At 51.0% G+C, this 279,123-nt stretch overlaps 14 protein-coding genes, 2 long non-coding RNA genes and 1 pseudogene across 34 annotated transcripts; 11 read left to right on the top strand and 6 right to left on the bottom strand.

Moving 5' to 3' along the window:
- The first annotated feature begins 29,752 nt into the window (after positions 1-29,752).
- FXYD3 (FXYD domain containing ion transport regulator 3) lies at positions 29,753-32,943 on the top strand. Of its 3 annotated transcripts, XM_032614688.1 has the most exons (7): positions 29,799-29,964; positions 31,321-31,353; positions 31,461-31,484; positions 32,031-32,105; positions 32,186-32,222; positions 32,558-32,595; positions 32,747-32,943. In XM_032614688.1, the coding sequence occupies exons 1-7, from the start codon at positions 29,925-29,927 to the stop codon at positions 32,764-32,766; spliced, it is 267 nt and encodes an 88-aa protein (XP_032470579.1). In that variant the 5' UTR covers positions 29,799-29,924; the 3' UTR covers positions 32,767-32,943. The 3 variants fall into 3 exon arrangements, with proteins under 3 accessions (XP_032470577.1, XP_032470579.1, XP_032470578.1); XM_032614686.1 differs by lacking the exon at positions 32,031-32,105 and having other exon boundaries at positions 29,753-29,964; XM_032614687.1 differs by lacking the exons at positions 29,799-29,964; positions 32,031-32,105 and adding an exon at positions 29,971-30,266.
- Positions 32,944-33,831: 888 nt separating this feature from the next.
- Positions 33,832-41,966, bottom strand: LGI4 (leucine rich repeat LGI family member 4). Its single transcript, XM_032614573.1, has 9 exons — positions 41,389-41,966; positions 40,875-40,946; positions 40,554-40,625; positions 39,156-39,227; positions 38,972-39,043; positions 38,569-38,738; positions 36,240-36,404; positions 35,652-36,157; positions 33,832-34,805 (listed from the first exon to the last, which is right to left on the bottom strand). The coding sequence occupies exons 1-9, from the start codon at positions 41,556-41,558 to the stop codon at positions 34,491-34,493; spliced, it is 1,614 nt and encodes a 537-aa protein (XP_032470464.1). The 5' UTR covers positions 41,559-41,966; the 3' UTR covers positions 33,832-34,490.
- A 4,093-nt stretch (positions 41,967-46,059) lies between these two features.
- On the bottom strand, positions 46,060-47,041 carry LOC116744722 (annotated as a pseudogene).
- On the top strand, positions 46,211-59,503 carry FXYD1 (FXYD domain containing ion transport regulator 1). The gene is made up of 12 exons (XM_032614672.1): positions 46,211-46,317; positions 47,511-47,575; positions 48,043-48,075; positions 48,658-48,732; positions 49,228-49,264; positions 50,197-50,246; positions 50,960-51,064; positions 55,258-55,287; positions 56,915-56,989; positions 57,106-57,148; positions 57,307-57,347; positions 59,131-59,503. Exons 2-12 carry the CDS (start codon positions 47,515-47,517, stop codon positions 59,151-59,153), a joined length of 573 nt encoding a protein of 190 aa, XP_032470563.1. The 5' UTR covers positions 46,211-46,317; positions 47,511-47,514; the 3' UTR covers positions 59,154-59,503.
- Positions 59,504-59,917: 414 nt separating this feature from the next.
- On the top strand, positions 59,918-72,108 carry FXYD5 (FXYD domain containing ion transport regulator 5). Of its 12 annotated transcripts, XM_032614662.1 has the most exons (11): positions 59,990-60,067; positions 60,393-60,485; positions 60,589-60,704; positions 60,795-60,855; positions 62,679-62,759; positions 63,494-63,547; positions 65,012-65,110; positions 67,721-67,789; positions 69,095-69,124; positions 69,204-69,278; positions 71,791-72,108. In XM_032614662.1, exons 4-11 carry the CDS (start codon positions 60,795-60,797, stop codon positions 71,838-71,840), a joined length of 519 nt encoding a protein of 172 aa, XP_032470553.1. In that variant the 5' UTR covers positions 59,990-60,067; positions 60,393-60,485; positions 60,589-60,704; the 3' UTR covers positions 71,841-72,108. The 12 variants fall into 12 exon arrangements, with proteins under 12 accessions (XP_032470547.1, XP_032470548.1, XP_032470549.1 ...); XM_032614660.1 differs by lacking the exon at positions 60,393-60,485 and having other exon boundaries at positions 59,937-60,067; XM_032614664.1 differs by lacking the exon at positions 60,393-60,485 and having other exon boundaries at positions 59,981-60,067; positions 60,658-60,704.
- A 33,213-nt stretch (positions 72,109-105,321) lies between these two features.
- Positions 105,322-109,612, bottom strand: LOC116744608 (protein FAM187B-like). Its single transcript, XM_032614626.1, is given in 3 exon segments — positions 105,322-105,605; positions 105,608-105,699; positions 108,903-109,612. Coding segments are annotated over 3 exon segments (1,086 nt in total).
- A 7,196-nt stretch (positions 109,613-116,808) lies between these two features.
- Positions 116,809-117,429, bottom strand: LOC116744721 (protein FAM187B-like). The gene has a single exon (XM_032614802.1). It carries the CDS (start codon positions 117,427-117,429, stop codon positions 116,809-116,811), a length of 621 nt encoding a protein of 206 aa, XP_032470693.1.
- Positions 117,430-127,077: 9,648 nt separating this feature from the next.
- LSR (lipolysis stimulated lipoprotein receptor) lies at positions 127,078-141,528 on the top strand. Of its 2 annotated transcripts, XM_032614587.1 has the most exons (10): positions 127,078-127,454; positions 128,618-128,962; positions 133,947-134,066; positions 135,963-136,019; positions 136,574-136,720; positions 139,832-139,984; positions 140,121-140,180; positions 140,281-140,412; positions 140,669-141,297; positions 141,392-141,528. In XM_032614587.1, the coding sequence occupies exons 1-10, from the start codon at positions 127,343-127,345 to the stop codon at positions 141,425-141,427; spliced, it is 1,791 nt and encodes a 596-aa protein (XP_032470478.1). In that variant the 5' UTR covers positions 127,078-127,342; the 3' UTR covers positions 141,428-141,528. The 2 variants fall into 2 exon arrangements, with proteins under 2 accessions (XP_032470478.1, XP_032470479.1); XM_032614588.1 differs by lacking the exon at positions 135,963-136,019 and having other exon boundaries at positions 127,080-127,454; positions 141,392-141,523.
- A 1,021-nt stretch (positions 141,529-142,549) lies between these two features.
- Positions 142,550-152,058, top strand: USF2 (upstream transcription factor 2, c-fos interacting). Its single transcript, XM_032614627.1, has 10 exons — positions 142,550-142,749; positions 143,012-143,058; positions 143,169-143,287; positions 143,424-143,624; positions 144,042-144,192; positions 144,317-144,404; positions 144,723-144,781; positions 150,928-151,022; positions 151,184-151,312; positions 151,409-152,058. Exons 1-10 carry the CDS (start codon positions 142,685-142,687, stop codon positions 151,496-151,498), a joined length of 1,044 nt encoding a protein of 347 aa, XP_032470518.1. The 5' UTR covers positions 142,550-142,684; the 3' UTR covers positions 151,499-152,058.
- Positions 152,059-154,423: 2,365 nt separating this feature from the next.
- On the top strand, positions 154,424-155,730 carry HAMP (hepcidin antimicrobial peptide). Its single transcript, XM_032614690.1, has 3 exons — positions 154,424-154,507; positions 155,488-155,547; positions 155,629-155,730. Exons 1-3 carry the CDS (start codon positions 154,424-154,426, stop codon positions 155,728-155,730), a joined length of 246 nt encoding a protein of 81 aa, XP_032470581.1.
- Positions 155,731-159,860: 4,130 nt separating this feature from the next.
- On the top strand, positions 159,861-174,102 carry MAG (myelin associated glycoprotein). Of its 2 annotated transcripts, XM_032614528.1 has the most exons (13): positions 159,861-159,900; positions 160,899-161,040; positions 161,655-161,714; positions 162,212-162,280; positions 162,461-162,829; positions 164,229-164,525; positions 164,612-164,869; positions 165,929-166,189; positions 170,756-171,043; positions 171,396-171,492; positions 172,505-172,604; positions 172,873-172,911; positions 173,587-174,102. In XM_032614528.1, the coding sequence occupies exons 4-12, from the start codon at positions 162,235-162,237 to the stop codon at positions 172,897-172,899; spliced, it is 1,743 nt and encodes a 580-aa protein (XP_032470419.1). In that variant the 5' UTR covers positions 159,861-159,900; positions 160,899-161,040; positions 161,655-161,714; positions 162,212-162,234; the 3' UTR covers positions 172,900-172,911; positions 173,587-174,102. The 2 variants fall into 2 exon arrangements, with proteins under 2 accessions (XP_032470419.1, XP_032470418.1); XM_032614527.1 differs by lacking the exons at positions 160,899-161,040; positions 172,873-172,911 and having other exon boundaries at positions 159,891-159,900.
- Positions 174,103-187,503: 13,401 nt separating this feature from the next.
- CD22 (CD22 molecule) lies at positions 187,504-199,187 on the top strand. 2 transcript variants are annotated; one of them, XM_032614449.1, is made up of 14 exons: positions 187,504-187,570; positions 189,669-189,724; positions 189,983-190,357; positions 191,235-191,528; positions 192,650-192,916; positions 193,051-193,314; positions 194,362-194,619; positions 194,824-195,084; positions 195,167-195,430; positions 196,811-196,907; positions 197,062-197,137; positions 197,330-197,454; positions 197,852-197,936; positions 198,246-199,187. In XM_032614449.1, the coding sequence occupies exons 2-14, from the start codon at positions 189,691-189,693 to the stop codon at positions 198,375-198,377; spliced, it is 2,532 nt and encodes an 843-aa protein (XP_032470340.1). In that variant the 5' UTR covers positions 187,504-187,570; positions 189,669-189,690; the 3' UTR covers positions 198,378-199,187. The 2 variants fall into 2 exon arrangements, with proteins under 2 accessions (XP_032470340.1, XP_032470339.1); XM_032614448.1 differs by lacking the exon at positions 187,504-187,570 and adding an exon at positions 187,782-187,988.
- On the bottom strand, positions 197,951-250,460 carry LOC116744656. The gene is made up of 3 exons (XR_004347118.1): positions 250,202-250,460; positions 199,284-199,421; positions 197,951-198,162 (listed from the first exon to the last, which is right to left on the bottom strand). It is a non-coding gene; the product is annotated as an uncharacterized LOC116744656 (long non-coding RNA).
- Positions 204,290-205,285, top strand: FFAR1 (free fatty acid receptor 1). The gene has a single exon (XM_032614632.1). It carries the CDS (start codon positions 204,325-204,327, stop codon positions 205,225-205,227), a length of 903 nt encoding a protein of 300 aa, XP_032470523.1. The 5' UTR covers positions 204,290-204,324; the 3' UTR covers positions 205,228-205,285.
- Positions 208,069-211,041, top strand: FFAR3 (free fatty acid receptor 3). Its single transcript, XM_032614694.1, is given in 5 exon segments — positions 208,069-208,864; positions 209,131-209,321; positions 209,323-209,676; positions 209,788-209,923; positions 209,926-211,041. Coding segments are annotated over 4 exon segments (1,119 nt in total). The 5' UTR covers positions 208,069-208,864; positions 209,131-209,135; the 3' UTR covers positions 210,369-211,041.
- LOC116744655 lies at positions 209,574-209,931 on the bottom strand. Its single transcript, XR_004347117.1, has 3 exons — positions 209,767-209,931; positions 209,691-209,728; positions 209,574-209,652 (listed from the first exon to the last, which is right to left on the bottom strand). It is a non-coding gene; the product is annotated as an uncharacterized LOC116744655 (long non-coding RNA).
- FFAR2 (free fatty acid receptor 2) lies at positions 249,790-252,216 on the top strand. 3 transcript variants are annotated; one of them, XM_032614629.1, is made up of 2 exons: positions 249,790-249,926; positions 250,998-252,216. In XM_032614629.1, exon 2 carries the CDS (start codon positions 251,005-251,007, stop codon positions 251,992-251,994), a length of 990 nt encoding a protein of 329 aa, XP_032470520.1. In that variant the 5' UTR covers positions 249,790-249,926; positions 250,998-251,004; the 3' UTR covers positions 251,995-252,216. The 3 variants fall into 3 exon arrangements, with proteins under 3 accessions (XP_032470520.1, XP_032470521.1, XP_032470522.1); XM_032614630.1 differs by lacking the exon at positions 249,790-249,926 and adding an exon at positions 250,634-250,854; XM_032614631.1 differs by lacking the exon at positions 249,790-249,926 and adding an exon at positions 250,634-250,857.
- Positions 252,217-279,123: the final 26,907 nt, after the last annotated feature.

Genomic DNA, 279,123 nt, shown 5'->3' with positions numbered 1-279,123 from the left:
GGGTGCTTCCCAGGCCCCCTGGATCCGTGAACAATGGGTTGGTGGAGCTGAGTTACAGGTCCCTACCTGGCCCCCACCTCCGCTCCAGGCATAAGCCAGAGCGGCCAGCCAATCCGTGGGGCTACCTTGGGGCTTCTCTGACTGCTGCTGGTGTGTCAGTGGGATTGGAAAAGGGTCAGCTGTGCTGGGTGGACCCCGGCCCTTAGCAGACACCCCGTCCCCTTAGTCCTGCAGAGCCAAGTGACCTGGAGCGAGGAGCTCAGAGGTGAAGCTGGATGTGCTTCCCAACTTGGTGAGGGGACAGGACTGGGGGGCAGATAGGGAGGGGCCTAGGGGTCTGAGAGGACATGGCCCTGCTTAGAGACCGGTGGGGACCTGACCCTGACCTTGGAGACTGAAGGGACATGGCCCAATCCGGGGGTGGTGGTGCACGGTGCTGGAGGGACATGGCCCCGCCCTGGTGGGCCTGGGGGAGCCTCACTGGTCTTGGTGTCCTCAGCCTCTCTCCTGTACCCCTACGGGCTGGAGCACGGGGACGAAGCCCTTCCTGCTGAGGATGATGGCTTCTTGGAGGAGCTGCAGCGGCAGGAGCACTTTACACTCTTGGAGTTCACACCCAGGATGGCCTGTGTGAGTGCCCTGACCCCTGACCAGAGGTCCCTGGGCCCCATCTTCACCCTGACCCCACCCCTGCCTCATCCTGTCTGTATCTGCTCCTTGCTCCTTCTGGGTCCTGGGTCCTGTCCCCCGTCTGATCTCTGACCTGATGACACCCTTCTGCCTGTCTCTTCCTTCCCCACTTCCCCCAGGTCTGCACCAGTGGGCTGGTGTCCTTCAGGGAGCCTGTGGCCCTGTTCACGCCTGAGGCATTTCCCCTGGAGATGGGCCAGGCCTTTGCAGCCCCGTTCTGGGTGGGTGGGTCCACATCGAGCAGGGGCCATGTGTGGCACAGGCAGAGCCACCGGCCTGAACTACTGCAGCGGGCGGCCCAAGACCTGGCCTGTGCCTCCCCCGCAGCCCTCCCACCCCACACGCCCTTCTCGTGGCCACCTGGGACCAAGTTCTCTTTTGGGGGACCCTTGGCCCCCAGGTGAGGAAGGGGATGGGAGAGAAGGACCCAGGCTGGGGTTCTCTGGCCCAGGCCCAGGGAGGAAGGGTCTGCTTCTTGGGCAAGTGGGAGACACCATGAGGGAGAGAGTCAGAGACAGAGGGAAAGAGCAAGAGATAAAAACAGGAGGGAGATGGGAGAAATGGAGAGACAGAGGGGAAACTGCAAGGAGGGAGAGAAAATGGGTGACAGAGAGGGAAAGACACAGACTGGGAGAGAGATGGAGAAGGAAAGACAGAGAGATAGCAAGGGGAGTGAGACCATCAGTTGGAGAGAGACAGAGCAAAAGAGGAAGAAAAGGATAGATGGGGGGGCGGGGTGGGGAGTGGGAGGGTGGAGGCAGAAAAGGAGAAATAGGAAATAGAAACCGAGGGAAAGCGGGAGGGAGGCTGACACCCCTCCACCCCCTTTCTTTGTTACACAACCCAGACTCTGGCTCCCACGCCCTGGTTCCCGGACTCTAGCCACTGGCTGACCTCACTGGCCATCCAACCTACTAACCCACTGACCCTGCTGCTTCCTTCTCATCCTTTTCCTCCTCAGATTTCACGTTCCCTCCTGTGCCCTCCCTCCCACACACCAAGCAAACCCCGCGTCAGAAGGCTCCCCTCTCCTCTTGCAGTCACCCCTAGGCAGCTGAACACCTCTGGGCCACCTCCTTACCTGGAATCATGAACTTGAAGAGCCATCTCACCAGGCCCCCCGTACCTTCACTGGCCCCCTCTCCCCTCAGACCAAATCACCTCACTCTCAGCTGTGATGATCTCGCTTCCTATTTCACTGGGAAACCTGGGCAGAAACCCTCTGTGAGCCCCTCTGCCTGAGCCCCTCTGCCTTCCAGGCTGCGGTGATGGAAGACGGTCTGGGCTCCTGGCTAAGCCCCACTCCGTGACTGTTCCCGAATCTCACCCGGAGATGCCTCCTTCTCTCTCTCTTCTGCATTCGCGATTCTCAAAGGGGGCCTAGACCAACAGCATCATCAGCGTCATCTGGAAACTTGTTTGAAGTGGAAATTCTTGGATCACACCCTAGACCACCACTCTGGGTGGGCCCAGCAGTCTGTTTTAACCAGCCCCTTGGGGACTCTGACGCTTGGGCCCCACTGATTTAATCCCACCATATCAGTTTGCCTCTTTTTACTGGCTCCTTCTCACCACATTCCAACAGGCTTCGATTTGTCGCATCTTAAGAAACCTCCCTCTTTCCCTCCTCCCCGCCAGCTCTTGCCCCCTTTCTTAGACACCCTTTATAGCAAAGGCCCACCAGAGCTGTCTGTGCTCGCTGCCTCCAGGCCCTGTCTTTCCATTCTCTTGAACCTCCTCTGGTCAGGCTTTTGTCCCCCTTCAACTTCATGCCTCCCAAACCACTCTTTCTCTTTTTTTTGATTAATTAATTTAAATTTATTTTATTTTTGGCTGCATTGGGTCTTCGTTGCTGCTCACGGGCTTTTCTCTGGTTGAGGCGAGCGGGGGCCACTCTTGGTTGCGGTGCGCAGGCTTCTCATGGCCGTGGCTTCTCTTGTCGTGTAGCACGGGCTCTAGGCGCGCGGGCTTCAGTAGTTGTGGCGAGCGGGCTCTAGAGCGCAGGCTCCGTAGTTGCTGTGCACGGGCTTAGTTGCTCCACGGCATGTGGGATCTTCCTGGACCAGGGATCGCACCTGTGTCCCTGCACTGGCAGGTGGATTCTTAACCACTGCGCCACCAGGGAAGTCCTCAAATACTTTCCATTCCCTTTTTTTTCTATTTTATTTTTTAAAAGCAGGGATTGCGCAATATACCTGTACAGCCTTTAGGTTGAGAACGCAGATCCCAAAGTCAGCCGGCCCTGGTTAGAATTCGATCAGCACCGCTTCCTAGCTGGGTGCTCTTGGGAAAGTCACTTAACCTCTCTCTGTGCTTCAGTTTCCCCTTTAACAAAAACAAATGATGCCAATAGTACCTTGCTTGTGGGGTTGCTGTGAGAATCCAACAGATTAATAATTCCTGGCAATACAGCGAATGCTGTCAAGTATTAGCTGTCATTCTTCGATTGATTTATACTCTTCACCTTAGGGAAAGCTGCTGCACTGATGTCGCTCTGCCCTCAGAGCAGAACTGCAGGGCTCTGCACCCCGGGGCCCTGGTGGTGACAGCTGCTGTTCCAGAGCCCTGAGTCACCCCGTCCCGGGGGAAAGTAAGAGTCAGCCTTGCCCAGACCCTCCCCAGTTCAGCAGGCAGCTGAGGGGTGGCCTGAGCCACCTTCTTACCCCTTTCACAGATGAGACACTGAGGCACGGATGTGAGGGGTCTGGCCCAAGGCCACACAGCTAGAGAGTGGGTTGGAGGCACTCTGGACCAGACCTTGCCCTGGGCGATGCTGGGGACACAGCAGTGACTGACAATGTCCCTGGCTCTGTCCAGTGGAGCCCCCACTCCACTGGCGTAGACAGCTGTGCTCAGACAGCAACAACCCAGGGCGGTCGGGGCTGTGATGGGGGAAGCGCAGGCAGAGTCACTGGGGCTCAATGAGGGACATTCTGGTTCTGTGGGAGCCCTTGGGAGGGGTCCAGGCCAGCCTGGGGGGTAAGGGGAAGTTTCCAGAGGAGGGGACCTCTGAACTGAGGTCTGAATGACCTCGGTCATCCCTGGAGAGAGATGAGGCTGCACCTGGGCCAGGGCTGGGCCCACAGGGCATTGAATGACAGACACGGAGTGAGGGCTTTTCCTGACGGCCTGGGACCCGCTAATTCATGGGACCCAGGGACTCCCCTCCCCCACCCCAGTCCCATGCACCTCTCAGGAGTGAGTTCAGTGTCCCTCAGACAAAACCCCTTTTTGTCTAAAGGAAGTAGCCCATTGCATATTCCAAAGGCCAGCAGAAGGATCTGGTAGGGGGGCGGGGGGAAGCTGGGGGTTCTGCCCTCCCTGGCCTGCCCCTCTGTACCAGGGTTCTTGGCCTTCCCCAATCAATAGAAATTGACTAGAGGCCAGACAAGAAATTCAGGCAAGGCTTTATTGGGGCCCCTGCTGCAGCAGCGGGAACAAGAACAAACAACAGGTTCCCTTGCTTTCTCGCTCCCTGAGCAGGGGGGCAAGCTTGTTCCTTATATAGGGTGAGGGTAGGGGTGTGTCCAGGTGGTGGGCGGGAGGGCTGGCTTAGGTGTTTTGCCCACCCCTTAGGTGGTGTTGAGTGCAGGGGGCATGCACAGTTACCCTGCTTTTGCTCCTGACACCCTGTTTTTGCTCCAGGCTCTTCGAAAGTGGCAGTTGGGTTTTTTGGTCTCCTTGTATCTTTTGGGTCCAGAATTTGCCCCAACTCTGCACGCACGCAGTTATTTCAGTCCCATACGATTTCTTTGTATTTTATCGCTCAAGCAGAGGTGTGTCCAGGTGCAGGCATTGCAGCACTGCAGCAAAGGGTCCTAGGTTCCAGTCTGTCTCACGTCCTCCCAAAGCCAGAGACAAGCCCTGAAGTCATTACTCACTTCACAGCAACCAAACCTAATGTTAATTGAACGACTACTAAGTGCCAAGCAGTGTTTTTGGCTAGGGACTCAGTAGTGAGCAAAACAGACAAAACCCTGCCCCGAAGGGGCTGACATTCCAGTGGGGAAGACAGAAGGGGGCAGATAGATACACAGGTGAGAGAGGGAGCCAGCAAAATGAGGCAGGGTGGGGCTGGGGAATGCTGGGGAAGGGGCATGCAGTATGAAATATTGGGGTCAAGGATGGCCAGCGTGTGGGCAAGTGCCACGGGTGTGAAGGGAGGGAGCCACATTGATTGAAGGAGAACATTACAAGTATTGGGAACCCAGGGAAACGGCCCAGGGAGGGTGCAGGCACTTCCCCCGCCCCAGGGCTCTGGGCACCCAAAAAGATGAACTTTTAGCTGAAAAACTCCCCTGTCCCACTCCAGAGTATTTCTCTTTTCTTGACTTCCTTTATTAAATTCTGAGACTAGAAGACACTCCCCCCCCCCCCACACACACACCCCTCCTCAGCAATCTCTGTCTCTCCCCTGATTTTTGAAACCCCCAAAGACAGGGGTCTGTCTTTAGGGATGGGGTGTGTCTTGGTCACCCTTGTGTCACCAGCAACCTGGCATGATGCCTTTAAAATATAAATCTGATCTCAGCAGATTTCTGATAAAACCATCCATGGTTCTGGGGCTTCCCTGGTGGCACGGTGGTTAAGAATCTGCCTGCCAATGCAGGGGACATGGGTTCAATCCCTGGTCCGGGAAGATCCCACATGCTGCGGAGCAACTAAGCCAGTGAGCCACAACTACTGAGCCCGTGTGCCACAACTACTGAGGCTCGAGCACCTAGAGTCCGTGCTCAGCAACAAGAGGGGCCACCGCAATGAGAAGCCCGCGCACCCCAACGAACAGTAACCCCCGCTCGCCGCAGCTATAGAGAAAGCACGCGCGCAGCAACGAAGACCCAATGCAGCCCCAATAAATAAATAAATAAATAAATAAATAAATAAATAAATAAACCCCATCCATGGTTCTGCATTGCTCTTGGAATGAAATTGAACCTTCACACATCCTTCTAAGAGACCCTCACGTGCTGCCTCTCCTTGCTCACCCCCTCCCCCAACACTTCACCTCCTACACTCCCTCTCCCTCTCCCTCTAGCTCACTCGGCTCCAGCCCCACTGGCTTCTCTGCTGTTCCTGCAACATGTCCGTCTCCTCCCCACCTCAGGGCCTTTGCATCACCCAGGAGGCTGTGCTGGCTCCTGCAGGACCCCCAGGGGCCCTTTGCCTCTTGTCCCAGCGAAACCAACCCAGATGCATACATATTCAGTGGTATCTGTGATCTGTGTCTTGCTGGGGGCATTGACCGCATCCTCTGCTGGGCCCTGAAGGAGTACACCGCAGTCTGCTAGGGTGTGAATGTCACCATTGGACCCTGGAGGAATTCTTCCTTCTGCGGTGAGTCATGGTTGAGTAGGGCAGGAACTCATCACAAGCTCTAGATGGCCACACCCACTGTTAACAGACCGAAACACTTCTGTACTCCTGAGGGCCCCCGACTTCTTCCCACATTCCGAAGCCTGGTATAGCAAGGGCTTCCAGACTCTTCCCAGGTTCCAGCTGGATGCATGCTAATTGGTTTGGAGCAATTCTATTTGATTGCTGTATATTTTAATACCACCCCTGGGCTGACTCTGTGATTCCTTGTGCTATTCCCTGCCTCCCTGTCAAGTGGACTAGAGATCCTTTTCTACCCTCGGAGAGCCTGACCTGAGAGGTCCACCTTTCTAATTCCCAGAGATGCCAGTAATCCCCCAAACTGCTAATACTTCCTGAGCATCTATACTGTCCCAGGCACGGGGCTGAGGGCTTCATGTACTTCTTGCTGTCCCCTCCTCGGAAACACCCCATGAGTGACAGACAATGACTTTTTAAACCCACATTTTACAGTTGGAAAAACTGAGGCTCACAGAGTTGAAGTCACTTGTCCACAGCTAACAAAGGACATTGTTAGACTGGAACCCAAGACTTTCTTTCTCCAGGGATGGAAGAAGTTTTATTATAGCAACATCCTGCAATTCTTTCTTTCTTAATTCTTTAGCATAGAAAATTTCAAACACAAACGAAAGTAGAGAGAATAGTATCGTGGAGGTTCTTGTACCCATAAGGCAGCTTAACAATGGCTAAGTTGTGGCCAACTTTGTTTGACCCACCACACTCCTCACCTTATTATTCACCTTTTGTGAGGCAAGTCCCAGACATCATGGAAGCCTATAGATCAGCATAATTCTCTAACAGATAGGGCTTAAAAAAAAAGACATGATTTGCTCACACCCAACAAAATGAACAAGAATTCCCTGATATGAAAAACTGAGTCCATATTCATATCTTTCTGATTGTCCCCAAAATATCCTACCTTCCTCCCCTGCACCACAATTTTTCCTGACTCCCTAATGCTTGGATATCAGAGGTTCGAACATTAGGGATGCAATAGGGACAAGGCATGTTCTCTGGGGGGGCACTACTCCCTCGCCCAACCCAAAGGCACCAAGAATCCTCATGGGACCATCAGGGGATCAGGACGTCCCTAAAACCATGCCCTGCCCCCATGATGTTAGATCCAGATGTGACTCTCTGGTACCATGCACTAGGGAGGCCTCCAAAGCTTTGGAGTCGGGGAGAGAGGGGTGGGATTGTTCCTGGAGAGGGAAGGATAGGCTAGGGGCTGTTTCTAGAATAACAATAGGTCACGTTTTTCATGGGCTCATGATATGCCAGGTGCTGTCCCAAACCCATAGTTTATTTTAACTTGCCTAGTCCTCAAAACAAGTCTGAGGCCGGTACTAAAGAGTCCATTTAATTAATTAATTTATTATTATTATTTTTAAAGAGTATAGTTGATTTTTAAAAATATTTATTTACTTATTTGGTTGTTCCAGGTCTTAGCTGCAGCAGGCGGTCTCCATAGTTGCAGCCCCAGGGCTCCTTAGCTGCAGATCGCTGGCTCCTTAGTTGTGGCACGTGGGCTCCTTAGTTGCGGCATGCAAACTCTTAGTTGTGGCACGCACGTGGGATCTAGTTCCCTGGCCAGGGATGGAACCCGGGCCCCTGGCACTGGGAGCACAGTTTTATCCACGGTGCAACCAGGGAAGTCCTAGGGATCCATTTTAGAGATGGGGAGGCTGAGCCCTCCCGGAGAGGTAAGCAACAATGTCCTGGTCGGGGACAGAGCCGGGATTTGACGCACAGAGGCAGGGAGCCGGGGCGGCAGGGAGCCGGGGCACCAGGGTGCTGATTCTAGTCGCTGCGCTTGTTTTCTCCGCCCTGTCAGCTGCGACGGGCCCCAAGCACAGCCGCTACCAGCTCTGCCTGGACCCCTGCCGTGCAGGGCACCTCGGCGTCTCTGCCAGGCTGCAGCCGCCCAGCGGCGACCTTGCCTGTGCTGAGGGCTGTGCCTGCCATGACGATGCGCACCTGTGGGCGCCGGGCCAGACCCAAACTTCTGCCTGCCCCAAGCCTCCACCATGCCCCGTTTGGGTCAGCTGGGCTGGGCAAGGGATGCTTATCTCGCCTCCCTCCCTAGGTCTAGGTGAACTGACGCACCTGTTGCTGCAGCTGCGACAGACCAGGACATTTCCGCGGCAGCTCCGTGCCCTACTGGGGAGGTCTGCGGTCTGCGGGGTGGCCAGCTGGACTGCCCGAGCCCCCTAGGCACCTGTGTGGCCACCGGAGACCCTCATTACTTCACCTTCGATGGGGCTGTGGCCCACTTCCAAGGCACCTGCACCTACCACCTGGCCCATTCCTGCGAGCCGGATCCCATCCGTGGGGGCTTCTCCTTCAGCGTAGAGGCTTCCAACAGGAACTTTTGCAGGCTGCACGTGTCCTTCCTGTACCGCAAGGAGGAAGAGCTCAGCAGCTGGGGGCTGAAGACCCGTGTGATGCTGGAATGGGGCCAGCAAGTTCAGGTGACAGGGCAGAAGGGTAAGGCCCACTCAGTCCTGTCCAGGCCAATCCCTCATCCCACCTTCATGCCTTTAAGTCCACGCCGTCATCCATCCATCAATCCTTATAACCATTCTTCCGTACAACCATCCCCCATCCATCCATCCCCTACCCTTCCATCCTTCCACTCCTCAATTAATCTGCCCCTCTATCAACGCCTCCCTTCACTGAAATTCCCCTGCATCGACCATCTCTAACAGTATAGCACACCATCGATCCCTCCATCCCTCCATACTTCGGTTCATTGCTCCCTCTATCCGTCCATCCTTCCATCCATCCATTCAACAAAGCTGTACACTGACGTTGTGTCAGACCCTGTTCTAGGCTCTGGGAGCACAGAACAAAACGGGCAGGGCCCTCTTCTGCCTGACTTCACATTGTAACAGTGGGAGACAGACAGTAAAACATAAATATATAATATATCAGATGGTAATAAGTCCTAGAAAAATAAAACACCAAAGGAAGGTGGGGAGTGCGTGTGTGTATGGGGTGGGGGTTATAATTTTAAATGGGGTGAGGTTCCCTGTGGCTTCATGTGGGGAACAGACTATTGAGGGCATCTGGGGAGCAGGTGGACCATAGAGGAGGTTAATGGGATAGGCCAGGTGGGAAGGGGCAGGGGTTGGAATCAGGGAGAGGGTAGTAGGGGATGGGGAGAAGTGGGTTTCTGAAATATTTCGAAAGGATCGGATGTGGGGTGAGAGAGAGGGCGAGTTCCAGGACGTCTTGGTTTTTGGCCCCTGCATCCTGAAGGATGGAGCTGTCCCTGCCCGAGATGCAGAAGGTGTGGGGCAGGGCTTGGGGTATGATGGGAGCTCAGATCTGGACACGTGGAGTTGGAGATGCCCCTTAATGCTCCCTTCCTTCCCCCATACCTGTGGCATTGGGCAGGGGCAGGAGGTGGCGTGAGGAGTCAGATCCTGAGCGCCCCCCATGCCCAGGTGGGTGGCGAGGTGGTGGGTCTCCCGGTGCAGCTGGCTCCCGAGGCCCACCCGTGGTGGGCTCTGGTTCAACGGCTGCGACATGTTCTTCCTGCAGGTGGGGCCTGAGTACCAGGGCCGCCTCTGCAGCCTCTGTGGAAACTTCAGCGGTGACCCTGGTGATGACAAGGTGCTCCCCAGCAGGGTGCCCGGCTCCAGCGATGCTGATTTTGGCAACACCTGGCAGAGCTGGGACAGCTGGCCTGGATGAGTGACCAGACTGGACCAGGGAGGCCTGGGCTGGGGGAAGTGCGGGGCTGGGGGCAAACAGCAGGTGGTACCTCAAGGACAGACAGGCTGAAACAGAGGCCGCTAATAGCAAACATGGGGTCCCCCTTATTACCAGGAACTATTATACCCATTGACAGATGGGGAAACCGAGGCACAGAAGATAAGTATTTGCCCAAGTTCTCACAGTAACGAATAATGGAACAGGGACTAGAACCCAGGCAGCCTGGCTCCAGAGTCCTTGATCTTAAATACTCCGCTCGACCACCTTTGCCAAAAGCAGACAGCAAATCCTCCCCGTCACCAAACCTTTAGTCCTGAGGTGTCCCACACAGCAGCCACGAACCTCATGTGCCACTGAAAATCAAACGTGAATGGATTGAAATTAAATTAAACCTCTCGTTCCGGTCACACCAGTCGTATCGCAAGGGCTCAGTAGCACAGGCGGCTGGGGACTGCTGTATTGGATGGCACAGGTGTAGAGAGCCGTCCAAAGGCAGAGCTGTGATTTGAAGCCAGCAGAGCTGACTCCAGAACCCATGCTCTACTGGCTACTCTGGGCTGAGCGGCGGTAGGAACATCATTTTACTATGGGTTGGGGTTTTATAAACTTTATAAAAGTTTATACAGCCAGGGGCTGTCAGGGCCTGAAGGGAGAGGCTGGCAGGGGCTGGTCCGGCAGCGGGCAGGACGTGAGGCTTGGAGGAGTTCATGCTGAGTCCCCGGGACCCCCCAGCTGTCCGCAGGACATGGGGGGGTGCTCCGAGCCCTGCCGGGACAGGCCCCGCGGGGGAGCAGCTCTACAGAGTTCCGGCGAACCGCTCCGGGCCCTTCGTCGAGTGCCACTGGTACGAGGACCCGGTGTCCTCCATGCAGGCCTGCGTCTTTAACCTCCGCCAGTACCGCCCTGGTAACCGCATGCCTTGTGCCGCCGGAGGCCTACGCCGAGCTCTGCACCCTGCGTGGCGTCCGCCTGCCTGAATGGCGAGCCAGCCTGGGATGCAGCAGGTGCCTCTTCACTTCTGACCAGGACCTCACCCCTTGGGCAGTTAGGATGTCCCCTTGCTCGGTTGATTGGAAACCCCTCAGCCCCAGGGAGACCCCAAACCCTGCTCTCTGGGGTGGCGACCCAAACCTCAAACCAGAATCAGGGCTCCTCTCAGCCCCTGTCTAATCCCCCCGCCTACCTCTCCGTACTTGATCCTGAGTAGTCCTCATTGTTTATCATGTGCCGTGATTTTTAAGTGGCCCGTGGATGTGATATTAATAAACCACACGGAGGGAAAGCATTAACCAGGATCAACGGCGATTTCCCAAGTATCCCGAGGTCCATCCCTGCCCCCTCCCCCTCCGCCCCGCCCTGCAACCATCCTAGGTTTTTCTCCCTCTGATTGAGGGATCCAGGGTTTCAGCCTGGTGCCCCTCCCCCAGGTATGGTGTGTCCTGCCAACAGCTACTATGACTTCTGTGGGCCACCCTGCCCAGCCACCCGTGCCAGCCTTAACCCCTCCGCTCCCCGCGCTTGCCAGAGCACGGCGGGCTGCTTCTTCTTCCAGGGCTTTGCCCTGAAAGCGGGCATCTGCGTGCCACACACTCGCTGTGGCTGCTGCCTGCAGGGCTGCTACATCCTTCTGGGCGCTGGGGTGCTACCCACGGCCACCTGTGACCAGAGGTGCATGGGCCACAGGCCTGGTCACCCACTCGAGTGCCACCCTCATGCCTGCGGGCCCCACGAACTGTGCCACCGGTGCAGGGGTGTTCGGGGCTGCTGCCCCATGCGCTACAGGACATTCTGGCTCTACGGAGACCCTCACCTGTACACATTCAGGGGGACTCGCCACCAGTGTTGAGGGCTTGGCCGGGAGACACTGACCAGATCATGCTGCCATGCCACACGCCCCCTCGCCCTCTGAGTGGAGCCCTGGGGTGGCACGTGGGCCCAGCAGGTGGATGGGGACATGGCAGGATGGCGGCTGTCACTGCTGGTGGGATAATTTTGGGGGGTCCAGGTGGGCATCGGCCAACTCATAATGAACATAAATAACAACAGGCTGAAAAAATGGTAGCCCAAGGGCATTCCCTTTGGAGACAGAGATACTGGGGTTCTGACGCTCTTAGAACTGGGTAGAGGGTCCCTGCCCCAGCCCTGCAATTCAGAGGTCCCGCTCCGGACACCTCTGACTGCATCCCTCCCCACGGGTGGCAGAGTCCAAGGCCCTTTGAAAAGTGCCCCCAGGAGCCTGCGGTCCCTCCCAACCCCTTCTAGACCTTGCTCCAGAGAATGGACCAGGCAGCGGCAATGAGCACATGTCAAGGCCCCCCTGCAGCCGCCCCCCTGCAGGGGAGGGTGGAACCAAACTGGGCTGAGGAGAGCAGACTGGGTCGTGTGAATACGCAGGACCTCTGCCAGGGCTGGAAGGTAGGAGGTGGGCCTGGGGCAGCCCGTCGCTGGGTGCCATTTCCTGTCCAGGAACCCTGAGGAGTCACACCTGGCCTCTGGGCATCAAGAAGGTCCTGGTGTCAAAGCAGGAGGATAGAACGTATTTCCTTTAGCAGTTTGGCAGCTTGAAGACATATGAGATGTGGGCCTCCATTTATCCTCTTGTTCTGGGCCCACAATTCAGGGACAAATGGACACCGGGCCCAGCCGGTATTAGTCTATGCTCTAGCTGGCAATGGGGTGAAGTGGTGAAGCGCGTGGTGCTGGACCTGGAGGCCTGGGTTTGAATCCCACTGTGCATTTCCTAGTGACCTTGGCTTTACATTTCTGTGGTTTGGTTGCTTCATCTGTAAAATGGGGGATCATGGTACTGTGAACACTTCTGTGGCCAGACGTGTGGGTTTTCCACTCCAGGCAGTTCTCTACAATTTAGTTCCATTCTGACCCTCTCTACCTGGGTCAGCATCCAGACCCCACAGGCTAAAGGGTTCAATCTCCCAAGACCATCCCCACTTCAGATGCCAAGCCCAAGTAGTGGGTCCCCATGTTACCTACACTTCTGTCTGATTTGGCTACAAATCAGGGGTTCCCACGACCCTCTCCTCTGTTTTGATAATTTGCTATAATGACCCGCAGAACTCAGGGAAACACTTACATTTACTGGTTTATTATAAAGGTTCTTACAAAGGATACAGATGGAGAGGTGGAGAGGTACATAGGGCGGGGTCTGTGAAAGGGTCCCGAACAGGGGAGCTTCCGTCCCCGTGGAATTGGGATGTGTCATCCTGCCAGTATGTGGTTGTGTTCCCCAATCTGAAGCTTCCCAATCCCCATAGTTGAAGTATTTTTATGGAGGCTTCATCACATAGGCGTGATCAATCATTGACTCAATCCCTACCCCCCTCTCCTCTCCCCAGAGGAAGCGGGGGTGGGACAGAAAGTTCCAGGCTTCTAATCATAGCAACAAGCTTCTAATCTTGGCTTGATTTTTCGAGGGACCGGCCCCCATCCAGAAGCCCACCAAGCATTGCCTCATTACAACAAAAGACACTCCTATCACCCAGGAAATTCCAAGGGATTTAGGAGCTCTGTGCACCCAGGAACAAGGGTCAAGGACCAAATAGCAAAACAAAAGATGCTCCCTGCACCCCTATCGCTCAGGAAGTATAAGGGTTTTAGGAGCTGTGTGCCAGAAACTGGGGGCAGAGACAACATATATATTTCTTAATATGTCACAGGGGCCTACCTGTATGTGAAGATGAAAAGGTATAAATTGCCTAGGACAAGGCATTTAGTAAGGGCATAAAGTGTTTGATAAATAAATCAAACATATAACTGCAAAGGCAAACCAGCTTCCTAGCCATGCTCCGCTCCCCACCGCAGAGTAAAGATACAATCTTGAAAAATCTTAAGTCAGGTCACAAGGGTCCTATCTCAAAGCCTCCCCATGGCTCTGTCTTACTCGGAGTAAAACTGTGGCCCATTTGACCCCACAAAACTGGCCTCTGTGACCTCTCTGCCCTCATCTCCTCTAACTCGCCCCCTTAATCACTCTGCTCCAGCCATACCAACCTCTCTGCTTCTCCTCCAACAGCCAGCCAGGCTCCCGCCTCAGGGCCTTTGCGCTGGCTCTTCCCTTGGCCTGAAACACTCTTCCTGGAGAGGCTCACATATAGCTGATGCACTCTCATTCTCTCAAATGTCACCTCCTCTGAGAAGCCCTCCCTGACCACCCCCATGAAAGGAGCCATCCCTCCCAGTCTCTCTCTATTATAATCTCCCATTTTCTTTCCTTCAAAGTAATGCATCAGTATCTTAAATCATCTTTTCTTTTTTAAAAAATATATTTATTTATTTTATTTTTGGCTGCGTCGGGTTTCAGTTGCGGCACGCGGGATCTTTCATTGCGGCGCGTGGGCTCTTTGCGGTGGCGTGTGGGCTTCTCTCTAGTTGTGGTGCCTGGGCTCCAGAGTGCCTGAGCTCAGTAGTTGCGTCACGTGGGCTTTGTTGCCCCGAGGCATGTGGGATCTTAGTTTCCCCACCAGGGATCAAACCTTTGTTCCCTGCATTGGAAGGCAGATGCTTAACCACTGAGCCACCAGGGAAGTCCTTAAATCATCTTTCCTATTGATCACTTCTTTGTTTCCTGTCTGTCTTCCTCTTGACAGAATAGGAGTTCTCCAAGGGCAGGGACTTAGTTTATTTTGTTGAAAACTAGACAAAACTCCCTGGGAGGAAGATAATAAACCAGTACATAAGTAAACTTCTAGTATGTCAGAAGGTAATACAGTTTGTTCTGTAGAAAAATTAAGCAGGAAAGGAGACAAGAGCATTCATTGGGGTGTTACGCTTTAAGACGGAGGGCAGGGAAGCATTGGGGCAGAGACCTGAAGGAGATGAGGGAGGGAGTCAGGTAGACACAGGAGGGAAGGGTAACCAGGCAGAGGGAACAGCCAGTGTAAAGGTCCAGAGGTTGGAATGGTGCCTGGTGTGTAGCTAGAGCAGGGTGAGCAAGGGGGCGAGTGAGAGGAGATGAGGACAGAGGAGTGACAGAGGCTGGTTCTGCAGGGTGGCACAGGCCACAGGTGGGAGTTTAGATTTTATCTGAGTGTACTAGTCAGCCACGGGAGGGGTTGGGGCAAGGGAGGGACAGGATCTGATTTGTGATTTTAAAGGATTCAATGGATGCTGCGTGGAGAGCGGATCACGGGGCGGGGGGCAGGAGCAGGGGGTCCCCAGAGGGACTGGTATCTGGGCAGGTCTGCCTGACACAAACTGGGTGCCTGTGTTCCATGTGAAGGGGTCCCAGCCCTGGCTGGGGACACTCTCCGGGCCTTCTCCACGTCCTCGGCCATCACAGTCAGGCGGCCCCTGGCCTCTCTGTGGCCTTTCACGTGCTGTCTGGGTGACAGCGCCTGAGAACTACACTGGCAACCTCTGTGGCCTGGCTGGGGACTTTCACATGGATACTCAGCGTGGCTTCCGTGGCTCCAACAGCACGTAGCTCTCTGATGCCCACAGCTCTGCCACAGGCCTGCCACCCTCTGTTCCCGCAAGACACAGACCTGACAAGGCAGCCCTATTCCAGGCCTTCTGCAGATGGCTGGGGCCCGGACAGGCCCTATAGGGCCTGCAGTAAGGACATGGAGCCTCGGATCCACTTGGAGAACTGCCACAGGGGCATCGCGGGAGACTTTGTGTGCCATTCTGGGGAGCTATGCCCAGGAATGCCAGCGACGAGGCCTCCCCGTGCAGCCCTGGAGACACCTGATGGCCTGTGATGAGTGGGTGTTGCCAGGGGACGGTCCTTCTCAGCCTTTTCTCACCAGCTGGCCCAATACCACCTCCAGGAAGTCCTCCTAGGTCAGTGCCACTCAAGTCAAGTCACTGCACACCCTGCTGGATAACTGGCCCCGTGAGGACTCTCCCTCTTTAAAATGCTTCATTAAAAATGATAGCTGGGGGGGACTTCCCTGGCGGTCCAGTGGTTAAGACTCCACGTTCCCAATGCAGGGGGCATGGGTTTGATCCCTGGTCGGGGAACTAAGATCCCGCAAGCGGTGCAGCACAGCCAACAAGAACAACAAAAAAATGACAGCCGACACTGAGTGACATCGAATCAGCCAGGATAGTCTAGGTTCCGCTGCAGTAACCAACCAACCTGACATTTCCATTCCCAAACATGACCAAGGGTTAGTCTCTCTCTTACAAATTCCACAGTATTGTCCAGGACGTGATTCAAATTCATTTCCAGCCCGTGATGCCACGCCGGTAACATGTGCACCCCCTGCTCTTCGATCCTCACCTTGGAAGTCATAGCACTTTGGCCAGAACTCGTCGTGGTCCCACTCACCTGCAAGGGCGGTGCTGGGATGCGGAAGCACGTGGGCATTCAGTGGCCGTAAGTGACTCTACCATATGCATTAGCGCATTCGGTCCCCATAACACCCTGCCGAGGGAAGGGCTATTATTACCTCTGTTTTATGGATGAGGAAACTGAGGCACAGGGAGGTTCCATAACTTGGGCAAGGTCACTCAGAGAGTCAGCAAGATGTATGCTGCTTTGATTCCAGCTGCCCTTAGGAGGAAGTGCACGCCTTTGGCTGAGCACCTGAGCCCTCACGTGGACTGACCTGCCCACTCTTCTGACCCCTGTCTGCTGCCCTCCACCTCTCTTTACATTTCCTGATGTGTGTCTACACCCTCCAGGTGGTTTCTTGCTGCTTCTTCAGGGCTCAGAAACCCAAACGCCAGTGGAGCCTGGCAGGCAAATGTCTGACGCAGATGTAATAATGAGGGGAGACTGCTGTATAGCACAGGGAACTCTACTCAGGGCTCTGTGGTGACCTAAATGGGAAGAAAATCCAAAAAAGAGGGGATATAGGTATACATATCGCTGATTCGCTTCTCTATACAGCAGAAACTAACACAACACTGTAAAGCAACTATACCCCAATTTAAAGAAACATAATGACGGAGGCCAGGCAAATGTGGGAGTATGTCCTTCCTATGGGGTTGGCGCTGCTCTCCCCAGATGATTCTTGCTAAGTGGGAGTCCAGGCTCAGTGGAACCCAATAGCCTTCAAATCCCAGCTCTGACACTCAGTAGTCGTATGACCTTGGGCAAGTCACTTAACCCCTCTTGGCCTCAGTTTCCTTATCTATGAAAGGGGGTGATGAAAGTCCCTGTCTCCTGGGGTTGCTGTGAGGTGTAAACAAGATGCTATATGAAAAGCAAGCTCCTGGTATCTGCTCAGTTATGGGTAGTTCTTTTCATCAATGAGATGATAATGACCTTGCGTGGTTTGTGGCTAACTCAGTTTTCTTCAGTGAGTTCAGGAAGAAGATATTAATAAGTATAAAATATAATACAGGGGCTTCCCTGGTGGCGCAGTGGTTGAGAGTCCGCCTGCCGATGCAGGGGACACAGGTTCGTGCCCCGGTCCAGGAAGATCCCACGTGCCGCGGAGCGGCTGCGCCCTGAGCCATGGCCGCTGAGCCTGCGCGTCTGGAGCCTGTGCTCTGCAACGGGAGAGGCCACAACAGTGAGAGGCCCGCGTACCGCAAAAAAAAAAAAAAAAAAAAAAAAAAAAAAAAAAATATATATATATAATACACTGAGGAAGCATCGAGCAGAGCCCGGTGTACAGTTAAGTGTTCAGGAAATGTTATCTCAGACCATCCTCACCACTACCATCATCTCCAACATCACCATCGCCATGATCACCCCCATCATCATCACTCTCACGTTACCTCCTGATGATACCCACCTTCCCCCTGCTCTTATGACCTGCCCTTGGCCCCCTCAACCCTCCCTCTGCTCCCTCGGTCCTCTTCTGGTTGGATACTTTCCAGAAGAGCAATGCTTGGCTCGTTATTAACTCTCATCTGTCTTCCTCCAGAGCCGGTCTGCCCTCCCCACAGCCACTACAAGCTCTGCGGCTCCTCGTGTCCCAGCTCCTGCGCTGAGCCCACCCTGCCCGACATCTGCCCAGCAGGAGGGCTGCCGGTGTGACACAGGCTTTGTGCTCAGCGGCACTGACTGCGTGGCCCCACCCCCCGGTCCAGCGTGGCTTCTCCATGGGGGGCGGGTACCACCTGGGGAGCAGTGAGAGCGGTACGGACACTGCGCATCTTCCACCAACGCCGTGCACTGCTCCCCCTCCTCCTGCGGGTCTGGGCAGGAGTGTGGGACCCTGAGGGGCATTTTGGGGTGCCGCCCGCCCTCCCCAGGCACCTGCCAGGCCTCTGGGCACTCACACCTTCAACGGGAGGACCGCTGAGTTCCCAGGCATTTGTGCTTCCATCTTTGCAAAGTCTTGTGGCTTCTCCAGCTTGTTGCCCTTTTCCAAGGTGGAGGCTGGGAGGGGCGACAGGTCCATTTCAAAGCCGTCTATCCAAGCGAATGGGACCCAGGTTTGTTTACAGAGAGACAGAGAGCATTGATCTGGCCAAGGTAAGCACTCGTTGACCCCTGGAGATGCTTGAGCTGACTGAAGCTAAAAGAAATGATTTGGCTGAAACTAAGTAAAAATCATGTGACATATCCTAGTGAAAGTGTAGTAATTCTGGGTCCACAGAATTTTTCTGTATACCGGCTTGGTTGTTCTTGTTTACAAATAACAGGAAACCTTATTAAAACTAACTCAAGTCAAAATTTTAGAGTGTATAACTGAAAATTCCAGAGGGAGAGCTGGCATGACTTGATCAGGGAGCAGACCGTATTTCTCAGCATTTCTCTTGGTTTGTGGTCCTCCATGGTGTTAGCTTTGTCCTCAGGCAGGCTTTTCTGGCGGTGGCAAAATGACCTCACCTTCCAGGCCTCGAATGTGCTTTCTCCACTGTCCGAAGCAAAACCCAAATCTTTTCTTCCCTCAACTACTAAACCAAAATTCCTGTGTTTCACTTTGATTGGACCCCACTGAGCCAATCGCTGTGGCTCAGGGATTATCTTAAGCCTATCTGGTCCTAGCCTCAGGAGCTGTACATAGGAGAGATCCCTCCAACCCTCACAGCTGCTCATTGTAGGGAGAAGAATACAATGGGAGCCCACTCCAGTGGACTCATATTCCCAAACCAGTATTTCTTGTTGCAACAATCTTCAAGGAATGTAAATGCCCTGGAAAACATCCCTTCTGAGACCTGAGACTTTTGTCTGAAACCCACAGGGGTGGATGTGTTTTCCATGCCTGAGGGCCCCTCCTACAAGAGTTCCATTGTTGGCTGTTGGAAAACACACAGCTGTGCCCCTCCCACCCCACCCCCTTCCAGGAAGGGAACCAGCTTTCAGAATTAGTCATGCTGTCAGCATCCCACACAACAACCCCATTGAATCCAAAGGGCAGCCCTACAGGGTGAGTATTATTCTTATCCCCATTGTATAAATGGGGAAACTGAGGCCCAGGGAAGAAGACTTGGTAGCCCAAGGTCCCACAGTGAGAAAGAGGTGGAGCTAGGATTTGAACCTAGGTTTTCTGCCTCTGAGATCCTTCCCACTCCACTTGTGGGTTTGGGTGCCCCCAAAGTGTGACCCACTTAAGGAAAGGGGAGGGGGGGTAACTGATTCTTCTGTTATGGGGCCTGGGACATAGTAACTCGCAAGAATGGTTTTCATTCTTCACACAACACGTATTTCCTGAGCACCTACTATGTGCCAGACTTTGTGCTGGGGACACAGAGGACTGTGTTCCATTGAACAGCCAAGGAAGGTCCCTCCCTCCCAAAGCTGACATTACAGGACATGGGAAGGAGAATAAATATAACCAATAAGCATATAATCGCACAGCATGTCAGGAGGTGATATATGCTAGCGCTACAGAAAAAAGTAGAGAACAGGGTGGGGCGAGGTGGTTCCAGACTGAAGATGTGGTTTTTTGTTTTTCTTTAATTTAATTTATTTTATTCTCAGCCGCATTGGGTCTTTGCTGCTGCACGCAGGCTTCTCTCTAGTTGCGGCGAGCGGGGGCCACCACCACCCCCGTTGCGGTGTGTGGGCTTCTCACTGTGGTGGCCTCTCCTGTTGCAGAGCATGGGCTCTAGGCACACAGGCTCAGTAGTTGCATCTCACGGGCTTAGTTGCTCTGCAGCACGTGGGATCCTCCCAGACCAGGACTTGAACCCGTGTCCCCTGCATTGGCAGGCAGATGCCCAAGCACAGCGCCACCAGGGAAGCCCCTGAAGATGTGGTTTTAAATCAAGTAGCCAAGGAAAGCCTCATCAAGAAGGTGCTATTTGAGCAAAAGTCCTGAAAAAAGAAGATGAGGGAGGGACCCATGTGACATCTGTGAGAAGGGTGAACTCGGTAGAGGGAACGGCAAGTGCAAAGGTCCTGGGGCTGGAAAGGCACCTAGTGGGTTGGAGGAACAGCAGGGGGGCCAGTGTGTCTACAGCTGAGTAAGTGAGTGAGTGAGGGGTTGATGGGGAGGAGAAGTGATGGGGGACCAGGTAGGGGAGTGATTTACAGGTTGCCGGTCATGGTGAGGACCTTGGCTTTTACCAGGAGTGAGATGCAGCCAGAGGAGGGCCCTGATCTGACTCAGGGGTTCACAGGCTCCCTCTGGCTGTGTGTGGGAAGCTGACTGTAAGGGGTGGGATGGGAGCAGAGAGACCAGGGAGGAGGCTGTGTGATGCTCCAGGAGGGAGAGGATGGAGGCTGGGCCAGGGTGGGGGCAGTGGCAGGGGAGGAGTGGTTGGTTCTGGCAATATTCTCTGGTGTCTCATTCCCTCTTCTGACCAGCTGTCTGTTCTTGGGACCCACAGAATTATGCGGGGCCCTTGATCCTACACACTCACAGGGTGTGGAGCCAGACAACCTGCCTTGGAATCCCAACTTTAACCCTTAAATAACTGTGTGTCTTGTGGGGAGGTGACTGAGCTCCCCTGTGCCACCATTTCCTCCACTGGGAGAACAATGCCTGCCTAGCAAGTGGTAAGTCCCACAGCCCCACATGCTGCAGGATTGTTAGTTGACAATAGAGAGAGGCAGTTAGCAATAGGAGATAATGACTCAGGGATGTACAGGGGTGTGCAGTTGGCTCTCAGCAATGCTTTCTTGGATGCCAAGGTGCAGGGGGAAGGGAGATGGGAGACTGAGATGTCAGGGGCCCTGGCTGCCTGAGGGCTGCCTGGTCAGTGCCTCTGCACGGCAGTGGTTGCCAGCCGAGCTCTTAGAACTGCAGACTCATCTCCCTGCCTCTGCAGCCAAGCAGGAGCCTGCCAGCCCTAGCATCAGCCTCAGAGCCTCAGGGTGCCCCCACCAGGCCAGGGCTAGGCAGCCAGAAGTGGGTAAGGCACCCACGGCTAGCGGGAGGGGCAGAGTGGGTACCAAGGGGTCAGGGACTGATCCGAGAGAAGGAAAAGGAAGACTGTGTGTGTGTGTGTGTGTGTGTGTGTGTGTGTGTGTGTGTATGTGTGTGTGGAAGAACACAGGCTTTTATCTGAAAGGGAGAAAATGAATGTATATATTTATTTATAAATAATATTTAATTATTGTATAGTATATACATAAATACATGATATCCAAAGTTCAATTAAATTCTGTTTATTTAACATTTAGGTTACCCAGTTCTGAATTTATTTTTCCTCTGTTGTTTTTGATCTTGTGTTTTATTATTTTTGTGTAAATGTTAATTTAAAAAATGTGATTGATTCGCCCCAACATTTATTTTGATTTTTTTTTTTTTTAACTACAGAAAAGTTACATAAACAGTACGGTGAACCCAAATACCCTTCACGGAGATTCACCAATTCTTAATAGTTTGCCTCATTTGCTTTACCTCTCTATGTCTCTACCTATGTTCATAATTTTTTCTGAGTTTTGCATCTCAGAAGTGTTCTCCTGCCCCTTCTATGTGCAGGGATTTTACAAGGCTTGGTCTTTTCTGATGCTAGTTGCCAAAGACTTTCAGGAGGGAGTCTCAAAATATCACCAGGTTTTTCTGTAATCACGCCTTTTCCGCTGACCTCGGGCAGACTCGGGATGACAGTCCTGGGGATTTTTCCTGCCTGAACCGCGCCATGATACATCCCCCAGGGATGAGTCCCTCAGGATGTGTGTGTCCGGGCTCTGTGCTGTAATGGTGGCCACATAGGCAGAGGGTGGGTCTCGGATGGGAGGTGACAGGAGCAGGCCTGGGGCCAGAGCAACTCTGGGTCTCCCTCTGCCTCTCTGTCTCCCTCCCTCCCTTGAAGCTTCCTATCAGGGGAAGATGGGGCCTGGGTCACTCCGGGGAGACAGACCTGCCCCTCCAACAACTAATGCCAAGGGGGAATGTGGCCCAGTTAGGCCAGATCTTCCACGAGAAGCTGAACATACAGCTTGTTATGTTGAAATATCCCGAGTTTAAATGTTGGCAACTGTGAATTTTTGCAACACTCTCTGAACTCAAGCAAACATGTACAATCGTTGGGTTGGCCCGGGGGCCGCCAGTTTGAGATCCTTGTCTCCGGGACTGAGACAGGCTGGGAGGAGGCTACAGGGCTCCCCATCATACCCCCAAATCCTCTCTCTTGCTTCCCTATAATTCCAACTCACACCCAGGATTCCTAGCCATCAGCCCAAGCCCCCATCCCCAGTGATGAGGAAACTGGTCCAGGACTGTCAGCAAATGTGGTCCCCCTTGCCCACCTGCCCCCATTAGCAGCTCTGCCCTCACCACCCCCACCTCACTCCAGCAAGGCCTCTGTGATGGTGAGCGGGGGCATAAGAGCTGCTTTCTCTTATTATTTAAGAAATACTTGAGGAGCACCATTACGTTACTGCCAGGTGTTGTTCTATATATAATTCAGATGAAAATTTGGGGGAGGACCTGACATGATAATCAAAAAAGCAAAGAGGAGTTTCCTGGAATATGCTTTGAAGATAGATAAGTCAGAAGGGAACAGAAAGGGAGACGGTGGATATGATTTTAAATAGGGTGATCAGGGAAGGCCACGTCTTCAGCCAGGACTTGAAGAAGGTAAGGGAATGAGCCCTTCCGTACTGACATGTGGGAGAAGAATCCCAGACAGAGGGAACAGCTGTTGCAAAGGCCCTGAGGCAGAAACATGCCTGGAGGGGAGGAGGGGTAGCGGGGGGAGGGGGGGGATGGTGGTACCTGAACCTCCCCCCTGCCCCACCCCTAGCTTTCCTAGTGCCTAAGATGGAGACTCATATAGGTGGCCATAGGGCCAGATCCAACCTTGGACACATTTCATCTGGTCCACAAAGTGTTAGGGAAATTAAAAGTCAGTTACCAGCATTTAAAAATCAGGAGATTTCATCATAGAAATCAACCTTTCCAGCTTCTCTTGGTGGGTGATGACATTGAGCGGTACAGAGTGCGGATCTCAAGGGGCCTGTTAACCTTAAGTCGCCTTGTGTGGCACCTCATGTGGCACCTGGAAGCCAGGCAGACAGCAACATGCCCACAGCCACGCCCCCAAAGTGTCAAGACAGGACCTGCCAGCTCCCTCTTTTTTCCCACAGGTGCTGAATTCTGAGGCCACAGGGAGCGGCCCCACGGAGCCGCAGGCGGCCTCATTTGTCTGCCCATGGGTATCTCTGTCCCCGTCTTGCCCAGGAAGCAGGAGCTTGGACCATCACTGTGATCACACCTTCCCAGCCCCCCAGCCCAGCCTCTCAGCCTCTACCTGGGAAGGTGAGGCCCCAGCCCCACCAGGACCCCTCTCATGGGTCGGGGTGCTTCCAGCTCCCACACCCCAGGCTGCCCCATTTAGGGCCTATGAATTTGCCAGGATCCTGAAGAAATACAGCCTTAAGAGAAGAGCAATAAAATGACCGAGCCCTGACTAGCAAAAGCAAATGGCAAAAGCCCAATTAATAAAACTTTGAACTGGTGACTACAAAACACCCCACAGCCTTGATTTTATACTTGAATTCGGCATTCCTGAAAACTTGGTGATGTTCAGAGACTATCTGTAGGTTTGGTTTTTCTCATTTCGCAGGAATTCCTAGGATACTGAGAAATCACAGCTAATCTCTGCTTCAGCAAATGATTTCGGGCTTCCCTGGTGGCGCAGTGATTAAGAATCCGCCTGCCAGTGCAGGGAACACGGGTTCGAGCCCTGGTCCGGGAAGATCCCACATGCTGCGGAGCAGCTAAGGCCGTGCGCCACAACTACTGAGGCTGTGTTCTAGAGTCCGCAAGCCACAACTACTGAGCCCGTGAGCCACAACTACTGAAGCCCACGCGCCTAGAGCCCGTGCTCCGCAACAAGAGAAGCCACCATAATGAGAAGCCCGTGCACCGCAACGAAAAGTAGCTCCCGCTCGCCGCAACTAGAGAAAGCCTGCGTGCAGCAACAAAGACCCAACGCAGCCATAAATAAATTAATTAATTAATTAAAAAAAAACCCCAAACAAAAAACAGATAAAAAACTCCAAATGATTTCAAAAGCAAAATGAAGGGGAAACATTCCAAAAGGCTTTATTATCTATATAACATGATAATATATAACACATATATTTGTATATAAACATAAACACACAACACATAGACATATATAAATAAGTGGACACATGTTGAATATGACTGAAGTCAAGCGGGCCTAGAAGACTCATCCCAAAAGAGATTCAACCCCCAATAGGATGCAAGCGGTTGTATGCACTCCACTCCCTGCAGACCTTCCCCAGGGTCTCAGGGTTCACACCTGTCCCCATCCACACGGGAGTCTCAAGTCCTGCCCTAAGCCCCAGCCCCTGCCCAACACCCACTTGGATGGGGCACATTCTGTTCCACCCTGGGTTAGGTATAGGCTTATAAACATCCAAACGCAAGACCATATGATTAAAACTCCAGGGAATGAAGTTTGCAGAAGGCTCTAATTGGTGGTCCCCCCAGGCTGAAACCAGCCCTTAGATTTGTTTCGTTTGACCTGCATAATTTTTTTAAAATCTGAGCCTTTTTTTGTGTTTTGGTTGCACCATGCGGCTTATGGGACCTTAATTCCCAGCCAGGTATTGAACCTCGGCCACAGCAGTAAAAGTGCCGAGTCCTAAACACTGGACCACCAGGGTATTATTCCCTGAGCCAACTTTTAATACTGGGAACTCTACATAAAGGTTCAGGTTCCTGACATCTTTTGAAAGTATAGAAGCAATTGGCTAGAACTGTGTAGAGGTTATCCTTGAAATTCTTTTAATTAAACTTTTTTTCAAAGTAGTACACTTGCAGGATTTAAAATTCAGAAGCTAGAAGAAGGTGCATGAGCTTAAGTGAGTCTCCCTTCCCAGCCATCTCCCAGCCTCTCCGTCTTCCTCTTCAGAAGCAGCCATGGATGCCAATCTCCAAAGATATTTCATTCATTTATAAGTATGTGAATATACATTATTTTCCCCCTTACAAATGGTAGCATGTGTCTCTACATCTTGCTTTTTTTCCCATAGCAAGATGTCTGGGAGGTACTTCTGTATCTGTCCACATGAGCTTGAGCCAGTGATTTTTGTGGCTGCCCTTTATTCATTTAAATTTATTTTATTTTATTTTTATTTTTGGCTGCACTGGGTCTTCGTTGCTGTGCGCGGGCTTTCTCTAGTTGCAGAGAGCGGGGGCTACTCTTCGTTGCGGTGCGTGGGCTTCTTATTGTGGTGGCTTCTTTTGTTGCAGAGCACGGGCTCTAGGTGCACGGGCTTCAGTAGTTGTGGCATGCAGGCTCAGCAGTTGCAGCTCGCGGGCTCTAGAGCTGAGGCTCAGTAGTTGTGGCGTATGGGCTTAGTTGCTCGGCGGCATGTGAGATCTTGCTGGACCAGGGCTCGAACCCGAGTCCCCTGCATTGGCAGGCGGATTCTTAACCACTGCGCCACCAGGGAAGTCCTAGCGGCTGCCCTATAGACAGGACAATAGTTCTGTTTGCCCAGCTGCCACCGTACCTTATAGTCTCATGCCTGTCCTGCTTCACTCATTCATGATTCTTGCCTGGCCCCACTGGCATCTGAGTGTGCAGACTCCGGCACAGGTGAGGGATGGAGCATCCCTCCTAGCCACCGAGCACTCGCCCCTTCTCTGTCTCGGACGCATGCAGTTCCTGGACTTCCCAGCAGAGGGAGACACCACCCCACCCCCAAGACCACCAGAAGGGTCTTCAAAGGAACATTGCAATCTTGAAATGTCTGGGCAAGAGATGTTATCTGACCCGACACAAAGACCCCCTTAGCTGGACTGGGATCCGCCCCCACCATGCCTCCCCTTCTCTGTTTCTATCTCCCTCTGAACCTCCTGCTTCGACTGAACCCCACCCTGACTGAGCCCCACTCTTTGCAGGGACTGGCCCCTCCTTGGTGGGAGTTGTAGGGAGACCCTGTCCTAGTCTAGGGCCTGGGATTGAGAAATTGCCCAAGGGGCCCACATAAAGAAAGCGTGTAGCTGGGCGGGCGTTCCTTGCCCCACCCTTCCCCCTCCCTGCTGAGAAGTGGGGAGGGGTCCTTTCTCCCTGCCCCCAGCAGAGCCTTGACCTCAAAACCCCCTCTCCTTGTTCTGCACTCCACACTGCCCATGGTACCCTCTCCCTGGCCTGGCTCCTGCACCCTCCTCCCCACCCCCGCAATGGTGTTGGGGGTCGCCTGGAGTCCAGCTGGTGGCCAGTGCAGAGCCACCCTAGGAAGGCCCTGCCCCTCCCCGTGACCCCAATCCTCCGCCAGCCACTCAAAGGCGCCTTGTTCTCCATCCAGCCCCCAGACAAAAGTCCCTCTGTCTAAAAAGGCGGAATTGGGGGGAGGGGGCACCCCAACGGGGAACAAGTGGGGACCTGCACAGACCCCAGCTGGAAGGAATGCCATGAGGAGGAGGGACAAGAGAGGGAGGAGGGAGGGGAAGGGAGCCTTGCATGGTGCAATGGCCTTATTCGGGGTGAGAGGCAGCCCCCGTCCCAACACCCACTGCGGAGACATCTGGCTCCCAGCACCCCTGGGAAGAACCCAGGCTGGGAAGGTCTGCCTGGTGCTGGGAACCAGGTCCCAATCTCCCTAGGCCATGATGGGCACGATGGGGAAGAGGTCACGGTCTACGGCCCAACAGCTCACCGCCCCCTTACACACCCCCTCCCCCCACCCCGTGCATCCCGTCCCCACCTCATGACCTTGGTCCTATCAACATCTTCTGCTGACCCTCAGACTGTGTTAACGGCGGCAACAAGCAGCCCGGAGGAGGACTTTAGATCTCCCGCAATGGCCACCCATCCCCCCTCCAAGGACAGCACACGATCTAAGTAAAAGAGATTAGGTTATTACAAACAAAGCACGGCCTTCCCCCCACCGCCCCGCCAGGCAGAAGCTCTGCCGTTAAAGACCTGAGCCCCTCTTCCTTCCAGGTCCTTTTCTGAGGGGCAGGTGACTGGAGAAAGCCACCTCCCTGGATGTGAGGGGCAGAGTTCCAGCCCTCATCGTATTCTCCTTCTGCCTCGCCTAAGGCTGCTGTGTGTGACCCTAGAGACCCCAGGGAGCTCCCTGCCACTAGTGGTTGGGGGTTGGAACTGTCTCTTTAAGAGCAGGTGTGAGGTGAGAGAGCCCCTGAGCTTTAGGGAGTCAGACTAGTTCTCTACCTGCCCAGGTTTGCTTAGGGCGTGGAGGCTGCGGATAAAGGCAGGACCCAGGCTACGCAGCCCCGCTGTCTCCCGGAACCTGAACCTCCGCGCAGCTTGTGGAGCACGCAGGTGAGGGGCTGGGGCCCCCTCCCTCCACTGCTCTCTGCTAAAGACCCCTAGAACCTTCCCCCTTCAAGGTCCTTTGCTGGGGGAGCAGATTAGAGAAAGCCCCCCTCCCCATCATTCACCACACAGGAGGCCAGGTGAGCCAGCTGGGGCAAGCGTAAGGCCCACAGATGGGACTGGGGTGTCTGTTAGACTGGTGGGTCTGGGTAGAACGGGGGTTCTGAGTAGAACAGAAGTATCTGGATCGGGAGGATCAGACTGGCTGGATGGGTGGATGACTAGGTGGGCTCAGGGTGTCCGCATATTGGGAATGTGTGGGTCCTGGAGACCTCTAGGGGAAGGGGCTGGCGGCTTCCCGGGGAAGCTGTAACATGGGGAGGTGGCGCGGAGACTTCAGGGACACGAGGGAGTCATTTTGCTCAGGCCTGAAGGGCCTGGCCACCGTCATGGAGAAACAGAACGACAGTAGGGGGTGGACGGCGGAAAGTCCTCACACCAGCACTGGGATCTCTGGGGCCAGGAAAGAGCAGAGAGGGGTGGGCGCAGCCTCCGTCTGCAGGCTGCCTTTCTCTCCAAGGCGTCACACCGACTGCAGTCAGTTCTGGAGCTGCCCTGGGGCCTCTTCCAATAACAGCCTGAACAGGGCAGGAGAGGGCAGATGCCCGGATGCCAGCTCCCAGCAGCCCACACCATGGGACAGTAGGGTGGAAATGTCGTGCAGGGGTTGGGGTACGGCTGAGACGACCCATCAGTGCCCCTTGTGCTGGGGATGCTGGGAGATGCCTGGGGAGGGGCTGTATGGGGGTGAATGGAGCCCTCACCGGCCAGGGAGGCTTGGAGGCTCCCATGGAAAGAGGCTTAAGCGCTGAGACTGAGTCCCGGGTGACAGTATAGAGCATTAAGCTGAATTCGCAGGGGTGACAGGGTTGCGACAGCAACGTGAGCTAATCATAGTGCCAACTTCACCAAGCTGTGAAGATTACATGTATGAACAAGCGCAAAGAGCTGAGAACAGTGCCTGGTGTGGGGTAAACATTCAATCAGCACCTGCTCTTATTACTAGTATTAGTGTGATCGTGGGGTGACAAAGCCTCACGTGTTCGCTTTAGACTACAGGTGGTCCTTCTGCAGACCTGTGCTGGGAGCCACTAGGCTGTCCTGCTCACATACACATTCCAACTCTCCCCGCACCACCCCAAATTTGGGGGGGGGGGCGGTCTTAAACGCCTTAGTAATGTTCCCCAAAGCTACAGGCCCTTTTCCTGCCTGAACGCTCAAAGAAATGAATGCTCAAATTAAAACTGTGAGTCTGGTATATGGGATGAACCGGGAAGCTAAGAAGGTTCCCAGGAAAGAAATTCAGGGAGGGGGTTACATAGAGGCCAGAGAGAGAGAGACACGGGACGGGACGTGCTCTCCAGCTGCGGACAAGGAGACAGAGCAGGCAATGTCAATGGGCTTTTTACCAGGCTTAGGGAGGGTATGTGTTTTGCCGTCTGTGAAATGGGGTGTATAACCAATGGCCTCCGGGATTCTTGGGGGATTACATGAGTGAAAACCCAGCAAGGTCATTTGGCGGTGCCCAGCACAGGGTGGATCTAAGTGTTAGCTCTTGCTATCAAGATTGGGACAATGTATGCTGTGGCAGTGGGGCAGGGGCGGGAGAGGGGACAGGGGGACGCACAGAGGGACTGATGCTGGACCAAGAAGGGGGTGGCGGAGTGTTCTTTGTGCCGCGCAGGCCTACCTGGGGAAAGAGGAGTTGTTTGCTGCCAAAGGAGCTTGGTAGGGGTAGAGGCAGGACCAAGGACTGGGTGGGATGGGGAGGGGTGGGGCAGAAGCAGGACGGTGGGATGCGAGGAGGGTGGGGCAGAAGATGAGGCTGGGGCTGCCCTCTCCCTCCCCCTCCCCCCTCCCCCATCCTCTCTGAGTTCTCTCCTCCCCACATCCTGCCCAGAGCAACAAGAGGAGCCAGCTCAGTCCCCAGTCCTGGCCCAGCCCAAGTTCTGCGAAGTCTGGGCAGGGCGGGCAGGCTCCGAGCTGTCTGTGGGGGACACTCCCAGGAACAAGGCCTCCTGCCACCTGGCTCCCAACACCCCATTTCCCAAAACACCCCAAGGCCCTGAGAGAGTCCTGAGTTAGGAACAGCCTCCGCAGAGCCAGGTCTGGTTTAAATCCCGCTTCCTGGCAAGGTGACCTTGAGCACCCACTTTCACCTCTGGAGCGTCAGTTTCCACATCTGTAAGATGGGGATAACAGCTGGCGGCACCTTCCTCATTTGGTTGCCAGGGCGATTCACTTAAAGCCTCAAGTCCAGGTCCAGTGAGTTATTATTGCTGCTCCCCCTGTAGGCCTTCGTTCTCACCCAGCCCCCACTGCACTTTCCGGCTCCTTCTTATCTCTCAGCCCAGCGGAGTTTCAAGGCCAGGCTTTCTGCCCTGGGGTGAGCTGTGTACCCTGGATAAGGAGCACAGTGGCAGGGGATTGGGAACCAGAGGCATCCCGGTGGCCCTGCTAAAGCTGGACCTCCCCCCTAGATCCCTCCAGGCCAGCTCTCCGACATGCAAGAGGTGGCCCTGAGCCTGCTTGTCCTCCTGGCAGGTGAGTGCCCGTTCCTGGACTGCCTCTCCCCTGACCCCCTCAGCTGGGTGGTGACCACGCTTGTGTGTGGCTCTCTCGTGCTTTCTGCCTCCCCTGTGGGGTGGTGAGTCTCAGGACAGCATCTCCTGGAAGGTGGGAAGTGCCACACTGGTGATTTCAAGGAACACATAAAGGAGGACCTCTTATAAGCAGAGGTTCACACAGCTCGTCATGCATGGTCTTGATGTCTCCTTGGTGATATCGAGAAGGCTCAGCTCTGGGCTACTGTGTCTTTAACACTTCTTAACACTTGATTACGAGAGGTAAGAGTTTCAAGGTTATGTGGCAAGTTACCAAAGCCCCTTGTGCCTCAGTTTCCCCATCTGGACAATAGTAGCACCTACTTATAGAGTCACTGTGAGGATTAAACGAGTTACTATTTGCAAAACACTTAGAAGAGTGCCTGGGACAGAGTAAGCACCATGTGTTTGTGCTTTAAATATAATTTAAAAATATGAACCTCCCTTTAACAAAGAAAGAACAGAGCTTAGGCCCAGAGCTAAGGCAGCCCACTGCTTCTAGCCAGAATTCAAACCTAGTCCTTTGCTTTCATTGTACCTGTTTTTTTTTTTTTTTTTTTTTTTTTTTTTTTTTTTGCGGTACGCGGGCCTCTCACTGTTGTGGCCTCTCCCGTTGCGGAGCACAGGCTCCGGAGGCGCAGGCTAGGCGGCCATGGCTCACGGGCTCAGCCGCTCTGCGGCATGTGGGATCTTCCCGGACCGGGGCACGAACCCGTGTCCCCTGCATTGGCAGGCGGACTCTCAACCACTGCGCCACAGGGAAGCCCTCATTGTATCTGTTTTTATCAGTTACATTGGGCAAGACTGCAATTCCATTCAGGGTAGTGATGTAAAGTTGCATTTTTAAATAAAGCATATTAAGTTTATAATTAGTAAGTCACTTTAAGGGGAGTGGTGAGGGATGGGTGGGATGTGGACGTGGCAGAACCAGGAGGTGAGGGCTGAGAACGCCTGGCAGCTGAAGCCACCTGTCATCTTGACAAGACCATCGCTCGTTTCTGCAGGGGGTGTGGATTAGCCAGGTGTCTGGAAACATCAGGCCAAAGGCTGGCTAGGTGGCCCAAAGCCACCCAGGTGAAAACCTGTTGCAGGTGTGGGGCTGAGTCGGGGGAAACCCTCATTTCCGAGGTGGAATGTGCAGAGGAGCTAGTTTGGGGTTGGACCCCTGTGCCCGTGGGAGGTAGGGAACTGTCCATCAGGGGACCCTACGCTGAGGCCTGGAGCTCCAACGGCCCTGGCCCCAGCTTTGCCGAGGCCAGCACCCCCATCTCTCTCCTACCCCGCTTCTCCCCGCCAGGCCTGCCTGCCTTGGATGCCAACGACCCGGAAGGTGAGTCAGACTGACTCTTCCACCAGTCCCGCCCCCAAAGTCTCCCCCAGGACCCCTGCATCCCCACTCTTATCCTGGATTCATGTCCTATTTTTCTTTCCTTGCAGATAAAAACAGTCCTTTCTACTACGGTGAGCGCCTGTGCCCCTCCCTTTGCAGCCCCACTCACCCCTCAGACCGATTTCATGCCAACGGTCCCACACAGGGTTGAGTGAGGGTCTGATGGGGGTGACCCAGGGGCGAGGATTGGGGCATTGAACAGTAAACACAGGGGATTAAGGCAACAAGGCATGCCAGCCTGGTCCTTAGAACCACCCCCACGTTTTCTTCCACGTCGCCCTATGCTCCCTCCCTCCCCTCCTCAGGCCTCTGCTCAAATGTGCCCCTTCAGCCGGGTCTCCCCTGGCCACTCTCCCTAAAAGAGCTGTCTTCTGACTCTCCGTCCCCTGGCCCTGCTTATATGTCTTCAGACCGCTTCTCTCTACCTAACTCCACGTTAGATCTCTGTCGCTTGCTGTGTAGAGATTGGAAAGTGAGTGCGGGGGCTGGAGGGCTGTCTGTTCTCTCCACTGCTGTATCCCACATCAGGGGTGCCTAATGCATATCGTCAAGCGGTTGGGGGCTTGGATGAGGAGGGCACGGGCTGGCACCGAGGGCCCCCTCTGGGTTTCTCCTAGACTGGTTCAGGCTCCGTGTCGGCGGGCTCGTCTTCGCAGCGGTCCTGTGCGCCATTGGCATTATCGTCCTCATGAGTGAGTGGAGCAGCTGGCGGGGGAGCGGGCAGTGCAGGGCGGTGGGTGTCCTCCCCTGACATTCCCCTCTCTCCTAACAGGTGGGAAATGCAAATGCAAGTTCAGCCGGAAGCCCCGGTAAGATGGGTTCCAGGCAGTGTGCCTGCCTCATACTGGACAGACACCTTTCAGGGGGAAAGAGCTAAATTTTGCAAAAAAAAAAAAAAAAAGAAAAGGCCGGGTTTCTGGGTCTTGCCCTGGAGAATTCCTGTTACTGAGATCTTCCAGGTTTATTCTTCAGAGCCATGAATCCTCAGAGGGCCTCCAATCATGAAATGCTTTGGTCCCTGGGATGGTACAACTTTGTGGGAAAATAGCTAGGAAGATATGTCGGGGCAAGCTGAGAATCCTCTACCCTTGAGGGAGAGGATGAACGGGGGTGAACAGAGATCTCATCACTTTTCTTTCCCTAGTCACTATCCAGGGGATGCCCCACCTCTCATCACTTCAGGTAAGACAGGGACAGAATGGAGCTGACTGGGACATAGGGTATGAGGTGTGTGTGTTTGTGTGTGTGTGTGTGTGTGCGCGTGTGCGTGTGTGCACCCTGGGGAGAAATAACCTGATCCACTCTCACAGGCTGACCCTGTCACCTCTCCCAGGCTCTGCCCATAACTGTTGAGGATGGATCAGCGGAAAGAGCACCGAGGGCCACTCTTTCCCCGAGTCCTGGCTCTGCACAGGATCCGAAACTCCAGGATGGAATTCTCAGACCACCTGGCCAGGGCTCCATCTCACCTCTCAGTGGAGGGGGTCTTTGTTCAATTTTCACTCTTAAATGATCTTGCCTCATGCCCAAGCAGCCTCGAAACTCCCTATGTGCGCGTTGGGGTTTTGGGGGGCCGGGAGAAGGGGATGTGCATGGGGGCCAGCATGGAAGCTGGCAGCTGAATCTCTCCACTGGGACAAGCCCACAGGCCTGCTTCCTCATGACCTGGTGGACGGCATAGGGCCTGACCTCTGCCTCCGTGGCCATGGGAGCCACATCTGCCATTTAAAATGCTCTAGTAGCCACATGGGGGACGTTCTGAGAGTGAAAGGGAGCTCTAGCCAGACGGAATGCTGGGACCCTCAGGTGGACAGTGGGACCTTCCCAGGAAAACTAGGATGTGGGATCATCCTTTCACAACAGGAGTAGCCAGCTAGCTTATGACTACAATAGTGACCCTCTGACTCACCTCAGACCCCATTTTATTATGAAAGACCCTTCCTAACACTCAAATGTTCCTGTAAGACCTTTAAATTATTCCCCATGATACTCCTAATAATATATAATGGCCACACGGTGTGAGAACTCCAACAAGCCCTAAACTCCCTCGAGACGGTCTCCAATAGCCAATAAGACTTCCAAAATGTCCCCAAGAGCCATAAAAATGCCTAAAATCCTTCAAAACACCCCGCAGTATCTCCTACAATACATAAGACACAAGACCAACAATAAACCCATGACCTGTCCCCTAATAATGCCCTCATATCCCTTGGACATCCCACTAGGCCCCCCATAATCATGACACACACTCCTTAGAAACCTCGCGAAAGCTCAACAAGGGCAGCCAAAATGTACCCTGGGACACCCCCCCACCCCCGCCCCATAATACCGTTCCTGGGACACGAATCCTCCTCCCTCACCCCACCCCCATGCCACAGCAGACACCCTCTCCCAATGACCCCACAACAACCGGTGAGACGGGTGCACAGCGCGTTTATTGAGCTCGTACACTTTCAGTCCTCCCCCCTTTCACCGACACAGGACGGGTACCTCGGACTCCCGGCGACGATTCTCAATTTCCCGCCTATTCCCTGCGCACGCGCAACAGGGAAGACACGCTGGGCTTCCGCCTCGGCAGCAGGCATGCGCACAAGCAGCAGAGGAAGTTAGCAAGCCCGGCAGGGAAAACCGCCCAGCTACTGATGACGTCATGGAGGCGGGCACTAAAAGCGATTGGCTGGATTGAGTTTAGAAGGAAAAGGAAAGCTATCCTTTCCGTGGTACTTTTACAGGGAATAAGGAGGGTTGAGAGTGGGTTGAGCGGGGCGCTTCCAGACCTCATGGAGCTCTGCACATTACCCCCCGCCCCCCATGATTTCTGTACTGTCTCCGTGTGGCGGTGCCCCAGCCTGAGCCCCCAGGTCATCCTTGGAGGGGGAGGGGTCATCTACCCCCAGCCAAGATGTTGCTTAAGACTGGACGAGCAGCTCTTGCCTTGAACTTGGCCTGTGGTCAGTATCTCACAGGACCAGCAGTCACCTCTGAGTAGGACCAAGAGTCTAGGCAATGGGGCATCCAGAGGCCCAGGACTCCCCATGCCAGCCCTCTGCCAGCCATGTCCAGGGGCCCTTCCAGTCTCAGGCACTGAGGTCTAACTCGTGATGCTGGTAGATCTGTGTGGGGCCCTTGAAGCAAGCAGCGAAGAGGAAGCGCCTGCCGGCCATGGTGATATGGGCAAAGGCCCGGGGGGCCACCAAGGCTGGGGGCCCCAGCTCCTGCAGTGGCTCCAGGAGCCCCCTGTCAGGCTCAAGGCGGAAGACCTGGCTGAAGGCGAAGTCGCTGCCCAGGATAGCCAGCTGGTCCCTGGCGATGAGCAGTGGCTGGAAGACGTGGGCACCGCGAGAGGGAAGCTGCTGCAGCAGGCGAAACATGGAACCATCCCAGCGCATGACCTGCGGAGGGTGGCCGCTCATTAGGGCTGGGGTCCAAGAGGGCCAGGCCTGCCCGTCAGTGGTCCTCTAGGCTTTGGAGGACTTGGAACAGCTTGGGAACAGAGGCCTGTAGGTCCCCAAACTCCCACAGCTTTCTTATCTTCATAAATGTCACCACCCAGCTGCTCAGGCCACCGACTTGGAGTCATTCTGAGCCCTTCTCTCTCCCTCACACCCCACATAGAATCAGTCAGCCCTGGAATCTGTCAGTTTCACCTACCATGGTATTTATGTCTCTCATTTATTCTGGCTGTACTCCAGCCCAGCCACAGTCACCTCCCTCCTGGACCATCACACAGCCTCCTTCCTGGTCTTCCTGATCTCCCTGCTCCTGTCCCTGTGCCCACAGTCTGCTCCCCATGCAGACACCCTGTGAACACCTGCGTCAGATCAGTGCCTTTTAGGCCCAGAGCCCTCCCCCTGGCTGTACCTCACTCCAGAGAGAGAGTGCTGGAGGGGGTGGGCCGTCAGCCCCGGGGCTTCAGGGTGCGGTGGTTGTGATTAAATGTAGGCGCTGGGGTGTGTCGGAGTTTGGCGGTAGAATCTCGGGGCCAGTGTCAGTGTTGGGCGATGGGGAGTGGCTTAGGGCAGCCAGCCTCGAGGGGTCACAGTCTTGGAGTCAGTGTTGGGGTGGGGTCAGAGCTCAAAGATCAGCACATTAGGAAGCTCAGCCCGTGAGGCGGGTCAGAGTTCAGAGGCCAGTGCGCAAGGTGCGGTCAGCGCTGAAAGGCCAGCCCTGAGTGGGAGTCTGCTGATGCAGGTCAGGCCCGGCCTGTGCCTGCCCCACGGGACTGGGCTCAGCCTCACCATGGAGTCCCCGATGTAGCGTGTCAGGTACAGGAACACATCTCCGCTGGCCTGGAAGTGGCGTGTGGCATAGACGTCCTCGGCCTCGGGGATGTCCGTGCGCCTCTCGAAGCGGCCCCCAAACCAGTGGAAGAGCACGGGCCGCTGCGAGGCGGAGGCTAGCAGCAGGTGGGGCCGGCCGTCCAGCTCGAGGGCCTCGGCGTCCGTGTCCCGGTGCCAGGCGTGCAGGCTCTGGCGTGGGTAGAAGCCGGGCCCGTCGCGGCACAGCAGCGTGGTGCTGCCTGCCTTGGACGCGTCGGCCACCACGAAGCAGGGCTGCCCGTCCAGCCACAGGAGCTCGGCATCATTGGGCCGCAGCAGCCGCCGTGGAGCCAGGGCCTGCAGCGGGGCCAGGCGCAGGTCGGGGCCGGGCCGGGCCCACAGCTGCGAGCCTCCCCACAGGCGGGCGGCCAGCACGAAGAGGCGCGGGCCCAGCACCAGCGGCTTGCAGGACACCACCGAGGGCGCTGTGGGGAGGCGGGGAGCAGGGCGCCTGTCAGACGAGCTGGGCAGGCTACCTGGGAGGCGGGAGGATGGGAGTGGGCTTACCAGACAGCTCTTCCTCCTGCCGGAAGCGCTGCAGGCTGTAGTCCCAGGTCAGGATCAGGCAGCGGCCGGCAAAGGGCTGTGCCAGGACGACGTGGGGCTCCCCTTGGTAGGAGAAAGCCTCTACGCCCAGCGCTGACTCGCCGACCGTCTGGAACCAGGACAGCTCTGGGAGGGGGTGCAGCGGGGAGGGGAGAGAGTCAGGCAGGCCAGGGGCACCCCACGGGTCCTCATCACTGGGTCCCGCTTTGCACACCTCTGAGGTGAGGACCACGACGGTGTTGACCTCGTAGGGACTTACAGTGGGATCTTTTTACCTATGGACGTATTAACTCACAACAACATGGCGGTACTCTGTTTTCTAAGCTGCGTGGCATCAGCAAATAGTTGCTTAGAAGTAGCCATTTATTCATTCATTTAATTTCACAAGATCCCTATGGGTTATGTTCTGTTATTATATCCACTTTATAGATGAGGAAACTGAGGCTAAGAGGCACAGGCAGCCAGCTGTCCCGCCAAATCCATCCCTCCCATCTTCCATGAGATAGGATAGCAGCTGGGCAGAAAGCTGCCCAGCCAGAGGCCACATTAGCCCAGCACTCCCCCTACGCTGCCCCCCAGCCTCTGAGGTCCGCTGTGGCCATGACCAGACCAAGTTCCCAATGGAACAAAAGCAGAGTGATGGCTGTAGTGCTTGCCTTGCTTGTAGGAAGATGGCTCATCCTGGACTTGGCCCTTTCCCCTTCTCCTTGTGAACTGGCATATGGACGGGGCCACAGCTCGGTTTCAGCCGTGGAAAGCAGGATAACACCCAGGGCCTGCCCCACCCACCTGGACTGCTCACCTCAGACCCTTCTGTTTTCTTTAATTCTTGGTATTTACAGCCTCTTTGTTACAGCACCTTAGCATTTTTGGTAACGGTGCACCCAGATTGCCCAGTGTGGTGGCGGTGGAGCCGGGTGGTGGACTCCAGTTTACAATACTTCACTCTACATGCCAGGCCCTACTTCTAGGGACCAGGGTTGAAGCAATGAACCAAACCACTAAGCATACCCATCCAAAGGGGATCTTTTAAAAATGGCCTTCAAATCATGTCACTCCCTGCTCGCAGCCCTCCATGGCTTCCCACAGCCCTCTGGATGAAGTCCACCTTGTTCTCTATGGCTTTCGAAGTCCTGCAGGGTGAGGCCCCTGCACCTTCCACCTCATCTGTGTCCTTCCCTCCTCACTCCCGTAAACCAGACGTGCCTCCCTTTGATCCTCATTCAGGACAAGCTCTGTGCTGCCTTGGGGGTCCCTGCGCACGCGGGCTCCTTCCTCTGTACTCCACTTAGCTACATCCACATCTAGTGCTACCTCTTCAGAGAAGCCTTCTCCGATGCCCCAGGTAAGGCAGGACCACCGCCTAAACTCTCTCATCACCCCCTGTGTTTATCACGATGTGTACCATACACTTATTGGTGCAATGTTTTATTGAATGTCTGTCTCCCCACCCCCAGGACTGTGACCCCATGAGGCCGAGGCCAAGGCCCAGGGTTATCTTGGTCACCACAGTGTGCCCATCGCGTCTCACAGGGATGGGCACCGAGTGGACCTCAGTGACTGTGTGTTGAATAATGGAATGAAGAGTCACTAAGTTAAACTCCCTTGTTCTGTGAATCCCAAAGACCAGAAACATGTCTTACGCTTTGATGATGATGATGTTAGTAATGGTCTTCAGGTTTGAACTCAAATGTCCACTCCCTCCTGACCCTCCAGCTGTGCCTGGCCCCCGCTCTGGCTCTGGGCTCCCGTAGCTCCATGGTTTCCCTCCATCCCGGCCCTGACCCCTCTGTGCTTCCCCCCATCCCAGGCCTGATCATTCTGGGCCATCCCTCTCTGCTTGCCTCTGGCTGTGGGCTCTGTGAGGGCAAGACCCAGGACTGGCTTCATCACTGCTGTGCTCTCTGCTTTGCCCAGTACCCATAAAGGTACCAAAATATATTTGTGGAAAAGCAAAATGATCATAGGAAGTACTTTTTAAATGGTCGATTTTATATCGATAACAACAACGACGAGAATGAACATTTATGGGGGCCTCCCCTCCCAGGCCCTGCGCCAAGTACATCACTGAAGTCTCACAGCAGCCCTATGTCACTGTTTATTACCCCTATTTACAGACAGGAAAACTGAGGTTCGGGGAGGTGGTGCTGCTTGCTCAGGAGACTCACAGCCAGGAAATGGCAGAGCAGGGAAGGAGGTGAGCCCCTCAGCCCTGGCAGCCGTTCCCCAATCTCCCACCTTCTTCCGGGAACACCTGCTGTCCCTCCCACCCCACCGGGAAAGCCCCCACCTATGGCTCTGCACTTGAACGTCTTGGGGTCGAGGTGGTGGAGCTGCATGTGGGCCAGGGCGGCGGGGCCGGCACAGGCCCCGGTCCCCACGCTGGCGTTCACGGTGGGTATCCACTGCAGCAGCCAGAGGACACGGCAGTCACACTGGAACGGGTTCCCGCGGAGGTCCCTGGGGCAAGAGGCCGGGGAGGGGCTGCGACCCGGATTCCACTCCCTGCGGGCCACGCTCCCCACCCCTCCCCAGGCAAGGTTTCAGGATAGGGCCCCCGAGTGGTGTGGAAAATATGTAGGAACCATCGCAGTCATACTCATTTGTGCCAACCAAGAGTGGGCACAGATGTCCCCTTCCCCCACCCAAACATTCCCAAATCCTCCCACCCTCCCAGCCCCCTTGAGCCTCACACGTGAGTCAGGGTCTCCAGGCCTCGGAACAGGAATCTGGGGAGGGTCTCGAGATGGTTATTGGCCAGGCTTCTGGTGGAGGGAGAGAAGGAGAAACCATCAGCAGCTCCCAGGATACGCTGTGTGCCTGGGTGATGGGTGCGGGGTGCCTGTCAGGGAGGGCTGGGGCGATGGAGGCACGCACAGGCGTGTGAGTGAGTGGAGTCCTCTGAGAGCGTTCTTAGAGATGGAGCCAATCTCATTGTCTTCGATAAAGCTGTGGAGGGAAGATGGGGTCAGGGGGCGGCCCTTGGTTCCCTGCTGTGGCCCTACAGTGCTTGGGGAACTCACCCCGTGGAAGCCATAGGCCACGGGAATGTGCCGAATTCTCCCCCAACAGCTTGCATAATCCCAGGGAAAACCTCCCAGGAACCTCTCCTCAGCAAGGTCCCAGCCTACAGTTTCAGGACCCAAGAACCCGACCCTATGGTCATTGCCAGCCTCGCCGTGAACACTGCCACCACCATCACCACCACTGCTGCCCTGATCACCAACACCAACACTGGCACCAATGTCACCACCCATACCTCCACCATCATCCATTATGCCCAGGGCCTCTACCAGCGTCATCAACCCCAGTACCAATAACTGCCATCATCACCAACAATATACCATGTCACCACTGTCACCGATACCATCACCACCGGTTCCCATCAATACCAACAACACCAACACCATCATTACCAAACCCACACCGGCAACACTGATAAGCGTCACCAAGAGCACAGCCTTTGTGATCGATACCAAAACCAAAGCCACCGTTATCGCAAGCTTCAGCACTGGTACCAGCACTGCCAACACCAGAAACATCACCTTTACCCCCAGCGCTCACATCATCACCCGTCAGCGCCACTACTGCCGCAGTTCCCATACGTACGAACGTCTCCGCCATCCCCACCAAACCCCATACCAACAGCATTGCCATTACACCAACACCGACATCCTACCCCAAACCATCACCAATACCAATACGATAATTACCAATGCCCAGAATACTGCTAACTGTCACTAACACCAACCCTTCAAACTTCATCATCCATACCACCGATAGCGCCATCACCGTTGGGTCCACCGTTTTTATCAAAATCATCCCCACTCCACCATCCTCAATAATGCCACCACTTCCCTGTGAGCAGCTGCATAGCACCAGGGGTAATGCTGGCATAGTCACACTCTCATCACCACCATTACCGTCAGTCCCACCATCACCAGCTAACTCAGAATAGTGTCCTCTTAATTTGAAACACTTCTTTATCTCTGGCCTCTCTGTAACCTCCCTGGGCTCCCAAAAGTCAGGTAGGACCAGAAACAGTCATAGGTCATCCAGGCCTTTTGTGAATCTTGAAACAGAGAGGGCAGCTGAGCAGAAGCCCCAACCCCACTCAAGAGGCCAGGACCCTTGCCCCCTCCAGACGGTCCCTTGTGCAGACACTTCCTCCCCAGGGCAACAAGCCCCTATCTCCCCCACTCTAGCAGACACAGAGGGGCTCCGCCTTCCTCTCCCAGGCCCCCATTCCTGCCCCCATCTTCTGGCCTCACTCACAGGTACTGCAGGTGGGACAGGCCCGCAAACGCATCGTCCTCGATCACGGAGAAGGAGTTGGATGTGAAGAGGCTGGCAAGGAAGTTAGAAAGACATTTTTCCAGGGTGGCTGCTCCCTACCTGACACGTTAACCTTGCCCCCTCCCAACCCCAGCCCACGTGGGCACGGTCACACACACATACGCATGCCAAGTGAGTATGTGTGTGACACGGATGCTTTCATGGACACGCACATACGTGTACGTGTGCACACTCCCCCATGCGCATGTGCGTGGACACCCCCTCCCTCAGGTGGCCGTCGCTAAGCCGGGCCCCACTCACAGCAGGTGCAGTGACGGTACCCTCAGGAAGCTGCCGGCCTTCAGCTGGGTGACTCCAGTCCTAACGAGTGAGCTGGGGATGTGGGCAATGGTGGGCGAGGAGAAGACTGCTCCAGTGTGCCAGTCCCATCCCAGAGCTGTCTCCTGTGTCCGGCGGTGGGGCGGAGGGGACCCTGGCATGCCACCTGACCCTGGGTGTGTGTATTTCCCCTACATCCCAGGGGAGACAGGCATTTGCCCTCCTCGCTTGGCCAGGATCCTGGCAGCGCTCAGCCCACCCCACGGCTCTCCTTCTTCCCAGGCCCCGATGCTGACCCTGCCCTTTGGAATTTCCCTCCGGCTCCTTTCCAAATCCCAGCAGCCCCCTTTCAGGACTCCCGACATCCTTTGCTGCCCCCCTCCCAAGATCCTGATGGGTCCCTGTTTCCTTGGGGAGCCAGCACCCTGCCCCCCAGCCCCTGGGGTCCCAGGACTCCCATCCGCAGCCTCAGGCCTCCAGAGGGCCGGACACTCACAGCGACAGCAGGGTCGGGGAGAAGCTCTCGGGCAGGTCCGGGGAGCCCTCACACAGGGCACTGTCTTTAGTACAGGAGCAACTCAGAGGACACTTTCCCTTTGGGGGTCTCCAGGCCCCCCCCACGCCCACCCCAGCCAGCAGCAGCAGCAGGATCCCTGCCCCTCCCATGCCCCCTGACCTCCACCGAGGCACCGGCTTCTCTCTGCCCACCCAGCTTGGCCCAGGTCGCGGCCACTACATCTCCCATGCCAGGTGGCCCTCCATGCCGCCTGCTGGCACGCTCTGCCCTGGCTTCTCTCTCCTCTTTCTTGGTCTCCCCTCAGTCTGCTTTGCTTCCTGTATCTCTTTGGTGTCTAATTTTCTGTTTATTTCTCTTTCCCTGTCTTTCTGTCTCTCTCCCTTTTTATACTTCTGACTCCGTGAGTTAGTCTGCTTCCCACTCTCTATCTCTGTCTCTCTATTTCTATCTGAATTGTCTCTCTGTCTCTGTTTCTCTTTTTCTCTGTCTGCCTCCTTCTGTCTGTTGGCCTCTCTTTCTGTGTGTGTCTGAGTGTGTGTGTGTGTGTGTGTGTGTGTGTGTGTGTGTGTGTGTCTCCCTCTGTCTGGTGTCTTTATTTCTGTCTCCCTACCCCCCCTTTCCAGCTCCTTGGAAGTTTCTTCCCCTCCTCCCACGTCCCTTCTCCCAGGAGGTTTGGGAAAGGGACTTGCTGGGCACCGGGTGCTCCAGGCAAAGCAGGGCAAGAAGGAGGAGGGCGTCAGAGGCCATAGGAAGAGCAGCCCTTGGGAAGGGGCCAGAGGGCCCCATGGGAGGGGAGGGGCCGCAGAGCGTTGGAGCTGCCCTGGCCCCTCCCGGCCAGCCCCCTCCCCAGATTCCCCACTCCACCCCACTCACGGAGTGTGAGGAGGCTGTCACCTGGGTGGGGACCGGATGGCTCTGCAGGCGGGAGGGGGGTGGGAGGAGAGACCACCAAGGGCTGGAGCCTCGGTGGCCACTCCCAGCCAGCCCCCTCCCCTGGCTCCAGTAGGGCTGGGTGGGCACTGGCACCCAGGCTTGGAGGGACCAGCTCAAGTCCAGCTGCTCCCTCTGGTGGCGACACTCAGCAGGGCAGCCGCCCTGCCCCAAACCCACAACCTCTTTTGCCCGAAATTAACTCCTTGAGTACCCACCACTCACTTAGGGGTAGGGAGCCAACCCAAGGGAAAAAGGGTGATAATGATGCCATCCCCTTCCTTCAGCACTGACTCTGTACCACGCCGCGTCCTACAAGTTCATCTATTAGCTCGTGCTGACCTCACTACAGCCCTCCGAGGCTAATGTATCGTACGGCTATTTTACAAATGGAAATACTGAAGCGAGGGGTCAGGTCATTTGAGATCTAGGTTATCGAGCTGGGGCAGAGCCAGGACTCAAGCCCAGGCAGCTGGCTGCACAGTCTCCCAGTATGATTTTGCATTCCTCCTTTGGAGATCAGAACCCATGGATACTGGCTGTTTTCGTTTGGACTAAGCTTTTAGCAGTTTGGATAGATTCTGTTCATTAAATAAGAAAAATAAATAAATGACATTACCCAGTCTGAAGTAGTAGTAATAATACTCACTGAGCCCTTACTATGCATCAGTCTTGACATGAATTTACTCAGTGCTCACAACAACCCCTTGAGGTGGGTAGTATTATTAACCCCCACTTTACAGATGGGAAAACTAAGGCGTGAGGAGAACACACAGCCTCTCTTGGCACTGCTGCACACAGCCAGAACACTTGGAGGACAAGGGACCTAACAGCACCAGCTAGGGGTCACCGGTCACGAAGCAGGGCACGGGGTGGGCCTGGCACGCGGGCTAGTCGGGGCTTTGGAGGGCACCGGGCAAAGCTGCGGGCAGATGAGGCCCAGGCCGCGTTGGGTCAGCTTCGGGTCGGCACACTCAGGACTGTTCCACTAACACCTTTTACAGAAAAGTAGAAATGTGTGTCTTACTGGTAAAGCATAAATTATTAAACTTGAATATTTTTTTTAAAAGTATTAAAAGTGACCACCCCTGACACCAGGCGGGGTCACTCAGATCAGGGTCATCCCTGATCCTCAGTTTGCCCATCTGTCAGATGGGGCAGTCATGTCACCCACTTCTCAGATGTGTAGAGAATTCCTCCTCTATCCGAGAGGATAGAGGGTGTTCCGAGAAGGGTGGGCACCCCACAGCTTGGGGTGGATTCTGGACCCAAGGGCTTGTCCTGCACCTGGACATCTCTGTGATTTGAGCAAGGCCCTTCAGGTCTCTGTTACCTCAGCCATAAAGCAGGGATGATAAACTTCTTTACAGGGTTTTTGAGAAAGATAGATAAAGAGCTCTGGGCCAGGGACACCGAGGGGAGACAGATGGGCCTAAATCCATACTCACAGAGTGTTCAGCCCAGCAGGTCCTCCCTCCTGTTTATGATGAGAAGAATGACAAGGATGATGATGGTGACAGCTTACTTTTGTGTGTGCGTGTGTGATCTCTTAGTGTGCCGGGCTTTGTTCTCAGTATTTTCCATGCATCATTTCAGAGAATCATCCTGACCTCCCTCTGAGTTGAATAGTATTATCATTTCCATTCTACAGAAGGAGAAACTGAGCCACAGAGAGGTTAAGTCATTGGCCCATCACCCAGCCCGAAAATGGCTGGGCCTCTCCACTCTGGAGCAGCTGGCCCTGTGAGGGGAGGGACCCCAGCACTGGCTAGAGCTAGCCAGGTGCCCCCCTCCCTGCTGGCCCCCCTTGCTCCTCTGTCATCCCTCCCCAGGGCTACATAAATATTAGGGTTATCATTAACCAGGGACTGCTGGTGACTGGGGTATAGGGCCACAAGGGGCAGAGGCTCATGAGGGAGACTTTTGAAGCTGCCGGGGTCCTCTGAGACCACGTGCACACGCGCACGCGCGCGCGCGCGCGCGCGCGTGTGTGTGTGTGTGTGTGTGTGTGTGTGTGTCAGGGCCACCTGTGCCTGGGTGTGAGCCGTCTACCTGCTCCTGATCTGTGTCCTGCAGAGTGTGGTATCTGGGCCCAGGTCTCTTTCAGGTGGGGGCAGTTTCTGTCCTTAACCACCAGAGGGACCTTGGGAGAATTATCTCCACTTTGCTAAACCTTGGTTTGCGGATATCTAAAATGGAGTTTATAATAAGACAACATCAGGGTGACTTCCCTGGTGGTGCAGTGCTTAAGACTCTGAGCTCCCAATGCAGGGGGCCCAGATTCGACCCTTGGTCAGGGAACTAGATCCCACATGCGTGCCGCAACTAAGAGTTTGTATGCCACAACTAAGGAGCCCACGTGCCACAACTAAGGAGCTCTTGAGCTGCAACTAAGACCCAGCGCAACCAAATAAATAGTAATTAATAAGTAAATACATATTTTTAAAAACGACAACGTCAGGTTCAGAGACCTCTGAGCCTGGCCCAGGGTGATACATGTTACCTTAGTGATTTCTCCATTTTGTAGGATGGGAAACCAAGGCACAGAGAGGTCTCTTGGGCTGCTCGAGCTCTCACAACTAGGAATGGCAGAGCCCAGAGCTGATCCCCCTTTTCTCTGTCACCAGCGCCTGGTAACCTGGTCTGCCCATGAGGGTGCCAGGTGTGTTGTCCTCCAGGGGGTTTTAGGGGTCACATGAGTTCAGGGACGGGGAGGTTCTGGGCTAAACACATCAGCGCACATTTGGTGGTGTCTCCAAGTGTGTGAACACAGAGCGTAGGCCTGTATGTCTGCGACTGTATGACCAGCTGTGTGCCTGTTTGCCGGTGCATGAGGATGTGTGTGTGTGTGTCTGTCTGTCTGTTTTTATGGTTATGAAACCACAGCGTGGTTGGTTGTATGCCTGTGTCCTTGACAGTGTTTCTGCTTCTCCATGAGCCCACATAAATGTGTGTGTGTGTCTGTGTACAAATGTACACAGTTTGTGTGCCTTCACATGCCTGAGATCGTGTAGGAGTGCTGGCTGTGGCGGTGCCTTTGAATGTATTTGTGTTTAGTGTGTTTCTGTACAGACATTTGTCAGTATTGTCCTTGCAAGAGTGTGTATCTCTGTGGACCATTTGTAAGAGTGCACAGTTGTGTGGTTGTGTCTTTGTGCCTCTATACGGGCATCCATCTCAATGAACACATGTGTGTTTTGTGTGTATACAAATGTGTTTGTCTTGGTGTTTTGTGACTGGTTACGAAGTGCTGGTGAGTGTCTTTGGGTTTCTCTATGCGTGTGTCATTCTGAATTTGTATGTATGTACATGCATGTATTTGTCTTGTTTTGTGCCTGTTTATCCAGGTCTTTGGGTTTCTGTGTGTGTGTGTGTGTGTGTGTGGTGTGTACCCTCACAGTCAGTAGAAGACAACCTACATACACGCTGAAATGCCCTCCAAACAGCCCTGTGGTGCTGACGAGGGCCCCGCAGGACCCTGGGGTCAGGGGTCAGTGGACTCCTAGGCACTCAGGCCAGGTGACCTTAAGCCCAGGCTGGGCCCAATTCCCAGGGAGCAGCGTGGAAAACCATTGACACCCACCCTGCCCTCCCAGCTCCGAAGCCCTCTGAAGTGCGCCCGAGGCTCACGTGTGAGTGTGTGTGTGTGTGTTTGTGCGCCTGTAATACAGTCCTCCCTGCCGGCACCTCTTCTCCCCAGCTTTCCCCACGGCTGGCTGCCTACGATTCCTCCCTCTGAGCTGAGAGAGTTAACCTAGCGGGGCAGGGCGGTCTGGGCTGGGGGCCGCCCCCTGGCCCCCCTCCAGCCCGGCTCCAGTTACAGCTGCCGGTTGGGGAGGGTAGGGGTGGGGTGGGGCGGGGAGGGGAGACGGCTGAGGGCAGCGCGGCCAGCTCTGGGCCAGGGGGTCCAAAGTGCTCGGCCCCAGGGCACAGCCAGACGTTTGGGGCCTTCTTTCGGCAGGGGACAGCCTGACTGGGGTGAGCGTCCCCTGCCCCTCCCCTCCAGGCCTCACCCCTGGCCTGGCTGGGCCGCCTATTTTGGGAACAGGAGTGGCTTCCCAGGCAGGCCAGACCCAAGAGGAAGGGAGTGTGGTTGGGACATTGGGGTTCTCCCAGGGGTGGAAGTGTGGGTGCGGCTCCTCCCTGCTCCTGCTGTGGCACGTGCACCCTGGCTGGGTGTGGGTTTTGGACACTCACGTGTGTAGGGTGTAGGTCGGGCTGCGTCATCGTTTGGGGGTGCAGAAGGCCCAGATAAGGAGTAACGTGTGCCTGGGTCTCCGCCCCATGTCCTGCTCCAACCAGAAGTTTAGGGAGTGGGCGTCGTCTCCATTCCAGCCCCACTGTGTGTGTGTGCGCGCGCATGTGCGTGTGTGCGTGCGTTCCTGCCCCTGGCATCTGTCTTCTATCTCTCAGCCCCACTGGCCTGGGCCTCAGGCTACTCGCCTGGCGTTGTCCGTTCATGAAAGATGTCACCCAGAGGCAGGCAAAGGGGACGTTTTCCCTGTTCTCATCTCTTCCAGGAGAGGAGAAGGGGTGGCCTTTCCCACGGGGGAAGCCCATGGCAATGTGGCAGCCCAGCCTCACCCGGGCAGGGTTGTGCGTGACCCCCAAGAGGGGGGAGGAAGGCTGTTGCCATGGTGGCCTGTGCGAGGCAAATTCCTCCAGGGTGAAATGGGAGATATTTATACCCAGGGTCAGGCGAGGAGCGGGCCAGCGGCTGAGGGCAGGAGAGCTGGGATATTACGGACAGGGTGAGGCTGTGGTGTACGGGCAGGTGGGCCCTTGGGCATGTCCTGGCTGCCTCTTCCCTGGCAGTGTGTCTGTCTCTCCATCTGGGTGGGGCAAGTCATCCAGGGTAGGCATGGGGAATCTGGGGCCTGCTGTGGGGATGGCCCTGGCCTGCGGGAAGTCCCTGTGGACTGTGTGTGTGTCTCACCCCTGTCCTTGCTGCTCTGTGACCCCCATGGTGTGGGTTGTTTTCGTGATGCTGTGTCCTAGTGAAGCAGGAGGGTGCCTCTGTTTCTCACGGTGACCAACCTGGATGATGGACGCTTTTGAAATTAAGTCCCTGGACTGTCTCTGACTTAACAGAGACAGTCCCCTGAAGAGAGTTCAGGCCCCAAAGGTGGGGGAATGAGGGTACAGGTTTCCTGACCCTTGTTGTCCCCCAGGACAATGGCATCTCTCAGCCACATCTTGGTTCTTTGTGTGGGTCTCCTCGCCATGGTCAACGCAGGTGAGTCCGGGGAAGGCAGCCCACTACCCACTTCAGCCCCAAGGGTGGCAAGGGTAGGGGAAACCCTGCAAGAGAAACAAGTTGGAGACTCCAATCTGAACTGAGTCAGTTGAGGCACCAGGAAATTGGGGTCTCACGTGGGGTTCCGTTACAGGCTGGTATCTGGGGGAGGGGAGAGGATGCCCCAGGTGTGGCAAAGGTGGAGGGTGGGATGGAGGCCTGTGAATGACGGAATCAGAGACAACCTGTAATGAGACGGAGAGCTGAGGCAGTTAGGTGCCTGCTGCTCCACACAGGACAGTGCAGCGGGGCAGCTAGGACCCAGAGAGGGTAGGCAGCCTGCTCAGGGTCCAGCAGTCCCCAGACTCTCGGTCCAGGAATGTAAAACCCCCAAAAGCTCTCGTTGTGCCCCTCCTTGTCCAGGATCCCAGGAAGCATCCGACCCTGATTTCTTTCTCTCTTTCCAGAAGCTCCACAGGAACACGACCCATTCACCTATGGTGAGGGAGGGAGGGGCACCTTTCTTTGGGAGTTAGGGGGTGCTGGGCTGGGTTCGCCTGTCCTCTCCTCATTTCTCCCCTCCCCCCACCTCTCTCTGTTTCTGTCTCCATCTCTCTCTAGACTCTCAGTGTTTATGTCTCTGTCATTCTCATTCTCTCTCTTTCTCTTGATCTGGCTCTCCGACTCTTTCTGTCTTGATCTCCCTCTGTCTCTGTCTCTCTGTTGGTCTCTGTCTATTTCATCCCTCTCTGTATCTCTGAATCTTTCTCCTTTTACCTCTTAGTTTCTTATGGCTCATCCTCTGCTGCCACCTGCCTTTCTCCTCTCCCTGATCCTCACCATCATCCTTCCCTACTCCCTTGTCTCCTCCCTCCTCCTTGCCTTGCCCACCTCCTCCCCTCCCTTTTCTTTACATCCTCTCTTCTCCCTGATCCCCCTTCTCCCACATCTCTCCCTCCTCCTCTCATTGATTTCCTTTCCTCTTCCCCATCCTTCCTCCTTGCCCCTTCCTCCCCATTCTGTCCCTCTACTATCCTTCCTCCTCCCCTCCCTGCATTCACGCTCCTCCTTGCTGCCCACAGACTACCAATCCCTGCGGATCGGAGGCCTCATCATCGCCGGGATCCTTTTCATCCTGGGCATACTCATCATCTTGAGTGAGTACCCCTACCGAGACTCCTGCCGCGAATCTGCGGGTGTCTGTCCCAACCCCGTCCAGTCCCCGCTCCGCCTCCAACCCCGCCCCTATCAGAGCCCTTGGCCCCGCCCTTATTTCTGCCCCCCGGCCTCACGCCCTCGGCTCCGCCCCTGTTTATGCCCCTCCCCTATCGCAGCTCTAGGCCCCGCCCCTTCTACTCCGCCCTCGGCCCCGCCCCCGCTTCTATCACCGCCCCCGGGCCCGCCCCGTTTACGACCCCGCCCTCGGCCCCGCCCCTGTTTCTGCCCCTCCCCTTTCCCTGCCCTAGGCTCCGCCCTGCCCCTTCTACTCCTCCCACGGGCGAGCCGCGTCTCTATTGCAGGCTCAGCACCCCCCTGTCCCTGCCCCACCCTTATCCCCCGCGCCGCTCCAGCCCTGGCGAGCGCGAGCTCTGGCTCGCTGTGCCGCGTAGAGCGTAACCTCAGCTCACTCCTCCCCACGCCCCCACCCACAGGCAGAAGATGCCGGTGCAAATTCAACCAGCAGCAGAGGTAAGAAGCCTCTCTGGGCTCTCACTCATCTACTCCCGCTCTGAAGGAGCACTGGGGGTGAGGCCGGAAGTCCACTAGATCCAGAGCCAGAGAGACCCCTCGGCAAATATGTATCAAGCACCTACTACGTGCCCAGCCCCAAGCCAGGCCTTGGGACCAAGCCACGAATTAACTGCCCTCCCTGCCTGGCTGAGCGTCCGGCCCAGTGGGGGCGGTGGCGATGGGCTCCAACAGACCCACAAATATAAAATCACGAAGTGCCGTAAGTGCTGTGAAAGAAAGAGCCGCGGCGAAATGAGATCACCTCACTTGGCGGCCCAGTTTAGCTCGGAGTCCTGTTTCTAGCTCTCTGATTCATCCTTAAATAAAAATGTAAAGCCCAGGCAATGTATGAATACCTTGTCGGTATTAAGATACTTGTAGATGTTATTATAAATAAAGGTAGTATTTATTGGGTGTGTCCCACGTGCAGGATGCTGTTTCATGATGTGTTATTTACCCCTCACACCATATCTATAAGGCAGGTGCTTTTATTAACCTCATTTTACAGATGAGGAAGCCAAGGCACAGGAAGGTGGTCACACGCCCCAAATCGCTCAACTGCAAGATGAAGGAAGGCTCTAGGTTTCTAACCTAGGCCGTCTCCAGGCAATCTGCCCTCAAGTCGCTTTGGCTATACCTCCTTTCCAAATTCTAGTTCCTTCTCCAGCACTCGGGGAGGTACTCTCTGTTACCGGCTTGGAGCGCCTCCTGCCAAATACTTAAACTGCTCCTGGGTGCACTGGATTTTCTGGCGGCCTGGAACCTGCTCCTCGCCCATCTCTGGGTCTCAGTACACAAGTCTGTGAAATGGGGGCCGCACTGGGGTTTCCCGGGTGAGAGCTGCCTCTCTCCTTTTCCATCCCCAATTCCTTCTGCATCTCCTTTCTCAGGACTGGGGAACCTGATGAAGAGGAGGGAACTTTCCGCAGCTCAATCCGCCGTGAGTTTGGGGAGACTTCGGGTGTTTGGGGATGCAAGCTGGTTCCAAGAACCCCTTTCCTGGTCCTCCGTGGGCGCGTGGAGCGGGGGGATTGATTTGAAACCCGAGGTCGGGGAGTTGCCCTGCTGTGCTCCCACCTTCCAGAGGAGCTGGGGGGCCCCTCCTGCTATCCGAACTCTATGTGTTCCCCCTTAGGTCTGTCCACCCGCAGGCGGTAGAGACACCTGGTGCGATGGAAGCCAGCCAGGTCCTGCAGCTCTGACTAGGCTGGAGGGGGGAGGGGGGAGGAGGAGGGGGCGAAGGGCTGGGATAGGGGGCTTGGAGGGCTCTCCTGCCTCTTACCCTTTTCACCCACACAGAATTCCCCTGGCACCTGACGCCTCCCACCCACCTTCCGCGCGCCCACCTCCATCTGGACTGTCCTCTTTCCCAGCCCTGCCCCCACAGACTCCCGTCTGCCGCTCAGATTTCCAATAAAACGTGCTTTTCTGCCTTGACAGAGCGGTGTGGATCTGTCAGTCCCTTCGCGCGGAAAGCCTGGGCGCCCCCTTGGCCCCAGCAGAGGGCGCCCCCACCCTTGGGGAAAGGGCGGGGACGTCGGCAGTGGGCGGGGGCGGGGGCGGGGGTGGCCGGGACGGGGGCGGGCTCTCCGGGCCCCCATTGGCTACGGCCCCCTCCACACCAGGGCTCCCCCCATCTCCCCCCGACAACAGTCCGTCCCGGTTCCAGCTGCTGCAGCCGCGCCTTCACCGCCTCGGCATCCAGCCGACCCCTGCTCCGGCTTGGCATGGCGACCCCGACCCAGGTCACCACAAAGGGTGAGCGTCGCCTGTGGAGAGGGCGCAGGGGGGGCTCCGGGATCTTAGAGCTTAGGAGAGAGGATCTGGGGAGATTCCAGTACTGGAAGGGGAGGGGAATGGGGAAGGGGATGTCCCTTCCTACCATGGGCGGAGGCCCCTGCAGTGCACCCCTTGGCACCCCTCCAGGCCTCTTGGACACCTTCTCCCGGTGGTGTCGTTCCTGTGCGGGACCCGTGGTTGGAGAGCGGCAGTCCCGGGAGAAAGGATGCTCGGACCGGTAGCTATAGCAACCGGGTGGCTGGTCCAGCACAGCGGTGGTAGTGGACTCGAAGAGATGGGCTTCGAAGGTGGGAGCGGGTGGGTCTGCAGCCACAGAGGTTCTCGCAGATTTCAGGAGGGTAAGGGGAGGGGGTCCATATGCCTCTTTTTTTTCTAGTGCTGGCACCTACGGTGGGTGTTTCCTGAAATCTCTGACAGGCAGGTTCAGTGGGAAGCAGGGAGAAAGAGGGAAAGATAGGAGCTGGAGGAAATGAGAGAGAGATGGAGAGAGACAGAGAGAGCAAGAGAGAGGGAGACCGAAAGGAATACAGAAAGAGACTGACAGAGAGCCTGAAAGAGATAGAGACTGAGAGATAGAGGGACTGAGGCAACTATGGAGAAGGAGGCATAAAGACACAGAGGGGGAGAGAGAGAGAGATGGCCCCACAGCGTGAGAGGGAAATGGAAAAGAGAAGGGGGGGTGGCACAGGGTGGGGCCCGTACCACTGCAGTGAGCCCCCATGGGCAGGGATGGGTGTCAGGACCCTCCTTCCCAGCCCACATTCGGGGTGTTGTCTGGTCCGAAAGGTGCACTTGGGTGTGCACACAGATGCCCCTCCCTACCTCCATCGCCCACACAGAGATTTACATTTCACACCATTAGCCCAATTATGCACCCCCGAAATACTGACCCCCCCCCCGACAGCCCCCTTTCTTGAGCCTGCTTCTGCAGAGGGGCAAGGGGAAGGATGCTTCCATGGTGGGGGAGAGGTGGGCAAGGGAGGGTCTCTTGCGCTGAGAGCAGGGCCAGAGGAGAGGCCAGCGGTGCTGAGGAACCTCTGGCAAGTGAAGGGAACCCCAATTCCACTCTGATCTCTCCTCCCCTGCCCGCTTTCCTGGGAGGTGGGGGCTGCTGCACTGAGCCATATCTGCAGAATTTGAAGCAGGGCGGGGGGGTGGGGGTGGGGGGGCGGCTGCAGAGGCTGGAAGCCACCCTAGGGAGAGGGGGCAGGGCTGAGGCAGCAAGCCTGGCGGGGGCCTAGTGCTTCCTTTCGCGGAGATGGTGGTTAGCAAGATCGATGGCAGCAGACGGGCAGAGGTGGGAGGACAGATGCCTCCACCTCCCCACACCCTTTCTCCAGTCACAGCAGGAGAGGGGACCACAGGTCTTGGGAAACCCCGGGGGAGGAAATGCATGTTGCCTGTTGCAAACCACTTAATGAAATTAATTAATGAATGAATGGATTGTTTTGGGGGTGGGGGATGGCTCCCGCATCCCCCCATCCCCCACCCCATCAGAGAGCAGGAGGGTGTGTTGGGGACAAACAGAAAGAAGATGCAGGAGCACAGCTGGGCCTGGGTCCCTATCCCTAAGAGGGACCCTCCGCTTGGCCAGAAGCCAGTCCTGCAGAGGCAACAACAGGAGGTACAAAGGGAGCAGAGGCAGTCAAGTTTGGCCCCAGAGTTAGAAACCCAACCCCCAAGTCCCACACAGGACCCTATCCAGCCTGGGGTACCCAGACCCATCAACTCTCTTCACCTCTCAAGATGCCCCAGTTGCCATAGTAACCACCTCCTTCCTGACGTCTCCTTGGCAACTGGCCAGGAGTGGTGCACATTCCTTCTCCTGCCTCCTGGCTCCACCCTTAGCTCAGCCTCGTCCTGAGGACCCAGATTACTGGGGCAGCAGAGACCAGAAGAGGAACTTCTGCGTGGAGCAAGGAGCACCCAGGGAGGAACCAAAGAGGACTCTGGGGCAGGCGCTCACCCACTGGGCTTCTGTGATGGTTTGAGGAGGCAGGATGTGTGGAAGCACAGGAGACAAAAGCAGGATAATTCAACTGCTCCACCTCTGATGCAGTCTCCCAGCAGCCTAGTAGGAGCTCATTCATTCATTCATCCATCCATTCACTCATTCTAGAAAACTTCTTGGAAAAACTTTATAAACGCCAGGATTAACAGTAGAGATGAACCCAATAAATTTACTCTCCATCTGGTGGGGGAGCTAAGACAGAGCACAGATGACTCTAAAATGTTTTCCCCATCTGATGCTTATGAGTACCACCTTCATGATTTTTGCCCTGTCCAAATCTTCCCCACACTGATATTTATTTAACATTTTTCCTTCAAAGAATTAACTTTTAAAAAACTTTGTTAGCTTTATTTTACACTGCCACCACAAATGGAAAATCAGGAATTTTTTTTTTTTGGTCTTACATTGAAGGCAAGTATTAAAATGATCTTAAACAGGTGACTTCCCTTTTCTGAGCCTCAGCGTTCCTCTTTTGTGGAATGAGAATGAAGATAGCGCCTATATCAGAGAGCTGCTGTGAAGATAACTGTGTTAATATCTGTAAAGTGCTTAGAAGAGAGCCTGGCATGGACTCAGTGCTATCAAATGCTGCTTAGATAAATAAATAAAGGAGAAAAGCAAATAACGTCATAACAGTCTATTTAGATATTGTTGCCTGCTGAAGGCCCTGAACCCAAGGCCTGTTTTTATCTCGGGAGATTAACAAGGGTTGGAAAGTGTAGAGTCACATCAGCTCCTATTTAAGACTTGCTCTTTGAAGATGGGACAGGGAACTGAGAAGGGTGAACTTACACACTGTGAGTCAGTGCTAATCAGGGTCTTGCCTGGGTGCCACCTGCATGAGTCAGTTTAAACTAGAGTATGCTGTTGGTAACAAAAAATCTCAGTGGCTTCTCACAGTGAAGGTAGATTTCTCATTTAGACTATATGGCCGCCACAGGTCAACTGGGGGGGGGTCTCTACTCACCAAAGAAAACTGGAGAAGCCGCGATCTTGAACATTCATATCACCAGGCCAAAGGCAAAAGAGAGCTCTTGCGCGGGCACTTAAATGCTGCAGAGTTCATTGGCCTGAATTAGTCATATGTCCCCCTTCCCAACCTCAAGGTAGCCAATCTTCCTGAGCCTGGATAGGGGAAGAACATTAATGACAACATCTGGCATCTCCCTGGCACTCCTGGTACCCCACCCCCACCCCCACTCCCCTAGTGGTGCTTGCTTTGCAGAATTGTGCTCTAATCAAGACAGAGTGTACTAAAAGCTGTCAGAGGAATTAAGGAAGCGTCAGGATGGGTTTCTTGAATGGGAAGGATGTTCTGAGCTCTCCTGAAGGGGAATATAGTTTGAGACAGGGAGGTGGGAGTTGGGGAAAAGTAAATCCACAGACACACAGACACACACACACGTTTTATCCACATGTTAACATTCATGAAATCAGAGTGAGTCTTCCAATGGATGAGTATGTTTTATGTGGTAAAGCTACATACATATGCATGCATATACACACACACTGGGAAAGTTATTACAAAGTCAATTTTGAATCTTTAAATTGATGTCTGAGAAATAAGTAATATAGGATATATATATAATATAGTATGATATAATATAATATAAAATTTTGGAAATCTCTGCTCTGCTGGATTTGGTGTCAGGAGCAAGTGGATGAGAGCAGTAGCCACAGTGCCTGCCTTTTGGAGCTCTCAGATGGCTGAGAAGTTTCAGGGAGTGTTCGGGGGAAGCCGATACACTCAGCAGTCCACTCAGCAGTGGGATAGGAGTCTCAGCATCGTATGCGAACGGGAGTATATATGTGTATTTCAGGAAATGAGTCCATGCTTGCATTAGACCTCCATGGGGGGCTAGGACCAGGACCACCACGTATGGTTAGGTAGGTTGTACACTGTACAAGGGAAGGTATCGACCAATGGAATGAGTGGGGGCTGGAATCCAGCCTATGCTCCTCTCTTTAAGCTTTGTGTCTGGCCATGAGGCTACATCATCCAGAGCAGGAGATCTCATTATCTGATTTCCACACAGAAACCACTGGACCAGTGGCCCCATCAGGATCCTCAAAAATGTTAAGAAGCTCATTGTTGAAATCTTTTCCCCCCTCTCTTTCTTTCTCTGCCTTCTTGCCACAGTTCCTCAGGAACCTGACCCATTTTACTACGGTGAGTGGCAGATCCTGTGATGAGGGTACCCTGGGGCTGGATGGAGGGGTGGCTGTAGATCCCCATGGGTCACTGCTGAAGTGGCTTCAGCTTTGGCTACACGCTACGTGCTGGCCCACTGGCCATGTGACCATGTGGATATAATTCACATCAGCTGGGCTCATGGAGGGCCGAGTCAGACTTGGGGAGGGGGTACCCTCTATGGACCCTCTTTAGGCTTCACCAGCACTCGGGCTGGTGCACTGGGATCATCAGGGAAGCAAACAACTCTGACACCAGGCTGTCGGGATTTGAATCCTGGATTATCCACTCACTAGCTGTGTGGCCTTGAGCAAGAAACTTTGCCTCTCTGGGCCCTTCTGTAAATAAAGAATAGTAATGGTTCCTACCTATAAGGACTGTGGGAAAGAGTTACTCGGATGATATCATTAAATCTTCCCCACAGCACTGAAGCTCAAGAAATGACTCCAGGTCTAGCAGAACTGACCCCAGTTCCCCCTCTGTATACCCTCCTGCCCTCTCCCATTGCTCACTCATACCGCTTCTCCATACGCCAAGTTCTTTCCTGCCTCAGGGCCTTTGCACTTACTGTTCCCTCTGCCAGAATACTCTTCCTCTAGCTCTCCACACAGCTCCTTTTTCTCCTTCAGGCCTCACATCAAATAATGACTGTCTACTAGGAGAAGCCCTCCTGACTCCCCAGCAAGAGGGGCTACACCCACATCTAGCCATGGTCACATGACTGAGGTTTTTGGTTTTCTTTTGTTTATCACAATATGAACGACAACTCCCTGAGGGCAGGGGCCTGGGCTGCTGCTGGTACGGAGTGGATGCTTTATAAATGTTTACTACAGCATACTAAAGAATAATTCTTATGAAGGAAAATAAAAGAAAGAATGAGATTAGGAAATGTTGAGGAGAGCATGGAAAATACTAAATGAGACAGCCAGAGAATGTGTCACTAACATTTGAATAAAGCCCAGAAGTTGGTAAGGGAGGGATATTTGGGGGAGGAGCTTTCAGGCCGAGGGCCCAGCAAGTGCAAAAGCCCTGAGGTAGGACCATGCCTGATAGGCTCCAGGAACTGCAGGGAGACTGGTGTGCTTGGAGTAGGGGATGAGCTCTGAGAAGGCATAGGAAGGCATAGGAACTAGATGGTACAGGGCCTCATGGGCTGTGGGGAGGACTTTGGCTTTTCTTTGCAATGCAGTGGAAGTTGGAGGGGGTGGAGTGGTGCGCTCTGAACTCAGGAAGACCCTGATCAGACTCAGGTGTTAACAGGATCCCTATGGCTGGAGGGTTGAGTAGGGGGATGGGTGACAGAGAGACCACAGAGAAGGTTGTTTGCTGAAAAATATACATATATATATATATATATATATATATATATATATATATATGCAATAGAGGAAGGTCATATCTTTATCTATATCTATGGCCAAACAATCCAGAGAAGGGTAAGAGAAGGGTAAAGAGGAGAGGTTAAGGGGAGCGCCCAACGCCCAAGGCCATGTACTTGATCCTCACGTTGACCCACTGGAGGAGCCTGCAGCCTTGAACCCAGGCCAAGGCTCCAGGGGAGCTGAGGTGCTGCCCCCACTTTGATGTCCTCCGATATCTTCCCCAGACTATGATACCGTCCAGACCGTGGGCATGACTCTGGCTACCATATTGTTCCTGCTGGGCATCCTCTTCATCGTCAGTAAGTGTGACCCCTTCTCGGGCTCCAAAGCCCTGGGCACCTGCAGTTCCCCTGCTGACTTTTGTCCAGACCCTTATGTCCTGTCTCCTTGTTCTGTTCTGTCTCTGTCCTAACAGGCAAGAAGATGAAGTGCAGGAAGGCGGACTCCAGGTCTGAGAGGTCCGGCAGCAGCAGGGAGAGACGGGGAGGGGTGGGAGCGGCCTGGGGCGCAGGGGGGCTGCCAAACAAAAGGGCCCCCGGGGCCTGCCAGGTGTTTCCCAGAAAGCCTGTGCAAATGAGGCTGTTTATGCTTTTCTCTCTCATCTTTGCTTCCACAGCCCAACATGCAAATCCTGTAAGTCGGAGCTTCCCTCTTCAGGTGAGGGGTGTGAAAGGGTGTGGTTCTGGGAAGATGGGTGGGAGCAGGGAGGGGAGTCAGAGGGGAAACTGCACTGGATGTCCCTAAGAATGGGGCCACCAACGATGGAGCTGAGACCCTGCCGATCAAACATGTTAAAACATGAAGTTAGCGGGATGTGAAATGTCCTAAAGGGTCCTTGAAACTGCCCAGAAACAAGTACCTAAGCTCATAAAAGCAAGGATGAACTAATTCCCCAGATGAGAAAGCCACAGCCTGTGGAGAGAGGGGTCCACATGGGAAAAGGATGTTGGCAGTCAGAATGAAGGCAGAGTTGAGCACTAGAGAAGGCAGGAAGATAGAATGTTTTCCAGACTTTAGTGTTCAGTTGGGAAGATCTAGGATGAAATGGCTGAGAAAAAGGGAGGAAGGAAGGAAGGAAGGCTTGTGAATAATTGTATCAAACGACAAAAAGAGAGACATACAGAATACAGGTTTTAAAAACTGATACTGGAGGGCTTCCCTGGTGGCGCAGTGGTTGAGAGTCCGCCTGCCGGTGCAGGGGACACGGGTTCGTGCCCCGGTCCGGGAGGATCCCAACATGCCGCGGAGCGGCTGGGCCCGTGAGCCATGGCCGCCGAGCCTGCGCGTCCGGAGCCTGTGCTCCTCAACGGGAGAGGCCACAACAGTGAGAGGCCCGCGTACCGCAAAAAAAAAAAAAAAAAAAATTGATATTGGAAAAGAGACAATAGAGGAGAGAATATGAGTGTGAGGCTGGAAAGATGGAAAGTATAGGATAAAGAGTGAAGAGAATGGGGGTGTAAGAGGAGGTGAAGGGTGCAGGAGGGGATAGAGGAAGAGGGGGAAGGAGTCCCTAGAAGGGGTGGAGAATGGAGGAGGAGGGTGGAATGTGGGAGGGGGTGAGGTGAAGGGGGGGAGGGGGGAGGGATGGCGTGAGGAGGAGGGGAAGAGTGAGTGCAGGTGGATAGATGTAGGATGTAGGAGGGGGGATAAGCATGTAGATGAAAGATTGTGACTCCTTGAGGGTGTTAATTTTAATTATGTAAAAATATCTCGACCTGTTTTTAGTGGAACTGTGTCCTTTCCAGGGACTTTTAAAAAATCAGAGATGGGAAACTCTGCCTCTTATAAAGTTTTTAGAACTAAAAAAAATGGGCCTTGGGGTACTCCATATTTGGAGGATTTGATGTGGAATTTCATGTGTTTAGTTTCATGTTTATTTAATGAGATTTAAGAACATTAATGGGTCACTTTGTGGATGATGGGGGGGTACGGTTGGCCTGGGTACCTGGCCACAGTCTAAGAATATGTACAGAATTCTCACCCATTCCACTTGAATGATGGGCCCAAGTGGGTGGGAGACATAGGAATTCCTGTTGTATCCAAATGTTCCAGAGATGGTGTGCTGGAAAGGAAGGAATGGGGGTATAGGAGGTACGTTGGGAGCATGGGAGAGGGATGGAGACGCCTTTTCTGGTGGGGGGACACCACAGAAAAGCCCAGGCTGGGCCAGGGGTCTTCGGCCTCATCACAGATGTGTTCCTCTCATGACAGTGTCCTGTGGGACAGGACAAAAGCCCCAAAGGTGTGCCTCTATGGACCAGATATTAGGATTCAGGGAGGCAAGACAACTTCCCAGGGCTAGCTCTAGGGTGACAGTCTGGAGATCTGACTTCCATGAAGGAGCCCTGGCAGTGTGTGGCGGGGGGCTGCCTCCACCCCTCTGCTGCCCACTGAAGCTCCATGGCTCTCTCTCTCTCTCTCTCACTCCTTCTCACCCCAGCCCCTGGAGGTGGCGGCGTGTAGACCAGCCCTGGGCACCTCCACTACTGTCCCTGCCTGATTGCGGGAGCCTGAGGACCGGGTGGAGGCCGTGGGGACCCCAGCCTTGCCCAGGGAGCGCTCCCCTGAATGAGCCGTCCCACCTACTCCAAGGCTGGAGCCGCTGCACCTCCCCAGGCCTTGGCAATTACGACCCCCCAAAGAGCCCGTCTGCATCCCAGACCCAGGGACTCAGGCCTCCAGCTCCTGGGGCCCCGGGAGTCCACCCTCAGCCCCCCACAATCCCTGTGTGCTACTCCCCGGCACCTCCCTGCTCCCCGCACCCTCAGCGTCTATGTCTTGAGCTTAATAAATGTGCATTTGGTTTTTCCCCCTGTTCTGTCTGTGTGTTCTCATCTGTGGGGACCAAACCGGGGAGGGGACAAAGCTGAAGCTGGGGAGCTGTCTCCCCCATCCCCAGATTTTTCCCCTTCCTCTCCTTCCCCTCCCGCAGTGCCACAGTGGCCGCCTTCTCTCTCAGAGCCCCTCAAGCTTCCCTTCCTTCCCTCAGCGCCACCGCCCCAGCTGCCCCTTCCCTTCTCATACCCAGACCCCAGAGTAGACCCCTCCCCCGCTCTCCCTCCCTCCCCACAGGAGCCCCACCCCGCCCAGACCTGCCCGCCCTGCTGTTCCCCACCCCCACCCTCCCCTAGGCCGGGGGGGGGGTGTGTGGAGGCCTCCGCCCAGCCTCTCACCCCAGCCCCCCCATAGCCCTCAACGTCTCCCCCTCCTGCTCGCACCCCGGGCTCCGAAGCCAGGAAACCCAAGAGGAAATGACTGAGCCCGTCTCGGTCCCCGCCCGCCAGCGCTCCCCTGGCCACACCCTCCGCCTGGACTCAGCCACTGCAGCTGCTCTCTCCGCACGAGGCTGCCGGCGGCTCGGGACCACCAGCTCTGACGTGAGTCTCTCCTCCTATCTTCCTCCGTCCGCTCCCCTCTGCCCAGGGGCCGGGCTCAGGTGGGTAGAGAGCGATCTTCTTGGCGCCTCTCCGCCCCCCACCCCCCATTCATGCTCCCTGTCCCTCCGGCTCCCCAGTACCTCCGTGTGCGGCATTGCTTCTCTCCTCCTGCCTCAGTCTCCCCAGTTCCCCTCCATCCCTCTCACCCTCCCAGATCTGCCCAGCATCCTGCTCTTTTGTCCCTGCAGGGAGGCCCCTAACACCAACTCACTTTTTCCTCTGAGATAGGAGCGCATTACTCACTCTTCCTCTTTCCCCCTCCTAGCTGACTTCTCTGCTCTGAGGACTGCCCCAGAGGGAGGGACCGAGGTCCTCAGATCTCCTCCGGTGCCCCAGCTCCCTCCCCTTGCCCCACACGGTCAGTCCTGTCTAGCCCTTGAGTGCTTCTCAGCCCTGTGCAGTGGCTGCTACTTGAAGCCTGGTTTAGTCTGACGCTTCTTGTTTTCTTTGGGGACCTGCAGAGGGAAAGAGGGAGTGACCGCTGGCGATCCCCACTTCTGACACCCTCCCCCTGGCCCTCCTTCCCGCAGCCAAAGACCCTGGCAGGGGTCTCTGAAGCCAGAGGTGCCCGCTCAGGGTAAGGAAGGGGGCTGCAGGGTCCCCAGGGGTTGCCCTGGGCCTGCCTCGCCGACATCATGGCTGACCCCAGCTCTGGCTTGCTCTGTAGATGTCGCCCTTTGGTCGCCTGTGTCTCCTGGTCTTCGTTGGCCTGATTCTCCCCACCAGAGGTAAGGCCCAGCCCTGACTCCACCCTGCTGCAGGGCCCTCAGCCCCGCTTCGGGTGCACGCGTTGCTGGGTGGAAGGCTGGTGAATTTGGATGCTCTGTCCTGTGTCCTCAGTCCCCTCCTGAGCTGGCACCAGGAAGTGGGGGCCCCAGTAAGGGGGCCAAGGTTACACCCTGTTTAGATACCTCAGACCTGGGTGGCTGCTTCCAACGAGTCTGGCCAGGGCCTGTCCTGCTGAGCATCCTCCATTTCACCTCCAAGAAGGACTCAACGGAGTTTGATTTGGCGGGGAGACGGGTGTCGGTTTCCTACTTGGCAGCCAGGAACACCGGACTCACAGCAGAGCAGCTCCCTTGGATCCCCAGGTGATATATGATTAGGGAAAAGGGTGAGCTGGGGCCAGTCCAGGAGTTGGAGATGTCTCACCCTTACCTGAGAAGTGTTTTCTGAAGGCAGTACCTGTGGTGGGCCTTTGCAGGTGCTTTCTACATGACAGGTGCTTTCTACATGACAGGTGCTTTTTCAGCTTCAGCTCTACTCTATGATGCTGTTGTCATGACCATTTTACAGATGAGGAAACTGAGGCTCAGTGAAGGAAAGTGCCCTGTGCCAGAGGCTAGTGAGTGGAGGGGCTGGGCTACAACCCAGGAACCCAGAGCAAACTCTGCACTGAAGCTGCCCCATTTCTCTTTGATAAAATGGGTTTCCTGTGTTCATTCGGTCATTCAACAAGCGTTCACTGAGCAGATCCTATTCTAGGCACTGGGGAAAGAGCAATTGCATAAAACAGGAGCTCACATGCTAGTTGGAAAGACACACAGTAACTGACACATCCGTAAATTATATAGTATGCTAGAAGGTGAAAAGTGCTATAGAGAAAAACAGAGGAGAGAAATGAGGATTGTTTAAATAGGGTGATCAGGTAAGACCTCACCAGAAGGTGACATTTGGGCAGACACTTGAAGGAGAGGAGGGAACAAGCCAAGCAGGCATGTAAGGAACGAGTGCTGTCTGGAGAATGTGAGTGACAGCAGGCAGGCCAGTGTTCGGGTTCGGGTTTGGGCTAGGGTTAGGGTGGGAAGGGGCAGGGTGGTAAGAGGAGAGGTCAGAGAGGTGACAGGGGACCGGGTGGAGGGGGGACTTATGGGCCAGGTGAGGACTTTGGCTCTTACTAGGAGTGAGATGCAGCCAGAGGAGGGCCCTGATCTGACTCAGGGGTTCACAGGCTCCCTCTGGCTGTGTGTGGGGAGCAGACTGTAGGGGCCGGATGGGAGCAGGGAGACCAGGGAGGAGGTCGTGTGATGGTCCAGGAGGGAGAGCATGGAGGCTGGGCCAGGGTGGGGGACAGTGGCTCTGTCCAGCGCTGACTGCATGTTAAGCAGTGCGGGAGACCTCCATCTCATTTCACCCTCTCTACAGTCCTGAGTAGTAGATTCAAGTATTATTCCCACTTTGCAGATGAGGCAGTCGAGGCTCAGAGAGGGGCTTCACTTGCTCCAGGACACACAGCAAGGAAGTTATTGGGAACAGATTTTGAGATCAGGGCCCTGGCTGAGTCTAGCACCTGGGCTCCTAGGCTAAACTGCCTCTCTCACCCCACAAGGATGGGTAGGGAGAGGCAGCTGCAGGTAGGGTGCTGGGGTATTAACATTTCTTAAAACACTGCCTCCAAAGCTGATCAATCACACATCTGTCTGCTGCTCCGCCAGCAGACAGGACTTCCTGGTTATCCCCCAAAGTTTCAGGAGGGAGGGCAGGGTAGGGGTTTCGGTGAGAGAAGGCGGACCAGAGGCTCCTCCCTGACTTCTCATCCTTGATTTCCCAGGACAGACATTGGAGGGGGCCACATCCATTACTCTAGCAGACCCAGTCACTGAGAACGTTCATGCCCTGACTCCAGCCCCAGGTGAGGAAGGAGGGACAGGTCTGTCAAGATCCTGTCATTGCAAATAACAATGGCAACAAAAATCTCAAACTTGGACCAAACGGGATTGTTTGGATTTGTGTAACTGAAAAGTCCAGGGGTAAACCTTCAGGCATGTCTCCATCTAGGCTCAAATTATGCTATCAGGAACGTATCTTCATCTCCTGGTTCTGTTTTCTCTGTGATGGCTTCATTTTAAGGCAGATTCTCTTTTTATGGAGCAAAGATGGCCCATAGAGACCTGGAGCTTCTATCCTACCTGCTAAGAATCCAGAGGAAAGAGAATTTCCCCTTCCCCAATCCAGCAGATGCCCCAGAACTGAATGTCATTGACCAGGCTCAGGTCACACACCCACCTGTGAGCTGATCATTGTGGCCACAGGCATAGAAAACTCATTGGCCAGACCTGGGTCTCGTGTTTAACTTCCAACAGGGCTGGTGCCAGGCCCATTGAACCAAGTGGACTGACAGGGAAGGATGGTTCAGGGGGCTCTTACCAGACGCGGGTGGGTGCTGAGTAGGGGAAAAGACATCTGTGGGAGGGGAGGGCCTGAGGCCAGGGAGATACTGGCATCCCATTTGGGCAGTTAGCAAATGGCTGGATTAATTCGTTTCCATGACATCAAATTTGAGTTGCTATGGAAATCCCCCTGTACCTCCATCCATGCACCTTCTCTGCATCTTCTCTCTTTTCTCTTCCTGTTTCCGGACTCCAGACACCGTCCAACCAGAACTCCAGCCCACTCCTCAGACTTCAACCCTGCAGGCTGGTAATGAGTTGGGCAGGGGCAGAGGGTGGGGAGGTGGCCTGGGACAGACATTGTTGCCCCTCTTCCTCTGACACTCTGGGTCCTTGATTACCCATTTCAGTCCCCCAGTGCTGAATCCCCACTGACACTCTGGGTCCTCTGACACTCTGGGTCCTTGATTACCCATTTCAGTCCCCCAGTGCTGAATCCCCACTGACACTCTGGGTCCTCTGACACTCTGGGTCCTTGATTACCCATTTCAGTCCCCCAGTGCTGAATCCCCAGGTTTACTTTGTCGTGGGGCGGCCAGTTAACTCCATTCACTTCTTGTAAAAATTGTTTGAAATCATGGAAAATAACATGCCTATAGAAAAATATAAAAACCGTAAGTGTACAACTTAAATTACTCTAAGTTGAACGCATGTAACCATCACCCAGGTCAAGGAATAGAGCTTTGCAGACACCCCAGAAACTCCCTGTATGCCAACCCCTTCATTTTCTTCCTTTTATCTCTTTATCTTTTTCCTTTTTTGAATTTTCAAATCATTTCTTTCACTCTTTCTTGGAATATAACATCATTCAAAAAGTGTTCACCAGTTTTGTCCATTAATGTTTAGTGGTACATAGACACGTTCTCCTTGGAAATTAAAAGAATATTGCAGGTAAGATGAAATCCCTTCATCCACTCCTCATTCTCATTCTCTTCTCCCTCTCTGAGAGGTCCCCACCGTTAGTGTTACATTGGGAGTAGTTCCCCAGTGATACTGCATCACATGTGTATTAACTGGGGAAAATATACTAATTGGGAAGTGTCGTTGTGGGGGCTTAAGGATACTGTATGACTTGTTCAGCAACTCACTTTTTTCCCCCATGCAACAATGTGTTTGGAAGCTCTTCCCACAGTCCTATAGAAGCATCCATGTTGGTCTTTTTCACTGCGTGGCATTCTGCAGGGTGCCGGTGCACAGCTGATGAAGCCATGTCCATCTTGATGAACATATTGGCTGCTTCCAGTTCTTCTTGTTGCTCGCAGTGCCGCAATGAGAAAGCCTGTCCCCTCCTCCTTGAGCACTTATAGCACAAATTAAGTGCCGGTCATGGTTCTAAATATTTCACCCTCATTCACTCATTCAATCCTCACACAAACCCTCTGAGGTAGAAATGAGCATTATCTTCGCTTTACAGGAGGCTCAGAGTAGCTCACCCGAGGTGTCACCGAACGTCAGTGACACGGCTAGGATGAGGGTCCAGGAACCTGGCTCTAAAGTTTACCCACGACACGGTGGGGCAAAGGCACACTGATCTGCCCTGCCACCAGCGGCGAGTGAGAGAGTCCCCCCTCTCTCATCCCCGCAGCAGCACTTGTACATGGATGTCTTTGATTTTTGCCAACTTGAGGAGGGGAGAGGGCCCCTTGCTGCTTTCTGCAGGTCCCTGATTCGCTTCTTTCTCACCCTCCCCTCCTTTCTCTTCCGACCTGAGTAGAAGCAACCCCGAACCAGATGGAGATCCACACCCAGCAACCGACGGAAATGGATGTGCTTCTAACAACAGGTCCGGGGACAGACAAGAGCAGGACGCAAGGTAGAGCCTGGGACTAGAACAGCAACATATGAGTTGTGTTTAATTCTCCATCTAGGTCGGCATTTCCCTGAGTACATTTCTCAGAGCACCCGTTTGGGGAATTAATACATTTTTCAAAAAACTTTTCTCGGTTTGCAGTCAAAGGTATTTGGGAAACTCTGAGTTAAAGTTAAACACGTTTCTATCTGGCAGGACTTCTCGGAGTCGTAATAAAGCTTGTTTGTAGCAGACATCCCAAGAGGGAGCGTCTAGTTTGCAGCGTTTTCCAAACTTGGTAGACTCAGGAACCCTTTTTATTCAGATCCCTCCGAAGGGCTGGTGCGGGAAATGTACCTGTAGGTGTTTCCTTGGTGTAGATCTTCTTAATGTTAGAGCAGGAGCTGTTCAGTTGCAAAACTCGGAAAACCCAACTGGAAAAAAAAAAAAAAAAAGACGTATTAGCGATATACGCTCTGCAAAGTACAGAAGCACCAATTTCAGGCACAGCCGGGCTCAAGCACTGTCATCACGACTGACTTGCTTCCTCTCTCAGCTCTGTTTTCTTCATTCTCAAGCGGCTTTTCCCCTCTTAGTGACAAAGGTGGTCCCGTAGCTCTAAGTTTAGGCTACAAACTCAGCAGCTAGAGTGCATCTCTAGCTGAAAGGCCTAGAGTTGACTCTCATTGGCCCAGCTGGGGTTATGTGCCTATGTCTGACCAATGGGAGCCTGGGAAATGAACAGCTCTGACTGGTCAGGCCCTGAGTCTGTGCCCCATGTCTGATCTGCATAGACCAAGAGTCAGGGAAGAGGTGGCTCCCCTCAGGACCAGAGGCGTGGGAAAGGGGGATGAGCAAAAATAAAGGTAATAGGGGGTCTCTAATGCCTGTGTGATGATCCATATTTGAGAGGCAGCCCCCACTGGAAAGTCCTATAGATTAGGCCACTCCCAGGCTGAGTTGCATGTGCGGTTGCTCAGACTGGGCACCGCACAAGAGCACTACCTAGAAGGTCACACCATTCTCCTTGTAGATTTTTTATCATTGTTACAACTTCCCAGTGACGGCAGTAAAGCATCTTATTCTGAAAGAATCTGTCTCTTAAAACAATTTTACAACAGATGGAAATACGGTGTCTTGGGGAAGGGAGCTTATTTTATTCTGTACAACAGTGGGGTTTGGGGGTGTAGCAGCTGTTTCCACATTTTCCAAATGAGAAAACATCTTCACATCTCCGGATTCACTTACTCTGAGTCCTTGCTGACCTGGGTTACCCTATGTGGTATTCCCTGTTCCTGGTTGTATGTGATGGAAATTCAACTGGGTCGAGGCGGGGGTCAAGGAGCCAAGTGGTAAAAGGCACTGCTGAGCCCAGCGCCCCCAGAGCCTCTCTCCCTTCTTCATCTTTGTCTCTCTTGCACTGGAGCTTGTTTTCCACCTGGCAAGGAAATGGCCAGCTCAGAACTTCTGTCACCTAGCGTCCACTCAAAAGCCCTACTTGGAATTTGAAAGGTAGGGAAAGGTGAGACTGGGTCACATGCTCCCCCTTGTGGCTGGGTTACAGCAGGAGACCCAGATGGTCTGGGGAAGCAGGAACATTTCCCCCCAAAGAGAGGGGACTGTTGCCAGAAGAAGGGAGGAGTGAGAGCCGGGTAGACAACAGCAACAACGTGCTAAGGGTTTGCTCCACGCGGGACACACTGTGCTAAGCTTTCACGTGGTCACTCGTTCACTGCTGACAGCTACCCTATGTGGGAGGAGCTGTCAGTACCCCATTTTACAGGGAAGGGAACTGAGGCCCAGAGAGGTTACTTGGCTGGCCCTAGGCCACACAGTGCAAAGTGGCAGAACCAGAATTTGAGCCCAGGTTCCCACACACCGGGGTGAGGGCTGGGGGGCGGGGCATCAGCACCACATACCACTGAGGCTGTGCTTTTATTACATTTCCTGTGGTCCCTCCATCTTTACCCTTGATCTGGCTTATCCCTTTTCTTGGAAGAACTTTTCCTGAACATCTTGTAATCGGTTCGTATTTAGGAAACGAGGTGCTGAGGCTGGCCTGGGGAGCCAGTTCATGAGGCAGCTTCTCTGCTTGCTGGCTTCACACCGGGGCATCAGTCAGGGATGGCCACCTCACTGAGGACATTTCTCAGTGCCAGAGGGGCAGGTCTTCCCTTGGGTATTGGTTTTTTTTTTTTTTTTAAAGAGAGGAACCCGCTGGTGTTTCTGGTCTGGGAGCAGAGGCGAAATTCAACATGTTTTCTAACAAGTATCTCCAGGCTCTGTAACTGGGTCAGGGTTCTGGAGGCCCCTGTGTGGCTCTGACAGATGTGACCCTTTATTCCTGATCACGGGGTGGTCTGGGAGGTCCTAGGAGAGGAGCCAGGGGTTCCTCGGGAGTCGGAGCTGTTGGTCCTAATCAGGGGGTGCAGGCTTATTGCAGTATTTCCATATCTGCCACTCCTGGCTGCCTCTGTGGGTGGGAGGCGGGGATACCTGGCCTGCGCCCTGAAGGTAGGCGTGGGAGAGGGGCTTCTCCCAGACGCAGACGTTCAGTTGTCTTTTGTTTCCCTCCACGGCTCACTCCTGCCCTCCACCATCTTCTGGCCACTCTCTCTGCTGATCCCACTCAAGGCCCCACGCCCCCCAAGACCCAACTCCCACGCAAAAACGTCAGGACGGACCCCGCCCTCAGGCAGACTGGTCAGTAACTCCCTTCCCAGACTGGACACAGGCTATTTCCTACTCACTGTGTGTTTTTAGCGCCTCAGTACTGCCCAGCACAGAATAGTGCTCAGTAGACAGGTGTCGGGCGAACACCTGGCTTCAGGGCTGGTGTTCTAGTGGGCGGGCGCAGGGTAGACACACAATAAATGTCTGAATAGATGAATGAATGCATAAGTGAGTGCTGCATGCCGACGACCCCCAAACCCAATGGCTTATAATGACAATCATTTAGGGACTTGCCTGGTGGGCCAGGGGTTAAGACTTCGCGTTCCCAACGCAGGGGGCCAAGTTTAATCCCTGGTCAGGGGACTAGTTCCCACATGCCACAACTAAAAGAGCCCACGTGTCGCAGCTAAAAGAGCCTGCATGCCACAATGAAGATCCCACATGCCGCAACTAAGACCGGACGCAGCCCCCCCAAAAAAAGACAACCATTTATGTAGCTCTCAAGTTTGCAGTTTAGAAGTTTAGTCTGGGCTTGGCTGGGTGCTTCTCTGGTCTCAGCTGGACTTACTTGTGCATTGGAGATCAGGTTGGGGTCAGCAGGAGCTCGGTTTGCAGGGGCACCTTGATTCTTCCCCTCCCGGTCTTATCTTCCACTTCCTGTCCAGCCAACCCCAGTGAACAGATGGAAATGATACACCCACGGGTCATATAGAGAGTTCATTCATTCATTCAAGCAATATTCATTGAGCATTTATTGTGTGCTGGGCACTGCTCTAGGTGCCAGGGGTACAGCAGTGAATGAGACAGACAAAAATCTCTTCCCTAATGAAGGAAACGTTTTCATGGGGAGAGAGAGACAATAAATAAGAATCATAATAACTATATATGAGGTGGTTTTAAGCTGCTATCAAGAAAAACGAAGAAAAAAAGGAATAAAAAAGAAAAACGAAGCAGGGTTAGGGTGAGAGAATGACTGGAGAGTATTTTCTGTAAAGGGCCAGGGAGACCTCACTGAGAAGGAGCTGAGGGGGAGCCATGTGGACATCTGGGGAAGGGAGCTTCAGGCAGCAGGAGCAGCCAGTGCAAAGGCCCTGGGGTGAGAAAGGGTCTGCATGGTCACCAGCGGGGGTGGGGGTGTGGGGGTGGAGCACAGTAAGTGAGGGGGGCAAGTGAGGAGAAAAGGTTAGAGGTGAAGGGAACCAGACTGTGTGCTGAGTAAGGACTTCAGTTTTGCTCTAAGTGCACCAAGGCTGAAACCCAGGTGTCTCCGCTCTGACTCTGACTCTCACTCACCGATTCACTCCACAAACCTTTGCTCCCTTCTGTCCCCTCCAGGTTCAAGCGAGGACGACCCCTTCTCCTATGGTAAGTTACCCATGGGAGGCCGTGGGGAGAGGAGGGTGCAGGCCCCTCTCGCCACACGCTTCCATTTCTGTCTCTGCAGATGAGGGCACCCTCCGGAAACGGGGCCTGTTGGTGGCAGCCGTGCTGTTCATCACCGGCATCGTCATCCTCACCAGTGAGAACGGGGGTTGGGGGGGAGGGGCATCAGGACTGGGAGGGAGGAGGCCTTGGCTTGGACTCTGACGGAGGGTAGGTTCTTGAAGGCCCCTGAGCAAGATTGTTTTAAAGGAGGCATATCCATATAAGCCTCCCCAGAGTTCAGTGGCTTAAGATGATAACCATTTACTGAATTCTCAGTTCTGCAATTTGGAAACTTAGGCTGGGCTCAGCTGGGTGGTTCTTCTGGTTGCAGCTGGATTTATTCACGTGTCTGAGGTCAGCCGCGGGTCAGCAGGGAGCTCTGCTTCTGTGGGCACCTCAGTTCTTCACCTGGCGGTCTTCTCCAGCAGGCTAGCCTGCGCTTGTTCACACAGCGGTGGCAGGGGAATGCGATGGTGCAGCTCCCCAGGATTAGCAATAGCGGGAAGCTTTGATGGCCCTGGGCTGCGTGAGTGAGGAGAGGTAATGGCTGCGCCAGGGCCTGATGAGAGATAGAAGTGGAGGAGGGGGCCCCAGGCAGGAACTGTGGCTTCAGAGAGAGGTTTCCAGCCGTGCCTCCTGGTAAGCCCACCGGGAGGGAGCGGGGCAGGGGTCGAGGGGATCGGATACCTCAGCCTCTCTCTCCTCCTGCCCTCCTCTCTCCCTCCAGGGCCTGTGGGCTGCGGCCTCTCAAGTCAGCCTCCCAGGGCCCAGTGTCGAGCAGGGAAGGGGGGCAAAGGGAGATTAACAAGTGGAGAAACTAATTTTTTAAGAAGTTTAAAAAATGTTACAGATTAAGGGGCTTTCCTGGTGGCGCAGTGGTTGAGAGTCCGCCTGCCGATGCAGGGGACACGGGTTCGTGCCCCGGTCTGGGAAGATCCCACATGCTGCGGAGCGGCTGGGCCCGTGAGCCATGGCCGCTGAGCCTGCGTGTCCGGAGCCTGTGCTCCGCAACGGGAGAGGCCACAACAGTGAGAAGACCACGTACCGCAAAAAAAAAAAAAAAAAAAAAAGTTACAGATTAAGTAAAACACGAGGGCAACCACTTTGCAAGCTCTCAGTTAAGCTGTACAACCCACGCCAAGTTTTATGAGTGACCTCTTTTGTCCAACTTCCTTATCAGGAAAATGGGCACAGCCTCAGCTTTTTGCTTTAAGGTGGGAGACGGAACACTGATAGAATTAAAAAGAGATCGCTGATGCGTGTCTGATCCTGTTGAATCAGGGAGTCAAGCACTGTTGCCTCAGTTGTTCAACTTGTGCTTATAGATCCTGACTTAGTGCCAGACCCTGTTCTCTCCCCTGTGGGAAAAGTGAGGCTCAGAGAGTTGAGAAGTTTGTCCAAGGTCACACAATACAGAAAAATCAGGGAATGACTGGACACGGCTCTGTGTGAGGGCAGAGCCTATATGTTAGCTCTGGGGCCATAAACTGTTCCAGTGACATTTGTGAGCACCTACTCTGTGCCCCAGCCTGTGCTGTGATGCTGGGGGCCCTGGTCCCCACCCTCAGAGAACTCACAGCTGGTGGGGGGGATGACAATAAACAGCTCAACACATTAATGAACAGAGTGGAGCAGAGATACAGAAAAAGAGAATTACCAGGAGGAAAATAAAGATGGATTGAGAAGGATGGGGAGAGGTGCTCCCTCTAAAGAGGCAAAATCAGAATGCATTCTGATAAGGAAGATGATTTTTAAAAACAGGTAGAGGGAGCAGCAAGTGCAAAGTCCCAGACGCAGGAATGAGCTTAGCGTGTTGCAATAACCACAGGAAGAGGCTAGGGTGGCTGGGGCAGTGTGAGCGGGAGAGGGGTAGGAGGTGAGTCTAGAGGGACAGGGAAGTGTAGGTAAGGGTGGCAGCCAGGAGATGGGAGAGGGCTGTTTTCTGAAGTCCCCTTTGTTTTCTAAGATCCCCCTCATTTGCTTTGGCCCAGCCCCCTGGCCTTCCTGCTCTCCCTTAACCCCACCTGTCTACTTCTGCCTCAGGGCCTTTGCATTGACTGTTCCTTACGCCTGGAACACCCTTCCTCCATATGTCCATGTGGCTCCCCCCTCACCTCCTCACTGAGGCCCCTCTAGTCCCTGCCATGAGGATGCCCTCAGCTCCTGGGTCTCCCTGCATCCTTCCTTGTTTTATTTTTCTTCACAGCATGCATCACTGTCGGACACGTCACTGTATGTGCACTTGACTTAGTTCTTTTTCTCATTGTCCGTCTCCTCCACTAGAAAGCTCTACTAGGGCAGGGATTTTATCCATTCTTGCTCCCAACTGTGTTCCCAGTGCCTAGGTCACTGCCTGGTACAGAGTAGGCGCACAATAAATGTTTGCTGAACACATGAATGACACACAAGCTAGGGCTCCCCTGCGTAGGGGTGGGGGGAGGTCCCCCCTGCGGACCTTTGCACCAGCTCTTCCCCCGTCAGCTTCTTGTCGCTTGCTCAGAGTTGCCTTGGAGCCTCCCGAGGGGAGGCTCGTCCTCCGGCACCCAGATCACCGCAATAATCAATATTGTTCCAACTCATGACTGAACCATTTCCTTCACCTACAGGCGGCAAGTGTAGGCAGTTGCCCCGGTTATGCCGGAGTCATGACAGATGAGTCCGTTGGAAGTGGGGGCTGATGACCCGATGGGCACCCCGAGACTGAGCCTCCGCCGGCTCACCGTGCCTGGCCTCCTCCCTCCCCTCGAAGGACCTACAGACTAGTCAACAAAGCCCAGCCTGAGAGGTAGGATGTGGATGGAGCCAGAACCGGAACTGGTGGCCTGAGCCCCCTACTCTCCCAGCCCTGCCCTCCCTGAAGGCTGACTGACTCCCCATTTATCCATTCTGTTCCGACAAGAAGTAAAGCACTGTGGTCTTTGCGCCATGGTCTCTGATCATTCCTGACCGGGGAGTGGAAGAAAGCAGCAGGGGCTGGGGCAGGGACCCCAGGAGTAAAGTGAGGGAGTTACAGACTCCAAAGCCAAGCTGGGGGCCACGGTGAACGAAGCCAGCCTGGGTGAGGTGGGAAGGATGGGGGCGGGGGCGGGCCACAGGGGAATCTGGCCAATGGGAGGGTCAGTGTTGGATTCCACCCATGGCAGATCGAGACCCCAGGCCTGGTCCTTGTGCAGAGCCTGGTGTCCAAAGCCAGCTCACCCCTGACACTGAGAGGCAACACTGCTAACCGGGCAAACACAGAGGGAGGGCCCAGGCCCACGGTGACCCTCTTTTTTCCCCACTCTGGGTCCCTCAGCATGTGAGTGTGGACACCCCACCCTGCACATCCAAGGTCCATCCACACCCCTGGTTGCCTCTTGGTCTTAGGGATGTGCCCACAAAGAAAGCCACGCAGGCCCTGGAGTGGGCTCAGAGTAGCCTGGGTGGGGAATTCCAGGGTCCTGGGGACCCAGAGCATGGCTGAGAAGGGGCACAGGCTCCTGTGGGCGCTTCCTGAAAGCCCTTAGGTTCTGCAGCCCGTGCGGAGGGACTCAACCAGATGAGGTGGGAGCAGGCCCTCTGAAGTGCAGGGCCTGGGGTGGGGACCTCTGCTCAGGGTCAAGGGTCATCATGCCAAGCCAAGAGACAAGGGCCTGTTCAAGGCGGTTGCATTGCATAACAATGTTTCACAAACTTCAGGTCACAGCCTGTTCCCGGGGTTACAAAGTCAATTTAGTGGGCTGTGAGTAGCATTAAAAAAGAAAAAGAAAAAGAAGTGATAAAACAGAAAATAAAATATCAGAATATATCACAAATAATATGACACTGTAGATAGATTCTTTTCGCAATTTTTGCCCCATTTTTATCCCACCTGTATTATTACTCATTTTTTAAGAGAAGAACACCCTTTTTAACTTAAATAAATATATTTAACAAGGCACAGTGAGGGGGCCTTCCCTGGTGGCCCAGTGGTTAAAACTCCACACATCCACTGCAGGGGGCACAGGTTAGATCCCCGGCCTAGGGAACAAAGATCCTGCATGCTGCACGGCGTGGCCAAAATAAACCCCCCCAAAAAAGGCACAATGATATATGGAAAACCAATACTGCTTCATAAAAATAGAAGAGAGCCAAAAAGATAAATTCAAGGAAACAAATACATATATTTTATGCAATATATTGTATATGTGACATATATTATGTATAATATATGTATACTATCTATGTGATATACATCATACATGATATATATATAATATACATATGGGGGGGATACTAAAAATATTTTTTGATTGGCACTCCCCACCTACTAATCAGAAAAGATACTTAACCAATCAGGAGGGAATATCATTCATATATATATATATATATATATATATATATATATATATATCATATATTACACATATATGTATATATTCATGTGTAATGTGTTATATCTATTGAATTGAAATATAAATTAAATATGAAATTGTCACTATTCAAATTTTTTTGACCTATAAAAACAATTTCATGTGGCTTAACCTAATGATGATGGTGTAAAACAGATTTCATACTGCAGGTCACTTTTTAAAAATATTGAAAAGCACTGGGGAGAGGGAGATATGCTTGTCACATATACGCTTGTTGTCACAGTGAAGGAACTAAGGGTCTTTCTCAGAACAGGAAGTGCTGGCAGCCACCTTTGCCCCCTGGCTGGATGGCCACAGGAGTATGTGGAAGATGTCTCTAGTATTTCCCAAACTTCAGTCATCACGCATGCTCTTCACAATTTTTGCTGTATTTTCATCCTGCCCGTACTATTATTATTCACTTTTTTAAAAATCAGCTCCCTTTTTAACTTAAATACATTTATTTTAAAAGGCGCAATCATATGTGGAGACCTAGTACTGCTTGATATAGATAGAAGATAGCCATAAAGATAAATCCAATGAAGACAAGCAAGGAGAAAGATAGACTGCATTCGAGCTGGATACTGAGTTGCTGGCTGAGGGCTGTGAGCTGGAGGCCAGAGTCTGCTCTGTTGGAGGAGAGCATCAGGTGTCAGGGCTGTGATGGTTTCCTTACCGCCCAAAGACACTGCAGAGTTTGGGAGGCCCAAAAGCACCCTCACTTCTGATGCCAACTATAAGACTGAGTGTGCCCAAGACCACCTTTGGGTTTGATAATTCACTAAAAGGACTCACAGAACTCACTGAAAGTCATTATTCTCACAGTTATGGTTTATTACAGTGTTTTACAGTTCCCTACAGTGAAGGGAACCAGATTAGAATTAGCCAAGAAAAGAGACACATAGGGCAGAGTCTAGGAGTGTTCCAGACATGAAACCCCCAGTTGTCCTCTCCTAGTGGAGCTGTGGACAGTGCTATCTTCTGGCAACAATGTGTGACAGCGCACATGGAGTACTGCCAACCAGGGCAGCTCCCACAAGCTTTGGTGTCCAAAGTTTTTATTGGAGCTCAGTCACAAAGACATGACTGACCACCCACGTGGTCACCTTACTTTCCAGCCCCTCTGGGGCTGATACCTGTGACCGAAAGGCCCTACCATAAATCCCATTGTTAAAAACTATCTAGGCTGGCCCAAGTCCCCCAGGTAAAGAAAGACACTCTTTTCAGGCAGGACATTCCAGGGGCTTAGAGATTACCTTCCAGGAGCTGAGCACAAAAGCCAGCCATCTCTTTACTAAACAGAGTCTTCCTCCCTCATATCATTTGATGGATTAAATGATATTCAAAAAGCAATTTACTCTCGTGATGCAATTCAATGTGAGTTAATATCGTTTGGGGCCTAAAACCATTTCGCATGCCACCACTGGAGCAAAGCCTGAACTTGAGGAATCACCAACACACGAGCATGCCTGACAGCCTCCAGGGCAGAACTAGGGCAGTGCTGACCCACTTCATCATAACTGGGGAACTGGTGCTGGGCGTCCACTCCCCCCTCATTCCATCTTCCCGTGGGGTAGAGATGAAAAAGCTGATACTGTTTTTCAAAGATGCCCTTGATATGGAGTTCTGGATGCAGATTCAACTCTGCTAATTAGAGGCCCTCGTATGAAACTGGAAAGCCAGAGAGATCATCCTCTGCTCTACTGGCTGTTTTCTGCTGACAAGTAGGGTTGCCAAGGTGATGACTTTGGGACCGCACCGTTCCAGTGTCCAGTCGCTAGCTTCGTGGGCATTAAGAGGCAGTTATGCACACACACACAAAGGATATCTAAATGGCCAATAAACACATGAAAAGATGCTCAACATCACTAGTTATGAGCAAAAAGTAAATGAAAACGAGAACGAGACACCACCCCACGCAGAATGGCTAAAATTAGAAAGACTACCAATACCAAATGCTGCAGAGGGTGTGGAGCAAGTGGAACCTTCTTACGTTGCTGTAAATTGGAGTGTAAATCAGTACAGTCACTTTAGAAAGCTATCACTTCTTTAAAAGGGTAAATGTACACTTAACATATGATCCAGCAGTTCAATTCTTAAATATCTATCCAAGAGAAAGGAAACCAGATGTCCAGAGAAGACTTGTACTACACAAGTGTTTATAGCAGCAGTATTTGTAATAGCGAAGGACAGGAAACGATCTAAATATCCATCAGCACAGGTGAGTGGGTACAAACTGTGGCATACTTGTGCGATGGAATACTACTCAGCGATAAAAAGAAGAATTACTGGTACACACGACAGCATGAATGAATCTCAAAAGCATTATCCCGAGTGAAAGGAGCCAGGTACGAGAGAGCACACACTATATAATTCCACTTATATGAAATTCTGGAATAAGCAAAGCTAATTGATGGTGATAGAAGTCAGGATAATAGTTGCCTCTACTACTATTATGTTGCCTTTACTATGAGAGCAAGAGGTTGATGGAGAAGGGACATGAGGGAACTTTCTTGAAGGATTGAAATGTTCTGTACCCTGACAGTGAAGCAGATTAATTGAATGTATATAGTGGCCAGAGCTGACTGAACTGTACACTTAAGATTTGTGTACTTTACCACATGTGAATTATACCTCAACACAAAGCACAACAAACTGGAAACCAAGAGGGCAGTTATGTCCTGGGCTGCGATGACTTCCGGGTCCTGGATCAGAGCTGGAGCTACAAGATTCTGAAGATGCCATGTACAATGGATCCTCTTGATTGGGGTGGAGGGAGAAGCTCCCCAGGTGGGTCAGTTTGGTCATTGTGAAATGAGAAAAAAAAAAATATATATATATTTATATTTGGTTTTGCTCCCAGTTCCTGGCACACACTTCCTAAAACGCTTGTAATTTCCTAAACGATAGGAAATTACATTTGGCGCATCTTTCATTCTAATATTTGGTCTCTGATCCCAGTTCCTGATGTGGAGCTCCGAAATCCCTTGGAATTTCCTGGCTGATAGGAGTGTCTTTTGTTCTAATGAAGCAATGCCTGGTGGGCTCCTGGATGGGGGCTGGTCACCAGAAAGACCAAGGCACGGTTAGAAGCTTGGAACTTTCAGCCCCACTCCTTACCTTCCGAGAAGGAGAGAGGGGCTGGAAATTGAGTTAATGGTTGACCATGCCTACACGATGAAGTAACCTCTATAAAAATCCCAAAATTATGGGGTTCAGAGAACTTCCACGTTGGTGAGCACATCTACATACCAGGAGGGTGATGCACCCCAACTCCAGGGGGACAGAGGCTTCTGTGCTCAGGACCCTTCCAGATCTTGCCTTATGAACTTCTTCATCTGGCTGTTTACCTGTATCCTTTATCACATCCTTTATTATATGATAAACTGGTCAATGTAAGAGTTTCCCTGAGTTCTGTGAGCTATTCTGGGAAACAATCGAATCCAAGGTTTGGGGGGAGTCGTGGGAACCTCCAATGGTAACCAAGTTGGACACAAGTTGTGGATGACCTGGGGCCCTGCTAGTGACTGGCATCTGAAGTGGGGGGCAGTCTTGTGGGACTGAGCCCTTAACCTGTGGTGTCTGCACTAATTCTGGTTAGTGTCAGAATTGAATTGAACTGTAGGACATCCAGCTGGTGTCACAGACAACTGCTTGGTGTGGGAAACCACCCCCCCCACACACACATCTGGTATCAGAAGTGTTGTGAGTGTGGCAGTAGTGAGAGGGTAAAGGAGAAATGCACAGAAGGAGGGATGAGTTTCTCTTTACAATCATGTTCTGGGAATCATCTACAAAGTCTCAACGTAGAGTCCATTCCACTAGCCTTTTCTTTTCTTTCTTTGCCACTAGCCTTAGTCAAAGAGCTTGTCAGTCCCTAATTCCCTGTATCAAGCCAGCCCATTTTTGCTTAAATATGACAGTAATAAACAATAAAATCTAAGTGGCTTACAACAACAAATATTGGTTTCTCACTCACACTGCATGTCCATCATGGGTCAGCCAAGAGCTATGATGTAACCTAAGATGATGGAAAAGCTATTACGGAAATATTCCTGCTTATCATTGACAGAAAGAAAAGAGAATAAGATGAAACACATATTGACTCTTGTAGCCTCTGCCAGGAAGGGACACTTATTATTTCTGCTCAGATTTCATTGGCCAAAGGAAATCACATGGCTACAGTTGAGTTCAAGAGAGCAGGAAACTACAACCTTCTTATAGGGAGGGAACTGTGATATAGTTCGTGAACAGTAATATAGCTTGCCGCAAAGGACGTTTATTATCTCACATAGCAAGAATTCTGGAAGCAGAAACCGTATTCAACTGCAAGAGACATAAGCCAGAAACAACAGTGATGTAAGCAAGGTGATTTATTTCTCTCTCACCTAACAGAACTCTGAAGCATGTAGTCCAAGGCTGGGGAAGGGGTCCCTTGATGTCATGAGAGACCAGGCTCCTACTGACGTACTGCTCTGCCATCCTTAGAATGTGGCTCTAATCCTCAAGGTCACAAAATGGCTGCAGGAGCCTCAGCCATCATGCCACATTCCAGGGGAAAAAGCAAGAGCAAAAGAAAAAGGCAGGGTTAACCACTTGGCAAGGTTAACCTACATTTCCCAGAGTCCTCCCCTTCCCCGTGTGCTTCTGGTTAGGGTGGGCCACGAAAGACATTCTAGTGGGAGGGTTGCTGGATGGCTATTAGAGCAGCAGCCATTTTCTGGCTCACATTGGTTGTCACTTATTTGCCCACTCACCACTGATGAGTCAGCTCCTTTTAAAGAGACTTTTCAGGATCCCTTCCCAAAGACTTCTACTTACTTCTGATTGGCCACTGCTCTCTGCAAAAAGAAACTGGGAAATGTAGTCTTTTGGCTGAGTCTGCAACACTCTGAATACCTCCAGGGAAAATGGTAGCCTGGAGGAATTTGTGGATATGGTGAGGAGGATGCTGAGCTTCTCCCAAGTCAAGGGATGGGAGCTCAAGCAATTTTAATTCAAATACAAGAAGAGAAGGTAATTCTTAAGACTGGAGTCTGCTGAGACCTCCAGGGGACAGCAACACTGGATCTCAGACTTGGAAAAGACACTCAGAAACGTCTCCACTAGTGCCCCAGGGCTCCCCAAAGGCTGTTATCTGCTGCCCAAACCCCTTCTAGCACGACACCTTTTTCTGCTGCGTACTGTCTGAACTGAAGCCTCTTCCTCCACTCTTACATCAGGGGCGAGATTTCTTGCCAATAGCTAATGCAGTGGTTCTTCCCATGCAGCCAGGCTCCTGAGTACAATACTGACAAGGTTCTTGTTCTGGAAGAATTAAGGCCAAATCACAGTAACCGGAAGAAACCTGCTTCGCTCACATGAGACTAGATTGTGCTTTTCTCGGGGCAGCGGGAGCTTCAGGCAGGGGTGCTGCTCCTGAAGAGGCTGGTGAGTGAAGGAACTCCGGCTCCTGCTGGTGGGAGATTAAACAGGATTTGAAACGCCCTCTGAGTGGCTTTGTGATGTGTCCACTTGGTGAGGTTAACCTACATTTCCCAGAGTCCTCCCCTTCCCCGTGTGCTTCTGGGTAGGGTGGGCCACGAGAGATGTTCTAGTGCGAGGGTTGCTGGGTGGAGATTAGAGCAACAGCCGTTTTGTGGCTCACACCAGTTGTCACTTATCTGCCCACTCGTCTCGTTGGCGTCAGGCAACCACCGGGCCTGCAAATGCTCCAGCTTCCCCTGGATCCATCTTCAGCTTCTCCAACTCCTGGGCCAGGTGCGTGCTTAGCCCTGTGATCGGGACGCTCACTCCACTGGACACCCGCACCATCAAGGTCAAAGGTGACAAGAATGACGGGGTTCACTTCCTACACTGTTGGTGGGAATGTAAATTGGTGCAGCCTCTATGGAAAACAGTATGGAGATTCCTCAAAAAACTAAAAATAGAGCTGCCATATGATCCAGCAATCCCACTCCCGGGCATACACCTGAACAATACTATAATTTGAAAAGATACACGCACCCCAATGTTCACAGCAGCTCTATTTACAACAGCCAGGACATGGAAGCAGCCTAAATGCCCATCGACAGATGAATGGATAGACAAGATGTGGTAATATATACAATGGAGTATTACTCAACCATAAAGAAAAATGAAATAATGCCATTCGCAGCAACATGGATGGACCTAGAGATTATCATACTAAGTGAAGTAAGTCAGACAGAGAAAGACACCATATGATATCACTTATATGTGGAATCTAAAATATGACTCAGATGAACTCATCTACAAAACAGAAATAGACTCACAGACATAGAGAACAGACTTGTGGTTGCCAAAGGGGAGGGGTTGGGGGGGGGGAAGGTTGGGAGTTTGGGATTAGCAGATGCAAACTATTATACATAGACTGGATAAACAGCAAAGTCCTACTGTACAGCACAGGGAACTATATTCAATATCCTGTGATAAACCATAATGGAAAAGAATATGAACAAGAATATATATGTATAACTGAGTCACTTTGCTGTACAGCAGAAATTAACACAACTTTGTAAATCAACTACACTTTAATAAAATAAATTAAAAAAATAAAAGAATGATGGGGTTCAGTCCACCCTCGTGGCTTCCAGATTGTTTTTTCTCTCCCTGGCTTTACATCTGTCTGCCCTTCCTGACTTCTGGCCTGTGGATTTCAAGTTCCAGCATCAAGTACAGAGACAACAGCCTTACAGAGACAGCTGGAAAGGTCAAATCCCTGTAACAAATCGTGCGTGTGTGTGTGTGTGTGTGTGTGTGTGTGTGTGTGTGTATCAGTGGTTCTGCTTCGCTGATATAGAATTGGGTCTAAGAGTGGGCAGACTCTTAGAAGAACAGACTCTTAAGGATGAGTTTTGGTTTTTTCTGGAATTGGTTCTCTGATCTAATCAGATTTGAAGTCATTAATGACCCTGTTTCCAGAGGTAAAGGGGGTACTGATAATCCATAGCATGAAGTGGCAGAACAGTTACTCAGATCATTACCTGTAGCTTCCTGAATCCGTTCTATAGGAGGGAAGCTTCTGGGTGACGCAGCATTTACTTCCATGAAACATTTCAGTAAAACGAAGGAGTGTGTTGGGTTGTTTCTAACTGTGCTGGAAAACATAGGGGAAAGGAAATGAGCTCAGAGCTTCAAATTCCCAGTCAAGACCTGTATAAGAGACTCGAAAGCTTCTGTGACTACACTGAAAGAAACTTATCTCTCATGGTCACCGGGCCAAGAGTTCTGAAGACCAAGCTCAAAGTCCGATCCTGTGAGTGGCTGAATTACAACACAAACTGAACTTACAGCCTCATGGGATCTTTTTTGTTAAAGTTAGGGCATCGATTGGGAAGGACTAGGATCCTGAAAACTGGGATTAGGATGTATGATGAGATTCGAATAAGGCTGGGGACCTCAAACCCCTAAATTCTGCCATCTTCTTTGCCCAAAGCAGCAGCCTGCACCCCTGCTATAGTGGCCTCAGTTTCCCTGCAAGGCACTGCTGATCCTCGTCAGAACCTACTCCCTTTTCTCGCTTCCAACACCTCTAACTAGACTCAAGTCTCAACAGAAACCAGAGGCTGAGGTACAAAACATGACCCATGGGCTTCCCTGGTGGCGCAGGGGTTGAGAGTCCGCCTGCCGATGCAGGGGACACGGGTTCGTGCCCCGGTCCGGGAAGATCCCACATGCCGCGGAGCGGCTGGGCCCGTGAGCCATGGCCGCTGAGGCTGCGCGTCCGGAGCCTGTGCTCCGCAGCGGGAGAGGCCACGACAGTGAGAGGCCCGCGTACTGCAAAAAAAAAAAAAAAAAAAAAAAAATGACCCATGAGGAGGTGTGATGTAATACCAAAACAATTGCCAATTTCTGTTTGCCAATTTATATCAAGAGAAAACTGGGGCATATGTATGGAAATGGGTCTTAAGAGTGATGAATCAAGGTGGAAGAATACAAAGTGGGTCAGGTCAAATTTATTGCCATTGGTCCACTAAACAGAGATTCTGGATTCAGTGGTTGAGGTAGAGGGGCTAAGGAATGGCTCTGACACTTTACTTGGTTATTTGACTGCTGTATGTTCCCAAAGGTGGCCTATCCTGGGTGGAAATGTCAGAAGTTCCTTGGTAACCTGCGGCGCATGAGTCAGCAAACCTTTTCTGTAAAAGTCCAGATAGTACACGTTTGAGGTTTCACAGGCCAGTGTCAGTTGTGACTATTCAATTCTCCCGTCATAGCCGGAAGGCAGCCAAAGACCATCTGTAAATGGATGAGCGTGGCTGTGTTCCAATACAAGTTTATTTACGAACGCTGACATTTGCAGTTCATATCATTTTTTTAAGTGGCACAGAATATTCTTCTTTTGATTTCAATTTCCATTAAAAATGTACAAACCCTTTTTAGCCTGTGGGTCATACCAAAACAGCCCTGAGGGCTAGATTTGGCTGCTGGGCTGCAGTTTGCTGACCCCTCCTTCACCAGGAGGGTCAGGGGGATGCAATTTTCACTGTAGCTATCAGAAATAAATTCACGAGGGAGAGTCTGAGCATCCTGGAAGAGCTCTGTGATGGTGCTTCTTTGTAGGTCAGGAATTGTAGTGGAAATAGCTACGATTAATTGGAATCTCTAAATGCAATAGGCATGCAGGAACCCAGAGGTGGCGGGGATCCTGGGGGCACTCATATGCCAAAGATAAGATGGGCATGGTTACCATAGTGGATAGTGAAGCCAAAACAGTAACGAGCATAGCATGACTCACAGATCTTTAGCATTCACTAGTTTATCATGGCAGTAGATGGGAAGCCTATTGAAGTCTTGCTTGAACTGAATAAGTGAATGAGCTCTGGGTCTGGCGAATGCAAGTCTGACCAGAATGCTCAAAACAGAGAGTCATGGACCCTCAATCACTTCCCATGCTTGAGCCCTTGATTAAAGGAGAGGCCAGATTCCCTGAGGAAGGACCCTGTTACACTGCCAAAAAAGTATGCTGTTAATCTTCCTCCCAGACTTCTCCAAAGAGACTTGTGGCCATTCACCCCGTGATTGTGCAAAAGGGAAAGGGAAATAGTCAGACTTTCCAACGATTACTGGACACAGCCTCTGAACTGACTCTAATTCCTGGACTTCCAAAACATCACTGAGGTTCACTAGTCAGAGTAGGGCTATGGAGGTCAGGTGATCAATGGAGTTTTGGGGGAAGTTCTGTCTCACAAAAGGCCTAATCGGTCCCTGAATACACCTTCTGGATATTTCTTTTCTTTTCTTTTCTTTTTTGTGGTACGCGGGCCTCTCACTGCTGCGGCCTCTCCCGTTGCGGAGTACAGGCTCCGGACGCGCAGGCTCAGCGGCCATGGCTCATGGGCCCAGCATGCAGCTCTGCGGCATGCGGGATCCTCCCGGACCGGGGCACGAACCCGCGTTCCCTGCATCGGCAGGCGGACTCTCAACCACTGCGCCACCAGGGAAGCCCCTGGATATTTCTTCAATGCTGAAATGCATCATTGAAATAGACATCTTGAGCAACTAGAAGAATCCCAACATTGGTTCCCTGACCCATGGATGAGGGATTTGATCATAGGAAAAGCCAAGTAGGAGCCACTAGAACTCTCAATACCACATTGTTGGAGGGATTGCAGAGATTGGTGTCACCATTAAGGACTTGAAAGATGCAGGGGTAGTGATTCCTACTGCAACCCCGTTCAAATTGCCTATTTGGCCAGTGAAGAAGATAAATGGGTCATTGAAGAATGACAGTGACTCATCATAAACTTCATCAGGTGGCGACTCCAATTGCAGCTGCTGTTCCAAAGGGGGTTTTGTTGCTGGAGCCATCAACACATCTCCTGGGACCTGGAATGTAGTTATCGATCTGGAAGATGCTTTTAAATCTATATCTGTTGGTAAAGGACATCAGAAGAAGTCTCTTTTCAGCTGGCAAAGCCAGCAATACACCTTCCCTGTCCCCCCTCAGAGGTATATCAGTGCTTCAGCCCTGTGTCATAATATGGTCTGGATTAACCTTACCTTCCTTTTCCACAGGACCTCATGCTGCTCCCTTACGTTGATGATATTATGATGACTGGATCTGATGAGCGAGAAGTAGCAACCCCTTTAGACACATTTGTAAGACACTCGCATGCCAGAGGATGGGAAGCCAATCCCACCCACAAAAATTCAGGGGCCTGTCACCTCACGGAAAGTTCTTGGGATCCAGTGATTTGAGGCATGTTGATGGGGAAGGAAGAGTTGCTGCACCCAGCCCCTCCTAACATTCAGAGAGAGGCACAGACCTGGGGAGCCCCTTTGGATTTTGGAAACAACACATACCTCGTGTGCTGTGATTCATTTACTGAGCGACCTGAAAAGCTGCCAGTTTTGAGTGGGATCCAGAACAAGAGAAAGTTCTGCCACAGATTCAGGCTGATATGATGGTGCTTGATGTGTCAGTGGTAGATAGGGATGCTGTTGGAGACTATGGCAGCTCCCAGCTGGGGAATCACTGTGTAGACCTCTAGGATTTGGAAGAAAGTTATGTCATTCTTTGAAAATAATTACTCTACTTTTTTTTTTTTTTTGCGCTACGCGGGCCTCTCACTGCTGTGGCCTCTCTCGTTGCGGAGCACAGGCTCCGGACGCGCAGGCTCAGCGGCCATGGCTCACGGGCCCAGCCGCTCCGCGGCCTGTGGGATCTTCCCGGACCGGGGCACGAACCCGCGTCCCCTGCATCGGCAGGTGGACTCTCAACCACTGCGCCACCAGGGAAGCCCAATTACTCTGCTTCTGAGAAATAGTTTTTGGCTTTCTAACTGGGCTTTAGTAGAGACTGAACACTTGACCACGGGCACCAAGATACCATGCAATCTGAGCTACCCATCATTAACTGTGTGTTGTCTGACCCAACAAGCCATAACATTGGGCACGCACAGCAGAACTCCTTGGAAGTGGTTTATGCAAGACTGGGCTCTAGCAGGTCCTGAAGCACACGTAGTTTGCGTGAGGAAGTTGCTCGGATGTCCAGATCCCTTATTCGTGATTCATTGTCTTCTGTCTCTCAGACAAGATCGATGGCTCATGGGGAGTTCCCTGTGACCAGCTGATTGAGGAAGAAAAAGCTCAGACCTGGTTTACATATAGTTCTGCAGGACACGCAGGCACCACCCACAACTGGACAGCCATATCACTATAGCCCCGTTCTGGGACATCCCCAAAGGACTGGGGTAAAGGGAAATTTTCCCAGTGGACAGAAATTTGAGCAGTGCATCTGGTTGTCCATTTTGATTGGAAGGAGAGATGTCCAGAAACATGGCTCTACATCAATTCACATGTTGGGACTAATGGTTCTCGGCTAGATGGTCAGAGACTGCTACAGAGTCTGGTGAAGAGGTATGTGGATAGATCTCTACAGAGTGGGAAGATATTTGTGTCCCGTGTGAATGCTCAGCAAAGAGTGACCTCAGAAAATAAAATTTTAGGAATAACCCACACTGTGGGTTACTTTAGGGTAAGCCACTCTGTGGACACGAGTCAGCCACTTTCTCCAGTGACTCCTGTATTTGCCCAATAAGTTCATAAACAGTGTGGCCAAGGTGGCAGCGATGGAGGTTGTACACAGGCTCAGCAACAAGAACTTCCACTTGCCAAGGCTGATCTGGCTCCTGCCACTGATACGTGCCCCATGTGCCAGCAGCGGAGACCAACACTGAATCCCTGCTATGGCACCATTCATTCCTCAAGAGGACCAACCAGGTGGACCATGGCTGATTGATTACATTGAACTCCTTCCTTCATGGAAAGAGCAACATTTTGTCCGTTTTTTTTTTTTTTTTTTGGTAACAGGTTTATTGTAATATAATTCACTTGTCATACAATTCACATGTTTAAAGTATACAAGTCAAGAATTTTTAGTATAACACTACTATATATAAAATAGATAACCAACAAGGACCTACTGGATAGCACAGGGAACTATACTCAATATTTAATAATAACCTATAAGGGAAAAGAATCTGAAAAAGAATATGTATATATATATATATGTGTGTGTGTATATATATATGTACATAAATAAATAAATACATAAATACATATATATATATATATCTGAATCACTGTGTTGTACACCTGAAACTAACACGACATTGGAAATCAACTATACTTCAATAAAATTTTTAAAAAAACAACAAAATAATAATTTTTAGTGTATTCACAGGTATGTACAACCACCACCACACTCAATTTTAGAACATTTTCATCACCCCCAAAAGAAACTTCAGGGGCATTCTTGGAAGATGATGGAGTACGAAACAGCAGGAGTGTCTGTCTCCCCGTCTAGACAACATTGTACTGGCAGGATCTGTCTGATGGAACTAATTTGGAACTCTGGCTCACAACTACCAGGGGAAGTCTGGGATGGTAAATTGCGGTTAATTTTAGGTAAAAGCATGACTTTGTTGCTCTATTTGGAGATTAAGTATGGTTTAAGGAGATGTGTATGTGCAAGTTGACAAGGGGAGTACTGTGGTGGCTTTGTAATGGTGGCTTTATACCCACTTAGATTGAACTACATTTGCCCGGATTCCCTTTTCAGGATGCTTCCAATTATGTTGAGCTACAGGAGAGATTCTTTTTTTTCTTTTAAAAATGAATTTATTTTATTAATTTATTTTCGGCTGCGTTGGGTCTTCGTTGCTGCATGCGGGCTTTCTCTAGTTGCGGCGAGCGGGGGCTACTCTTGGTTGTGGTGCGCGGGCTTCTCATTGCGGTGGCTTCTCTTGTTGCGGAGCACGGGCTTCAGTAGTTGTGGCGCATGGGCTTAGTTGCACCGCGGCATGTGGGATCTTCCCAGACCAGGGCTCCAACCCGTGTGCCCTGCATTGGCAGGCGGATTCTTAACCAGGAGAGATTCAGGGATGGGGGAAGTAGCAGCCATTTAGTAGCTCATAATGCTTTCTCTTTTCTGCTGGCTCACTTCATTGGTCCTGCCATTGCTCCACTTCCCCCCACCCAGCACACACCAATCCTTCTTCAGCTTCTCCACTTCCTGGGCCAGGTGTGTTTAGCCCCATGGTGAAGCGCCCTGGCTCCTGCAGGACACCCACGCCACCAAGGTCATCAGAGGCAACAAGAACTGACAAGGGGTTCAGTCCAGCCTCATGGAGTCCAGCTTGGGCTCTGTGTTCCAGTTTACTCTTAACTCTCAACGATCTTACATCCATCTTCCCTTCCTGACTGCCTGCCCTGTGGACTTCAAGTTAGAGCATCAGACTCAGAGACAGCACCCTGACAGAGACTGTTTCACCAGCTCCCCAGATTACATAAGATCAAATCCAGGTACAAGTCCCTTCATAGCTATTTACCTATCTATAGATATATCCTAGTGGTTCAGCTTCTCTGGTTGAATCCTGATATACTCACCAAATTCTTATTATTTCAGAACCAGAACCTGGAACGTGGGCATGACCCATTGGGAGTAGGAGAGCTGGCCAGAGGAGAGCTTCTATTAGCATCTGACGGAAGCCTTGATCCAAAAGGAAAAAAAAAAGGAGGTTGAAGTCTCACAGGGAAGAGAGGAGGAATACCAGATTCAAAGTCCCGACACCTTCCTTTCCAAGAGGCAAGCCTGGGTGGCTCACTTTCCTTACATGGTTCAAGGAAGCAAGAAAGGTGGATAAATTCACACCCTTGAGCCCTCCAAGCAGATATCTGTTTGACTGTAGGGGATATCTTTTGCTTCCCCCTGCCCAGTAACCATTCTCTCCTCTTTGGGTAAGAGAACCCATATTTTCCTTTGGGGAACACTTGCCCACGTGTTCAGCTCCTAGAGTTTGGGGTGTGACTCCCTTTCCTAGATCCAGGAATGGGCATATGCACCGTGCCTAATAAATTGTACCTCTGGCCACTGTCATTGTTTCTGCGATGGGTGCATTGTTAAGCTGGGCCAATGAGACAATTCTGGAACCTTTGCTGTTATTTTGTCTCGGTTCCTCAGCTGATAGGATCTGATCCTGGAGTTGCTGGGGGCCTTTGTTTCCCTCAGCAGGGAGGAATCAGCCTGAGAATGAGGTCAACATAGAGGCAGATTGAGCAGGTAAAAGGGACAGAGACACACTTCTAATGTGGTCCCCTGAGCGCCTGGATCCAACTATGCCTGAAGTCAAACACATCTGGACTTTTTAGTGTACCAATAAGTTCCATCTCCCTGTTGTTGTTGTTTTACTTTTGTTTAACTCTGTTTGAAATTAGGGTTCTGATGTTTGTAGTAGAGTCCAAACTAATAAATTGACCCCTCAGTAAAAGAACTTGTGTGTATATGCGTCACATATAAGATGTTTGATTTGAGGGAAAAGTAGGGAGGCTGGAGATACCACCAACAATGGCAGCTAACTTTATTGAGCATTTATTATGTGCCAGGTGCCCTTTAAATACTACGTATATTATCTCTTATAATCCCAGAACAGCCCTATGAGGTGGCTACCAAGATGGCCCGCATGTTTCAGATGTGGCACAGAGAACTTAGGCAGCCACCTCAAGGTTACACAGTAAGTAAGAAGCAACAGAGGGAAAGGGATGCCAACAACGTCTTGACAACAGCGACCGAGAGGACTCCTCAGGTGTGGAAATAGGGAAAGGTCACACCCCCTGATTCCCCCGGTACAGGTTAGCCAAGAACAATGTCTTGCAAGGCAGAACTGAAGGAGTCCTGCCTCTGGCTGGTCAAGGAAAACCTTTTACATTTTGAGTGAAAAGCTGCCCCCTTATAATTGCCATCTGGCAGTCCTCATTCTGCCCTCTGTGGTCACAGGTAAGTTGGCTCCAAGTCTCCCACACCAAGACCGGCTGATGCTGGAAGTAGTTTTCTCTCCATCATCAACCCCCGGTTTCTTCATTGCTATTCTGGCTGCCCTCAACGGATATTGCAGGTGTGGGCTGATGAGCTACCACACTTAATCACCTCCCGACATCACCTCAAAGCTCACCTTAGGCTAAAAGAAAAACCGTAAAATCTCCTCACTTCATTACTCTTAAGTAAACTCAGTTTCAGCCTTTCTCCATTGTGCCAGCGAAGTGTTGAGCTCTCCAGGGCTGCTTTTTGCTCATGACGGTCACATCTGACCTTCCAGAGGTTTATTTTAAAATGCAAGTCATCCTCATTAACAAAAGGCGCATCAGGAAGACAAGGAAACGTCTTCCCTGCCCTGAAGCAGCGTGCAATCCGCATCATAAATCTAGTTCACAGAATCTGATGGAAGAAGGTATAAAACAGGGCATTTACAAGAACATCTTCCATGCAACATGGGAGTAACCTTGTGTGATTTCCTCTTGGGATAAATACCAAATGCCCTACCCTGCCACCAGCCCAGCTTGGCTTGTCTGCCCACACCTCCAGACTCATCTCCCCATATCTCTCACTGTCCCACGTGCTCTCTGCTCCAGCCAAATTGCTAAGAGTCACCATTCTCTCTCTTGACACAGGACTTTCACACATGCTATTCCTGCTCCCTGAAATACTTTTCCTTGCATTCTTTGTCTAGTTAAATCCCGCCATCCTTCAAGCCTCTGATCAAATTTCATGTCTCCAGGGAAGCTTTCTTGGAGCCCCCTTTTATATTATATGCTCTCATGGATTCCTATAGCATCCATAGCATTTATCAAGTTTATTTTATTTTTGTGGTTATTTCTGTAAACTATGCTCCTCACCCCACCCTCTTTAGAACATAAGCTCTGTCCAGGCAGGGACCAGGTCTTGGTCACTGCTGACCACCAATGTGCTCATGGATGTTTAACAACAGCCTCTGGGGCAAGGTGGGGCAAGGTGGGGTGGCAGCCAAGGGGTTGTGAGTGCTGATTGATAGCATTTGCTGATTTCCATGGTGTAAATCTCCCACCATGGACAATTTCAAGCCACCAATGTGATTTCAACCAAAATTCCTGAAAAATTTAACAATAGGTTCTTGCCACCTGGTAGGAGCGGGCTCCAGCACACCTCTGCAGTCGACACCCCAGCACCCAGCACAGATTTATTGAATGAGTAAATGAATTAATGAAATCAGTCCCACAGAATTAGCTTCCCCTATCTGTGCCTATCCACGCATGCTCTCCATCAGTGTGATTTTTTAAAAAGCAAACTATGGTGTTTTCATCAAGTACAATGTATTCAGTATAAAATGAACTTATATACAAAATAGAAACAGACCGACAGGCATAGAAAACAAACTTGTGGTTACCAAAGGGGAAAGGTGGAGACGGATAAATTAGGAGCTTGGGATTAACATATATACACTACTATATATAAGATAGATAACCAACAAGGACCTACTCTATAGCACAGGGAACTCTACCCAATATTTTGTAATAACCTATAAGAATCAAAAAAATAGATATATATGTATGTATAGCTGAATCACTTTGCTGTACACCTGAAACTAACACAACATTGTAAATCAACTATATTTCAATAAAAAATAAAATAAAATACAAAAAATATATTCAGTATAACGGAATATTCTTTGGGTCCAGCCCTCCCACTTTTTCCTGGTGTTAAATCATCCTTTCTTGCGTGTACTAGAGCTTTGCAAACTGTGGGTAGCGACTTAATAGTGGCTCACAAGCTCCATTTAGAAGGTCATGACAAGCATTTTTTAAAAAATGAAATCAAGGAGAAGAGAAGAGAAATTTTAAAGTATCAGTGTTTGTCTCAGGCTGTCAGGAAGTGTTGTTTTGGGAAACTTTTGTTGTAATCCTCCTGAGTTATGACGTAAAGTGAGTTTCTTAGAGTCAAGAAAGTTTGAAAGTCACTGCGGTTGACAGCAATTTTTTAAATTAATAACTTTGTTTTTTAGAGCAATGTTTAGGTTCACAGCAAAATTGAATAGAAAGTACAGGAAATTCTCATATACTCCATCTCCCCACACAGGTACAACCTCCCCATTCATTATCAGCATCTCCCACCAGAGGGGTCTTTTTGTTAACAATCGATGAATCTACACTGACACATCATAATCACCCAAAGTCCATGGTTTACATTACGGTTCACCCTTGGTGTTGTACATTTTGTGGGTTTGGGCAAATGTATAATGACGTGTATCCATTATTGTAGTATCATTCAAAATAGTTTCACTGCCCTAAAAATCCTCTATGTTGTGTCTATTCATCCCTCCTTCAGTCCTCACCCCTGACTGATCTTTTTACTGTCTCTGTAGTGTACCTTTTCCAAATGTCGTAGAGTTGGGATCATACAGTATGTAACCTTTTCAGATTGGCTTCTTTCACTTAGAAATATGCATTTAAGTTTCTTCCTTGCCGTTTCATGGCTTGACAGCTCATTTCCTTTCAGTGCTGCATAATATTCCATTGTCTGCATGTCCCACGGTTTGTTAATCCATTCATCTACTGAAGGTCATCTGGGTTGCTTCCAAGTTTTGGCAGTTATGAATAAAGCTGCTATAAACATCTGTGTACAGGATTTTGTGTGGACATAAGTTTTCAGCTTCTTTGGGTAAATACCAGGGAATGCAGTTGCTGGATTGTATGGTAGAGTACGTTTAGTTTTATAAGATATTGCCAAAGCTGTCTTAAAAAATGGCTGTTCCATTTTGCATTCCCACCAGCAATGAATGAGAGTTCCTGTGGTTCCACATCCTCACCTGTATATGGTGATGTCAGTGTTTTGGATTTTGGCCATTCTGAGAGGTGTGTAGTAGTATCTCACTGTTGTTTTAATTTGCATTTCCTTAATGACATGTGACATGGAGCATCTTTTCATATGCTTATTTGCTGTCTGTATATCTTCTTTGGTGAGGTGTCTGTTCAGGTCTTTCGCCCATTTCAAAATCAGATAGCAATGCATTTTCGTTTGGTAGTTTTGTTTGTTTTCCATGTCTTTACTTGCAAATTTTTTTTTCAAAAGTAAGGACACTATATCAGACTCCACATTTTTGTTGCATGCGTTAACAGTTTGTGAAAAAACAAACAAACCACCAGCGTCTTAAAAAAGAACAAAACCTGGCCTTCCCAAGTCCTTGTCTCCCATCCCCCAGGGACCTAAGGGTTAAGACCACTAAGCCCTGAGAGACTGAAAGAGAGAGAGAGAGAGAGAGAGAGAGAGAGAGAGAGAGAGAGAGAATGTCTTGGAGGCCATGGAACTTCCTGTTCCGCTCCCCCACCTCACCCCTACTCCCCCTGGCGGTGAGCGAGAGCCTTTTCAATTCAGCGGTCCTCACCTGCTGACAGCATGGGCAGGGCAGGGGCTGATACTTGCTGCCCCCATCCTCCCTACATGCAGGGGACAGCCCCTAGCTGGCCCTTGAAAGCTGAAAGGGGAGGAGGGTTGGAGGTGAAGGCCATTGCTGAAGTCACATGTCCCGCCAAGAAACCTTTCTCCAGATTATAGGTGGCTGAACAAATTACATCATCCATCACTTCCCATTTACTGCCTGAAACGCTGCACTAACTTTTATCTGCATGAGCTCATTAACCTGCACAGCCATGTGTGTGTGTGTGTGTGTGTGTGTGTGTGTGTGTGTGGTGGGGAGTGGAGGAGTGTGGTGATGCTGCAGTGAGCTCCACTTTTACAATGAGAGAAATGGTCCCAGTGGGACTTCTCTGGTGGTTCAGAAGTTAGGACTCCGTGCTTCCACTGCAGGGGGTGCGGGTTCCATCCCTGGTGAGGGAACTAAGATCCTGTATGTCGCGTGGTGCAGCCGAAAGTTTAAAAGAAAAAAAAAAAGATATGGTCCCAGTGTGAGGAGGTCACTTGAACAGGGTCACACGGCCAGGAAGCTCCAGTCATGGCTGGAATGTGTGCCCGACTCCTTCCCAAAGACTTCACAACAAGCCTGGGCTGGTAATAATAATATTGCTGGGGCTGACCTTATGGGGCACCTACTATGAGCCAGGCTGCATGTGCTCTGTGCACCTTAGATAGGTTGTCAGAGGTCGTGTCTATTGCTATGCCCATTTTACAGAGGAGGAAACTGAGGTACAGAGAAGGCACTAGCACACTGGGAAGAACAGGCAGGGAGCACAGGGGTGTTAGTCCCTGGCACTGAGGGGCTCTGAGCTGCTGGATCCTGAGCCCTTTGAGCACCTACTCTGTACCAGGGTTCGTGCTGGGCACTGGTGTGACAGCTGGGACTGCGACAGGCTCACAAAAGTTTCCAAGGAAAGAGGTAAAGCAGGGTGGTGTGATTGGGAAGGGGCTGCTGGGGGCGGGGGGGGGGAGCGGTGATTCAGTTGGGGTGGTCCAGATGGGCGGCTCTTAGGAGGGCACACTTGGCTGAGACCTGAGGTCTAAGAAGGAGATAGCCTCCCAAAGCTCTTGGGGAAGGGTGTTCCAGGCAGTGGGAGAGCAAGCACAAAGGACTGGAGGTGGGAGCAAACCTGGTCTGTTTGAGGAACAAAAAAGAGGAAGTGAGGATGCTGTGGGAGAGGGAGAGAGGGAGGAGAGGGGAAGCTTTGCACTGGGAGAGGGTTTCAGGGTAGTCCCAGGAGCCTCGGGAGTGGAGAGAGGGATGTGGGACGTCATCTCCAAGGTAGGGTCCACTGTCCACCCCTCCTCTTGGCTCCTGGGGTGTCTAAACACCCCTTCGCCTCCTCCTCTCAGGCAACATCTGCACACTCCACTTCCCCTCAAGGTCTATCCTGGTCCAACCCCAGCTACCTCATTACTATGAAGGCCCATGGGTTCCTTCTGAGCAGGAAGCTGTGCTTTCATACATAGTCCCCATCTGTAGGCATCCATCCATCCATCCATCCATTAATTCATGTACTTATCCACCAAACGTTGATTTGCCTCAGGTCTTTTGCCCTTTTAGGTCTATTCCCCTGGAACACTGTCTTTTATCCCTCAGGGTTCTGCTTCCAACATCGCCTTTTCCAACATGCCATCCCTGACTACCTCCAGCTAATTTAGGCCCTTATTGGCCTGTTGGCAACCTGACTGCTCTTCATGACAAAATAGGATGGGTTGGTACCCCCAAGGGCTGGCTCTCTCTACATAAGAGATATATTAGCCTCGTGGGCATTAATTTCCCCTCCTCATTTTCTTTTGGGAACCATCCTTTCCTTCTCTTTGTGTCATCTGGATGGGGCCATCACTGTTCCCCAGCTTCAGGAATGAGCACATCATCCAAGTGAGCCAATGAGAGACAGCTGCAGGACTTTTGCCAGAAGTGCTCAGAAAACTGAGTTTTTGTTCTGCCATGGTTACTTATCTGGTAGGCTGTAAGGCTGCAGGTGCTGGGGGAGGAAAGGACCTACTTGAAAATGAAATCAATATTGAAGAAAGCGGAGGTGAGAGAGGCACAGTCCTGAGTGTGAGCACCTGGATTCAGCCATACCTGAAATCCAATTCCTCCTGGAGTTCTCCATTCTAAGAATCAATATGTTCTCTTTGTGCTTAATCTCGTTTGGATTTCAGTCACCTGCAATAGAAAGTCTGGTTGATAATAAAGCCTCAAAGATATGCAGACAGTCTAGCTTAGGTACTTTCCCCTTGAGGGATGTGGGCAGGTGCTTCCTTCACTCTTAAGCCACTCCCTCTTTAGAAGCTCCTATTTTATGAGGCTTGAGTGTTTGAGGTTCATTCAACCTGAGAGAGAAAAGAAGAATCAAAGTGGCAGGCCAGAGGTGGGGTGACTCTAGAAGCAAGCATGAAACCAGCAGCAGGAACTAGGAATCTTCATTACTAATAAGCAAATCCATTGTTCTTCCTTCTTTTTTTAAAAAAATTATTTATTTTTGGCTGCATTGAGTCTTTGTTTCTGCGCGCGGGCTTTCTGTAGCTGCAGCAAGCGGGGGGCTACTCTTCGTTGCGGTGCGTGGGCTTCTCATTGCAGTGGCTTCTCTTGTTGCGGAGCACAGTCTCTAGGCACGCAGGCTTCAGTAGTTGTGACGCACGGGCTTAGTTGCTCCGTGGCATGTGGGATCTTCCCGGACCAGTGCTCGACCCCATGTCCCCTGCGTTGGCAGGCAGATTCTTAACCACTGTGCCACCAGGGCAGTCCCGTCCTTCTTCTTTGTAGAGAGAACCTTGATTTTATTTGCTTGTTTATTAGCCCTGTCCATGTGTTCAGAAAAAGTGGTCTAAGCCGGTCACAGCTCTCCAGGCTTTCTGTTAGTGATTAGTTCTGAAAGGGGCTGTGACACACTATTGGCCAAGATAATGTGAGGGGAAGTCAGTTGGGGAGTGGGTAGCGGGAGGTTTCTGGGGTAAACTTTTTTCTTTAAAAAGTAGTGCACGGGAAACTTCCCTCTTCTGCCTCGCACAGAAAGTGGGGCGATGTGAGGAGGCATTAATTGCCTTGGAATTCGATTCTTTTAGACTCTTAGTCTAAAGCAAAATCATAAGAGAGTCTATGTTTCGTTTTCCCCTCCACCCATGTGAGAGAAGAGTGGGTGGTAATAACATTCTTCTGGTTTAACAAAGAAAAAGCTCATAAATATTTCTTTTTCAGAATCTACATGCCAATTTAAGTATTATTCCCAGGACAATGAATTATTAAGTAGGACAAGAAATCAGAATTACAGATTTTGGAAAGTTAAAATTTTCTTTCATGGGATGTTCTAATCACCTCTGAAGCCCCTATGGCCTACAAAGAATATTTGTATGAGGGGTTTAATGATGCTGAGGAGTGTCTGATTTTCTGAAGCTGCAAAGAAAGATCCCTTTTCCACTTATCTTTCTGTAAATTTTTCACTGGCACTTAGAAGAGCCAACAGCCTCAAAGCCAAGGTCAAGAATTCCAGTGGTTGTTACCAAGAGCAAAACCAGAGAGGCTAAATGCTGAAAATATGGGGGGAAAGTGGGTGGAGTAGGATTTTAGCAAAAAGAAGTGTAAAGTTGTAATGTTTTGTATCTTTAGGAAATGAAGGCTGGAACAGTGGCAGTCATGTTGCCACCTTGAGGGATGACACTGCCAACATGCCAGGGAATCTTAGTCCATGAGGATACCATTCAACTGAGGCACTGACCTCTGTAGAGCCTCCCTACCTTGGTGGAACTAGTTGTTTTGTCAAATAATAAAGGCTTTTATTTTTAAGGTGCTTGGAAGTTGTTCTTCCCTTACTTCAGCCAATAACATCTGATGCAGAACATCCAGGATAAGTGATGCACACGAGATGGCACAGGAACTTAAACAGTATAGCTCATTCAGCGCTCAGACCACCGCCTTCAGCAGAATGGTCCTGGCTGTCAACACTGAGAGACCCTCATCCTCTCCAGTCCCGGGCACTGCTGGCATCGTGGTGTTGACTATGGTCCCATATTCTGTAGAAGGGAACAGTGAATTTTTTTCAGCTGTAGCTACTAACCCACAAAATTGAATTAAGATCACTCCCAGAACATACATGTATCCACCTTGATAATTTAATGGTAAATGTATAGAAATATTAGAACCATGATTGCTTTGGGGGCTGGAAACTTTAAAAGGGAACTTTATGGGATGATGGAAGCGTTCTTTATCTTAATTGGGGTTTGTACTGCACAGTATATGAACTAGTCAAAACTCTGCAAACATGTTTAAAATGTGTGCATTTCACTGTGTGCAAATTTTACCTCATTTTTGAGCTGTAAACATTGAACTCTAGTTAGTGACATGAATGCTAAAGTGTTTAAGGGTTAAGAGTACTGATGTCCGGGGACTTCCCTGGTGGTTCAGTGTTCCACTGCAGGGGGCACAGGTTCCATCTCTGGTGGGGGAACTAAGATCCCACATGCATGGTGGGCCAAAAAAAAGAGTACTGGTGTCTGCTTTCAAATACTTCATTATAACATTTAAAAATCCATCAAAGAAACCATATGGATTGATGAATCAATAGAGGGAAACACAGGTATACGATAAGGCAAATACGGAGAAATGTTAACAATTGTAGAATCTAGATGAGGCGTATATGCGTGTTATGGTAAAATGCATTTAACTTTTCCAAACTGTTTTTGAAAGTTTTCATAATTAAATGTTGGGGAAAATGTAAAAGCCTAGGCAATTAGTTCCACTGCTGTGGCAGATACCTAAAGTAACGGCGGCTCAAATCAGGCCGAATTCTGGATCTTTCTTGGTGACAGCCCAGTTGGTCCTTTTGTCCTGCTGCAGTGTCACCCACGGATGCTGTCCTCAACGGCTAAGGACTGCCATGCCCACATTCCAGGTCAAGGGGGAGAAAAGGTAAGAAGAAACGGAGATCTTTGTTACTGAGGGAAAGCTAACTAATAGAGAAACCAAAAATGACGAAGATGATTATGACAACAGCCAAGGCCCTGTTCTAAGGACATCACGTGAATGACTTCATTTGCTCCTCAAGCAAACTTACGAGGTACAGTTATTATTCTCATCTACGGATGTGGAAACTGAAGCCCCGGGAGGTTGAGTGGTATCATTACATCAGAAGAGGGTGGTAGGAAACTAATCCTCATCTTCCAGGGCAGGAAGTCGACAGAGAATGGCTTTGTGGGTAACACTGATGAATCAAAAGCCAGAGGCGTAAACATCTTGTTAAGAGACGTGGAAACTGTGACAGAGGAGGAACAGCAGAAGCCGTGACTACCGCTCGCCCGCTCGCCTCTGGAGGGAGGAAGCGGTGGAGGGGGAAGCCCCGGGGTGGGGGCGGGGTAGGGTGAGGGGACAGGGCACTGCCGTCGGGAAATGAGGCCCGGAAGCTATGATTCTCAGAATCTGGCAGCCTCCGCTCATGCGATCCCAAGTGTCTGCACCTCTCATTCGTGTGAGCGTCCACACGCCACTGATGGTATCTGGGAAGAGGGGGTGACAAAACGAGGGCTGATGATGGAGTTTTGGAGGTCCGCATTGGAGGCTGGACAGCCTGACAGCAGGGAAGGCCCAGCCTGGAAGCATGTGGCCAGGAGTAGTCCACGTGGGCAAACCCACAGGGCTTCGTCCGGTGTCCTGCCCAAGCTCTCCAAAGCCAGGGTTGAATAACAATGACGTCAGCTACCACAGCAAACACTGATGAAGTGCGTGTTGGGCCAGGCACTGTTCTAAGCACTATACACATATCAATGCATTTGATCCTTCCAACAATAAGGATGGGGGGGGAAACTGAGGCACGGAGCAGCACTTCCCCGCACCCCCCTGAAGAGCCATCACACTGGGGGCCACAAATGATCACTGCAGAGTAAGAATAAACCAAACGTCAGCTTCATTCAAAGCTGGACACCTGGGCTTCCCTGGTGGCGCAGTGGTTGAGAGTCCGCCTGCCGATGCAGGGTACACGGGTTCGTGCCCCGGTCCGGGAAGATCCCACATGCCGCAGAGCGGCTGGGCCCGTGAGCCATGGCCACTGAGCCTGCGCGTCCGGAGCCTGTGCTCCACAACGGGAGAGGTCACAGCAGTGAGAGGCCCGTGTAACGCAAAAAAAAAAAAAAAAAAAAAGCTGGACACTTTCTTGATTCATTTCTGGTGCCGTCTCTTGAATATCAGCCACAGTGACGGGATCATCGGCTGGGGCAAGTGCTGAGAGCGTCAGTGGCAGGAGGGTGGCAAATCCTAAATGCACCAGGAGACGCAGCCTGGGGGAGCCACTTGGCATTCTAGCTGATGTGGGTGGATTACTCACCTGATCTGTGAAATGGGGCTACAAATAGCATTTATTAGAGAGTCGGCTGAGGCCGGTGAGTTTCTGTCTGTGGAGGGCTGAGGGCACACCTGATCTCTCTCTCTAATGCTACCTACTGTGTTATGATGATTGCCTTGATAAAAGGACATAAAGAAGAAAGAGGAAAACATTTTAATCTCGAAGAGGAAGGGAGAGTGTGGGGAGGAATGGGTGGCTGAGGAAATAAACAAGTGTGAGGTGCTACAGTGTTTCAAAGATTCCCAGGGACAACTGAGGAAAGAGTTTTGTCCTCAGAGGACTTGTTGGGTCCCGACCAGGCAGCCAAGGCGGTTTTCTGGGTGGGTTGAGTCCTTCTAGATTCCATTCCCAGCCCTGCCACGTCCCACCTATGAAGGATGAGAGAGGCTCGGTTTCCCCAGGACCACAGGTGATCACGAGAATATGAGCGCCCGCGTGGCGAAGTGCCCTCGCTGTCTTTGTTAAGGGACGGGTGGCCTCACCTGGATTCTGCTCCTGGGATGTTACTACACTTACCCAGTTCTCAGTCGGCAAAATCAAAAGGCTATAAATAGTTTCTCATAAATGCATTCAATATGACTTGGCATCTTGGCCAGCCTCCATGTCAGGGCAGTCGGTGGGCAAGGGTTGTTTTGCAGAGGTCTAACGGGTGTCAAAGTCATGGGCTCCGACCCCCAGCTGCCCCGTGACACCAGGTGTTGTCCCTCCCACCCCACGCCCGCCTCGGGACTGCCTCACATGGCCTCTCTTGGCCACTGCCTGTTTGTCCGGACTCAGTCCTCTGGCCCAGCCTGCATTAGGTCAGTCTGTTCACACGTGGGTTCTGGGAAGGCTGTGCCAGGCGGCGGGTAGAGGGGAGAGGAGGGAGGGGCAGACCCAGCTGGTGAGCGCTGGGCTGTCCTGGGGCCTCCCTCCATCTCACTACATCAAGTTCTCAGAGGCTGACCTCACCCCTGGCTCAGGAGTGGGACCCTAAAGGCAGCAGTTACAGATTCTGGACCCTATTCTCTGGATTCAAGTTTCAGTTGCCCCACATGTGACCTTAGGGTTCTCTATCTTCTTAGTGCCTCAATTCCCCCATCTGTAAAATGGAAATAATAACAGTGCCTACCCCATACGGTTGCCGGAAGGATTACATGGATATTATTATTATTATTATTATATTCTGATGTTCCAGACAGTGTCAGAGTATCTGCTGTGAATAGCGTTTGCTGTTATTACTACTTTCCCACCAGACTAGGTAAGTAGTTAAGAGCAAAAACTCTGGAGCCAACCTGGTTGGGTTCAGCTCCCAGCCCCACCACTTATTACCTATGTATCCTTAGACATGGATCTTAACCTCTCTGTGCCTCAGTTCCTTCATCAGTAAAATGGGGATGATGATTATGCCTAATAGGGTGTAGTGAGGAGCGATAAGTTAATACTTGCTAAGTGCTTAGAACAGCACCTGGCACACAGCAAGTGCTCCACTGTTGCTATTGTTACAGGAGGTCTGCTCTCTTTCCATCGAGGTTGCTAAGCTGCTGTGATGTGATTCTGGAGTGGCCCTCATCTATTCTTGGGAAGCATTGCTTGAGGATTAAGGCAGCACAGAAAAAGGTGGAATAGGGAGATGAAGGAAGACAATATTGGAGTATGTCTTTGAAGCACCTGGATCTAACTGTGCCTGAAGCAGGACCTACCTGCTAGACTTCTTATTCCAAGAACCAATAAGTTCCTTCCTAGCTTAAACCACTTCGCTTGGATTTCTGTTACTTGCAGTTAAATGTGTTCTAATACAGAAAGCTATTGAAGGGCTCAAATAACAGATAGGGAAGATATTAGAGGAGGTGGAGAAGCTAAAGAAAGGACAGAAGTGATACACCTTGAGAAGAGAAGGCTATGTGGAAGCAGTCATCCTGGGTTAGAATCCCAGCTGTGTTACTTACTGCCCTTGGTAAAGTGATTACATCACGATTGTAATACTTCACTCCTTTACATATACATACTTACAATGTGACTTTGTTGCTCTTCCCATCAGGAGATGTAGTCTATTCTCCCACCCCTTGAATCTGGGCTGACCTTGTGACTTGTTTTGGCCAATAGAACATCGTGAAAGTAATGCTGCGCTAGTTCTAAGGTTAGGCTTCAAAAAGCCTTCCAGCTCCTGCTTGCTCTCGTGGACTCTTGCCATGACCTTATGAACATGTCCGGGCTAACCTGCTGGAAGATAAGAGACTGGAGGTTCCCCAACCAAATGCCATTTATCCCCCCCGAAGCAGAGCCATCTACCCACCCAGAGCTGACCACAGATGCGTGAATGAGTCCAACCAAGACCCGAAGCAGTACCCAGCTGGGCCCAGCCTACACTACCAACCTACAGACTGAAGAGAGAAAGAAATGATTGTTGTATTAAGCTACTGAGTTTTGGGTGGTTTCTTACGTAGCAGTAGATAACTGATATCTTGCCCAGGGGCCTCCCCCAAACCTGACCTTCAGGTCACATGGCAAGCCAAGGCCACCCTGTCCCAGTCCCTGGTCATGTGCTAGTTCTGAGCCTGGACCTCAAGAGGCCCTGTGGCTTCTATTCACTTTCTTGGACCCCTGCCACCACCTTGTAGAAAAGCCCGGGTTGGCCTGCTGGAGAATGAGAGACCACGTGGAGGACAGCCCAGTTTCCCCAGCTAATGGCACCTGGTCCAGCCTACAGACAGCCACCCCCCAAGCATGTGAGAAAGCTCAGCCAAGATCAGCAGAGCCAACCCCAGCCCACTGATGATCAGAGAAGCACGAACTTTGATCCCATCTGAGACAAGAAGTACTACTCAGTTAGTTTGTAGACTTGTAAGCAATAACGAATGCTTACTATTTTCAGTCTCTGATCTGGGGTCTGTTTTGTTTTGCAGCTGTAACTGATACACGAACTTTGTATCCGTGGGCAAGTGAATTCACCTCTCTGGCCCTTGGTTTCCTCCCATGAAAAACAGAGCTACCACTACACGCCTATTAAAATGGCCAAAATCCAGAACATCGAACCATTGTGTAAACTATGGATTTCGGGTGATTATGATGTGTCAACGTAGGTTCATCATTTGTAACAGATGGACCCCTCTGGTGGAAGATGCTGATAATGGGGGAGGCCATGCATGTGTGGGGCAGGGGTATATGGGAAATCTCTGTACTTTCCCCTCAGTTTTGCTGTGAACCTAAAACTGCTCTAAAAATTGTCTTTTCAAAATTATAATATGGAAAGGAAAAGGTAGAAGAAGATGGCTAAAGATGGAATATGGGGCATGTTGTGTCTTATGCTGCACTTGGAGGTGTGGGGAAGAGATGGCATTTCTCCTGCTAGGTGATGAAAGCTTCTCATTGTCCAGTTGGCTACATGGAGAGTGGCTGCTACTCCCTGCTCCAAGCTGTGGGCTGCCCCCACCCCCACCTGCAAGGAGCTCTACCTTGTCAGAATTACCTTTTTCAATGAATGTCAGATCATGTCCCTCCACTGCTCAAAAGCCTCCCATGGCTCCCATCTCACTTCAAATAAAGTCCAAAGCCCTCACCTTGGCTCACAGGGCCCTACACAATCTGGCCCCTGGCTACCTCCTTGGTAGTCCTCCATCCACTGCAGACACCCACCTAGAGCCCTTATAAATGCTACCTCTGCCTGGCATTGCTTATGGTAGGCTAAATAGTGGCCCCCCCAAAGAGGGTCACTCCTGATCCCCAGAACCTGTGAATGTGTTGCCTGACATGGTGGGAGGGACTTTGCAGGTGTGACTAAGGTAAGGATCTCGAGATGGGGAGATTAATTTGGATTTTTGGGTGGGCCCAATATAATCACAAGGGTCCTTCCAAGAGGGAAGCAGGAGAGTCAGAGAGAGAGAGGGGGAGAGAGAGAGAGAGAGAGAGACATCTGAAAATAACAGTGTTGCTGGCTTTAAGCAAAAGGATTCTCCGCTTCAAGCCTCTGGAGGAATCCAGTTGCTGACACCTTGATTTTAGCCAAATAAGACCCATTTTGGACTTCTGACCTTCAGAGCTGTAAGATTATAAATGTGTGCTGTTTTAAGCCATTAAGTCTGTGGTAATTCATTACAGCAGCTATAGGACACTAATACACCCTTCCTCCAGATCCCCACTTGCCCAGTTTTTTGTTATTTGGGCTCATCTGAAATGTCATCTCTTCAGAGAAGCTGTCCTTGGCTACTCCAGCTAGCAAATATTTGTTGAATGAATAATCACAAATGGAGATATACACTTGACCCCAATCAAGGTTGAAGCAAGACCTCACGAACTAACAGCCACGGGCTGAATTCAGCCTGCAGGTATGTCTCATTTGGCTGGCACTGTGTTTGAAAACATTTTTGAGCCAACATTCATAAATTGGATAGTTTCACTCAAACATCTCAATCTCTAGAATCACATGGAACTTTCAGAAGTACCAGGCCCGTCAATCTGGGGTAAGAACCCCTACATCGCAGCAGCCTCCCAAGGCCTCTTCCCTGACTTATGTTTCCTGCGTGGCTCATGGGGGCCACTGAGTTAGCAACGTTGGTGTCTCAGTTAAGGATTCCCTACAAAGCCAATATGAAAATAGAACATATCAATGAGGAGATAGAATATCCTATAAAGAACAACCAGATGGAAATGTTAGGACTAAAATATACAAGAACCAAAGTAAAAGGCTCGCTGGATGGACTGAACAGCAGAATGGCTATGACAGAGGAAGAAGTCTGTGAACTTGAAGTCAGATCAGTAAACATTCTCCAACCTGAACAGCAGAAAAGATTGGAGGAAAATTAACCAAGTCTCAGGGACCCGTGAGACAACAGCAGCTCTAAATTCATGGCTTTGGAGTCCCAGGAGAGGGGAGGGAATGTGGGGCTGAAAAAATATTTGAAGAATATTTTCCCGGGAAGCAGAGGTAAGAGACAGTGAGGCGGGGCAGGGGTTAAGCTGATAAAAGGTGCCCTAATGAGCCGGTTGTAGCTGTGCACACTGGGATCATGGGGACCCTCCTAGAGAAGGTGTGGAATGTGCCTCTGAGTTGTACTGTCAAGGGCTGGGGAAGCTGGACGTCTACCCTCCCACTCCCACCCTTGATGAATATGGATTTCTCCTGGGAGTCCTGACGGCCTGGCTATCAGCCTGCCCCCCACCTGGCTGAGCATGCTTCTCAGGGGAGTTAGGAAGTCACTGGTGCCTCCAGGAGCCATCCGTGTGACAGTTGTAGCTTCAGGGGACTCCATGGTGGACTGGGGCGTATGGCTGGGTGTTATCAGTTGCCTATCACTGCATAAAAAATTGCCATACATTTAGTAGCTTAAACAGCACACATTTACGATCCCCTAGTTTCTGTGGATCAGGAGTCCAGACGTGGCTTGGCTGAGTCCTCTACCCAGGGTTTACAAGGCTGCAGTCCAGGCGTTGGTCAGGCCGTGTTCTCATCCGGAGGCTCAACTGGAGAAGAATCTGCTTCCAAACCCATTCGAGTTGTCGGCAGAATTCATTCCCTTGCGACTGTGTGATAGAGGCTGTCACCCTCAAAGGGTGAACACTTGCATCTCCCGGAGGCTGCCCACAGCTCCCTGCCAAGCGGGTCTCCTTGACACAGTTGCCTACTTCATCAGGCCAGCAAGCCTCTCCTGCTCTAGCTGGCTGAGACAGAGTCTTAGGTAATGTAACCTAATAGAAGGAGCAACGCCCAACACCTTCATAATATTCCACTGGTGAGAAGCAGGTCACAGGTGCCATCGACACTGAAGGTGTGGGTAGTCACACAGAGGCACGGACACCAGGAGCTGGGAATCACTGGGGTCGCCTTAGGGTCTGCCCTGCACAGTAGGGCACTGACAGCCTTGGTGTGGTTTGGGCGGCCTTCAGTGCTGTGCAGACAGGCCTGGGCATTGGATCCACTTCCAGCTGCTACCCAATGGGCTTCTGTGGTTACAGGGCCCTGGGGGTTTCCTGGGAGCAGGTCTGGGGGCCGCCCAGAGGTCTTCTTTCACTCTTCCATTGCTGGCCCCTTCCCAACTTCACTATGTGACCTCAGGCAGCTGGCCTGAGCCCTCTGTGCCTTAGTGTTCTCAGCTACAAAAAGAAGTTCATAGTAACCCCAGCCTCATGGGTGGCTGTGAGGACATAACGTTTGCAAACGTCTGACCACGTTAGGAGATCCCCAAATGTTTGCTATTATTGTCATTATTCTCTGCTTCTGCTTCCCAATGGACCCCCTTTAGTTCTCCATGAACATTTCCCCTTTCTGCAGGAATCTCTGGGCACCACATGAAGCCTTAGGTGTTTTGGCACTGGGGTCTGGGATGTGAGGGGTGAGCGTTTCCCTCTCCTCGGGGGCAGAAGTTCTGGAAGTTTCAGATCTGCCTTGTTGTTGCTTCGCAATGGAATAGCAGGGCCATGAATTTTACAAGGCATTAATATTTTACGTCTGACACTTGCACCCTGCTAAACAGTGTATAACATTTTGGGGAACAGCTGGGACTGGTGATACCCACAGGTCAGCTGGGCCAGGCCTGATGCCTTGTCCCAGTGGAGGGACCTGTCTCCCCTTTCTGGGGTGTCCGAGGGAGCTCTCTCCACGGCAAGAGCCAGGAAGGGTGATGCGCGTCTGCTGCCTGGGCCACCACTCTGGTGGCACCTCTAACCTGGGGAGCTATGGCGAGGCCTGGAGGCCCTAGGCACCACTGAGGCAAGGTGGGAGCAACGGACAGGCAAGGAAAGGCAGCAGCCCAGTGAAGATCTGGGGGGTCTGAGTGTGTCCCGCTCCCATCCCCCGTCCCCGCCCTTGGCCTTAGGAGAGCGGTGAGTGAAGTGGCTACAATCTACACACCCAGAGACTCGTCCCCAAAATGGCCTCATCGCACCCCTCCCTTCCTCCCAGTGAAGAGCACGAGGCTTGAGCCAGGCAACCTGGGTTTGAACTGGCTCCCCGCCCCCCATCCAACGACTAGACAGGTAGTCTAGCCTCAGTTTCCTCATCTGTGGCATGGGGATTGCAAATGAGTTAACCGAGCAGGACCCAGACCAGGGAGAGGTCAGTCACCCTTGGCTGTGGCCCCGGGTCTGTTTTGGTCCACACACGTTCAGAGTGGGAGGTGTGGGTGGGCCCAGGGCGGGAGCTACGGGAGGACAGGTGAGGCGATGAAGGCGCAGGGGGCCAGGTCTCCTGGGCCCCGAGGGCTCGCTTTATTTCACCAGCAACACCTGGTTTCTCTTCCTGCCCCGGGAAGGGTGGAAGAGTTTGAGCAGCGCCCCAAGCAGCCCCAGGACTGTGCCCGCTAGCAGCAGCAGCCTCAGCCCCTTGAGGACGGGGTCAGCCTTTCCCTTCTGGGCCTCCTCTACCTCCGGCTGTTGTCCAGAGTCTTCTGCGCTCAGAGACGCCGGTATATCCAGATCGGACTTGGGGTTGAATTGAGCCGAGAGCTCCTGCTGCACAAAGCATTTGTAAGTGGCTGGCTGGAAGACCTGCAGCCATTGGAGGTGTCCAGGATGGTGCTGACAGCCTGGCCCGAGACCTGGTCCTTCCAGGTCAGGGGGAGGTTGTCGGCTTCCCAGATGATGGGCCTGCAAAGGAGGACAAGGTCAGCTGCAGCGCCCCAGACAGGAAGGGGGGACCAATGTCTGAAAAGAGGTGGAGACGGCAGCACCTTTCTCCCTTCTCCCTGGGAACAGCAAACAGAGCACCCCCTCCAAGGAGAGAGACCCAGCAGTGAGTAAGGGGAGGATGGGGGCTGGAAGGCTGGGAGCTCTCACAGCCCTGCCCCTTACTGCCCCGGCCACTTGGCCAAATGCCTCTATAGCTCTTTGAGCCTCCATTTGAAGTCTCAAAGAAACCTGGGGGTGTCATGACTGCCACAACCTCAGAGGGTTATTTGGAGGAATTAGCAAGGACACTCCCTAATTGATGCGTGCCCCCCTTTACCTGACTGGCCCCATTTCCTCTGCTCTCCCTCATTCACTCTGCCCCAGCCACACCTCCTAGAGGTTCCTCTGACATGCTGGACACAGTCCTGCCTCAGGGCCTTTGCCCTGGCCGTTCCCTCCGCCTGAAACGCACTCCCTCAGCGCACAGGGCTCTCTCACCTTCTCTCAGTCTTGGCTGATGGCACCTTCTCAGAGACACTTTCCCTGACCTCCTTATTTAAAACTTTCACCTCCCTCACTCCCATTCCCCCTCCTTTATCACCATCTAAAATACTGTGTGTTTCCTTCCAACTTTGTTCAGGTTGCTGGCAGAATTTAGTTCCTTGCGGTTGTAGGGTTGTAGGATACAGGTCTCCGTTTCCTTGCTGGTTGTCAGTTGAGGATGCTGTCAACCCCTCCAGACCACCAGCAGCCATTCTTTTGAGCTGTATTTCATTTGCTAAATTTTATTGAGTTTTTCCAACAATGTTCATAAGTGAAATTGGTTTATAATTTTCTTGTGGCAATTATAAAGAAGTTTATACTTAACATATTTTTAGTACAGATACATATATGATGGTGATAAATGATTATTACAATAAAGTATTTTTAGTACCAAAAATATAATATAATATAATATAATAACTGTGTTTCATTCATGTAATTGGTTTATCGCTCCATGAGAGCAGGTATCTTTTTTTTTTTTTTTTAACGTCTTTATTGGAGTATAATTGTTTTACAATGGTGTGTTAGTTTCTGCGAGCAGGTATCTTTTTCAGTTTTGTTCTTCATTGCATCTCCAGTACCTAGAACAGTGCTTGGCTTGTAAATGCTCAGGGAAAAATGTGATAAGTGAATACGTGAATCAGGTATATAACACACCCATTGTGGCTGGGAAAAAGAGGGGACTGTCAACAGACAATACTGACAAGGCCAGTGACCATAAAAGCAATAGTAACACCTATTAGAGCGTGGAACCCCGTGTCAGACACTGTCGTAAGTGTCTTTACAGGCATTTGCCCCCTTAGAGATCACAATGACCCCAAGAGGCCAGGGCCAGGAAGACCTCTGTACTCCCCAAATTCATGTCCTAACCAGAACCTCAGAAGGTGACCTTATTTGGAAATAGGGTTGTTGCAGATGTAATTAGTTCAGATGAGGCCACACTGGAGTCAGGTGGGCCCTAAATCCAATATGATCTGTATCCATATAAGAAAAGGAGAAGAGACACAGAGGCATAGACACACGGGGAGAACGCCAGGTGGTGACAGAGGCAGAGGCTGGAGTGATGCAGTTACAAGTCAAAGCAGGCCAAGTATTGCCGGCCACCACCAGAAACTAGGAAGAGGCAAGGAAGGATCCTACTTAGCATCTCAGAGGGTACAGGGCCCTGCGGACACTTTGATCAGACTTCTAGGCTGCAGAACCGTAAGAGAAGAAATTTCTGTTGGTTTAAGCCACCTGGTTTGTGGTACTTTGTTACGGCGGCCGTAGGAAACGAATACAACCCTTCTTCTACAGATGGGGAAGCTGAGGCCCAGAGAGAAGCCACAGGCTCAAAGTCACAAAGCAGGAAAGTACCAGGGCTAGGACTGGAACCCAGGCCTGGCTGAATCCAGAGAGAAACCTCACATGAAATTCTACTCCCCTCGGCTCCCTAGAGACCTGGCAATTCTTGAAGCCTCACTGACCTCTCTTCTTAAGTTCCCTGTGATGGGCACTTGGGTTCTCCTTATCTGGCAAATACACAGAGTAGGTGTCCCGGTCCAGTTGGGAGGAGGGGTCACATGCACATTCCTGCATTTCTGAATTGCGGGCTTTTTTAAGGAAGCAGGTGTTACTTTTATACTTTGAGGAGGAGGAAGAAAGGAGAAAGGGAGACGAAAAGATATAGAGAGAAAAAGAGAAGAATAGAAGTGACAGCTGGGATGAGCAAGGGAAAGAAAACCAGATGGAGGCGGTGAGGCCAGATTCCACAGAAACTGTGGCTGCAGAGGCCCCAAGAGGTTGCTCCGGCTCCCCGCTTGCAAGGAAGAGGCTGCCACTGGCAAGCGGGGAAGGAGGGCAAGAGGGTCCCCGTGGCCAAGTATGTGAGCTGTGGGGTCTGCGCTGCCACCTCCCACCACGGATTCCCCCAGGCAGGGACTGTACCCTTCCGAGCTGCAGTTTCCCCATCTATCAATGGGCCTCCTTGGAGTTTATTAAGAGATTTGCCCAGGAACCAGCCCATGGGGAAAGTGCAGCACTGTGGGTGGTTGCAGTTCTTATTACTGGGGTAGGGGCAGGTGGGCTGGGGAAAATGAGAGGGCGGGGAGATTTCCCAGGGGCTCCAGGCAGGAAGACAAGAACATGAATGGGAGCGCCGGGGCACAGGTCTTGATGGGCATCCCTGGGGCACCATCCTCTCCTCCCGGGCTTGCTGACCTTCCCAGAGGAGTCTGAGGCCTCAGAGTCTCACAGCTTCCCGGGCTACCCCCAGCACAGCCCCATCATTTGCCTGGACTTCTCCCATCCCAGCCCTGACCACCCTGGGCCGTTTCCCCCCCTGGGCTGGGGGCTTCTTAAGGGCCAGGTCTGCAGCTGCCTGATGATTGCCGTGTCCATAGCACCACCCAGCACAGGCCTGGACACGGAGTCAGCTGAGTGCTCCCTCTGTGTTAGCTGTCCTTGTTCTACCTGTGTGTGACTCAGTGGGCACCAGGAGGTTCTTGCCAAAGGAATATCTAAAGAAGCCAGTGGAGAGAGGCTGTGGGGCTGACCCACGTAGAACCCCTCCCTCTCTGCACAGATTAACCCACAAAGGCTCCCAGATGGGGAGAGTCTGGCAAGGGGCCAAGGGCAGGGCTGGAACTCGCTTCCATCACCTGTAGATGGATCCTAAGGGGCAGGTGAGCCACGCAGATCCCAACTTCTCACTGAGCTTGAAGTTGTCAAAAGTGACGTAGTCCACGTTTGAGGACGTGCACTGGACGTGGCAGGCTTCCACCTGCATCTCAGGCCGCATGCGACTGGACCACAGATTCACATCTCCCAGATAGAGCCAGCAGGGCATGGGCGTTTCCAGGGGCTCCTCGATGTAGCAGTACCCCAGGCGTTTGCGCTCACCTGGCTCCCCACAGCGGTTACAGTCCTGCCAGGGCTCCCAGTGGGTGAAGATGAGCTCCTTGCCACCCAGACTCAGGGTCTCATTCTGCAGGGGCTCTTGGCCCAGGCCTTTGTGTGTGATATGTATGGTTTCAATATCCTGGAAGTCAATTTCGTACTGTACCACTTTCTTGCCATCCTTGTCCTGGCAGTTGTAGAAGCCTGTCTGCAAGGGCAATGGATTTCTAATGAGAAGGCTGCCATCGGGCATTGTTTCCACGTTGGAGTTAGTGAAGGGGTTGTTGGTCCAGGTGGTCTTGGCTGACAGGAAGAATAATTGCCACTGTGCCCCAGAGGCATTGCAGTGCAGGAAGATATCATTGTTTGAGAGTAGGGCCAGTTGGCAATGCCGATTAGGACAGCTGATGGAAAAGTGTGACCTCAGCACCGAGACAGCAAAGCTGAGCAGCAGCCACAGGGTGGTCAACATGGTGGACTGGGACTGTGGAGCGGGCTGGGCACCACCCTGGACTTTGTGAGGTCATCCATGAAACTCAAGTCTCAGCCCTGGGCAGCAGGATGAACTGTAGTCCACCCCCATGGGATGTGAGGTCACAATTCCCACATTTGTTCTGTGACAAGTTAACAATCTTATTTCATTTCTGTGATAAGCCTTCCACTCTGCTTGGTCAGCAGGACACTTAATTTGTCTATTCAGGGTTTTCTCTACCATCCCCCAACTTTGGGGTTAAAGTGTCACGTGAACATTCAACACATTTTTTCTGAACACCTACTATGTTCTGAGCACACTTCTTAGTACTAGGGATGGAGAGGTCAATAAATCCTCTCTGGTTCCCTTCTGACATCCTATCCTTCCCCACCCAACTGCTCCAGCCATACTGGCCTCCCTGCAGTCCCCTGAACACATCAGGCAAGTAAAGAGCTCCTGCCTCAGGACCTTTGCACATGCTGGTCCTCCCACAGATATCTGCATGACTCGATTCATTTTAAACAAACAAATATTTTTCTCAGTTGCCCATTTCCCAAACCCTTTCCTAAACTTCTTCTCAGTTCTCAAATTAAAAATAATTATGGGACTTCCCTGGTGGCACAGTGGATAAGACTCCATGCTCCCAATGCAGGGGACCCGGGTTCGATCCCTGGTCAGGGAAGTAGATCCCACATGCATGCCACAACTAAGGAGCCCGCATGCTGCAACTAAGGAGCCCACAGGCCGCAACTAAGGAGCTGGCGAACCGCAACTAAGGAGCCCCCCTTCTTCAACTAAGACCTGGTGCAACCAAATAAATAAATAAATATTAAAAAATAATTATTGTGCAGGCTTGACCTGCCATTGTTCACTCATTTCACAAATGTTTACTGAATGCCTACTATGTGCTGCTTGGTATTCTAATCAAAGCAGTGAACAGTTTAGACAACTGCCCTCCTTGAGCTTACCTTCTAGTGGAAGAGACAGATAATAAACATAATGTCAGATACAGTAGATTCTCATTATTCATGGAAGTATGTTCTATAAAGTCGCTGAATTACAAGATAATGAAACAGTGGTCCTAGGAGAAATACAAAGTTAGGGTCCTATAAGCCTTTGGTCACAGTATTTTTGTCAGCTGATCAACACATAACCTTGTTTTATGTATGTTTTTGTTTAAAGACACAATATGTACTGTTGATTCATTAACATTGAAGTTGTAGCCAACAGCCCTGTAACTCATGCCTGAACAAAGCTAATCTAACACATGCATTTACTTCATAAGGCACTTAGGAACATTTTAGCACCATGCTTGGGAGTCATTTTAAACAGCAAAATCACCAATAGCACAAAAATGCAAAAAACATGGCACTAAATAGACCATGAAAAGGATACTTGCTAACACAGTATGGGAGCTAAAACAAGAAGGCAGAGGGTCACCTTGTTTGGCCTCAGCTGGGAATGCTCATTGTTAGGTGGCTCAATTTTCTCACCACTCTGTGCATGTCTGCAAATGACTATGAGAGCACTGAGGGTATTGGCTTGGGGGTTACAAAAAAATTTTAGTGTGTAGGTGAATTCACAAGTGTGGAATCCTTGAATAATGAGGATCAACGGTAATAACTGTTAAAGAGAAAAATAGAGCAGGGAAATGAGGATGGAAAGTAAAATGTTGGTGTGTGGGGATGGACTATTTTAGAGGGGATGAGCAGGCCTGTCTGAGCACTCTCTGAGGAGGGGAACTTTCACAAACACCTGAGTGAGGTGAGATAAAGAGCCATGTGGGTATTTGAAGGAAGGATATTTTCAGGAGAGGGCTGGACCCTGACATGGCTGCCTGATTAGTATATGTAAAGAGTATGGAGGGCTTCCCTGGTGGCGCAGTGGTTGAGAGTCTGCCTGCTAATGCAGGGGACACGGGTTCGAGCCCTGGTCTGGGAGGATCCCACATGCCACGGAGCAACTAGGCCCGTGAGCCACAACTACTGAGCCTGCGCGTCTGGAGCCTGTGCTCCGCAACAAGAGAGGCCGCGATAGCGAGAGGCCCGTGCACCGCGATGAAGAGTGGCCCCCGCTTGCCACAACTAGAGAAAGCCCTCACACAGAAACGAGGACCCAACACAGCCAAAAATAAAATAAATAAATAAATAAAAAATAAAAATAAAAAACATAATAGATCTATTTAAAAAAAAAAAAAAAAAGAGTATGGAGGCCAGAGTGACTAAGGAGGAAAGGAAAGGACAAGGGGGAGAGTGCTGAGTGGGTGAGGTCAGAGGTTCATCTAGGTCTTTGCTAAGATGTCCTGCCTTCCTCTACGTCGCTTCTAATGGCTGGGGGCTCTCTTGGTCATGCCCCTACCCCATGTGGGGATTTTACAGGCTATGTTTGGCATAAGCTGTACGCTTATGTTATCTTGCTGCCACCCTCACCCCAAGAGTGGGTCACACATCCCTTCTGCTCTCAGGTCTACAAAACCACCTAGAGTTTTTTTCTGCTTCCTAGAACTTTATAAAGACCCTCTGTCTGAGACATATTAACATTCATACCCCTATTACTTCCCCCCATCTCTCTCCCTCTCTGTCTCTCTCCTCAGCCCAGGAAATCTTTTCTAAACAAGTAAACAGGGCTATGGGGACACTGTGAGAAAGGTCACTTCCAACTTTCACTTTATCTAGGTGAGAAGTCACACTAGCTGGAGCCAGCCTGAGGAAATGTTTTAATTGGCCTCCCTAAGGTGTTTTTAGAATATTTAAATCTGTGACCAACATGTAAAATCCAAGACATTTCACATGAGACTCCAAATTCCCTGCTATTCTTTAAATAATATGCGTGAGATTTCTGCTCACTGCTACATTTGAGTAGCTTATATCAGACTGCCCTCTTGCTAATAACAAGTGTAGACTTTAAGATAAAGTCTACACTTAGATTAGTATGTCTAAGAGATGACAAGATGAGGATTTTGAATCTATATAGAAGAATCAAATGGAAACACTAGAATAAAAAAAATAAAATTTGTGAAATTAAGGATTCACTAGGTGGGGTAAAAATCTTTTGGACACAATAGAAGAGAGGAAATGAAATATGGGTTCATAGAGAATATCTATACTGAAGCATGCTAAGGAAAACAATAGGAAAATACACAAGAGTGTAAGAGACATGGGACATGGTGAAAAAGTCTAACATTTATGTAAATGGAGATTCAGAAGAAAAGGAGAGACAGGAACATAAGCAATACTTGAAGGGATACTGAATGAAAATATTCCCAAACTGCTGAAAGACATCAAGGCACAAATTCAAGAAGGTCTTCAAACTCCACACAGGATAGATAAATAAATAGATATCAAAAGCAAAACAAGACAAAAAAAATACCACACCTAGGCAATTTATAGGAAAACACTGCAGAAAACAAAAGAGGAAATTTAAAAAATGGCCAGAGGAGAAAAAGATACACTACTTTCAAAGCAACAATCATAACACTCTACATTGACTTTTAAACAGACATAATGAAAGTTAGAAAGACAATGGAATGACATCTTCAAAACACTAAAAGAAAATGACTGCCATCTGGAATTCTATGTATAGAATTCTATATACCACAATGAAAATATTCTTCAAAGATGGAGGTAAAAAATAAAGATACTTTCAGATGAAAGCTGAGAGAATTCACCACAGCAGAGCACACTGAAGGTAATACTAAGGAGAATTCTCCAGGCAGCAGGAAAGTGATCCCAAATGGAAGCAAGGTAATACAGGAATGAAAAGCACCAGAAGAATAAATATGTGGTTAAAACTAAATTAATATTCAGAGTGTTTTAAAATAATGGCTTGTGGGGTTTAAAATAAATGTAAAATAAAAATACCTGATAATCAGAGTACAACAAATGGAAGGGGAGTAAATGGAGCTAAAAGGTCGTAAGGTCTCTGCATTGTCTAGGAAATGGTACAAGTACATATTTATATTAGATTGTAGTAAGTGAGAATTAATGTAAGCTCTAGAGTAAATGAAAAAAGAATGCATATCTAATAAGTTAATAGAGGAGAAAATGGAATGACAATTAAAAAAAAATACTTGGTGAATTCAAATGCAAGAGAAGGCAAAATAACTAAAGAAGAGACAGAACAAGTAGAAAACAAATAGGAAGATGGTAGATTTAAACCCGACTAAATCAGTAATTACATTAAAAGTAAATGAACTAAATACTCCAATTAAAAGACAAAGAATTTCAGACTTAATAGCAAAACAAAAATCTAAATATATATTGCTTAAAAGAGACTTACCTTAAACAAAAGAATATAGAAAAGTTGAAAGTAAAAACATGGGAAAATATCATGCAAACATTAGCTAAAAGAAAAGTGGTGTAGTAGTTATACCAATAACAAAAGTAGATATAAGGGTCAAAGTATTAATAGAGACTTGCAAGAGACATTTTATAAAATGTCAATCCAACTGGAAGATACAGTGACATCCTAAGTTTGTATGAACCTAAAAGTATATAAAGCAAAACCTGAGAGTACTAAATGTTGAGATAGACAAATCCACAATTAAACATGCAAACAAAAATTTAGGAGAGATATAGAAGATTTGAACCATATGATATAAACTTGACCTAATTCATATATATGGAACTCTGCACTTAACTTCAGAACATACATTCTTTTCACATTCATATGAAATATTTTCCAAAATTGACCATATTCTAGGCCATAAAACAAGTCTCAATAAACGTTAAAGGAATAGAATCACATTTTTTGGTCAGCGGAATTAAGCTAGACACAAATGACAAAAAGACAACAAAGAACGTCCCCAGATATCTGAAAACTATACAATGAAATGTCTAAATAACTAATAGATCAAAAGAGAAATCACAATTGAAAACAGAAATTTTTTTGATTTTTTTTTTTTTTTTTTTTTTTCAGTACGTGGGCCTCTCACTGATGTGGCCTCTCCCGTTGCGGAGCACAGGCTCCAGATGCGCAGGCTCAGCAGCCAGGGCCCTGCCGCTCCGCGACATGTGGGATCTTCCCAGACCGGGGCATGAACCTGTGTCCCCTGCATCGTTAGGCGGACTCTCAACCACTGAGCCACAAGGGAAGCCCAGAAAGTATTTTTAACTGACCGAAGATGAAAGTATAACTTATAAAAACTTGCAGGATGCAGGTAAGTTGTGCTTAGGGGGAAATTTACAGCCTAAATACATACTCTGGAGAAAAAAGGATAAAACTTGGAGATCAAAGCAAGCATCTCAAATACCAGAAATCTACTGATAGAAAACAAAAGTGCAATAAAGAAAATCAACAAGCCAAAAGTTGGTTCTTTAAAAAGATGAATGAGATTGATGAAGCCCTAGCAAGACTGATAAAGGGGAAAAAAACCAGAAAGAAGCCCTAAATAACTAATTACAGTAACAAGAAAAGGAGACATTACTACAGAAATTACTGGCATAAAAAGATAATAAGAGGATATTGCAAAAAACTTTTGGTCAAAACTGCTGAAAATTTAGATTAAATGGGTAAATTCATTGAATACCTCAACAATGCTGGCACAAGGGTAAACTGAACCATTCTATATTTACTATTACAGGCATTGAGTCTGTAATTTAAAACTTATGCACAAGCCCCCTCCAATCCCAGGGAGATTTACCAGTGTATTCTTCCAGATATTTTTTAACAATTAAGAAATGGCATAAATCTTTCAAAATCTTTCCAGAAATAAAAAAGGATGGAACACTTCCAAACTTTGATGAGGTCTGAATCACCTTGATACCAAAAACTTATAAGGACATTACAACAAAGGAAAATATCAGGCCGTTTTTTCATGAACGTGAACACAATATCCTAAGCAAAATATTAGCAAGTTGCCTCCAATGATAAATAAAAAGGATAAACATCATGACCAAATTGGGTTTATCCCAGGAAGGCAAGGCTGGCTTTACATCTGAACATCAATGTAATTCACCACACTAACAGAATGAAGGAGAAAAACCATATTATCATTTCAGTAGATGCAGAAAAATCTTTTGATAAAATTCAACACTCATTCATGGCTCAAAACTCTTGGCAAAATAGGAATGAAAAAGAATTTTCTTAATCTTCTATTAAGGTTCTATTAAAAACCTAAGGCAGAATTATATTTAATAGTGAAATGTTAAGAATAACATAAGCATGTCCGCCATCAACTTCTCCATTCAGCATTTTACTGGAGGTAAGTGAATTTAGCAAAATAATTAGTTACAAGGTCATATATAAATACCAAATATATTTTTATATACAACAAAATTTGGGAAAAGAAGACACAACTTGCATGAAAATATCAAATACTTAGGAACAAATATAATAAAATGTATGTAAAACCTCTACATTAATAACTGCACGTTACTGGGAGAAATTAAAGAAAGACTAAATAATGAAAGTGTTTACAATGTTCATGGATTGGAAGACTAAATATTGTAATATTGATTCTACCCAAATTTATCTTTAGATTCAATGATGCCCCAATTGTTTTTTTAAAAAAACAGTATTTTTTTGGATGGGAACTACAAGCTGATTTCAATTTTTTTTTCCTTTTTTTTTTACAAAGGGTCAAGAATAACCAAGACAATCTTGAAGAACAAAGTTGAAAAATCTATACGACCGATATCATGACTTATTGTAAAGGTATAATAATTAAGACACTGTAGCATTGGTACAAGGATGGATAGATAAATTGTATCAGTCAGAGTCCAGTGAGGAGACAGAAATCACACTAAAGTCTATGTTGCCATGAGCATGGGCCGGAATGTCTTGGTCTCTAGGTTTTACATTTGGCCTACCCTGAATATCAGGAGTCTAGAAGGGCAGGGACTAGGTCTTTGTTGGTCACCACTGTGTCCCCAACATCTCCTACCCGGGGCCTGGCCCAGAAGGGGCAGCCAGGAATTCTTGCTGAATGAACATCCCAACAAGCCCATGAAGAGACCCCTTTCTGCACAGATTGACCTTGAAAGCTTATGGGCTGGGAGACAGACCCTGCTTTTCTATCGGAAGGTAACCCCCTGGCCCAGGTAGGCACAGGAAACAGAGCCTGGGTGAGGGTTAAAGGCAGGGCTGATGCCCTGGTCCAGTCACCTGTAGATGGAGGCCAAGGGGCAGGTGAGCCACATGTTGTTGGTCAACTTGCCCAACTGGGAAATGTCAAAGGTGAAATACGGCTGTTTGATTTACTTGATGTGGTCGCAGGGTATAAGGCAGGCTTCCACCTGCATCTCAGGCCACATGCGTCTGTACTGCACCTTCTCTTCTTGCAGATAGAGCCAACAGGGCATGGGTTTTTCCAGGGGCTCCTCGATGTAGCAGTACCCCAGGCGTTTGTGCTCACCTGGCTCCCCACAGCAGTTACAGTCCTGCCAGGGATCCCAGTGGGTGAAGATGAGCTCCTTGCCACCCAGACTCAGGGTCTCATTCTGCAGGGGCTCTTGGCCCAGGCCTTTGTGCGTAATATGTAGGGTAGTGACATCTTGGAAATCAATCTCATACTCTACCACGAGGGCACTGTCATTGTCCTCACAGTGATAGAGGCCTGTCTGGGAGGGCTGAGGGTTGGTCAATTGGAGGCTGCCCCCAGGCAGTTTCTTTATGTTAGGCACTGAGGAGAGCAACAAGACATCCTCCCCCAGAATGGAAGAGAAGTACCAGCGTGCCTTGAGATGGTGACACTGCAGGACAACGTCATTGCCTGAGAGTAGGGCCTGCTGGCAGAGACTCTTGTAGGCACAGCTGACTAATATCTGGGCCCACGAAGTGGGGAGAGAAAGGCTAAGCAGCCACAAGGTGGCCAACATGGCCACCTACAGACTACAGAAGGAGGCTGGGAACCATTGGGGCATTGTGAAGTCACCCACAGAACTCGGCATCAGCCCTGGGCAGTAGAATGGACCTTGATCCACTGCACTTCCGGGAGTCCAATTAAGTTCACGTCATCAAATAGCTTAGTGTAGGCTGTAGAGTCAAAGACTCAAATGTCCGCAAGAGATGGGCAGGAAACACAATGAGTGAACCTATGTCAGAACGAGTGAACTAAAAAGTCAAATTATTTGCCCTCCACATACCCAATATACAATGATGGAATGGGTCAAAATGCCCAATTGGAAAGGGGAATAAGGGAAGACACGCAGAAATCACTGGTCTGTATCATTTCTAAAATCTAGTGAAAAGATACTGTAAGGACTTCCTATCTTATAGATGGGGAGGGTTCCTTAATTAGTACCAAATCAACTCCTTAAGGGTGGGGAGCTTCCCAAATCTTTGCTCGCTGTAGCTTATGTCTTCACCCTCCAGGGACTTACCCCCTTTTCCATTATCTTCCTTGGCTACATCTCAGGTGACATTGGAAGATGTGCCCTCCTTGGCACATGAGCAGTTTTCTCAGCCTGCTTTCTGTCTCCTAAAGTGTGGGACCTAAGGATTCTTATAAGTCTCCAGTTAACTCCATGTACAAACCCCCCACATCCACAGTTCTGTTCAAGATGTTCCTCATTTCTCTCTCCCTCTTGCTCTCCCTCTCTCTCATTGCAGGTACCTTAGACTCTATCAGGCATCCATGGAAAGCCATATTCTAAGCCATTTTGTCTACCTCAGACTATCTTAAGTGTTTCCTGGGAGTACCTTAATTTATTCAGAGATCTTAACAATGGTTAATAATGATTTGATTGGTGCTAATCCTTGATTTTATCCTTGACAAAATCTGAGTTCTAACTGGACTTTGACTCTCAAAGGTCTTCCTGATTTGGGGCCATCTTTGGCCAATATTCACTCCTAGTGTCCTGTGTTCCAACTGCTTCCCCTAAAGCTGCAAGTTCGTTAAGTACGTTATCTGCCTCCCAAAGTATTTCAGGCAATAATCTCCATCCTTCTGGCTTCAAATAATTTTCTTGTTCCCTTTGCTCTGTATCTAAGCCAATGCCATGTGTTGTTTTTTTTTATTACAGCAGCACTCACCCCACTCCTGATACTAATTTCTGTATCACTCAAGGTAGGCTATTTGCTATTATAATAAACTTCATCCAAATCTCAATGACTTACAATAACACAAGTTTACTTCCCATTCATGCTCCATGTCTCTTGTGGGTTGGCATTACAATCACTCAGGGATACAGGATGACTGAGCAACTGCCATCCCAAACATTTCCAGTTTTATGCCAAAGGAGGAGGAAAGCTCTATAGGATTTCATGTCTGTAATTAAATGCTCTGGCCTTAAATGACACATGTCATTTGCTCACAAACCATTGGCCAGAAATGGTTACATGGCACTAGCAATTCACCAACCCAACAAAGGAAATGGAGCTCTAATATGTCCAGGAAACATTTAGAAAATGGCAGTCAGTAATAATTACTGCAGCTAATGTCTACTACAAGCAGTGTTATTTTAGATCATAAAGTTAAAACCATTCCCCAAATCCTCCCATCAGATCTCTCCTAAAGTTCCATTGGCCAGAATGAGGTCCCATGTTCAGATCAAAATCAATCTCTGAAAGTAAAGAAAATTTCCATGATTGGCTTAAGCCAATCAGAATTTGTTCTCCAGAACTGGGGAAGTATAACCTTCTCTGACCATAGAAGTCATTGAAGACTCCAAAAAAAATCAGGGCTTTGTATGCAGGAGAGATGTAGAAGAGAATGCTTATTTGGTATAACCAGCCATATTTGTCACAGCATCCATGGTTAGGAAATATCAGTTGTACCAGGACTGTGGTAAGCACTATGTGAGCTACACGACCTTTAGGCAAGTTGCTGAGATTTGTTAAACCTCACTTCCCCATCTGTAAAATGGGATATTAGAACTTTCCATCACAAACTATGGTGTTATTAAGCTTTCAAGAGATTACTGATGTCAAATTCTTGGAACGGTCCAGGTTTGGATTAACACAGTGGTTAGTTAGTGGGAATGTGGCCAAGCGGCTTCAGTCCCAGGTTCTGGGATCAGTTTCATTTCTAGATCCACCTTTTATTAGAATAATCCATGCCCAGCAACTTCACCTTGTGCCTGGCATATCCAATCATTCCATAAATAAGTATTGTTTACTCATCTTTCAACAGGCACTAAGGATCCAGGCTAAGTCCCTGCCCTCTTGGAGCTTCCACTCTAGTGGGGGATGTATTAATTGGGATAAGTTAGGTTATGCTGTGTAACAAAAGAATTCTGGGATCTCAGTGTCTTAACACATTTTTTTTTCTCATCTTACATGTCTACTGTGGGTTGGTGGAGAGCTCTGCTCTACACAGTCCCTTCAAATACCATGGCCAGTGGAGGCTGCGCCACCTGCAGCATCATTAGCTGCTATGGGATAAGGAAGGATAGTCAAATGCTTTGACCTGGGAGGGATCTACATTACTTTTGTTTGCAGGCCATTAACCCTGCCAACACCTTGATCTTGGACTTCCAGCCTCCAGAACTGTGAAGAAACAAATTTCCGTTGTTTAAGTCATCCAGTCATTTGTTATGGCTGCATTTATTATGGCAGCCCTGGCAAGCTAATACAGTGACTATTTTAAATGGGATGGAGAGAGAAGGGCTCTCTAAAAAAAGTGACATTTGAGCAGACTACATAAGATGAGCCAGAGGAAGCAAAGTCTGGACTAAGCACACAGCACATGCAAAGGCCTTGAGATGGATACACATTTGGCAGGTGCCAGTGCACTTCAGCCAAAGACTAGGAACACACTTGTGGTTCAACAAAGTTGGATTTGTTGACTAACTGCAGTGAGGGAAGGTGCACACCATAAGAATGGTACAACATTTCAGTAAGAAAGTGTGAGAACAGATTTACAGAATTTGGGCTTGTCTTATGTGATTTGGGGATGAGTTCAAGGAAGTGGACATTTTCTCTGAATGGGGTGCTGTCAGGAAGTGAGAATAATTCTATCTTATCTGGTAGGTGAGAAGAATGGGAGAGGGAGATGTTTTAGTCTTTTGTGGCTTGGACAGTGTTTCTGTTTGTCTGTGTTCAGACGTGATTATGGAGTGGTCTTGTTTTTGTCTTGGTTCATCACAGTCACAGAGAGACTTTGTGTGATGTTGGCGTTCTATGAAATTGTTTATGTTCAGTGACCTAGCTGTGAACTCTAGGCTGGCTCCTAGAAATACCAATACCCCGTTATTTGTGTCAGGTCAGCTCCCAGATACCAAGGGTTGTTTTTCTTTCTCACATATTTTATGGAACTGCAATGAAGCCTCTTCCTGAATTGAAGGTCTGGTCTAACAGCTTTCTCTCTGTGAACCTCAGTTTCCTCATTTTCAAAATAGGGATTTCAGTGGTATTGGCTGCACAGCGCTCTTATGAGGATTTGTTGAGATGCTGTATATAAAGTGCTCAGGTGGTGTTATTATTGAGGGATGGGCAATAAGGACCTTGTCCTCCAAATATCAGGGTTCTGTGTTCTGATTGCAGATTACAGCTTCTGATCACAGATGTACAGACACAGAGGCAGGTCATCATTTTTTCAACCCCTACTGGCTAAAGTGGCTTCCCAGAGATTTAAAGGGACAGTTGGGTTTTCTCCCCTTTCCCCCCTATTGGGAGCCAGACATTTAGGGATTAGGACTTTCAAAAACAACTGATACACACACAATATGAGGGAATTTAGAAAGTCATTGCACAAACCCAGAGAAAGATGTGAGCTCATAAGAGATCTGAGATGACCTTAAGCTTTCACCTCAAGCTGATCCCCAGCACAGACATAGTCTACAACAATAACAACCCCCAACACACCCTGGGAAGGGGGAAAATATGATTTCTAGAGTTACCACTTATAAGATTTAAGTGTCCGTTTTCAACAGAAAATCACAAGGCATAAAGAAACAGGAAAGTAACCCATTCAAAGGAAAACAAACAAACATCCCTGAGGAAGCCCAGGCGGCCGACACGCTAGACAAAGATGTAAACTGTCATAAAATGCTCAAAAAGCTAACAAAGACATAGAAAAATACAGCAAAATGATGTATGAACAAAATAAGAATATCAATAAAGAGGTAAAAAATATAAAAAGAAACCAACAAGATATTCTGGAGCTGAAAAATACAATTACTAAAATGAAAAAATTCACTACAGGAGTTCAAAAGCAGATGTGAACAGGCAGAAAACACAATCAATGAACATGAACGTAGGACAATTGAAATTACTGAGTCTGAGGAGCAGAAAGAAAAAAAGGTTGAGAAAAAGTGAGCAGAACCTAAGGGACCTGTGGAACACCATAAAGTGGAACCACATACATATTGTGAGAGTCCCAGAGGGAGATGAGAGAGAGAAAGCCACAGAAAGAGCTACATTTGAAGAAATAATGGCTGAAAACCTCCCAAATTTGATGAAAGACACAAATCTACAAATCCAAGAAGCTTACCAAACTTTAATAGGATAAACACAAAAAGATCCACACCAAGACACATTATAATGAAACTGCTGAAAGCCAAAGACAAAAAGACAATCTTGGGGCTTCCCTGGTGGCGCAGTGGTTGAGAGTCCGCCTGCCGATGCAGGGGACGCGGGTTCATGCTCCGGTCTGGGAAGATCCCACATGCCACGGAGCGGCTAGGCCCGTGAGCCATGGCTGCTGAGCCTGCGCATCCGGAACCTGTGCTCCGCAACAGGAGAGGCCACAACAGTGAGAGGCCCGCGTACCGCAAAAAAAAAAAAAAAAAAAAAAGACAATTTTGAAAGCAGCAAGACAGAGGTGACCTGTCACATAAAGGGATCCTCATTAAGAGTATCAGCTGATTTCTCATCAGAAAACTTGGAATCCAGAAGGCAATGGGTTGAATTATTCAAAGTGCTAAAAGAAAAAAATTTTCAACCAGGAATTCCGTAACTGGCAAAATTGCCCTTCAACAATGAGGGAGAAATGAAAACACATCCAAATAAGCAAAATCTTAGGGAGTTTGTTACCATTAGACCTACCCTGCAAGAAATGCAAAAGAGAGTCCTTTAGGTTGAAATGAAAGGATGCTGCACAGTAACTTGAAACTGTATGAAGAAATAAAAATCTCCAGTAAAGATAAATACATGGGCAATTATAAAAGCTAGTATTATTGTACTAAAATTCAATTTTAATTTTCTACATGACTTAAAAGAAAGGACATAAAAATAATTATTAACCTTTGTTACTGGGAAAACAATGCATAAAGGTGTAATTTGTGACCTCAATAATGAAAAGGAGGTGATGGAGAGGTATAGGAGCAGTGTTTTTACATGCTATTAAAGTTAATCAGGTATAGGGCTTCCCTGGTGGCACAGTGGTTAAGAATCCGCCTGTCAATGCAGGTGACACAGGTTTGAGCCCTGGTCCGGGAAGATCCCACATGCCATGGAGCAACTAAGCCGATGCACCACAACTACTGAGCCTGCATTCTAGAGCCCACAAGCCACAACTACTGAGTCTGTGTGCCACAGCTACTGAAGTCCACGCATCTAGAGCCCGTGCTTGGCAACAAGAGAAGCCACTGAAATGAGAAGCCTGCGCACCGCAACAAAGAGTGGTCCCCACTCACCGCAACTACAGAAAGCCTGCAGCAGCAACGAAGACCCAACGCAGCCAAAAATAAATAAATAATTTTAAAAATTATGTTAACCAGGTATAAATTCATATTGAAGTGTTATAGCTTCATGTAATCCCCACGGTAACCACAAAGGAAATAGCCATAAAATATACACAATAGGAAATGAGAAGGGAATCAAAATATTTCACTACAAAAACATTAACTAAACAAAACAAGGGAGTAATGGGGAAAATGAGGGGCAGAAAAGCTATAAGGCATATAGAAAACAAATAGCAAAATGGCAGAAGTCATGACCAAGGGAGATTTATGCATGAATGGTGATTCAACATAAGGAAATCAACCAATGTAATACATCATGTTGATAGAATGAAGGGGGAAAATCATGTGATCATCTCAACTGATACAGAAAAGGCATTTGACAAAATCCAACACTCTTTCATGACAAAAACTCCTGGAAACTAAGAATAGAGGGGAAATTCCTCAACATGATAAAGGGTATTATAAAAAAACAAAACAAAACAAACCCCACTTATCACATCATACTCAATGGTTAAAGATTGAATGCTCTCCTCCTCCACGAAAAAGACAAAGATGTCTACTTTCACCACTGCTATTCAACTTTGTACTGGAAGTCCTACCCACAGCAATCAAACAAGAAAAAGAAGTAAAAGGCACCCAAATTGGAAAGGAAGGGGTAAAACTATGCCTAATCTCAGATGACATGATCCTACATATAGGAAATCAAAAAGAATCCACTAATAAGCAAACTTAGCAAAGTTGCAGGGTACAAGATTAACACTGAAAAACCCATTGTGTTGCTATACACCAACACTGAACAATACCAAGAGGAAATTAAGAGGACAATTTCATTTTACAATCACATCCAAAAGAATTAAATACTTAGGAAGAAATCTAACCAAGTAGGTGAAAGACTTGTATGCTGAAGCTACAAAAGATTGCTAACAAAAATTAAAGAATATCTAAATAAATGGAAAGACATTCTGTGCTCATGAATAGAAAGACTTAAAATTGTTATGATGTCAATACCACCCAAGCAATCTGCAGATTCAACACAGTGCCTACCAAACTTCCAACAGCCTTTTTCAAAGAAATGGAAGCAAATCTTTCATATAGAATTGCACTGGGCCCTGCACAGCCAAAACAATCTTGAAAAAGAAGAATAAAGTTGAAGGACTCACACTTCCCAACTTCAAATTTACTACAAAGCTACAGTAATTAAAACAGTATGGTACTGGCATAAGGATAGACATATAGACCAATGTAATAGAATAGAAAACCCAGAAATAAACCCTTACATATACAGTCAATTGATTTTTGACAAGGGTGTCAAGATCAATTAGTGGGTAAAGGACAGTCTTTTCAACGGATGGTGATGGAAAAACTGGATAACCACATACAAAGGAATTAAGTTGGACCCTTACCTTATACCATACACAAAAAATAACTCAAAATTGATCAAAGACCTAACTTAAGAGCTAAAACTATTAAGGTCTTAGAAGAAAGCACTGGAGAAAATCTTTATGACCCTGGATATGGCAACATTTTCATAGATATGACACCAAAAGCACAGGCAACAAAAGAAAAAATAGATAAACTGAGCTTCATCAAATTAAGAACTTTTGTGAATCAAAGGACACTATCAAGAAAGTGAAAAGACAATCGACAGGACAGGAAAAAATATTTGCAAATTATATATCTGACGAGGGATTAATATTTAGAATATAAAAAGAACTACAATTCAACAGCAGAGAACAAAACAACGCAATTCAAAAATGGGCAAACGTTTGAATAGACATTCCTCCAAAGAAGATACACAAATGGCCAAGAAGTAGATGAAAAGTTGCTCAATATCATTAGTCATTAGGGAAATGCAAATCAAAACCCTGATGAGATGCCACTTCACACCAACTAGGATGGCTATAATCAAGAAAACAGAAAAAAACAAGTGTTGGTGAGGTGTGAACCCTTGTGCATTGCTGGTGGGAATACGAAAGGTGCATCGATGTGGAAAACAATTTGGCAATTCCTCAAGTTTAAAACTAGAACTACAATATGACCTAGTAATTCCTCTCCTAGGTATATATCCAAAAGGATTGAAAACAAGTATCTGTACACCAATGTTCACAGCAGCGTTATTTACAATAACTAAAAGGTGGAAACAACTCAAGGATCTAACAGATAAATGGATACACATAAAGTGGTATATACATAAAATGAAATACTATTTCAGCCATAAAAAGGACAGAAATTTTGATTGCTATATATGCTACAATGTGGATGGACCTTGAAAACGTGTGTAGTGAAATAAGCCAGACACAGAAGACAAATGTCATATGATTCCACTTAAATGAGGTACCTAGAATAGGCAATTTGATAGAGAAAGAAAGTAGAAAAGAGGTTACCAGGTGCTGGGGGCAGGTGGGAATGGGGAATTATTGTTTAATAAGTAGAGTCTATACTGGGGATGATGAAAAAGAGTAGATAGTGGCGATGAGTACACAACCATGTGAATGTAATTACTGCCGCTGAATTGTATACTTGCAAATGGTTAAAATGATTACTATTATGGTATGTATACTTTACCACAACAAAAAAGTGTGTGTGCGGGGGGGGGGGGGGGGGGGGGGGAGGGGCGGGGGGGATGTGACCTGGTTGAAATTTTATAAAAATTGGTCAGGGAAGGTGTCACTGCAAAGATGACCTTTAAGTAAAGCCCTAAAGGAGGGGAGGATCAGGTGGCCATCTGAGGGACGGGTGTTCCCGCAGAGGAAGTAGTGAGGGCAAGAGGCCTGAAGTGAGAGGGTGAGAGGCACATTCCCAAACGCTGAGTTGGCCAGTTGAGTAAGCCAGGGGGACAGTGGTGACGTCAGAGAGGGCTCAGGCCACTTCCCAGTATTTTGATTTCTGCTGGGAGGGGGAGACACGGTAAGGTTTTGAGCAGAGGGGCATGATCCAACTTGGGTTTTAACAGGATGCGGTCGAACAAAACATCCCTGGGTACGTAACCCGCCAGCGGATAACCAGTTTGCGACCTACGGGGAGACTCCTCAGAAGCTCCCAGAGTTCCCCAGGATGCACTTCCCCTAGCCGCCATCGGAGGACAGCAGAGCCGCGTAGAGCGCCTCGCGTTCCGGGAGCCTGGCCTCGCCCCACCCCGCCCTCGACGCAGGTGGCCCCGGTCCCTACGAATCCTTAGGCGGAAACCGTCCCTAGTCCCGCGCCTCCGCTCGGCCCCTTTAAGAGCCATAGTTTCCGGAGGCCAGACCTGGGGCGATGAACGCCCGGGGGCCAAACCAAAAGTTAGGAATTGTGGGGGGCGGGGAGGCGGAGAAAACTTCCAAAGTAGAATTACAACTTTTCCTGGGCCCCACTCCCCTCGGGCATCCCTAAGGAGGCACACTTCCTTTCCGAAAACTTCGCTTGGTTCTTTATATCGCCTAAGTGTAACGCGCGCGAGGACCGCATCGCCTCAGTCCAGCCGAACGCGAGGACCCCGAGGTCTAGCGGAAAAATCAGGCGGTAAAAGCAAGCCTCTTCCAGCCCAAGGCACGCTTAGACTCGCCCCTCCCCGCAGGGTGTACCTAGGCGGGTCCATCGCCAGGTGGGGAGAGGGGTGTGGGCAGAGAGGGAACAGGTGCGCGGCGGCGCCCGCCTCCCTCAACAGGTGAATCACCCCAGTTGAGTCTCGATTCTCGGTGATTCACACCCCGCTCGGCACGACCTGAGCAGGAGGGGGCCGGACGGGACCCCTAGTCTGCAGGCGCCCTCCCGGCAGGCTGGTCACTTGGTTCCGACCCTCGGGGCCGGAACGCACCTGGGTCAGCCCACTTCCGGGGAGGGAGGTGGAGGAGCCCCTCCCCGCCGCCCACCCCCTAGCCCTGCCCTGTGTTCTCACCCTGTGTACCTGGGCCGATCCATTCCCCAGAGCCACGCGGGGGTGGAGTGGCTCGGAGAGCCACAGTGGGTCAAGCAAGTTTCTCCCCGAAAGCTGGAAGCGTGCTCTTCGTCCACGATATGTCCTCTAGTTAAAATCCTAGAACAGGGTGGGTTTGGAATAGGAACAAGGAACGGAAGGAGGAAGGGGAGGAGCAGGCACCCCTCCCAGTCTTGGTGCGCGCCGCGCCCCCTACCCTCCGGGTACCTGGGAGGGGACGCTCGGGCCCGACTCGCCCAGACCGGCGAGATGGCGCCTTTGGCCCGCCGGCTTTTCGAGGGGTGGCTGGGCTCCTGCCCGGCCACCCCGGGCTGGGGCACTGTCGTCTTCGTGTGGCTCTTTCTCAGCACCTTGTGCACAGGTACGGAGAGCGGGGTCCCTGGTGCCGCGGAACGGCGGGAGGGCACTGTAGAAGGGCGATGGATGGAGTTCTCCACTGCCCAGGAGGCAGGAGAACTGGGGGAGGGGGAGCGCAGTGACTAAGACCTCCTGATCCCCAAGTCTCCGGAGATCCCTTGTGTGCCAGAGAGGAATTCTCTGTTCGTGCCTGAGAGCGCTCCCCCGCCCTTGTTCAGAGATAACAGGAAGTGAAACTCCCGGGACAGCGAATCCGGGAGTGGCAAGGAGAATGGGACCCTTTGTGGGGTAGGGGTGAAGGACCACCGATCACTGGGAAAGGCCGGGATGAGGACTCGGTAGCCCGCCGAGATTTCTAAGTCTTGGGGTAACGGGGAGAAGGCACTTGAGCGTTGGAGTAGAAGATTCCTAGGGGGAGAGATCAAGAAACAGCGCCCAGGCATTTGGTGGGTGCGGTATTGGAAACCCCCCACCCCCCAACCCAACCATGTCCGAAGTATCTGTGCGTGAGAGTCTGGTGGAAGGGACTCAAGGACTTGTTTGGAAACCATCTTCTGCTGGATCTGATGTTTGTTTGGGTGGGAGTATCAGAGGTACTTTACTTTTCAGCAGGCACTTTGGGCGTGTTCATTTGAGATGGTTTTGGGTGGGCTGAGGTGGGAGGCTGGTGGAGACATTACAGGGGGGCTTTAACCATTGTATGCAAAGCAGTCCAAACAACTCCAAAATCCCCCCCTCCAAATTCACAGAACCCGGAGTAACTTGGGACACTTGGTGGTTGTTTTGAAGGGGGGCCTTGAGCACTGTGGGCTTTGTGGGGGGCCATTTGGGCTTGCCTGCACGGGCCACAGAGAGGCCCTTTCCATGACAGAATGGGCAAGGGCGGTTCCGAGGTCACACTCTGGGAAGAGGGGTGGACAGGATGTTCCAAGAAATCTGGCCAATGTGACCTTGCACCGGCCGCTTCAGCCCCCTGGGTCTGTAAAATGGGCACGATTATCGGAGCTATCTCACCGGTCTTGGGGATTAAGGAACAATGTGTGCCAGGCGCTTTGTAAAACCGTACACTTGTAAATGTCAAGCTGGTGACAAGTAATGTTGCTCCTTCCTGCTGAAGCACCTCCTTGAGCTCACAGCGGTCCCTCTGCTGACTCTCCTTGCCCTCAGCCCCTGCCAGCGCCATCCAGGTGACCGTGACAGACCCCTACCACGTGGTGATCCTATTCCAACCCGTGACCCTGCCCTGCTCCTACCAGTCGACCACGACCCCCATGGCGCCCATCGTGATCTGGAAGTACAAGTCTTTCTGCCGGGACCGCCTGGCTGACGCCTTCTCCCCAGCCAGTGTTGACAACCAGCTTAACGCCCAGCTGGCGGCTGGTAACCCGGGCTACAACCCCTACGTGGAGTGCCAGGACAGCGTGCGCACCGTCAGGGTTGTGGCCACCAAACAGGGCAATGCCGTGACCCTGGGAGACTACTACCAGGGCCGGAGGATCACCATCACAGGAAGTACGTGGGGTGGGGAGAGGGGTGGCAGGGGGTGGGCTGGGGCTGGACTGGCTGGTGGTGCTGGCTTCTTCATGTCCAACCTGGAGTCCCCACCTGGAAGTTCGTCAGCGCCAGTGTCTGAAAGGATTGACAGAGGGAGGGATCCTTTCTTCTACCTATCCATCCATACCCTTATTTAACAGCAAAGGTTTATTGAGCACCTAACATATACCAGGCACCATTTGAGGCCTTGGATATACAGCAGTAAACAAAATCATCAAATCCCTTCCCTCCTGGAGCTTGAATTCCAGTGAGGGAGACAAATAAGATAAACACAACACATACTATCAAGTGCTTGAAGATAAAGAAAAGTGGGTAATGGAGAGAGAGGCGGGGTTCTATAATAATACTAGTAGTATCAGCAATAATAAGTAGAATTTATATAAGTAACAACTCTTAAAGAGCCTCCTGTGTGCCAGGCTCTAATCCAGTTTGACATGGATTAACTCATTTAGACCACAATAACTGAGTGGGTAGATTCTGTTATTGTCATTTTACAGAGACCCAGAGAGGTCAAGTGACTTGCACAAGGTCACACAGCTGGTGGGAGTCTAAGTCAGACACTTTGGGTCTAGTCTTCAAGCTAGTAACCCCTTTGCTTGCCCAGGGAGTTCAGCAAAGAACTCACTGAGGAGGTAAGAGGAGTGAACCGAAGGGGTGAGGGATTTTAATGGAGAAAGCCTACAACTTGCCAGGTGCTTTATGCCCACATTTTACACTCAGGACAGCTGAGGCACAGAGAGATAAAGTAGCTTGTCTTGGTGCACAGCCAGTAAGAGGCTGGAGCTGGGATTTGAATTCAGGCAGCACTGAGAAACCCTTGTCCTTCACCATAATGCTAGCGGCTGATAGGAGGTGCCTGTTGTAACCAGGTCAAGGGCAGTGGGGAAGCCGTTCATTCATTCATCCATTTATTTGGTATTTATGGGACATCTTCTAAGTGCCAGAAGCTATGGTAACCAGTGCTGGGGCTACAGGGGTGATCAGGTCAGCCAAGATCCCTGTCCTCAAGGAGGTGATGTTCTCGTGGGATGGGACAGGCAACAAACAAGCAGATAAAGAAAGAGTAAGAGAATTTCAGAGAGTCCTGCAAAGTGCTACAAAGAAAACAGACCTGGGTGATATGTGATAATGACTCGGGGCTCACCCCTTAAAACCACTGCAAATATGATTTGAAGAGGATCTGGGACTGTGCCCTAAAGAATCTAGCCGGCAGAGAGGAGGGTGATGGGCAGCAGTGGGTGAGGGACGAAGGCTCACCTGCTTCAACAAGGATTAGAGTTTCAATCATGGGCATGGGGGCCGAGGAGGGAAGGGGGCATCCCTTTACTGACTCCAAGAGACCAGACCTTGGAGCACAGTCCTTCCCACCCTCTGTCTAGACCACGGGCAGGGACCCAGCATGTCAGTCTTGTTTTGGGGAGGGACTGGCCCTGCTGGCTCTGAATTTCCACGGGCAGCGAGCCCAAAGCATCCTGCTGTTCTTGTGGATAAACGGCTTCTTGCGGGTTCAACCTGTGTAGGCCCCTACCCCATAATCCAGGGACTTCTCCAGCCTGGACCAGGTTATGACCGGACAGCCCTGTCACGACAGCTCCAGTCCTGAGAGTGCCCTTGAAGATTGGCTGGAATTGTGCCCCGTTTGCTGAGTTTAGAACTCAAGTGACCTTCAGGCTCTATCTGGGGCAGATTCTTCCTGCTCCAGAGGCCCCACAGGCCCAGGTCTTTCAAGTTGCCTTGACCTGGGCCCATGTTTGATATAGGCCGTGATTTGTAAACATCCATTGTGTGTATGTCCTTTCAGGAAGCCCAGTAGCCATGGGAGCTTCCTCCACTTCAGCTTTGAGGATGGAGAAAAGCAGAGTTCCCTTTGGAATTCCTAGGGTTACCAACGGCCCAGGTTTTAAAAGTGAAAGTCATCCTGGGAAAACCAGAGCAGTGTCCCTCAGCTTGGGTGGGTCCCGCTTCCCCTTCCGTTCTTCCGTCCTTTGGGTGATGTGGGCGCCTGGATTGGGGCCCTGTTTCTACCTCTTCAGGCTGCTTGGGGCCCATGTGCCCCCAGCTCAGTAGCGCTGGACCTGAGAGCTCATGGGACACCCCCCCCCCCACCCCCCGCCCCGAGATCACCAGGGCCGCCTCTGCGGTGTGCAATGAGGAGTCAGAGGCCCAGGGAAGTGGAGGAAAGCCCAGCTCCTGTTCCCAAATGGAGACCCGGCATTTTCTCCTTGCACCTAAAATAATTAGAGCAATGCCCAGCCCAGGTGATGTCAGGACCAGACATAGACTGGGAACAGGGTGTGCCTTGCAGGAAGGAGGTGAGCCCAGGCCTTAGAACTGATCAAAAGAAGCCGGAAAGTGGTATTTTTCATGGGTTTTGAAAACATTGTGCAGGCCAAACAGAATGCATTGAGACCCAGATCCGGCCCGCAGGAGCCCAGAGTTTAGCTTCTGGCCTAGGAGCTCTTGCTGGCCTAGGGGCTGCCTTCCCACCCCGCTCTGGCTTTGGGCGGGGCCCTCCTCTTGGGTTCTGGTTTTGGAGAGGCATTTTTAGAGTCTGATTTAAAGATACAAGTGGAGAAAATGATGGGCCAAGAGGGTGTTATGGAGAATCTGGAGGATTTGGGAGAATGTAGGTTAGAGTTTTAGGGTGATTCCATGAAAGAACATATGCAGAGGGACCTAGCACATAGTAAGAGATCAATAACTGGGGGCTGGATATGTGACCACGAAGGAGTGTCAGCGCCCAGGGTCACCCTACCTTTCGGGTCACTTAAACTCCTCACGGTCCCCACCTCTACAACAGAGGCACTTCCTGTCTGCCTTCTATTACTGCTCTCACCATCTGATCCTCGATATGTTTAAATTTTTTATTTGTCACTCATTCCCAGTTAGGATCTGAGCCATATAAGGGCAGGGGTTCATACCTGTCCTCTATAGCAGTGGTTCTCAAACGTGTGGGTCTTAGGGCCTCCTTACACTCTTAATTACTGAGGCCCTCAAAGAGCTTTGTTTTTACAGCTAGAAAACTGAGAAGATAAAAAAAAATTTTTAATGATGATAATAAACTTTATAGATTAGTATAAATAACATACTTTTATGAAAAAATAACCGTATTTCCCAAATGAAAACCTTTAATGAAAATGTATGGCATTGATTTTATGTTTTTGCATATCTCCTTAAAGTCTGGCTGAATAGAAGCTGGCTTCTCAGAGCTGCTTCTGCACTTAGTGTACTGTGATAACACACACATGTAGCCTCCGGAAAGCTCCAGACTACACTCATGAGATTAAGTGGAAAAGGCAAATATCTCACGATTATTATGAAAATAACTTCGACCTCAGGGATCCCCTGCAAAGGTCTGGCGGAACCCTAGGTCCCACAGATCACACTTTGAGAACGGTTGCTCTCTAGTACACCAGGTGCCTCATTTGTAGTGACTGTATCAAGCACCTACTCGAATATAGCCACATGCCCGGAACGCTAAGGAAGGTCAGCATGGGGAGGGAAGGGGCTCATTCCCAGTTCCTGGCCAGGCCCTGGAGGACTCAGCGGCGACCAAGACAGACCAGGTTCTGCTTGCCTGGAGCCCGCTTCCTCCTGGAGATGGGATCATGGCCAGGCAGCCCCTAAGCTGGCTGATATAATTAGGCAGTCTGGCAGGGGAGCTGTGCCAGCAGGATGGAACCAGCCCTCTGAGGGTCTGCGAACACAGAGCCAGGCAGAGGGAACAGCAGGAGTGCAGGCTGAGGCAGTTGTGAGCCCAGCACGTGGGGGGACAGTGAGGCGGCCAGTGTGTCTGGAGTCTAGTGAGTGAAGGAGAGTGGGGGGATGAGGCTGGTGTGGTGAGCAGTGGCCGTGTGTCACTACTGCAAGGGCCTTGTGAGCCAGGGTAAGGCGATTGGAATGGTGTAGATAGACATTGAGAGGAGGTTTTTCTATGGATGTGAGGTCTTCCTTCCAAAGAATGAAGGAGGCTCCGGGCCTTTCATTCCTTCGGTAGTTGACTGATGCCCAGGTGCTGTGGACTGGGGCGCACGCAGTGGCTGCCCTCGGAACTGTCCTGGGGAAGGGCAGGGGTCCGTGGGGCAAGGTGGTAGGCGGGTCCGAGGGAGCCAGAGAGCCAGAGCAGCTGGGGAGAAAGGCTGTGGGCCTCTGGGGGTGCTGTCTCTGGCCTGTTCCTACCTCTTGTCCTCTGGGGGCCTAAGGTGGAGTTGCCCCGCAGCCCCATCTCACACCCTGTCCCGCCCTGGTGAATGGCTGGAGCGATTTAACTAATTAGGGCCTGAGGAGCAGAGAGGAAACTGGATGTGCGGAAACCCTTTTCTGGTGTAATTAAGAGGCTCCTTGCCTGGGGCTGCTTCACAGAGCGTGCTCAAGCCCTGGGCCTGACCTGGAAGCGGGGTGCTGATGGTGGCCGGAGGACGAGGGAACTAGTCCACGTCTCTCCCTCACATCCCCGCCTTCTCATGCCGGGGTGACTCCTGATCCCTGGAATCTGGCCTGTTTATCTTTGCCTCCTTATCCAGGCCCCAGGCCCCTGGGTCTGCACTAGGCTCTGTGGTGGGTCGTGTCTTGGGGAGTCGACTTTTGCTTTGGGACATGGGACAGAGGAAGGCGTAAGTCTGAACTGCTGGCTCTGGAGTCAGACCGTCCCAGCCCCACCACCCCAGTTTTTGCCACAGTTGTACAGCTCATCAGTAATTTCACCAGACCCCTTTCTTTTCTCTACAAGACAGGGAAGGTAACAGTGCCATCTGACAGCTTTCTTGAAATTCCCCGCATTAAGTGTTTAGAACCGAGCCTAAAAGGTAGAGCGCCCTTGGTATGAGTGATTCAATTTTCACTTGTCTGTCTGCAGCCCCCTTCCCCATGTGCTCATGGCAGGGGCTGCGGGCATCAGGCACCCCTCCCCCGAGGTGCCCTCACGCATCTCCTCCTGACGCAGATGCTGACCTGACCTTTGACCAGACGGCTTGGGGGGACAGCGGTGTGTACTACTGCTCTGTGGTCTCAGCCCAGGACCTCCAGGGGAACAACGAGGCCTACGCAGAGCTCATCGTCCTCGGTGAGTGGGCTGGGCCCTGAGGGACAGGGTCGGGGGCTGCTTCTGCCACTGCTGTATCTGCTCTCTGCCCTCCAGCTCACTTTCTGGGCTCTGTCGCCTGCTCTGTTCTCCCCTCACAGCACCACCAGTCACTTGGGCTTATTTGTACCCTGCACCCCGGGCAGGGTAGGGACCCCTCGCCCGCTGCAACATTTCAAATAAACCAGAGCCAGAACTAAGAGTGGAGAGAAATGGGGACTCTACCTCTTCCCAGTCTCCGTTTTTAAAAATACAGAAACGGTTAGAGTTGATGGGCAGTGAGCGAGGAGGGTTGATGGCATGTATAACTGAGAGGAGGCTTCTGCCCCACCCCCAGAGCCACCTCTCACCCCGGAGTCCCTTGCCAGAGCACTGGAAGCTGGCCCTCTGCCCTGCTGGGATGCCACTGTGTGGCTTGTGTAGTTACTGCTCCCCTTAAGCTCGGCTGCCTCTACAAGCTCAGGGGCAGGCTGGGGTACCCGCCAGCAGCCTCCGCCCGGCTGTGAGGCCCCCCCACCCCGCCACGTGTGGAAGGGATGCTGCCGTTAGCCAGATGCTCTGTTCTCAGCCGACACATACAGTCTCGCGTGGTGTGTGCTATACGTGAGATGTTGCCAGGTCGCACGTTGCCATCATCACATGCGTGATGCAAGGCGACGCATGTGTGCACGAGCACATGACGGGGGAGCACGCCCCAGGGTGCTCAGATCATGCAACAGAGTTCACGTCTGGGTGACAGAGTGCACGCGCCAGTGACCCAGAGAACTCTGTGTGTTCTTCGGTAAAATGCACAACCTACATCCGCACGTCTCAAGTTTAGTCGCAGGACCCACGTAAAAGAAGGATGATTGAGGATCTCCAAGAAATGCTGTTTAAGTTTCTGTGGGTTATATTTATAGTTGTTTAACATATTATAAATTGGATCTGGCACACAGGCACACAGTCGATTACCATCAGAGCAAATGACATCATCACATGTGATGGAGCCTGTGGAAAGCTCCCCCGCCTGCACCTCTACTGGTGAAGGAGAGTGAGAAGGGCAAACAATGGCTTAGTGTTATCAGGAGAGCGGCTTGGCCTCCCAGACAGGACCACACTTTGAGAACCGCTGGTTTATATGCTAGAACCTTCTCCTGGGGGCATGTGGCATGGGGTGCTGAGCTCTGGATAGAGCTTCGTTGGTGTACAGCCAGGTGTGTAGATGCCCCTGAGATACAGCACTCGCGGGGCACGGAGTGCCGGGCGGCACCTAAAGGACACACTAGCCATGCCATGAAACTTGCGTAGGGGACCCCGGTGGGCAGAGAACCCAGGGCCATACTGTGACTTTTATGGGTTGTAGGCATTTTCGCCTTCAAGGGCCTCTTCCTCTGGATTAAAAAAAAACATTATATTTCATGATTGCGTTGTTATAAAGACAAGTCATTGTTATATATTCAGTATTGTCGTATTTTTTCCTTCAGATTTTAAAATAAAACATTTCCATGGGCCCTAGCATTACTAGACCTCTTGTGCCTGGTGGAACAGGGACTGCCCCTCTCACCTGGGATGGAACCCTTTGGGGCGATAGGACCTGTGTGTGTGGAAGAGATGGAGTCCCAAACTGAGGTCGATCCTTCAGAGCCCATGGGATACATCCTGGAACCCTTCTGGGCAATAGAATCCCCCGTGGCGGGAGAGAGTGAGTGAATTACATGATGGAAATCTTCTGGAAAACAGCACCCACATAGGATGGGGGGATGGGGGAGGAACCATATGCTCGGACCCTGCTAGTCCACCGACCCCACCTCTTCTGCAGGGCATACCTCCACCCTGATGACCCCGGAGCCGGGCTTCAGGGCAGGGGCAGCATAATCTGTCTCTCTTTTGTCCCTCCAGGCAGGACCTCTGGGGTGGCTGAGCTCTTACCCGGTTTTCAGGCGGGGCCCATGGAAGGTAGGGCGGGTGGAGTCCCCCATGCACCACTTACCGCTTCTGTCCGAGTACTCTCCCCCGCCCTAAATGCCGCCCGTTCAGACCCCACTAATAACGCCGCCTGACTCCGACTCCGGGGCATCTAGTGACCTGGCTCTGGGCCGTGGGGTGGGCTGGGCTGGCTGACGAGGGGCCTGGGGTGTAGGCAGGGGGGTCCTGTGACTGGTGCCTGCAGTGCCCTTCTGGGGGTCGGGATCTGGGCAGCTGGCTCTCTGTCCTCTCTCAAGGCTACAGCCTATCTTGCTCTGGCCGGGTCGCCTTGTGTTCGCTGCCTCGTCCAGATGAGCCTGGGGCGAGTTCCCTAACTTTGGGGCCGGCCCATGTTGTAGAGGAGCGGGCGTCCCTCTGCAGCTGCGCCCCAGCCCCTGGCATGGAGACTCCAGCGAGGGCTGCAGCTTCCCGGAGAGCTCTGCAGACGGCCCCTGCCCCACCCTCACTCCGCACTGCCCCCGGTGCCCGCATCCCTGTCCCCTCCCCGGCCTCCCAGCTCAGGGCCAGCTCTTGTCTCTCCGCAGACTGGCTGTTCGTGGTCGTGGTCTGCCTGGCTGCCTTCCTTGTCTTCCTCCTGCTGGGCATCTGCTGGTGTCAGTGTTGCCCCCACACCTGTTGCTGTTACGTCAGGTGCCCCTGCTGCCCTGAAAAGTGCTGCTGCCCAGAGGCCCGTAAGTGTCCCTCGCCCCTTGCCTGTCCGCCCCCGCTTGGCCTCCCTCCTGAGTCCAAGGAGAGGAGGTGGCCGTCTGCCTGCCTCCCGGGACGGTGCCACTCACCGGTCTGGAGGTTTTTGGCCCTGAGGCATGTGGGTCCTCAGCTCCGCAACCCGCGCTCCGTGCATTGGAAGGCAAAGTCTTAACCACTGGACCACCAGGGAAGTCCCGGTCTGGAGGTTTTAAGGGGAGCAATTTGGGAGAAAGTGGGCCAAGGAGGACCTGCTGTTTTAGATTATCATTTACATACTTCAGCTCTTCACTTATTTTTCACCTTTCATTTATTTTGAGTCTTTGCTTTTGAAAGTATAATTTATGCACGTGGTAAAAAAAAAAAAAAAAATTCAAATAGTACAAAACATTATTCACCGGAAAGTAAAACTCCCTTTAAAAACAGAATCTTGGGGACTTCCCTGGCGGTCCAGTGGTTAAGACTCCGCGCTTCCACTGCCGGGGGAACATGTTTGATCCCTGGTTGGGGAACTAACATCCCACATGACATGCGGGGTGGCCAAAAAAAAAATAAAAACAAAATCTAAGTGAAAAAGGTGAGAAACCAAACAAGGTTGACAGCCCCAGCAAATTCAAGCATCTTTTAACAACCCACATCCACACAAGCACTCCGGATTTCCCACGGGTGCTGTTTAAGGACACATCCAGGGCCTCAGAGTGGGCACCTGCAGGCCTGGGATTAGACGTGGGACCAGAGATGGAGGGAGAAGCAGCAAACAAAACAGGGGTGGAAAGGAAGAGAGAGTCTCCCTCCTCCAGCTGCCCCGTTCCCCTTCCTCAGGGACCTCAGCACTGCCGGTTGCCTTCCAGAGAGCGTCTGGGTGAACCAGCACCTCTGCACTCCGTTGTTGGGAAGTTCGCATGACTATTTCATCACCTCTGACATTGAAGTTTACACTGGCTACTTTCTTATATTCAGACATATCTGCTCTCTTGTTCCTTGTATTGAAAGTGGGCCATGAAAGCGCACTTCCCTACTAGTTCTAAGTGAGGACACCTCACCTTTTCCTTCATCATTGTCAAGTTCACTGTATCTTTACTTGATGAACAGATGATGTTGGTAGATAGAAATAAATAACTTTACGTGTTAGGAGCACCTAGACTATGGGAGACCAAAAGAGGGACGGACCTGCCCCTCTCCTGGCACCTGCTGATTTGGCTCCTTGGCCCCTAGGCCAAGGTGGTGGAAAGAATTACCCATGTAGCTCAGACGGCTGTGTGTTGGCATCCGTATATTTAAGGTTTCCACGTGCCATAACTCCAGTGCAATATGGTCCAGGTAAAATCATAGGCAGTCGTTGCAAGCTTGGGCAGGTGGAGGTTTGAGTCCTGGCTGGACACCTTACCTGTTGGGAAGCCCAGTGAATGACCTCCCCTCTCAGCCCCAGTTTCCTCCTCTGTAAAATGGGGCCATGGTAGAGCCCGCTGTACAGGGTGAGTTGGGATCTGGTGAACTGGTGTGTCCCGCATTAACTGCGGGGCTTGGCCTACATAGAGTGTTCCCCGCCCACTAGCTGTTGGACATTGCTGCTGTCAGCGTTGGTAAATCAGAGCCCTGCCACTCACACCACGTGACCTCAGACGAGCAGCTGGTTTCCTTCTCTGCAAGGTCCTGCCGTCACGGGGGCATCGTGAGCATCAAGGGAGCACTGTGTATGCAGGCCCAGCACGGGGCCGCATCTCAATCCATGCTGGCTAACTTTACAGTCACTGAACTCAGCAGTGGGCAACCTGCTTCATCGCGGCCCTGAAAAAAGAAATCCACTGCTCTCTGGAGGCCTGTGCTGGCCATCCCCTCTCCCTCTCATCATTTTTAGTGAGAGCTTCTTGCTTATTGCTCGGGCAGTGGGTGTTGGTCATTTCACAGGTCGCGTGGAATCCTCAAGGGCTGCAAACAAGTTCGCAGTTACCCCACTAACTAAGGCTGGGACCAGGACTGCAAATGCCAGGCCCAGGGCCCCATTTCCTCCATCCTGAGACCCTGTTACCCCAAAGCGAGGTCCCATTAACTCCCTGCCGGAAGCCCTGTCGTTTCTGTCACAGCCACAGTCCTGCTGAGCTGTCCTGGAGCAGCGTCTCCCACAGTTAATTATAAAAGGGCACATCAGCTGAGCCGCCGAAGGGCTCCTTCAGGGCTGGGTGGGGTGGGGCTGAGCACTGAGCCTTCTGCCTCCCAATTGAATCAGAGGTGAAGGGAGCTTCCTGAGCCCATCTCCCCACTCCATCTTCCTGTTGGAGTCCCGGGGAGGAAGTGACTTGCCCAGGCCCATGACTTTTGCCTCAAAGCAGCCACCAAGACCCAACCTCTTGCCTGGGGAGGAAGGTGGCAGGGAGAGGAGGAGGATTTGTCCTTGAGCTGTCAAGCCTTAGAACCGGGGGGGGGCGGGGGGGCAGTGGGGTGGGTGCAGCCCCCAAGTGGGAAACAGTAGAGGAGACGCTTTGCTGCTTGGCTGAGGCAAGTGAACTCTGGGGCTCCCAAGATCCTGCCTCAGACTGAGTCCCACCACCTTTGGGTCTGCAAGACCCTGTGGGGAGGACCGAGCAGGTGTGAGAGGGGAGTAGGCATGGGATTCCCCCTGCCAGATGATCCATTTTTCTAGAGCAAGGGCTCAGCTGCCAAAGGGAATACTTGTTTACCGGCTTGTGGGCTTTACCTATAGGGCACCTCTGCCCCTGTTGCTCTGTAGGAATGCAGGTCCGGGGTGGCCGCATCTTGTGATAAGCTGGCAGGAGAGTTTGATGTAAAACCTTGTCAGATGTTGGCAAACCATCAAACTGTCTAAAACATACTGGCCTACCAGATCAGGGCCGCCAGCTGCCAATACGCACCCCCCCATCCTGAAACTTCTGTGAGGAATGGCACAGGAGGTGTGGACTCAATGAAGCTGATGTCCTCTAACCTCAGGGACCCTGCAGAAACCAACCGAGCACCTAGGGAAGCTCCTCAGCCTGGGGTGGCGGGAGGTGGGGTGGCGGGAGGTGGGGTGGCGGGAGGTGGGGTGGGAAGAAGGCATGTGGCCCCTGGGGGCCTTCTCATGCTATGTGTGTCCTCCCCAGTGTATGCTGCTGGCAAAGCTGCCACCTCAGGTGCCCCAAGCATCTACGCCCCCAGCACCTATGCCCACCTCTCCCCTGCCAAGACCCCAGCCATGATTCCCATGGGCCCTCTGTACAACGGGTACTCTGGAGACTTCGACAGGAATAGCTCAGGTGAGGTCGGGGGGAGCCAGGAGCAGCTGGGGCAGGGGGTAGGCTGGGTATTTGGCCATTAAGGGGTCTGGGGCTGGAAGGGGGGCTTGGGGGCTGGGAATGCAGGGTTTTCCTCCTGACAGCCAGTCTCCCCCAGTTGGTGGCCACAGCTCCCAGGTACCCCTGCTTCGTGACACAGACAGCAATGTGACCTCTGGTGAGAACCAATCCTTATGAGGTTGGACATGCCTATAGGGGTGGGGGCTGGGTCAGCATCCAACCTCCCAGAACTGATCACCTCCAACTCCTGTCCCCAGAAATCCGTAGTGGCTATAGGATTCAGGCCAACCAGCAGGACGACTCCATGCGGGTCCTGTACTACATGGAGAAGGAGCTGGCCAACTTTGACTCCTCTCGACCTGGTCCCCCAAATGGCCGTGTAGAGCGAGGTGAGGAGCCTTGGGGTCTGAGGGATTCTTGTGGGGGTTGGGGGAAACATGGCTCCCTGATACCTACTCCAAATCCTGGACACAATCCCTCATTCCCTACCATGGCCACAGTGAAGTGTACGATCATCACTAAATAGATGAAAAGCCTAGGGCTCCCTTGAGAGTATATGAGCCGAGTGGGTGACATTGCTGGACCACAGGGCTCCTGACATTAGGTCCTGACCTCCTTCCACCAGTGACACCTTCCTTCCCACAGCCATGAGTGAAGTCACCTCCCTCCATGAGGACGACTGGAGATCCCGGCCTTCCCGGGGCCCTGTCCTCACCCCGATCCGGGATGAGGAGTGGGGTCACCACTCCCCCCGGAGTTCGAGGAGGTGGGAACAAGAGCCCCCCGTGGACCGGCCAGGGAGTGGCTGGGGGGCCGGGCGGCCCCGAGCTCGTTCTGTGGATGCCCTAGATGACCTCGCCCGGCCGGGCTCTGCTGAATCAGGGAGGTCTCCCCCAAGTAGTGGGAGGAGAGGCCGGGCCTATGCACCCCCCCGAAGCCGCAGCCGTGATGACCTCTACGACCAAGACCAAGACGACTCAAGGCACTTCCCACACTCCCGGGATCCCTACTATGATGACTTCAGGTCTAGAGGCCGCCCTCATGCTGACCCGAGGGCCCGCTACCACCCCTCCCGGGACCCTCCAGATGATGGCTCCAGGTCTGGGGACCCCCAATATGATGGGCAGCTACTAGAAGAGGCCTTGCGGAAAAAGGGGCCAGCGGAGAGAAGGAGACCTTACAGGGAGGAAGAAGAGGAAGGCTACTACCCTCCAGCGCCTCCCCCTTACTCTGAGACTGACTCCCAGGCCTCACGGGAGCGGAGGCTTAAGAAGGTGAGTGAACGGCCCTACCTGGCTCTAAGAGCCTTCCTGGACCCTCTTCTCCAGTCCTCCCCAGCTCACATCCTTCTTTCATTTTCCCTTGCAGAACTTGGGCCTGAGTCGGGAAAGTTTAGTCGTCTGATCTCAACGTTTTGTATGTAACTTTTGTACTGTTTTTTAAATTTGAGGAATTATCGATGATCTCCTCCTAAGACTAATAAAACTTATGATCACAAGTCCTAAGTCTGGAGGGAAGCGTTTGTTTTGCTGCGCGAGGTGGGGAGCCCGAACAGCTGCTGTGTGTGTCTGCAAAAGGCCGCATGTCCAGTTCTGTCTTGGGACTTGCGTCCCGACCCAGGAGGAAAGGACCAGCTCTGCCTTCTCCGTCCCTCGGCGGCCAGGAATACGTGCCCCACGCTGGCTCCGCCCCGCCCTGCGTGCGCGCCCCCGGACCCGCCCAGACGTGCGCATGCGCCTCGGGCCCCCGCCTTCGCGCACCACAGCGCGGCCGCCGGGGGCGCGCGTGCGCGCTCCTCTCCCCTTCCACCCCATCTACTCTTTCCCCCCACCCCGACCTACTTTTCTGTCTCCAAACCCCGCCGCCTGCCTCGTTCCCGGCGACCAGAGCCCCTCCTCCGGGTTCCCCGGCGTTCCATCCGGGCCCGCGTTCCACTCGGGCGGCCCGCCGGCGGGTGCCGGGGCGGCGGCCGCGCTGGCGGCGGCGGCGGCGACCTCGCGCCCCGCCGACACCCGGGCCCGCGCACCCGCCCTCCATCGGAGACAGACAGCGCGCGCGCTCCCCGGGGGCTGCCCTCCCCCCGCGCGCGTCGGCCCCGGGCTCGCGCCGCCGCCGCCGCCGCCGCCGCCGCGCGCGCGCAGCTCAAGTAAAGGAGGAAAAAAAAGGGGGAAAAAATAGAAAGCGGCGGCGGCGGCTGCAGCAGCGATCCGCCGCCGCGCTGGGCCAGGCCGGGCGGCGGACGCGCGAGCCGGCGACCCAGGGGAGAGGCTGCGGCGATCCAGGGCGGGCCGGGTTAAAAAAAGTCGCGGCGGCGGCGGCTACTCAGGGAAGGAGGCCCGAGGGCCGCGAAGAGCGGGCGGGGGGCGGCTGCGCTGCGTCCCGGAGCCTATAGCCGCCGGGAGCCGGCCGGCGGGCGAGAGGGCGGAGGCGGCTGCAGGAGCAGCGGCGGCGGCGGCGGCGGCGGCATCTCCTCCTCACATGACCCCACTGTTTGTCCCCGTGATCAGCGCGAGCGGCTCCCGTGTCTCCTCCGTCCCCTCCTGCCGCGCGGCGTGAGCGCCGGGCTCGGGGCCCCCCCGGCCGCCCGCCCCCTCCCCTCCCTCCCTCCCCTCCCCTCCCCTCCCCCCCGGGCCCGGCGCCCCCCCCGCCCCCACCCCCCCCATGGACATGCTGGACCCGGGTCTGGATCCTGCTGCCTCGGCTACCGCTGCTGCTGCCGCCGCCAGGTAAGGGAGCCCGGCCGATCCGCGCCCCCGCGCGCCCTGGCCCCGGCCCTTCGGCCTGGCCGCCATGATCCCGAGCGGCCGCCGGGCCCAGCTCAAAATGGAGGCCGCGAGGGAGGGAGGACCCGCGCGAATATCCCTGGCCCCCGGACCTGGCGGTGCCGCAGCCCCAGATTGGGGCGGGCGGGATGGGGCCCCTGCACCTGGGCGAAGGGGCGGGGGCGCGGGCAACCTTGACCCCCTCTTCTTCCCGTCCTCCCCGCAGTCACGACAAGGGACCCGAGGCAGAGGAGGGCGTCGAGCTGCAGGAAGGTGAGTGCTCGCGGGGCCCACCGGGGCCGCGACCTGCGCCCGGGAGGGCACTGGGAGCGCCCTGGCCCGCGCCACCTCTGACCATCCCCCCTACCCTCCTCCGACCGCAGGCGGGGACGGCCCTGGGGCGGAGGAGCAGACGGCGGTGGCCATCGCCAGCGTCCAGCAGGCGGCGTTCGGCGACCACAACATCCAGTACCAATTCCGCACAGAGAATAATGGAGGACAGGTGAGCCTGCGGGCCCGGAGACCGGCGGGCAGGTGGAGGGTTGAGCCCCGGGTGGAGTGGGCGGGCTGGGAGGGGCTCGGACCTGGCCCCTACCCGGGCCCCAGCGCGGGTCTTCCTTCTCTGCCGCCCCCTGCAGGTGACATACCGCGTAGTCCAGGTGACTGATGGTCAGCTGGACGGCCAGGGCGACACAGCAGGCGCCGTCAGCGTCGTGTCTACGGCTGCCTTCGCGGGGGGGCAGCAGGCTGTGACGCAGGTGGGTGTGGATGGGGCCACCCAGCGCCCCGGCCCCGCTGCTGCCTCTGTGCCCCCAGGTCCCGCAGCGCCCTTCCCACTGGTAGGTGCCCAGCAACCCCTGGGGGGATGGAGAAGGGACACTGCCTCTGTTCTTGGGGGAGCCCCAGGGGGTGGGGCACGTGGGACCAAGATGCTGCCTTCAGGCCCTCAGGTGAAATCTCTGTTCTGCACAGTGAAACCTGGGGCAGGATCTTTGGAACATTTTTTTTTTTTTTTTTTTGTGAAAGGGGGATCACGGTAACAGGAAAGTCTCTTAAAAATTAAAAGTGGGTCAGTTCACTAAGTGATTGCTGAGTATCTGTCGAGTTCCAGGGCTGTGAGACACAGGGCAGAGTGGCACACACAGAGGGGTTCCCCACTCTCCCTAGAGAATGCAGTAAACGTCAAATATGGCAACTAGGGGATGGATTGGGGAACAAAGATGGCTAAGGGTGGCCTCTGTCCTCCTACTCCCTAGGCTGTAATCCAAAATCCCTTCAGCAATGGTGGCAGCCCGGCAGCTGAGGCTGTCAGTGGGGAGGCACGATTTGCCTATTTCCCAGCGTCCAGTGTGGGAGATACCACGGCTGTGTCCGTACAGACCACAGACCAGAGCTTGCAGGCTGGAGGTAAAGGAAGGAAGGGGCCAGGGCGGAAGGCAGGGGAGGCAACAGGCCTAGCAGGGAGGGAAGCTCCCCCGGCCAGTTCTGACTCTGTCCCCAGTTTTAGCACTAACCCCTGCTTTCCCTGCAGGCCAGTTCTATGTCATGATGACGCCCCAGGATGTGCTTCAGACAGGAACGCAGAGGACAATTGCACCCCGGACACACCCCTACTCCCCGTATGTGCAGCAGACCTGGTCCCAGGAGTAGGGGACACTGGGAGGGCCTGGTGTGGGGGCCCAAGGAAGGGAATGTGTTTCTGAAATCGGAGCCAGGCAGTTGAGTACACGGCAGGCAGTTGGTGTATTTTTTGGTCGGTTTTTGTTTCTTTAATTTAAGTAAAGAAAATGCCATGTTCTCTTCTCTCTCTCTTTTTCTCTTTCTCTCCCTGCATATGGATATGTGTTGCAAAGATCATTTTTAAGTCTGACTCCTTAATAAATGTTTGGACCAATGGGCTGGAGGTAACATGCATCTATTTTTTTTTTCTTTTCTAGGAAAATCGATGGAACCAGGACACCACGGGATGAGAGAAGGAGAGCTCAACATAACGAAGGTAAGGTCAGGGTGGAGCTGCTGGGCCTCATGGGCACAGCCTGGCCCGGTGCTCGGAGTCACAGATCAGCAGGCATGCGACAAGTACGTGAGAGGTGCTTGTCGAATGCTGGAAAAGCAGAAATGTGGAGGTTCGCTGTCGCGAGCAAATAGGCAGGAGGTGTGAGCTGCAGTGTGTTTAACATCCCGGCTAGTGACTTTGAATTAATTACTAATATTTTAAATGGCAAGTTTCACATTCATGTATGGATTTCCCGCTCCTCTTGGAAAGTTGGGTTGGTCTGGCTCACCTGGACCTGCCTTCCCACTTTTGCTCAAGCCCCCCACGCCTCTACCAGCCTAGCTTCCAGGAGTAGCTCTGGTCTGAGAGAGAGTACATCTGAAGATGAAACTGCGAGAAGTCCATGTCTCTGGCTGAGACCAGAGCATGTCCAGGGGACACTTCCACCCAAATAGCCATCATTCAGCAGATATTTCCTGAAGGTGGATACTAGGCTGGGCAGTACATGCCCCGTGCCACTAGTTTGGAGTGTCCAGGAAGCTCAGAGTAGTTCAGGCTGTTTGATTGAACACTGACTGGGGGATCAGGTGACGTTTCCCCCAGGGAAGTGGCCTTTGGGAGTGCCTGTCCAGCAGAGGGAAGCACGGGAAGGCAGGGTAGAGTGAAGTTGCTTCGTGGGTGCTGGTTTGGTTAAAGCAGAGGTTCTGTGTGGAGTGCTTGGGAGGAGAGAGTTGGGAGGGTCAAGGAAGGCCTTGAACTTCAGGGTGAGGACCTGAGAGTCCTAAAGGTGTTTGATTGGGAGGTGGGCTTGTGCGGCTGTGATCTAAGCTGCGCGGTGAGTTCAGGCATTCATTCAGCACATACGTACTGTGTGCCAGCCCCTCTTCTAGGCCTCAGATACAGCAGCAGATAATGGAACAGACACCTTGGCTCTTACAGGGTGTTCATTCTGGTGGGAGAGACAGAAACTACAGAAAGCTACAATAAGACGTCAGGGAACATAAGTCATGTGTCACGTGAAGGAAGATAAGCCCGGGTAAGGAGATGGAGGGTTATGGCGGCAGTGTGCTCTGTAGGCCTCTCTAGAAGTGACGGCTGAGCAGGGGCCTGAATGGGAAGAGTCCCAGGCAGCGAGGGACAAGCAAGTGCAAACACCCAGGCCTGGGCTGGAGCAGACTTGGTGTGTCTGAAGAAGAGCAGGTTTCAGGAAAGATAAGAGGAAGTTGGTGGGGTCGTGGGTGGCCTGGCCAGGGCCAGATCACGTGGGGCCTTGTCAGAGGCCTTCCCGGGGTCCCCATTCCTAGATTTTTATTCTGCTTCGAGGGGAAGTAAGCAGAGGGATTGTGTGCGGAGGCTGGATGGTGAGGGTGATGGGGCACCAGAGGTTAGGGAAACAAGAGTTGACTGCAGCTGGGGGCCTCAGACAGGGCGGGGCCTGAACGGGGCTTGTGGGGGCCCGAGCTGTGGGGCGGAAGAGCAGGAGGCTGCAGAATCGGGGTTTCGTGAATCAGGCTTTCGTGACGGGGTCAGGTTCGTTTAAAGGGAAGGGTTGAGTGTGAGCTTGGTTTTGGGTGTGATGGGTTTCAGGGGTCTCCAGCTGTCCGCCTTGGGCAGTCCTGGCTCTACTGCGTCCTGGTCGTATGACCTCAGGCTGGTTCCTGACCTCCGCGCCCGTTTAGTCCTCTTAAGGATGCGTTAACACAACTGGCTACCCCAGAGGCTCGTCGTGAGGGTGCAGCACGTTGAGTCGTGAGCCCCCAGCAGGGTGCTGTGCTGCCTGGTAAGACCACGGCTAACGATTCTCAGGAGACCAGCCAGCCACCCTCCACCCTCCTCGCACTCTGCCTCTCGCTGGATTAATCCAGCTCCAAAGTCTTGACTTCTCCTCATCCTGTAAAAATCAGTCTCGCTGTGACCTCGCCCTTGCCCTCCAGCTGTGGCCTGCCCACTCTCTCCTAACCTGCAGAGTGTTTGACCGACCCTCTGCCTGGCCTCCCCGTACCCTTGGCAGTCTGGCTCATTTCTCTATCAGAACGGCTCTATTTAAGGTCACTCGTGATGACCTCATTGCCAAATCCACTGGCTTCCTTTCCTGTCTGCGCTCCAAGCATCTGACCCTGCCCGTTCCCCTCCTTTCGGGAATGTTCCTTTCTGCTCTACCTGCTCTGATTCTCCTTTCCAGCCTGCTCCTGAGGGCAGGGCTTCACAGTCACGGCTGTCCTCACGAGGTGCTGAATGGGTAGGTCGGAGGGGGAGCTTGGGAGTCCGTGTTTCAACAGGTTCCCCAGGTGACTCTTCACGATGGGCGAGGTTTGGAAAGTGCTTTGGCTGTTAGCGTTTCTTGAGGTCCAGCCCCTTCTTCTAGCGGTCTCAGGAGAGTGAAACATCAGGCCCAGGGATGGTCAGTATCCCCGAGACCCTATCCCCGGTTGTCGGTGTTTGTCGTTTCTCCCGGGAGTGCGTCTGCGAGCTTTATCCAGAAAAGTATGTGATTCCAAAAAGGAGAGACTGCCCCCTGATGTTCTCCCAGGGCTTCCCCCGCCCCCCGCACTGCACAAAGCTGTCTTTCTGCTCCATCTCTCTGGATCTCCTCTGCACCCATCTTTTGAAGTGCCCGTTCAGAATCTCCATTTCTGCTTGTCCTTGAAACACCTCACACTCAACTTGTCCAAGACAGAACCTTCTGTCCCTCCTTCCCAAAGCCTCCCTTTTCCAGAGCAGCAAAAGGCACCCCTGTCATGATTACCGCAGCCGGACTCGAGAGCCAGGCCACTTCAGCTCTGCCCGTTTCCCTCACGTCCACAAGCCCTGAGACGCTGTGCCGAAGTGGACCTCAAATCAGCTCTGTCTCCTTTTTCCCTCTTTCCCCCATTTCTTGGTACCACAGGGGCCCATCTCTGGGCCGCAGATGCTTCAGGGGCCTGAGGGAGTCAGGATACTTAGTGTGGCAGAAAGGGGAGTGGTGATCCCTGTGGAGAACTGGGGTCTGTGTGTCTGTCCTGCCTGAAGGGTGACTGCACGGTGCCAGCCATCGCTGCCGTGTCAGAATTTGGGCCCACTACTGCCAGAACCTCTGAGAAGCCAGAAATCCAGGTCTTTTATGAAGTCTGATTTTTGAGTTGCTTTTTCTGTCGCATCGGTTTCCACTCGTACTGTTACTGATTTATTTCTTCTGCTTAATATGGGTTTAATTTGCTGGGGGTTTCCCCCCAGCCTCTTAAGATGATTTTAAGCCTTTCTTTATTCTCAATTTAAGGCTTTACAGTTGCGAATTCCAGTCCAACGCTGCTTTAGCTCTATCCCATTTGGATAGGTTGTGCTCTCTTGTCATTCAATTAAAGATATTTCTAGTTTTCCTTATGATTTCTTTGAGCCATGGCTTATTTGGAAGTGTGTTGTTTAGCTACGAATGTTTATGGATTTTCTGGCTATCTTTCTGTTACTGATTTCTAAGTGAGTTTTGTGGTGGTCAGAGAACGTACTCTATGTATATAATTTCAGTTATTTGAAATTCGTTGAGACTTACTTTTACGGCCCCAAATACGGTCTATTTTGGTGGAAGTTTCTGTGTGTGGCGTGCTCCATCGGTGGCATAGGCCAGGTTGACTGACAGTGTTCAGGTTTTCTGTCCTCATTTTTTTATCTACTTGTCCTGTCAATCGCTGAGGACTGTTGATGTCTTACATTTGTGGATTTGCCCATTTCTCCCATGAGTCCTGGCAGATTTTGCTTCTAAATTGTGTTTTAAATGTTGTATGGGTGTGACTTAAGCCTTCTGAGAAATGGACATGGCCTTGGTTTAACTGGTCTTCCTCCGTTTCGGTTGTGCCGAAGTGGTCTTCCCAAGCCACGGGCCTGACCACATTGCCAAGAAAGGCCCTAGACTCGAGGGCCTAGACCCCTAGGGGAAGAGAAGACAAGGTCCAGACCTGCTAGCAGGGCATTCAGGGGTTCTCAACCTGTTTCTACAATCTATTCCTGCCACCCTGCGCCACCCCCTGCACCCTCCAAGGTGTTTCCATATCACCGTTTCTGGGTTTCTTGATGCCTGTCGGCCTGATGTCCTTCCTCTCAGAAACCAGCCCAAATGTTTCCTTTCTAAATCCTTCTCTGAAGATATACCCCACCTCACTCCCTGCGGGATGCATCGTTCCACCCTGGCGTTCCCCAGGCACTCGGTACAGTCTTCAGTTATAACACACAGTCCTGTGGCGTCAGTGTCTCCTGTTCACGTGCATGTCACGCTGGTGCCGCGAGTGCCAGCAGGACAGAGGTTGAGTCCACCCTGGACTTCAGCCTCACGGAGTGCCCTGCACACAGTAGGGCGGGCGGTAAGTTTTGAAGAAGCAAATGCGAACTGCTGTCCCCCGCCCCCCATCCCTGCCCCCGGTGGCTTGAAGTGAGGAGTGTGTGTGGGCTGCAGCTGCAGTGCGGAGCCCAGGCTCAGGAATGTCGGGCTGCGGGAGGGTAGAGGAAGGAACTGGGCAGCCATCTGCTCTAGAGCTCCTCAGCTGAACCCCTAGAGTGGAGCGCGCTGCTGAGGGACGTGGTGGCCAGTGCTGCCAGACCTGGGCAGACCCTTAGCTCCGCTGCTGTTTTGGACCACAGAGTCCCCAAAGACCGTGAGACAGGGTCGTCCCCGCTGGGAAAGTTCACTCACCACGGTAGTGATGGGGCCCAGGTCTGTGCACTCGCTGACCCCAGGGCCAGGGTCAGGTGAAGCTCAATACTGGGCGGCATCTTACCGTGGTAGGGGGAGGTTTCGGCGGAAAGAGAGGAGAGTGAGGGAGGAAGCGAGTCCACATGGGAGGGTGTTGTCACCGAGGCCAAAGTGGGGGGCTCTTGGAAGGACCGGTCAGCAGCGAGTGGGCAAAAGCAAGTGCCCGGAGAAGACAGTTGGATGTGCCTGTTAGTGGCCAGGCCCATCCTTTGAGGGAGCAGTCGGGTCGGGGGGTGGGGCTGGCCTCAGAGGAGGAGAGGAGTCAGGGGCAAGCTTCTGGCCCACCCCATCTTTCTCACGCTCACCCGACCCCTCCCCCAGTCTCCCAACCCTGAGAAAATACCCCTTGGCCCTCCTTGCCAAGTCCCACCTACGGTCCCCGCTCCTCTATAGACACCACCTGCATTTGTCCATGGGCTGCCCTGGCAGGGGGATGAGAGTGTATGGGTGAGAGTCACAGGGGCAGCTGGGCTTTCTTGTGTGTCCCCAGCAATTGCCTAGTACGAAGGGCTGGGATAGCTTTGTTCAGTGAGCCCCAGACCAGGGATCTCAGGCTGCCGTGCAGGCAGACCCCAGGCCGCCGTCATAGGTCGTGACAGGCCGGATGAGAAGACAGGGCAAAGACACATACGAGTCCTGCCTGAAGGGGGCAGCTTCCCCGCAACTCAGCAGACAGAGTGAGATTGTGGTGTTTTATGAGATAAATCACAAATCTGGACTTTTCAAGTGAAATATGCCAGTAGTTTGTCAAACCTGGCCTTCAAGAGAGGGTTCGTAGCGTTTCTTTCCGGGTGACCCAGTGCCCTGATGGGCCAGGGCCCTGAGAGCCGCAGTGCCAGCCGGGGAAGCTGAGACTTGCTGCGGGGGCCCTGGAAAAGGACTTCCAGTGGAGGTGAGACGTGGTCAGACCGTGATTTTAAAGATGAAAAGAGAAATAGGATCGTGGGGCCCAGAGCTGTGGGGAGACCTGAGCACCGTGGAGAATCAAATGCAGGGGCGTTGGGGACTGGAGAAGGGTGCCTCGGTCCTGTGTAAAGGGCTCTGGCCCATTCTTGCCTGCCAAGAACATGTGCCCACTGTGGCCACAACTCCAGTTTTCAAAAGAGGCCAGTTGTTAGGTGAAGTTTCCTAATTTTTAAATGTTGAATCAGATTTTTGAAAACACGCTGGGCGGGTAAAGCGAACCCTGCAGCCCCCCAGCTGTCGATTCTGCCTTGAGGTACGTGTGGCACTTGAGGGTTCCTCTCGAGGAGCGATGTGGAGGGGGCTGGAGCCAGCTGCCTGGGTTCAGATCGGAGCCCCGTACTTGCTGGCGGTGTGACCTTGGGTGGCCTCGGCTCTCGTGGCACCTGCCTTAGGCGGTGAATCGCCCGGGCACAGAGGGAGTGCTGTGAACGTAGCCTCGTTCTTGCTGTTCTTGCTGCAGTGGAGCGGAGGCGGAGGGACAAGATCAACAACTGGATCGTCCAGCTTTCAAAAATCATTCCAGATTGTAATGCAGATAATAGCAAGACAGGAGCGGTGAGTGCCCTCCGGCCCTCAGTGCTGTGGCGGCCCGTCCCCGACCCCTTGCGGAGAGTCTGCCTGGCCTGGCCGCCAGAGGCGGGAGCCGCCCGGGGCCGAGCCGGCGGGCGGCGGGCGGCGGGCGGCGGGCAGTGCTGATGCTCGTGCCCACCCCCCAGAGTAAAGGAGGGATCCTGTCGAAGGCCTGCGACTACATCCGGGAGCTGCGCCAGACCAACCAGCGCATGCAGGAGGCCTTCAAGGAGGCCGAGCGGCTGCAGATGGACAGTGAGCTCCTGAGGCAGCAGGTGAGCGGCAGGCCTGGGCGGGTGGCGAGGCGCGCCCAGGAGCCCCAGGACGCGGGGAGCCAGCCCCGGCTGCCCGTGCCCCGTCGTGTCTGGCAGATCGAGGAGCTGAAGAACGAGAACGCCGTGCTCCGCGCCCAGCTGCAGCAGCACAACCTGGAGATGGTGGGCGAGAGCGCCCGGCAGTGACGCCGTCCGCAGCGTGCGGCGCGGGCCGCCTCCGGGCCCCTGCCGTCCCTTTCCCCAGCCCTTAGCACAGAGAGGGACAGACGCCCCTCCCCCAGCTGCGTTTTTTATAGTAGATTTTTAACAAAAAACGGGGAGAAATAATGAATTTCTGTGGATAAGCACCCACTGCTCTCCTCAACTCGGAAACAATATCCTCCCTGCCCGTCTGTCCGTCTCCCTTCTCCCGGCCCCTACTCAGCCCTGGCACTTCTAGTGGTCTCACCTGGAGGCAAGAGGAAGGAGGACAGAGCCCCTGCCATACCCCACTGCCTCCTTGGACTCTAGAGGCACTGAGACAGGGTGCTTATGGGAAGGAGGGGAGCCTTTGGGGGGCCAGCCCTGGGGCCTGGACCTAAGCAGGGAGGCCATGTCCCACCCCACCTCTTGTTTCCGGAACCCTGCTCCCCTTTGGGTGTGTGAGTGTGTTCTAATTTTCTTTATGGAAAAAAATGGACAAAAAAAAAAATAGAGAGAGAGAGAGGTATTTAACTGCAATAAACTGGCCCCATGTGGCCCCGCCTTGTCTGTCTGTGTATCTGTCCATCTCAGGTGTGGGGAGGGAGTCTGGGGTCTGTGCAGGGCCTCCCTCTTGTGTTCGTGGCTGTGTGCTGGTCCCTGGTACCCAGTCTGTTGGTTGTGTGGATGAAGGAATTAGGAATGGATAGCCTCGCGGAGGCCCAAGGTGTTGCGTATGTGGTGTGGGGGACAGGGGGAGCCAGGGTCAAGGACATGTCCCATGTGTTTGGAGGAGAGGCTGGGGTCTTCTGTGTCACCAGGTCCGAAACAGGACTGGCTCCTGGCCCTGCTCTTCTGGGCTGACGCCCTCCCCTCTGCATCAGCCAATGGTGGGGCCTGGCCTTGAGCACCCCCACCCCCAGGGAGGGCAGATGGCCAGGAAGCCAGGCTTGGCCCGTCAGCCTGTCGCCTTGCACTGCAACTCTGGCGCCTGTGCTGTGACCCCTGCCCCTGGTTGATGATGAAACCTGGCCTGAGTTGAGATGCAGTGATGCCTGGCAGTGCTGGGGGATGCTGCCGTGCCTCCCCGTGCAAGTCCAGCCACTCCCGGCATCTAGGCCTGGTCACCTGACAGCTCGCCACGCTGCGCCCATCCCAGAGGCCCCCAGCTGGTTTCTTCCTTCCAAGAGCCCCGTCTCCTTTCCTCCTCTGAGAGTGAGGTTGTGTGCAGCCGGAGGGGCCTAACAGAGTGAGTGGGGAGGCAGATGGCAGGGAACAGCATTACTTCCCAGGGGCCCCCACTTCTGTGCTCTTTGAGTGGCCCAGTTTGGGGCCAGGAAGGAGAGTTCATTCCTTGACAGCACCATCCCAGGTTCGTAGGGTTAACACTGGATGGCCCTAGAGCGAGCCGGGGAGGGAAAATGGCCAAGGGGCCATCTCTGGAGTCAAGGTTTGCTGTTCTCCTGGGCCGTGTGCGCTCTAAGATGGTTCAGGTCACGGGTAGCAATGAGGTTGCCGCAGTCAGGCAGCCTCGGCCCAGCTCCCCTTCCCGTGGTGGGCAGGGAGCCGGCCCCCTGAAGGAAAGCCTGGGTTGTTAGTGTTTGCCGACGTCTGTGGTGTAAGGACTCCCGCATCAGTGGGTTTCAAGGTGCCAACACGATGCCCCTAACTTTGGAGTTGGGATGGGACGTGCACAAGCTGCTCATTGAGCCGTATGAGCCAGGTCCAGCAGACCCACCGTGCCCTCCTGTGTTTTCTGGGAGGCAGGAAAGCCTGGTGATGAGGGCACAGGCCCCAGTCAGGCTGCCCGGGCTGAAGTCCCGACTGCCTCTGGCTGGCCGAGCTCGGGCAGCGCCCTCACCTTTGCCTTCAGCTCCTCTCCTGAAAAGTGAAGAAAGTAAGTCTCAGGTGGGCATGGTGGGCTCCTCCCTCAGGAGCAGGATCTAGGAAGCCTGGCCCCTGGGGTCAGTGGCTGAGAAGGCAGCTAGCACCCTGAATACAGAGCAGAGCCCAGGGTGGGTCAGGTAGGAGCTGCTCAGAGGATAGGTGGCACAGGCTGAGTTAACCCAAAAGTGAGTCAGTACACCTGCCGGCTCCTGAGGTGCAGTCAGATGTTAGCTATTACCGTCACCACTGTCTCTTTTGGCCAAAAGTTCGCAGGAATATTTCCCAGATACCAGGGCCACATCTTAAGTTTCTGACACTTGAAAAACCCTACAGGTGGGGCTTCCCTGGAGGTTCAGTGGTTAAGACTTTGCCTTCCAAGGCAGCGGGTGTGGGTTCCATCTCTGGTCGGGGAGCTAAGATCCCACAGGCCTCACGGCCAGAAAACCAAAACAAAACAGAAGCAATATTGTAACAAATTCAATAAAGACTTTAAAAGTGGTCCACATCAAAGAAAAAAAAAAAGACTCCATACGTGTTCTGGGGGCGCCTGTCGACACAGACTCCTGCACGTGGCCGTCACGGTGTTCCGTCCCCGGCAAGTGACAGCCATATGGCATGTGAATGAGGAGGCCGGGGAAGGGTGGGGAAGGAGGGCGCCTCGCTCCTGCTCATCGACCAGTTCAGCTGCTGGGGCAAAAGGTGGAATTTTTTCTGAAATCAACAGGGTGATGTCATGTTGGGGAAAGTGTTTCCCAGGTGGCTGGCAAGAGGCGTGTGTCTGTGGTCGCGTCTGTCCCACCTCCTGGACACACCTCTGCTGGCTGAGGGTGACACAACCCTGTTCCCTGTCACTCTGTTCCCGCTTATCTCTCCCGCCTTTTCGGCGCCACCACCTTCTTGGAAATGAGTTGGGCCAAAGGGGAGGGGGCTTCGCATCCCCGCCCCCCCTCCCCCGGGAGGCCCCATAAAAGCAACTGTAACTGGGCTTCCAGACACCAGAGCAAGTCCTAGACGTAACAGAAGGACAGCCAGACGGACGGCACAATGGCACTGAACACGCAGATCCGGGCCACCTGCCTCCTGCTTCTCCTGGTCAGCCTGACCAGTGGCTTCGTTCTGCCACCCCAGGTGAGAGCCCACAGGGTCTGGGCCCAGGAGGGCAGCCAGAATCGCAACGGAGAGCCAGGTCCCTGGGAGGGGACAACGGAGGGCAGCAGGAGACCCCAGCACGGGCCAGAGCTCAGGGCAAGCAAAGGGGGACAGGCAGCTGCTCGAAGTGCAGAGATGGGGTACTGAGTGGCAGGGACTGGGGGCCCTGATCTAATTCCACAGTTATTTATTGAGGGCCTACTCTGTGTTAAGTCCTCTTCTAGACAGTGGTGACCAAGCAGTGAACAAGGTAGATGAGAGAATATTCTCGTGGAGCTTACATCCTGGTCAGGGAAATTAGTCAGTGAACTCAAAACAAGTGAACACTTGTGTTTAGTAAATGCTATTCGTGAATAACATAAAAGATGGTGGGAGAGTGATGATGTGGGTTGGCTTCTTTAGATGGCATCAAGGGCTGGCTCTTTTGTGAGAAAATGTTATTTGACCTATGACAGGGAGGAGAAGAGAAGGGGGCAGCCAGCCAAGACCAAGGTGGGGCAAGCATGGTGTACCTGAGGACTAGAGGGCTTGGTAAGGGAAGGAGATGGTGCTTCGAGATGAGACCGAGGGCTGGCCATGCCACGTCTTGTGGGCAACTGTGCAAACGCCGATCTTCCTCCAAGCACAGGGGAAGCCCTGCAGGCTTTTAAGCCGAGATCTGACGGATAACCCACGGGGAACGGGTTGTAAGGGACAAGATACAGGCAGGGACTGGCCTCCAGGCCACGGAGAGTGCTACGGAAGAGTGAGCAGCTGCGGAGAGAGAAGACAGATCTGGGATGTTTGTAGGCAGGAGAACCACCCGTGGGAAGGTGCGGAAAGGCCACAAAGTAAGGCCACTCCTAGGATTCCAGCTGGACCAGCGGACGCCAACCCCTGGGGAGGAGCTGCTCAGTGGGAGCGAGACTGAGAGCTCTGCCGGGGCCCTGCCGTCCTCAATTCCCCTTTTGCTTTCACAGACAAGACGGCTCGCAGACCTCCAGACCCAGGACGCAGCAGGAGCCGCAGCTGGCTTGACGGTGAGGTTCCCTGGCACTCCCTTCAGAGCCTCCCACGCCTTCCCATGCCTACGCCCCGCTCACTGCCCTTCTTTCCCACAGCCCGCGCTCCAGAGGCTGAGACGAGACACCCACTTCCCCATCTGCACGTTCTGCTGTGGCTGCTGTTACAAAGCAACGTGTGGGTTATGTTGCAGAACCTAGAGCAGCCCCTGCCGCCCTGCCCCCGCTCCCTTATTTATTCCTGCTACCCTCCAACCCTCAGTGAACGGTCTTGGAATAAAACGGCCGGTTCTAGCCCTTATTTTCCAAACCAGAGTCCACTGTCTTTTCTCCCTGCCAAAGGCCTATGCCAGAGGCTCGTTGTGGCCCCTGTCTTGGGAGGGCCAGTGCTCGGTGGGGTGTGCGGGGTTGGTGTGCTTGCAAGGAAGCTTGTTGAAGGGTATTTGGTTTCTGTTCTTCCCATCTTTCCCCGCTTCAGAAAACCTCGAATTTATGTCGCAACAGCAGGGAATGAAAGTTAAAGTTTCCTCCTTGCAATCTTCTGCAACTTACCGGGGTAAATTCACATGCCTAGCAAGCGTTCTCAGAGTAAGGTCTGGGGACTACTCCAGGGCTCCACAAGGTGGAAACTACTAAGATGTCTCCCGTCTTTCTCACCCTCCTTCCCTCGTGAGTGGACAGCGAGGCCCCACGACGTGCGAGGATGTCATCCTTCTGACGTCTGGTAGATCGTGTGCTTGTGTATCTTATGCTTTAAAAATTTCTCGGGGCTTCCCTGGTGGCGCAGTGGTTGAGAGTCCGCCTGCTGGTGCAGGGGACACGGGTTCGTGCCCCGGTCCGGGAAGATCCCACATGCTGCGGAGCGGCTGGGCCCGTGAGCCACGGCCTCTGAGCCTGCGCGTCCGGAGCCTGTGCTCCGCAACGGGAGAGGCCACAACAGTGAGAGGCCCGCGTACCGCAAAAAAAAAAAAAAAAAAAAATTTCTCGGTTTCAATTTCTAATAAATTAAGCACCTATAGATATAACTCACTAGAACACAAGGTTTTTGAAGTTCTCGATAAGTTTTCAGAGTATAAAGGGGTCCTGAGACCAAAACACCTGAGAACCACTGGCCTTCGGGGACCACCAGGTGACGTAAATGAGCGAGATGCGATGGATTTGTTTCACGGGAGCATCTTCACTTATCTTCTCTCAATAACAACATACTTCGCATAGGAGACACATAGGACAGTACTGTTCATCTCCATAAGGGGTTGAATTCCCTCCCTTGCTTCTTGAAAACTGTATCCCTGTCAATTTATCTGATTTCCCCACTTTTGATAGAAGAAATGCAAGATGCATTTCACTATCATCTTAGCCCATGGGAACACATCAGCGCTAGCGTGATGATAAAGGGCCTCGGCCATTTGGCTTCAATGTTGCGTAAAGATAGGGAGTGGGGAGGCCTGGGGCCCCATCTAAAGAGGGCTGCCAGGCATAGCTGCCGTGCCCACAGGCAGGCGACACATGGCTAGAGCGCCTTTTCAAGAGAAGGTGGCGGGCTTCCCTGGTGGCGCAGTGGTTGAGTCCGCCTGCCGAGGCAGGGGACGCGGGTTCGTGCCCTGGACCGGGAAGATCCCACATGCCGCGGAGCGGCTGGGCCCGTGAGCCATGGCCGCTGAGCCTGCGCAGACCCTCCTGATAAATAAACACTAGCACGCACCCGACTCTCCTGGAGGGCCTGGTAAAATGCAGATTTGGCAGGTCTGGGGTGGGGCCTTAGGATCTGCGTTTCTAACAAGCTCCCAGCTGATACTGCTGCTGCTGGCCAGGGGGCCACAGTTTGAAGACTCCTGCTGCTGAAGCTGCCAACTCTGTCTGAGGGCAGAGAGCACCTCTGGGTTGGACCAACCACCCGCTACCCCTCAAGAGCACGTGCAACGAGTGGGCCTGGGAAGGCTTGATTCTGCCCTGAGATCAATTTTGCTTGGTCTGCACAATGTTTTAGACAAAAATTGGGCTACTATCTAAAGATAGAGGTATTTCACATAAAAATCTGAGCTCCTGCTGTTACGGGCTGAACTATGTCCCTCTAAAATGTATACGTTGGGAATTCCCCGGTGGTCCAGTGTTTAGGACTAGATGCTTCCACTGTGGTGGCCTGAGTTCAATTCCTGGTCGGGGAACTCAGATCCCACAAGCCGCATGGCAAAATAGAATAGAATAGAATAGAATAGAATGATCTCTATGTTGAAGTCTTAATCCCCAGTGCGATTGTGTGGCATTTGGTGCTAGGGTCTTTACAGAGATAATCACATTAAAAGGAGGTCATTACGCTGGGTCCTAATACAATAGGACTGGTATGCTTATAAAAAGTGGAAATTTGGACACAGAGACCCGCATATAGGGAAAACGCCATGTGGACATGGAGACTTCTATCCTCCAGCGCTGTGAGACAATAAACTGTTTCTTCAGCCGCCCAGTTGGTAGGACTTTGTCACAGTAGTTCTAGCAAACTGACACACCTGCCTTGCCTGGAAGGGTCCGATGATCAGGTAGCACTGGTAGCTGATCTGAGCAACACCTCTCCTTTCTGTTGGTACGTGCTCTCCGGTCCCCCAGTCCTCCCTTGGGCTGGAGACCCGAGTGCAGGTCTCAGCGACAGAGCCCTCTGTGGGACTCACTCACGTGCACAGCCCGCCCCCAGGGACAGCCATCATTCAGTTCACACCCGGAGAGACGATAGACCCACCCCCCAAACTGCTCTGGCACAAGACCCCAGGGTGGCTGGCGTTGATGCTGAAGGCTGTGACAAGAGTCCCCTAGGATCTCCGTGTCCTCTCCCAAAGCCCAAGCACCAGGCCACTGTCTTGTCTGGAACCCTGGCGTTCAAGCCCCACCCCACTCTCAGTGGGCCTTTGTCCCTGACTGGGAAAGGCACGGGCAGAGTCTGACATCATGAAGCCCGAGGTGGGGGTGGGACTCCCCATCCCCTTCCATCCAGCCTTCTCTGACTCCTCACTCCCCAGTCTGAGGGATTTCCCCACCCATCACCCTCTGCATCTGTCCCCCCGCCCCCGGGGGCTGGGCTCTCCCTTGGGAGAAAGGACCCTCCCCGCCTCCCTCCCTACTGCCCTGGCCTGAAGGAGGACAGAAGATGCCCCAGTGTGACTGAACAGCTCATGATCAAACCACTACTCCACTTCATCACACCACCATTACCATGCAAAGGTCATGACCAATGGGAGGGGCCGGGGTGGCAGGAGGACCACCGTGGACTCTGTGCACAGAGGGTCCCTACCCAGCTCAGAGAGTCAGCACAGCCCTGGCTGAGCACCCTCTGTGCACCAGGCACTGTTCTAGGGGATACAATGGTGAACAAGACAGACAGACAGACAAACAGGCAGGCGGAGACCTGAGCTCAGATGCCAGTGGGGAAGCAGCTCACTGAGGGTGCAGGTTGGCAAATGGCGTGCTGAGGGCCATAGAGGGACCGGGCAGCATTTAAACAGAGGAACTTGGCTTGGTGAGAGGGGCCGGGCAGGCTTCCAGAGGAAGCAGCGTCCAAGCTGGGAGCCAACAGGCCGCACAGGCTACGGCCAGCAGCGGAGCGGGCGGTGGGACGGGGCAGGGGAGCTTTCTAGGAGGGAGGAAGAGGCGCCAAGGCCTCCGCTCAGGGTATCGGAGGGTCACACCCATGCACCCACTCTGCGCTTACGAATCTTAACTCTGCCAGGAGCCAGCCTCCCAGCAGGCTAGGTTGGGGGTAAGCAGCCCAAGCCCTGTCCTCCTGGAGGAGGTCATGTTATCACGGGAGGAGACAGTCAACACATAAGGTGGTTTCCGATGGCAAGAAGTGGCTGGAAGACAATAGACCAGGATGTGGGTACCAAACGCGACACCCTCTAGAGAGGGTGGACGTGACTGGAGCCGAGAGTGAGATGTCCTGCCTCCTCCTCCTGGCCACACCGGCCTCTGTGGCCTCTCAGGCCTGGGGTTATCCCTAACACTGCCACCAAGATCCCCTAGACGTTGAGGACAATGCCTTCTGCTTCTCAGCCTGAGACTCCAGAGATCTTAGAGCATCCTCCCAGGGACCCAGAACCAGGGTACACAGTGATGGAGGGGGGAATGAGTGAGGCAGCAGCCCCCAGCCCCTCCAGGAAGGAGCTCGTAGAACCCAGGCATCAGGCTGCCCAGTTCAAGCAGTGGTGACAAGGGCCCTTTGTGCCCCCCTCCCCCGGGGGCAGGGAGGAGCTGGGCCTTGGAGGCAGGCGGCCCCTGGCACCCCGGGGGAGGGGAGGGGCTGGTAAGTGGGGGCCTAGACCCTGGGAGGCCAGGGGACTGCGAGCGGGGCCTGCGGAGCAGAGGGTGCAGAAGCAAGGGCATCAGGTGAGTACTGCAGCCGAGAGGGCCGTGGGACGGGGAGGAGAACAGAGGACTGGGGCTGAGAGCACGGGGCAGGGTCGCCCAGGGCATGTGCAGTGCGAAGCGGTCTGGGCCGTGGATGGTGGCTGGGAGCTGCCACTAATTTAGGGCGGGGGAGGGTGCTGCGGGCGTGGGCTGGGACCGTGGCAGGGGTAGTGACGGGGCCTTGGGAAGAAACCACGGAGAGAAAGAATGAAGAGCCCTCCTCAGCCCCCCTCTGGTGGACGTTCTGCCCTGGGGCTCCTAAGTTTGTGGCAGATGGGGTGGAAGTCATCCAGGGCCAGGTGAAGAGTGGAAGGATGCCCAGGTGATCAGACGTCTGCATCCTGCCATCTGGGAGGGGGCTGTGAGAGAGCAAGTTCCAGCCCCTGAGCACACGACGGGGGCGCGTGTGCTCACGCACCTCTCTTAGTGAGTCTTAATCCACGTCAGGGTTTCTCCACCTTTATTTACACCCCACTAAGGAAAGCTTTTAGACCTGTTTTTCCTAATCCAGCTCCCCCCATGAGATCTTAATATTATGGATAGACTGTATATGTTTATGTACCGTGGTCTTTTAGAGAGCCACAAACCACTGTAATAACTAAGATTTTTCTGGACCCCACCCCAAGAACCAATTTTCACCCCCATTCAGAAGGCATGGTCTACACACTTGTTTCACACGTCTGCCCAGGCCCTGTGGCCCTCACCTGTGTCTACCTCCTGTACCTTCCCGTCGCAGGTGCAAAGGTGGCATCTGCTGCGTGTCCATCAGCATGTGTCTGAGTGGGTCTGTCCATAGCCGGTCCGAGTGTCTTTGCGAGCATGGCACGCAGGCAGGTCCGTGTGTATGCCCGATTGCCATGCCTATGCCCGTCCCGGTGTGTGGTGGGCAGGAGGACGCAGGTGTGTGTGTGTCTGCCGCACGGGGGTCTCGGTGCCTGTCGGCGTGTGCAGAGCCCTGACTGGTGTTACGGTGCGAGCCTGCTCCTTCTGGCTGCGTCCAGATCTGTCACATTTCATGGCAGTATTTGCATGCATCTGATCGCATGCGTCTGTCCGTGGGAAGAGAGTGTCAAAGGCCAGGAAGAGAAGCCACTTGGAAACACTGGGTCCAACCCTGAGGCGACCCACAGAGGAGCTGGGTGCCAGGGAGTCACTAACCCCAATCCCTGGTCCTTCCTGGCTCCACTCAGAGCCCAGCCAGGCTCGCCCAGCTCTCCCCTCACCCCCATCTACCCCAGAAGCCCCCCAGGACGAGGCACCCTCACCCTGAGGGAACAGGGCTCTTTTGTACCGGGCTCTCGCCTCTGGAGGGTGGGACGCCAGGGGCCATCTGTAGGGTGGGAGAGGGCGGCAGGAATTCACGTGGCATGTTGGGAATGCTGATGATGTGAAACCCAGTCATTGATGGGGCTGGGTCCCTGCCTCCCACCCCCAGGCCTCAGCCGTGGGACATGTGCTCCCTCACCGCGTTCACTCCCCCCGCCTCCCCCCACCCCCAGAGCTCTGCTGCTTCCCTTTTCTTCCCGAGAGTTCTCCTCCGTCGCAGTTCGCCTCGGGAGGTGACCACAGAGTAGCTTTCAGGCTGTGTGGGAGGGTCCCAAGCAACCATGGGCAACAGAGACCATGTGGGCGGCCTACAGGATCTACTCACAGTAGATCCTGAAAGCGGGACGGGGAGGAGCAGGGGACCCTCAGGCCCCCACCTCCTTGCACCTGTCTGACTCTTGTTCCAGGTTGGCCGGCTGACAGCTTCAAGTGGGACCAGAAGACATTCCCAACTCAGGGAGACGGAGGTGAGGGGGAGGGTTCCAAATTCCCCTTCCTCCTGGCTTCCCCTGCTTCCCGATGCTGGTCCAGACTTGGCTCTATCCTTACTCTTTGGAGATCCCCAAGGGCAGGATGGTGATGAAGATAATTATTAGCACGTCACTACCACATAGAGTCAGGACAGTTTGGTGGTGAAATCTGCAGACCTGGACAGGCAGACAGGGCTTGAATCCTAGCTCTGCCACTTACCTGCTGTGTGGCCTCGGGCAAGTTACTCAACCTCTCTGGACCGCAGCTACAAAGCGAGGGTAATAATTGCACCTACCTCAAAGAGATCAAATGACTCTGTGTAGTAAAGTACTGGGGGTGGTTCATGGTTGATGCCCATACATGTGTTTGTAATTATAAATAATAATAGCAGCAGTGGCTAACATCTGAACAGGCTGCTTCCTAAAGCCTTCCTAGAAGCACCCTTTTCACTCCCCCTGGCCTTTAACCCTCTCCTCTCTTCTCCCCTATCCAGCTGTTGCTCACTTGCTGTACAAAATGATATTCCTCACGGCGCTGCCTCTGTTTTGGATGATGATTTCAGGTAATGCCTGGGGGTCTGGGGCTCCTGGGGTCTTGGCCCCTGAGCAGGCTGGGGTTCATTCTGTGGGTTCCTGGACTCCGACCCCGCCCCGCAGGGCAGTGGAAGGTGATGGGAGCGGGAGGATTGGGGGCATCCGGGCAGGACATGTCCCTCAGCCTCAGTGGTCTTACTTGCCCACAGCCTCTCGCGGGGGTCACTGGGGGGCCTGGATGCCCTCATCCATCTCGGCCTTCGAGGGCACGTGTGTCTCCATCCCCTGCCGCTTCGACTTCCCCGACGAGCTGCGGCCGGCCGTTGTGCACGGCGTCTGGTACTTCAATAGCCCCTACCCGAAAAACTACCCGCCAGTGGTCTTCAAGTCACGCACCCAAGTCGTCCACGAGAGCTTCCAGGGCCGCAGCCGCCTCCTGGGGGCCCTGGGCCTGCGCAACTGCACCCTCTTGCTCAGCAACCTCAGCCCCGAGCTGGGCGGCAAGTACTACTTCCGCGGGGACCTGGGGGGCTACAACCAGTACACCTTCTCCGAGCACAGTGTCCTGGACATCATCAGTGAGTTCCCAGGGGCCGTGCAGATGCCGTGGGGCTGGGGCCATGCAGGGGGTGCAGGGGGAGCAGGAAGTCCTCCTGGCACCTTTCCAGGAAGGTCTAGCTGGCAGGACCAGGGACTTGTTGGTTTGGCTGGGGGGAGGGGTGCAACCCCCCCTGCCCACACAGACCAGGCAGATGACTGAAACAGGCAAAGCAGGGCTCTCAGAGGAAAGCAGTGGTCTTACTCTTCCAGAAACACCTGGGGTAAAGGCAGCGGGCCCAGGGGTTGGGGCCAGGCCTCTGGATTCCTATGTTAGCTGGGCTACTGAGGGCAAGTTACTTAACTTCTCTGGGCCTTCTTTTCCTCTTCTGTAAAATGGGGTTAAGAACAGCACTCAAAGTTCAATGAGGGAATAGTTGTCAAGTGGGCAAAGCAGTACCTGGTACATGACGCCCAGCTCCGTCTAAGTGATGCTGGGTGAGAAGGCAGGGTCATTGCTGTCAAGCATTCTGAGTTTTCCATTTGTTTGTTTTGTTTTGTTTTTGGCTCTGCTACACGGCATGCGGGATCCTAGGGACCGAACCTGTGCCCCCTGCAGTGGAAGCGCAGAGTCCTAACCACTGAAACACCAGGGAATTCCTGAATTTTCAAAGGGAACTGTGTATTTTTCTATGTTTTTTCAACATCAGCTGCTGATTCAGATACTTTTTTTAAAAAATACCCTAAATTTAGGTCAAATAAAATGCAGCTCTGGGCCAGTTTGGGCAATTAGAGTAGGGTCTACTGCCTCATTTCTGAGAGGCCCCGAAAGGCATGGAACCCTTAGACTCAGGTTTGCCATCAGCTCTGAGTCTATATGAGGAGCCAGATTACAGCCCTGAGGCACAGAGACCCCGCTTCCGCCGCCAGGCACAGCCAGACAGCTCCAGGACACACCACACACACACACACACACACACACACACACACACACGCACGCACGTGGAAGGTAAACCAGAGCAAACATGGGAAGGAGAGAGGTTTCTTGAGGAATATAATGTAGTGTCCAGAGCACAGACGATGAAGCCAGAGTGACAGGGATGGAAGCTCAGTTTTACCTCATGCGCTCTGTGGCCTCAGTTTCCTCATCCGCAAAGTGGGCAAAATAACATTACCCACTTTCTACGTTCGGCATGGCTGGAAGGACGGGCAAGTTACACACAGTAAAGTACTCAGACCACTATGTTGTTGTTTCCGTTATTATCGCATCTGCGGTTGGATCTGCGGAGGGCTCCTGGGTGAAGGGTACCCAGGAGGAGAGAAGGTTGTAGGGAATTCTGCATCCAAGGATGGGGAGGGGACCGGGTACCGGGACTGGAGTCGGACAATGTGGGGGTCCGATGCTGCTTCCTTCACCCTCCATCTCCCCGTCTCACTTAGACACCCCCAACATCATGGTCCCCCCAGAGGTTGTGGCAGGCACAGAAGTGGAGGTCAGCTGCATGGTGCCTGACAACTGCCCCGAGATGCACCCGGAGCTGAGCTGGCTGGGCCACGAGGGGCTCGGGGAGCCGGCTGTGCTGGGGCGGCTCCGCGAGGACGAGGGCACCTGGGTGCAGGTGTCGCTGCTGCACTTCGTGCCCACCAGGGAGGCCAACGGCTACCGGCTGGGCTGCCAGGCCTCCTTCCCCAACACCACCCTGCAGTTCGAGGGCTACGCCAGCCTGGACGTCAAGTGTGAGCTTGGGTGCGGGCCGGGGTGCGGGCCGGGGGCGGGGTCTGCGGCACGTGCCCGCTGACGTCCTGTGTCTCCGGCGCCGCAGACCCCCCGGTGATTGTGGAGATGAACTCCTCGGTGGAGGCCATCGAGGGCTCCCACGTCAGCCTGCTCTGTGGGGCCGACAGCAACCCGCCGCCGCTGCTGACCTGGATGCGGGACGGCACGGTGCTCCGGGAGGCGGTGACCGAGAGCCTGTTCCTGGAGCTGGACGAGGTGACGCCCGCGGAGGACGGCGTCTACGCCTGCCTGGCCGAGAACGCTTATGGCCAGGACAACCGCACCGTGGGGCTCAGCGTCATGTGTGAGTCGCCGCCCCCGCCCGGGGCGGAGCTGGGGGCCCAGTGGAGGCGCGGTCGGGACCATGCCCGTGGTTGAGGTGGAGATGGAGAGGAAGTTGCAGGTTAAGGAGTTCCTTCATTTTCCCCACGAGTATCTGGTGAACACCTACTCTGCACCACTCTCCTCGCTAGGACGAGATGGGAAGAGGCAGAGGCAATCCCTGCCACCCAGGAAAGCCTGTTAAATTCAGTTTCCTGCGGGTAGAGCTGGGCCTGGCTCCGGGAATCTGCATTTTAAAATGAGCCCCATTGCAGTTCTGATGGGAGGGCTGAGGAGAACCCAGGCCTCTCCCAGCCCCCGAACATTATGGGGCCCCAGGGAGAGGGGGCCCGTCAGACAGGATTCTTAACTAGGAGCCAAGGAGAGGTCATTCATTCATTCATTCATTCACAAATATTTATTGAGGCAAAGTGCCCAGGGCTGGGGATAATAAAAATGACAGCACCGGCCAACATTTACTCAGCAGTTTCTGAGTGCCTTCCAGAAATACTCTTCCCCTGGGGCCTCCCCACGGCTGGCTCTTACTCACCTCCTTCTAGGCTCACAGCAGCCCTCCCTCACCATCCTAGTTAAGACTGTCAGCTACCCCGATTTCCCATCCCACCTTTATTTTTCTGCAAAGCACTTATCCCCATCTTGCCGACTAGATGTTTGATTTCCTTATATAGCATCTGTCCACATGGGCAGGGATCTTCATCTACCTTGTTCAGGCTGAAACAGTGCTTGTCACAGTTGGTTCTCAGTGACCCCTATGAGGTTGGGAATATTATTAAGCCCATTTTCCAGATAAGGAAAATGGGGCCCAGAGGGGTTTAGACATGGGTCCACACACAGCTGGGAAGGGGTAGAGCTGGGATTCAAACACAGGCACTGTAGCTGCAGAGCCCCTGTCTTTGTAAACGAGACACCCAGGCCTGGGGTTACCTGAGCCATCCTGAGCTGGTGTGCCCTGATTGGGGTGTCGGGGGTCACATTTGGGGGTGGGAGCTTCTGACCATCGGCCCCCTGTCCTGCCCCCCAGATGCACCCTGGAAGCCGACGGTGAACGGGACAGTGGTGGCCGTGGAGGGGGAGACAGTCTCCATCTTGTGCTCCACACAGAGCAACCCGGATCCTATTCTCACCATCTTCAAGGAGAAGCAGATTCTGGCCACGGTCATCTATGAGAGCGAGCTGCAGCTGGAGCTGCCTGCCGTCATGCCCGAGGATGATGGAGAGTACTGGTGCGTGGCCGAGAACCAGTACGGTCAGAGGGCCACTGCCTTCAACCTATCCGTGGAGTGTGAGTACGCCCCTGCATCCGCTGCCCCTGCTGAGGGCAGCCGGGCTTGATTCCTGCCCACCCACCCCTGTGGTAGACGGCTCAACGGGGGACACCCAGGTTACCGGGAGGTACCCACGCATCCCAGCCAGGGGTCAGCTTCGCTCCAGCAGATAAGGATGAGGAAGGGAGGAAAGTGGAACCCACAGCAAGAAAATAAAAGCCCCACCTGAGAATACGGTACCCCCACATCCTGGTGTGGGCTTGTGACCAAGGAGATTTCTGAATCCTGTGGCCACAGCCCCTTTGCGTTAACTAAAAGAATAACCACGACCTCTGACCCTTATGGAGCGTCTCTAGGCACCAAGCAATGTTGGAAGCTCTGTACAGGGACCCACTCTTTCGTTTTTGTTACATCCAATGAGGGAGGTTCTCTTACTGTCTCCAGTTTCCAGAGAAGGAAACTGAGGTCCCGAGAGGTTATGTCACTTGCCCAAAGTCACACAGCCAGAAAACGGCAGAACTGAGATTCAAATACAGTGGTCTGGTTCCACTCTTCTGTACTGCCCATCGACCTCATCCTATGTTATGACATCAGAATACATTGATCAAGCCATTGTTACATGCACGGGCTGTGTGGCTCAGTGGGAGGTGGGGGGTAGGACCAAGAGGACACCAAGCGTATTAACAGATAACAGTACAGCCAGAGAGATGAGACGGACGCATATAAAAAGCTAACTGTCTTGGGAATGAAGCCCATTGTTCCACTGCCAACCAGAGCCCTTCCCAACCTTCTATGGACATCACCGCCAACACCCCACCCCCACCCCGGCCGTCACTCGCTCGGGTCATAGCTCCCAAGTCGCAGTTTCCACTCCCCCTCCTCCAGCAACTCCCTCTGGAATGTCACCTTCGTAGTTCCATTCCCCCTGCTTCCTCCCCAGCTCCAGCCTGGCCTCTGGCACTTGTCTCCAAATTATTCCACCTACAATGGTCCCTACCACACAAGCTTGCCAGAAGGTTTTGGGCACAGTCCGTATATTCAATATGGCATGTGGCTGTAGTCAGTAGAGACAGATTATTCCTGGAGTGCCGTCTTCCAGGGCAAGGTGATGGCCACCACTGCCCTGCTAGCCCTTCCTCTTTGGGCACCTTCCTTCCCAGCCTCTGCTGGCTTGCAGCATCCAACGTGATCATGCATATGGGTTGTGCGGGTACCCCGCCTTCTCCATACATGCCCGCCCTTCTGCCTCACGCTTTTCCCCGTTAAACCTATATCCCAAGCCAGAGGTTCTTAGGTGTAGAGTCAGAGAACCCCCTGAGAATCTGATGGAAACCTCTGATCATACATACACCTCCAGCCCACGAATGTTTTCAGTCACAGACCCTCCCGTATAATAAGAGTGGTGGCAGCAAACGTTCATTAAGGGCCTACTCTGGGCCAGGATTGCATCCCCTGCACGTGTTATTTTGCTGAGCCCTTGTGGTCGCCCCTTGAAGCAGCTACGTATTATCGTCATCCCCTTTGAGGAGAAACTGAAGGTCAGAATTCCCCAAGGCTATGCAGCTGGAAGGCTGGCCAGTGCCAGGATTCTTCTGGACTCCTGTCGACCCAGTTCTTAAACCTCTGGCTGCTTCATCTCCCCTGCAGTCCTTGGTACCCAAGGTACTCAAGGCCTTCAGTCTGCCGGTGGGGAGGAGCAGCTGTGCCTCCCACCCCACCCCTGCTGAGCCGGTCACTGGGCTCCAAGGCCTGTGTCGCTGTGCTTACCCTCTGGGTGTCCGGCTTCAGGCCCCTCTCTGTCCCCAAAGTCTGGGTCCCCTAGTACCGGGGCTTCCGTGCTCGCTGACGATGGTGGGTGCTCCTGAGCGGGGCGGGGGCGGGGGTGGGGGTTGGGTCCCAGCACAGCGTGGGACCTGCAGGGCACTCACCTCACTGAGACCTTGTGATGACTAGAAGACTGGTTTCAGCCCTTTGCGCATATTGACCTATTTCATTCTCACAACAACGCGATTGGGGGCAGGGACTGCCCTTCACCCGTTTAATAGGAGGAAACGGAAATGCTACTGGTGCCCAGCACCCGACAGAGCTGAATCGACCTGGGTCCGAATCCCAGCTCTATCTCCATCTTGTGATGGAGATGTGCTGTGTGATCCCAGACAAGTGAATTCACCTTTGCTGAGCCCCGATTCTCTTCTCTGAAAAACGGGTATGACAGCATAAGGAAATCATGGTGAGCGCCCATAGTGCCCGACGTGTCCCATGTGCCCCGTAAGTCTTAGACATCCTCTTAGCTTCCCACTCATCTCTCCTTTGAACTCCTGGCTGGGTATCCGCCTGCCTTCCTGCTGCCAAGGCTTTGTTTGCTCACTTGCTTCCTCTGCTGGAGTGGTTCGATCCCTGCGTGGGATATTAAGCTTTCTTTTTCTTTTCTTCTTTCTTTTTCTTTTTTTTTTTTTTCCGCTGCATGGGGTCTTCGTTGCTGCGTGGGCTTTCTTTAGTTGCGGTGAGCGAGGGCTACTCTCCGTTGCGGTGTGCGGGCTTCTCATTGCGGTGGCTTCTCTTGTTGCAGAGCGAGGGCTCTAGGCGCACGGACTTCAGTAGTTGTGGCTCGTGGGCTCTAGAGTGCAGGCTCAATAGTTGTGGCGCACGGGCTTAGTTGCTCCGTGGCACGTGGGATCTTCCCAGACCAGGGATCGATCCCAGGTCCCCTGCATTGGAAGGCAGATTCTTAACCACTGCACCACCAGAGAAGTCCCTAAGCTTTCTTTTCAACAAACTCATGTACCCACTTCAGAACAGAGTCCCGTAGCCCCTGGCAAGTCAAGGACCATTACCCCTCTTTGCACACGTGAGAAGTCCAACTCAGAGGCCCAGGAAGCTGAGTGGCCTGATTGGGGCCACCAGCCAGTAGATGGCAGAGCTGAGATTCAAGCCAAAGCTGTCTCACCCCAAACTCCCCATCCTTTGTGGGACCTGGGGCTTATCTAGTGTCAATCAGGGTTTCACAGGTCACGAGGCTGCCGGCAATGCTGCAAAGATGCTGAGCACATGCAACAGGGTGTCAGCGTTCCCGCAACACTGTCACAACAGTACCAGTGGTGCAGTATTGAATGAAAGGATTTTAAAAAAATTAATCACTGTCCGTTCAGGTTTGTCATTACTAATTTACTCTGTGGTGCGTTAATTTGTCAATACTACAGCAAGCACAGTGCACGTCTGCATCAACAGAATTTGGAATATTTAACTGTTCATTTACTAGACGTAGAGATATGTACACATTGAGGTTCCACATGGAATGATCCCTATTGCCAATACATGGCTCAGGTGACTCCCTGCTCCGTCGCTGTTACCTGCATATTCTTTTTTACTGGAAATTGAAAATAAGTGGGGTAGGTGGGCCAAGGATCTTTTGCCCGTGTGGAAGTGGGTTTTGCTCAGGGCTGAGAACCAGAGGTCAGTCTAGAGCAAGCAGAGGGGAGTGCCAGACTCTCCATGAGGGAAAGAGAACATAGTTTAAAAAGCAACATTCAACGTTCTATTATAATTTCATATTTTGGAAAATGAAAGGAAAAAAAAATACCAGTATCGTTTTTGTAATTTAAATGGCAGCAAAGCAAAGCCCAACAAAATGATATTGGGTGGAGGGTGGTACCTGGTACCACGGGGAATCCTGCGAGGGAGGGAGGGTCAGGATGCAGGGGGCTCCAGGGAGCCCATAGGGGCATCTGTAGGATGGCCTGGAAGGGGAGCTGGCTGAACGCACTAGTTCATCCAGTAGGTCTTCCCAGAGCTCCTGCCGGGTGAAAGGGATGTTCTAGGGACTTCCCTGGAGGTCCAGTGGTTAAGAATCTGCGCTTCCACTGCAGGGGATTTAGGTTTGATCCCTGGTCAGGGAACTAAGATCCTGCATGTTGTGTGGTATGGCAAAAAAAAAAAAAAAAGAAAGTCATGTTCTAAGTGTGGGGAACAGAGTGGAGACTCAGTAAGAGCCTGTCTCGATGCAAATACAAGACCAGCCACATCAGTGTATAACCCGGGTAGGGATAAGTGCTGGGGAGAAAACTCGAGTGAATGGTTATTGAAGCGAGATGCAACTTACATGGGGTGGTCAGAGAAATAGACATGGTCTGCTGCAGAAGCTGCCTGGAGTGAGGGCGTGAGTTTGGCAGGTGTCAGGGAAGTGTTCCTAGCGGAGGGAGAAATGCAAGACCCCCCACCCCACCCCCACCCCGGCTGTTGGAAACAGCTCCACAAGTATGAGAAACAAGCAAGGAGGCTGGTGTGGCTGGAAGGGAATGAGCCAGGGTGACAGCAGGAGATTAGAGCGTGGCTAAGTCCTGCAGGGCCTTGCAGGCGAAGGCAAAGAATTGGGGTTTTATTCTAAGTCACACGGGGAGCAATTTGCGGGGGGGGGGCCTTTCAGCAGGCAGCACCGTGATCTGATTTATGTTTCACAAGGTGAGCAGAGTTAGAGGGGACGTAAAAGAGAGTGCAGAGGGGAACAGGCAGCTCATCTCTGCGACAGCCAAGGAGCCCCCGAGGCCCTGTCTCTAGCCCGCGGGGTCTTGGTCTTGCCCCTGCAGTTGCCCCCGTGATCCTCCTGGAGTCCCACTGTGCGGCGGCCCGTGACACGGTGCAGTGCCTGTGCGTGGTAAAAGCCAACCCAGAGCCGTCTGTGGCCTTCGAGCTGCCCTCGCGTAACGTGACCGTGAACGAGACGGAGCGCGAGTTCGTGTACTCGGAGCGCAGTGGCCTCCTGCTGACCAGCATCCTCACGCTGCGGGGCCAGGCCCAGGCCCCGCCCCGGGTCATCTGCTCCTCCCACAACCTCTACGGCACCAAGAGCCTGGAGCTGCCCTTCCAGGGAGCCCGTGAGTGGTGTGGCCTGGGGCTGGGAGTCGAGGGACAGACAAGGACCCCTCTTGGATCCAAGCTCCCCTCCCCAAGGCTGATCACCAGCCGCTGCGCGTGGGTCAGGCTGCGCAGCTGAGTGGGTGGTAAAGATGCCCTTTCCAGCCAGTTAGGAGGGGCTGCCCCGAGCTTGCCTGTACTTTACTGGCCCCTCCAGCAACAAAGGCCTTCAGGCTAACCAGTCAGTGCAAGGATATGCCAGCGGTGTAAATATTTTCCCTCTCACCCCTGCCCCAGCCTGTCTCCTAAGAACCCAGGTGTCCTCACTCCCACCGGCAGCCCTGAGGGCGCCTGGGTCTTCTCTTCCCTCAGATCGCCTGATGTGGGCCAAGATCGGGCCCGTGGGAGCGGTGGTTGCTTTTGCTATCCTAATTGCCGTCGTCTGCTACATCACCCAGACACGCAGAAAGTGAGTAGCCTTCCGGGCTGAGCTGGGGCGGGGCGGGGTGGCCTCCAAGGGCAGGGCAGGGGCAGAGCAGTTGGAGGCTGGGGGTGGGCCAGGGAGGGAAGATTCTGCTCTGAGAATGTTCAGCTGGATGGAGGAGAGAGGGCCCCCGCTAACATGGGCCGCCGTGGTCGGGTCACGCATGCCAATGCCTGGGCCGAGCACTTCTCACCAGTCGATACCTGTGCCCCGCATCCTGTACTGTGTCCTCCTGCCGCACCGGTGTGATGGGGAGAGCCGGTACCCCTGGCTTGCAACCAGAACATCAGTCACAGTTGGTTCCGGAAGCCCCAACGATTACACGTATCTGTGGTATCAAAAACGCTCCTCAGGGACTTCCCTGGTGGTCCAGTGGTTGGGACTTCACCTTCCAGGGCAGGGGGTGCGGGTTTGATCCCCGGTGGGGGAGCTGGATCCCACATGCCTCGTGGCCAAAAAACCAAGACGTAGAACAGAAGCAATATTATAACAAATTCAATGAAAAGACTTTAAAGATGGTCCACATCAAAGAAATCTTAAAAAAACAGAACAAAACAAGACAAAACAAAACGCTCCGCAGTCCCAAGCCACATCCACCTGCCACAGGTGCGCTGCTGTTGATTTTCTGCCTTGTGGTGCGCACACATCAGCTCTCCTGACAAGGAGTTAATCTCCCGCTCCGCATCCTGGCGGCAAGGGGGTGCGGATAGCCCCAGAGCGGATGAGGAGAACCCAGAGCAGCCAGGCTGGGGTCCTGAAGGTGGCAGAGACCAGGGCCCAGGTGACTCATCCTCAGCTGTGAAGCAGAGGAGGGCTGGGCAGTGGTGGACAGGAAGAGGCTGCTCACCAAAGGGGCTGGCTGCCCATCTTAGAGAGGTGGGTGGGAGCAGCTCTGGGGTCCCTTGGGCCATACTCCTTAGGTAGATGGGGTTGCAGATAGAGAGAGGAGTGGGGGGACCTGGGGGTCCCACTGGAGCTGACATGTCTTGCCCTGCAGAAAGAACGTGACAGAGAGCGCCAGCTTCCCAGCGGGGGACGACCCCCCCGTCCTGTTCAGCAGTGACTTCCGCATCTCTGGGGTGCCGGAGAAGTATGAGGTGAGGCCAGAACCCTGTGGGGCCAGGCTAGCTGGAGATCCTGTGTGCCAGGGACCCTGAGGGCCTGGAGGGGGCCCGGGAGACCCAGGGGCAGAGGGGGAGCTTGTCCTGCAGAAGGGAGGGAGGGGTCGTGCGGAGGGCTGGCTTGGCCCTGGGCTGGGAAGGGGCGCTCAGGCTGAGGCCTGGCGGGGGGCTGTGGAGCTCGGGGCCCAAGAGAAGCCCTCATCCACCCCGCCTGCGTCTATGACTGCATTTCCTTCTCCAATAGTCCAGAGAGCTCTCTACCCTGGAATGAGCACCCCAGGAGGTAGGTTCCGGGGGCCTCAGTGTGCCCACCTCTGGGCCCTTGTTGGGCCCTGGGGTTGGCGTGCATGTGTGTGCGTCCCCGTCAGGCGTCCAGGTTGGTCCCCACTTCAGTCTGGCTCTGCCCAGCACTCCTGGCCTTGTCTATTCTGTCCCATTGCTGCTCCCCTCTGTATGTCTGTGGCCACTGTCCTGTGTGTGTGTGTGTGTGTCCAAAGGTTGGGGGTAGGGATGGAAAGCGTGACAGGGAAGCCAAAGTTGCACCTGCAGGATCTCCCAGGTTGAGGAGGGGGACCACACCAGACCCAAACATACTGAGCCAGGCATTTACAAAAATCGGGGAAGGTGGGCACCCGACCAGGTGGCTTTAATCTAAGAGCATGTTATGGACTGAATTGAGTGCCCTCCCCCCAAATTCCTATGTTGAAGAAGGCTTCCTGGAAACGTTGAATTTGTGGGCGACTTTCAGGCTTGGCAGCGAGGAGGTTGTTTTGCGTAGCGGGGATCGGCACAGGCAAGAGCTCCAGAGGGGGACTGGGGACCGTGGGGCTGGCTGAGCTGGCGGTCCTTAAGGAAGGAGGCTCACACAGGACTCAGCTCTGGGAGGTGCAAGCGACTCCAGCCTTTGCATCTGTCAAGGGTGGAACAGGACCTTCTAATGGGTTGGTTCCCTTCATAGAGTGAGAGGCGCCTGGGATCTGAGAGGAGGCTGCTGGGCCTCCGGGGGGAGCCCCCAGAGCTGGACCTGAGCTATTCTCACTCGGACCTGGGAAAACGACCCACCAAGGACAGCTACACCCTGACGGAGGAGCTAGCCGAGTATGCTGAAATCCGCGTCAAGTGAGGGAGCCGGGGGCAGCCCGGATGGCCACCACCCCTTCAGGACCCTCACTGGCCCCCACTGGCTGTGGGCTTCCTTCCTCCCCAAAGTAGCGGGGGCTGGGGCAGGAAAGGGACGGGGCAGGTGACAGTGAGGTCCTGGGGGCCTGGCCTCCCCCTCCCTCCCAGCTGTCCCCGCCCTGCCAGCGCCCCAGCTCCGCATTGTGGCTCCCCTGTAACCTCCTTTAACCTCATCTGTCTGGAGGGGAGCCCGTCTGTCCGTGTTATTTATTGCTACCCCTGCCTGGTCTCTTGTCCCCATACCTGGCCCCAGGGCCTGTACCGAGGAACATGGAATAAATGCCCTGAAGCCAAACACCCGTCTAGATCCTGATGGTTTCAGACCCATCCTTGGGGGCCCTGCCCCCCGCCTCCTTGCCCTTCCCTGGGTCCTCAGGGATCCTAGCCCTGAGCTCAGGCCAGCCGCCCTTAAGTTGCTTCCACTCCGAGCTGGCAGCTGGTCCACAGTAGGTCACGTCTGACTGCTGGGTGATTTCACGTCACAACTCTCATTCCCGCTCCTGCCACAGGCGGAGCGACTGACAGCCCTGGGCTTGCGCTTACACACTGCCACATCTCACTGAAAGACATGGTGGCTGCTTCTTCTGAAGGGGCCTGGCTCCGGACTCGCCACACTGCTCACCATTTCCTGTTGTCCCACACCTGGCTGGCTTCACTCACTGACATCCCCCACTGTACCCTGCGGGTCGCAGCGGGGGCCTCAGATCTCAGTGTTTCATAAGCCTGTGTCGGTTTGACCGCCGTGCCTCATATCCATGCTGTACCCTGCAGCTTCAATCTCTTTTCCTTTCCTTTTTTTTTTTTAAAAAAAAGTAATTAATTAATTTATTTTGACCATGCTGTGCGGCACGTGGGATCTTAGTTCCCTGACCAGGGATTGAACCCGTGCCTCCTGCAAGTGGAAGCGCAGAGTCCTAACCACTGGACCACCAGGGAATTCCCAATCTTTCAAACTTCACTTGGTTCAAGAAATATCCATCAGGCATCAGCTGTGTATTGAAGCCCTTTAGGAAGCTCAGGCTATCCTGGGAAGGGACCTCCAGGACAGTCCTGTGAAGATGAGGACGCTGGGGCTCAGGGAAGCCAGGTGATTTTCCCAGGGTTCCAAGGCCAGGAAACGGTGTGGCCAGACCCTGGACTCAGGTCTCCTTGAATTTAAAGAAGGCCAGACTCACTGGCATGAACTGGTATCAACAGCTAACGTTTTTGTGGAGCGCTCACTACGTGCCATGTGGTTCTACCCGCTTTATATGAATTCATCTCCATTTGCTTTCCCTAGCGACTACGACAGTGGTTCTCCAAGTGGGGTCCCTGCACCAGCGGTAGCAGCCTCACATGGGCACTTGTCAGAAAGGCAGATTCTCAGGCCCCACCCAGACTGCAGGAATCAAAACCTCTGGGCTGGGGCCCAGCAGTCTGTGTTTTGACGAATCCTCCTGGGTACTCTGATGCACTGACGTTGAGAATCTGGAGGAGGCGAGGCATAGAGGCTGCATCACTTCCTCGAGGTCCCCCAGCTGCAGCCCCGACTTGAGCCCCCCGGGGCCTGGCTCTGGAGCCCACGCGCGGACCACTGTACGTCACTGCCATTTCAGTGAGAAGCAGAGGAAGCTCATGGGTCTGAAGATGCCGAGGGGGTGGTAAGAATAGAGCCGCAGGGCTGAGGGCGACGCCAGCGAGGTTCCTGAGGAAGGTGGTCCTGCCCTGGTTTTTGAAGAGGGCGGAGGATACAACAGAGACCAAAGTCAAGGTGTAGAGGCAGAAATAACCAAACTGTGTTGGAAAGGAAGGTGACGAGGCCGCTTCGGCTGGAGTGGACTGTCCACGTGCATGAGAAAGGAAGAGAGGTGCGTGGTAACAGGGCTGTGGGCAGTGGGGCGGAACCCCACCCTGAGGCCTGCCCTTTCCTCACCGAGCTGGCAGTCACGCAGGGAGAAGGACATTAAATAAATGACCTCAGGCAGAACGCCTGGCTGCAAAGTGGGACCCCCTGCTCCCAAGGAGAAGCACAGGGAAGGTTGGTAGAGCCTAGGATGGAAGTGTGACTTAGGGTCTCGGGGTTGGGGAGGCATCCGTATGGAAGGAAATTCACTCGGGGACGCCCTGTGTGAAGGCCCCGAGTGGGAATGTGTTTGGCAAAGTTCCGGGAGCTGAAACAAGGCTGGAGTGGTCAGAGAGGGTGGCAGAGCACAGCAGGGGCTTCATAGCAGCCACACTAGACATTTCCGCCAGAGCTCCTGCACACGGGCAGGGGCCCCGCCCTGACACACCTGTCCCCCGACCACAGGCCCTGGCTCCAGCAGGTCTGGCCTGGGAGGAGTGACCCTGAGGACTTCACCTGAGAGACAGAGGAGTGTCAGTAACCAGGGACGTACAGTCAGAGTGACCCTGTGCTGCTCGCGGCACAGCCTGAGCGCCGCCCGGGTGAGCTGGGTGTCCCCAGAAGGGTTGTGGAGCGACTTTTACGTGAACAGTCATGCTTTATTTAGTCTGTGTCAGAGCAAAAGGAAAGCAGCATACCAAACATGATTTTTTGTTTTTTGATGAAAGCTTAGGATGAGGCTGTGTTAAAAAACCCATCAAGTGTATTGATTTAAAGAAATGTATGAAATAAAAATGTCTCAGGCAGTTCACAGACAGGATAAAAGTCCTGAGGGTCACAGGCAAACCTTTAAAGTTTGGAAAGCAGTGATGTGATCTGACACAAAGACCATCTCTTAGGAGGGACTAACGTTCAGTGATGACCCACAATTCAGCTATCACACTCCACCCAGCGCCTGGACTCCCCAGAATTCATCCACTCTGTCCACACGTGGTTACTGAGCACCTACCCCGTGCCAAGCCAGTGCTGGGCTCTAGGGAGGCCGCACTGACCCAAAGAACCACACTCTGACCTGGTGGAGCTGACATCCCTTGGAAGAGATAGACAAAGACCAGATAAACACATGGTCAGATGGTGAGTGTGCTAAGAAGGAAGCTAAGAGAGATGGAAGGACAGAGTGTGCTTGCAAGGCGGCCGATTTAGAAAGCGGTCATCTGAGTAGAGACCAGAAGGAAGAGAGGGAGGGAGCTCTGTCGATTTCTGAGGCACGTGGGTCCAGGGAAAGCCAAGATCAGGTGCAATGCCCAGAGTGGGAACGTACTTGTTATGTTCATGGAATGAGAAGGAAACCAGTGTGCGTGGAGTGGGATGTAGGAGCCAGAGCAGTTGCCCAAGGGAGCCCGATCACAGAGGGGCTTTAGGTCACAGTCAGGACTCAGGGTTTTACTCTGAGTGACCTGGGGAGCTGCTGGAGAGTTATATGCAGAGGAACATTATGGAGGGGCCGGAGGTTTCAGAGACCCTGCTGGCAGCTGTGTGGACAGTGAATGCAGGGGATCAGCGGATGCAGGCAAGGGGCTCAGGAGGCCACGGCTCTTGTACAAGAGAGAGGAGAAGTGGACATGTGAGAGGAAAGAGCATCAAGACCTACTCTAGAGGGGGGACTTATGGGACTGGCTGGTATGGAGGGGAAGGAAGAGAGGAGTCCGAGACACTTAGATGCTTAGATCTAAGGCCACTTCCTTGGATGCTGGAGAGGCCAAAAGGAACTAGCTTGGTGGGGAACACAGCACGCTCAAGGACAGGCAAGGCTGACGGGACCCCTCCCTGGGGATATTTCAAGCTGAGGACGAGTCAGAGTGACTCAGAGGGATGGGGACACGTGCAGGAGAAGACGTCTGGCTACGCTGGAATAGAGGCGGGCAGGTCTCACAGTTGCAGCTGTCGGGAGGGATGGGCCACCCGATGCAGGAGGGAGGATGGCCAGGCACCAGGCATGACAACATGGACCACTTTGTCCCTCACCTCCCACCAACATCCTGGGTTGCTCCTGGCTGAGAAGAGCCATCCCTGGTCGCCCCCCACGCTGTCCTGAGGACCAGTGCCTGGGGTGGGCAGCTCCATTATCACCATCAATGAAAGGGCTCCAGGCCATGCTGGCTACTCCAAGTCTCCTCCTCTGGGGAGGGGTCTGGGGGGACTCACAACTCTGCCCAGGAGGATCCAAGACTCCTCCTTTCCCCACCTTCCTCACTCTCAGTTCCCGTCTGCTCCCTGGAGGGGAGGTGACAACCTCAGCTCATGGGCAGGGCAGCAGCCGAAGAGAAGACCCCTCCCCCCACCCCTCCCATCCCCAGAGCTTGGTCTGCCCGGAACATCTTCGCTGGAGAGCAGGAGGGGAACCACTGTTTTGTCTCAAAGGGCCTCTCGGTCAAACTCAGCCTGGAATCGAGCAGCCAAAAGTATGTGACGTCATGTCACCATGGAGTATTGGTCAAACAGAGCAAGGGACTGTTGGTAATAACGACAGCTCACTTTTACAGAGTGCTCATTTCACGACAGCCACGCTGCAAAGCGTTTCACATGCTCGTGGTTGCACACGGCACGCTCAGGGAGTCAGAACCGCCAATGTCTGCACCATCCTTAGACGGGAAACTGAGGGAGGTCACAGCTGACAGATGGCAGGACAGGGATTTGAGCCCAGGTGTGTTTACCATGCGCTTGTCACTCATATGCATCCGAGTGCAGCACGTGTGTGACCTCACTAGCCCTGTGAGAAAGGCAGTCATCCCCATCTTTCAGCCTGGACAGTGGGCTCAGAGGGGGCACACAGCTAGGTGCGGAAGGCAGCCCAGGCCTCACGGTGGTGCTCCACTGCTTCCAGGGCAGGGTGGGGACAGCCAAGCCAAGTGACCCAAAACAGAAACCATTTACCTCTTTGGAGGGAAAGATGTGAAGGCACCAGAGCTACATTCTCAGGAGTCCTGTTTCCCCACCCTTTCCTCCTCCATGCAGCCCTTGGCCTCCAGATATCACAGCACGTCCACGAACCCCCTGCCCAGTTTCCTCCTGTAGCGGGATCATCAGCAATGCCTGGAGCTGTGCCAGCAGAGGCCTCAGACGCTCCTTCTAGGTGATGAGCAGGACTGTGTGTCCCCAGTGGGTCCCAGAAGACTTTTGGGATCTTGTCCCTTGGCCTGGGAGTCCCCCATTGAGATCACTGGGGTTTGGGGTTTTTTTTAACTTTTTCTTTTGAAATAACTATAGACTTACAGGAAGTGACAAAGATAGAAGAGAGGAGTCTGGCGTGTGCTCTGTTGAGCTTCCTCCCGTGGTTACTTGCTACGTAATTATGTTTAGTACAACTGTGTGTAGTTCTAAGTCCTTTTATCTCCCACCTAGATGTATGTAACCCTGCAGTGAAGGTACAGAATTATTCCATTACCACAAAGATCACCCTTGTAGTCACATCCACTTCGCTTTCCTCTATTGTCTCTAACCCCTGGCAACCAGTAATCTGTTCTCCATCTCTACCATTTTGTCATTTCAAGAATATTACATAAAAGGAATCACATGGTCCGTGACCCTTTAGCACCGGGTTTTTTTAAACTCAGTAAAATGCCCTTCAGAATTTTCCAAGTTGCTGCCTGTTCAATATCTCATCCCATTGCTACACAGTACTCCACGGAATGGATGTATCACAACTGTTGAAACATTTAACTACGGAGGCACAGTGTAGGTTGTTTCCAGTTTGGGGCTATTGCAAATAAAGCTGCTATGAACAGCCGTGTACAGGCTTTGGTGTGGACATAAATGTTCATTTCTTGGGCATCAATGCCTGGAGGTGCAATTGCTGCGTCATTCGGTAGGAATATTTCATTAGTCTTTCAAGAAAATGACGAACTATTTTCCAGAGGGGCTGTACCATTTTACATCCCCACCAGCCCTGCGTGAATGATCCAGTTTCACTGCGTCCTCACCAGCATTTGATATCGCTATTATTTTTTATTTTAGCTGTTTCGTTGGTATGCAGTGATTTGCATGGTCTTGATTTGCATTTTCACTAATGGTTAATGGTGCTGAACATCTGTTCACAGGCTTATTCGCCATCTGTGTATACTCTTCGGTGAAATGTCTTTTCTTGTCTTTTGCCCATTTTCGAATTGGCCATACAATCCACCTACTTAAAGCGTACCCTTCAATGGTTTTAAGTATATTCACAGCGTTGCACCACCATCACCACAGTCAATTTTAGAACATCTCATCACCCCAAAGAGAAACCCGAGTCCATTAGCGGTCACTCCTGGTTTCCTCTCGACACTGCTATCCCAGCCCTAGGCAACAATTAAATCTACTTTCTGTCTCTACAGATTTTCTTTTCCTGGACATTTCATAGAAATGGAATCATACAATTTGTGAGTTTTCGTGATTGGCTTCTTTCACTTAATGTTTTCAAGTTCATCATTTTGCAGGATCTCTACAGTACTTCATTTCTTTTTATTGCCAAATAATATTTCACTGTATGGATACGCCATAGCTTCTTTATTTGTTCATCACTTGATAGACATCTCAGTTGTTCCCATTTTTGGCTTTTATAAATAATGTGCTATGAACATTTGTGTTCAAATTTCTGGGTGGGCGTGTTTTCATTTCTCTTGGGTATATACCCTAGGAGTGGAATCACAGAGGTAGATGGGAATTCTATGTTTAACCTTTTGAGAAACTGTCTTGAGCCTGTTTTTCAAAGTGGCTGGAAAATATTACATTCCCACTAGCGATGTATAAAAGATTCCATTACTACACATTCTTTCCAGCATTTGCTATTGCCACTATTTTAGCTGTCTAATAGGTGTGTAGGAATGATAGCTCATTGTGATCTTAACTGGCATTTCTCTAAAGGTTAATGACATTGAACATCTTTTTATTGGATTACTTTTTAAATTGTATTTATTTATTTATTTATTACTTATTTTGGCTGTGCCAGGTCTTAGTTGCGGCACTCGGGATCTTTGTTGAGGCAGGCAGATTTCTTACTTGCGGCATGCATGTGGCATCTACTTCACAGACCAGGGATCAAACCCGGACCCCCTGCATTGGGAGCACAGTGTCTTACCCACTGGACCACCAGGGAAGTCCCTATGTGATTATTTTCTATCCATATAGCGTCTCCAGTGGAATGTCTCTTCATGCTTTTTGCCCACTTCTTTTTTATTTTACCCATCTTTTTTTTTTTTTTTTTTTTTTTTTTTTTTTGCTGTAAGCGGGCCTCTCACTGCTGTGGGCTCTCCCGTTGCGGCGCACAGGCTGCGGACGCGCAGGCTCAGCGGCCATGGCTCACGGGCCCAGCCGCTCCGCGGCATGTGGGATCCTCCCGGACCGGGGCACGAACCCGTGTCCCCTGCATCGGCAGGCGGACTCTCAACCACTGCGCCACCAGGGAAGCCCTATTTTTTTCTTTTTTAAAATTAATCAATTAATTAGGCCGCCTTGGGCCTTTGTTGCTGTGCGCGGGCTTTCTCTAGTTGCGGCGAGCAGGGGCTACTCTTCGTTGTGGTGCGCGGGCTTCTCATTGTGATGGCTTCTCTTGTCACGGAGCACGGGCTGTAGGTGTGCCGGCTTCAGTAGTTGTGGCTCGCAGGCTCTAGAGCACAGGCTCACTAGTTGTGGCCCACGGGTTTAGTTGCTCGGCGGCATGTGGGATCTTCCCGTGTCCCCTGCATTGGCAGGCAGATTCTTAACCACTGCGCCACTGAGAAATCCCTACATATTCATTCTAGATATGAATTCTTTGTCAGATAAGTGGCTTGCAAATATTTTCTCCCAGTTTATGTTTGTCCTTTCATTCTCTTAGAAAACTCTTTCCCAGAGCCAAAAAAAAAAATTAATTTTGGAGTTTTAGGGGTCATGCTTTTGGTCTCATGTCTAAGAACTCTTCATCATCCCCTATGTACCCCAAATTTTCTCCTGTGTTACCTTCTAAAAGTTTTATAGTTTAATGTTTCACATGCGAGTCTATGATCCACTTTGAGTTAATTTTTGTATGAAGTATGAGATTTAGGTTGAGGTTCATGTTTTGCCTATGGCTATCCAATTGTTCTACCACCCTTTGTTGAAAAGACTATATTTCCTCCATTGAATCATTTTTTGCTCTTTTATCCAATATCCGTTGGTTGTTCTTGTGTAGGGCTCTTCCTGGGTTCTCTAATCTGTCCAATTGATCGACGTGTTTATCCCCCCACCAATACCACACAGTTTTGATTATTGTATATTCCTTTATAATAAGCCTTAAATCAGGTAGAGTGATTCCTCTCCCTTTATTCTTCTTTTTCAGAAATGTTTTCTATTCTAGTTCATTTTTCTTTCTGTATAAACTTTAGAATAGGGCTTCCCTGGTGGCGCAGTGGTTGAGAGTCCGCCTGCCGATGCAGGGGACACGGGTTCGTGCCCCGGTCCGGGAGGATCCCGCGTGCCGCGGAGCGGCTGGGCCCGTGAGCCATGGCCGCTGAGCCTGCGCGTCTGGAGCCTGTGCTCCGCAACGGGAGAGGCCACAACAGTGAGAGGCCCGCGTACCGCAAAAAAAAAAAAAAAAAGTACACAATAAACTTTAGAATAATCTTGTCTATATATACAAAAAATCTTGCTGGGATTTTGATAGTAATTGCATTAAATCTGTATATCAGTTTGTTTAGTCTTCTAATTCATGAACATGGTATTATTGAAGAAGTCTTCTTTGATTTTTTTCAGCAGTGTTTTGTAGTTTCAGGATACAAGTCTTACATATGTTTTGTTAGATTTATGACACCTAAGTGTTTCTTTTTTTAAGCCACTGGAAATAGAATTGTATTTTAAATTACAGCTTCCACGTATGCATTGTTAATATAAAGAAATGTGACTAATTTTTGTGTTCATCTTGTATTCTGCAACCTTGCTGAATTCATTAATTAGTTTTAGAATTTTTTTTGTAGGTTCCTTGGGATTTTCTACATAGCCCATTATGTTATCTGTAAATAGGTTTTATTTCTTTCTTTCAGATCTATATGCTTTCTATTGCCTTTCTTTGTCTTATTACGCTGTCTAGAACTTCCAGTATTATATTGAATAGGAGTGATTGAGAGTGGACATCCTTGCCTTGTTCCCAAGCTCAGAGGAGAAAGTATTAACACTGTTGAGTGTTAAATATGTTAGCTGTATTTTTTGTAGGTCAGTTGTAGGTAATCAAGTTGAGAAGTTTCTATTCTTAGTTTTCAGAGAGTTTTTATCATAAAAGGGTGGTGAATTTTGTCAAATGCTTTTTCTGCAACAATTTATATGGTCATGTGATTTTTCTTCTTTGTCCCATTAATGTGAGATTACATTGATTGATTTTCAAATACTGAACCAGACTTGCATACCTGGAATAATCCCCACTTGGTTATAGTTGTATAATTCTTTTTATATGTTGCTGAATTCTATCTGCTAATATTTTTTGTTTGTTTGCTTGTTTGTTTGTTTGTTTTGCGGTAAGCGGGCCTCTCACTGTTGCGGCCTCTCCCGTTGCGGAGCACAGGCTCCGGACGCGCAGGCTCAGCGGCCATGGCTCACAAGCCCAGCCACTCCGCGGCATGTGGGACCCTCCCAGACCGGGGCACGAACCCGTGTCTCCTGCATCGGCAGGCGGACTCTCAACCACTGCGCCACCAGGGAAGCCCTCTAGAGTATTTTTAATTTCATTTATTGTGTTGTTCAGCGTTGCTTGTTTCATCTTTAGTTCTTCTAGGTCCTTGTTAAATGTTTCTTGCATTTTGTCTATTCTGTTTCCAAGATTTTGGATCATCTTTACTATCATTATTCTGAATTCTTTTTCAGGTAGACTGCCTATTTCCTCTTCATTTGTTAGGTCTGGTGGGTTTTTATCTTGCTCCTTCATCTGCTGTGTGTTTTTCTGTCTTCTCATTTTGCTTATCTTACTGTGTGTGGGGTCTCCTTTTTGCAGGCTGCAGGTTCGTAGTTCCTGTTGTTTTTGGTGTCTTTCCCCAGTGTCTAAAGTTGGTTCAGTGGGTTGTGTAGGCTTCCTGGTGGAAAGGGACTAGTGCCTGTGTTCTGGTGGATGAGGCTGGATCTTGCCTTTCTGGTGGGCAGGTCCACATCTGGTGGTGTGTTTTGGGGTGTCTGTGGACTTATTGTGATTTTAGGCAGCCTCTCTGCTAATGGGTGGGGTTGTGTTCCTGTCTTGCTAGTTGTTTGGCATAGGATGTCCAGCACTGTAGCTTGCTGGTGGTTGAGTGAAGCTGGGTGTTGGTGTTGAGATGGAGATCTCTGGGAGATTTTCGCCGTTTGATATTACGTGGAGCTGGGAGGTCCCTTGTGGACCAGTGTCCGGAAGTTGGCTCTCCCACCTCAGAGGCACAGCGCTGACTCCTGGCTGCAGCAGCAAGAGCCTTTCATCCACATGGCTCAGAATAAAAGGGAGAAAAAGAAAGAAAGAAAGAACGAAAGAAAGAAAGAAAGAAAGAGGATAAAATAAAAGAAAGTAAGGTAAAATAAAATAAGTTATTAAAATAAAAAAATAATTATTAAAAAAATTTTTTTAAGTAAAAAAAAAAAAAAAACTGACAGATAGAACCCTAGGACAAATGGTGAAAGCAAAGCTATACAGACAAAATCTCACACAGAAGCATACACATACACACTCACAAAAAAGAGGAAAAGGGGAAAAAATAATAAATCTTGCTCTCAAAGTCTACCTCCTCAATTTGGGATGATTCGTTGTCTATTCATGTATTCCACAGATGCAGGGTACATCAAGTTGATTGTGGAGATTTAATCCGCTGCTCCTGAGGCTGCTGGGAGAGATTTCCCTTTCTCTTCTTTGTTCTCACAGCTCCCAGGGGCTCAGCTTTGGATTTGGCCCCACCTCTGCGTGTAGGTCGCCGGAGGGCGTCTGTTCTTCTCTCAGACAGGACAGCGTTAAAGAAGCCACTGATTCGGGTGCTCCGACTCACTCAGGCCGGGGGGAGGGAGGGGTACGGAGTGCGGGGCGAGCCTGTGGCGGCAGAGGCCAGCGTGACGTTGCACCAGCCTGAGGCGCGCCGTGCGTTCTCTCGGGGAAGTTGTCCCTGGATCCTGGGACCCTGGCAGGGGCGGGCTGCACAGCCTCCCCGGAAGGGAGGTGTGGAGAATGACCTGTGCTCGCACACAGGCTTCTTGGTGGCGGCAGCAGCAGCCTTAGCGTTTCATGCCCGTCTCTGGGGTCCGCGCTGTTAGCTGCGGCTCACACCCGTCTCTGGAGCTCCTTTAAACAGCACTCCTAATCCCCTCTCCTTTTGGGAGGTCTGAGGTCTTCTGCCAGCGTTAAGCAGGTGTTCTGTAGGAGTAGTTCCACGTGTAGATGTATTTTTGATGTATCTGTGTGGAGGAAGGTGATCTCCACGTCTTACTCTTCCGCCATCTTCCCCTTCTCCCCACATATCACTTTGATGAAAATAAAAATGTAAACAGTTCATCCTCAAGGTGGCGTTGGCAGCGTCCGAGGTCCGGCGGTACCGGAGCCCCTGCCTACCATACTGTCTTGATTACTGTAGCTTTGTAGTATAGTCTGAAGTCAGGGAGCCTGATTGCTCCAGCTCCGTTTTTCTTTCTCAAGATTGCTTTGGCTATTCGGGGTCTTTTGTATTTCCATACAAATTGTGAAAGTTTTTGTTCTATTTCTGTGAAAAATGCCAGTGGTAGTTTGATAGGGATTGCATTGAATCTGTAGATTGCTTTGGGTAGTATAGTCATTTTCACAATGTTGATTCTTCCAATCCGAGAACATGGTATATCTCTCCATCTGTTTGTATCGTCTTTAATTTCTTTCATCAGTGTCTTATAGTTTTCTGCATACAGGTCTTTTGTTTCCTTAGGTAGGTTTATTCCTGGGTATTTTATTCTTTTTGTTGCAGTGGTAAATGGGAGTGATTCCTTAATTTCTCTTTCAGATTTTTCATCATTAGCATATAGGAATGCAAGAGATTTCTGTGGATTAATTTTGTATCCTGCTACTTTACCAAATTCATTGATTAGCTCTAATAGTTTTCTGGTAGCATCTTTAGGATTCTCTATGTATAGTATCATGTCATCTGCAAACAGTGACAGATTTACTTCTTCTTTTCTGATTTGGATTCCTTTTATTTCTTTTTCTTCTCTGATTGCTGTGGCTAAAACTTCCAGAACAATGTTGAATAATAGTGGTGAGAGTGGGCAACCTTGTCTTGTTCCTGATCTTAGTGGAAATGGTTTCAGTTTTTCAGCATTGAGGACAATGTTGGCTGTGGGTTTGTCATATATGGCCTTTATTATGTTGAGATAAGTTCCCTCTATGCCTACTTTCTGGAGGGTTTTTCTCATAAAAAGGTGTTGAATTTTGTCAAAAGCTTTTTCTGCATCTATTGAGATGATCATATGGTTTTTATTCTTCAATTTGTTAATACGGTGTATCTCATTGATTGATTTGCATATATTGAAGAATCCTTGCATTCCTGGGATAAACCCCACTTGATCATGGTGTATGATCCTTTTAATGTGCTGTTGGATTCTGTTGCTAGTATTTTGTTGAGGATTTTTGCATCTATGTTCATCAGTGATATTGGCCTGTAGTTTTCTTTCTTTGTGACATCCTTGCCTGGTTTTGGTATAAGGGTGATGGTGGCTTTGTAGAATGAGTTTGGGAGTGTTCCTCCCTCTGCTACATTTTGGAAGAGTCTGAGAAGGATAGGTGTTAGCTCTTCTCTAAATGTTTGATGGAATTTGCCTGTGAAGCCATCTGGTCCTGGGTTTTTGTTTGTTGGAAGATTTTTTTTTTTTTTTTTTTTTTTTCCGGTACACGGGCCTCTCACTGTTGTGGCCTCTCCCGTTGCGGAGCACAGGCTCCAGACGCGCAGGCTCAGCAGCCATGCGTCACGGGCCCAGCCGCTCCGCGGCACGTGGGATCTTCCCAGACCGGGGCACGAACCCGTGTCCCCTGCATCGGCAGGCGGACTCTCAACCACTGCGCCACCAGGGAAGCCCTGTTGGAAGATTTTTAATCGCAGTTTCAATTTCAGTGCTGGTGATTGATCTGTTCATATTTTCTATTTCTCCCTGGTTCAGTCATGGAGGGTTGTGCTTTTCTAAGAATTTGTCCGTTTCTTCCAGGGTTGTCCATTTTAGTGGCATATAGTTGCTTGTAGTAATCTCTCATGATCCTTTGTATTTCTGCAGTGTCATTTGTCACTTCTCCTTTTTCATTTCTAATACTGTTGATTTGAGTCTTCTCCCTTTTTTTCTTGATGCGTCTGGCTAATGGTTTATCAATTTTGTTTATCTTCTCAAAGAACCAGCTTTTAGTTTTATTGATCTTTGCTATTGTTTCCTTCTTTTCTTTTCCATTTATTTCTGACCTGATCTTTATGATTTCTTTCCTTCTGCTAACTTTGGGGTTTTGTGTTCTTCTTCTTCTTTCTCTAATTGCTTTAGGTGTAAGGTTAGGTTGTTTATTTGAGATGTTTCTTGTTTCTTAAGGTAGGATTGTATTGCTATAAACTTCCCTCTTAGAACTGCTTTTTCTGCATCCCATAGGTTTTGGGTCGTCGTGTTTTCATTGTCATTTATTTCTAGGTATTTTTTAATTTCCTCTTTGATTTCTTCAGTGATCTCTTGGTTATTAAGTAATATTCTTTTGTATACATTTTCTTTATCCAGTCATCCATCAATGAACACTTAGGTTGCTTGCATGTTTGCAGGGAACATTGGGGTGCAGATATCTTTTCCAGTTAGCGTTTTATTTCCTTCAGATAAATACCCAGAAGTGGCTTTGCTGCCAAAGAGAGGTGGGGGGTGTGGCCAAGAAGAGTGAAAATCAGTCACTGGCGACTTTGCTGTGCTTCCCCTTTCACTCTTAGATGCTGCCAGGGTCCCTGAAGACAGAAGACACATGAGGAAACAGGTAAAAACTATTTTGTTCTCTTTTGCATTCGACAAGCAAGTAGGGAGCCGCTGCCATGTGCCAGGCACAATTCTAGGGGCTGGGAGCACAGTGGGACTCCCCTCCCTTCCTCTTGCCTGTGTGACAACAGGTAGTAATCCCCAGTCTTTGAGCATCTCCCTTGCCAGGCCTGGCAATTCTTCTGAGAGCAGGAGGCATCACTGGGTGCCCAGGAGGGAAGAATGGACTCAAGGAGGCCGGCTCTGAGGTTCTGCAAGGCTCTAAACAGGCTCTTGTTGAGCAGACCACGGGTCCAGAGCCTTTGTGCCCAATGCCGACTGTTCCCAGCGTTCCATGCCCCATCCTGCCTCAGCTGCCTTCCAAGCGCAGGCCTGGGGCCCACTTCTCGTGCTCCAGAGACTACCTGGAGTTCCGTGGGGTAAGCATGCAGCCCTGCTCTGAGAAGCACCCCTCTTCCACTGGTCTTGGCATTCTCCAGCCGGTCCCCAATGAGGGTGTGACTGGTGGCTGCTGGCAGAGGGGGTACCCTGGCCCAGCTACTGGAGGCTAGTCTTTGCCACGGGGAATGGAATCTGGCCCTGGCCATAGCCCTTGTGGAGACCCAGAGGGAGCCCAAAGTGCATCCCTCAGAACACTGACCCTGCAGCCCTGCCAAGTTTCTCATGGAAAACGTAAAATTGTTCCCATGGCTAAAGAAGTATGTGTCGTGTGCTCTACTCTAGCCCCCATGCTGGGAGATGCATGATACACATAGAGCTGGTTAAAGAGTTTGAAAAGGCCTGCACTAAAGACTCCTATTTCACTTTTTAAAATCCAGCTTCTCTCAAACAGATGTGACCTTGAGGACTTTTTTCTCTGTAACACTATTAGCACCTGCAGGGCTATATGAGCTCTGTGTGGAGAGTCTGCCCTAATCCATGCCCAGGCCAGACCAGCACGGCTGCCATGCCTGGGGACAGACCCCCTTCCTACTTTCAGCCAGCGGCCTAGCTTTCCCCACACCGGTCCTGGACACCCAACGGTCCTTTAGCATAAGCCGCGCAGCCAGAGGAGATGAACAGCCAGCCGGAGGGGCTTGGGGAGGGGACGCCGATGTGTGGGAACTGTTGGCTGGGCAGGCGGGACAGACGCAGGTCTGTGCTGAGACAGGAGACACACTCTGTTGGCATGTCCTGCTGACTCCCCAGGGACACGCATTCAGGGCACGACCATGTAAATTGGGACTTAAATTTAACTCTATGTAAATGTAACTCTATGTAAAAGTCCAGTGAGGTGGCGGTCCAGCTCACCGCACGTGCACCCACACATAGAGGTGGGCAGTGGTTGCACCTCGGCAGCCCTTGGACTAGCTCTAGCCCACAGACAGGTTTCGTTTGACCAGCACCGTGTTTGTTTTTTTCAAAGAAGGTCATTTCACGTGAAACTCTGGCTTCTTGCTTCTTTTAAAAGAGTAGAAGATCAGGCAGTGCTGAGCCCACGTTCCCACTTGACTGGAATTGAGACAGTCATAGCCTTTACTCAAGACGTGTCCCCACCTGGTTGATTTGCTTCCTAACCAGCCCATGGGGGCATCTGAGTGGGGCCCTTGGACCACATTCTCCTAAGTCCTTTTAGACCCTTCTAAATGCTCTCCTGGCATCATACTTAATGATTGGTTTCAGAGTTATTTTTTTTTCCTGGTCTTTAAAATCAAGTTTTGGCCATGTTTCTCCCCTATGTGAAACCCTTCACTAGTTGACCCAAGGTAAGCTCCAGGTCACCTAGGGCCTGGCATTTGAGGTGCTCAATAGTTTGGTGCCACTCAAAGCCTGAGAGCTGGGCAGCAAGTTTATACAATTTTGGATGGATGGATGGAAGAAAGGAAGGAGTGCTGGGAAGAGAGAGGCTAGCCTTACATGGTTCTCAGGCTGATGGGAGAGGCACAGCATATCCAGAAAAAGACCCTGTGAGCTTCCAGAATTCCATATCCTGCCATGCAACCAGACAAGGTCTTCTCAGAATCAGGGAGAAGGGATTGGAGCTCAGTGGGTGAGCAAGAAAAGCTGTCTGGAAGATGTAAGTGACCAGATGGCTTAAAGACAAACTCTTCCTGGCCCAGGCTCCCGCCTAGACACAGCACCATGCATCTCCTCGGTCCCTTGCTTCTGCTTCTCGGTAAGGATGGTGGCCTAGGCAGATACTTGGGTCTGGGATGACTGTGGGAGCTGGAGGAGGAGGAGGAAAGATGGGGGCAGAGAAGAGTAAATGTGGGGCAGGGTGGTGACAGTCAGTGTATATGTGTGTGCGTGTGTATACTTCTCTCTTTGTGTATCTGCCTCCCCCCCACCACCACCCCGCCTCTTCAGAGGAAATTCTTTAGAATGCTCTCATTGTCCTTCAGTAATGCTTTCTGTTCGCTCTGGTGGGTTCCAGAATACTTGGCTTTCTCTGACTCAGCCCAGTGGACGTTTGAACATCCCAAGATCCTCTACGCCTGGGATGGAGCCTGCGTCTGGATTCCCTGCCACTACCGTATCCTAAACATGCACTTGCTAGATAACCTGACCGTGTACCACAATTATAAGTACGACAACTCCACCAAGAGCTACCAAGGGACCATCCTCTATACGAACCTAAAAATCGGGGATGTTCCTCGTCGTCCGGGGAGGGTACAGTTCCTGGGAAACAACAGATACAACTGCACGCTCCTCATCAATCCTGTGAAAGTCAATGACAGCGGTCAGCTGGGGCTGAGGATGATGTCTAGGGAGAGCAAATGGATGGAGCCCATAGGCCTCAACATCTCTGGTAAGGCCCTGAGGATGGGTTTCTTTGTCTCGGCAATGAGGAAGGTGGGAAGCTCCTGACTCCTGGGACAGCTCACAAACCAGGTCGCCTGCAGAGGCCAGACGGGGATGCCAGTGAGCGACCGGGGTGCCACAGGACAGTGGCGCCCGTGGCAGACTGGAGCATATGGGCACTCATCCCTCCTTGAGCATCTCCCCTGGCTTTTCCAGAGATGGAAATCTGAATTTTCAAGTGAAATCTCCCAATGTATTAATGTGGGGGGATTCATTCTAATTAGGCCTTCGTGGCTACACGACACACAGATAGGGTGTGAACCAAACACAGGTCTGGGGCCTCCACCCGAGGGAGTGTGCTCGCTCCATTCCACGGCCTGTTTATTCGGTGGGTGGTTCTAAGCAGCCCTGTGTTTGGGGTGAGAGATGCAGCTTCAGACGCTGCAATCTGAGGGCGGCCCAGCCTCGGGGAGAGCAGGGACTGGCTGCACACAGGCCTCTCCGCTAAAGGAATCCCCTCCAGGAGCACTGTGTGGGAGGTCTCCGATACTGAGGCCTCTGAGCCAGGTTTGTCCTCCAAGCTAAACGTGTTGAACTAAACGCGTAAAATCAGCTGAGGAGTGCCGGGGGAGTGGTCTGGAAAACATTTAGAAAGCAAACACCAGGGGGTGTGAACGAAGTAACTATAAAACAAAAAACACAGTTTCTAAGGAGGATCAGCTTTCACAAGACCTTTCAGAGGGTGTTTGGGCCGAGCAGAGAAAGGCAGGCCCGGAGAGGGGTGGACAGGACCGGCCGGGGATTCCTGATGGGTTCTTTGCGGCAGGGCATCTAAAGCTGGTCCAGGCTCCCAGGCCTCCAGCGTGGCCCCTGCTCTTTTGCAGAGACGGCTCCTCCACCCCACATTGAGCTCCCTCCAGACATCCGGGAGCTCCGCGACGTCACTGTCACCTGCTCGCTGAATTTCGCCTGCTTTGAGTACCAGGTTCATCTGCAGTGGTCCCTGGAGGAGCCTGCGGTCACCTCCACCTCCCTGTCCACCAAGACTGTCTCCACCCAGAGCACTCTCACGTTCCAGCCGCAGTGGACTCACCACGGCAAGAACCTGACCTGCCAGCTCTGGGACCCCACGCAACAGCAGTTACTCTCTGAGGAAACGGTGTGGCTGGATGTGAAGCGTGAGTCTCCCCATTGCGTCTGTGGGAGGGCCGAGGGTCCTGTCATCCCTTCACCCCCGCAGAGGGTAACAGGAGCCCACACAGACGGGAGCGTGATGGGTCTGTGGGCACCCGCTGTCGGGAATGGTCCAGGCAGAGCCGCGGCCCCTCCTCCACCATTCCCGTCGTCAGCTCTGGTGTTTCAGGGGACACCTGATTCAGAATAAAATAATCTATCCTCAAACCATGACCCGATTTGGGGATCACCTGGTTAAGGTTTTTTTGTTCCCCTGGGGGGCGGGATGAAGAATTTTTTCACATCATTTTTTTGTGCCTCATTCATTCATTCAATAAATATTTGTTGTGAACCTAACTAGGCTTTACTATGGCTGCTGGGGATAGAGCAGTGAGCAAAGTTCTTGCCCACGTGGAACTAGCATTGAAGTCAGGGAGACGAAGGGTAGATAGGTGAAAAGGGAAATAGAGAACATATGTGTAGGTGGTGCTAAGTGTATCACAAAAAAATAAAGCTGGGCTAGGACAGAGGGAGTGAGGGATGGAGGCTGAACTTGAGCTGAGACTTGGGTGAAGGGAGGGCCTGAGGCAGGCATATCTCTGTGAGAAGAGCGCTCCAGGGAGAGGAGAGAGCAAGTCCAAGGCCTTGAGGTAGGAACTTGGTGTGTCTGCCTCAGAGCAAGGAGCCAGCAAGCTTGGCACCGCGTCCAAGGGGCCCAGTGGTAGGAAAGGAAGGCCGAGAGGGACCGGGACACTAGATCTCGTGGGCTGCAGCGAGGGTTTTGGGATTTTTCTCTAAGTGTGGAATCCACTGAACGGTTTCAAGCAGGAGAGTCGTAAGGTCTGATGGACAGCCCTGGGAATGCTGCTGGCTGCTGGTGGAGACCAGACCTTCGGGGTCTGGGGTGTGGGGAGCAGAGAACCGAGTTGGGAGGCTGTGACGGTCAGTCACCTGGCGCTTGGACCAGCCCACCCTTGTTAACAAGGGTGACAGTGAGTGGCTACACACCCTTGCCCGCTCTGTCTAGGCCGCTGATTTATCAGAATAAAAGGCCTGCAACTTGTCGGCACTTCACACCCTCTGAGAATCCCCATCCCCCCCCTCACTGTTCCCTCCACTTCTCCAGACGCGCCGAAGTTGAAGATCCAGGTCAGTCCCAGAGAAGCCACTGTGACAGAGGGAGAGTCTGTGACCATGACGTGCCAGGTTGTCAGCAGCAACCCACGGCACCAGAATGTGTCCTGGCTCAGGGACGGGGCCCTGCTGGTGGGGGAGGAGACGCCCACGCTCACTCTGCCCGAGGTGACCAGGAAGATGAGTGGGCAGTACCAGTGCAAGGCCCACAACGATGTGGGCTCCGAAAAGTCGGAAGCAGTGGACCTCCAAGTGCACCGTGAGCCTCCTGGGAGCTGGGGAAGGGCCAGGCCGGGGGTCAGCAGGGGCGCCTTCCAGGCCCACGGGAGGGGAGCCCCAGAGGCCTCTGCTCACCACCACCCCCAGCCCCCCGGCCTCGGCCTCTTCTTCCAGATGCTCCAGAACCTTCCAGGGTTCAGATCTTCTCCTCGCCAACGAAGGAAGGAAATAAAGTAGAGCTGACTTGTATATCACTGGCCAATCCTCCTCCAACGAATTACACCTGGTACTACAATGGGCTAGAAATGCCCGGAAAGACGGACAGGACCTTCCAGATCCCAGAGGTCCTCCTCAGTCATGCTGGGGCGTACTCCTGCTTGGCGGAAAATAATCTTGGTCCTGGACAAGTTGGCCAGGAAGCTGACTTGGAAGTCCAGTGTGAGTAGCCGCAGAGCTACCGGAGGGAGGAGGTGGCTCCGGGGGCAGGAGGAGGGTAGACGTGCCCGCGAAGGGACAGCAAGCAGAAACCAGGGGCTCCCGGCAGATAAGCTTCTTGGGGCAAGTGTTGTGTTCACAGTTGTGTCCTTAGCACCAGACAGGGCCTGGCTCGTGGGAGGTGCTCAGTAGATGCTTGTTGACTTGAATGAATGGCAAGATGCCAGGGTCCCACGAGGGACGCGGAGACTCGGCGTCACTCGGCAGTGGCTGAGTCCCTGAAGGGGTCTTGAAATTTTCGAGGAGAACTGGGGCAAAATGCTTCATTACCTCTTGGTTGTCAGACCCTGTTTAACACAGTGAGTCTTGGCACTGAGGGGAGCCCAGGACAAAGAGAATCCCTAGGTTTGATCCTTGGACACTGGGATGTCATAGTCGGGGCCAGATACTCTGATGTGGATGCCCAAATCCTGAAATCTGGACACCGGATATGTGGTAAGAGCAGCAGCAGAAGCGGCATGTGTTGTGTGTTTACCACACGCCACAGGGCTCTAACAGCATCCTCTCACTCCATCCTCCAGTGATTCCACGAGGTTAGCTACTCACAGGACCCCATTTGACAGATGAGTCAACTGAGGCCTGCAGCCCATGGTCACACAACTCCAAGCGGCAGGATCTGGCACTCTGGATCCAGAGCTATGCTTTTCTTTTACTTTTTTAAATTAACTCCCTTACTGTAGTGACCCGGCCCCGTGCCTCAGACCCGTGCAGAGACCCACAAAGAGTGGCCCCTGCCTTGCACGGCACCACACATACTCCGCCCAGAGCTGTGCTCTTAACCACTGCACCATCCTGTCTCAAACGACAACCAGGCCAAATGGCCAGGGCAGGGTTTCTGTTCTCAGAGGCAAGAGGGAAGCACAAGCCCTCCCTCAGCTAATAGAGGAACTGTGTGAATGCAGGCCACAGGAAGGGGGAAGAGGAAGCAGGAAGGAACAGGTCTTATGGGCATCTGACTTTTCTTGACCCACCTCTCTGGTTTTCTTCCAGATCCCCCCAAGGAGGTAACCACAGTGATTCGAAACCCCACACCGATTCGAGAAGGAGACAGTGTGATCCTGTCCTGTACCTACAATTCCAGTAATCCCAGAGTTACCCGATATAAATGGGATCACCTAGGCTTCCAGGACCAGCTATCATCCGCTGTGCTGACGATTCAAAAAGTTGCCTGGGACACAGGGCCAGTCAAATGCGCAGCCTGTAACCGGTGGTGTTTGTGGTCTCCCCCTGTCAACCTGGATGTCCAGTGTGAGTGCCCTGGGCCGGGGGAGCTGGTGGGTGGCCCAGTTGGGGTGCGGGGCTCTAAGGGTGAGGAGACCGAAGCCTGAACCACAGTCCTCACAGAGAATTGAGGGATGAGAGTCAGGCCTCAGGGCCAAGGGGAGAGGAATTCTCGGGAACAGGGAGAGGGGAAGAGACCCAAGAGACCAGCCTGAGGTCCTTGCTCTCCAGACGCCCCCAAAGATGTCAGTGTCCAGGTCACTCCCCGCAATGAGATTCGCTCTGGGCTCTCGGTCTTCCTCCAATGTGACTTCTTAAGTAGCCGCCCCACGGATGTCCACTTCTTCTGGAAGAAAAATGGAATCTTTCTGGAGGAAGGAAAGAAACTGAGCTTTGACGCCATCTCTCCAGAAGATGCTGGAGTTTACCACTGCTTGGTCAACAATTCCATAGGACAGACCTCGTCTAAGGCCTGGGATCTCCAAGTGCTGTGTGAGTGGCTGGAGCTGGAGGCTGGGAGCAGAGATGGGCAGGTGCCTGGCTCCCCGGATCCTGACTTTGCTTCTACTTACAGATGCACCCAGGAGCCTGCATGTGTCCATCAGCCCGAAAGACAGAGTGGTGGAGGGGAAGAAAGCAGTCCTGACGTGTGAGAGTGATGCCAACCCTCCCACCTCCCACTACGCATGGTTTGACTGGAATAACCAAGACCTCCGCCATTATGATCAGACGCTGAGATTGGACCCTGTGACACTGCAGCACTCAGGCGCCTATTGGTGCCAGGGGACCAACAGGCTGGGCCGGGGCCAGTCGCCGCCCACCACCCTCACTGTCTACTGTAAGGGCCCTTCTCCGGCCCTGGCCACTCCTGCGGCGTGCGTCCCGCACCTCCTCCCGGCTCCTGCACGGAGGGTGGGGAGTGGGCAGCCTGTGCGCTCAGAGGCGCCCCTTCTCCACACACAGCTCCCCTGTCTTCCCTCCTCCCCCATCAGTCTCTCGCCACCCCAGGGGGATTCAGGCTGCCCCTACCTTCCAAACATCCTGAGCTCCTCCTGGCTCCCTCTCTCTGCCTCTCTCTCTCTGTCTCACCCTTGATAGGCTGCTTGTTTCTACCTTTTGAGATTGTAGTGGTTTGGGTTTTTTTTTTAAAGACAAGTACATGGTAAAAACAGCATGAAAGGGTAAATAGTGGAAGGACAGATACGTCTCCTTTCTTGCTCCCCAAGAACTCTACCCCCTCCCTCCCTTGAGGCTTTCACTGTTGGCAGCTGGATATGGCCCCTCACGGAGATTTTTCTATACGTGCACCATAGGCCTATAGAGATTTATGTCCATACACCCTTCTTTGTTACTCAGACGGTGGGAGAGCTCACACGTTGCCCTGAACTTCCCTTTCTTCCATGTAATAACAGCACTTGGAGATTGTTCTCTATCTGTGCATATACAGGGTGTCTGAAGAGTCTGGAAAAACACGGGGGAAAATATTTAATTTATTTATTGTGTTTTTTTCAGGTTAATGATTGGAGCCATGGCTTTAAATTTAGAGGACTGTCACTGGCAAAGCTGGTGCTAAAGGGAGCCAGCCTGAGGGTGTCATTTGGAAAAGTTACACATTGTATAAAAACATATACAATGTGTATACTGTATATACAATATACACATTGTATATGTCCCCAGGGAGTCCCCTGGGTCTCCCCTCTGCAGGCACCCTGGGGACCTGACTCTTTTGCTGAGGGGGCACTGCGGTCCCGTGTACGGATGTCGAATAACTCTGTGCCCACTGCCCTCCTCAAGGCTGGGTGCCGTCTCCTGCTCTGGGCACACCTGCGAAGAGAATTGTAGGCTAGGTTCCTACATGAACCGGCTGGCTCAAAGGACAAGTGATTTTAAGCACGGCCGAGCTGCCCTCTGAAGAGGCGGCACCATTTATGAGGGTTACGTGCTCTGTGTGTGCCCGAGTCTGTCACGTGGCAGGAGCTCCTCTTGAAAAAGAGCTGCCCTTCCCTCCTAATGAGACGTCCAGAGGGCAGGGCTGGCTTCTCCCTCTTTCTCTGCACCACACCCCCTGGGCAAGGAGGAGATGTCGCACAGGCCAGAAGGACCGTGGCTGTGCAGAGGGAAGCCAAGGATGCCTCCCAGGCAACGATCACAGGGCAGAGCTGGCCTGCTAGCCGACTGAGGCAGTGTCATCGACTGACGTACCTCCTTTCTCTATCAGATAGCTCAGCCACCATCATCAGGCGAGTGGCCTTGGGAGTGGGGTTCTGCCTGGCCATCTTCCTCCTGGCAATCTGGGGAGTCAAGCTTCAGAGGAGGTGAGTTCCTCCCACTGCCCACCACCTTTGCTCCCCCTCCGCCCAACCCAGGGAACGACCCCGGTTACTCAGTCCTGCAGCCCCCGGCATGCCGAGTCCACAGGGTCCTCTTCCCAGGCCCTTCATCCTCCCTGAGCAGGTCTTTATTTCTCAGCTGGAAGAGGATTCAGAGACAGCAGGGGCTTCAGGAAAGTTCCAGTGGACAGAGCTTCTTTGTGAGGAATGTAAAGGTAGGATGGGAGAAAGATGGAATGCAGGGCAGAGCTTCGAGTCAAGAAAGAAACAAAGTGGAAAATCAACTATGTGTCAAATTAAAAAAAAAAAAAGAAAGTGGAGTGATAAAGAGTGATAAAGAGTAGAGAGGCAGGGGAGCTAGGGTGGGGAGAGGAGTGGTAAGGGCCGAAACCTTGTCCTCCTCTCAGGCTCGAAGGATCCCCCAAGCTGAAGCACCCCACTCCCTGGGGTGCTACAATCCAGTGATGGAAGATGCCGTCAGCTACGCTGCCTTGCGCTTTCCTCTTGGCGAGATTGATGCACCGAGACCTGGGTACTGAGGGCACCAGGGGGGTGACACCTGCACCCTGGGATGGATGTGGGGGGCAGAGCTCGTGTCTCGCCTGCCCTGTTTGTGCCAGGCCCGTGCTTCTTCTCCTCATTCCTGCTCTGTAACAATCCCCCTGGTAACGGTCTCGGGAATTGGATCTGTCCCTACAAACCAGGAGCACGCAGAGCCAGAGTCGGTCTCTATCACCAAGGCTGGGACTTTGCAATACATACATACATACATCCACTCATTTGACACATCAGCCCCTGCTGTGTGCACTAGGCATGATACAAGGGGCTGAGAGGCTGGGGGTGCTCTTAGGGTCTAGGGGAGTTGGAAGAAGGAGCAGATTTCGTGCAAAAGCCTTCATTTGTGGTCATCTCTCTGCCTTCCCTCTCAGAGATGCAGGGCCCTCAGAGATGCGGGGACTTTCCCCAAACAGGGACGACACGGTCACTTACTCTGTGGTGCAGAAGCGTCACGCGGTAAGAGGGCAGGGCTATGGAAGGTGGGGAAGTGACGGGACCTGGCCTCGGCTGTGAGTCCCAGAGCCCGGGTGGGCTCGGTGCTGGCAGAGGCTGGGCAGTGGGGAGGGCTGCCCAGACCCTGGTGAGGTCAGACCCAGGGCAGGCACCTCCCAGTCTGAGGCCGGCTGCAGCCAGTTTCCAGACAAGAGGACTCCTGCTCGCGCTCTTGGACCCCCAGGCGGAGCTGAGGAGAGAAGGGACAGGGAAAGCGGGCTGTGGGAGGCTGGTGAGTGTGAGGCCACGCTCACCACCATGCGGCTTTCGCAGGACGACTATGAGAACGTGACTCCAGAGGTCCTAGAAGACGAGGGGATACATTACTCGGAGATGGTCCATTTTGGGTTTGGGGAGCGGCCGCTGGCCCAGGAAGGAGTGGAATACGTGACCCTCAAGCAATGATGGGCCAAACCAGCTGAGGTGGCGGTGCCAGGGGCCGCAGGGGCCAGTTCCAGAGGCTGGAACTTTCTCAGCCTCTGCTGTTCAGCTGCGAAATCACACACACACACACGCACGCACACACGCGCACGCACACACACACACGCACGCACGCGCACACACACATGCACACGCACGCACACGCACGCACACACGAGCATGCACGCACGCACACACACATGCATGCACGCACACACGGTCACAGTTACTGCAACCCCAGTTGGTGCAGAGAACTTTGTACATGGTCCAGAGACAGTCTTCCTTCTTAGCACTGGTAACCCCGACCCTCCAAAGGGTCTGTCCCTGGTCCTTTCCCACTCCCCTTCTCACCCAGAAATTCATCTAAATACCTATCCTGAGCTGTACAAATCCCCCTGCCCCTTCCCAGCCATCTGCCACCACCTACCCACTCCCAAACCCCACTCCCCAGCTGGCTATGTCTCTGTGGGGATCAGCTGGTCATTATTTGTATTGTTCTCTCTCCCCACCCCTTTGACACCTCACCCCTGCTCTGATAACTCCACTCACTAAGCTTATGCGTAATTTTTGACTCCAGGGCAAAGCCCAGGGAAAGAGGAACAAAAACGAGGTAGAGGCCCTGCCCTGGGCTGGTTTCTTCTCTAAGAGGCCGTCCACGGGGAGGGTTATGCTGCTGTGCCTCCTTTCCTCAAGGGTCTCATGGTCTGAGACATACACTGATGTGGACAAACGTGTAACAGACACAGAGCTACACAATAAACATGGCTCAGATGCCACGTCAAAGAGCCAGTGAATGATTTCCAGTGTGCAGAGTCTGAGTAGGGACAGGGAGATGGGGCAGGTGTCCTGGGGCTTGGGGAGAGGGGAAAGGTGACTTCACGAGCAAATCACCAGATCGGAGCGTCCATCGTCTTGTTGCCAAGAGTCCGCTGGCGTCACAGACAGAGTCTGAGTCTCGATTCTTCTGCTTAACCGGCCGAATGATCCGGGGCAAAGTTCACCAGCTTCCCTGAGCCTCAATCTCTTCGTCTGTAACATGGAGACGCAGGCGGTTCGAGATAGGAAGTGAGATATATAACCTTATGTCATGTTATAAGAAGATTAACGCAAGAGCCAAAAGTCCCTAAAAACCACATTCCCCTCTGATTTGCATCTCTTGAAGACCATAAAAAGGGGAAGCCGATGCGTTACAGCAATTCTCAAAAGTGACCCTGCTGCGTCGTTTCACAGCCCACAGCTGCCTGCCTTCTCGAAGGCCAGCTACCTTGAGGAACCTCTCAGCTTTTCTACCTCTCCCCGTGACCCCCACTAGCTCTCTAGTATGTGCCCTGGCCAACTTGCCAGGGAGGCCCCTCCGGCTTCTCCTCCACTTCTCCGTCTGTTTTCTCTCCACCTGGTCTCCTGCTTCTCCCAAGGGGCCAAGGCCCATTCTCCTTCAGGGCAGGAACCTGTGGTTAATCATTCATCAAGATGACAGCCAGGGCTCCCCTGGTGGCACAGTGGTTGAGAGTCCACCTGCCGGTGCAGGGGACACGGATTCGTGCCCCAGTCTGGGAAGATCCCACATGCCGCGGAGCGGCTGGGCTTGTGAGCCATGGCCGCTGAGCCTGCGCGTCCGGAGCCTGTGCTCCGCAACGGGAGAGGCCGCAGCAGTGAGAGGCCCGGGTACCGCAAAAAAAAAAAAAAAGATGACAGTCAAATTCCTGGCCTGTGATGGGCGCTCTGAAGGCACCGCCTTCCTTGGCTGCCCTACTTTCCCGTCTGCTCGATCCAGATGCTCTCTGAGAGGTTGTCCTTGGGATGCCCAAGGAGTGGGGCACTGATTTCCCCATCAACCTACTTTGTCCCTGGTTTGACGTCTTTTTTTTTTTTCTGGCCGCGCCACGTGGCTTGCAGGATCTTAGTGCCCTGACCAGGGCCCCCACCCGGGCCCCAACAGTGAAAGTGCCAAGTCCTAACCACTGGACCGCCAGGGAACTCCCTGGTTTGAATTGTTGTGAGCAACTTCCACTTTTGCGGAGAAAGGGAAGGCTTCGAGAACTGTTGAAATGAGAGGGCAAGGGTCTGGGGACCAGTATCATTCAACCATTTATCCAGCAAACACCTACTGAACACCTCCCACTGCATCCACCACAGAGCCAGTTGTGGGGGTACAAAAAAGACACAACATGGTCCTAATCTCGGGGGTCTCTAGTCTAGGTGTCCAGAGGGTTTTAGGAGCTGAAGGACCTAAAGGCAGCCACCAGCCTGATGAGGCCTGGTGCGGGCTCCCTGGCAACCAGCGGATGACTTCCCATCCTGGACCTGAGCCTGACTGCTGACATCAACCTACTTCCTGACCAATTGCCCGAGAGACGTGGCTGTCATCAGGCCCTGCTGAGGTGTGCACAGCAGGTGACTGGGCAGCACTGGGGCTAGAACACAGGCAGCCCCCGACCCAGCCCCGGACCTCACCGTCCTCTTGGAGCCTAGACAATTGACCATTCGTCTGACTCACTGAGTCCCTGCTAGGTATGCAACAAGCAGCGGACAAGGCACACAGAAAGCGTTGCCTTCACTGACCAACATTCTGGTGGAGGAGCCGGCAAATCTGACGTTGCAGAGTCCTGGGTGCTTGGAAGAAACCACAACGCGAGATGAAAGCAGAGGGGCTGGAGCAGGGGAGGGGCCCGTTTGGATGCAGGGATCAAGGGAGGCCCTCTGAGGAGGGGGACACCTGAATTGCCAGGTGGAAGGGCCAAACAGAGAAGAGCTTGAAGACGCGCCGTCTCCCTTCATAAATTTATTTATTTATTTTTGGCTGCGTTGGGTCTTTGTTGCTGCACGCAGGCTTTCTCTAGTTGGGGCTACTCTTCATTGCGGTGCACAGGCTTCTCATTGAGGTGGCTTCTCTAGCTGTGGAGCACGGGCTTTAGGCGCGCAGGCTTCAGTAGTTGTGGCACACGGGCTTAGCTGCTCTGCGGCATGTGGGATCTTCCAAGACCAGGGCTCGAACCCGTGTCCCCTGCACTGGCAGGCGGAGTCTTAACCACTGCACCACCGGGGATACCCCCCGCTGTCTCCCTTTGCACCCACCTTTGCTCATCTACCAAATGCTTGTCACAAGAGGTGAAATGGCACTCCTGTTGACTTTTCCTCAGTTCTGTCAGTTTCTCAGTGTTTCCCAAAGACAAAATACTAAACAACAGGTTGCAAGTTCTTCTACATTCCCAGGGAGGTGCTGGATGACACATGTAGGACTTAGAAGGGGGGTGACCAAGAATCAGTTTGGTTCCTGAGGTATGAAAAGGAAATGAGATCATTTCTTTGGAGGGAGCCGTGGATATGCTGAGAATCTCAGGCTGCCTGCTCTGGAAGCCTGGTGGGAAGCACTTCCAGGGAACCACTCAGAGAAGCTTATTCTGGGTGACTTGGATTTTGGGGAGGACATAGGGGCCTGGTGACTGACACACACACCCAAGAAAGCTGAAGTCCAGAGAGACCATACTGTCAGCTTGAGGCAGGAGAGAGACAGACAGAGAGACATGTGCACAGTCAGAGACAGAAAGAGAATCACAGAGACAGCTTAGGGCCGCTTTAAATCTCAGGAGGTCTCCTTAGAAGGGCAGGATGACCCCAACAGGGAGGTGAACGACCAAGTTCTCAGGGCCTGAGAGGAATGTTAAGCGACCAGAGGGAGGCACGCGCCATCCAACGTCCCTACAGGTGCCCGAGGGAGGATCCCCTTTTGACATCCGTGCAGCCCAGAGAGAGGCAGGGTGGAGACCACAGCCCGGGTACTTCAGTGCCACCGAACTCGACTTTGCTTGTTCCAGGTCTCTCCTTTTCTCCCTCCTGCCAAAACAAGGAGGGTCATAAACCACTGTCATCAGGTCAGAGGGGAAAGGAGAGGGAGGATGGAGGAGCCCAAGGCCTGTGCAGGTGGGGGGAGAGTAGAAGCTCTAACTGGGAATGATGATCTCATTATCCTACAAAGTAAATGCCAAGTGGAGATGGTATGGGTGACCAGAGGGACTTATTATCTGGGAGTGAGCCTGGGCCTGCCCACAAGCTCGTCCAGGAGTAGAGCAGACTAAGCCCCCAGAGCCGGTTTGAACGGGCTGGCGGGGGTGGGGATGGAATAAAGGTGTGTTCTGGTTGTACCACCAACCCTGCTCTTTAGAGGTGCTGATAATTCCAAAAGATACACGCACCCCAATGTTCATTGCAGCTCTATTTACTATCTATAGCCAGGACATGGAAACAACCTAAATGTCCATCAACAAAGGAATGAATAAAGAAGATGTGGGTACCTACACACCATGGAATATTACTCAGCCATAAGAAGGAACGAAATTGTTCCATTTGCAGAGACGTGGATGGACCTAGAGACTGTCATACAGAGTGAAGTAAGGCAGACAGAGAAAAACAAATATCGAATATTAACACATATATGTGGAATCTAGAAAAATGGTACAGATGAACCTATTTGCAAAGCAGAAATAGAGACACAGACGTAGAGAACACATGTATGGACACCAAGGGGAGAAAGGGGTGGCGGGATGAACTGGGAGATTGGGATTGACGTATATACACTGCTATGTATAAAATAGGTAACTAATGAGAACCTACTGTATAGCACAGGGAACGCTACTCAGTGCTCTGTGGTGACCTAAATGGGAAGGAAATCCAAAAAGGAGGGGATATATGTATATGTATAGCTGATTCACTTTGCCATACAGCAGAAACTAACGCAACATTGTAAAGCAACTATATTCAATAAGAATTTAAAAAAAACCCAGGTGCTGGCTACGCACTCTTCACTCCCCCCAGGAAAAGCCCACATTTCTAACCTCTCCCCTTCCTGTGTTTGCATCATCTTGGACCCTCACCTCCTTCTGAGATGCCCCATTAGCTGCTCATCCAGGCTGTGAGTGCCTCAGGCTAATGGCCCTGCCTCCCCGCCCTTCTCTCCCTTCCGGCTCACTGCCCATCCTGGCCACCCTCCCTCAGGGGACTCCTGAGCCTCAGAGACACCTGGCAGCACCAAGAGGTGAGTCCCTCTTTCTGTGGCTTCTCTCCCCACAACAATTTTTCCCCAGATCCCCAGAAGCCTCCGCTTAGGGGGAACCCCTGAAGCTGGCTAACGTCATTCCCTGTGACACCAGTGGGACCTGGCTTACCCCTGGACTCTCCCCGGGGGACCTCCTTCTCCTGCCCTTTGCTACAACCTACACCCCGACTTCCCCTCGGCTAGGCGTTGCCACCAGCCCGGCACTGCCTGCTGTAGGGGAACAGCTCCTTCTCTTTCCAGGGAACTGGGGAAGGGGTGCGAACACAGGAATCTAGCTTCATTTCCTGAGAAAAATACATACTGTCGGGCTCAACTCTGTTCATTTTTTTCTTCTTTTCTTTAAAGATTTTTTTGATGTGGCCCATTTTTAGTCTTTATCGAATTTGTTACAATATTGCTTCAGTTTTATGTTTTGGTTTTCCGGCCACGAGGCATGTGGGATCTTAGCTGCCCAACCGGGGATCGAACCCGCAGCCCCTGCATTGGAAGGTGAAGTCTTAACCACTGGGCCGCCGGGGAAGTCCCTCAACTCTGCCCTGAATTCTCTCCACCGCTTGTCTCCCCAGAGTCTCAGAAATCAAGAGGCCTTCCCTCTTCTGGGACCTGCACGCCTGTGCTCCATCTCCTCCCGTTACACCACGATCGCTCGCTTCATTTTAAGGGGGCACATGGTGGAGAGAAAACAGAGGACTGACGGCTAGTGGTCCTCGCTTCTAATCCAGGCCACCTCCCCCTACCGGCGTCTGTCTCCCCAGCTATCCCACTAGATGGCTTCTCGCACCCTGAGCAAGTGCTGAAAGCAGTCTGTGACTCTGGGAGCCCCCTTTCCGGGCCCTGAGATCTGGGGGCAGGGAGCCAGTGGTGCGCACGAGGGGCCCCATGCACCTGCCCCCGCAGCTCTCCTTCGCCCTCTATATGGCCGCCTTCGCGCTGGGCTTCCCGCTCAACGCCCTGGCCATCGCAGGCGCCGTGTCCCACGCCCGGCTGCGCCTCACCCCCAGCCTGGTCTATGCCCTCCACCTGGGCTGCTCCGACCTCCTGCTGGCGACGTCTCTGCCCCTGAAGGCGGCGGAGGCCCTGGCTGGGGGAGCCTGGCCCCTGCCGGCCTCACTCTGTCCTGCCTTCGCCCTGGTCCACTTCGCTCCGCTCTACGCGGGCGCGGGCTTCCTGGCCGCCCTGAGCGTCGGCCGCTACCTGGGAGCTGCCTTCCCCTTGGGCTACCAAGCTGGCCGGAGGCCGCGCTATTCCTGGGGCGTGTGTGTGGCCATATGGGCCCTTGTCCTCTGTCACCTGGGGCTGGTCTTTGGGTTGGAGGCTCCAGGAGGCTGGCTGGACAATACCACCAGCTCCCTGGGTATCAGCACGCCAGTGAACGGCTCTCCAGTCTGCCTGGAGGCCTGGGACCCGGCCTCGGCGGGCCCTGCACGCTTCAGCCTCTCTCTGCTGCTCTTCTTTCTGCCCCTGGTCATCACGGCCTTCTGCTACGTGGGCTGCCTCCGGGCACTGGCCCGCTCAGGCCTGAGCCACAGACGGAAGCTAAAGGCGGCCTGGGTGGCCGGTGGGGCTCTGCTCACACTGCTGCTCTGCTTGGGACCCTACAATGCCTCCAACGTGGCTGGCTTCCTGCACCCCAGCATCGGAGGCTGCTGGCGGAAGCTGGGGCTCATTACAGGTGCGTGGAGCGTGGTGCTCAACCCACTGGTGACCGGCTACTTGGGAGGGGGCACTGGCCGGGGGACAACACGTGGCGCAAAAACAAAAGGGGGGCCGTCCCAGAAGTAGTCATCACTGCAGGGGGGAGGGGCAGGGAGCAGGAGAGCCAGACTACTTCTCCAGGCGCCTGGCGAGCGAGGGCTGCTCCAAAGGAACCGCAGGGCGGTTTTGCCTGGGGGGCATCCCCGGAGCCACTTATGGGAAGAACTGAGCCTGGCAGAAGATGGCGTCCCAGGTGGAGAAAGAATGGAGGCCTGGAGCTGGGTCACAGGAGGAAGGTAAGCTGCCCGGCACACATCTGCGCGATTTCCCACCTCTGTCCGTTTCTCTTCTGCGTCCTGACTGGCCTGACTGCCAGTGTGCCCTGTGGGGAAGGAGGGAGGGAGGTCTGCTTCTAAGCCAGAGGAACCGCCGCCACTCTGATGGTATACTTTGGGAGATGTTACTCCAAAATCATCTCCTAGGAAAGACCATTTTGAATTTCTGAATAAGAGGCCGGAGGCAAGGTAATGACACTGTTATACCATGTGACACCCACAAGGGGGCAGCATTAGAACTGTGAACAGGACGCTGGTAGGAAAAGATGCCGGGGGAAGGGAAAACACCAGCAACACCAGAAATATACGTGACAGTCACCATGCCAAGTGCGTTACAAGTGTTGTCTCATTTCATCCTCCCACGTTCCTCTGATTTAGCCATGCGGCTGCTGTACAGATGAGCAGACCGCTCACTGCAAGAGGGTGTCAGGCAGAGGGGCAAACACCGACTAAATTCTACCCTGTGCTTTGCTCACCAAGCCGTGGGCCTAGCATGGGGCTGCTTCCAGCCAGGGGAAGCAGCAACTTATTCTAATTTGAACAAAGGCACTCCTCAAGCAGTGCACCCTGGTGCTGGCCTGTGCTCACCTGCAGGGTGTACCTTTTTCTAATTTGCACTAAGGTGTTGCATGAGTTGGCTGTGGTCATCTTCATTTTGCGGGGTTTAGAAATTTACCCGACGCCCTACAGCAAAGAAGGGGGGGGACATAGGGTGTGATCCTTCCAGGAGGATCAGGGGACATTTGGAAAACTTGGGGTATCAGGGTTAACGCCTGTCCTTGTGGTCCCTTTTGCGAAGGTGAATGGTAGCACCCTGAACCCGAGAGAGAGTGGGCAGAGGACAGTGGCCGCGAGAGCCAAAAGTCTGGGTGTCTGCTCTGAGGCGAGGAGTAGGAAACAGACGTTCCTCTAATGACGATAAAGACGTGAACACACAGAAGCAAAAAAGTGGCAGCTACGTGTCTGACGAGCCGGAACTGGTTTACACAAGTTATCTCTTTTCGTGACTAAATGTCCACAAGGGGGGACTCCCCTGGAGGGCCAGCGGTTAAGACCCTGCACTTCCACTATAGGGGGCACTGGTTCGATCCCTGGTCGGGGAACTAAGATCCCGCGTGCCGCGTGGTACGGCCAAAAAGAAAAAAAAAAACAACAAAAAACTGTCTACAAGGGCAAGGATTTTTGTTTCATTTGCTGATACATCCCCAGCACCTAGCAGAGAGCCGAGCACACGGTAGGCTTGCAGTTACTATTTGCTAAATGAGTGAATGCTCATAACAGCCCTCCGAAAGAAGTCTTATTATCCCTGTTTAAAAATATGGAAATGGGCCAGAGAAGTTCAGTCACTTGCCTGAGGCTCTGCCGAAGCCAGAAACAAGTCTGTTCTCTGCGCAGTGGTGACATCAGAGGACGTCAGCCGAAGGCTGAACTCCAGCCCAGGCCGCTCCTCCTGTAACACGAGAACCACCCTCCCTTCCACAGCACCGGAGCACCTGCTGGTGCCGGGCCACGTCTTCCAGCGACTTGTGCCTCCTCCACTTAGGGGAGATTTCAGTTCCTCCCTGGGGCAGGGGCCCCGCACGACCCACCCCCAGCATCCTCTGGGGACCCTCGCTCCTTGGGCCCTGAATCTTCTACCAGTGCCCCTAGCAGGTCAAGCCTGTGCACCGCCCCCCCCCCCCCCACCCCCGTTCCCTCTGCTTGTGCTGTTTGCTCCAGGGGCTCTCAGCCTCTGTGTTATTGATGTCTTTATTATCCTCCCACCACTCAGACCCCCCACCCCACCCCGAGACTGCTGTACTTCTTGTCTTGTTCACTGCTGTACTTCTAACAACTTATTTGAGATAAAATTTACATATCATAAAATTCACCCACTTTAAATGTACAATTCCATGATCTTTAGTAAATTTACCAAGGTGTGGATTATATTATATCACTATAATCCAATTTAGGACATTTTTATCACCCCAGGAAGATCCCTCATATTCACTTACAGTTCATCCCATTTCCACTCTCAGTCCCCAGGCCACCAGTAATCTATCTTCTGTCTCTACACATTTGCCTATTCCGGACATTTCATAAAAATGGGAACATACATGGTCTTCTATGTCTGGCTTGTTTCACCTAGCACAATGTTTTTAGGTTTATCTGTGTTATGGTATACGTGGGTATTTCATTCCTTTTCATTGCCAAATAGTATTCCATTGTATGGCTATGCCACATGGTTTATCCATTCATTGGCTGATAGACCACCAGGTGATGTTTCCACTTTTTGGTTATTATGACTAATGCTATTATGAACATTTATGAGCCAGTCTCTGCGTGGACATATGTTTTCATTTCTCTTAAGTAGATACCTATAGCAGAATCGGGTTACGTGGTAGATTTATGACGCCTTTCAAAGTGACTCCATCATTTTACATGCTCACCAGCAATGTATGAGGATTCCCATTTCTCCACATCCTCACCAACACTTGGTATTATCCGATTTTTTTTTTTTTGCTTATAGCCATTCTAGTGGGTGTATGAAATGGTATCTCATTGCACTCCATAGATATTTGAATGAATAAGTAAATACTCTCTGAAGCTGGACAGAAGTTTGAATCCTGGTGGTGATACTTAACAAGCTGTATTACCTGGAGTGAATCACTTCCCCAGTGTGAGGATTTCAAGACATAAGGTGGTGCCCTGAGAAGCAGTGGGTCTGCTATGGATTATGTGCCCACTGAAAGGTAGCTGTCATCATCATTGCCACCAACATTAATATTATTACTATCGGCCCAAAGACAAGCCCACTCGAGTGGCTGGCAGACGGCATCTGTCAAGGGCTCACCATACTTACCACTTAACTTAGCCTTTGACACATATTAACGCTTTCATGTACACAAGCCTATGAGATTGGTGATGATTATCCCTGTTTTATAGATGAGAAAGCAGAGATACAGAGGGCTGAAGTCACTTGCCCCAAATCACAGAGTTAGTAAGTGATAGGATTGAACCCAAGCCCCGGCTCCAGAGCCCAAGCTCTACATCACTGTATCACACTTCCTACCCTTACAACAAGGCAAACTGGATGAGTGCCATTCTAGAGGAGCAGGTAAAATTCAAGTAGAGGATCAGAGAGAAGAAGACGAAGTCCGCTCATCCCATCTGAGGCTGCTGGGGAGCGAGGCGTGCAGGCAGTCGTGGAATTTGCCCCTCGTTTTGTGTCCTGGGCCGGCACTGCTCACAGAGCTAACGGCATCTTTCGTGCCATTGCTCGGCAGTGAGTGACATCACGGGCACTGCCAGGTTTTCATCAGTTCTGCCAGATAATAGCTCACCGGACTTGTTCTGGAGGAGCCAGCGAGTTGATGAGCGGCAGACAACTTGGGTTCTCAAAGCAGCAGGTAAGCACGGGACCCCGAGGGGCTCTGTGGACGGCACCTTGGTGCTTAGAGAAAGGAAACAGCAGACAGGGTGTGACCAGGAAGAGAGGGACAGGAAAGGGATAGGAGCCAGGCTATGACCAGGAAGACAGGCAGGCTGACCCCACCGGGGAAAGCACTGGGGGCATGAGGGAGTGAGGCTGGCGATGACGCTCCCTTCTGATAGCCGAGAAGCGGATGGTGCAAGACGCCCACCCAGACTGTCATCTCTGTCCCTCTCTTGCTAGTGGCCATGACCACGAACACCAGCTCAGACCAGTCCTCCTTCCTCGGCAATCACGGGCTCCACTGCTCCATGTACCTCCTCAGCTTCCTCACGGGGCTCCCCCTGAAGCTGGAGGCCCTGGTGATCCTCGTGGACAAGCTGCAGCGCTGTCCGGCGGCCGTGCGCCTGCTCTTCCTGAACCTGACCCTATCGGCCCCGCACCCTGGTGCTCTTCCTGCCACTCCACGTGGTGAAGGCAGCGAGCGGCACGCGCTGGCCCCTGCCCTTCATCTTCTGCCCCTTCTCCAGATTCCTCTTCTTCACCACCGTCTATCTCCCGTCCCTCTTCCTGGCAGCTGTGAGCGATGAGCGCTTCCTGAGCGTGGCCTACCCAGTTTGGTACCAGAGCCGGCCAAGGCCGGGACAGGCTGGCCTGGTCAGCGGGGCCTGCTGGCTCCTGGCCGCCGCTCACCGCAGTGTGGTCTATGTCACTGAACTCTCGGGGCGCTCCTCCCCCACCCAGGGTATCAACGGGACCTGCTACCTGGAATTCTGGAAGGATCAGCTGGTGGGACACGCTACCTGGAATTCCGGAAGGATCAGCTGGCGGGACCTGCTACCTGGAATTCCGGAAGGATCAGCTGGTGGGACACGCTACCTGGAATTCCGGAAGGATCAGCTGGCCTTTCTCCTGCCTGTCCAGCTGGAGATGGCTGTGGTCCTTTTTGGGGTGCCCCTGCTCCTCACCAGCTACTGCTATAGCCGCCCGGTGTGCATACTCGGTAAGGGAGCCAGCCAGCGCCGGCGGAAGCGGGTGGTGGGCTCGCAGCAGCCATGCTGCTCAACTTTCTCATCTGCTTTGGGCCCTACAACGTGTCCCATGCTGTGGGCTACATCCAGGGTGAAAGCCCGAAGTGGAGAAGTTCCGTGCTGCCCCTCAACACCCTGAACTCCTGTGTCGACACCCTTTACTATTTCTCATCATCTGGGTTCCAAGCTGACTTCCAGGGGCTGCTGGGGAGGCGGCCTGGAGCCTGTGGCCCTTGGTGGCAGGAAGGCAGCGTGACACTGAAGAGTGAAGGAGAGGGGCCGCCACAGGAGCTGTCTAACATACGGGGGGGCTCTGGAGCAGGTGGCCAGGTGGACTGGCCTGCAAAGCAGATCATCCCTGGGGCAGTTCCAAGCTCAAGTCAGGAAGCACCTTGGAGAGGCAGGCTGGGGACGGGCACTGTTTGGGTCAGAGCAGGTATCCAGCCTTAGCCCAGCTCTTGATCTCGCCACACTGCCCTCCCTTCTCGTGCCCCAACACGCTCAGGGAGCGGTCACGGTGAGAGAGAACTCTGGAGAATAAGGAGCTCCCCGGGGCAGCAGGCGAGCTCCTGTGCTTTGCTGAAGGTGAAGGAGGAGCTGACAGCAGCGTTCAGGGTCTGAGGGAGCTGCCCAGTGACTTGGGACAGGAGAGAGGAAGAATCTGTCCTTCAGAACTACCGACTCAGCTGGGCAGGAATGGGGGGACACAGGACTCCAGGAATGAGGGGGCACCCTGCTGTGACATGTGCTCTTCCAGCAGATTTCCACTGTTCAGTAAATTCAGACTTTCAGGGACATTCATGAAAAATGACAGAAGAAAAATTACCTAAATAAACTTGGTAGCAAGCAAAAGAGAATGGTTTTTTCTTAATCTTTTTCTGTTTTTACGGTGTGTGTGGGTGGTGTATGTGAGCGTACCTTAGGTGGTGTTGATGGATGGAAGGATAAAACACGAAGACTCTGAAGGAGAAGTGTTAAACTACAAGATGCCTAGTTGCTGGGAGAGGATTTGGATCGGAAGAATAAAAGTAATAGCTAACCTATCTTAAGGGCTTAGCCTGACATCGCCTTTAATCTTCTCAGTAGCCGTGAGGCAGGTACTGCGACTATTCCCATTCTACAGGTGAGGGAATGGGCCCGGCGAGGTGAAGTCTCTCACCTGAGATCCCATACCCAATAAGTGATGGAAGCAGGACTGGAAGCTGAAATTAGTTGACTCTGAAACTCAGGTCCCTGAGCCACTCTGCCACCAGCTGTGTGTCATCTGCCGTGACTGGGCCCAGTCAAACTTCCAGAGTCGGCTGAGGCAGTCTGACCAGGACAGATGTAAACAGGCCACAATGAAAAGCATAACTAGATGCAAAGCAGATCGACTATTTGTGTAGATACATCCTCCTCCCAGTAAAGAAACCCTCTCGGAAAAAAAAATAAATGAAGAGAATTAGTTAGCCCAGTTGACTTCGGGTTACTATAAAGACAAATGTGTGTTCTTAAGAGCTATTTTTATCAAACTGTGATCACTTAGTAATTTTTCATTTTCCACTGTGGGGTGGTGCATTAGAAAGCGTCGGTCTGGGCCTCCTCCCCTGGGAAAGCAACCAGAGAAATGCTGGCACCTGTTCGCACTGTCAGCTTTATTATTTCTTCTTTTAGTTTACTTTTTTTTTTTTCTTTTAATGACAAACCAAGAAGTCTCTTACTTTATTTTTTTATTTTGGCCTCACCGCACAGCATGTGGGATCTTAGTTCCCTGACCAGGGATCAAACCCGCACCCCCCGCAGTGGAAGCTCGGAGTTTTAACCACTGGACCGCCAGGGAAGTCCCGGTCAGCTTTAGTTCGAAAACATTTATGGTGCACTTACTGTGTGCAGATGGCTGCGCTCAGAGCTTTCGGGATTTCAATACTAACGTCTTTAGCATCTGTTTTCTCCCTGAGGTTAAGGTCGCTGGGGAATGAGGACTGGCTGTGGATGGGGACTGGGTCTCAGGTGGAGGGAGAGAGACATCGTCTCTGTACAGAGATGAAGGCATGAGCTGTCCCTCTGTCCCATGGCTCATCTGTCTGTCCTAAGGCACTCAGACCTTGATGTGAACATGGGTCTGCGTGGTTCAGAAAGGGCACAGTGGTGACGTGGAGTCTTGCAGCTCCAGGAGTGGTAGCAAGGACCCACGAGTGAGGACAAAGAAGAGTTGGAAACCCCGCCTTCCAGAGAGATCCATGGAAAACAGGAGTCTGACTCCTCCCCAGAGTTTACACCGAGGAAGAAGAGGCAGCTCAGCTGGCTTTGCTGCCCCCAGCTGTCACCCAGGACCCCACCCTTACCCCAGTCTGTGTAAACTGAAGGCTGACGGGTGGGGAGGATGAAAAGTCATCAGAGGCTGGGCGGTGGGGAGGGCAGAGTTGTAGTGTTCTCCATATCTCTCGGAAGTCAAGGGAAAGGGGTGCTCAAGGAGTAGAGCACGTGTTCTGGGGCAGCTGCCCCGTGCTCACCTAAGCAGAAGACGGAGACGGGCAGAGAGATGGTGTGGGCGCGTATGTGTGAATGACGGGGCACCAGGCACTCTCCCCATCTGGCAGAGCAAGCAGGTATGAGGCTCCCATGGATGAGGGCATCGCAGGAACAGGGCTGAGTGGGGGAGTTCTAGGGTGCTGGGAGAGGTCAAACCAGGTTGGGTCTCCCAAGACCGAGGTCAGAAGAACTCAATTCTAGCTGCCAAAGAGAGCCAGCATCCCGGTACCTGACTCACAGCAGACACGAAAAGCTATTCAGTATTAGCTAAAGCACTGTTGCTCAAACTTTTGTATCATTGTTCCCTCAAGGAGCCTTTTAGGATCTTTTCCTCCTACTCAGTACCTTCCCCTCCCTGCCCATGAAATTTTGATACAACAGACATACCATGTATCTGTTTATGTGTGTGCCTTTTGGAAGGCCACAAACCACTGTAAGACTTTTTGGCTCCCCCAGAACTAACGTTCACATCTTTGGGAGCAATACTGCCTGTTCTCAGAACGCATGAGCTAGATAACAGGTCTCCTCACTCACAGAGGGATGAAGCCTGTCTCATACAACTGCAGTCCAACAAAGTCATGTTCATTTTCTTGCTGGAGCAAAGGAGACCACACTCCAGAGGAAGCATGGGGCATCTCACGAAAGAAGAGACGGGGTTATTAGAGGTTTGGGGTGAGGGTGACGTTGAGGTGATGCTTTGATGAAGTTGTATCCGATAGGCTCAAAGCACAGCAGGCCTGGGTGGAAAGAGGTCAATTTCAGGCCTGGGCTGAGAAGCAGACCCAGGGTCCGATTCTTTGGAAAATACAGAATAAAGATAAAGGTAGAATTTCGTGCCTGAAAACTCCTTATCTGAAGCTCTGGGGGGCTGAAAAGCAAGGCTGCTTCTCTGTGTCACAGGTTCCTGCTCAGAGCCTGCAAGCAGCTGAGAAACGCTCCATTCTCACTGATGGGATTTCAAATAGCCACGTTGCTGACAGTCTGTGATTTTATTTTATTTATTTATTTTAAATTTATTATTATTGTTTTGGCCATGCCACACGGCTTGTGGGATCTTAGTTCCCTGACCAGGGACCGAACCCAGGTCCCGGCAGTGAAAGTGCGCAGTCCTAACCACTGGACCACCAGGGAGTTCCCAGTCTGTGATTTTTAGAGAACTAGGTCTCTTAGCAGTATAATTTTGTTAATTAACAAAAGTTTTTAAAGGTTTATAAAAGGGAGTCATTGATGGCCATGGGAGTAGGAACCTTTCCCTCTTAGAAGGAAGTGTCCCCCCCCCCCCCCCGCAAAACCTAGGGCAGTGTAACCCAGAAGGATGGGAAGAAGTGTAGACTAGATTCACCTCTGCCATAGGTTCCCTGGGCCACAGGTCAAGTCTCAGCTCGTAGGAGAATGGGGAGGAGGCTAGGAGTTTTAAATCACCAAGCGTGACCAGAAACCTAGGAAAGCCACTCAAGAAGTCATTAAGAAATTGGCAAAGATGGTCCACTGCAGCTCAGACTATCCATGAACCAGTGTCAGTCAGAGTAGGGCAGAGGGGCAGGCAGGAAGCAGGGAGGCACAGGGAGGTGGCTGACTTGATAACTTTTCCTGAGCTGAATACGCCACCTGTGACCAGAATCTTAGGATAGTTTAGCAAGTCTGTGTATGTGCCTGGCGGGGCAAGGGAAGCTGTGATGCAAAGCAGGAGAAGTAAATCTGCTTCACTTGGACCCTGGGAAGGGGCAAAAAGTAGACCAGGTTAGGGTTGCGGGAGAGGGGGTGGGAGGTGAAGAACAGATGGGGGTAGGTAGGAACAAGAAGACTGGGAGTCTGCAAAATTAGTTGCAAAAATCATCCAAAAGGAAGAAGCAGAGCAGCAATAAGAAGTAGAAAGAGGGCTTCCCTGGTGGCGCAGTGGTTGGGAATCCGCCTGCCGATGCAGAGGACACGGGTTCGTGCCCCGGTCCGGGAAGATCCCACATGCCACAGAGCGGCTGGGCCCGTGAACCATGGCCGCTGAGCCTGTGCGTCCGGAGCCCGTGCTCCGCAACGGGAGAGGCCACAACAGTGAGAGGCCCGCGTACTGCTAAAAAAAAAAAAAAAAAAAAAAGGAAGTATAAAGAGACGTGGTAGAAAAGTCAGGCCATAGATTCTGGGAGAGAAGAATCAGAGGTGAAAGACAGAGGCTAGGGTGGGGAAACAAATAGAGTAAAATAGTGTGAGAAAGTGTTCAACTTTTTACCTTCCTCTCTCTGACATGACCCCTCTGGTTGGAAAAAAAAAAGGCCAAAGCAATACAGGTAGTTGTGGCAGCTAAAACTCTGCAAAGAGAAGTGAGAAGCTTGCTGAGTTCCCTTTAAGGCCAGTTCTGAAAAATCATATGGAGGGAGATCAGGGCATCAAGATGGTTGCCCATATTCTGGGAATAGGATGCTGGGGTCACATACCAGGAGAAGAATTGGCTAGAACGAACGAAATCTGATAAACACTGTTGAAAGTGGGAAGGTGCATGGAGTTGATCCCCACGGAGGCATGGAACTAGGGGAGAGAAAATGTTACAGAAGAGGAAATGGGGTTGAGAGTGATTTTACTGAATTCAGACTAAAAGGGTACAATGAGACAACTAAATCGACCATCCCCTGTTACAGATCCCCCAGCCCGAGGGGTTGAATCGTAATTGGAACTAGTCATGACAATCTTCTTCCCCTTTATAGGTAACTGGTCTCAGGATGGACACATGACCCAATTTTAGCCAAAAAATGGTAAGAAGTCTGCTGGGGGTCTCTGGGAAAGATAGTCCTTCTTACTAGAAGAGATAGATGCGTGAGGGGCTGCCCTCTCCCTTCCTGGTTTGGAAGATTTTACGTGAGGATATGATACTTGGAGCTATAACAACCGTTTGGGGGCCGTAAGACCACATACTTGAAGAAGAAAGGTAACAAGCTAAAGGTGGCGGAGGAGAAGGATGGAAAGGGCCTGGGCCCTTGATGAACTTGTTGAGCTGGGATTACCACCTCCAATCATCCCTATGGCTGACTCACTATTGGCCAGATATTCTCTAGCTTGCAGCCAAACGCATCTTAACTCTAATGGATAAGATGCTGTACCTCAGCATCCTATATCCTACTGGAAACTACCCAGTGATGTCTTCTTTTCTTTTAACCTGTTTTATGATCCTGTTATTTCTAAACTCTATTTGCTTTGTAGGAGTTATGAAATCTTAGTGTTTATCCTACCTATTATGGCCGTACTTAGGGGAGATTTCTTATGGTTCCAGTCAGTAGCTCTGGCATCAAAATATCGGGACACCCCATTATTCAGAAAGGGGCTTTTGAGAGCTGGCTGGCTGGGGCTACGTGGACATCGCACTACAAGACAAAGAACAGACTACTGGATGGGCACTTTCTAAGGTCAAGTATCATTTGACTGAGAGTCTCCACGGCAAGCTCTCCTCCTTTTGTTGATAAAAATTCCCATGTTTGTTATCAGATTTTTAAAAATTTTATATTGAAGTATAGTTGATTTACAGTGTTGTGTTAGTTTCAGGTGTAGAGCAGAGAGATTCAGTTATACATATACATGTATCTATTCTTTTTCAAATTCTTTTCCCGTTTAGGTTATTACAGAGTATAAGCAGAGTTCCCTGTGCTATACAGTAGGTCCTTGTTTGTTATCTACTTTAAATATAGCACTATGTATCTATCAATCTCAAACTCCCAATCTATCTCTCCACCCCCTTTTCTCCCCTGATAACCATAAATTCATTCTCTAAATCTGTGAGTCTGTTTCTGTTTTGCAAATAAGTTTGTTGGTATCATTTTTTTTTTAGATTCCACATATAAACGATTTCATATGGTATTTGTCTTTCTCTGTCTGACTTACTTCACTTAGTATGATAATCTCTAGGCCCATCCATGTTGCTGCAAATGGCATTATTTCAGTCTTTTTAATGGCTGAGTAATATTCCATTGTATATATGTACCTCATCTTCTTTTCCCATTCATCTGTCGATGGACATTTAGGTGGCTTCCATATCTTGGTTATTATAAACAGCACTGCGATGAACATTGGGGTGCATGTATCCTTTCAAACCATGTTTTCCTCTGGATATATGCCCAGGAGTGGGATTGCTGGATCATATGGTAGCTCCATTTTTAGTTTCTTAAGGAACCTCCATACTGTTCTCCAATATGGGATCTTGATTGCCATGGAAACAAGAAAGGATTGAATGAGTGGGGTGGTGCTGCCCTGTGGAAGGGTACTTGGCCCTGTGCAGGGTACTTGGCCTTATGCAGTGTTCTTAGAAACAGGAGAGCAACCCAGTCTTCGTACCCATGGAGTCACCATCACACATGCCCTGCCCATATGAAGATGAGGAGATGTGTTCCTGGATACCTAATTTACTACTTGTGATTTATGCACAATCATGGGCTTGCAACTCACTGATTCCCTTGTCCCCTCACCCCTTCCTAATAATTGTTTTCTAGCAGTTCTCTGTGCTTAGAGCACAACCCCCTCTTCTAGGGTGTTCCCTAAAAGCCTCCACTAAAATAACTCCTTGTTTGCTCACACTTTGGAAAACAAACAAATTATTTGCTGTAAATCAAGAGGTCAGCCAGAAAAAAAAAAAAAAATGTAAGAAGGAAATTCACTGCAAAGTGAACTGAACAAACAGGTCAGCAAGTTTTCTCACCGACTGCCGGTACCGGCAGCACTCCTGCTGCTGCATGCCGACCACATGCCAACCAGCCTGGTGAGGAATCGCCCAGTTCAAAGACACAGGAGGGCTTTGAAGGCATCACTTCTGAAGTTACGAGCAGCAGGGTCCTCCTAGGTATTACTCAGGAGGATGAGAGCCTCTCTATATACACAAAGTCTGCACACAAATATTCAGGGCAGCTTTAATCATAATAGTCCCAAACTGGAAACGGCCCAGGTGTCCATCAAAAGAGAATGGATTTTAAATCTGTGATGTAGCCATGCAACGGAGCACTACCTGGCAATAAAAAGTAACAACCTGCCCATATAGATAACAGCATAGCCTCTGACTGTGATATTGCCATTTATAATGAATACGTAGTTGGTCATCCCCATTTCTGGCACAGAGCTCTTAAAACCCTTAGAATTTCCTAAGCGATGAGAGCAACAAAGGTGTCTTTTGTTATGCTAATAAGGTGACTTTTGGATCCCCACCTAAGGATGAGGGCTGATTGCCAGTGGGACCAATTATGTGATTGGAGGGTTGGAACTGTCAGTCCTACCACCCCTCACCTCCAGGGATGGGAGAGGGGCTGGAGGTTGAATCAGTCACCAATGGCCAATGATTTAATCCATCTTACCTTTGTAAATGAAGCCACCATAAAAACCAGAAAGGATGGATTTTGGAGAGCTTCTGGGTGGCAACTTGGGGAAAGCGGCGTGCTGGGAAAGGTCATGGAAGCGACTCACTCCCTCTGGGTAGACAGTGTCAGAATTGAGTTGAACTGTAGGACACTCAGCTGGTATCGGGGGAACTGCTTGGTGGTGTGGGGGAAATGACACCCCAGGTTGGAATTGGTACCAGAACCCCTTTAAGTGACAGAAAGCATATCCGTGGTTGTCAGGGGTTGGGGATGGGACAGGGAGGGGATTGGCTGGGGGGATACCAGAGGGACATTTTAGGGTGATGGAAAATCTTCTATAACTTGATTGGGGTAGGAGTCACACAGATTTGTCAAAACTTAGTGAACTCTATGCTTAAAATGGATACTAAAATGCAAATTAAGCCTCAATAAAAAGAAGTTGATTAAAAATGTGGTAACACCTCACCTCTGGGCCCAAATGATCTTCAAAAAAATCTTCTCAAGTTTCAATAAGCCAAGCAGGCGTCTGCTTTTACTGTGCCACACTCTGTAGCAGTTCGGACTGCTGTGGAACAACCCAGGTTACACAAGAGGGCAGAAACCATGGTGCAAACAGGTGATCAATGGCAACCAGCTCTTGATGCTGGAGATCCGCAAGGAGCAGTAAGGACTATGGCCGCCTGGACAGCGCATGGCCCATCTGAATTCATCTCCTGTCTTGGTACCACGCAGGGCTGTGGACTCCATGTTGCCACACCTTCCAGTCTTTCAAGTTGGAGATCCGGCTGTTGCCGCTGTTTGGGGGAATTTTATCTTCTTTTAAGCTGATAACCAATTCAAAATGTGAAAGGATTGTGTGCGGTGAAAACAAACCAGAACTGAGGGCTGTGGACAGCTCCTAGGCTCCCAGTTTGTGGCCTCTGCAGCAGTGGAGGTTGAGAGGGTTCAGCTGTTGAGGATGGATGGGTAGGGAAGGAAGCAGGAGGAAGTGTCATTTTGCCATAAGCGCAGCTCAGAGAAAATTTTTCCCAGATCTGATGGCAAACAGCCGCAAAGACCTGCTGACTTTCTAAAAATCATTCTTACGAGTCCCTCGTTCTCATTTAGAAGTCCCTGTCTACCTCAGCAGCCCTCCTCACAGGGAAGGTCCCTGGAGGACAGTCAGTCAGAGGAGACGCACTCCTAATACCCCACGATCCCCGGATCCCTCCATCTCGACTCTGGCTCCTCCTCCTGCCCCCACTCTCTGGAAGGCATTGTTCATTGTTCTGGAAGGTTCTCCCCTTTTGTTCTTGCCCTACACCCTCTCCCCAGGTGTTCTTTTTTTTTTTTTTTGGTCGTGCTGGGTCTTAGTTGCAGCTCACTGGCTCCTTAGTTGCAGCTCACGGACTCCTTAGTTGTGGCATGCATGCGGGATCCAGTTCCCTGACCAGGGATCGAACCCAGACCCCCTGCATTGGGAGCTTGGAGTCTTAGCCACTGGACCACCAGGGGAGTCCTCCCCAGGTGTTCTAATTCACTACCATGGCTTTAATCATTGACGACTCCCAAATCTCTACCTCTGGCCCCAGACTCCTTTGTATCCAGCTGTGTCCAGGGAGCATCCCAACTTCACAAGTCCAAACCGAACTTTTCATTCCATCCCCCAAATCTGGTCCCACCGCCCAGCCTATTCCACCTCTGTAAATGGTGGAATCTACCTTTCTGCCCATGCCAGAAACCCGGGAGTCTTTTTTTTTTTTTTTTAACGATTTAATTTTCTTATTTTTAAAATAATCATACTTTAAAAAGGAACTTTTTTCAGGGAGAGCTGTACAGTTCTGTGAATTTTAACACACAAAGATTCCTATAACTACCACCACGATCAAGATAAAAAGGGGGCGGAGTCCCATCCTGCGCTCACCCCTAATCACTGACAACCACAGATCTCCCCATCATCATGGTTTCACCTTTCCAAGGGTGTCACAAAAACGGAATCCTATCATTTTAACCTTTTGAGACTGGCTTCTTTCACTCAGCATAAGGTCTTTGATATTCATCCGAGCTGATACTATCACAGTTTGTTTCCTTTTATCGTTGAGTACTTTGTTCCACTGTGTGACAGCACCACAATTTGTTTATTCATACAGCCACTGAAGCACACTTGGGTTGTTTCAGTTTAGGGCAATCATGGACAGAGCTGCTCTAAACATTCATGCACAGGTTTCTGTGTGGATATAAGTTTCCATTTCTCTAGATCAAATATCCAGGAGAAGGATGGCTGAGTTATATGGTAATTGCATGTTTAACTTTTTAAGATACCTTCAGTCTGTTGGCCAGAGAGGCTGTACCTTTCTCCATTCCCTCTGGCAATCTATGAGAGATGCAGGTGGTCCACATGCTTGCCAGCACTTGGGGGTGTTTTAGCATTTTTATTTTAGCCCTCCTGATAGGGGTAGAGTGGTCAGGAAGCCGTTTTGGATGTCCTCTCCTTTACCACCCACATACAATTCACCATCAAGTCCTCCTGGCTCTGTCTCCAGAATATACCCTGTATGAATCTACTTCTCTCCAACTCCACAGCAGCCATTACCTCTCACCTGGCCTACTGCAAAAGCTTCCAACCCAGTCTTTCTTTTTGTCCTCATCGCGATCAGTTCACACCACGCCAGAAGAACCTTTGAAGAATATAAACTAGATCATGTCATTGCCCTGAATAAAACCTTTCACTGGTTTCCTGTTCCGATTCCCTCTTCCTGGCCTACCAGGCCCTGGGCCCATCTGGCCCTGACTTTCTCTCCAGGCCCCTGCGACGCCTTCGCTGATATCACTCTGCTGGCCTGACCTCAAGCTCTTAATCTCCGCACACAGCTTCCTTCACACTTTGCTTGGCTGACTGACCCCCTTCTTTCAGGTTTTCTCTCCAATGTCATTCTTTAGAGAGACGTTCCCCGATCACCCAATTTCAAGTAGCCCTCACCTCCCTTGAGGTGCTGTGACAGTTTGACTTACACACTTGTCTGTTCGTTTCATATGTGGTTCCTCCCTCTAGACTGAGAAGCCCTTGACAGCAGTCATCATGTCTGTTTTACTCATTACGGTATAGCCAGGTGCCTAAAACTGAACCTGGCACAGAGCAGGCATTTGGTATTTGATAAATAAATGAATGAATAATAAAAAGAATCTCTGATTTTCCACTATTATAAATAATGCTACCAGGAACATCCTTTTACGTAAATGCTGTGCATTTGTACATTTCCTGAAAGTGGTACTGCTGTATTAAATAGTATATACATTTGAAATTTTTATAAATATTGACAAATTACCTTCCCTGGCTGAATCAACCTTCTCTCTCTTAATAGTCTATAAGAGACTCCATAATCCTGCCAACAAGGAAAAATATCATATTTTAATTTTTTTAAAAAAATTAAAATTTAATAAAACAGTGTATTAGTCAGGGCCCTCCAGAGAAATGGAACCAAAGTGTACATACATCGAAAGAGATTTATTTAAGGAGTTGGCTCATATGACTGTGGTGGTTTGGTGAGTCTAGAATCTGATGGAGGAGGCCAGTAGGCTGGAGACTCGGGAAGAAGTTGCTGTTCGACTCCAAAGGCTGTCTGCTGGGAAACTAGGAAGAGCTGATGATGTAGATGCGGTCTGGTGGAGAATTCCCTCTTGCTCAGGAGAGATCAGCTTTTTTTTTTCTTTTTTTGCGGTACGCGGACCTCTCACCGTTGTGGCCTCTCCCTTTGTGGAGCACAGGCTCCGGACGCGCAGGCTCAGCGGCCATGGCTCACGGGCCCAGCCACTCCGCGGCATGTGGGATCCTCCCGGACCGGGGCACGAACCCGCGTCCCCTGCATCGGCAGGCGGACTGTCAACCACTGCGCCACCAGGGAAGCCCAGAAGTCAGCTTTTTATTCTATTCAAGCCTTCGACTGATCAGAAGAGACCCACCCACATTAATGAAAGGGAATCCGCTTTACTCAAAGTCTGTCAATTTAAACATAAATCTCACCCAAAAAACATCCTCACAGAAGCATCTAGAACAACGTTTGATCAAATATATGGGCACTGTGGCCCAGCAAAGTGGAAAACATAAAATCAAACATCACACTCAGTAGTATTTTAATTTCTTGGATGAAAATTGTAGAAAATATTTGCATATTGTATATAGTAATTTATGTTTCTTTCTTTCTTTTTTTAAAATAAATTTATTTATTTTATTTATTTATTTTTGGCTGTGTTGGGTCTTTGTTGCTGAGCGCGGGCTTTCTCTAGTTGCGGCGAGCGGGGACTACTCTTCATTGCGGTGTGTGTGCTTCTCATTGCGGTGGCTTCTCTTGCTGTGGAACGTGGGCTCTAGACATGTGGGCTTCAGTAGCTGTGGCACACAGCCTCAGTAGTTGTGGTGCGCAGGCTCAGTAGTTGTGGCACACGGGCTTAGTTACTCTGAGGTATGTGGGATCTCCCTGGACCAGGGCTCGAACCAGTGTCCCATGCGTTGGCAGGAGGATTCTTAACCACTGCGCCACCGGGGAAATCCAGTAATTTATGTTTCTATACTTGGTTTTTTCTTATTTGATTTGCAGAAGTTCTTTGAATGTTAGTATATAAACCCTTTAGCAGTTATATATGTAGAAAGACAGTGGTCTTATTTTGTGAATAATTTTTCCATAGTTTTATATATATATTTTTTTATATTTTTAATGTGCTCGTTTGTCATTTCTTTGATGACTTCTGTGTTTATATCACACTAGGAAAAAGGCTTCTCATTTCCAAAGCTTAAGAAATTGTATAATGTCTATACAACTTCTGTATTTTTGAAAAATATATTCAATCTTTAAAACACCTGAATTTACTTTTGTTGTCTATTTGTAACTTTTCCAAATAGACAGTCAACTACTCCAGTATTATTTACTGAATACTCCATCATTTCCCATATTTATATGAAATGGACTTGCATCACCTAAGTTGAAAGAATCCTCAAAATGTAAACTGAAACAACAAGATACCATCATTCTTACCCATCCTATGAGCAAAAATGTTAAAGATTCAAAATATCTAGTGTTGGACCTCCCTGGCGGTCTAGTGGTTAAGACTGTGATTCTGCAGGGGGCACAGGTTCGATCCCTGGTCAGGGAACTAAGATCTCACATGCCGCACAGTTCTGCCAAAAAGAAAAAAAAATCCAGTATTGGAGAAGGTGCATGGAAATGGGTACTCTCATACACAGTTGGTGGGAATGTACATTACTGAACATTTTCATGAAGGTAATGTGAAAATATCTATCAAAAAATTTAAAGAAGTGCCCCTCTTTGACCCAGGAATTATATCAATTACATTTCTAAAAATTCCATCTAACCAAACTACTCACACGGGTCTAGATAGATAGATAGATATTCACCAAAGCACTGTCTATTATAACAAAGGAACTGAAAAGTGAAAATGGACCCTGAATGACTGCATACATTATAGGATGGTCCTAAAATAAAATACCATGTAACTACCAGAAAGAATACAGTAGATCTATGTGTACCGACATGGAAAGATTACTAAGGCATATTACATGGTGAAACATGAAGTTTCAGAACATTACATATAGCATGATTCCATTTATGCACTTTTTAGAACTATATATTTATATATGTACACATATGGGTATAAATAAAAGAGAGGTTACTAGGAAGGGAAAAGTGTCAGGGGGAAGTGAAGCTGCCTTTCACATTTTACTTCTGTATTGTTGGATTCTTTTACAATAAGAATATATTCATGTATTATTATGCAATTTTTTTTTTTTCCTTTTTGTGGTACGCGGGCCTCTCACTGTTTTGGCCTCTCCCGCTGTGGAGCACAGGTTCCAGACGCACAGGCTCAGCGGCCATGGCTCACGGGCCCAGCCGCTCCGCGGCATGTGGGATCTTCCCGGACCGGGGCACGAACCCGTGTCCCCTGCATCGGCAGGCGGACTCTCAACCACTGCGCCACCAGGGAAGCCCTATGCAATTTTTTAAAATAAAGAAATAGTACTGGAAGAACATTCATCACATTGATTCTGACCAAGCTAGAACAGGAAATAGGGCACAGAGATTCAAGCTGCCTGAAAACTCACAAGGGCCACTGTGAGGTCAGCTGGGATTATGGGGATGGATCACGTCACCCACTCAGGCCTCCAAGTGTCCACCCCTGGAGTGAGGAGGGGTGAAGTGGCTACACTGCTCTCAAACATCAAGCAGGGAAGGCGGAAGTGTTTTCTCTAAGAAAAATGGGTGTGGTGTCACTGGGAGAATGTGAGCAGGGCAGGCCATTAAAAATCCGACCACCAGGGCAAATGCACAGATGTGTGTGGGGAGGGTCATTACCTCCTGTGCGGGGAGGGGCCAGCACATGCCCTTGGGCACCACCATTTCTCCCACTGATATAATATAGAAAACGCATCCCCAGGGTGAGTAACAGGACCATCACATCCAGACACAGCCCTGTCTGTCTTGTCTCCTGGGAACAGTCACACGGAATCATCAGCAATGAGTTCAAAAGGCAATCAGGTTTCTGGCATGCTCTATTGGTCCCTTCCCAGACTGGTCTCCGGGTGCCCCCAAAGAGCAGGCACAGGACTTCCCCCAAATTAAAGGGCTCCTGTGAACCCTTGAGATGCATGGCAACAGCCTCTGAGGTACAGTGTCGTGCTTTTGGGGGAGGAGCCTCCTATCACAACAGCTAGATAGTGGAATTTTAAAATGGTAACTTAGAAAAAAAAAAAAACAACGCACAGAGCCAAGGCTGTCCCTGTAAGTGCCGAGAGTCTGGCTCACTGTTTGGTGAGCGTTCTTCAGTTAGCGAGAAGAGGTGAAGTTATAACTGGTGCACTAGGGACCGCTCAAAACTGTTCTCCCTGAAGGCAGGTGTTACATACACATGGGAGCGTCATTCGTCCTGCATAGTGTGGCTGAAAAAGATGGAGAGCATTGCCCTAGCCTGTGAGGCTTTCTGGCAAAGACAGCAGAGCAGGTGGAGTGCTTCACAGTTTGGTAAAGCTTTCCCCCAGGGATGATCTCTTTAACTTGTAAAATAATCTTGAGGGGTTGGCATCATTCTGCTTTCTTTACAGACGACAGAATGGAGGATCACACCTATGAGTTGAATATGGGGCATAAAAAGGAGGACCTATGCTGTTTCAGTTTCAGCCAAAGTCAATCAACACATACCAAGTATCGCCACAGCCCGATGGTGTTAGACCTTCCATGCAGACTCTGGAAACTGGTTTCGTGAGCGGGTAGCTCGAGACTCACCCCCGGCCAAATACCAAGAGCTGGGAGATGGAAGAGGCAGACAGTGAGGACTGTTTGGGAGAGCTGTGAGTGTGCCACGTTCTGACCCCAGTGGGAAGAATAGGGGGAGCTTCCTACTCACCAATGAAATAACCATAGAGGGACTTCAAGACAGCCACTGGCAGAGCTGGATATGCCCCTGAAGTTTAGGGGGTACAGGGGCTAGTGCCAGATGCTTGCTGGGAGAAATCAAAACCTAAGAGGCTCGCTGGGTCTGGCAGAGCAAAACGGGAGAGTAGGCTACACTGGAGTGAGCTGCTGTTCTACCAAAAATGGGACCTTTAAATGTGTGTGGCTCCCTTGGACCAAATGAAGGCCCTTTGCTGAGAAACCAGCCTAAAGTCATTTTATAAATGATCCTATCCAAGGGTCAGCCTGGAGGAACAATGCAATCCTACAGAGGGGATCCCCAGGGGTTGAGAGTGGGTCAAATGTGACCAAGGAGGGGAGGCACCCCCGCATCCAGGGTGCCGACCAGGGAGGTCCAAGAACCTGCGAAAGGTCTATGGGAGAATGAGTTGGCACTAGATGTCTGTCCCATCCAGATGGCATTGCTCCAGGTCATAACTCTACCAGGCCAGCCAGACATTTGCCGCCCCTAGCGCCTCCTCTCTGCCCACAGGGCGGGACCCTAAGTGGATCTGAAGCAGAGCTAACAAGTAGGAGAGAAGATGAGTGAAGGTGGAGTGAAAGAAGAGAAACAGGACCGTGTCTGGCCCACCTCTGCAGGCTGTGAGCCCGAGGCACTGCAGAGCTGGGAGGAGAAGCGCTACTTAGAGTAGGATTGGGAGGGCTTCCCTGGTGGCACAGTGGTTAAGAATCTGCCTGGCAATGCAGGGGACACGGGTTCGAGGCCTGGTCCGGGAAGGGCCCACATGCCGTGGAGCAACTAAGCCTGCGAGCCACAACTACTGAAGCCCGCATGCCTAGAGCCCGTGCCCTGCAACAAGAGAAGCCACCGCAATGAGAAATCCGCGCACCACAACGAGGAGTAGCCCCCGCTCGCCGCAACTAGAGAACGCCCACACGCAGCAACGAAGACCCAATGCAGCCATTAAATAAATAAATAAATAACATATAACATAAATCTGTTAAAAAAATAGAATTGGGAATTTTGATGTTACACTGGCCTGGAGCTATGAGATTATTTAACTGGATTGGACTTGTCATTGTCTAAGAGTATCTGAAGAAGCCATGGCACCCAAGGAGCCATGCTAGCCATAGGAGGAAGGGGTGCAGGGGAAGAGTAAAGTTAAGGTTTACTTGAGCTTGTCAAGCCCAGCTCATTGAATAACATGGTTATATTCATTTTAGACGGCCCCAGGGTGCAGTCATTTGCGTCTTTGGTATGTAGCGTCTGCACAACGTCTAGGGCAGCTCTTGTCTGAGGCCGGCACGACCAGATCGCCCTTGTAGGGAGGAGCTGCTACCCGGGAGCAGGTCTTGTACATGGAGCACAGCAGCTCTGGACCATCTGCCTGCACCAGGGCCTGCGGAAGTGCCAGCCTGGAGGGCACCTGGCCCAGGCCTCATACTTACTCTTCTGATGTGAACACTTAATAAGGATAAATACACAGCTGCAGGAATATCTTGGCAGGACCCATCTTTAAACCTGTGGCCCACTTCTGGCTCTATACTGTAAAGAATTCCGTCAAAAAACCAAAATCCTAAACCTATTTTGTGAATGGTACGATTATATTTCTTTTTTTTTTTTTTTTTTTTTTTTTTTTTTTTTTTTTTTTTTTTTTTTATGCGTTACGCGGGCCTCTCACTGTCGTGGCCCCTCCCGTTGCGGAGGACAGGCTCCGGACGCGCAGGCCCAGCGGCCATGGCTCGCGGGCCCAGCCGCTCCGCGGCACGTGGGATCTTCCCAGACCGGGGCACGAACCCGCGTCCCCTGCATCGGCAGGCGGACTCTCAACCACTGCGCCACCAGGGAAGCCCTGATTATATTTCTTATTTCTTGTTAGGAATGCTGCCCCACTATTAAATCCCATTTGGGCATTTTGCCACTTTTTTTTCATATACCGGGAACCTCTAAATATGGAAGTGGTCTGGACCATCCTGGCCTCTGAGAGGCTCTGCTGTAAGCCTCTGGTCGTCCTTTGGTTGCCTAGCATCTGAAACCCTTCCCGTGTTTAGGAAACTCCCACATACAAATCTTGAATCTTGGTGAGAAGCAGAGCCCAGCTCCCACTGGAGAATCTGATAGTTTTGGGCCCTTATTTTCTGAGCAGCCCTGCTATGTTTAGCCCAAATTCTGAATCTGAGGCTACAAAGTGGTACAGAAAAGGAGGGCAGTAGTGGTGTGAACGGAGTATGGCTCTGGGGCCCAAGGTTTTCAGTGTGTGTGTGTGTGTGTGTGTGTGTGTGTGTGTGTGTGTGTGTTTGGGGGAAGGGCTCCTGTATCCTTACTGGACTGGGTCAGAGGCGTGAATTTTAATGTGGTCCTAGTTGCACAGCTTCATTTATTCTCCAAGCCTGGTTCTCCAGCCTTGCTGACAAGTCTCTAAGCTATCCAACATCTTATCAGATAATCCCTAAATTAGGTAGTATTGGCCTCTGTTGCTTCAGTTAAGAGCCGTCACTGAGACACTGTCCAGCACAATGATTATGAGCTAAGAAAGCCTGCATTCTATTGAGAGATCCTCAACCCATGAGTAATCAGAAAAATGGGACTGCATTAAAACAGCAAAGAGACACTGCTTGAAATCCACTCACCTGGCAAAAATGCAGAAACTGGATAAAGCAAAGTCTGGCTGGGGATGTGGTTCAGAGATCCAACGGCTGTGAGGCTGGTAGCTCTGTCCTTTTTATTTTTATGCCTACTTTGGGCCTCTCCACTCTCCCACCTGGGGCAGCTCAACAGAAGGAAAGGCATTGGCTGGGTGGTGTGGGTCCGGGAAATAAGGTTTGTTCACAGCTGATTCCCTAGCATCAACAAGTGCTGTTACCTGGGGGGTCTCAGGAAGGACTCACTGAGTGAGTGTGTGGGTGTATATCCCTTCTCTCTTACAGCTCACTATTCTCACACCTTACTTTTTCTCATCTAACCGTACACCGGGGAGTCAGATCTACATTGGCATAAGTAGACCTGCCTCATTATTTGTAACAGATGCTGAGTATTTCAACTGATTGGGTGCCCCATAGTTGTTTTTTTGTGTGTGGTACGCGGGCCTCTCACTGTTGTGGCCTCTCCCGTCGCGGAGCACAGGTTCCGGACGCGCAGGCTCAGCGGCCATGGCTCACGGGCCCAGCCGCTCCGCGGCACGTGGGATCTTCCCGGACCGGGGCACGAACCCGTGTCCCCTGCATTGGCAGGCGGACTCTCAACCACTGCGCCACCAGGAAAGCCCGCCCCTTAGTTTTTATTTAACCAGACTCTTTGCTGATGGACATAGGTTGTTCCTAGTCTTTTATTATCACAGAAAAAACAAAAAACACTGTGATGAATATACTGCTTTGGACGCGTGAAAAAGTACATCCATATAATAAACTCATGAATGTCAACTCATTGGATCAGATGGTATTGGATTTTTAATTTTGAGAGATGTCATTAAGTTGCACCCCCCAGAGAAGTGTCCCAAGTAACAGGGGGAGAGAGAGGCGTAGGAGATGAGGTCAGAGAGTGGTGGGTGCAGGAAGCCAACACAGTTGAACTTGGAGGCTACTGTAAGGACTAGGGCTTTGATGAGTAAGATGGGGAGACTGTGGGATTTTGAGTACAGGAGGGACAGACCTACTCATGTTTTAAAATGATCATTCTGGCTACCGTGTGGAAAGCATACTGAAGGGGACAACAGAAGCAAAGGGACCAGACAGGAGATAACGAAGGAACACAGGTGAGAGATGGTGATGACAGCCTGACTGGGGGGGTACAGTAAATGCATTGAGAAGTGGTTGGATTTGGGATACATTTTGAAGATAGAGTGGAAAGGACTTGCTGATGGAGTAGTCAAAGCCTGAGAGATATATCTGAAGAGTCAAAGGTATCTCTCGGGATTGGGGCCTGAGCAACCGGAATGATGGGTGGCAAGGTCTAGGCAACCTGGGGTCCCACTCCTGAGGTGCTGGAAGTGAGGGCCTGGGCAGGCACCAGCTGGGCAGGTGGAGGCGTCTGGGGAAACTCAATTTCCTTACAGATGAGGTTTCCTGATCTTAGACTGTTCCTGTGGTTTCAGAGGAGTTCCACTGAACTGCAGTGAGCTAAGCTGTCCTGGGGCCCAGCTTGAACGATCGCAAGCAGTGACTAACTCTAGCCCAGTTCCCCGGTTGGGCCCACGTTCCTCATTTCTCTTTGCTTCCGCTGTTGGTACATGCTGGGCTGCACACTTCTGTTCCCTATCATCTTAAAACGTTTCCCAGTCACTCCATTTTTAGCATCCCCTTATCTGACTGTCACCCCACCTGTTGTCGCAGGTTGCTGAGGAGGACAGTGGTGGCTCTGTGTTGTCAAGGTGTCAGGAGGGCTCTGAACCAGAAGGGAGCTGTCAGATTCTGACTGGCTGCAGAAGTTTATCGGGACATATCAAAGCCCCGGAGAGGAAGCTAAGATCAACAGATAAGACACCGTCATCCAAGGTCAAACAGCTCCAGATGACACAACACTCTCAGGCTCACCCCTGCGTCCTCTTACACAGGCCAGAGAACAAGCAGCCCGCCCTGCCTTCCAGGCTCAGCCACACTGGCCCCTGACACAGCGCGCTTGTTCCCATCGCAGGTCTTTGGTACTTGCTGTCCCCTCTAGCTGGAATGCTCTCCACACGGCTGGTTCCTTCTCACTGGTTCAAATATCCCTCCTCAGCCCAAGCCTGTCCTGACAGGCTTACCTAAAGAAAACCCTAGGCCAGACTCTCTCTCTAGGTTTCCTTGTTTGTTTCCTTCCTTTACTTGAAATCCCCTGGTTTGTGTGTTGACCTGTTTAACTCTGTGTCTTGTTCACTCATGTCCCCAGCACCCGTGCACAGGGTAAGGCCTCAGGACCTTTGATGACTGGGAAGCGGAACTCTGGTGAAAGGTATGGCATCGTGGAGAGGAAGCTCACGTGCATACATTTGCGTGAATCACTCTGAGGTATACTTGGTTGAGCTGGACTTGAGATGCTGCACTGCCCGCTCCCACGATGCAGCTGTGTGCGGTCACTGAAGCTTTGTGATTCTGTAAAACAACTTAGTCTGAATTCCCCTAAGACTCCAGCACCAGTGATGTCCCAATACTGGTGACTTGGGCCACAGAATGGAGATAAAAGAGAGAAGGCAAAAAGCACAGGTTCTGACCAATTCTTTGCTTGTATCATCAGCTAATAAGCTCTTACAGGCACATCCAACTTCCATCCTTTCACTCCACAAGTATTTGAGTGCCTATTATATGCGAGGGACTATGCTAGGTTTTTTCCTAAGGACGGACTTCAAAATAGTCATTTCCAGAAGAGGCAATCTTACCGAGACTCAATACTAACATCCCATGAGAAGGGGTGGGGTCACCCCAGGAGGCACTGCCCTTTTCTAAGCTGAAAGGGGGTTTCCCGAGAGATTCCTGACCTGGGAATCAGCTATGCTTGGCTGGGGATGCGGATGGAGAAAAGAGGCCCCTCCCTTAGCATTTTAAGATAATGAGAGCAGCCCTATCTGGCAATCTTGACCTTTCCAGTAAGTTTCTGTTGCCAATCAAATGCAGATAGTAAAACGGCACAAACTACTTTGGTAGAGAACTAAAGAGAATTATGTTGCCTTCGTCTCCTGTGTATCATACTGAAATGTACACACATATCATGCATGGCCTAATAATAAGTGTACTGGTCAGGTGAATTACCACAGTGAACACATTCATTTAAATAAATTTTAAAGAAAAGAAACATTTACCATCTTATTTTGTGCTTTCTATTTTCCTCACCTTTTAATATTTCTCTTTTTTTACTTCCCTTGCCATCCTTTGGGATTAAGTTGTTTTATTTCTTTTCATTTCTCCTATCATTCTCATGTTGATTTCTCACATCACTGACTTGGATATTTTATGCCCTGTTTTATCACTTTAGTGGTTATTTTAGATATTTTAATATATTAGGGGCTTCCCTGGTGGCACAGTGGTTGAGAGTCCACCTGCCGATGCAGGGGACACGGGTTCGTGCCCCGGTCCGGGAAGATCCCACATGCCGCGGAGTGACTGGGCCCGTGAGCCATGGCCGCTGAGCCTGCGCGTCCGGAGCCTGTGCTCCGCAACAGGAGAGGCCACAAAGGTGAGAGGCCCGCGTACCGCAAAAAAAAAAAATATATATATATATATAAGAAGTGCCTTAGTTGGTTCCTCCCTTTCTTTCTTCTTCCCTTTAAATAGCACAAATTGAGGAAAAACCAATCCAGATGGCATCTAACTATGTGAATCTAGTAGAGCAGCTCTCAAAATGTGGTCTGGAGACCCCTTGGGGGGCCTAGAGATCGTTTCAGTGATCTGTGGGATCAAAACTATTTTCATAATGATATTAAGATACTAATTCCTTTTTTTTTATCTCATTCTCTCACAAATGAATGTACAATGGAGTTTTTCAGAGACTACCTGACATGATATCACAATGGACTGAATGAAGAACAGAGATGAGAAAACAGCTGCCTTCTATTAAGCTAGACATTAAAGAGATCTGCAAAAATGTAAAACAATGCCACTCTTCTCAGTAGTTTGTTTTTTGGAAAACAAAGTTATTTTCATGGAGATATGTTACTTATATTAACATATAATGGTCTTATGATTATTATTTTTAAATAAATTAATACATATTTTAAAAATAAAAGTCTTAATTTCTAATACGGTAAATGTCAATAGCTTTCGTAAATGTCAACATCTAAAATCTATAAAAATGTAAAAAATCTCTTTGGGGTCCTCAGTAATTTCTAAGAGTATGAAAGGGTCCTGAGGTCAACAAGTTTGAGAACTGATGGTCCAGCAAGATGACAAACATGCTTGTCCTGATGAATGCAATTGCACATACATAAAACATCATGCCACTTGGTGTTTAAGCCTCTAATGATTCAAAATTTCATAGTTAAAGTTTAATGCCACTTAAACTTTCATAGACGTGAGTTTAAAGTCTGCCTGGTGAAATGCAAAGCTTTTTGATGTATTAAGTGAGATGTAAAAACCAGAACAATTCTATCACAAGATAGAAAGTACCAAAACTGGTTTAGATAAATAATATATAATTGCTCTGCACAGGCCAACATGTTCATCACTTTATGCTAGTCAAGAATCTTGTTCTAGGGCTTCCCTGGTGGCGCAGTGGTTGAGAGTCCGCCTGCCGATGCAGGGGACACGGGCTCGTGCCCCGGTCCCGGAAGATCCCACATGCCGCGGAGCGGCTGGACCCGTGAGCCATGGCCGCTGAGCCTGCCCGTCCGGAGCCTGTGCTCCGCAAGGGAGAGGCCACAGCTGTGAGAGGCCCGCGTACCGCAAAAAAAAATAAATAAATAAAAATAAAAAAATAAAAATAAAAAAAAAAAGAATCTTGTTCTAAAGATTTTTTGCACTGGAGTTTTTCTTTTTGTTTTATGGGACAGGATTACTTCACCTTCATTTAGGTGGTGATATGCTGTTCTAAAATATAGATAGAATTTCTGATCTTAGAAGTTATATTAACTGGAGGAAGGGGAAGGCTCAAGACTAATTATACTTGCCAGTGTCATCCTGAAAAAAACTGTACATTTGATTTTTTGTCAGCAAAGGTTAAAGAAAGGGGTTAAAGGATTACAGAAAGGGGACTTCCCTGGTGGTCCAGTGGTTAAGACTTCACCTTCCAATGCAGGGGGCGCAGGTTCAATCCCGGGTCGTGGAGCTAAGATTCCACATGCCTCGTGGCCAAAAAAAACAACAAAACAAACCCCACATAAAACAGAAGCAATATTGTAACAAATTCAGTAAAGACTTTAAAAATGGTCCACATCAAAAAAAATCGTTAAAAAAGTGTCCTTAAAAAAAACGATTAAGGAAAGTTCATCAGGGTAAAATTTACGAACATCCTCAGTGTGCTTTATGCGTGGGAGGTTTGCAAAGCCACAGTGAAAGCCCCTATTCTGCAGTTAGAGTACTTGACAACATCTAGTTCATATAATCTAGCTCAATGCCACTACTGTTGCACCTGCTGATAAAATAAATAATTCCTGGGGCACTGTGCAGTGTATTATCGTTTGGCAAATGTAAAATTACGTTAAACATGTACTTTCAAGCCACCCACTCCATCCTACTTGCATAATGTCCCTCTGAGATCGTCACCAACTCACTTGGCAGAGGCTATATGCCCCCATCCCCACTTAGCTGGAGAACCGATGGCTTGCGGGGAGTCTACTAAGAGCCCAACTCTAGCATTTACAAAATCACCCCCATGAGGAAGCCCTGCTACAGGGGCAGGGTGCAGAGTGATCAGAGGAAGGCGGGGAAGAGTGAAATGATGTGTGGACTTGAAGATTTTCTACCAGCATTAACAATGCCGCCTCGAACATCCTTGCACGTGTCTTTTCGTACACTTGTGGGAAAATTCCTCAAAGGAGGGAAAAGAGCATAAATCCAGCTCTTTCTGCATGCAAAGCAAAAAAAAAAAAAAAGACTCATAGTCCAGAAACCCCACTACCACCACCGCCTTCCTTCCCACGAGCTCTTCTTCCGACTCTGGGCTTGTAGTCAACATAAGGTCATGACTGGGAGGGAACAGACCAGGCGTGCACTACCTGCCAACAGGAAAAGGAGTTCAGATGAGGCCTGAGACCCTCCAAGTAACCCAGTGGATTGGCATATGCGCCAGACAAACACATGGCATGTACGTGTATATGGACTATGTGTGTATGTCCATATACATATAGACACATGGGCAAAGTGGGGCAGAGAACTTTTCCAGGCCCCTGGGGTAAAGGAGAGTGGTCCCTCTCCCCATTCCTCATCTTTCTTAACCAAATCCAGATTGTTAGGAACATTCAAGGAGAGCATAAAGGTAGACTGATACAATTAAATGTAGAAGAGAGGGGTTTCTTCCCCCATTCTGTTGTTTATATGGGAAGTGTACCTGTGCTGGGGAGAAATGGTGACTGGAAGAAAGTCTGGGTCCTGGAGGAGAGCTCAGATTGACAATGGAGTAAAAGGAAAATAAGATGCTGGGATTCTGAGGGGGGAATCTAGGGGGTGGCAGTGTCAAGCGTCCTGGTTCGTGGGGATGAGAACGTCACCTCTGTTGGTTCTGGGCCATATAACATGGGCCCAGACAAGACACAGTTCCTGTGGAACCACGAAGCATAATCTGTCGTGCATTTATGTGTTTTTGTCAAATGGCTTCCAAGGACACTGGAGTCATCTTGGATCGATGTGGTTTAAGCAGAGCTGAGGTGGGGAAAAGGCAGAGGTGATGCAGAATCAGGGGACGGGACACTGGGAGACAGAATCAGAGGCCCTGCCTGCACACAGTGACGGGCTGTGTCAGGACCCCAGCCCTCTGGGGACAGTTGAACACGTGGCCCCACTTTCTTCTTAGGTACTCATGTGTTTAGGGATTCTAGAGTGGTTTTGTGAGACAGGGCTGAGGAATAGCCAATTCAATTGGATTCTGACTAGGGAAGACAGACCAAACAAGGAGTGAGGGCAGGGGCAGGGACAGGAGTACATGAGCAAATTCATACGCAAGTTCGTTTGGTTAGCCCAGGAAAAGATGTAACACAGGATATCTGAATTATGAAAGTGGAACCACATGTGAAAGAATAATCATGGCTTGAGATCTAGAGAAGATAAATTAGATTTGTGGAAACAGAGTTTTGGGGGAAACAGGGCTGAGTGACCTGAGAAAGAGCTCAACTCTTGAACTTCCCCTTCCTGACACATTGCAAGTTCAAGTGTAAATGTTCTTGGCTCCTGGGAGACCCTGAGATGGCAGAAAGTACCTGCGTCTCCGCACCTTGTTCCACAAGTTGGTAAATGTCCATTCAGGGCTGAACTCTGAGAGCCATCTGCTCGGGAATGGGATGAGGCTAGTCATCCAAAACACAGAGCGAGTGCCTGGGAGAAAGCACCTTAAAATCTGACCCAGAAAAGGAAAAGGATGAGAGGCCCAAGTGACCACAGGGTCACCCAGTTGGGGAACAAGGTGAGGAGTTCACTGCCAGTGGACGGGTGAAGCCAGACTAGTAAAGGTCAAGATTACTGAGTGAGGACTTGAGATAAACTGGTGGAGGGATTACATAAATTGAGGTGGGGAGGCACCTAGCGGAACTGGTCTGCCTCGTCAGAGTACGGCAACGCCCTGGTATTCAGCTGGCCTACGATCTAACAGTCCTTACCTCTGTGCTGAGCCTGTTTCCTTTGTGGTGACCAGCTGTGAGTGGATACCTGGAGTTTTGCCTGCCAAGCATCCTTTCCTCCTTCTTCTGGTAACAGCACCCTACTTTTCCTTTAGTCAATCACTCCTTCTCTACTCTCAGTCCATGTGGCATGGGGTGGGGGGTTGGGGGTAAAAGGCTGGCTCCAGACCAGCTGCAGGGGAGGGCCTGCCACCCAGACTTGGGTTCATGCCCAAGCCAGTCCATCCAGAGTCAACCATTTCTAGATTCATCTGGAATGATTTGGAAAGAGGCACACTCTTTCCACAGGGTTGTTAGGCTGGTAAAATGTAATCTTGGAACTTTGGGGAGCCACCTTTGCCACTACTTGGAAAGGGCCTGCCTGAGAATGAAGCTGGCATAAGAAAACAGAGCTAAGACATGGAGACACATGACCAACAGCTTCGTTTAAGCACCTGGATCGGGCCATTCCTGAAGCAGCTTTGCCTCAGACTCTTCAATTACATAGCCAAAACTTCCCATTTTTTCTTAATCAGCCTGGGCAAGTTTCTGTCACTTAGAACCAAGATATTAATACAAACAGTTGGTAAATAATTTGTCACCAATAATGAAGAATGGATGTTTCTGAAATATATCTTTTATGATATTTCAAAAATAAATGAGAGCAGATTTGAAGCTATCTTTCCCATAATTGCACCAACTCGTCTGCATTTTGACATGCAAGGGTTAGAGGCAAAGCACATGGACAAGGAATGGTACATAGTTCTGGGCATGCTGGGGACTGCCTTCGCTGCTCTAACACATCAGATACTTGGTTAACAACAATAACTTAAATCAGAAGAAGTGTGTTCTGCAGGGTTTTTAAAAATAAATTTATTTATTTATTATTTTTGGCTGCGTTGGGTCTTCGTTGCTGTGCACGGGCTTTCTCTAATTGCAGCGAGCGGGGGCTACTCTTTGTTGCGGTGCGTGAGTTTCTCGTTGCGGGGGTTTCTCTTGTTGCAGAGCACAGGCTCTAGGCGTTTGGGTTTCAGTAGTTGTGGCACACGGGCTCAGTAGCTGTGGCTTGCAGGCTCTAGAGCTCAGGCTCAGTATTTGTGGCACACGGGCTTAGTTGCTCCGCGGCATGTGGGATCTTCCCAGACCAGGGCTCGAACCCTTGTCGCCTGCATTGGCAGGCGGATTCTTAACCACTGTGCCACCAGGGGAGTTCCTGTTCTTTAGTTTTGAAAGTGTTTCCACACATATAATCACAATTGAGTCATAAGATAATCACCGAAGTTGGTTTCTTATGCCTTTTTCATCAGCGAGGCTCCAAGGTCCAGAGAAGTTAAGTAGCTTCCTCAAAGATATACAGCCAGGAAATGTTCACACCTGAACCAGAATCTATGTTGATCCTCCAGGTCCAGTGTTCCTTTTATTCCACCAGCTTCCCGAAAAGACAGGAGCCAGTGGGTGGGACTCAGAGACAGCAGTACAGAATTTTGTCCAACATCCACTGGGTGTGTTGCAAGGAACACTAAAGGGCTAAATGTTAGGATCCTGGGAAGGGAAATGAGTCTGCTGGGGCCTCTGCCTGGGTCGCGGAGAACAGGGAATGTTATAGAGAACTTCCTGTGGGCTTGGCACTGTTCTAAAGGTTTCACATGCTCTAAACCATGATGCTAGCTCTCCCAAAAGGCTCTCGCTGCAAGGTGTCAGGAAGACAAAGGCCCGCTCCTTTCTCCAGAGATGGAGACACCAGCCCGCATCCTTATTTGTCTTTCATTCCTTCATTCAGCTATATTTACAGAGTATCTGCTCCACGTCAGGCCTTGCTCAAGGTGCGGGGAATACTATGGTCAACGAGACAGAGAAGCTACCAGCTAGCACGAGGTTTACGTTATGGAAGTGCCCTGGAGTTGGAGGATACTGGTACATCCTTTCAGGTCTAGCATTTGGACTCTCCAGGAATGAGATGCACTTTAGACGATCACTATGCGACCAAACTAATAAAAGACTCCAGGGACTTCCCTGGCGGTCCAGTGGTTAAGACTCCGCGTTTCCGTTGCAGGGGTCTCAGGGTCGATCCCTGGCTGGGGAACTGATCCTGCATGCTGCGCAGTGCGGCCAAAAAAAAAATAATAATAATAATAATAGGGCTTCCCTGGTGGCGCAGTGGTTGGGAGTCCGCCTGCCGATGCAGGGGACGTGGGTTCGTGCCCGGGTCCGGAAGGATCCCACATGCCGCGGAGCGGCTGGGCCCGTGAGCCATGGCCGCTGCGCCTGCGCGTCCGGAGCCTGTGCTCCGCAACGGGAGAGGCCTCAACAGTGAGAGGCCCGCGTACCGCAATAAATAAATAAATAAATAAATAAAATAAAAATGTTTGTTTGCTTAACCTGAAAGTATGCCTACGTGTGTGTTTCTAATTATTAGGCACAAGAAAGAGCTTTTTCCGGAGCATTATAAAACCAAGCCTGTGACCTGAGTAGCGCTTCTCAGTCACCAAGAAGTGTTGACAAACAAAAGGATTTCAGATCTTGGTAAAACACGATGAAGAAAACACAACGGAGTATTGTAATAAGGAGGAGAGGACTCCTTTAGATGGAGTCGTCAAGACAGGGCTTTCTGAGGAAAGACAGAGAAGTAATCAACTCTTGACTGTCTGCCAATGGCACGGCCATCTTGGTAAAAGCCTGACCCTGGAGCAGAGCCAGATGAGGAGAGGCAGCTCCAACTCTGCCACCTTGCCAGGAGCCTGAAGACCTCCTTTGGGAGGCTGCCACCCTCTCGCTCAATAAAAAAATCAGAGTAAAGTGAAGTTCTTAGGTGGCTGCTCGAGCTCTGGGAAAGGGCCTTTGATGGCGTGGAGTAGAAGGACTCAGGAGAGGGCCACGCTGTTGGGGACAAGGCAAGGGGTTCGCTTCCAAGAGATGGACGGAACCAGGGAGGGGGAAGAGAGGAGGGTTAGCGAGATGCTAATGGGAACACTGCACAGTGCTGAACGCGGCTAGCGTGAGGCAGAGGAAACTGACAAGGTCATGGCCGCGAGGCAGAGACATCGTTTCTGCTCCTTGGAACTTTTGACTCAAGCTGTCCACATTCTCTCTGCTGAGCAAGAGAGGAATGGGAGAAGTTGCAGTTGGAATGCTCTGGGAGTTTGTCCAGCATGTGAGCATGATCTGTCCCACGTGTGGCCACTGGAAAAAAGTTGAGGATCACTCCAGGAAGGAGTTTACTTGTCTGGTTACAATTTACAATAGAGGACTATTTTCAGTCTCGTGAAGTGTTTTTGCAAATGTTACCTCACTTACTCCCCCAAACAATCCTGCTCTATTCACACAGGGCTGCAACCCACAAGGAAGCCCAGAGAGGTTAAGCGACTCCCCAGGACCTCACAGCTGATCCAGACAGAGCCCACATGGGAAGCCAGCCTGTCTCCCCGACTGCCTGGCTGACATCCCTGAGCTCTACGTTTGGAAGGTTCAGGAGGGCACCAGGCTAAAAGGCATTCAGAGTGGCCAGCTGGCTCCCTTTCGACCTCCCCTTCTGCCTCTGGTCCCTGTGTTCACAACTGAGACTTACAGCTTCACATGAGCACCAGGTGTCCGGAACAGGACTGTGAACTTGAACAACATCGCAAAGCCACTGGACCTACACTTCCTCTGTGACAGTGGCTCTCAAACCTTAGCGTGCACCAAAAGCTCCTGAAGGGCTGGTTAAAAGACAGATCGCAAGGCCCTACCCCCAGAGTTTTTGATTCAGCAGGTGTAGGGTGAGGGGTCAAGAATGTCCATTTCCAGCAAGTTCCCAGGTGATGCTGATGCTGCCGGCCCAGAGGCCACACTTTGAGAACTGCTGTATCTATGATACGACAGGTGTCTTCCCCTCTTGGAGGGGAGAGTGGTTATGGGACTCTGGAATCCTCATGAGAATAATTCTTCAGGTGGAGGAGTAGGAAGGACGAGAGGGCTGGAAGAATTCAATAGAGACCTAAGGAGGCTGGTCTTCCATAAGCTACACCATAGAAAAATCCAATAAAGAAAAGTAGTAGCAGGAAAAGATCAAGAGGTCAGCGGGAAGCAGTGAGATGTGAAGGAGAGGATAGAACGCTGTGGTCCAGCCTCGCCTTTCACTTCAGTTATCAAACAGCAGGATCACAACTTCTGTGTCCCCATACCACCTGCAATATGATTTACTTATGGAGTTTTTAAAAATCGACTTGTTTTTCTCACGTACAATTTAGTCTTATGCTAAACAAAGATAAAATAATAATAGTAACAGCCAGTACTATACGTGCCTGCTATGCCCCAGGCACCCACTTACATACACACATTTATACATAAATGTACATGTGTACACACACACACATACGTTCACGCCTACATATACACATGCACTTCAATCCTCACAGCAACCCTACAAGGTAGGTGTGTTATTATTCCCATTCCACAAATGAGGAAACTGAGGGAGGCCTGGAGATGAGTGACCCTGCCCAAGGTTACACAGCTGACAAGTAGCAGAACCAGGACTCCAAGCCACACAGCTGGCCCCAGAGTCCATGCTCTCAACTCCGGAAACTAGGGGTTTAGTGGGTTAACTATAGGTTAGGTAACTTGCCAAAGAACACATGGCCAGAAATGGGATGGGAACCGAGATTTGAATATAACTTGATGACTCTAAAACTTGAGTGTTTCACTCCTGCATACATCTCCCTATGGGTTATGTGTGGTGATGGCAATGAAGGGGGTGCTGAGCTGGGATAGAATCTGGAGAGGAGCTTGGAGCTTTGCCTAAATTAGCCCCAGATACAGCTCCTTCCATTGACTTGGGCTTGAGATGCCATCTTGCCTTCCCAGTACCCCTTGACCTTTAGTAAAAATAAAGCAGAAGCTGACTTTCACTGGTCCACATCATAAAACAACTGTTTTTGGTTTTGAAATATAAAATTATATCAAATATGCTTTTTCCAAGTGGTTACTCCATCGCATGCCATACCCTCTCTCCCCAAATACCCCTACCACCCTCTGTTCCTCAGAGACTAAAGGGGATGCGTCAGCCAGGCCTGGGAAACAAACGCTGGCCTATAGAAAAGTCTCTTAATACTCTGCAGGCCAGAGTAGGGCGTGCTTTCAGTACAAGTCTCTGTTGACCTCAGGAAAGCACTGGACAGGGTTGGGGTGTGACACGCAGTGTAGCGTTTCTCATTCCATATCAGCCTAGAGGGTTGTAAAAGGGGGAGGAGGTGAGGCCAGCGACGCCCCGGCTTGGTCCTTCTCTCCCTGCTTATCCAGCCTTAACGCCCGGACAGGAGCAGAACAGACCATCCCCAGGCAACCATGGGTGGAAAGGAGGTAACAGCAGGGGTCTAAGGATCCTGGGAACCACCTGTGGCTTGACTTCTGCTCCAGAATGAGATTCCTCAGTAATATTCATAGTCAGCAAGGGTGGCAAGAAAAGACTCAAGGAGAAAAGCCACTCTCCTCCTTCCCGCTATTTCCTTGCCCATGAGTCTGTGTCATTCACTTAAAATCAGAATGTCACAAACATCTGTAGAAAATAATAACAGTAAAATGATGCAAGTAAAGTTAGTCAAGAGACACAAAGAACAGTGTCTCCTCTATGTTCCTACTAGTCTGGAAAGTGGGCCTGTGCAGCAGGCCAGTGAAGCGGGGAGACAGAGAGAGATGGAGGGGTGAATGACAGACGCCAGGTCCCCATGGGGGTCCCTGCATCGTCAGGCCTCCCCAGTGCCTGGGGGCAATCAAAGCCCTGACAGACAGCAGAGCAAGACACTCTTGTACTCCAATAGGTAACCAGAGGGGCCTTCAAAAACCACACATCAGATCATTTCATTTCTCTGCGGAAAGCCCTTCCACGGGTTCCTATAACTTTGGGGATGAAACCCGAATCCTCCCCTTGCACTACGTGATGAGCCTTCCCTCCCCCCTGTCGCGTCTCCGACCTCGTTTCCCATCAGTCTCCCTCAGGGGCCTTCTGCCCCAACCACACTGGCCTCCTTTCAGTTCCTCCAACACACTGAGCTCTGTGTTGCCTCAGGGTCTTTGCACAAACCGTCTTGTCCTCCCTCAGCTCTTCCATAGCCCCAGCAGGGTTCCTTCAAGTCTCTGCTCAAGTGCCACCCCTTCCCCACCATTCAGTTGAAGCACTCTGGCCCCCCGCACGCACACCGTAACTCTATTGTACCATCCGATTTTATTTCCTTCATAGAATGTGCCACACAATGTATATATATATATATCCTCTATATTCATGTAGATACTGTTGTGTTCTCCCCCTATCCCCACCAGCTGGAATGTAAATTCCATGAAGGCAAGAACGATGTCTGTCTTGTTTGGTGCTCCGGCCCCTTTCATTCACGGAGAGGTGAAACGTATGATCTGGTTGCCACCTTGCCCTCAGTTTCCTGATCCAAGAGACTTGTGGGAGCATCTGGGGAGGCTACAGCTGTCCGGGGCGCATGACGGTCAGGAAGAGGATACTGGAGAGAAGGGAGGAGGTGCCACAGAAACCAGGCATAGAACCTGGGAAAGAGAGGAGGCGTGAGAGCAAGTGCAGAGTCTCATTCTCCAGACAGCAGCGGGCTTAGTGGACCTGCCTCGACTCAGAACGCCTTTCTGGGCTGGCTGGAGCCCCTGGACTTGAAAGCCAGCACCCCAGCTTCTAGGAAATCTACTCTGCTGGCCAAAGAATGCCGTGTGATGCAAAACTGGAGAGATTAACCTGCTTTGACTGGATCATGCTGGGAAAGGAACAGGAACTTGGTGAATTCAACGTAGCTCTGGGTTGGGGTGGAGAGGAAGGGAGGTGAAGAAAGAACAGAAGGAAGGGGTCAGACACAGTAAACAGAAATGACCTGAAAGAACCCTAGGAAGAAAATCTGGGCTATGTGAATTGGGGATGTAAAGAGAGGCCTGGGAGCACAGTCAGAACTTGGATTCTGAGAGATCAGTTCACAGGGGCAGAGACTTGAGGGGAGGCCGAGTGCCAGCTGCGGAAGAGCTCACCAAGTGCTCTTCCTCTCTGACCGGTGACTCCTGCGGATGGGAAAACTCTGTGGCCCTAGAAGAGAACAGCCAGCAAGGTGCTTACACACCTACACCCCCTCCCAGAAGCCTGGCGGCTTGCCCCGGGAGCACTTTGGGAAGCACCCCGATCGCTGTCGGTGTTCGGGGAAGTGGGGTGCAGAGCACACACCAGATAAACACTGAGACTTCTGTAAGTGGAAGGTGCCACTCTGAGCAACAACCTGCCAGGCCACACTGGAGCCCCAGGCAGAGGGGTCCGTCCCCAGCCAGGCCGGTATGACTTTCTCCTTATCTGGTCCTTTAACTCATCATTTCTCAAAAGATATGTTGAGACACACTGGTATGTGGCAACCAGCGGCAAGAAACACAAGTTTCCTGGTATAATTGAAAGGACCAGGGTTTGTGAGTTTAAGTAAACAAAGAAATGAGCAGACACAAGGTGAGCTGTTACGATGTCATTGCCAGTTATGAGTATTCCGTTACACATTCTAGAGAGAGCGAGAAGGGGGGACATCACGGTGCAGACTGGGGGTTGCACAGGACCTGAGCGTAGCACGTCCTGACATAGAACTCCTTCCTTTGGGAACTTGCCTTTTCCCACTCTCACTCTCCGTGGTTCAAGCAGGGCTGACCCCAGTCTTCAGCTACATGCTGCAGGCGCATGCAGCGGCTAAAACACTCTCAGCCGGCAGGGCCAGCCTTGAGATCCCGGCTGGGACCTCAGGACAAGAGACACTCCGTCTGCACAGGCTGTAATCCTAAACCGCCAAAGAACACTACGTGTCCCTCCACCAACCATGTGGGATGGCTGCTGCTTCAGTGGCCATGCTCCTGGCTCCTATCCTACAGTGCTGTGCTTAGGTTATTTGACCGAGAAACAGATGACACCTGTGTCAAAAAATATACAAATAAAAGTAATCTAAATTTGGCCCAGTGACAGCTGGCTGGTGTGCTAACAGACTATTTACATCTAACCTTGTGTCCCTAAGACAAAACTGACTGCTGCTATCAGAACATGGTTTGAATTATATTCATCCAATCCTAGGAGGGACTCCAGGGGCCGTAGAACCTGACAATAGTGTGGCTGGTTGCAATGCTCTGTGTAGGACATTCTTTCCCATCCGCTGAGGTTGTTTTCCCTGAGAAGGCCAGATCTGATGGTATAGGTTGAGATGGGTTCTTCCTTGGGCACACAACAGGCCCCCTGGGATGCAATGCAAAGGTGGCAGAATTGCGGGAAGAGGAGGCTCACCTGCAAAAGTTGCAGAAGTGCAATTTGGAAGAGACAACCCGTTCTTCCGCTTATTAAAAAGTCCGATTTTTAACAGCACATTGCACCCAGCTAAAAGACCACTTTCCCAGACCTCTTTACAGGTAGGTGTGGTCCTGTGACCTAAGTTCCTGTCAGTGAGTTATTAGCAGAAGTGTTGTGTGGAACTTCTAAGAAGTCTGTTAAATTGAGAAGGAGTGAACGCTTCTTCCCTTCCTCAATTCTGTTGCCAGGAACGTAGATGTGATGGCTGGAGTTCCAGGTTGCACATTTGACCACGAGGACCAAGGCCACCTAGGGCTGGAAGAGCAGAGGCCTAGAGAGCTCCGAAGTATTCCTGGGGCTGCCAAGCACAATCGACTACGTACCTTCAGGCTGCTTTTATGTGACAGAGAAATATAATTCTGTCTTATTTACACCACTATTAATTACCTAGGGTTGTTACATTGTGTGCAGTAGAACCCAGTCCTAACTGATTGAAGTGTCAGCATGTATCAACTCTACAGAGAACTAAAATTTCGGTCTTCAGTTTTTGATGACTTTTTCTGATGGCATTTAAAATTCCATTTTCAAAATGGAATTAGAATAATTTAGGAGGCAAAGGAGAGCAGCAATATCACAAAAGCAGCCATTTATTTGGCCTTATTCTTCCCTTTTGTTCTTCTCCATCCATCATCTGTTTTCCTTCCAACATTTATGACGGTTAATATCCGTCTCTAAGTGGTAGAAGCTGGAAGAGTGGGTATCTCGGGGGTGGGAGGGTTGCTAACTGAGGTGGGCATGAGAGGACTTATAAAGGTGCTGAAAATGGTCTCTATCTTCATCCAGTCAAGTGGTCACACAAATGTATATATATGTTAAAAGTCATCAGCTTACCCCCAAGATTGGTGCTCTTTATTGTGTATATGTTACCCTTCAATCAAAACAATTCCTAAAAACCCTCCCTAAAATTCCACACCTTTTTATGGCCATGATAGATATTATAGTCTTAGAAGTATTCTTCCTCTCCATATTTGCTATTCCAGATTTATAGAATTTTGGTACTCGCTCCTTCTTCCTAACCCAATTTTGTCAGATTGGGAAAGTGCTCAGTTAATAATCATCTCCCCAGATGCCATTGTAGCCAAGAGTTGTCATGAGATACAGTGTTAGCCAATGAGAACTAGGCAGAAATTGGCTGGGTAGGGCTTCTAGAAAAGCTATAATTTTCCTGATTCAAAAAAGGGTAGATTGGGTGATAATGGTGTGCGGGTTCATTGACTGTAACATATGTGCCGCTCTGGTGGGGAATGTCGACAATGGGGGGAACTACGCGTGTGTGGGGTGTGGGGTTTATCTCTGTACCTTCTGCTCGATTTTGCTGTGAACCTAAAACTACTGTACAAAATAAAGTCTATTTAAAAAAAAAGTTTTCAAAGGGATAGATCTGGCTCTCATGTGTCTTTTGCTCTCTGTCCCGTCCCCCGCCTTGTTTTCCTGCTCAGAATATAGACGCTTCTTAAGATCATGAAGCAGAAAGCCAAAATCTAGGGATGGCGGAACAGAAAAGCTAGAAGGAGCGTGTGTTTTTGAGGGCTGCTCCTGAGCAGCTACACCAGCCTTGGATTCCCTATTTTCTTCGTGTGACATGAGAAAAAGAAAGCTCTATGTGTTTAAGTCTCTGTTATTTGGCATTCTGGGCACATCTGACAGTCCCCAACTAAGATACAAGCTTTTTAGCTTTATTCACGGTGGCAAAGACTTCTTGAGACAGAAGGGGACTTTCAGGTGCTAATTCACTGTGGCTTCGGGCCGTGGTATCACAAGGGCCCAAGGCAAAAAAAAAAAAAAAGGAGGACCCTGAAGACACCTGCTAAACTAAGAAGACTTCGTTTGCATGGTCCTATCCTACCTTCTCTTGATGAGTATTAACTGCTCACTATGGGACCTGAATTCTTCTAACGATGGAAGGAGCTGGCAGAGGATCTTGGTTCATCTAAACTTTTCTGAGAGCCAGTAGTAAAGTATTATATCAACTACTTCACTGTTTCGCAATCTATTTTCAACCAACTCCCACTTTTGATCAACACAAACTGTACTTTCTATAGACTGCATTAAGAAAACCAGGACTTTCCCCTCTCCTGGGAAATGCCACACGTCCTATCATTTCCCCTGCCTGCCCCCAAGGGTTCCTGCTACTCTCCCCACCCTTCTTGAGAATCAGCATTATAACTTAAGTTTCCTAAGATTCTGCAAACTGCAGTTACCCTGGTAAACTCCAGTGATGCCACAACTACTAGGGGAAGATGACTTGCATATGTGACAGAAGTAGGTTAAGGGAAGAAAGCAGAGGGAAGGTTGCGCTGAGAAGAGGAACACAGAGCATTCAGTTTTGCCCTGAGTTGGCACAGCTTTTGCAGGATCAGCCAGCACCTGACTGCAAGCACTTCTAGCTTTACTAAGAGGATCTGTCCCACTTCTACTTCCAAAGACTCTCCTGCCTCTCCTTTTTGACTCAGGGTCAACACTGAAAGGCAATCCAAGGTGACAGCCAGAGGCCTTCTGCTCTTTTCCAAGGGTAGCGTGAGCCCATGAAAGCTACCCAGTGGTCTGGGCTGGAAGCTGTGGGTAGCCAAGGGGATGGGAAGTGGGGGACTTTTTAATCCAGTTCTTGCTCTGAAGGTCAGCTCTGCAGGGACAGCAGTGGAGAAGAGGGATCAGGCAGGAAAGAAAAGGTCAAACAACCTCTTCAAGATGCCAGGAATAAAGGAACAGCCTTCTCCCAAGTTCTTATTTCTATTTCACAATTTATATCCAAGACCTTATAAACATTCTTGCTCATAAATGCTAAATGACACAGCAAATTTAGTAGAGAGCAACAGTAAACTGTGCCTCCCCTCTATTCCCTGTGTATCCAAAATATTTAGAGACAGGGAGGGACCAATGTAAGATCACAGCATCTGGGATCTGAGGTTACAGCAGGAACGAGAACATCTGAAAGGCTGAGAGATGCCGGTGGATCCTAGGAAACTGGGGATGAAGGTCATTCCTTCATGGTTTCAGGGAAAGAGCGAGGGCCACCGGCAGGAAGGCTGGAGACCGTGCAGACATTCCTTGTGGGACGCAGACGACATGACCTTACACCCTTGCCTGCGCCCTTGTGTCCTCCTGTGTGGGATTTCCAGGACTCCTGGGGGATGCCAGGGAAATTGGTTCTAACCTGGACCCTCCCAGCGCAGTGCGGAGTACAGCGCAGTGGTGACCACTGTGGACCCCAGGGCCAGACTGCCTGGGTCCCAAGTTTAGAATTCAGCTCTTCTATTTACCAGCTGTGTGACTTCAGGCAAATTACTTAACGTCTTTATATCTCCGTTTTCTCATCTGTAAAATGGGGATGAGTATGCCAACCTCACAGAAGCATTGAAAGATTAAATGAGTTCGTCTTTGCAAAACTCTTAGTGCAGTGCCTGGTACCTAGTATCATTTGAATGGGCAATAAATGTTGGCTGGTTTCCTATGTCTGCTGTAACAGATTGTCACCAACTGGGTGGCTTAACAGAAATGCATTCTCTCACAGTTCTGGAGGCTAAAAGCCCAAAACGAGTATCACTGGGCTGACGAAAACACATTCTCTGCCCCCTCCAGCTCCTGGGGGCTGCTGACATTCCTTGGCTTATGGCCACATTGCTCCAATCTCTACCTCTGTGATCACACTGCCTTCTCCTCTTCTGTCTGAAATCTCCTTGTGCCTCCTTCTTATAAGAACATTTGTGATGTTTAAGACCCACCCAGGTAATCTAGGATAATCTCTCTATCATAATACTCTTTTTTGTTTGTTTGCTTTTTGCGGGTACGCGGGCCTCTCACTGTTGTGGCCTCTCCCGTTGCGGAGCACAGGCTCCGGACGCGCAGGCTCAGCGGCCGTGGCTCACGGGCCCAGCCGCTCCGCGGCATGTGGGATCTTCCCGGACCGGGGCACGAACCCGTGTCCCCTGCATCGGCAGGCGGACTCTCAACCACTGTGCCACCAGGGAAGCCCTATCATAATTCTCTTAATCACACCTGTAAAATCCTTTTTTTAAAATTTTTTGCCATGTAATGTAACATTCACAGGTTCCAGGGATTAGGATGTGGTTATCTCTTGGAGGGACCATTATTCCACCACCACAGCTGGTATAATATTATTGGCCAAGAGTCCAGTCTGATAACGGTAAGCAGGTGGACAGAGAGTGAAGGAGGGAGGGGTCTCTGCAGAGGAAGGTTGGGGTATGGTTACCAGCAGCGCCTGGCAAAAACCCATGATGCCCACTACAGAGGCCAACAGAGACAGGGTCTGAAGGGTACTCCTTAGATGCTAGTACTGACCTGTTCCTTATTTCTCTTCTTCAGTGCTGCTCCTGCACTGGAGATGGCTGCAGAGGTGGAGGACACCACTATTGGGATGACAGAGAAAGCCTGGACAAGTGGTGGCTAAAACAAGAGAATGCAAGTGGGGAAGGGCATAAACCGTCACCTTCATACTATCATAAGGCCACTCCAGGGGCTCAAAAAGCGTAATACGCACATGCAAGTAGGCTGAACTGCACTGGCATAAGGGAGCAACAAAATCTAAAGTCCATTTGGATGTACTGGTCTAGAATCATCTTCCCTCTAATTCCCCAGGAGAGTTCCATTCTCTCTGGCATTCTGAAGTTCTTCACTTACTGTTATTTATTTAAAGTTATGTGCCCCAAATCGCAACGGATCCTCTCTATTTCCACTGCTACATTCTCCTGAATCCATGCCGTCATCAACCGTCCCTAGATGACTGCAGTGAACGTCTATTTGATCGCTCTGCTTCCAACTTCATTCCCCTGAAGACCATGCTTCACACAGAGCTGGCGTGAGCTTCTCAACTCTCAACCGTCCCTCTCCTCTTACGGCCCGTAAGTGACTTCACGCAGCTTATGAATGGAACCCCAGCTCCTTTCTGTCATCAGGAAGGCCCTGCGTGGTCTCGCCCTGGCCCACCACGCTCCAATCACACTGGCATTTCTGTTCCCCCCAGGTGCAAAGGTGCTCGCTGCTTCCTCCACCCAGACCACTCTTCTTCCGGGACCTGACACAGTCCCTTCACCAAATTCAGCTCAACCTCTCAGATGTCAGTTCAGCTCAGCTGTACCTCTCTGACCCCCGGCACACCACGGCCGCTCTCCCGGTCATTACTCTGCTTCATTTCCTTCCTAACGTCTGTCACTGTGCAATCACTCCTCTGTTCCTATTTGCTTGTTTTTCCTTATCTCCCTCCACTAGAATGTATCTTTGTTTCCTCAGGTGTGTGTTTCAAAAGTCAGAGAGGGAGAAATAGCAAGAAAAGAACAAGGGTGGCTAGGAGGTTGGGCCCAGCTCTCCCGAATCCCTGCCGCTTTCCGAAGTTAGATGGCATTCCCGTGCCCTAAGCCTATTCTACCAGGTGGCTCGCTCTCTACGAAGCTGTCCAGCAGGCTTGGGTGGAGGGACCACTTCTACTTATGCGCATCCATTACGTGTGGAGCACTGGCCTGGATGCTTTATATACGCTATCTCAGGGACTCCTCACAGAAGTCTTGGGATGTAAGTATTCCCATCCTCCCTTGACTGAGAAAGAAACTAAAGTTCAGAAAATTGATCTGCCTCAAGGTCACAAGGGAGGGATTTGTATTTGAGCCCACGTCTGCATGACTCTGAATCCCACGCTATTTCCACCCCAACAAGACATAGGCTAGGAGAAAGCAATCTGTTTCAACCGGGAGGGCGAAAGACATCTGTTGGGGGCAGAGGGCAGGAAACTATACAGAAAGAGGAAAATTGAAGAATAAAAGGAAGCATAAAACCTCTTTTCTGAGATTGAGTAGAATTACAGAAGAAATCACCTAGAAAAGAGAAGAAGATGAGATAATCTGACTTGGGAAATGGGGGAAAAAAATGTTTGGGATTGAAAAAAAAATTCAGAAACTAAGGACAGAAAATCTGAGTTTGGAAATCAGAGTGGGGATCTCTTGGTGGGGTGGGGCGGGGGGAGAACAAAGATGCTGGCACCCTTTTCACTGGGTTCGAGAGGAGACAGCGCTCAATTACTGATCTTCTCCTCTCTGGTCACATGACTAGTGCTGGTATAAAAGCTTTCTACCAGCCAGGTTCCTTACAATTTTTTCCTGTGTGAAATAGGCGGTCACAGCGGCTAAAGCTCTGTTCCTCTTTTCCACAAGCTTTCAGATTTCCTTCAGGACTAATCCCAAGAAGCCCTCTATCCGGAAACAAAGGCAAGACAAGGCAGCTGGCTTAGTACTTGCGCTCTGGGAAGCGATGCCGGGATCGGAACTGGAGGGAAACGGGTTGGGGCTGGGGGACAGGGGTGGGGCTGGCGCTGGATGAAATCTGTCGGAAACTGAATGCAAGGATCACATCCAGAAATGGGAGCCGGTGGGGGGGGGGGGGGGGCAAGGAATCGCGGGCCAGGCCCTAAGACGGGAGAGAGGACGGAGGGCCCAGACTGTGTGTGGGTAGTGAGCGCTACAAACCAAACAGAAACCGTTACCTCATTAAGAAGAGTTCCTCTGTTTATGGTCGAAACACCCAGCTCCGGAGCCAGTTACTGCCCATGTGCTTTTCTGAATATCCTCTAAAGTCGTTGGAGGGGCAAGCCCCAGAGGACAGCGCTGGCTCACCCTTCCTCCCCGAGGCCCCTCCCTACCTCCCCTTTTCAGTATAGTCCTTTTCAGTATAGTCCCAGAATTGGACAGGGGAGGGAAAGGTGGAGGAGAATTTGTGTTCTGCAAAAACGAGAAGGAAAAGAGGTAGGGAGATGGATTGGGGGCTGGGCACCTGCTTCCTGGGCGTGTGGCAGGGTCCTGAGGAGGAAGGAGCACTGGGTCGCGGGGCCTGGGTTTTCACAGCCCGAGCTCTCCTGAGAGACATTGTCCAGCTCCCTCCTTGCTGTAGTGAGGTTTGCCTTTTCTCTCTGCAGGTCTCTGGCTGAGGAAAGGCCTTAAGGAAAGCTGGAAACTGATTAATACTAACTTCCTGTATCTGTGACAAGAGAAGGAGAAAGGCTAGGAAAACCGGAGGGGGAATTCCCTTGGGAAGCCAAGGGTTGGCCTCCCCCAGAGACACACGATGGCAAACATAATTGCTACCGCTTAATATCCGGCCCCAGGCAAAGTCAACAATTGCTCTGAGCGGTTCTGGCAGGTGGTGTGTGCAGTGGTGGGAGCAGAAAGCCCTGGCCTGGGAAAGGGAGAGTGCCTGGGAGGATGTCCACAGACTGAGCCCGACCAGGGTCTGCAGGCTGTGAGGTGGTCCTCCTGACACTGCCCTTTTTCATCCTCTTCCAGAACAGTCATGCCCACCTTGGAAAACTCCTTGATCCTCACAGCCTACATCATCATCTTCCTCACGGGTCTCCCTGCCAACCTCCTGGCGCTGCGGGCCTTTGTGGGGCGCGTCCGCCAGCCGCACCCCGCGCCCATCCACATCCTTCTGCTCAGCCTGACGCTGGCGGACCTCCTGCTGCTTCTGCTGCTGCCTTTCAAGATGGTGGATGCCGCGTCTGACTTCATCTGGCCCCTGCCCGAGCTAGTCTGTGCTGTCACGGGTTTTGGCTTCTACAGTAGCATCTACTGCAGCGTGTGGCTCCTGGCGGCCATCAGCATCGAGCGCTACCTGGGAGTGGCTTTCCCCGTGCGGTACAAGCTGTCCCGCCGGCCTGTGTATGGAGTGATTGCTGCTCTGATCTCCTGGATCCTGTCCTTTGGTCATTGCACCATAGTGATCATCATCCAGTACCTCAACTCAACCCAGAGGCTCACAAACGAGAGTAGCATAATCTGCTACGAGAACTTCACGGCAGAGCAGCTGGAGGTGGTGATTCCCGTGCGGCTGGAGCTGTTCCTTGTCCTCTTCCTCATCCCCATGGCGGTCACCATCTTCTGCTACTGGCGCTTTGTGTGGATCATGCTCACCCAGCCCCACGTGGGGGCCCAGAGGCGGCGCCGAGCCGTGGGGCTGGCTGTGGTGACCCTCCTTAATTTCCTGGTGTGCTTTGGGCCATACAACGTATCCCACCTGGTGGGGTTCCACACGAAGGTGAGCCCCAAGTGGCGGGCAGAAGCCGTGTTATTGAGTTCCCTCAATGCCAGTCTGGACCCCTTGCTTTTCTATTTCTCTTCTTCAGCCGTGCGCAGGGCCTTTGGGAAAGGGTTGCAGGCACTGCGGCATCGGGGCTCCTCCCTGCTGGGACGCAGAGGCAAAGAGACAGCAGAAGTGGCGAATGTGGACAGGGGTGTGAGTCAAACAGAGGGAGCGCCGAGTTCTGACTACACCACAGACTAAGGATGTCCCTGGGCCTTCGGAGGCACTCTGGGTTTTGTATGAAGTGAGCAGGCTGGGAGAGGGAGAACACGGGCTCCTGGCCCGGATTCAGGAATCCTCAGACCCAAACCACGACTGGGACTGTAAAAAATCTCTCTCACCAGCTCTGTATCCTTTCCTGACTGAATTTTCCTTCCCAAAGGAGCACAGCTCCAGGACGAAAGAAGAAACAGTTGGGCATGGCAGCAGTAACAGACCAGAGTTTCCGAAGCAATGTAGAGAAATCAAATTCCGATTGTCCGTGTGAGGTGGTTGGTAGCTGAAGCAGAGAGCCCTAAAAGAACCTTGCCACCGGCTTTGAAACAACACCTACACACTGGTCTAGCTGTTGGTGCTAGAATGAAGCCACTGGGAAAGAGATGGGAGAGAAATTCTAAATGAGGTCAAAGAAGATGCAGGAAGGTTCTGAACCAAGGGGATTAGGAGGGAGGACTGGGGCTTAGAGCTATAATGACCTAGGTGTGGGCAATATCCATCTGGCCTGCTGCTCTTTAAGAATGATCCAGTCGTCTCCATGTGTGTACCTGTCTCCCCCAATAAACTGGGAGCCACCTTCATGTCTTCTCCCTCCATGGCGCAGGTCAGAACCCAGCTTGGCAACCATCAGTTAGAGCTCAACACTGATGAGCACGGGAAAAAACCTGGTCTGGCCGATTGAAAATAAAGATTAGGGATTTCCCTGGCAGTCCAGTGGTTAAGACTCTGTGCTTCCACTGCAGGGGGCATGGGTTCCATCCCTGGCTGGGGAACTAAGATCTCGCATGCTGCGTGGCATGGCAAAAAAAAAAAAAAAAAAAAAGAATTAAAATAAAGTCTATGAAACTCTGAAGAGAGCGCCCACAATTTTTGTAATATTTCTGCAAGCACAAGGAGAGCAAAAATAGGATGGAGAGCTAGACTCAGCAGTGAAGGGGGAGGATGGTGAAACCACAGAAATATGTTAAAGGTGCAATAAGAGTGGAGGGATGGATTCCTGTTTAGATCGATGAATAGAGAGATTGGACTCAGAAAGAGGATCAAGGCGAGTCCCAGCTCAAAGTTATTGGTGTATCACAGAGGCTTAAAACATGTTATCCTCCAGCTTAGAAACCTGCAGGGTTTTCCTTTCATCAGAAATTTTCCTCTCAGGAACTCATATCAGCCCATTGCCTGCTCTGTATCCTCTCTCCCTTCCCAATTCTACCTGCCTAACAGTTCTCCGCAAGAAGAACCCCTAGGCTGTGCTCTCCAACACCTAATAGTTTGCAACAGAGGCTATACATCGGAATAACACATAGAGGTATAAAAATAATACAAAGAGCCACCTCAGATCTACTGACTTGGAATCTCTGGGGGTGGGGCTGCAGCAGGTGAGATTTAAAAAGCTTCCCAGGTGATTATGAAGGGCAGCTCAGGTCAGGAACCACTGGCCTAGCTCAGGGGCCCAAGAAATTACCCTTCAGAGACCTTTTCCTGCATCTAAGTCCCCCTCACCTCAACCCCGTACTGCCTCATCTTCAGATTGTTTGCCTTTTCCCCTCTTATGAAACCCTACTCGACATTCACTTTCTTCGGAAAGACTTTCCTTATTACTCCCACTGGACTGGGAGCTCATTTTCTGTGTTTCTTCCTCAACACAACACCAGACTGGTGTCATAAGAGCTCTGATTTCAGTGTTGATTCCGCTTACCAGTGGGATGACCTCGAGCAAGTCGCAACCTCCAAGCCACAGTTTCCAAAGCAACACAATGAGGTTACCATGTGCCTCTCAGGGTTATTCCGAGGAGTCAAATGAGACTGCATAGATAAAACTGCCGAGAAACTATACAGTGTTATTTAGCTCTAAGATACCAACCTGTGTGAAACAAAGGCGTTCTCCCACTTAAAAGAGACATGGCAAGTAGAATATTTAAAATGACGGAAATAATATATAGTCAACTATACAGGATGGTTTGACGGTAACGTGTAAGAAAAAAATCTGGGATTTTCAGCTGACGGTAGGCTTCCTATGCATATGTGATATAGTACACCTTCCAAAAAAAAAAAAAAAGGAGCTGATTTGATTTTGGGTGGCATTAAAAGAAACTGAGTCTAAACAAGTTGATGACACAACCACTCCACTGAGATCCAATCAGTAACACACAGCACTGTGCAGCACGTTTTTAAAAAGGAAATTAACCCCAAGGAACCAAGCCCAGAAAAATGAACCAAAACGCTTTGGAGATTTAAAACATAACAATAGTAATAAAAATACACATTAAATGCCAGGCACTGTTCTACAGAAGGAGCCTGAGACAATTAAGGGAACTTTCCAAGGTCGGTAGTGAGAAGAAATTTGAATCCAGGTCTTCCAGACTCTGAAGTGCCTGCTTTTTTCACCAACATATGAGAAACAAGTAAGAGAATGCCCAATATGTGGCTGGACCAAGATTAGGTTCATTTTATAGAAGATGTATTCTCTGTAGCCCCACAAAGAACAAAGATCACGGGCAAAAGATGCAAGGAGTTACATCTTTAAACAGTCAGGGTAATCACTTAACCAAGGTAATCACTCCCCAGTCTCCAGGAATTTTGAAGTAGAAGACACTCATCTTAGAACACAGAGGAAACTCACACATCTGATAAGGGCTGAACCAGTTACCTACCAGAATCCTTCCAACTCAGAGATTCCCAGGGTTTTAGGGACATGGCCGCACTTGCTAAAAAGTGCAAGAAACTTTCTGGACCTGGTCTGAGACTTTCAGGGTGAAGTTTTAGCTACTCACTAACAAGTATTTGATCTCCATCAAGTCATTTGATACATAGCCCATCTCTTTACTGGGAAATTAACAATTCATTTGTTCACCAAATATGTACTGATGTTTATCTAATTATATATTTACTATAAGCCAGATAGTTTTCTAGGGGCTGGGGATGCAGAGCATATAAGAGACAAGGTACCTGCCCTCTTGGGGCTTCCATTCTAGTGGAAAAAAAATAGTTAGTAAACAAGCAACAAGAATTTTGAAGAATTTCAGAATGTGGCAAATGGCTTTTACAAATGGACCAAAATAGGGATATGGGAGAAAGTGTAATGAGGGATTGAGAGGGTTTAGAAGATTCTCCGGAGTCAGTGGTCGTCAGCTGAGACCTGAACAATGAGAAGGAGTTTCCATTGACTATTTCACTTCCCCTTTCTGGAAAAGATGCTGTCGTGTCCCTTCCTCAGAAATTCTCAACTGACCACATAACCCATGCGAAGAGCGTTCTGGAAACAGTAACCACAGGTGCAAAAGCCCTGAGGAGGCAGAAAACCTTAGCATCTCAGAGGCAGAGAGATGCTGCCCCCATCTCAGTGTGGGGACAGAGCAGTGGTCTGCAAAGTCAGGCATCTAGTAGAACCACAGGGGGCAGTTGCTGAAGCATAGATTACAGTCTTCCCTCCCCACAGTTTCAGAATCAGTAGGTCTGGGACAGGGCCCAAGAGTTTGTATTTCTAACAGTCTCAGGTGAAGTTGATGCTGGGATATTGTGAAATGGGGAGAGAGTGAAAGAGGAAGTCAAGGAAGTCAGGGGGACCGGACGACGCTAAGTGTTTTAGGCCCCAGATAGAAGTATGAGTTTATTGCCAGAGCTTTTGAAGCTATTCAAGGGTTTTAAGCAAGACAGTGAAATCATCTGATTTCCGTTTTAAGATGATCCCTCTGGTATCTGTGCTTACCACTGGAGATGGCTGTTAGGATCAAGTAGATAATATGTACAACAGAGTTAAGAACCATAAAGTATTCTAGCAAACACGGAGGGCTGTCATCAGGCTGGGAGCTCCCTGAAAGTGGGACTGTTTCCTCTTTCGTTAGAATTGGCCGTCCAAGAACCAAGGAGGAGGAGGCCTTTGATAAATAGAGGTCCCCAGTGTATGCTGGTTCTTCGGATGAGGGCACAGGGGGCGGGGGTTGGAGGCTAGCAAAGGCCCTGATTTGCGGTACTTGCCAATTTCTGTGGCACACACACTCCTTCCAGGGCCAGTTTCTACCGATGTGAAGACACTTGAACATGGGTCTGGCAAGCGATGCTAATAATCATCTCTTGCAAGCCAGCTCAAGCACGTCACTGGAGGCACCGCTCAGCACACATGCTCAGGTGGCAGACTGGCCCCATCCTACTTGAGAAAACGTTCTCTCTCCCTGGCTACAGATCGCACAAGCCTCTGGCGCAGGACTCTCAACGCGATAAACACTAGCTAAATGTGGCTGGCTGGGCCTGATCCAAGCGCATCCGGGTGGCTGCTTAGATTGCGGGGCTCCTCTGAATCCCCTGCGGGATGACAGATGGGTAAACAGAAATATTAGTGCCTGGTTAATGAATAACACAGACAGCAGCCTACAGCCGCTACCAGGAAACAGGGGTAGAGGGAGCTGGCTGAGGCTGACCTGGGGGCCCGACCAGCAGGAAAGGGGAAACTGGCATTCACTGTTTCACTTCCCCTTTCTGGAAGAGACGCTTCCCCAGAAATTCTCAACTGACCACACAGCCAGAGCTTACATGTAGTGTGCTTTTGTGGGGATCGCTGCAGTTAGAGAAAGCAGGCATGGGTGGGCCCGGAGACAGTCTAAAGGTAACTACACGGCCAGGGTTGCAACTCCACTCCCTTTAACTCACCTGCCCCTTACCTTCAGGTTTCTGTTAGTTCTCTCTCTCTCTCTCTCTCTCTCTCTCTCTTTTCAGCTTTCTCTACCTGCTGTGGTTAAATACTTTTGCCCCGTTATTTTCCTTTTCTTTATTTTTCTCTAGTCACCGGAAATGAGGACATTTCTCATCTACAAGTTGCACATTCAACCAGGAAATTGGGACAAAGGTCTCTAAGCCCTCAGATGCAGTAGTCCAGTAACCTACTTGGCAAAGTTTCCAATGTCTGATAAGGGAGAGGATGTGAAGGGGTGGGGAACCAAGGCAGGCTGTGGTCAGCTGTCCACCAGCAGCTCACCCAAGGAGGGGCGAGCCTCAGCTCTATCCTAACCTCGGGCTCCCTCTCCCCAAACGTTGTCCCCTGCTGTCTGTCAGCCTAAGCTGCAATCAGCCTCTAGGAAACAGTGTTAGGAAAGTAAACATACTCCTCCCAAATCCAGATGTTTTCAGTAAAAAGCCCACACTCACGTACAGCAGGCTCGAGTTTCTAAAGTGCCACGTCAGACACCACGTCATTATACGCGGGCATTCATTCATCCACAAAGGTGTATGGAGGCCTACTACGCGTCAGGCCCTGTTCTAGGTGCTAAAGACGTGGCAGTGAACAAGGACAAGACCCTGCTCTCATGCAGCTCACATTCCAGTGGGAGAGGAAGACAGGGAGTCAATCAACAGACACTCTGAGAAGACGCTAACGACTGTGAAGACAGTAAGACAGAGTCGGGGCAGGAGATGACTTTGAGGAATGAATGAGTGGCTTGGGAAGGCCACTGGAAGGTGCCTTTTGAGCTGAGGCCAGAATGACAAGAAGGAATCACGCAAGCCAAGAACTGGGGGGGGGGGGGGGGGGGGGGGAATGTTCCGAGCAAAGGGTTCAAGGCAAGTGCAAGGCTTGAACGAGATGAATTTGCACAAGGACCAGAAAGGCCAGGGTGACTGGGCCTGAGTGATGGCTAGAAGATAGGCGAGCATCAGATAATAGGGACGTCTTGAGGTTTCCGATAGGAAGCACAGCACATTGTCTTCTCCCTGCTTAACAGCACGGAAAACTGAGGCTCAGAGCTGTCAAGTGACATGGGCCAACCCTCATCAATACGGTCTTCTGACCCCTGGTGCGGACCCCAGACTCCCTCTCAAAACTAGATAGACGGGCACGCTCGCTCTCTCAATCGGTTACCTCACTGCAGAAGAGAAAGGAGGGAAGGAAGCATGATTCATGTGGTGTGCAGTAGTTTGGTACAGGACGCTGGGGAGGGAGGTGGAGACTGGCAGCTGAGACTCCGAGGAAAGAAAGGAAGCAGAGGTGGAACAAGACACCTGAGTACCCAGGGCAGAGACCAGCATGGGAAGCCAGGTTCTTGGGAAGGAGTGGTGGCTGGCAAGAGGCAGGATGCCTGGGCTCTGAGACAGCCTGGGTGGGAGGCCGCGGCGGTAACCAGGAGCCATCCCATGCCGCCTGCAACAGAAATGGCGGTGTGAGGACAGAGTTGTGGAACCCTGGGGAATCTTCAAAAGTCTCTAGTCTGAAGATTCTCAACTGCACTGAGATCTGGCTTCACTGAGGAGCTTCTAAAAATGCCAGTGCATTTGGGCACTTTATTCTGTTACAGCTCCCATGTGTTGGGGAGCTTAGAGGGCTGAGAATCACCGTATCTAGACCTTCTCCTCCACTGGACTAACCACAAGGGTTTCCAGGAGGCAGCAGTCACGGTAACTGGGACTGAATCCTGGCTTACACTGTACAACTCAACTTCTCTGTGCTTTAGTTTTCTGACAAAAAAAAAAAAAAAAAATGGGCTAACGCATCTTCATGCTGTCATGAGGATTAAGTGAGTTTAATACTATACATACAAAACACTTAGAACAGTATCTCACACCCTATAGATATTTATACATGGCAGTATTTTAAAAATGTAATTCTATTTTTCTGCATAGAGGCCTCCAATGGCTGCTCATACGTGGCTCTCAGAATAAAACTCAAGGTGTCCCCGTGGCCGGCAAGGCCCTGCCCGATCTGACACTTGTCCATCTGCCAAAGCTCATCTGCCCCCAACTCCTGCCCGGCACCCCATCCTTCTCACTTTATTCTTCCTTTGTACTTTCAACAACTTGCTAAGATCTTGCCCTCTGATCCTTTGGACTTACTGCCCCCTTTTCTTGGACCCTTTTCTTCTAGATTCTCACATGGCTGAGTCCTCATCTTTCAGGCTGCCTGTGACTTAAATTTCATTCGCTCATGGGGCTTTCTCCTCAGCCCAGTCCAAAACTGCCTCCCTCTGATATACTCACTCACATTATCCTGAGTTACTGACTTTACTGCATTTATCACTGTCTGATATCTATTTCTTGGTCCTACTTGTTATTTTTATAAAAGGTATACATGCACACTGTTTAATGAGTCAAATAGTTTGCTGTGAAAAACAAGATCGCTCACCCTCTTGCCCCACCACAAACATTTACCCCTTCCTGGAGGCAACTGCTTTCACCTTTTTCCAACTGAATATTTATCCCTCATGTCTGTAAGGAACTTACTTATTTTACTAAACTCTCTCATTTTTCAATATAAGGTTTTATCTGTGAACTTACCCCAATGTCAGATGTGGATTTGGCTCTCCCCAATACATAAACACACATGCACCCTTCCCACTCTGTATATTCATAATATACTTACATCATAATTGTGCTAGAATAATACTCAATGTTTACATTATTGTGACTATGTAAATAATGGAGCTCTATAGTAAACTATGATTACTTTTATACCCTGCACAACTTTCCCCCCACCCCAGAATTAATAGTTGCCTTATTTTTCATATCCTCAGTTTTTTACATACTTATCATTGATTTCACCCAAACTCTTTGCCAATTGTCTTATCCCCTCTCAAGACCTTCAGAGTTATTAGTAAGAGAGAGATTCATCTTCTTGAAGAGACCTCTCCAAGAACTTTCTGACCTGTTCCAGTCTTGACTGGTGGTGGTTTACGCCAGGTGTACAGCTGACCCCTGGACGTTTTTAAATTGAGACGTCTTTTGCTTCTCTGCTCTTGTTTCTCTCCCCTTGTTTATGTCCTCTAACAGCTTCTCTAGAAAGTAATAAATGTTTTGAGACTCTGCATGTCAGAAAATGTCTTCATTCTACCTTCATGCTTAATTGGTATGGGTTACGTGTGGAATTCTAGATGGGAAATCGTTTTCCTTCAGAATTTTCAAGACATTGCCTTATTGCCATCTAGCTCCCAGTCTTGTTGAAAGTTCCCAAGACATTCTGATTCCTGATTGCTTGTTTATATAAGGTCTATCTTTTTCTTAGTGCAAACTTGTAGGGTCCTTTACCTTTCTCACAAGTATTCTAAAATTTCATCCATTGCACTATGCACTGGGACTCTTTCAATCTGCAAGATAGTATCCTTCAGTTTGGGGATATTCTCTTAAAACATTTTGTGATTATCTCCTTGCCTTCATTTTCTCTCTTTTCTCTTTCTAGAACTCCTATTATTTGGGGGACATTGGACCTCCTAGCCTGACCCACTAATTTTTCCTTCTCTACCATATTCCATCACTTCATCTTTTTGCTCTACTTTCTGTGAGATTTCCTCAAGTTTATCTTTCAGCCCTTCTGTTTAATTTTTCCTTTTTGCTATCACTTTTCATATCCACGTACTCTCTTTCATTCTTGACTTTGTTTCATGGTTATAATATCCGCTCTGATCTCTTTAAGGAATTTTCATCTCCCTGTTCCAAGTTACCTTTTTAGGTACTGGCTTCTACTTTTTTTTTTTTTTTGGCTGCAGTGGGTCTCTGCCATGGTGCGCAGGTTCCTCGCCGCAGTGCATGGGCTTTTCTCTACTTGTGGTGTGTAGGCTTAGTTGCCCTGCAGCATGTGGGATCTTACTTCCCCCACCAGGGATCAAACCTGCGTCCCCTGCATTGGAATGTGGATTCCTAACCACTGCACCATCAGGGAAGTCCCCTGGCCTCTGTTCTTTAGGTCAGAAGTTGTGATCAGACATCTGGGAATCCTCGATTGTCTGCTCATCTTGAAAAGAAGGAAGGAGACTAATACTTTTTTGAGATATATGCAAAGTATATAAAAATAATATGACATGGTGTCTAGGGTTTGCTTTAAAGTCAGAAAAGGGAAAAAGAGGAATGAAAATATGGCAAAATCTCCATAAATGTTGAATATGGGTGATGGATAAAATTCTATTGTACTATTCCATCTGCTTTTTTTTTTTTTTTTTTTTTTGGCGGTACGCGGGCCTCTCACTGTTGTGGCCTCTCCTGTTGCGGAGCACAGGCTCCGGACGCACAGGTTCAGCAGCCATGGCTCATGGGCCCAGCCGCTCCACTCCGTGGGATCTTCCCGGAATGGGGCACGAACCCACATCCACTGCATCGGCAGGTAGACTCTCAATCACTGCACCACCAGGGAAGCCCTCCATCTGCTTTTTATCATATTTGAAAATGTTCACATAAAAATATGGTTGTTGGCAGAATTAAGTTCCTTGAGGGCTTCTGAACTGAGGGCCTCAGTTCCTTGCTGGCTATGGGCTGGAGGCCTGTGTCAGTTCCTTACCATGTGGGCCTCTCTGCAGGGCAGCCTGCTTCCACCAGAGCAAGTAAGCAAGAAAGCAAGAGACAACAAGAAGGAAGGCAGTCTTTTTAAAAACCTAATCTTCAAAGTGATCTTCCATCGTTTTTTCACAGCCCATTTTTTTTTTTTCCCCACACATTGCCCCTTGCAGGATCTTAGTTCCCTGACCAGGGATCAAACTCAGGTCCATGGCAGTGAAAGCGCCAAGTCTTAACCACTGGACCACTAGGGAATTCCCACTCCGCCCATTTTGAAAGGGGGAGTGAATTATACAAGTGGGTGAATACAAGGAGGTGGGATCACTGGGGCTGTCTTGGAGGCTGCCTTCCATAGGTATTAAATAATGAATGGGAGCTGTGAGCACATGAGTTAGGCTTCAGCTGGGTCATTTAGTTGGGGGACCTCCCATGTCAATGCTTAGGGGTTTCCTCTTGGGCTGATCAAAGTTCCCAGAAAAGATTCTTCTAATCTCCTGCCTGGAGGGTGAACGTTGGACTGCCGGAAATTTAGGAGCCACATGGAAAAGACAGCTGGAAGTTCTCAACATGTAGCATTCCTTTAATCTCTGATGTACATTACATTGCTCCCTCTTCCTAGTGTGTCTGGTGTCCCACATTCCAAAAACCCTCTGTGTTCTCCTCTCCAGAGAATAAAACTCCAGTCTTTTCCTAGGTGAGGGGCAGTTGCCTTGCATCAGGAAACTGGGGAAGAGATCTGGGGGTTCTTTTCAAATAAACTTTCAACCACTCTCCCTTATGTTAGCTTGCACTTCACCCCCGTTTCCAGAGCTACCTCTTGCCACCAGTTCATGAGCTCTCTGTGGGCCCTGTAGTAGAAGCTTGGTTGAGTCTTGGCTTTTCCTACTACTGGCTTGAGATTCAACTTTCATAGGTCTGCCAAGTCAGTTACCAGTTACCACTCATTCATGTGCTTCCAAAATTTTGGTGGCATTGTATCCTCTTTTCTTCTCCCCGTCCTTATGGGCCTAGTGCCTTTCAAAAAGATCTCTTTACTGTCATTATGGTGTGATTTCAGAAGGGACCCAAAGGAGACACGGGTATTCAATCTACCATCGTTAGCCTCAAGTATTTCTTCTTTATTATTGTTATTTGTTTGTTTACTTGTTTATTGACTATCTTCCCCTCTTGAATGTGGGTTCCAGGATAACCTGTCTTTTTTGTTCACCTGTGCATCCCCAGCACCCAGAACCATCCATGACACAGGCAGGTGTCCAACAAAGGACTGAATCAATCTGCTGGAGAGGGAAGCTTGCTCCGCACTCTCAACAAGTTGATAGCCGACCCAGGCCTCTTGACTTTCCATCTTACGCTCTTCCTGCCACAGCACGGGTGGGATATGGGTGATTTTGTGGACTGATGGTTATAAGATACTTTACATGTTACAAAGTGGTTTCGGACTCCTAGCTCATTTGATCCTGACAACAGCCCGTGGGCCAGATAGGAAACAAATTATTATTGGCCCTAATACAGTTATGACCCTTGCCAAGACCTGTCCTGCGCCAAAGAAATCACCATCCTTGTTCCTGACCTTTCATCCCATGCCACTGTCATTTGTCTGACCCCTCCCATGACTTCCTCTGCAAATAAGACTTTAAAGGTTTATCGTCTCTCAAGGAAATGGTCCTCAAGAGTCCAAGACAAGCTCTCTCACAAAGAGGAAAACTGGTACAGACGTGGGTAAGTAATCCAAGGACCTTTGAGCAAAGAGGATGAAAGAGGATGTCTGAGTTTTGTGACATGGTTGGAGCAGAAAAAGAAGAAAAGTAAGACTGTTTGAATTAATAGAGCATAGAGAAGAGATTGGCACTAGGAGGGGGCTTAGATCATTGAAGGAGAGGGAATAAGTCCCAGAACGAAAGAGCAGTACGTGTACGGTGGGAGAGAGGTGGGACGAAAATAACCATCTACCAAAGCCAGTAGACGCTCTCCAAAAAAGGACGGCAGTGGCGGGGGGGTGGGGGGAAGATGAAAATAAAAAAACATATTACAATCATAAAGCCAGTTACAAAATACTCCAGACAGCAGGTTCTATAAAACGATGACATCAGTATATTGGGATCTAAGACTAGCTTGGTCTCTGGACCGTCTGAAGTCTGCCTGAGGTGCCCCAAGGAAAAGTGAAAGTAGGGGCCGTGACCCCCTTGCAGAAGACAAGGTGCAACTTCAGAAGCCCCAGCAAGTCGCAAAGGGTACAGGCCACAGGGGTGAAAGGCTGTGAGGGCCGCACACTCTCCTTGCGCTACTTGATGTCCTCCCTTGGACTCTGCCTGCCACCTCCTGGGTAGACAAGGTTACTACCTGCCTCCAAATCCTGGGAGGCCCGGACACGGCAGAGGCTGTGGCCTCTGTTACTCACATGCAGCCAGGAATCTCTCAGAAGCAGAAACTTAGGGATGAGGAGTTGACAAGGGGTCCAACTCCTTAACCCTGCATCGAATCTTGATGAGTCGTGGTGTGGAAAGAGGCTCAAGACATCTTAGCTACAAAAACAGATGCAAGATCAGTTGCGTGGCGATACGTGGTAACTGGACCTATGGTGGTGATCACTCTGTAGTGCATACAGATGTCAAATTATCATAGTATACACCTGAAATTTGTATACCAATTTTGCCTCAATTAAAAAAAGGGAAATTAAAACTTTCTAAAGTGAGGAAAGGAAGGAAGGAAGAAAGAAAGAAAGGAAGGAAGGAAGGAAGGATTGCAAAAGAGCATTAAAAAGATAGGAATTAAAACTTTCTAAAGTGTAAAAAAAAAAAGGAAAGAAAAAAGTTGCATAAAAAAAGCATACAGTAAACAGTATGATCCATTATGTATATAATAGTAGCAGCTAAGTGTCCGAGACCTTCATACACGCAGTCACAGTGCTAATCCCTATGCACACGCTATTCCTTACTAAACCACAACGTCGGTACTGCCACGGCCTTTCTTTTTACAAAAAGGGAACCTGAATCTTAGATTTACTGTTAATCACTTGCCCAATATCTCATGGCAAATAAAGTGGCAGCAGTAGGACTAGAACCTGGGTCTGTGTTACTCTGGAGGCTGAGCTCTCAGCCATCGTTTTATTCTGCCTCCAGAAGAAGAGGGGAACGTGCACGCACACAGGTGTGTATGTGTGGTGGGAGGGTGGAGAGAGAGAGAGAGAGAGAAATCGGGAAAGGCTATGCAGCAGCCAGCAGTGGTTACTTACGGAGTTAGGGGAAGGAGAGGTAGGTCAGCTCTCACCTGCTACTTTACATAATTCTGTACTTTTGCATTTTCCCAGTGAGCACATATTTTTCATAATAAAAATATGAAGGCTTAGGGCTTCTCTGGTGGCGCAGTGGTTAAGGATCGGCCTGTCAGTGCAGCGGACACGGGTTCGAGCGCTGGTCTGGGAAGATCCCACATGCCGTGGAGCAACTAAGCCCACACGCCACAACTACTGAGCCTGCACTCTAGAGCCCGTGAGCCACAACTACTGAAGCCTGCACGGCTAGAGCCCATGCTCTGTAACAAGAGAAGCCACCGCAATGAGAAGCCCGCGCACCACAATGAAGAGTAGCTGCCACTTGCCGCAACTAGAGAAAGCCTGCACGCAACAACGAAGACCCAATGCAGCCAAAAATAAATAAATAAATAAATAAAATAAAGTTCCCTTTAAAAAATATATATATATATACTTATTTTACCAATAAAGATTTTTTTTAAAAGGCTTATTTTAAGTAATAATTCTGCCCCCAAACACACACAGAAGAAAAGTCAAATTACTCTAGCACTTAGGCCCTGTTTACTGAGCAATTACTATGTACTATGCCCAGTGCTAAGCATTTCATATTCAAGACTCACTGAACCCTCACAACTGGATCTGAAGGGAGGATATTGTTGTTAATCCCCTTTGCATCCACCCGGTTGCTTAAACCAAAAACTCAGTAGTTATCCTTGACTCCTTCCTCTCTCTCTCTCCTTTTCCTCTCCATGTCTAATGCATGGGGTCCAGTTGGTTCCAGCTTCCAAAATACATACTCATTTCTCACTAACCAGCTGCAGCACCAGTGGAAGGCACTGCCATCTCTCATCTGAGCCACAGTGGAGGACTCCTCACAGATCGCCATGCTTCCATTCCTGCCTCTTGGCCCCTACGCCCTCCACTCACTACGCTGTAGTCAAAGTGATCTTTTTTCAAATCTCTTGCTGAATATCCTCTCATGCGGCCTTTCTCAGGGTCTTGGGAGAGAACTAAGCCCCGCAGAGAATGATATGAGTGAGTGTTTACTCGATTTTCCAAAGGTTGATACTGGCTAGTACCATTCTCTTGCTAATACAATAGGAGATGACCTAATTCATGACATACAATGGATGCCTTAGAGTGTTAGGGCTTCATTCTCTGCAAGAACTGGGTGGAGATGGCTACAAAAGTTCCCTGTCACACTTCAAACATCAATGACCACAGCCTACTGGGCCCTTGTGAGCAGCCTGCCACCGCACCTCCACCTCTGCAGGCTCATTTCCTACTAACTTTTTCCTGAGCACAAGAGCTCTTTTCCGTTCCTCAATTATAGAAGCTTCATTCTTACTTCAAGGCTTTTACAGAGTCTCTTCCCTCTGCCTGCAACTCCTGCTCCCAAGCCTTTTAGGGCCAGCTACTTTGTTAGTCATCCACGTCTCAGCTCAAATGTTACCAGCTCATAGAGACCTCCCTGATACCTTAATTAAAGAGACACTGCCAATTCTTGCTGTTCCACTGCCGGTTTTGTTTCGTTTTCAGAGTATTTATCATGATCTGAAAGTGCCTTGTTCTGTGTTCACTTACCTATTGTGTGTCTCCCCGGTTAGAGCTGAGCGCCACGGGGCAGTTCAATTTTTTTCACGGCTGCGTCCTCAATAAACAGCAAAAATAACTTTTCACGTGGAAGCAACCTGTAAAAAATGCATTTAGAGAATTTATCAGATACTTATTATGTGTCAGTCACTGGGCTAAGAGCTTTGCATTGTATCCTTCTATCAACCCCGGCACTCTCCAATGGAAATACAATGTAAGCCATTTTTAATTTTTTAATAGCTACATTAAAGAAGTCAAAAGAAACATAAAATTAACGTTAAGATATTTTATTTAACCCAACATGTTCAAAGTATATTATCTCAACATGTAATCAATTTTAAAAGATGGAAATAAGTTTGGGGCTCAAGGGGAGGAGGATTTATTCCTGGGCAGCGTCTTTGTGGGGAGGGAGCTGGACGGGGCTTCTCTCAGGTCAGGAGAGACCTTGGGAGGTTTCTCTGCGGTATATTGAGAAATGAATCAAAGCCAAGGTAAAACGTGTTACAGATATCGTGCCATGTCGCAAAGGTTTACACTGAATGAATTATACAAAAATATATCCAGGGCAATATCATGGTGCAGATGATTTGATTTATAAGAAATAACACGGTGGCCTGGTAATGGGATACAATTTTTTTTTTTTGGCCACACCACGTGGCGTGTGGGATTATATTAGTTCCCCGACCCGGCCCTCAGCAATGAGAACGCGGAGTCCAAACCACTGGACTGCCAGGGAATTGCCAGGACACAATTTTTAAGTTGTATGGTGAATGAGACCTTGGTTTCTCAATCCAGTCAGCCTGCCTCTGTAACTCTGAATAATCTGATTTGGAGATAATTTAGGGAGTCAAAAGTTAGTTTTCTGGTTCCTGTTTCCTTAGGGGAGGAGCCCCAGAGGTTCTGTTGGGAATTAGTGAGGAGGGCTATCGTGGCCATAAGCCTTAAGGGGGATCTGTGATCATCAGAAGTCTTGAGGGATCTTTGCATCAGGTCACCAATGCTAGATGGACGTTGATTCCTGATGTTACGCTGAGAATGAGGGTGCTGTATGTAGGGAGTGAGGTTTGTCGTGGTGGGGGAGGGTTTCTGGTTGAGATGATCACAGTGACCCTGTGAGGACACATTGTATCAGGAATGCAGGGAATCACACGAGAGGCGCTGGGGGATTTTAAGGTAGGGCTCCTCGCCTGTAGGTGAGGGAGTGAAAGAACGGTATTTGATTGTGCATGTAAGCTTAGGCATGGACAAGGGGATTGGTCCTTCATTCAATTCACAAGTGTTTATTGAGTGCCTACTGTGTGCCAGGCACTGTGTGCTAGGGATACAGTGGGTAGCAAAAGAGTTCCTATCTTCATAGCACTGATCTTCTTCTAGATTAGCTCTATCTAAAATATAGAATGTGGGCCGTATATGTGATTTAAAAGTTTCCAATAGCCAGATTTTTCCTTTGTATAAGACAGACTTGATTACAGTACTGACTTCATAAAGTTGTAAGAATTAAATAAGATCACAAATGTAAAGTACTAACACAGTATCTTACACATGGTAGGCGCTCTTTTTGTGTGTTATGGACAGGAAATTAGAATTATTAAAAGCTCTAAGCCTTTGGAGTCTAACAGAACCTGGGTTCAAAACCTGGCTCAGCTGCTTCCTCTCCGGATGCCCTTGGGAAAGTCACTTCACCTGTCTGAGCTTCAGTTTCCTCATCTGTCAGGAGAGAGCAAATGCATGCAGTTGTGAATATTAGCTCTCTCAGTGTGAATCTATCTGGGTCATGATCTGACTGGAGTTACAGAGAGTACTAATAACAGCTACGCTTTGTTAATATGAATGTTAGGTTAACATGTATTGAGTGTTTCTTAACTCCTATAAAGTATTGATATTATTCCCACTTTACAGATGATAAAACTGAGGTCCCAACAGAGTGGTCACCCAGAGGTCACATAGCTAGTAAAGTGGTAGGAACAGATTGGACTGATTTGAAAACTTGTGTTCTAACCACCAGGCTATAATGCCTTAAATGCCTTCAGCAGCTGCCCATCATTCTAAGCAGTGATGTCCAAACTTTTTTATGAAATGGAAGCATTTTGTCCAGCAAAATCTTATATAGAACCCCAGTTTATAAAGCAAATGAATGTTGTACAACTCCAGTTAAAGTGGGGGTAATGTCCTAGGTCCATGCGGGCTTAGTTCTGGCTCTGTGAGCCTAAACAAAGTACTTCATCTCTCTGAGATTCAGTTTCTTCACTTGTGAGATGGGGATATTGATGCCAACCTAATAGCATTGTTATGTGGATCAACTGAGATAATACATGCAAAGCACTTGGCATGAAGCCTGGCTCGTGATAAGAACCAAATAAGAGTGGCTATTGTTGCTGTGATTGTTACCACCCGCAGGAATCTCTTCACTGACCGCGGGATGGGGTGGACATTTCTCAGCCTTGTATCCATGGCCCTCCATCATCAGACCCAACCTGCATTTCCAGCCTTCAGCCCCTACCCCGTAGCCAGGCTGAATTACAATGTCCCCAATTCAGTATGCTGCGCTACCAGTTCTGCATTTATGCTCTGCCTGCTGGGGGGACCCTCCACCATCCTCCCCCTTGCTCCAAAAGCACACTTTTAAAAAAAATATTTTTCAAATATTCTTCAATGCCCAGCTCAAAAGTTACTTCCCCTAGTTTTTGGAGGGTTTTGTTTGTTTTTGGCCAAGCAGCACAGCATGTGGGATCTTAGTTCCCTGACCAGGGATGAACCCACGCCCCCTGCAGTGGAAGTGCACAGTCTTCACCACTGGACCGCCAGAGAAGTCCCTCCCCTAGTTTTTTTTACCCTGACTCCAAAAGAATTTCTCCCTTCTGCTGAATCTAAATGCATCTTTTCTAGTTGTATCCCGCGCTTTCTACCTATGCACTTCCTTTAACTGCAGCTGGATCAGAAGCTCCTTGAAGGCATTCTGCACAGCATTTAACATAATGCCTCAGGCAGTATTTCTCAAACTTCACTGTGCATTTGAATCCTTTGGGGGAGAAGGGGGGGGGGTCTTGTTAAAAATGCATATTCTGGGGCTTCCCCGGTGGCGCAGTGGTTGAGAGTCTGCCTGCCGATGCAGGGGACACGGGTTCGTGCCCTGGTGCGGGAAGATCCCACATGCCGTGGAGCGGCTGGGCCCGTGAGCCATGGCCACCGAGCCTGCGCATCCGGAGCCTGTGCTCCGCAATGGGAGAGGCCACAACAGTGAGAGGCCCGCTGATTCATTGGCTCTGGGGTGGGCTGAGATTCTGCTTTCTCACAAGCCCAGGTGGTGCTAATGCTTCTGGTCCAAGGACCACACTCTGAGTAGCAGAAGGGTGTGGTAAATGTATGGGAAATCCATATCATTCACTCAGTAAGAAGTGCTTACGCAGGACCAGTTCACGGGCTAGGCCCTGACACCTTAAAACGTAGAAGGTTTTCTGGTGTGTTTGTTTTATTAAGGTTTTGTTTTTTTACTTCATCCTTTTGAATATGTACACATGGTAAAAAGAATTTTTTTCATAAAATCCAAAAGGGCACAGAGTGCGAGGACATCAGTCCCCAGAGGTGATCACTGTTACTTCCTGAGTTTTATTCTAGAGATACTTTATGCATATGAGAGCATATATTTGTACCATCTTTTTTTCTAATATAATATTCACACAGCTCTGCCCCCTTTTTTTTATTCTACTATATCTTCGAGATTGTTCCATATTTCAACATATATCTATCTCTACATCCTATTTAATGAGTGGCATAATGTCCACACAGAATGCATTGGTTGTTTTTATAAAGTGTAAAGTATGGCTACTTCTTGGCTTCTTTCTCATCCTACACATTCCCCAGAGAGAACAGGTATCTTGTCTTCTGTTCTTTGAATCCTCTGAATTATCTCACCCATGTTGGTACAATTTTGTCAGTTTCATTTGATCTAGAGTACATCCATTACCCACCTACACAAGCATGTCTGCAAGTTCTTTTCCTCCGGATTCCAGTCTTCCTAGACTCCAGTTGTTTCTTTACTCTGCATCCCCTCAGCACTCACAAATTACTCAAAGACATTTTCTTGTTTTGGTCATGTATTGGTGTGGAATGCCGCATACATAAGTATGTATAAAATGTGTATTGGCGGGGTTCAGGACACCCTACCCCAAAATAGGGTGCCTTAGCATATTGGATATTTCAAGCTGAAGGAAGGAATTCGAGAAAATAGGTGCAAGAAGGACTCACTGACGTTCCCTAGAAGCAAGTCATAAGACCCTCATGTGAGAAGTGCCCTCCCTCTACCCAGGGGAAAGGATCATCCTTGTCTCGAAGATAGAGGGACCCCCCAAGAGGAATCTTAGTGAACACACCTTGCTAAGTTTCCCCAGTCTCCTACACTGAGCTCATACCCCTTTTGTCCTATCACGTTTTCCCATGACTTCCCACTCTCCATCAAACCTAGCACAAGGGCTTCCCTGGTGGCGCAGTGGTTGGGAGTCCGCCTGCCGATGCAGGGGGCGTGGGTTTGTGTCCCGGTCCGGGGGGGGGATCCCGCGTGCCGCGGAGCGGCTGGGCCCAAGCGTCCGGAGCCTGTGCTCCGCAACGGGAGAGGCCACAGCGGTGAGAGGCCCGAGTACCGAAAAAAAAAAAAAAAAAAAAAAAAATAGCACAAAAACATACAGGTTTGACTGCTTCTTCGGGTCTTCATTTACTTACGATTCTTCCCATGTCATGTAAAAATTATACTAGATAAATTTGTATGCTTTTCTCCTGTTAACCTGTCTTTCGTCACAGAGACCCAGCCAAGAACCTCGAAGGGTAGAAGGAAAAGATATTTTTTCCTCCCCTCTGATATGTTTAAGGAAAAAATTAAAACAATAATAGAAGCCTTCTGTCACTTCCATCCGCCTCCCTGTGCCCCTTCCCTGTCACGTGATGGTCTCTCCACCTACGAGGTAACCACTATCCTGAATTTTGCATTAATCATTCTCTTGCTTTCCTTTCTTGGTGGTTCTCAAGCCGTTAGCCTCACCTAGAGAGCTTGTTAAGACATGGATTGCTGGGTCCCGTGCCCAGTTTCTGATTTAGTAGATCTGGGGTAGGGCCCAAGAATTTGTGCTTCTCGGAAATTCTCCGGTGGTTCTGTTGCTGCTGATGCCAGGACTACACTTTGAGAACTGCTTTATCTCAAAGGTACTCTTGCCTTCTCTGTGATGACTTGTGTCCTCCCCTAAAACCTAGCCACTCAATAAATGTAGCTTAAGGACTTCCCCTCCTTCTTCCTCTACTCCATTTCCTATCACCCAGTTTATGAGCACTCAGTCTTTGCAGAATAGTTTGATTGATTGTGACATTTGACCACTTTCCATTTTTTTCTTTTCTGTTAATGAGCTCATTTATAAGTTACTTCTCATTAGTGTATGTGTGTCTCTTGTTGTAAGTTAACTAGAAGGACGGGTATAAACAACATTTACAAGTCATTCATCTAAACTTTAAGCTCCTTGAAAGCTGGAACCAAGTGAAGGGATTCAGAACATGCCACCCCAAAATATTCTTCTTTAATTATTGATTACTGATCATTTTGAGCTGAAGACACTTGTGAAACAGCAGATACAGGAAGGGCTCTCCCCCTTTCTATCTAAGAGCAGGATGTAAATTTTTCCTTGAGAAAGGTGCCCTCCCTGTACCAGGAAGAGAAGGACATTCTTATCATCAGAGACTGGGAGTTGACTCCGGTCTGTATAAGCAAACTTACTAAAATAACCCTTATCTTCCATTAGTTTCCCTCACATACTTCCTAGTCACTGAGCCACGATTTACTGCCCCTAGTCCAAGGACCTTTGCTTTGTCACATCCCCACAATTTATCATTCTTTTTGTAAAAAGGTATGTACCTTACAGGCTTTTGGACCTAACAACTTCTTTGGGTCTTCATTTTCCTTCTGTGAAGACACCTGTGTATATGTAAAAAAAAAAAAAAAATTAAATTTGTATGCTTTTCTCCTGTTAATCTATCTCATGTCAGTTTAATTATTAGGCCAGCTGCAGAATTTAAGACGGTAGAAGGAAGTTTTTCCTCCCCCTACACAAGTTTAATTTCCCTGTGTAGTCTACCTCTTCAAGTAAGCTACACGCCATAATCTGCCAAATTCAGTTGCTTGTAAGAGCCAAAAGACGATTAAATAAATGAAACTTGACAAGCGGAACTTTGCTGATCTGGAGACCACGTCCTATGTAAAGAGGGCAGCTATACTTGGATTTAAGCCAATCGCGGGTCCCTTGTTTTCTCATTTTCCCAGTTTTCAAGAGAAACCAGAAATAATCCCAACTAATTCAACATTTTAAGTATACAGAGCAGGCACACAGAGTACACAGATTCCATACAGAGTACACCTGCAGGAACTGAAACTGAATCCATTCCACATTTCTAGACCTTTTCAGTAAATGGATGGATGGATGGATGGATGGATGGATGGATGGATGGATTGGTGAGTGAGTGAGTGAGTGAATAATGAGTGGTAGCTCTGGGGGAGGGGAGCGGTTAGTGGAGAAAACAAGCAATTGTTGAGTACCTGCTCTATGCCTGGCCCTGTGCAAAGGGCTTTATATACCTTATCTCATTTGACTTTCATAACAAAACTTCGAGGTAGTTATTATCATTCTTGTTTATTTCCACACTCATTTCACAGATAAAGGAAGGAGGCTTAGAAAGACCCAGGGTCACACCACCAGTTTTCTTTATTTATAACCTACTTAATTTTAAAAACAGGATCTCAGATGAGCTCTTATGATTTAAGCTGGGTCCTGAGCCTTGGATTCCAGAGAGCTCTGTTATGCCAAATTGCCACTATCAAAGGAGTCAGGTTCCCAGAAGGCAGGTCAGGAGGGTGCCAGGAGTTCGGGGTGGGGGGCAGGATTGCTTCCTTGGGGATGTTACCAAACCACTTATAGCTTCATGCTTCTCAAGGATATCAACTAGTACTAAGGTGCTAAGACACAAGGGGTCTCTTGCCGGCTTAATATACCTGCCCTTCCCACTTTCTCCTGTCTCACTACTTACTACCCTCTCAGAAGTCAAGATTTCTGCCTATCAGCCTTGGAGCCCACTCCATCTTAATTCCTTTCTAGAGCCCAGTAGGATAAGGACAGAGACGCAGATACAGGAGCCGTTTGTTTGGAAAACATTTTATTGGAGTTACTGAGGCAGGAAAGAGTGACCATAGATAGGATGGTGATCAGATCCCACAGTGGCCCCCTCTTTCAGTGGTATCAGCAGTGCTGAGTCTCGAAGGGGCTGGTCATTGGGCATCAGCAGCTGCACCCGTCAGTCCTCTCAGCTGTGGGGAGAGAGGGTACGGTCAGTTTGGAGACCCTTGGGGGTGGGGAGCCGGAGTCCTAAGAAAGCCCAGGATAGGGTGGGGCCCTGGTGGAAAGGAATCTCTGCCCCAGTCTAAGTTCCTGTTCTCCTCTGAGTTACAGTAGTTGCGATTTCCCTTAGCTTTGTTTTTCTTAATCTTTATTGGAGTATAGTTGATTTACAATGTTGTGTTCGTTTCAGGTGTACAGCAAAGTGAATCTGTTATACATATACATATACCCACTCTTTTTTAGATTCTTTTCCCATATAGGTCATTACAGAGTATTGAGTAGAGTTCCCTGTGCTGTACGGTAGGTCTGTATTAGTTATCTATTTTATATATAGTAGTGTGTATGTATATGTCAATCCCAATCTCCCAATTTATCCCTCCGCACCTTTACCCCCGCCCCAGGTAACCATAAGTTTATTTTCTACATCTGTAACTCTATTTCTGTTTTGTAGGTAAGTTCACTTGTAGCCTTTTTTAGATCCCCAATATAAGCGATATCATGTGATATTTGTCTTTCTCTGTGTGATTTACTTAGCTTTGATCAGAAGGTTTATCCTCCTTTCACTTTCCCCACTCTCCCACTGAGATCCTCTGCTTTTTCCCTCACCCCCAGCCTCCTTTCTCTCCTAATGCCCACTGCCTCTTACCTTAGGAAAAGCATCCCAGTTGAAGAAAGGAAGTCTCCTTTTGACAGACTAAAACAGAAAAAGAGAATGAGAGTGATGTGTTACAGGTCAGGTGAGCATGGATCAGTAAGCGCTTGCTGAAGAGCTCTCTTTAGCGGTGACGCTGTCATTGTTTTATAATTACAATAAGCATTAATATTTCCTGAGCACTTCTTCTGTGCCTGCCTTATACTGACTGCTTTACGGGCATGATTTCATTTGGTCTTCACAGCAGCAATTTTTTTTTTTTTTTTTTTTTGCGGTACGCGGGCCTCTCACTGTTGTGACCTCTCTCCCTGTGGAGCACAGGCTCCGGACGCGCAGGCTCAGCGGCCATGGCTCACGGACCCAGCCGCTCCGTGGCATGTGGGATCTTCCCGGACCGGGGCGCGAACCCGTGTCCCCTGCATCGGCAGGCAGGCTCTCAACCACTGCGCTACCAGGGAAGCCCCACAGCAGTCTTTTGATGTTGGTACTGTCATCGTCTCCACATCACAGATGAGGAAACCGTGGCTCAGAGAAGTTAAGACATTTGCAAGAGGGCATGTAGCGAGTATGTGCGGGTCACGCACTACAGGCTCTATTTCCAGCGCTACCACTGACTTAGCCTTCTAAGCTTGGGTAAGTCACCCAACTTAGAACCTCAGTGTCTTCCTGGAGGGTGAGGGAATTCGAATAAACTCTTGACTGATTAAGTTCTTCCTTTTCAGAGATTGTCTTTGTGGGCCACGTTAGGAAAATAAGGTCTGGCCACGACAGCCTCCCCGGGAAGTTTTCTTCAGTTGGGCAGCACCTAAGTGGGACAGTTACTCCCTCCTAGAGCCCAGGAAAGAACCAAAAGGGCTAGACTAGAATGCGTTGCCGCTACCCGGACCAACCGTCAGGAGAAAAAGGGCGCCCAGTTGCTTACCTCGAAGAGGGCCTTCCAGTTCAGGAATTCATCAGCCTTAAGAGCCTTTGCAGAGAGAGAAAGAGACCAGAAGACAATCAGTTCCAGGGAAGGACAGAGCTTAGCCCCTAGCCCTCTGGGAAAGGTGAAGGACCATGACAGCTCTGCAAGCTCTCCACCCAGGCATCAATCTCCTTTAGGATTTGGATATTTATGGGGGCCGAATTAAAGAATTAAACTTACAGGTCGCGACTTTTCAATGTTTGGAAACCGGGCATAAGCGGTCTAGGCAAAGAAGCAGGGTGTTCAGAAAGTTATTTAGGAACATGAACAGATGGGGGACGAACTCGTAGTCAGATGGGGGGAAAACAGGTGGTTTACCTCCTTGATTCCTGCCACATTATTACCAACGGTGATTCCTTCCTGGAAAGCGAAGGGGAGAAAGGAGACAAATGATGGCAAATCCCCTTCCCCAAACCCTCTCTGCCAGCTCTGCTTCCCTCCACAGGGCCAAGTCCCATTCTCCGCCACGGGGCCTCCGTTAACCCACTCTGTCCCAGTGTGGCGGATGATTGACAGATGTGCACATGTCGAGAAGGGATGGGAGAGTGGCACGGGGGACACAGAGAAGTCGGAGCCCAGGTCCGCATCCACTGTCGGCAGCAGGAAGAGAGGGCGGAGAAAGAGGATTCCTCCCAAGAAAAACGAGCTAGTGCGGTTCTGCTGTGGACTCAGGGTGTTCCCGAGACACCCACGCTCAGCCCACGGAGCTGGAAGTGGGAGATTGGAAGGCAGGTGGGGGCCAAGTTTCTGAGGTGCCCTGTCTGCCTTTACTTCTGGAGGTTGGTTTGCTTTGTGACTTGAATTGCCACAAAAGGCTGAGTCTCCGTCTCCCTGCTCCAGCTGGGAAGCCCACCTCCCACCCCCGGACTTCAGTGCCTCCAATCTGTTGCCATCCCGACCTTAGCTGCCCAGCCTCATTACCCCTCATTTCTTCCTTCCCACAACAGAGGTCACAAACAGGTAGCCTACAGCCTAGACCCAAATGTTTAGATCTCATCACAATTTGGTTTGTTTGTTTTTTAATTTGAATTAAAGGTTTTTAATTAGTAAGAATTCATAAATCCGATTTTCAGGTTCTCTTGAAAATTTTTAAACTCCGGCCACACTGGGTACATTTTCCCACTTAGCAGCAGTCAGATGGCACAGAGACTGTCCCCTTCCAGGTTGGGCAAATTCATTCCACCTCCCCTGAGGCCCCACCAGCCCTCTTGCGCACCGACACCGCTTGCTGGGATCCTAAGCAGTGGCGTCTGTGACCCCTATCGTAGACTTGCAAATCCAACGTGCACATTCCCCCATCCCCCTCACAGTGCGATAAGGTGGGGAGAGAGGGACCTCAGGATTTTTCCTGGCTGGAGACTGGCTCCTAAGGATTCTTGGTACGGCCTAAGCTCCAGAGGTAGCAGGGCGCTTCTAGCCACCTGAGAGCCGTTCCCAGGGATACAGACAAAACAGATGTGGGGCTGAACCCAGACGACCAACTTCAGCCCCTGTCTCCTCTCAGGATGTCCAGCCTCTACCCCACACTTTACCATCCTTTCCAGAAAGATAAGCCTCTCTGCCCCTTCCCAGGAAAGCTTTGTCTCCTTCCTCCTTTCTTCCCTTCCTCAGAGCCCCAGCTTCTCATACAGCCCCTGGTAACAGCCAAAGATAAGAGCCACTTATCCAGTGACCGATTGAGTCAGCTAACAGGCGTAAGAGAAGGAGAACCCAGGTGACGTGCTCACCTCAGAACTGCCCAGGGCAGCCCCCTGAGCAGAGTGGAACGCCAGGAGAGAGAGAAGAACCACAGCAGCAAGAACTGGGATCTTCATGGTGTCAAGTTTGGGGTGCTCTGAGGCAAGGCAAGGCTTGCCCTTTATACTCCCAGGGAGGTAGATCTGAACAGAACTGGGGTCCCCACCCTACTGACTCACCCCCAGATCCTGTCGCCCACCCCTGGGGCTCTGGGAAGGGGAGGTGTGGACCGTTTCCCACTTACCTTGGATTTCTCAATTCACATTCTGCCCTGGGCACTTGGAAGGTAGGCTGGCAATAGGGTTCTTCAGGCAAATGGAGCTGAGATGGAGACAGGTTGGACCTGTCCCTCCCAGAGACTGGCCGTGGCACCCAAGCAACCTCTCCTTTTGTCTTTGTCACTTTGCCTTATATCTCTTCGTTCCTCTCTTATAATTCAGGCTTTTTCCCACCCTATCCAGTTCTGTCTAAACTCCCTATACTGGCATTGAAGGCCTTCCATACTCTGACCTCAACCCACCCTTCTAACTTTTCCTTCTTTCATTCCCTTTGCACATACTTCACATTCTGGCCAAACTGGACTCCTTACCAAAGATATCCTTCTTTTTCCTCCTCCAAGCAGCTGCCCATGCTACCCCTTATGCCTAAAATGCCCTCCTCTCATCTCTTGTTCTCAGAACCCAACATCCATCCTGGATTAAGCTTCCCAGATGTCTCCCATCATCTGTCATCCCCCTTCCCAAACTTTTCCCTTCTCGTAATTGCCATAGCAATTCATTTGTATCTCTCTGGCATTGTACCTAGAGTAACTTGTGTTCTTCCCTCTTAGAATAGCAAGTTCTTGAGGTCAGGAACTATGTCTTAATCACCTATACATCACCATGCCCTAGCACCATGCCCTTACACAGTGGAGGTGGATTCGACATACGCTAGGTTGGATATCTTAGAATTCAAGCATCCTTCCACCAAGTTGTGCGCTTTCTTCCTTTGGGGCCGGACCCATTATCCAGCTGCCCATCTTATACTCTTGGGTCTTCAGAGAGGTAACTGTCTTGAGCTAAGAAGACAAAGAATAGAGAAACACGGGGACTTCCCTGGTGGTGCAGTGGTTAAGAATCCGCCTGCCAATGCAAGGGACACGGGTTCGATCCCTGGTCAGGGAAGATCCCACATGCCGCAGAGCAACTAAGCCCGTGCCTCGCAACGACTGAGCCTGAGTTCTAGAGCCCCCAAACCACAACTGCTGAGCCCATGTGCCGCAACTAGAGAAAGCCTGTGCATCAATGAAGACCCAACGCAGCCAAAAATTTAAAAAAAGAAAAAAAGAAAGAAAGAATAGAGAAACACAAAAAAAGCAAAAATAGGTCTTAGAGCTACCCAGTTGGGCTCTAGGTCCTGAACTTTGAGCACCCACACCATTTCGTTGAGCTTATTCTGCTCCCCACCTGACTCCCCAAGCTTGGCAGTTGTATCACCTCAAAGTGACAGAACATCCTAATCGAGTAGCGTTCTCCACAACTGAGGCTCAGGTGGCCCAACCGGTTCCCGGTGTAATAGGGAGGTGCTGGAACATAGACGGGTGCTGCCAGGACAAAGCAACACCTCGTTTCAGCGTGGGCTCTTTACCCCGTCCTGATGCAATACACAGAGATAACAGGCCTGGAGGTGTAGCGGGCTGGATCTTATCCACCAACAGTCTTCATGAACCCCAGAACCTGGCACTTCAGTTCGATTCTCCTCCTGCCCCTACTCTCCAGTCCCCGACATCCCACCCCTCTTGAGCCTCCGGAAGCCTCCTCCGTTTTTCTAATGGCACCTCCCCTTTCGCAGAGCTACCTGAGGAGGCGGTGCTTGAGGAAAACTCGCTAAGCACAGATGACCATGTCATGCAAGGCTGGTGTTCCTAGAGGGGACGAGTGAGAAAATGACAGATGGGTGGAGCGCCTCCCCAAAAGGTTTTTCTGGAGGACACAAGTTTTCATGTGTAATGAATTCCCACCAATTCATTAACAGGGACTGAAAGAGCTCATTAACCGCCGTCCTGTCATCACAACGTCAGCTGTGAACGAAGTTGAATGAAGAACAAGCAGAATGAAGGAGCAACGAAGGAGAGCTGATATTCAGTGATGAAGTCCAGTCAGACCTGCTAGTGGAGGAGCGCTTCAGCCTGGGTAACTCCAGAGCAACAGAGGAGCCCAACGCCGTCGTCCGCTGGGCCTCAGCTCTCTTTTCCAACAAATTCATTTCCTTGTTGCCCTTTTTCCTCCTCACACTAATGCTGCTAATAGTAACGTTAGCCAATTTATTGATG

This window comes from Phocoena sinus, chromosome 19 (assembly GCF_008692025.1).
Source record: "Phocoena sinus isolate mPhoSin1 chromosome 19, mPhoSin1.pri, whole genome shotgun sequence".
NCBI classification, from domain to species: Eukaryota; Metazoa; Chordata; class Mammalia; order Artiodactyla; family Phocoenidae; genus Phocoena; species Phocoena sinus.
Note: the sequence above shows the minus strand (reverse complement) of the source record. Positions and strands in the feature narration are given on the sequence as shown.

Bases quoted from the DNA above. Each gene is read 5' to 3' on its own strand.
- FFAR2 (XM_032614629.1), top strand. From the start codon at position 251,005: ATGCCCACCTTGGAAAACTCCTTGATCCTCACAGCCTACATCATCATC.
- FXYD5 (XM_032614656.1), top strand. From the start codon at position 59,942: ATGACTGAGCCCGTCTCGGTCCCCGCCCGCCAGCGCTCCCCTGGCCAC. The intron at 63,548-65,011 runs GTAATGAGTTGG...CGACCTGAGTAG, and splicing joins GACTTCAACCCTGCAGGCTG to AAGCAACCCCGAACCAGATG. The intron at 69,279-71,790 runs GTGAGAACGGGG...CTTCACCTACAG, and splicing joins CGGCATCGTCATCCTCACCA to GCGGCAAGTGTAGGCAGTTG.
- HAMP (XM_032614690.1), top strand. From the start codon at position 154,424: ATGGCACTGAACACGCAGATCCGGGCCACCTGCCTCCTGCTTCTCCTG. The intron at 154,508-155,487 runs GTGAGAGCCCAC...TTGCTTTCACAG, and splicing joins GCTTCGTTCTGCCACCCCAG to ACAAGACGGCTCGCAGACCT. The intron at 155,548-155,628 runs GTGAGGTTCCCT...TCTTTCCCACAG, and splicing joins GAGCCGCAGCTGGCTTGACG to CCCGCGCTCCAGAGGCTGAG.
- CD22 (XM_032614448.1), top strand. From the start codon at position 187,792: ATGGACTCAAGGAGGCCGGCTCTGAGGTTCTGCAAGGCTCTAAACAGG. The intron at 192,917-193,050 runs GTGAGCCTCCTG...CTCTTCTTCCAG, and splicing joins AGTGGACCTCCAAGTGCACC to ATGCTCCAGAACCTTCCAGG. The intron at 196,908-197,061 runs GTGAGTTCCTCC...TTTATTTCTCAG, and splicing joins GGAGTCAAGCTTCAGAGGAG to CTGGAAGAGGATTCAGAGAC.
- LOC116744721 (XM_032614802.1), bottom strand. From the start codon at position 117,429: ATGTTGGCCACCTTGTGGCTGCTTAGCCTTTCTCTCCCCACTTCGTGG.
- USF2 (XM_032614627.1), top strand. From the start codon at position 142,685: ATGGACATGCTGGACCCGGGTCTGGATCCTGCTGCCTCGGCTACCGCT. The intron at 143,288-143,423 runs GTGAGCCTGCGG...CGCCCCCTGCAG, and splicing joins CAGAGAATAATGGAGGACAG to GTGACATACCGCGTAGTCCA. The intron at 151,313-151,408 runs GTGAGCGGCAGG...CGTGTCTGGCAG, and splicing joins GTGAGCTCCTGAGGCAGCAG to ATCGAGGAGCTGAAGAACGA.
- FXYD3 (XM_032614686.1), top strand. The intron at 31,485-32,185 runs GTGAGCGCCTGT...CTCTCCTAACAG, and splicing joins AAACAGTCCTTTCTACTACG to GTGGGAAATGCAAATGCAAG. The intron at 32,596-32,746 runs GTAAGACAGGGA...CACCTCTCCCAG, and splicing joins CCCACCTCTCATCACTTCAG to GCTCTGCCCATAACTGTTGA.
- LSR (XM_032614587.1), top strand. From the start codon at position 127,343: ATGGCGCCTTTGGCCCGCCGGCTTTTCGAGGGGTGGCTGGGCTCCTGC. The intron at 127,455-128,617 runs GTACGGAGAGCG...CCTTGCCCTCAG, and splicing joins TCTCAGCACCTTGTGCACAG to CCCCTGCCAGCGCCATCCAG. The intron at 134,067-135,962 runs GTGAGTGGGCTG...TTGTCCCTCCAG, and splicing joins CGCAGAGCTCATCGTCCTCG to GCAGGACCTCTGGGGTGGCT.
- FFAR1 (XM_032614632.1), top strand. From the start codon at position 204,325: ATGCACCTGCCCCCGCAGCTCTCCTTCGCCCTCTATATGGCCGCCTTC.
- FXYD1 (XM_032614672.1), top strand. From the start codon at position 47,515: ATGGCATCTCTCAGCCACATCTTGGTTCTTTGTGTGGGTCTCCTCGCC. The intron at 57,149-57,306 runs GTCCGGCAGCAG...TTGCTTCCACAG, and splicing joins GCGGACTCCAGGTCTGAGAG to CCCAACATGCAAATCCTGTA. The intron at 57,348-59,130 runs GTGAGGGGTGTG...TTCTCACCCCAG, and splicing joins GTCGGAGCTTCCCTCTTCAG to CCCCTGGAGGTGGCGGCGTG.
- MAG (XM_032614527.1), top strand. From the start codon at position 162,235: ATGATATTCCTCACGGCGCTGCCTCTGTTTTGGATGATGATTTCAG. The intron at 162,830-164,228 runs GTGAGTTCCCAG...CGTCTCACTTAG, and splicing joins CAGTGTCCTGGACATCATCA to ACACCCCCAACATCATGGTC. The intron at 172,605-173,586 runs GTGAGGCCAGAA...TTCCCTTCATAG, and splicing joins GGGTGCCGGAGAAGTATGAG to AGTGAGAGGCGCCTGGGATC.
- LGI4 (XM_032614573.1), bottom strand. From the start codon at position 41,558: ATGGGAGGGGCAGGGATCCTGCTGCTGCTGCTGGCTGGGGTGGGCGTG. The intron at 39,044-39,155 runs GTGCGTGCCTCC...TCCCTCCACCAG, and splicing joins CTCCACTCACTCACACGCCT to AAGCCTGGCCAATAACCATC. The intron at 38,739-38,971 runs GTGAGGCTCAAG...CTCTTGCCCCAG, and splicing joins CTGGAGACCCTGACTCACGT to GGACCTCCGCGGGAACCCGT.